This window comes from Furipterus horrens, unplaced genomic scaffold (genome assembly GCF_987537825.1).
Source record: "Furipterus horrens unplaced genomic scaffold, mFurHor1.1.pri manual_scaffold_1, whole genome shotgun sequence".
Classification (NCBI taxonomy): domain Eukaryota; kingdom Metazoa; phylum Chordata; class Mammalia; order Chiroptera; family Furipteridae; genus Furipterus; species Furipterus horrens.
Genome location: NW_028327171.1, coordinates 47,389,324 through 47,677,681, shown reverse-complemented (window position 1 = coordinate 47,677,681; position 288,358 = coordinate 47,389,324). Strand labels below are relative to the sequence as shown.

Genomic DNA, 288,358 nt, shown 5'->3' with positions numbered 1-288,358 from the left:
CCCCAGGAGACAATCATCAGCATGCCCATTTCCATAAATAAAGAAACAGAGATTTAAGTAACTTGCCCAAACCAAGTTAGAAAGTAAGCCAGGGAGTCTGAATTGGAGCCCTTTTGACTGGCACCAGAGTCCACACTTGTAATCTACACAGTGCACTGCCTCATACAAGGAGGGTGGGATGGGACACCCATGACTCTTGCAAGGAAATAGCAAAGAAAGCTTGTGATGAGGGGTATGGAAGTGTCATGAGAATTTTGCTTTTTGTCTGAAATTTTTCTTTGTATGATCAGCTTTTTTCAGCTGATCTTTCACAGCTGAAGATCCTTGAGGCACTAGATCCAAACCCATCATTTTCTGACAGGTAAACTGAGGTCCAGAGAGAAGAGAGACTGTCTGAGGCTTCAAGGTAAGTTTGAGGCAGAGCCAGGACCAGAGGTTAGCTCCTACCAGTGTTCTTCCTGTTTCCACAGGGCAACATTCATAAACCACAAGATATTAAAACAAGCCAGCACACTATCAGGATCTGGGCTGCCTCCAGTTCTCACTGTACCCAAAGGGGAAATGATCATTCCCTTGAGCTACTTGAGGCAAATGAAAATATAATTCATAAAACCGAGAAAATGTGAAGATAAATGCTACCTTTATCCTGAAGGAGAAAGAAAGTGGCCAGGCTGGGATCTGGTGGACACAAGGGGAGAAGCCAACAGCACCCCTCAATCTTAAGTAGACATGACTCTGAACTTATCACATGAAGTCTGGCAGCCATTTGTGTGAGACTCAAGGAGTTCCCCAGAAGAACAAAAATGCCTCAAAACTGCTTAGGGATTTGGGAGACTGCTTTCAGTTTAACTCACTCTGTGGTCTTAGGTGGGTCATTCCCACTCTTCAGGCCTCAGGTGCCTTATTTATAGGGCACTGCCATTCTGGCCAGGTAACCAGCCATGCCCAGAGAACATCTCAGTCCATCATTTTTTTTTTTAATGCAGCAGAAGGGACTTTAGAGAGAATAAAGCTCCTCTCAAATACACTTGTACTTACCCCTGGGCAGAGACTGGTCTGTGTTCAGGGAACCTTGGGAACCTTATGATGTGGAGAGTAAGTCATTGTCAGAGCAACAGATCCCCAAGGAACACCTGCCAGGAAAAGGCTACACCAGGGAGATGGAGTGTTGCAGTTTTTGCAACCTGTTTAAAGTGACCTTTCCAGTCATAAAGTAAAAAACGTTCACTGCAAAAAGTTAGAAAATACAAGAATACACACACACACACACACACCTATATATATAAAAAGAAGAAAATGATGGCCACCCACAATTGCATTCTACAGACATTACCACTATGAATATGTTGGTCTTTTTCCCTCTTATAGATTGAATTGTGCCCCCTACCCCCCAAATTCTTATGTTGAAGCCCTAACCCCCAGTGTGACTATATTGGAGATAAGGTCTTCAGGGAGGTGATTAAGGTTAAATGACATCATAAGGATGAGGCCCTTAGATGGATAAGACTGATGTCCTTAGAAGAAAAGAGACGCCAGAGAGCCCTCTCTCTCCCTATGCACCCAGAAGAAAGGCCATGTGAAGACAGACAGAAGGCAGCTTATCCATGAGCCAGAAAGAGATTTCAACTTTGATGGCACCTCGATCTTGTACTTTTGGCCCCCAGAACTGTGAGAAAATAAATCTCTGTTGTTTGAGCCACCTCATCTTTGGTACTTTATTATAGCAGGCTTAGGAAACTAATATCCCGTGTGTGTGTGTGTGTGTGTGTGTGTGTGTGTGTAGACATTGATATAACTTAACTACAGTCCAGACAGCAGTTTTGTTAAACTCACAACAAACCAGGTCAATGCCTTCTCATTTACTCCTCACAATATTTCCAAGCCCCAAAAAGGCACAAAAAGGAAACTCTAAGATGTTATGTAACTACCTAAGATCAGGTACTGAGGTAGATGGAGCTGGGATGCAAATTAGGATCTGTCTGATATTTTCCCACTATACTAGGCAACCTTCATTCAAAAATGCTAAGTGGTGAGAAAACATGTGTGCTCTGGTTGCCAGATTTGCAAATTTGCCAGAGTTGCAAAGTGAGTCAGCACTATAGGTAGATAGACAAAAGGGTGGCTAGGGCCTTGAGTAAATATTAAAATTATATGGAGACTCTGAACCTTAAGGGAAGGCCTGACCATTATAAACAGGCAGTGGAAGGAGGGTCTCTCACAGAGAAGGGCACCACAAATTGAAACCACTCCCCCATACTCCAAAGGAGAGGGACCTGTAATTCTACCCAGCATCACAGGAAATCATCAAAAGAACTATAAAGTATTACAGGAAGTAAATGTTGGAAACGTCCAAGCAAAAGAAAGTGATGGAATAATCTATGAAACTTATCCACAAAGGAGTAATATTCAGCTATAATAAAGAATGGGATTTCTATAAATGATATGATTTCCAAGAGAGACCGGAAAAAAAGCAGAGAGTAAAATATACAGTTCACTACATGTTGTAGAAGAAATGAGAGGAATTTAAATACATTAATTTGTCTTTACAAATAGAAACACAAAAGGATAAAGGTGGCTACTTACAAAAGTGGTGGTGGGACAGGATGGCAGGAATTTGGGAGGAAGTAACTCTTCCCTGAGTATATCTTTTTAGATAGTTTTGAATTTTGGAAGCACATTAATATTCCACATATTTAAAAAAGAGGAATGAAAAGAAAAACCTAAAACTGAAACAAAATGAAGACCATTGAATTTCAAACAAATCCAATTATCTCAGTGAAGAGACACAGAAGGGTTCATCCCCATAAGTTAGGTGCCTATAATTTGACTATGTAACCTCAGTCTTGGGAGGGGTGTGGCAAACTCCAGACAAATCCTATACTCTCCTTAGAAGGTTTCTTTTATGTAAAGATATGCAAAGCAATTTGCAAACTATTTTAGATGTATCATAGATGTGAGCAAATAGATAAATGTGCTAAGGTTGTTAGAAGCAGGATTCTCACTGTGAAAGAAGCGGGAATACAAATATAGAATGAGGAAGGCAAAACATGCCTTTATGTGGATAGACTTAATTTGAAGGCATCGATTTAAGTCTATCATTTCTAAAACAGGCATATTTGCATGTATCTCTATAGATAAGTGTATACACACACAGTTATATATATGTGTGTGTAAATGAATGAATGCATGTGGATATGTATTGTGTATGTATAGGTGTATGTGTTTGTGTGTATATGCATATAATTCCTAGCTCTACCTGCTAAAAGGGCCAAAAAGCAGACACCTCAGTAGGCATGAACGCATTATTGCCCAGATATTAGTTTCTACAGCACTTTTTACTTAAAGAAACTAGGGGTCCTTGGAAAAAATTATAAATCTCAGAGGAAAGGTAGAATAGTATGGAGAAATAAAACTATCCTGTATCTCTTAGAGCTCCTGAAAAAGGCCCTAGACTCCTGAAACTCTTCATTTACCATGAAAATAACATCTGTAGCTATTTGCCTAGTTAATTGCTTTGATCTGATTCAAAAAATAATATAATTTTTCTTATCTCCCTAAGAAGCCAAATGGTTATAGCCCACACTCTATCTAAAGGTTAATATAGAAATTCCAAGAGTCCATGAAAACTGGAGCAGGAGGAGAGAGGCCCAGAAGCTTAGAAACACCTCTAGGTGAGTTTATGTGCCAAAGGGCTGGAGTAAGAAGGGGACCCTCTCAGGAGGAAAAGAGTATAGTTACCTCCTGCCTTTTATAAATGGAGCAGGAAGGTGGAGGTGAGGACGAAATCACTTATTTGTTGTATATAAGATCTGTCTGGAAAAAACTCTAGCCATTGTTAATATAACAAGAATGGTTTGTGCAACATCAGTGTAACCTGGTAGCCAAAGAGAGTGGACTGAAATACACATGCATGAAAAATGATGACTTTACTGTACTAGTCAGTGGGGGCAGTAGATACCATTGAGTGAGCATGTGTACTATGTTGCTGTCGCATTCAAAATGACTGAGTGAGTAGAGCAACGAATCTGCATCAGATTTTGCATGAAGCTTGAACATTCCTCCATGGAAACTATTCAGATGATTCAGAAGGCCACAGCTATGGGCAACTCTGCTTGGAGGCTTCATCATGGAAATGCACCCACTCGTGCATCATGTCTCATGCAGAGTTTTTTGGTGAAACATCAAATCATCCAGGTAATTCAGCCCCCCTACAGCCCAGATTTGGTGACCTGTGACTTCTGGCTTTTCCCAAAACTAAAATCACCTTTAAAAGGGAAGAGATTTCAGACCCTTGATGAGATTCAGGAAAATACGATGGGGCAGCTGATGGTGATTGGGAGAACTGTGTGAGGTCCCAAGGTGCCTACTTTGAAGGGGGCTGAGGCATCATTGTCCTATGTGCAATGTTGCCTGTATCTTGTATCTTCTTCAATATATGTCTCTATTTTTCCTATCATGTGGCTGTATACTTTTTGTGCAGACCTCAAAAAGGGTGTCTGGCTACTCATGTAGGAAAACTGACCAGGCTCTCATTGCTTTGCTTTATGAGTAAGAACTTGGGCAAAGAGGGAGTAATGTATTTATTATTCACTGTAAGGTATTTAAAAAACGAGTCTCTAATCCAGAATACTTTGTGTGTACACTCAGGATAGAATTAACAAAGATGAAATACTAAAAACCCAACAGATAGGCACAAAATGAACAGGAATATCTTTTTATGCTACAAAGTATAAAAGTGTTTAGAAAAGAAAAAATTATGAGAGCATGCACATCACAGGGAAACATGAGCCACCAGCTCAAAGGAACTCCCACTGGCCAAATCTGGGACGAATGGAACACCAAAGTGATTAGAACAGTAATGAATCATAAACCACTGAAAAAAGTAAGAATCCATGAGATCTTACCAATTGTAAACAGAGGCAGAAAGGAAAGAAAGGGAAGAGAGGGAGGGAGGGAAAGAAGGAGGGAGGAAGAGAGAATAAATGGAGAAGGAGGGAGAGCTCCTGCTTATAGTAGAATTCTGAGTACCAAGAAAACACTGTGGAGGAGGCAACGCTGGAGTTAAAAAGACTTACTTTGCCACCATCAACAGTAAACATTGGTTCAGGCAAAAGTGATTAATGCATGTTAAACATAGAAGGCAATTTGGATGAGGAGCAGAATAATGGCATAATATTAAAGTGTCCACATACAGACTGCAAAGGAAAAGTAGTAATTCTACAGTGAAGAAATCAGACACCACCTTATCCAGCTGATGATCAAAATTAAAATCTGCTGAGGAGCAGATGCTTCCAGATGTGTTGCTCTCAGGAAGATACACAGCAGTTATGTGATTTTAGAGCCTGGAATGCATAAACTGAATCTATTATTAGATAAACCTAAATATTTTGATATATTTTAAAAATTTTTATTTTTATTTTTAAAGTATATTTTATTGATTATGCTGTTACAATTATCCCAATTTCTTTTCCCTTTGCTCTCCTCCACCCAGTAACCCCTTCCCTCCAGCAATCCCACCCCCCTTAGGTCATGTTCACGGATCGTGCATTTAAGTCCTTTGGCTTCACCCTTTCCTATATTATTAACTTCCCCATGTCTATTTTGCACTTACCAGTTATGATTCTTAATCCCTGCATCATTTCTCCATTTCTCCTTCTTCCCCCTCCCAGCTGATAACCCTCCAAATGAGCTCCATACCTATGATTCTGTTCCTATTCTGGTTGTTTGCTTAGTTTGTTTTTATTTTTTAGATTCAGTTGTTGATAGTTGTGAGTTTGCTATCATTTTAATGTTCATAATTTTGATCCTCTTTTTCTTAAATAAGACCCTTTAACATTTCATGTAATAAGGGCTTAGCCATGATGAACTTTACTTTGTCTGAGAAGTATTTTATCAGCCCTTCCAATCTAAATATAGCTTTGCTGGGTAGAGTGATCTTGGTTGTAGGTCAATGCTTTTCATCACCTTGAATACTTCTTGCTAGTACCTTCTAGCCTGCAGTTTCTTTTGAGAAATCAGTTGACAGTCTTATGGGAACTCACTTGTAGGTAATTCTCTGATTCTCTCTTGCTGCTTTTAAGATTCTTTATCTTTAACCTTTGGCATTTTAATTATGATGTATCTTAGTTTGGGCCTCTTTCCATTCATCTTGTTTGGGACTCCCTGTGCTTCCTGGACTTTTATGTCTATTTCCTTCACCAAATTTGAGACGTTTTCCTTCATTATTTTTTCACAAGTTTTCAATTTCTTGCTCTTCCTCTTTCCTTTTGGCACCCCTATGATTCAAATGTTGGCATGTTTAAAGTTGTCCCAGAGATTCCTACCCTCTCCTTGTTTTTTACAATTCTTATTTCTTCATTCTGTACTGCCTGATTGTTTATTTCTTCCTTATATTCCAAGTCATTGATTCGAGCCCTGGTTTCCTTCCCTTAACCATTGGTTTTGTGTGGATTTTCCTTCATTTCACTTAGCATAACCTTCACTTCTTCCCTTATGCATTTGCCATACTCAAGCATATCTGTCAAGTCTGTGAGCATCTTTATCACCAGTGTTTTAAACTCTGCATCTGTTAGGTTGGCTATCTCTTCACCTGTTAGGTTGGCTATCTCCTCGTCACCTAGTTCTTCCACTGGAACCTTGATCTGTTCCCTCTTTTGAGCCATACTTCCCTGTCTCCTAAACTTGACGGGCTCCTGTGTTTGCCTCTGTATCTTAGGTAGAGCTGTCACACCTGCTACATTGTAAGGGGCAGAGCCCTAGGTATTCATCAGTATAGGTGAACCATTTTGCCACATTGTGGCACTGTATGTGGGAAAGGGGTATGAGAGGGAACAATGCTGCTTGTACAGTGCTCAGTCCTTTTCCAGGCACCTCTTCCACTTTCTATAGGGAACTGGCACTTCTCTATAGTTATCGCCCTGGCCATGGCTCCCAGGTGGGTGGGTGGGTTTGTGGATGTTCTAGGACTGTGGGGGACCTCTAAACAAATGAACTCTGCTGAGAGACCAGCAGTTTCTTCTTCCACCCAAACCCCCACTGGTTTTCACAGTCTGGTCCGGTGCTGGGAGCATTCCCCAGCTGTTTCTCCCTGCTTCTTAAAATGTCGTGACTGTGCTTTCCACCAGCCTGCTGCCACTGCCAGCCTGCTGCAGCCACCACACTGCATCCTCTCTGCCCTGGCCCTGCCCCTCCTTCCTGTTTGAATGAGTATTTCTTCTTTATATCTTTGTTTGTTGGACTTCCATGCAGCTCAATGTTCTGGAACTTCTGGTTGTCTCTAGTTTTGAGGTTGCTGTATTCCTTCTTAGTTATGGAGGGAGATGCCACATGCTTACCTCCACCTCCATCTTGGCTGGAAGTCTCCTTTTTTAAAAAAAGCAATTTATTTCCTAAAAATTTCAATGTCTCAAAAGGCAAAGAAAGGCTATGGAAATTTTCCAGATTAAAGGAAACTAAGTGCAATACCTGACCCTGAACTGGTCTTGTACTAAAAAAGAAAAATATATATACCATAAAAGACATTAGTAAGTCAATTAACAAAACTAAAATGCAGACAGATAAGAGTGTATTATCAGTCTGTACTTTATATAAATGTATAATGGTACTTTGGTTGCATAAGGCAATATTTCTAAGAAATACAGACTAAAATATTATCTTGGTCAGTCTGAGCTTCTGCAAGGAAATACCACAGACTGGGTAGTCTCAACAACAGACATTTACTTCTCACATACCTGTAGTTGGGGAAGTCCCATATTGAGGTATACAATCTTTTTATTTTTTTATTGTAACATGAGATCTACCCTCTTGACAAATTTTACATGGCACAACACATTATCGTTACAGTAACTATAGGCAAAATGTTACACTCCCGATCTCTAGAACTTATTCATCTTGCATAACTGAAACTTTATACCCATTGAACAACTCCCCATTTCCCTCTTACCCCAGGCCCTAACAAACAACTACCATTCTATAATTTGTTCCTATAGAGTATTACTCAGCCTCAAAAAAGAAGGAAATTCTACCATATACAATAACATGGATGAACCTAGACATTATGCTAAATGAAATAAGTGACACAGGACAAATACTGCATAAGTCCACTTATATGAGGTATCTGCACTGTACCTTTAATGACGGTGTGTATACATGGGGAAACAGTGGGGGGAGGGGTCTTTTCTCTTCAATTAAATGGAAGCCCTTTTCCTTCTCTCTCTTCCGCCATACCAGGCAGGGTCTTGTGGGAGCTCATTTGCTCAAGTGAATGGAATCTGGGCAGCTGGCTGCACACCTGATGGATGAGCCACACAAGGAAAAGACAGAGTAGCTCTGACATGTTAAAAAAACATTTATGGGATTTCCAGTCAAGATGGAGGTGTAGACAGACACACTTCACCTCCCTGCACAACCATAAGAAGGATCACAACTAACCTCAAAACAAAAAACACCCAGAACTGCCAGAAAATTAAGCTGTATGGAAGCCCAACAACCAAAGATTTAAAGAAGCCATATCCATCCAGACAAGTGGGAGGGGTGAAGACGGGGAGCTGGGACAGAGAGGATGAGGTATGGCAGCAAGGTGGCAGCAGCAGCTGCTGGAAGGGGCAGTGGCACATTGGTGTGTGGTGGGTAAAAAAATTGGGTGAGATACCTTGGGAGTGAGCAATCCCAGCTACAGACCAGAAAACGCAGCCCACGGTTCCAGCACTGGGAAAATATAGCCTTATAACTTCTGGCTGTAAAACCAGTGGGGGTTAGAGTAGAGGGAGAAACTGCTGCTCTCTCAGGAAAGTCCATTTAAAGGGTCCGCCCAGTCCTAGAACATATGCAAACCTACCCTCTCTGGGAACCAACACCAAGGCAACAGCCAAAAGGGCACCAGTCACATACAGGAAGGGGGTGAAGTGACTGAAAATAAAGTGAGCACCAAGCAAGCCTCCAGCAGCCAGGCAGTGGCACAGTTTCCTCTCTGACTCCTCCCCCACATACAGCACCACTGAGTGGTGTAAAGGATTGCTCCACCCTGGCAAATACCTAAGGCTCTGCCCCATACAACTTAACAGGTGTGCTAAGAAAGGGAGTCAAAGCAACTTTACCTAATACACAGAAACAAACACAGGGAAGCTGCAAAATTGAGGAGGCAAAGAAAAATGGCTCAAATGAAAGAATAGAACAAAACCCCAGAAGAACTAAATGAAACAGAGATAGCCAACCTCCCAGGTGCAGAGTTCAAAACACTGGTGATGAGAATGTTCAGAGAGCTCACTGAGTATGGCAAAAGCTTAAGGGAAAATATGAAGTCTTCACTGAGTGAAATAAAGAAAAATCCACAGGGAACCAACAGTGAAGGGAAGGAAGCTGGGATTCAAATCAAGTATTTGGAACATAAAGAAGAAATATAAATTTGTAGAACAGGATGAAGAAACAAGAATTTTTAAAAACAAGGAGAGAATAAGAAGACTCTGGGACATCTCCAAAAGTGCCAACCATCCAAATCATGGGAATGCCAGAAGAAGAGGAAGAACAAGAAATTGAAAACTTATTTGAAAAAAATAATGAACTCTGGCTGATGTGAGTAGGTAGATTAAGTACTCTTCTGAGAATGGAAGGGTCGTTGGTTCAATTCCCAGTGAGGGAACACGCCTGGGATGCGGGCCAGGTCCCCAGTTGGGGGCGTACGAGAGGCAACCAATTAATTATGTATGTCTCACACACTGAAGTTTCTCTCCATTTCTTCCTCTCTTTCCCTCTCTCTAAAAGTAAATAGAATCTTTTAAAAAATAAAAATAATAAATAATGAAAGAAAACATCCTTAATTTGGCAAAGGAAATAGACATACAGAGAGTCCCAAAGAAGTTTGACCCAAAGAGGACCACCACACCAAGACAAATCATAATTAAAATGCCAAAGGTTAAAGATAAAGGGAGAATCATAAAAGCAGCAAGAGAAAAGCAGAGAGCTACCTACAAAGGGGTACCTATAAGACTATCAGCTAATTTCTCAAAAGAAACTACAAGCAAGAAGGGGCTGGCAAGAAGTATTCAAAGTGATGAAAAGCAAGGATCAACAGCCTAGATTACTCTATCCAGCTATCATTTAGGATTGAAGGGAAGATAAAGTGCTTCCCAGACAAGGTAAAGATAAAGGAATTCATCACCACCAAGCCCTTATTACATGAAATGTTAAAGGAACTTACTTAAGAAAAAGAATAAGAGCCAAACTATGAACATTAAAATGACAACAAACTCACAACTATCAACCACTGAATCTAAGAAACAAAAACAAACTAAGCAAACAACTAGAACAGGAACAGAATCATAGATATGGAGATCATGTGAAGGGTTATCAGCAGGAAGTGGGAGAAGGGGGAAAAGGTACAGGGATTAAGAAGCATAATTGGTAGGTAGAAAATAGACAGAGGGGTGTTAAGAATAGTATAGGAAATGGAGAAGCCAAAGAACTTATATGCGCAACCCATGGATGTGAACTAAGGGGGCACTGCTAGATGGAAGGGGCTAATGGACAGAGGGGGGCAAAGAGAAAAAACATTGGGACAATTTTAACAGCATAATCAAAATATACTTTAAAAAAAGACACTTATGACCCAGAGTTTTGATATAAGCTGAGTCCAATATCAAGTCACAGCTCCTTCTCTGGTTTGAAAAATATCAGCCACCTAGATTATGTCTGTTGGCCAAAATCAAGAAGCCCTAGAACTCATGACATGATATCCATCGTGTCTAAATTTCAGCTCCCAAATCATTATGCTAAAGTACTATATCAAGGGGGTTCCATCAAAATTACCCAGCATACCCTTTCAGTCTTTAGATCTGCTATTGATAAAAACCACTCACCACACCATCTATCCAGACTGTCTGTCAACATTTTAAGAAGGAAAATTTGGAGCTCAAAAGAAAGCTTAGGGGATTTAAGGTGCTGCTGGAAAACAAAGCAAGACCCAAATCCACGGCTATCGCATGCTCTCTGCCCTGCCCAGAGCAACTCACATAAACTCTTTTCTTCATTATTAAGTTTATGGGGATAATATTGGTTAATAGCATTAAATAAATTTCAGGTGTACAATTTTACAGTATAACTTCTGTGCAAAGACAGCACCCGGGGTCAAAAAGCATATGACAACAGAGATAGACTAGACTTTGGGTGGTGACCACACACAAACTTTGAGCCTCAGTGTCCCTGTTTAAGATGATGATTGGTAATCACACCTCCCATGGTTGTCATAAAGATAAGACATGCAAGACCCTTAGACAGTAGAAGCATTTAATAAGTAGTAACAGCTGTTATCTCAGGATAAACCCCATTAAGTGATCTGAGAATGTCTGGTTGAAGTCCAGACAGCACACACTGTGCATAGGACCTAGGTTTTCTCTCTCTAACCTGTACAAGAGCTTCCAAAAAAGCCACTGGGCCTTCTTCTCCCACTGTCTCTTCCCTCAAGGCCACTGGGTACAATGGGAGCTCAGCAGAGTCTCAAGAAACCTTCCTACACTTAAAGTCACAACTGAATTTATTTAAAATACATATGTAGTTGCATACGGTTTCCTGTTGACTCTCCTAACAACACCTGGCACCAACACGCCTGAATAGGTCTGCTGAAACTTCACAGTATGAGACCATTCTCTATAAAAAGCTACCTTCTCAATAACAAAGCCACCTTTTTGTTTTCTGTTGCTTTGTCTCAGCCCAGATGTACAAAAGGCTGTCCCTTGCCATTGAAGGGGGGTGGGGAGCTGAACAAACTAGGCCCAGCCTTGTCAGAAGACAGCTGCTCTCAGGAGCTCTCCATGTGGGAAGAGAATGAACGAGCCGCTCCCTGGCAGAATTTACCAAAGCAACAGCCGTTCCGTCAGTGACTTCTGGGTGCCAGCTGCTCTGTGTGTGCAATGGTGGGACTCACTTTGGTCATTCACAGAAACAGGCACAGAATAGCTGGGGTAACCAACCAGGACAATAGACAGAGAGGCTAGACAATGAGAAGGGGCAATGATAGGAAGATACCAGTCACAGATCAGCATCACACGAAGTGCTGTCATGGAGCTGCCTGTGACAAAAGTGTTAAAGGAATGACCCAGAGGTGTAGTGCAACCAAGGAAGGAGAGGAAGGAGGGTCGGTGTGTCTGAGGAGCACTGGGGAAGGCTTTCTTGAGAGTGAATAGTGTGGTCATCGTCCCCTCAGCCCTGGCAGAGGGAACACAACAATCTGGAGGTGTCAGAAAAAATGCTGTACTCGCAGAAAAACTACACATTGCCTACAGCACACCCTTCCTCTTGATCGGCTTCTGATTCTCTGGGAGCTGTTTGACAACTCTGTAAATTGCAGCCAACTATAGACATGCTTACTCAGTCTTGTCCAGTAGTCTCATTGACGTTCCCCTCCTCCTTCCCACCTAAGAGAAAAAGAGTTCCAGTCTTTCATATAGAATTTGTGCTGTTTTGACTTATCCTCTGAGTTGGTTAGAACATCTGCCTGGTTCTCTCATATAAATAAAAGATTGCTTAACTTGTGTTCATTGTTATATCTGTATGACAGTCATGACCTTACTTTTTCCCTAAAAAGTATCCCTATCTCCCTACTGCTCTGGGCACCTTCCAAGTGGCCCTGAGCCAGCTGACTTTCCCTGCTGAAATACAAGAGGCCCATTTGCCTGGGATTGGAAGGCACAGTGATTTCCCAACAGGCACAGGCAAGCTTCTCCATCATGTACAGAGCACTTGCTGCCACGTACCAGCCTCTGAGTGAAATGCTGATTTGATCCTACAAAGGCCCTGCACGGTAACTTTTCTTATTCCCCTTTACAAACAAGGGAACTGAGGCTCAGAAAGATAAAAGCAACCTGCTCCAGTCACTCACGGAGGAAGTGCTGAGGGAGGAATTTAATCAAAATCTCTCTCTGAATTCCCAGGCAACTTTACCCTCAATTTAAATAAAGTTCCAGAATCTCTGTAGGATGGAGATTTAGTTCCTCACTAAACACCATGGATGTGAGGTAGGAGCCCACCATTTTGAAGCCTGCCATTCTAGACAAAAGCCATCCAAAAGCCCACCACAAGGCAGCTCACCTTCCTCCTCCCCCATCCTCCTCCCCCATACCCAGCTGCCTGAGACTCAGGCAGCTATCAGGTGATGGCAACCATCCAATCACCAGCCTGCTGGCTGTACAAGGGGGCAACTTGGCCCATCCTGTACTGCTTACGTATTCCAAGTTTTTAAGAAGCCTCAGAACTTCTTAAAAACTCACTCTGCCCTGATCCTAGCTGCTGGTGTCTGCCCTGATCCCAGCCTGCCATGTCACATACACAATAAACCATCTTGTTCAGCATTTGGCTGCTGGCCTTCTCTTCCTTGGTCAACCCCCTGAAACCTAACAATGGAGAGATGCCCAAAAAGCGGGCAGCCTCCTCAATTCGAGAGAATTTTCAGAGCTCCTCCACACTCCCTCTCTATTGCTGCTGCCCACTGTTTGTACATAAAACCCCTGATCAAACAGAGCTTGATCTCTCTCTCTGAATTCATGCTCTCCAACCTCCATGTGGCCAGCATGGCCTAGAAACCCTACTCTGTTCTACTGATTTACTCCTTCCTCCACTCTCCCCAAAGACAATTTCAAATTTTCTTGGCTTACACCTCCCCTACTAAAAGCTCTCTTTCCCTCAGCCTTCCTTCAGCATAGCCTTGTATCCCACTTTGCAGAGACAATAGAAGCCCTTTCCTGCTTCAACAAAAACACTGCCCCCAGCTGTACTCCTCCCACCCTTCCTCCTCCTGACTCTGTCCTGCTGGGGTTAATCTTGGCCGGGCTTTGGATCAACACCCTCCATCAACCTCCGCCACCCCTTCACTTACTTATCTCCCTTTTTTAATACATTCAGTTTCTCCCTCTATCAACCAGTTTCTCCTCATTAAATTCACTTTTCTATTGTGGTAAAATATACATAAAATGTGCCATTTTCACCATTTTTCAGTATCTGGCTCAATGGCATTAAATACAGTCACACTGCTGTACAGCCTGCACCATCATCCACTTCCAGAACATTTTTGTCTTCCCAAACTGAAACTCTGTGCCCATTAAACAATAATTCCTCCCTCCCCCATCCCTGCTTTCTGTCTCTATGAATGGACTGCTCTAGATACCTTATATAAATGGAATCATTCAGTATTTGCCCTTTTGTGACTGCCTTCCCATTGACTGTTAAACATACTCAATACTTTCCCATCTAAAATAATAATAATAATAAAAGTCTGGCCCTGGGTCCCTCAACTCTGTAGAGTGATTGTCCTATTTCTCTCTGGCCCTTCAGAGCCAGACTTCTCTCTCTCTCTCTCTCTCTCTCTCTCTCTCTAGTAACTTTTATTTATTTTTTAACTTAACCTTTATTGTATTTTTTCTATGACCCCTCCACCCAGCAATCACCACACTGTTGTCCACATCCATGAGTCCTTTTTCCTTTTTGCTCAATCCCTCCACCCTCTCACCAGCTGTCATCCTGCTCTCCATCTATGAGTCTGTCCCCATTTTCTTTGTTAGTTCATATGTTCCACATACGAGTGAAATCATATGGTATTTATCTTTCTCTGACTGGCTTATTTCACTTAGCATAATGTTCTCCAGGTCCATCCATACTGGAGCAAGACTTCTTTAAAGTACTATCCACATTTTTCTTCCCCACTCACTCGTGCCACTCAGTCCTCCACTCACTCCAAGCTGGCTCCTGGCTGGCTTTAGCACTCTCCCAAAGAGCTGTTGCTAAGGTCACCAATGGCTTTCATGTGGCTAAAGAGAGAAAAATGTTGTTCAATCTTCGTATCAACTGGTCTCTCAGCAGCATCTGACAGTGCTCTGTTTTCATTCCCTGCATAGGACTTGTTCTCACCCCTGTCTACACTCTCTCTAGCGCTTCACTAAGTCCCACTCTTTCACTGCCACATAGATACAGATGATTCATAAACTCTCATCTCCAGCCTAGACTTTTTTCAATGGAACTCCAGTCCCATTTGTATAACTGCCTACTTGCCACCTCTTTACGGATATTTAAAAGGCAGCTCAGATCAATCATGTCCAAAAATCACATTTTTTATCTCTACCCTCCTCTTTGACCCTAGCTCTCACAACTCAAAACATCTTCAGGTATTTCTAATCTCAGGGACTTCTAGCCAGCTAGTTATACAAACCAGAAACCCATTTTACCTGTGGCTGCTCTTTCACCTCTCACAACCAATCCAGCACTAACTAAAGCCTATTGACTGAACAAACCAAATAGTGCGCAAATTCAGTCTTTTCTCATGTTTACCTTCATTTCTACTCTGGTGCAAGTACCAGCATTTCTAGTCCTGGGTCCTCTAAGAGCTTCCAAACTGTGCATCTCCACCGACCATAGGACTTCTGATCATATGGAAACCAGAGACGCTTACAAAATGCAAGTCCAATAGCATAGATTAATATTGAGAATCTCACACTAAGTAAAATGTCAGATGCAAAAAGTTGAGAACCATATGATTTGATTCCAGCCATATGTGGGATATAATATTGAAAGCAACAAATGAACAAACAAGACAAACAAACAAAAAATCATAATGCAGACAACAGTATGGATGGTTACCAGAGGTAAAGGGGGGTAGAAAAGGGGAAAGGGGGTTAAATATATGGTTATGGAAGATTTGACTTTGGGTGGTGAACACACAATGCAATATGCAGATGAGGCATTATAGATTGTATACTTGAAACCTATATAATTTTATTAACTAATGTCACTCCAATAAATTTAACAAAATTAAAAATACTCCAAAGTAGCTCCATGGCTTGGCACCTTCTTACCTTCAACCTCATCTCTCACCACATACCCACCCCCCACCCCACCTACGCTCATCTCTTCCTAGGTCCTTGTGCCCCTACTCCCTTCGACCCTTCCACATGGCCCTACCTACACTGTTGCCTCTTCTTAAAAAGCTCTTACCCCACTCTTCTTGTCTTCTCCTTCTCCTCCTACACATCTAAGTAACACTTCATTTTTCCTGACTTCCTTGATAGGGAAAACTTCCCTCTTATGGATTCTGGTAGTCCCTTAACTCTCTCCTTTATAATTCTCTATTGCAACTTTAAATTTCTTTGTATGACTGTTTGATTGTATTTGTTAGCAACATGAGAACAGGACCAAGTCTGCTTTGCTCACCCCTGTATCCTTCACATATACCTCAGTGTCTGTACATATAAATATTAGAGTAGCTAACATTTACTGACATGTGCCAGGTTCTTAGTGCTTTGCATGGATTTTTTCACTTGTCCCTCAAAACACTTCTTATCTGCACAGAAATTTTACCTGCGAGTTCATCAGGCGAATGGTGGTTTTCGTGCCCACATCCTGTTGGAAGTTGGCTGTAGGTGCCCCATTAAACCTCAGGACTGCATCATGATCATCTGTAAACCACAAGGAAACAAGCAGTGATGAGTATCAGCGATAAGCAGAAAGACAGAAGTTGTGGAGGGAGAGAGGAGAGGAAGAAGCAGAGGGGCAAAAGAATGTTATTTTCCAAGCTTTATCCCATCATGATATATGGGAAGAAATTATCTACTTGTATGGTGCAATTGGATAAGTTTATAGACAGAAATGATCACCTGTCTGCCTGCCTACTGCAAGGGTTCGAGAGGTCCATATCATGACATTCCTGAAATCCAATCAATAATACCAGTGTGCTTAGTACAGTGGAAAAGGGAATGGGGCCAGTAGAATCACTATTCCAGTTACCAATGGAGCAAAACCAAATACTCTTGATATAACCAAGAGGTCACACTTCTATCACTGTTAGGAAAATGAAAATACTACCATAAGCCCAGTCTAATCTATGAGTGAAAAGTACCCCATAGCATCTTAAAAGCTTGCAGTGCTCAGCAAATGGGAGGAATTCACTATGGCAACCAAGACCACCTTCCAAGTGATCCAATTCTGAAGCCCAGGTAAGAGTCACAAATCTGGTGGTGGCAGAAATGCGACAAAAGGTCATAGAGCTAAACTAAACCTCATTATTTTCTACTTAAAAAGCAAAAAAGCTCTTTGTCAGAAACTGTGTCCTAAATCCAGCCAAATCATACAGACCATCTTAAAAAATCTACTCACTCCCTGGCAACAGTCCATGTAGCTGTTTAAGCAGAGTTTGGGAGACTTGGAGAAGTTGACTAGCATTGACCAACTTCATGGAGAGGGAACTGATCACTTTTAAGATCCATCCCAACCCCAAGCCTCTGTGATCTGTGAGAGGTCATCCCAACTTACTTGACCAAGAAAGTTTGGGGTCACCACTGAAATCTGCACAGACATGGAGGTCAGCCCAATCCTCTGTGGTTCTATTTCTGGGTGTGGGTTTATTTTGGGTAGTTTTTCATCCACAAAAGTGGCATCAGGAGGAAGGGGATGTGGGTGGGCATTAGGCCCAAAACAAGATGACCTGAAAGAAGAATACCCACAGAATTAAGGAATAAAACCTAATTCTTTATTTCAATTCTAACATGTATACAAAACCTCGGGAATCTAGACATCTCTTTCACAAGAACAACCCTATCCTCAATCTTTGGACAAATTGTTATCAAAAGCATTTAAAAGTTATGTACACATCCATAGTTCAAATTATCAGTTTATAGGGCAGGCACACTGAACTTCAAACAGGACAGGAAATATATCTTTACACAACTCAGATTGCAGTAAGTTTTCTCAGAATCAGTACTGATTTCGCAAGTGGCCAGTAGTAATCACCCTAGAATTGCAAATCATCAGAAATTTCACTTAGTCAGCTGTCCTGTTTCACAGGTGAATAAATGATTTATCTGAGGGTCCCAATAGGAAAGAATAACAAGCTCAAATGGAGTACTAACCTAGAGTTGAATAAAATGACTAGTTACAAATTTGTAGGTGGAATTTAAGGGAATCAGCAAGGAAGGGAGCAATACCCCAGGATTAGCAGTCGCAGAAAGCGTTTACAACCCATACAGCTAATGTGGCAACAGGAGCAGAAGGCGACCTGTCAGGAACAGGAAAATACAGCTACTCTAATGCCTGCCAGCAAGAAAGGAATCAATACCCCAACCTCTGTTTCCTTCTTCCTGCTGACTTCTAGGTTCTGAAATGGAAAGGGAGACAGCAAGGGCTGTTTGAAAAGGGCTGAGACTGTCAGTCAAGGGAAAGAAGCTGCCTGTGGTTACTATGCGAGGAGAGACCCTGGGGACAGAGAGCCCTGCCTCACTCTCCTCCTTCTTCTCAGCTTCATACCAGTGACTCTGTTATCCTGTCCCCAGTAAAATCTAGAGGGCAAGGAAGTTGAAACAGTACCAAATTTCAATTTCCCAGGGCACAGAGTGAGACAGAAAAGGATCGAGTAGATTTTGAAGGACAAAAGAACACCCAGCACAGGGGTTGAGAATAGGTCCTCAGTGTTCACCATAGCAAAGGAGAATTTTTTGTTCATGCAACAAATACTAATTAAGCACCTACTCTACCAGGCACAGTTCTAGGTACTGAGGACAATGGTGGTGAACAAGAAGGACAAGGTCCTTGCCTATGGAGATCTTGTAATACCGCAAAGAGAGAAACAGTAAAGAAGCACAACAACCTATACTCAAGATAATTATAATTGTAATTAATACTACGACACAAATAAACTGAGCTACGTAACAGAGACCCTGCGGAATCTCCTTTAGATGGGGCAGTGATTTTCAACTGGAGTGCTGCAAGAATTTTTAAAACATGCAATACCTGACTATTTCAGGGCCACAGAACTCTTTTCCCTTAGTTTGTCAAAAAAAAAAAAAAAAAAAAAAATGACAGTAGTCAACACAACAATAGCCTTCCACTGTGAATAAATCAAAATTATATCTTTTTTTTTCCTTTGGCAAAGTGGCAAAACAATATATTTTTGGTGTGCTGCAGAATTTTAGTAATTAGTTTATGTGTGCCATGAGATGAGAAAGGTTTGACTATAGCTGAGGTAGGGTGATGATTCAGGAAATACCTCTGAGCTGAGACTCAAAGGGTGACCAGGCCTGGAAATGGCCCAGGGGAGTACATTTCAACCAGAGGACTCAACAGTGTCAAGACCCAAAGAGGGTAAGGACTTGGCTAGAGACAAGGGAGTGAGAGGAAGAAGAATAAAAGATACAGTTTAAAAGGTTGGCAGGAACCAGATCACGAGAGCTGTGGAGGCCACGCATAAAGTGGGGATCTGATTCTAAGGAAAAAATGTCCATCATAGATGACAACTCTAAAACAGACCCCTACATTGGGCTCACCAGGAAAGGGAACAGGATCCTTGCTGGCCAAGCTTCCCTTTGCTACTGAAGGTTTAAGAGCTTTAAAACTCATACAGGACTCCAGGACATCATCAAGTGAAATCCATCACTACCAGGACACCAGCAAACAAGCCTGGCAAGGGAGAAGGCTGTAGAAAATAGATGCTACCACTTCTCTTTAATTTAGCATTAGAGGGCAGAAAAAGATGTGAATTAGAAAAGAAAAATGTACCACTATGTGCACAGGACATAACTGTATGCCTAGAAGATTCAACAGAATCAACTCTTAGAAAAGTCATAAGTATACTGGGCAGAGGGGAGCAAAGGGGAAAAAATTGGAACTATTGTAACAATATAATCAATAAAATATACTTAAAAAAAAAAAACTCACTGCCTCCAGATATAGTGACTATAAATAGCTGGAAATTATGATGAAAGAAATTTTATCACAGTTTGGGCTAAACAGTTGTTATATTTTCAAATTAGCTTAATGAATCACATAACCACTTGTAGAAGACTAGATTCTGACTCTGGTTAGGGAAGCTAGATATATAGATCAGGGCAAACTATGATCTGTAGGCCAAATCTGACCCATTCCCTGGTTCTATAGTTTTACGGGAACACACAGCTAGGCCCATTCACTTACTACTATCTATGGCTGCTTTTGTATTACGATGGCAGAGTTGAATAGTTGTGAAAGATAATATATGGTTTCAAAACCAAAAATATTTACTCTGTGGGCCTTTACAGAAAAAGTTTGCGGAGCCCTGACATAAATAATCATGCTCGCTGAGCTCCTCAACCTAATGGTGTCTTCTTGGTCCTTGCTCTGCCAAAGAACTCCACCTGCCCAAACTCCATACCCTTTGCCTTCCATTGCATGCTCCGCTTCTGGTTTTCCTCCACCCTTTCCACCAGCCTTTCTGATCTGTTTTGCTTGGCCTGTTCTTTCCCTGTTCTTTAAATGTAAACTATTTTCTAATCAGTCCCCCTTTCTAGACTACAACTATCACTTCAATACAAGTGATCCCTAAATCTTCCATCCTGACCCTTCTCCAAAAGCAAATATACAACTGTATAGACATCTACCCAGGGAAATCCACAAGCATTTCAGACTCAGCACATCCAAGAAGGAACCTGTCCTCTCCAGAAGCACACTCCCCTGTAATATGTTATAGCCAGCTCCCAGGCTAGAAACTCTGACTCCTGTCTGTCAATCAAGGTCATTTCTAGTTAGACACCAAGTTCTATGTCTTCTACCTCATAATGCCTCTCAAATCAGAACTGCTCTTTGCACTGCCACTGCCACTGCCACTACTACTACTCGCAGAGGCCTGGCCCACCTCACCTGAATGTGGCAATAGTCCCTGAGAAGGGCAAGATGATATAGCAGTGCCCATAGAGAAAGGGACTCAGAGGAGTGAGAAATTTCTCCAAGTAAACATGATCCCATCACTCACTTACACAAAAGCCTTCTAGGTCTCTCCATGACTCAACAAATGAAACCCGAAGTCCTTATTGTGACATTCAGCATTCTCTAAGAGCTTATAGTGACATTCAGCATTCTCTAGGAGCTGGCCACCTTCCTGGCTGTTAGGTTTGTGCCCGGAAGAAAGGAGGAGTCTGGTGGACCAGTGCAAAGCCTTTATTGAAGGATGTTCAGATAGCTGAGTCCAAGCAGACTATAGCACCAAGAGAAAGGATAGAGAGATTTTTAAGGGTGTGGAACAGACCCTCAGGGGGACAGGTCACCCTGCTGGTCAGCTCTAGAGTCCAGGGTATAGATGTTAGCGAAAGAACAATGTCCTCTGATTAGGAATGGTTGTCAGGAGACTTACTGTCCTTGTTTCTGGAAAATGATTAAGGGAGAGGGGAAGGGGCAATGGCAATGTAATGAGTTCTCAGGAGGATGCTGGCAGCTATGCCTTAGTCACCTCTGTTAATGGGAACCTTGTGATCTGGTGCGTGGCCAGTGATGCAGACCCTTTTTGTTTCAGCACAGGCGGTAGCTCAGGTCTTGCACGACTGCAGGCCGCAGTTCCCAAGACAGAGTGACCACTGGCCATAACATGTTTTGCAAAGCCTGACTCAAGTGGCAGGTCACAGGGCAGGCAACATGGGGTCTCTGGCCCTAACACTGGCCTCATTCCTCTGCCCTCTATAGCCTTCGAGAATCCAAATCCCAGCCAAACAGGATTATCTGTGATGCCCAAGTGTACTCTGCACTTTTTCCCAAGCAGTCTTTGCTTCTCTTGCTTTTGCCTCAACTTGGATGCTCTTCTCTCTTCCTCTAGGATAGCAAGTAAGCAAGAATATCAAGGGAATTTTCTTAACCTGACAAGGAATATCGCATACCAAAATCTATTATAAAGCTACAGCCACTATGAGGCACAAGGGCAGAAGGGCTAAGTATAAGGGTCTTTGAGTCAAAGACTGGGTTTCAAGTCCCAGTCTGCTGTTAACCAATTGTGTAACCTCTTTAAGCCTCATGGCTTAGCTCATCTGTAAAATAGAAACAATAATCATACCTACCTCCCAAGAATGCCTGGAAGATGAAAAGAGCAAGCAAGGCATGTTAAGTGCACAGAGGTGTACAGTAAGCACAACTCCTATTGGTTATAACATTTAAAAAATATGCTATTGTTTGGAATAAAAATTTATTCAAATCTAAGGTACTTTACATACATACCCAACAAAAATAATTGAAAATGACTGAGGCCCCCGTTGGCTGGTTGTGAGACTGCTGGAGACACCATATATTATTACAGTCCTCTGGTAAACGGTTTTACAATGAACAACAGCAACAAAAAGCCATAAAGCTATTTTACTTTTGTCTTCTCATCTCATTCCTGAGAATATTTCCACTAGGGTGGGTAGGAGTAGTCAGTTATGTTATCTACCCCCAAACTGTGTCAGCCATACTGTTTGTAAGAGCTAATCATTTGAAACCATCTGATATGTTCAATAGCTGGGAACAGGCTAGACAAATCCCAGTTATAGTGGGAAGGCTATGGGCCTGGCATGCTGCCTGGTACTTCCAGGCCTTCAACAAAGAGCCTTTCCCTTTCCTTCCCTCTTTGTGTTCTGTGCTTCTCTTTGGTATTGTTGATGAATCCATGAATGAATAAAAGAATAAATGAATGAATTTCTTAAAATATGTGTTAAACTAAATGCCAGGAGGACATACCTTATAAAATGCAGAACATTTGAAGACTAACATGCAATTTTTTGTGTGTCAGGATCAAAGTCCTTCTGTGGAAATACATATTTAGTATTATAACTACAGTCTATGGAAAAAAGATAGTTCTAATTAAAGTTTTGTTAAATCACTCCAAACTTTTACATAGTGCAGAAAAATAAACAGCATAGTTCCAATTCATGAAGGTATCAGACTTTGCCTAAACTTTAACACAATCCCAACCAGGCAGACATTGATAACTTGACTTGAAGAAGAGGATCAGCTAACACCTGGAATGTTCCAAACATTAACATACTAGAGCAAAAATGGGGAAAAAAGAAAGTAATTGAGTTTCTTTGGGTGAATAAAAACCAATCACATGTAGTTTCTAGAAAACACAGTCCAAAAGGCAAAAGTAGAAGTGGGGCTGGTTATCTTGGCCGCTTTTATTAGTAAGTGCTGCCTATTTAGGGAGGTACAAAATGTGACCTCATCACTTCTTTTTGCTCTAGAGAATCCAGTTGAATCTACTTTTCTTCTTCTGAGAGCCTGTGCTTGGTTTCAGACCATTTTTCTTGGTAGTCATGTGCAAGAAATGAAAAAGGAGGAATATGGTCTCACCTGCTCCAGTCGCTTCCAGAGCCTGACAAAGAGCAACGTTTCCTGTGCTTTGCTTTCTTTAGGCTGATTCATTTCATAATAATGAAAACCATGTTCTCTCAAAATAAGGGAACTATGCAGTCTTAATAAAACCTGTAAATCTGTGTTGTACGTGACAAGGATGGATAGACTTTCTCTTTATTAACTATGAAAGATTTTGATAAAATCAAATTGATATATTCTGACCCATGAGTTTTAACCTTTCTGGGGTTGCATATTCCTCTGAGAATCAGCTAAAAGCTATGAACTTTCTTCCTGGAAAATTAGACTAATTTTCTTACACACATACACACATATTATACATACCCAATCCACAGATTTTTTGTACACTATTTTAGGGATTCATGAGCCCCCATGAAGGTAGTGCACAACACTCAAATTAAGAATACTTGTCATGCCCTGGTTGGTGTGGCTCAGTGGATTGAGCACCAGCCTGTGAACCAAAGGATTGCCAGTTTGATTCCCAGTCAGGGCATATGCCTGGGTTGTGGGCCAGGTCCAAGTTGTGGTGGGGGGGTGTGAGAGGCAACCACACACCGATGTTTTCTTCCTCTCTTTCTCTCTCCATTTCCCTCTCTCTAAAAATAAATAAATAAAATCTTTCTTAAAAAGTCAATATAATGAAAAAAGAATATTTGCCACTATTTGCAGATAACATAAACTAAAGAGAACCCTAAAGATTCCACTAAAAAAACTACTGAAACCAATAAATGAATTCAGTAAAGTAGCAGGATACAAAATGAATATTCAGAAACTGGTTGCATTTTTACACACTAATATCAACTATCAGATATTAAGAGATATTAAGAAAACTACCTCATTCACATTTGCATAAAAAATTCCTGGGAATAAATTTAACCAAATAGGTAAAAGACTTATACTTTAAAAAATTATGACTTTGAAGAAAAAAATTGAAGATACAAATAATGTAAGAAGATACTATACTCACGAATATGAAGAATTAAAATTGTTAAAAGATTCCATACTACCCAAAGCAGTCTATAGATTCAATAGAATCCCTATCAAATACCAATGGCATTTTTCACAGAACTAGAACAAATAATTCTAAGATTTACACAGAACCACAAAAGACCTCAATTAGCCACAGCAATCTTGAGAAAGAAGAACAAAATTGGAAGTATCATGCTATCTGATATCAAACCATACTTCAAGGCTACCTATAGCAATCAAAATAGCTGGTACTGGCATAAACACATATACGTAGATCCATGGAAGAGAATAGAGAGCTCAGAAATAAACTCATGCCTATATGGTCAATTAATCTATAACAAAGAAAGCAAGGGTATATAATACAGTAAAGACAGTCTATTCAATAAATGATGTTGTGAAAACTGGACAAATACATGTAGAAAATAAATAAAACTAGGCTATCTTCTTACACTATATATAAGAATGAACTCAAAATGATTTCAAGACCTAAATGTAAGAACTGATACTATAAAACATTTAAAAGAAAACATAGACAGTAAACTCTCTGGCGTTGCTCTTGGTGTTTTTTCTGATATATCTCCTCAGGCAAGGGAAAACAAAAAATATATATAAACAATAGATCTACATCAAACTAATAAGTTTTTGTATAGCAAAAGAAACCATCAAAAGAACCACAAAGGCAATTGACTGATTAAGAGAAGATATTTGTAAATGATACATCCAATAATGGGTTAATATCCAAAATATGTAAGGAACTCATACAACTTAACACCAAAAAAAAACCCCACAAACAAAAAAATCCAACTAGAAAATGAACAAAGGACTGAATAGACATTTCTAAAAACAAATAACAAACATATAGATGGCCAATAGACATATGAAGATATGTTCAAGGTCAATAATCATTAGAGAAATGCAAATTAAAACCATAATGAGATATTACCTCACACCTGTCAGGATGGCTATCATCAATAAATTAATAAACAAGTGTTGGTTAAGATGTGAAGTAAAGGGAACCCTCATGCACTATTGGTGAGATGGCAAATTGGTGCAGCAACTATAGATAACAGTATGGAAGGTCCATAAAAATTAAAAATAGAACTGTCTTATGACCCAGCAATTCCACTTCTGGTATTTCTCCCAAGAAATCCAAAACACTAATTTGAAAAGGTATATGCACCCCTTGTTCATTGCAGCATTATTTACAGTAGCCAGAATATGGAAGCAACCTAAGTGTCCATCAATAAATTATTGAATAAAGTGGTACAGGACTTCCAGTCAAGATGGCAGCATAGGCAGACATGACTCACCTCTTCGCACAATGACATCAAGCTTACCACTAAAATATAGAACAACCATCACTCAGAACCATCAGAAATCAAGATGAATGAAAATCTGACAACCATGGAATTAAAGAAACTACATTCATCCAGACAGGTAGTAGGGGCACAGATGCAGAATAGGCTGGTCCCACACCCATGTGTAGTGGATAAAAGTTTGGGAGGGATTTCTCAGGAGCAAGGAGTCCCAGCCCCACACCAGGCCCCCCAGCCCAGGGTTCCAGTGGCAGAAAGATAAGTCCCTACAACTTCTAGCTGCAAAAAAACAGTGGGGATTGAGTTGGTAGAAGAAATTGCTGGAGCCCCAAGCAGTCCCTCTTAAAGAACCCACACATGGACTCACCTATTCAGACTCACTCCCTCTCAACTTTAGCACCAGGGTAGCAGCTTGAAAGGCACCAGTAGCATATTGGGTAAAATTGAAGTGTCTGGCATCAAGGAGAACAGAGGCCATTGTCATTTTTCTAAACCCTCCCCCCATAGAGCCACAGAGCCGGCAAGCTGGAGCCATATGTGAGACTCCATCAACCTGGCTAACACTGTTTGACCCACCTTGGAGATCCCCAGAGACTCTGCCCCACCCAACTTTTGGGCCCATCCAAGCTGCTTTGCCATATGAATGGCTGGTCTTAGCTCATGTTAAATCCTATGAAACAAGCAACAGCTGGCCTCAGTGAGCCACAGGCCCAGCACTAGCAGCAGCCAGCCTAGATTCACAGCTTGGCTTCCTTGGCTTTGCCTGGAAATCTCTAAGCCCAGCACAAAGAGCAGCCATCTCAGATTGCTTTATAGCTCAGGTAGGGTGGCCCCTGGCAAAACACAGGTGGGACTGACCTTGGCCTGCACCATCCAGGAAACTCCAGGGCCTGGGCACCCAGTGGACAGCTACAGACCATGTTGGAGCATCACCACCCTGCCCCTGCACAGCTGATCCTCCACAGAGGACAGAGGTTGGTGTAAGTGGTCACAGCCAATCCTTGTAGCTGACTGGCCTGGGTAAATCCCTTCCATTGATCTGCCAACAGCAACCAGGGCTCAACGACAAGCTGAGGGTATACTCAGCCCACACAAAGGGTGTACCTTGAAAACCCAGCTTGGGAGATAAGGGAAGCTGTGCCACTGGACATGACAGGACATCTACTACATAAGGCCACACTATCAAGATGTCAAAGCAGCTCTATCTAATACATAGAAACAAACACAGGGAGCCTGCCAAAATGAGGAGACAAAGAAACATGTTCCAAATGAAAGAACAGATCAAAATTCCAGAAAAAGAGCTAAACAAAATGGAGATAAGCAATCTATCAGATGCAGAGTTCAAAACACTGGTTATAAGGATGCTCAAGGAGCTTAGTGAAGACCTCAAGGGCATAAAAAAAATTCAGTCAGAAATGAAGCATGCACTAATTAAAATAAAGAACAGCTTACAGGGAAACAACAGTAGAGCAGATGTAGCCAAGAATCAAATAAATGATTTGGAACACAAGAAAGAAAGAAAAAGAAAAAAAAAAAAAAACAATCAGAATAACAAGAAGAAGAAAAAAAATTTTTTTACATGATGATTGTATAAGCAGTCTCTGGAACAACTTCAAGAGGTCCAAAATTTGCATTATAGGGGTGCCAGAAGGAGAAGAGAAAGAGTAAGAAATTGGAAATCTATTTGAGTAAATAATGAAAGAAAATTTCCCTTGCAAGTCCCATGTAAGTCCAGAAAGCACAGAGAGTCCCAAACAAGATGTATGCAAAGAGGCCCAAACTAAGACACGTCATAATTAAAATGCCAAAGGTTAAAGATAAAGAGAATCTTAAAAGCAGCAAGAGGAAAGAAATTAGTTATCTACAGGGGAGTTCCCATAAGACTATCAGTTGATTTCTCAAAAGAAACTTTGCATGCAAGAAGAGATCAACAAGAAATATCTAAAGTCATGAAAAGCAGGGACCTACAGCCAAGACTGGTCTACCCAGAAAAGCTATCGTTTAGAATCAAAGGGCAGATAAAGAGCTTCCCAGACAAGAAAATCTAAAGGATTTCATCATCATCAAACCATTATTATATGAAATGTTAAAGGGCCTTATTTAAGAAAAAGAAGATCAAAATTATGAACAATAAAATGGCAAAAATATATATGTATCAACAATTGAATCTAATAAAACAAACTAAGCAAATAAAAATATGAGACAAAATCATGGATATGGAGAATGTTTTGACGGTTGCCAAATGGGAAGGGGACGTGAAGGAATGGGTGAAGAGATGAGGGGATTAAGGAGTACAAATAGATAGTTACAGAATAGCTATGAGGATCTAAATGCACAGTATAGGAAATGGAGCAGCTAAAGAACTTATGTACATTACCCAAGGACATGAACAATGATATGGAGATTGTCTGTGGGAGTGGAGGGTGCTGGATGGAGGGGGCAAAGGGGAAAAAAATCAGGACAATTGTAATAGCATAATCAATAAAATATTTTTTAAAACAAGTGACACATATATACAATGGCATATTACTTGACAATTAAAAATGAAATCTTACCATTTGTGATAAAATGGATGGACCTAGAATGTACTATGCTAAGTGCAATAAGTCAGACAGAGAAAAACAAATACCATATTATTTCAGTTATACGTGGAATCTAAAGAATAAAATAAATGAACAAACAAAACAGAAACAGACTCATAGATACAGAGAACAAACTGAGGGTTTCCAGATAGGATGGGGATTAGAAAACTGGGTGAAAAAAGTGAAGGGATTAAGAAGTAAAAATTGGTAGTTACAAAATAGTCATGGGGAAGTTAAGTACAGCATAGGGAAAACAGTCAACAATATTGTAACAGCTATGTATGATGCCAGGTGGGTACTAGGAAGAGAAAAAAAAAAGTTCCTGCCCTAATTCATTCTTTTCAAACAGAAAAGCTTAAAATTACCCAGGTGGTTGAGGCCAAAAGAGATAACGTGCAAATTTCAGAACCTGAAGATAAAGCAAGTGTCTATCTTTCAATTATTTTTAAATGTCAATTATAGTGTTTTGCTTCTTTGTATCAGTAGAACTCTCTTTTCAAACAAAATTTTCAGTAGAACACCAATATTTAAAACAGATAAAAATAAAGCTATTTTAATCAATACAGATGCTGGGAGACTGGATCCCCATCCTTTTAGCTGTCCCTGAGGCACCTCTGGCTCATGAGCAATTGAAAAACACGGATCTGGGCCTGCTTTTCTAGTCCATAAAGACTTACCACAGTCTCCAGTTTTGTCTGTATGCCCAGATGCTCCAAATGAGGTAACAATTTCATGTTCTGATAACAATCTTAACACTACAGAACCCACCTATTTCTTTGCCCAGTTGGGAGGACTTCAGAGATCCCGCTGATGAAACAACAGCACACCTGCCCCATGGCCCAGCCTTGGTCCTAATGCTCTCTTTGGGCAGGTAACCCTCCCATTCAGAGGTATTGAAGGGAAAATCTGTGACCTCTACCATGGATACGTTCACTTGGTCCCGAAGGTGGCAGCGCAGGGCCTCTGCACTGAACTTGACACCAGGCCCCGGCCCCTTGTAGGACACATTGTACTTGTTCATGGTCAGATAATTCCTCCAGATCTTCCGCAACCTGGGGATAAGGTTTTTGGAAGAGCTGTCTTTGTTCCACACAAGGAAGAAGGGCTCTAGCTTGATCTTCGCTGGCCCCCTGGGACTGCTGAGGGCCTGGCTTCTTGTGTGAGGGTCCTGGGAGTTGCTTGAAAGTGCAGACTGGGAACCAAACTCCACAGCAAGTTTCTCCCGACTTATCCCCTGGAATTCCTTGGTTTGCAATTTAAGGAAATTGTAGTAACTCCCTTTCTTCTTCTCCTTCCATAAACAGATGGCAGCAAACAGGAGAAAGGCGAACACACAGTAGCTGAATTTTTTCTTCAAGTTGGTGTGAATCATAATGAAAGATGTGTTCAAGGGAGCAACTCTGTTCTGAGCAGGAAAACAAGCCTAAAGAAGGTAAGACAAGGCAAAAAAAAAAAAAAATGATGTAAAGAAAATCTACAAGTGTGACTGGCAAGAGGCAGGGTGAAGGGCTGAGCAATGGATTTAGAGTGACAAGATTTGAATTCCACCAGGTCTGGGTTTTGAATATAGAGAACAGTCCTCAGATGTTCCTTTTCTGTTTGTGTTCTCCATGACTCCTTTTACAACCTGAATCTTAGTTTCCTCTTGTCTTGGTCTAGCTCCCCAACTGCACTCTGAGCTTCCTGAGATCGAGAACCACATCTCATTTAGTTCCTAGGTCCTTACATTCTCTGTTAAATGAAAGCATGTATGCTTAAAAAACTAGAAGAAAAGAAAGAGCAGGCTAACTGGTCTACATCACAAGAACCCAAACTCCCTAAAATTCTAAGAGGCCCGGCATCCTTTTTAAATTGTCAGAAAGAGCCCTGGCTGGTGTGGCTCAGTTGGTTAGAGCATTGTTCTGTAAACCAAAAAATTACAAGTTTGATTCCTAGTCAGGGCACATGCAAGAGGCAACCAATCGATGTTTTTCTCTCACATCGATGTTTCTCTCCCTCCCTTCCTCTCTCTCTAAAATCAATAAGCATATCCTCCAGTGAGGAAATAAATAAATACATAAATACATAAATAAATAAATAAATTTGCCAGAAAGAGATCTCTCATCATAGACAATGCCATGACTTTCTGATGCATCTCTCTAAGTGATGTTGGACTCCAGAGTGAGAACAAAACCAAGGGTTAGCTTCACAACAAAACATTCGGTTTTATGGAGTGTCTTGCAAGAGTATTATCAAGGGATATACCTCATGGTAAAGGATAGGAAACCTCAGTAAGACAGCAGACAAATGACCAATTCAGGAAATGAAAACAAAGATGAATTAAGCACATAAAATGTTATTTCATTTAATGTCACCATAAACCAGGACCACTGTGATATACAACTCTAGACAGTCTAATATGTAGGACATCTCCTGAGCTGTGCAGAGAGGCCCTGACCATCACTAGCCATGATATTCTAATCTCCAATACCTGGGTAAGGACCTGTTTGTTCAGAATTTATTGTGCAATTGAATGGAAGATAAAAGCACTTTGATTTCAAACAATGTCTGTATCTTTTAAAAAACATTAAATTCTTTCCTAAATGAATGGGTTTATTTACCACACTACATGTAAGGAATCACCCCCAGCTTTTGCTAACCACTTGGGATCTACAGTCCTTTCCCACGGAGCCTGCTCATAAAGGTATCAGGGATAAAGTGGTGGGAGTACTAGACAGGCTATTCAGGAAACCTGGGTTCTCATCCTCATTTCTGGTGACTGGATAAGTCACTAAACCTCTCTGCACCTAAGTTTTTGTACAGTAATCATCTCTCCCCTATCTCATTTATGGAGTTCTAGGTGGACAAAATGAGGATGTTATTATCTGGCTTGGATAAAAAATGCAAAGACACAGGAGTTATTCTGAACAGAGACGAGACCAGAGAGCGGCTCCTCAGCGTGAGGACCTGAACTTCAGGTCCTTAAGCTGAGACCCTTTCATTTCAGCGACATCAACACCATTCTTAGAATTCACTGACAGTACCAACCAAACAGTGTTTCCTACCACCCCAAACCTCAGGAACCTGTAGCTCGGGGTGGGGGGAGGGGGTGGTTCCTGCTTTGGGCTGCTAACGTTTTGAAAGTAGCGATGAAATGTACACAGAGGGGGAATTCAAACTTGAAATCAAGAAATGATGTTGCATCATCAGAAAACTAGGAAACTCAATGCCTTCAGGCACCCAGCACAGCTAATCACATGCCTATGATAGCTGAAGAAGAACTAGAGAAGAGAAAGTAGCATTTAAGAAGGGCCTACTGTGTATAAGGTAGGCACTTTACCTGCAATCTCTGATTTAATTTTTATAATAACACTATGGGGTAGAGATTAAATATCGCATTTGAGGAAATGAAGAAATTCAATCTTAGCAAGGTTACAGGGCTTCTCCAAAATCAACAGCTAATCAGTGCTAGAACCGGGATTCCGTCCCAGGTCTCTCTGATTCTAAACGTTTATGATCTTTGTACCAAAAGGACAGGCATCTGGGATAAAGGACAGTGAAAAGTCAGTGTTGACCAAAGAGCGCTCAGAAATCAGGGTCACTATAGAGACAACTCAATCTGCCAGACAATCAGCACTACAGCAATCATTACCTGTGCTCACAGTTTACCACCCAGACAGCCCTTTCACAGTAATTATATTTATGAGACCCAGTATAACCCTGTGAGATATGCAGGGAAGTTTTTACTAGCACAATTTATAGCTGAAGAAACTGAGAGGTTTTTTTTTTAATGTAAATAATTTTCAGAGTTGCATGAGTGATTTAGAAATAGAGTTGAGACTTAAATTTATGTGAATGAGGGCAATGAAACAGGAGGTAAAGAGGTGGGATCTGATTCACTGTCTGGAGAGCTGAGGCTCAGGAAGGGCTGGTGTTCAGTTTCCTGCCAGCACCTACTCTCCAATGTTGAGTTTCCCAGGGAAGAAGAGTTCGGCCAAACAGCCAGACACAACATAGCCTTGCAACTTTAAAAACAGCCTCAGCCTTTAGGGTCTGTGCCCCATCATGGCCTCTGAAACCTCTTGACTTTCTGATCATAGGCACTTTGAGCTTCAAGACCTTTTCTCATCTCTCATGCTGCTCTAAAGAAACAGGACTGAAGAAATTTAATCTGAGCAGCCCAAACTGAAGAAAAGAGGTAGCAGACTTTTTTCCCCAAAACTCTTTGGGAAAACACACCAAGCTCCAATTTTCCAATCACACTTCAGTCTGACTGCTTAAGCTTCCAGGCCTTCACACTGCTGCAGTTTCTCCCCTGGCCCACCTGTCCGACAATCACAAAGCATGACCTTTCTGCTCTGACCTCCTGTGGGGTCCACCTTCCCTTTAGCACTATTCTTGCTCTGACTGCTGGCACCTAGTGCTTGCTTTTTGCTGATCTCTTCAGAGATCAGCAAAAAGAAACTCCTCCTGGCTCATCTCTGAAACCCCGGTGCCCAGCACACTGCCTAGAAAAAAGAGAGCACTCCGTAAAGGATAATTGAACAGATGAGACTGTATCCATGAATCCTTACAATGCCTATCAGACTTATAGAATACAATAACAACTCGTGTGATCACCTAGAGAGAATAAGTCAACGCTGAACCAATAGAAAGAAATCCCAGACAAACTAAGGCTCTTGCCTCCTGCCCCAGTCTATCCATCACTACATGCACAGCATCAAATGCAGGATTTGGCACATAGTGGGGCTTAAAACACGTGGACTGATTTACAGAATAACTGTCTTATATTTATAGTATATAGAAATAGGCAACCACCTATCCCCAACCCTCATTGAATCAACTAAAAAAAAAAAAAAATACATGAAGGAAACAGTAAAGCTGTAGCCAAACATTGGGACTCTGTGACCCTCGTTAGCACACTCTACCTCACCATTTTTTATTCTGGGGTGTTCCCCTTTGCTGCCTCCAGAGCCCACACCTCCAGGTGTTTCTTACCTGCTTCTGGTTAATCCCCCTAGGGCTGTAGGCCAGCCAGGTCCTCAGGATCTAGCACTATTCTTCATGGGAAGGGTACTTGCTTTGTTGGGTCTGGAGGCCACAGCTCATTTTTCTCAGAAAGATGAAAACTCATCTGCAAAGGCAAAAAAAAAAGGGGGGGGGGGAGGTAAGAGCTGTTTTCCAATAGGGGCAGGGTTAAAAATTAACAAGTAAGATAGGCACTTCTGCTATTCTCCAGTGTGGGCCCTGGCCTAGGCTATGGCTCAATCCAGGAGGCCCCAAGGGCTCAGTAAAAGAGAAACAAGAGTCTATTACAGGTGTAGTGCCCTGGTCCAGGAACAGCACAGATAGCCTAGAAAAAGACTGATACTAGATAACAACATGCTAGAAAGATAAAGTAGACACCACAGATCAACCTGGGAAGAACGGACGGTTTGGGGATACATAAAGAGCAATTTGGAGGAGAGAGGAGTCAGTTTATCTCAAAATAAACTCTAGACAGATTTTTTAAAATTATTATCAAATAATATTTAATGAAATGTGAAAGTTTAATTATATAATGTTAATATAAAAATAAGTTATGAACAGTATATAATATACTATCCAAATACAGAGAAATATATTTTTTAAAATGTGCATGTGAGAAAGAGAAAGGACTGGGGAAAAACTAATCCTGGATGGTAGAATAATATGGTTTCATTTTTTAAATAATTTTTTGTATCTAAAATGTAGATGCATTACTTTTACAGTAGGAAAAATATTATAAATACATAATTTTTTAAAGTTAGAAGTACAATTCTATATTTGTCAGCTTTTTTCTTTCTGATGAAATGTAGAAAAATAACAAGAAAAAGTTTAATAGTTGCATAAAAATTCCAACTCTCACACAATGAAAAATACGTAATATAAAGGGAAACAAGAGTCAAGGTATGCAAAGAATTAACACAGTAAAAGCCTCTCAAAGTAAACAGGCAATCAACATAAGCAGGCAGACAAGTCACAAAATAGAAAATACAATTAACAAGCATATGAAATTATGAACCCTGTCAGTCCTCTGCAGGGTCGGCCTGCCTGCCTATTTCCCAGCCAGGAAAAGCTGGAATTCCCAGGACAGCTGCATCTCCCAGGACAATTTGATTGTGTATTAAGTTGATATGCAAGGTTGTATATTAAGCTGACTGTGTATTAAGTTGATACTCAAGCATATGAATCCAAAAGAGGCAACTGGAATATTGAGATATATAAGATATGTAGAATTTACATTAGCAGGAGTTTTCAAAATGATCATAATACTCATTTCTGGACAGATTATAATAAAATTGGTATATTTCGAGGAAGCACTAGGAATGAATTTAACCTTTTCAGAAAGTAATCAGGCCATAGAATTAACAGCTCATGACTATTACCATACTTCTTCAGGCATCATTAATGGGAAAGTATTTTTTCTCTGCAGCCTCCCAGCAAATACTGTGTGCCTCTTGCCCATGAATGCGATTCACTGCCAGCGCCCCAAGGTGTGAGCTGCTGGGGCCTGAGACTTGAGTCTGGGTTCAGTGCACAGACATCAGAGGAGTACAGCGAAACCAGATCTTCCTCCCACACATCAGCTGCATCTGCTCAGAACAACTTGCCCTCTAAGAAGATAAAATCAGTCCTACTCCTGATTTCCAAAAATCAACCAGTTGAAACAAAAGTAGTGCAACTGTCAGTCCAAATCCATCGGTAATGAGGGCCTTCCAAAAATAGTCACTGTTGCTCATGAGATAGAAAGGGGGATCTTCAACCAGCTGCAGAAGTGATAGCAGAATCCTCAACTCACAGGGTGAGAAACTTTAGCAATCATAACATTAATAGTTACCATTTATTTAGTACTAGCTAACCCTGGCTGGTTTGGCTCAGTGGATTGAGCGTCGGCCTGCGAGCTAAGTGTCGCTGGTTCGATCTTCCAGTCAGGGCACATCAGAGAAGGAAAACTCTGACTCCAAAAAACCTCCGCTGCCTTGCGGCATACCTCTTCAGGGGAAAGGCTAAGGGAGTAAACCCCGACAGAAAATCCGGAGCCGGAGTCCCTAAGGCGGTTTGACGTTGTAGTCAACACCGGCAACTCCTGCGGCGCACCTGAAGCCAAGCTGTATTGACTCCGTCTTTCCCTTGGACCCTTCAGCTGCGAAGAGAGGGGGGGTCTGCTGCATGGGCAACAGCAGACCCTCCATATCACCCTGCCCAGGCTCTGTAGCTTCAGCTTCACTGGAGAGGACACTCCAGCGTCATCGCAAGATGTCGATTCAACACGGGAGGAGACAGATACCGTGTCACTCCCGAGTCGGACTGCACAGCCATTCTCGGCGGTGCAGATAGACTCTTAAGAAGCTACACCATCGTCTCTCGAGACGGACGGCTGCCGATGAGTACTAGCTAAGTGCTAAGCACTGACTACATCTTAGAGGTTGAGTAAGAACCCTAGAATTGAACTGATCCCACCAAGAGTCCAAACTCTTGCCTCTCATCAGTTACATGACCTTGGGCAAGTTACTCAACTCCCTAAGACCCAGCTTCTTTATCTGTAAAATAGAACTAATAAAAACAGAGCCTGCTCCACACCTGCAAATATGTAGCTGAACACGGCTAGAGAAAATCACAGTGATGCTTACTGATTTCATTTCAAGTTCATGGTCACTAACTGCAAGTAGCTACTTAATACTTCCCAGCAATTATGTGCTACTTTTTCAATCAATTCATCTGCCACTCTCCTAAGGGACTATCTGATCCACCCCCTGCATGAACACTCCCCTTATCCCCACCTTCTCCTTATTCATAGAGGAAAAGGAAGCTACCAGAACAGAACTTTCACACACATGCCTTTGTACCCAACTACCCCTCCTACCTACATTTATGCTCAAACAATCTCTTGTTTCTATGGATGAAATAGCTGTATCCATCACTTATAATAGCCAACATTTTTCCCACTAAATCCTACATACTCTTATCTACTTAAGGACATTCTTCTAGTAGATCTCCTGTTTTTCTTCTGCATCAGTAGGTATCCTTCTCTCAAAGATCATGCCCATCAGCATATAGACATGCTATTATGTTTCCTACCCTAAAAACAAAAAACAAACAAAAAATAAAACCCTTTCTTGATTGAGGCAGCCACCATCTGACCCTAATCTGTCTTCTCATCACTGAGAGTGTGATACCTAAGATGGTATATTCTTTCTGATGTGAAGGAACAGGAAACACACTACCTATGAAAAATTCTTGACCAAAATGTAGATTAAGTGTATAGATAAAGTCTTTGATCAATTCCAGTTTTTAGAAAATACAGGAGAAAAAAAAATCAAGATAAAAAATACCATAAAGAGGTTTTCAGACAAATCCTGAAAGCAGGCATTCTACAGGACAAGTCAATCAATGCACATGAAAAACAAATGACTTAAAAGAGATAACAGTCACATGCAAAACATAGACCTTGTTTGAATTTTGATTTGAGCAAAACACCACTGAGGACAAATGGGGATGATATTTGAATATAGATTTTATATTTATGATATTAAGAAGTCATCGTTAATTTTGTTAGATATAGTAATAGTATTATTATATTAGTATATATGCAGTTGTTTTTAAAAATCCTATACACGTGAAGTAAATTAGAGATGAAATCTACTTTCAAATATGTCTGCCAAAATGTATAAAAAATGTAATGTCGTTTTTTTCAAATGAATGCAAATTACGTAAGGAACAAGAGTAATTCACAGGCTTTTCTTGGACAATATTGTTTGGGAGTGCTGAGAATTTGAACGAGCTTAAAGAAAAAAGTTATCATAGATAATCATCTTACTGAAGGAATTAACTGAAAAGGATACATGATTTTACAAAAGTTACATAATTAGCCATTGCATGAGGGTTTTTTTTTTTCACTTTTTTAAATCTTTACCGTATTTTTTTTCCATTACCATTTAGTCCCCTTACGCCTCTCTCCCCCCAGCAATCACCGCACTGTTGTCCATGCCCATGAGTCCTTTTTCCTTTTTGCTCAGTCCCTTCCCCCCTCACCTGCCCCTACCCAGCACAGCTTCATCCTGCCCTCCATCAATGAGCCTGTCCCCATCTTCCTTATTAGTTCAGTTTGTTCATTAGATCCCACATATTACTCATGTATGAGTTTTAAGTACAGTCTCATCCTGCAAAACCTCTTTTTTTCTTAAGTATATTTTGTTGATTATTATTGTTACAATAGTTCCAATTTTTTCCCCTTTGCTCCACTCCACCCAGCACCCTCCCTCCCCAAGCAATTCCGCCCCAAGTCCATGCCCATGGGTCATACATACAAGCTCTCCTGCTTCACCCTTTCATATATTCTTGTTTTTTTTAAATAAATAAATGATTAATTAATTATTTTAACAATAAAAAATAACAATCCCTCCGTCTCAGACTTAAGACCCTTTATAATCTTATAAAGGACAATGGGCAAAGGTCTCGAGCTCCTCTAGCTGCTTCAAGCTGGACATGGTCATCATCCTACCTACGCTTGGGTCCAGAAATCCCTAATAAGAGTGGGGGTGTTGAGGGGAGGGTAGCCTTCCAACATGGGGAAGGATCGTGCAGACTCCAGGTCAGTTGGCTGTCCCCGGACAACAGTGTGCTTGGCTTAACAGGCTGGCATCCTTGTTGTATTCTGGGGGCAACAGATTTGGCAACAGGGTTAAAAGACATCATTCAATCCATAACCACTAGATAACAGAAGGTAGGGATTAATTTTTCAATGTTCCACATTAGGGGAAAAAAAGTCTTCTTTGGAGGAATGTGTGCCAGGCACATTTCACCTGTCCAAAACCCTTTTGCCCATTATACTTAGCTTGGGCTGAGGGAAATATTTTTGGTTTCCCCCCTCTCAGACCTCTGGGCCCTTTCTGTCCAAGCCATTAGGATAGAAAAGAGAAACCAGTTTTAAAGTGAAGCCCACAGACCACTCCATATTTCACCAACCCAGCCACTTAGTTCAGCCAAACGTTGAGTCTCAGGAGGCAGCACTGCAGACAGGATTAAGTGAGGCCTATATGTACAGACAATCACTCAGATAATGAGATCACAGGCTTACCTGCAAAATCTCTTGACATCATATTACCCTTCCTGGTCTGTCCTTTTTCTTTCCTTTATAGTAAAACTCCTTGAAAGAGCTGCCTCTAGTCACTATCTCCAATTTCCTTCTTCCCGTTCTCACTTGAACTCACTCCTTCAGGCCTCCCCATGTCCATGAAACTGCTCTTGTGTAGGTCACCAAAGACCTCCGCAGCCTCCATATCGCTAATCAAATGGTTAGTGCTCAGTTTTCGTTGATCCAGCCCATCAGCAGTATTTTATGCAATTGGTCACTTCCTCCTCCTAGGTTCCAAAACCTACACTCTACCGGTTTCTCTCCATCTTACCGGTCACTCTTTCTCAGAGGTCCATTGCTAGTTCCTCTTCATCTGCCCACCTTTACACACTGAAGTGCCCCTAGATTCTCTACTTTGTTCCATCTCTACTCACTCTCTACCGAGTGTGAACACTGTGGGCAGTTCCTCCTTTACCCTGCCTGTAGTTGGCACTAAATATACATTTGGATTTATGCACTCAACTGAGTTCAGAAGGCAGGTTCTCTAGTACGACTCTAGAGAAAGTCCTTCATTTAAAAAAAAAAAATGTATGTTGAGGGTGGGGGCATAGAATAAATCACTGTACTCACTTCACAATTCACCCTATCATCTATTATCTGAGAGGCAGCAGCACAGAGAACAATGGTGATCAGACTTAGAGCACATCAGAATTATTAAAATGATATTCAAATACTGACTCCTGAGTTCTACCTCAGTCATTCTGATCCAAGTCCTCTGAAATGGGGGCTCAGAAATCTGAATTAGCAAGCACCCTGGGTGATTTGGAAGCAAGTGCTCCCATCTCTACCCTACTCTGAGAAACAGGCAGTTTAGGATACTACTACTTAAAGCGCTAGTCTGAGAAAGCTTTATCAAGATCCAGGTTGAGAAAAGTACAGAAATTGAGTGTAATCCACTTCTATGGTATTATAATTCAAAAGAGTAATCTTTGCCTGTTGAATCTAATAACTTTTAAGAGAGCTTGTTCTTTTTTTATTTCATTATTCTAATTACTCTTTTTTTATATACATATAATTTTTTAAAGATTTTATTTAGTTCATTTTAGAGGAAGAAAGGGAGGACGAGAGGGAGAGAAACATCAATCAGCTGCCTCTCGTGCACCCCCAACTGGGGACCTGACCCAAACCCAGGCAAGTGCCCTGACTGGGAATCAAACCAGCGACCTTTCAATTGGCAGGCCGGCACTCAATCCACTAAGCCACACCAACCAGGGTTAGTGATTCCTTTTTATCATACTTTAAAAACTATTAATGCATGAAAAGTTGGGGAGGAGCGGGCAGGCAGGGAACCTGGTTCTTTGCCACTGATAGTAGGAGAAGCCTCGGCTTTAGAGAAAGAGTTCAGGCTCCGTCATGTCAAAGCCCAGATTCAAATCCTGACTTTTCTGTCAGTTATATGTCAGGCCAGGTCATCAACTTCTGTAAACCTGTGTCTTCATCTGTAAAGTATGGACAATAATACTTTAAAATATGTTTCAGCAGGGTTGTGGTGACAATTTAAGGATATAGTTCATAGTTTTGTAACTGGTGAAACTGAGAAGTCAAAGGAAGCCCTGAGAGATTTACAAAGTGCCCCCATAGCTGCGTAGGCAAGTATTTACCTGAGGACAAGCCAGGCTGCCTGGATAAAGGTGGGGAGGGGGAAATCATTCCCAGATGAAAGCCCTGAAGATAAAAGGGCTTTCATTCCTGCTTGTCCCAACTGTTCCAGATTCAGGGGGGAAAAGGGGGTCTCTTAACAGAGATTAGATCTTTTCCCAGCAGGCACTGATTAGAAAGATTATGAAGTGCTCAGCTACACCTGAGGACATCTCCCTGAGATTTTCTAAAACATGGAGAACAGAACTTTGGGGGGGGGGTGTTGAGTCCCCCCTACCCCCATGGATAGGGCAGCAGATCCATGCTTTCTGACCAGAATCAGCCACTTTGAATGGCTAAGAAGAGCTCTGAACTCAGGATTAGGAAGCCATTGCAAAGGGAAATCATAGGCCACTTGCTACCTGCCTTCAACGGGCACCTATTTGTAGAAATATTTGCCTTCCTATTTGGCAGGTGGCTGGGACAAAGTAGGCACTTTACACCCCCTCAGTTCCCTCTCTGTATGCTGCCCACCCCCAGCCCCAGCAGGCACCGCGCCCAATCTTACCACACTAGAGATCACTCAGAAGTCCTCTCCATCAGTCAAGGATAAGCTGAGGAACAAGGAGCAAAAAGGAGGGCTGAATAAACACCGCACCCCTCCCTCGCAGAGCAGCCACTCCTCTTTCCGTCATACTCAAGCACACCCAACAGAGAAGTAGACAGAGAAGAAAATAGTCTCCTTCCTCCTTAGGAAGAGGGACTGTTTCACCTCCTCATCTTTAAAAAAGAATTCAGTTGGTATTAGGAAAGTGTTTACCCTTTGCAACAGCATGGATGGACCTGGAGAACATTATGCTAAGTGAAATAAGCCAGTCTGAGAAAGACAAGTACCATATGATTTCACTCATGTGTGGAATCTAATGAACAAAATGAACTAACAAATAAAACAGAAACAGACTCAGATAAGAGAGCAGGCTGACAGCTGTCAGAGGAGAGGGGGATTGCAGAGCTGGGTAAAAAAGGTGAAGGGATTAAGCAAGAAAAGAAAAGAAGAAGAAGAAAGAAAAGAAAGAAAAGCTAAACCTCACAACCTCACAACCTCACAGACACCGACAACAGGATGGTGGTTACCAGAGGCGAAGGGGGTGGGGGAGGTAGAAGAGGGTAAAGGGGAGATAAACGGTGATGAAAGGAGACACGACTTGGGGTGGTGAACACACAGTACAATATACAGAGAATGTACATATTACAGAATTTTACACTTGAAATCTATATATAATAATTTCTTAACCAATGGCACTCAAATAAATTCAATAAAAAATCAACAAAAAATAAATAATAGAGGTATAGGGAATAACAACATGAACCTCTCTGTTTTCATAACCCAGCTCCAAAGATTATCAATATTTTGTCAATCTTATCTTATCTGTTCCCACTTCCCCCTTTTCTTTCCCTGGAGTAATTTAGAGCAAATGCTAGCTTCACCTCTTTGGCATTAGCTATGTACCATCCTTGGGAGAACTGAGAATATGCTCTCAAATTATCTCCTATGGAGCTCACTTCACACACACACACACACACACACACACACACACACACACACACACACCTGCAATGCCATTAGTACCTAATATCCAATTCATTATTTCCTTTTTATTCAATTATTGGGGTGGCACTGGTTAACACAATTATATAGGTTCAGGTGCACAATTTCCCAAAAGATCATCTGTACACTATATTGTGTATTCACCACCCCAAATCAAGTCTCCATGCATCATCACCATTTATCCCTCTGTACCCTCCTCTACCAATTAACTTCCAAATTGTTACCAATTCTGTAAAAAATGTCTTTTACACTAAATTCCTTGAATGATGATCCAGAAAAGATGGACACATTTTGTTTGGATGATATGCCACTCTTAACTTCCTTTTAATTTATTAACATTTTCCCATTTACTTATTTTTCTTTTTCATGACATATATTTGTTGAAGAAACTAAGTCATTTGCACTGAATCTGGCTGATGAAATCCTCATGGTGTTAACTTACTTCTTTTTGCTCTGTTTCCTCTAAACTCAGTGTTAGGTTTCAAGGCTTGTTGAAATTCAGCGGTTTCAGGTTCAATGGTTCTCCCAATATTTTTACAATATATCTAAAAGGATCTAAGTCCTGGGTGTCTAATGGGGTTGGATTGGGAGAAATGCACAGAGAGGCCTGACCTCCACTTTGCAGTGGTCCTTCTAAAAACAACAAACACCAATACTCATAACTAGGTCAATTCATCCAGCAAATGTTTATTGTCTACTGTGGTCCAAACTGGAGATACAACCATGCAGAAAGCAGCCAGAACTGTCCTCCCAGTGGGGAGGTAAATAAAGAGCAAAACAAAATAAATATGTATGTAGTGGTATCATGGCTATGCAGCAAATTAAAGCAGGGAAAATGGAGAGGACAGCAGAGTATGCATGGAGAGAGGATCATCAGGAAAAAGCCTCACTGAGAAGGCATTTGAGAAATGATTGGAGAGACGTAAAAGAAGGGTCATGCAGATTTCTGAAGGAACAGGGTTCTAGGTGGAAGGGACAGCAAAATCCATAGGGAATGCCTGGCCTGTTTCAAGGAGAATGCAGAGGCCTGGAGCAGACTGTGCAAAACGAAAGGTAGTCTGAGGCGAGGCCAGGAAAGTGCTAGGCACACATAGGGCCTTAGACTGGTGGAAGGATTCTAGCTTTCACTCTGAGTAAGACTTGACTGACTTATGTTTGAAAGGGACCATTCTGGCTGCAGCATTGAGAGCCAACTGTGCTGTGCAATGGATTTGGGGGAGGTTAGAGAAAAATGACCTTTCAAGAAGCTATTGCAACAATCTAGGTGAGAGGCCCATGAGTCCATTTACTGAGCTCCTACTGGGTGCTAGCATTTTATTTATGTTACCAAATTGAATCCCTACCACCATCCTATGGGTTGGGTTATTAGCACTTCTCTTTTATAAATGACAAAACAGAGGCTCCAAGAATTTAAGCCATTTGCTCAAGATATTGTAAATGGTCAAACTAGGAAGTGAACCAGATTATTCTAATTTGCAAACTGCTCGTGCTATCCAACTTATATCCCCCTACTCAGATTCCTTCAAAGAGCTCCTGGGAGCCTGTCTGTGTGACCAGGTCAAGTCTAGTTGCCAGGCACCACCTTGGACCTTCTGGTGACCCCTCTTTACTTTGTCCCTATTCCCATCTTCTTAACCTCTCAGCATGCAAACCTCATTCTCATCTGTACCTTAGGAAATGAACTTTCCGTCCCTAAAGACCCTGACACCCTATGGTCCCTGAGGCTACCTCAGCTAACCATAATGCCTCTGAGAAATGGTCTATGTGTTCTGGATTCCAGAAACCTCCAAAATCATGGGTTCCCTTTCTCTAAGATCATGAACTCTAAATTTGTGCCGCCTGAACTGCCTCTTAATCCTGTAGACTCCTCTTTCTTCATTTCATGGTTGGCTGGGTGCCCCACCAAAAATGTGTTCTTTATATAGTAGATGCACACAGAGTTGTGGCTGAAAGTGGCGACCCGCCTAGGGATTACATTTTCCAGCAAGTGCACACATGCATACACCAACATCTGGATGAGACCACATGTGTAGTTATCAGCAATGAAATGTAAGCAAAAATAACATGTGTTACTTCTAGGCTAAGGTGATTGAGAAGTGAAACCATTATAGCAGCCAGCATCACTCTAATTAATACTATTACTTAGCAGAGACTTCCAAAATATTTGTTTCTACTGGTCTAAGAACATCAGCAGAATTCTCAGCTATGGATTTTTCATCATCCACACAGTTCTTTCCTCATCCCAAGGTTTCCCTAGCACAGTGAAAAAACAGATGCTTCCCTTAATTTAGTCAAAGCCAACAGTTCCTAAATTCACCCATACTAAGCACCTCTTGTATTTATTTCCCCTGCTATGGTCCCCAGGTTTTGAAAGGTGTTGTTAGCCAAATTTAATTAAGAATTTGAGTTCTTATTTGGTAGCAAATGAACAAAGGTATTACTGCCAATAAGAGCTTCTGACCAGCATGAGATTGTCATTGTTATCACAGGCAGTTGATAAAAATCCTGCATGATTCAAAGAAACTTGGTGATTTCCTCAGCCTATGCAGGTTTGTTAGGTAAATGTGCTTCTCCCACCTGGGTTTTTGAAAAACAAAAAGTGTCTGGTGGGTCTCTGGAGACCTGGGACAAGGAAAAGAATCCTGGTTTGTATGGCATGAAACTTACCCCAATACAATCATAGCTTTCTGATCCCTGCTGGCCTCCTAAGGAAAAAAAAAAAATAGGTACTAGTGGTAGGCTAGACACTGAGGGGTGCTTAAAAAGCTATTCCCAACTGCCCTCATCTGGACAAACTAAGGCATTTTAAGCTTATCTGGAAGAATCTGGCTCCCAAGTGCTTAAAAATCAGGAGAACAGCAATGTAAAATCAGAATTCTACCCTCCCATCATTTCAGCACACAGCTGAAATAGGACTGGCCCAAGGCCAAATGGGCCACCATACAAAGAGAAAAGGGGACAAAATGTAGAAGAGAAGGAGTTTCATCAAGTCCATCCTCAGGTAAAAGGAATCACTTCAAACACTACTTCTCTTACCTGGGCATTAACAGCACCTAGGAAGCATTTTAAAAATGTAGATGCCAGACTCACAGATAGAGCAGAATAACAAATATTGGGAGGAGAGGGTGTTAGAGGGTGGAGGGATCAAATAAAAGGAACAAAGACTCATGGATATGGACAACTGTGTGGTGATCGCAGCAGTGAGGGGGTATAAGGGGGTTAAATGGTAATGGAAAAACCCAATAAAAAAATTTTTTTAATAAAATTAAAATGTAGATGCCTAATATTATCCTCAGTAGATTGTGATTTAATTACTCTGGACCAATAAATGTTAACAGAGGCCTTGCAGAAGGTAAAAATTTCACAGGAGGGTGGCCATTACAGTATGGGAGGGAGGCCAGGATTTTTTGGAAGGAGAGGGGGCAATGCCAGTCCAGTCACCATGGGTGATGAGTCAACACACGGGCTCAAGAGTTTAGTCTCTACTTAGCACAGATTCTTCCACAACCCAGAGAGCTTGCTGCCCCACGATGGCTCTAAGTTACTGAGGAGCTGGCAGGGCCTCAAATTCAGTCCAGGTCTTCGAGAATTTCAGGTCAAATTTTCATCACTTTTGAGTTCCTGCCCAAAGATGAGATGTGAATAATTCATGTCTGTAATGAGGCCAAGAGTAGTTGATACTACCAGAGAGACTGAGCAGCCCTTGCATCCAGGTGCCCCTTTCACCTTTCTCTACTCATGACTGTGATCTTGGCTTTCTCTTTGGGGAAGGGGTGTTCTGTACTCTGATTCCAGATGAGGGCTCGCACATAACTTCCACTCTTGACCTGTGGTCATCCCCTCCCAGAAGACAAGGGCTGGTTTTCTGGATTGTCCCCTCCCCAGGACGTACACAAAAACCAATTAACGTCTGCGCCTATTTGGTGCTTTGCTTATTGGTGCATGTTGACCAGTGGACATTTATGATACAGTATTGTGATCTCAGCACTCACTAATTAATCTCACCTCCAAACTTCCCTACTCACCACTCCCTCCTTTCATTTTAGGGATCCAAGGGTACACCCAAGGTGGAAGCTTCCAGACTCCCCAGGATGATGTCCTCTACCTGTGTGGACTTCTACACACTCCTGGCCTGAGCAAATCATCTCTTGCATGCTCCTCCAGGTGCTGTGTGTGAAAATATTATTCTTCCAATCAGATAGGGCTCTGTGGAGATACAGTGCATCGTCACCCCTTCTCTGCTTCCTTCTCAGCATTGCCAAACACAAGGTATACATGTGGCACTCGATCTATAACTGGTGCCCACTGCCAGGGCCTTTGGTATGAGAGTGAGAGGTGGTTAATTTGTAAATTAAAAAAGTTATTTTAGACTTGAACTGAAATCATCACTGAACATGAAGCACCTACTGGGCAGGTAGCCATGTACAGAGAGAGGAGAGAGGGATGTCATCATGACTGCTTCCTAGGGGCTTCCTACATGTCGACTGTGCTAAACCTGCACATGTACTAGTTCATTCAGTCCTAACCAGCATTCTCAGAGGTTGACATGGGTATCATTACCCTTTGTAGATAAAAGCTGAATCTTAAAGAGGTTAGAGAATTTTTGCTAGTAAGTAGCAGTGCCAAAGCTTGAATCCAGAACTGTCTGAATCCAAAGACTGTGCTTTTAATGCCTGTACTCAAATGGTCATCGTGTGTGACCTCTGACTCTCAGCCACAACCCTGCCCACCTAACCCCAGAAGTAAATGGTTTCGGTTCAAAAGGAAACCAATGATACTGAAATTCCAGACCCAGGACACACGTAGAATGCTAGACACTTAACATATCATCTCACTGAAACCTCCAGTATCCCTGTATGGCTGCTGTTATTACAGTCGACCTTTGTCATTTACAGAGTCAATATTTGGGATTTTGACTATTTGAGAACAGTTCCAAAGGTCCTACTCATAAAACAACCTGATTTCTTTTTCAGGAGCGAATATGACATCTATGAACTGGAAACCTGGCATGAGCCAGTCCCTTAGTGCATGAGAAAGCTCACCCCCAGGCTATGACCCAGGGTGTGGGGTTCTATGACCTCCATGTGTCAGAAAGTGATGGAAAAAACTGCATGTGAACTACAGCTTTCCAAAAAGCAGACTGCTAGCCCATGTCACTGCAAGATAATACTCAATGATGAATTTCTTTTATTAGATTTATAAATGCCTATAGCCACTGAACCACTGAAGGACAGCAATCACTTAAACTGTTTGATCGGCGTGACTACATATGGCAGAAATGATGTGCTCTGGTGGCATGGGCATGAGTTCCTCGCCTGTCAAGAGAATACATGCCTTATCTGAGGGCTGTTATCAGTTAATGAGATCTTGGTCACAGTGATGAAGAGGATGTTGAGAATTCTCAAAGATCCCAAGAGAACTCTCTCGTGAATGTCAAGTCCATTTTTCAACATTTTATAGAAGAGGAAACTGAGGCTGGAGGAGGTCCTGTGACCTGCTCAGGAAGGTCTGGCTCCAAAGCCAGTGTGATTCCCTTCCTAAAACCCAACAGTAAGTCATCCAAAAAGTGCCAAATCCTGCATGCTGACCCAATCACATGCAGACTTGGGAGGATAGAGGGAAAGAAGAAGGGCTACAGATCTGTGAGCTCATCTTTTGACCACATCCATTCAAATCAGTCAATTCAACCAAGATGCTGGTAACTGTGGGCTCAGAACAGAGGGCCTAGAGGTAACTGTCACTCCTCCTGCCCTCAAGATGCTAAGTCTGAAATACCACAAGAAATCAGACAAGGACCCAAGTACCTAATGCACTATTTACTTTGTCTGTTTCTCCCCACTAGACAGTGAGTACCTGAACCATCTAGTTACCTCAGTGGCCCCAGGGCCAAGGTCAGTGCCTTTGGCTTAGCTTTGTCTGCCAAAGAAGTGAATGTTTTCTTTTGCAAAGGTCAAGACTCTTAGACCATGAGAAAGGGCCCACATCTAGCCTGGGATCGAAGAAGGCTTTATGATGGGAAAAACTTGGAAGATGGGAGGGAAATCCCATGGAGGTGGATGAGGGCAGGGTGCTGGGGCACAGGGAGAGGTTCAAGCCAGCCCAAGCAGTTGTGCAAATCTGAAGCTGAAAGGGAGACTTGGGCCTCACTGTGTGGCATGGTGAGTAGCAGGCAGAAGAGTCTGGAGTTTATTAGCTGCATAGCGAAGAGCAGATAAAAAGCTTCAGCACAGAGCAGGGAACTGATGCACCAGAGGGGGCTGTGCAAGTTCACAGCAGGAGAGGAGGCACTCTGCAGCTCACAGCACTGCCTCCACTCCCTGAAAGCAAGTGCCAACAAACACATAACAGCCATTGCTTCTTAGGCACCTACTGTGTGCCAGGCACTGTGCCAAGCACCTGTTTAATCTTACAAATAACTCCACAGACAGGTAATTGCCAAACCTATTTTACAAGTGAGGCAACTGAGGCTCAGAGAGATTATAGGATTTGACCACCATCGCCCCACTGTGAAGAAACAGAACCAGGATCTTAATTCAGAATGGCCTTGAGTCAAGAAAAGCTGGTGCAGTCCCCTGTGCTGATCAGAACCAAGACTGAGATGACAAAGACCCTCAGACAAGGCCCGGCTTAGAAGACTGGTGCTAAATTTCACATGAGCCTAGTTTGGAGTCAGACAAATCTAGATTTGCATCACAGTTTCATTATCTGTCACTGACATGATTCCTTGGGCCTCAGTTTCCTCATCTATAAGATGTGTGCAAAACCACCCATTTCACAGGATTGCTAGGAGGGTTAGAAGGATCATGCAGTGTCTGGCATGGGTCAGGTGCTTGCAAGTAAACAGTGTCGAGTAAGCCTGGACTTGGTGGCACAGGAGAGGAGGGACAGGAGGCTGGGGCCTGGCTTAGCCACTGCGGGTGGAGGAAGTCTTCATTTCTGAGAGTAAGAGATGAACTTTCTGGAGTGTCACAAATCAATATTTGTCTTTGGCTAAACATAAAACCTTGATGTTCATCTCAACAAAACCTGTACCTGCCGCTTCCGGTGTTAACAATTTCAGCACTGCTCCACCGCAAAGAGAACCAGAATTTGGGACCCTCAAGGGAGTCAGTGACAAGGGGCTGTTACTGAGAAGGCTGAACTCATGGAAAAGCCTGAAACCAGGGCACAGCTGTGCGGTCTCTAGCTCTGCAGCCTAATCATTGTGTGTGCTCGAAAGTCACTTATCCTCTGAGCCTCTTTTTCCTCCCAACATAAGCGGCTTAATAATCCTTACATCATGGGGGAAATAATAGATGAGAAGGAGCTTTTAAGCTATGCAATTATTTTAAAGTTCTCCAAGACAGGCTTAACTTCATCACCTCTATAAAGTCACAGGAAATGAAGCTGTAGATAAAGTACCCAGACTTATTTGAAAGAGGGAAAAAGAAACACTTTTTGACAAACACTTAAGACACTAAAGATTTCTTCGATTGCCCTGGCCTGGCTGCCTAGTATCTTGGAGTGTCATCCCATACACCAAAAGGTTGTGGGTTCGATCCCCAGTTGGGGTGTCTATGGCAGGCAACCAATGGATGTTTCTCCCTCTCACAGTGATGTTTTTTCTCTCCCTCTTTCTCTCCCTTCCTCTCTTTAAAATCAATAGACATATCCATGGGTGAGGATTAAAAAAAAATTTCCTCTATTGAAGTGTTATTCAATGATGAATTGAGAATTATAACTGTTAAAAGAATCACTTCTCTATGATCATCAAAATGAAAACACAAAATTGTTCAATTTTCTCAGAGCTTACACACCCCTGAGAGCCCAGGGGAGATGCCGGGAAGTTTGGTTCTCATTTCCACAGAGCAAGAGGGCTCACTGCCCAACACAGAAAAGTCAGGAGCCCCAAATCCTCACAATAAAGCCTGCTGTCTTCTCTCTGGATTTTCCCTCACTTTAGAAAATAGGCCAAACTCACTCCACCCCCCAGCCCCACCCTTATGTCTCTTGCAACTGGAATGTGCCCGGGAAAAAACACAGGAAAATCAGTAAAGTGGTCCCAGAGCAAAACCCACCCAAGCACAGAGGACAGGGCATCCAATCTTGATTTCCAGAGAAATACTTCCCTTCCAGTCAGCTGCACCCACACTCTGAGCAGAGAGTGTGTTGGAGGGTTTCCTGGCCTCACCTGTAACCTTGGGTCAGATGATGTTCCAACAACCTAATGGGTACCCAACTCCCTTACCCTCCCAACACCCTCTCCCCCTACCAATCAAAAGTAGGAGATAGAAAATACTTTGAGTTTTCACTTGGTCTTCAAGCAGACAGGTTATTTAGAATCACAGCCCCCTCCTCCATGTGGGTGATTTCCAACCTTCTGGAAGGGATGCATGTGTGCAGCAAGAACATGTCCAACTTAGGGGCTCTGGGCCTGGATACAGAGTGAGAATGGGAGAAAGATGAGGAGCCAGGGAAATGGGCAATGAATTGAGGCAGAGACCCCAGCTTGGCTGGGCTGCCCTGGAAAAATCATATATGCTCCAGGTATGAATTTTGCTCCAAAGAGTAAGGTTAGACACTACTCAACACCCTGCTTGGTTTACCCTGATCCTCTGAGTCAAGCATTGCAAAGTGCATTTCTACTAAATCAGACGAATACTATTAGCAATCAAAATTTGTTCCCCCAATATCATCTAATTCTCCTATGATGGATTTCCTGGCCTAAATTAGCTGCCTCCATCTGCCAGCAGGGATTGAAAGACCACCCAGCAGAGAGACTACAAAGAATGAAAGGTGAAGAGGCACTGACCCCCGGAGAGCAGCAGTTCCTGCAGGAGGCCTTCCCTGTGCAGTGTGGGGGATCCCAGCTCTGAGCTCCTTGCTGCCTCTGCAGCAGAGCAGTAGGTCCTTTAGTGTCCTGAGCCTTAGCTTCCGGTGGACAACAAAAGCTACTGCCTTCAGGTTGACCACTGTGGACCATGCTTTTTCCCTATAAATTTCCATGCCTCTCACTCATAGAGGCCAGTGTGATGGCTCTCCTTCTTCAGTGAAAACATCTGAGGCTCAGAGAGGTTAAGGTTGCACAAAGTCAGTAACTAGTAAGTGGTAGAGGCAGGATTTGAACCCAGAGCTACTTGTATCTGCTTTTGCCTCTCATCTTCAAAATGGGGAATGAGAAGGGGGCAATAAATCTTTCTTCTTCTACTCTCCTACCCTGCATCCTCCCTAAAGGGGTGGGAATCAATTCAGTGGCAGGCTGGGGGTTCAATGTCACTGGAAATCAAAGAAATACACATTCAAATAACAGGATACCACTTTCACCCTCATCAAATTACTAGACGCTAACAGTATATATAATATAGGACTAACAAGAACACTTTCATATATTTCTTGTGTGAAAATAACATGCAACCTCTCTTCTGAAAGGCAATTTGGAAGAATGTATCAGTGTTAAAAATGTTCATTCTCTGTGAACTCAGTAATTTCATCTCCAAAAAGGGAATAACCAGAGAAGCTATCAAAGACTGTAGTTCCATCTCAGCCCACACATAAGCTAAAACTACCTTAATTCACAACAATAGGGAAATGGTTAAATGTTATGGAATGTCCACAGGATGTGGCATGATTAGATTTAAAAAATCACATTCATGAGTATTTCTTAAAATTTTTAAATGATAAATTGCATACACATAGAAAACTATATAAAGTAGTATAATGAACCATCATGTACACATTACCCAGCATCAACAATTATTAATTTATGACCACTCTTTTTTCACTGATATTCACCCAGCCCCCTACCTTGGGTAATTTAAGCAAATCTGAGACATCACATCACTACACTCATTAAAATGTCAGTATGTATCTCTAAAAGGTACAATTTGTAAAAATATATCAAAAATGCCACTATCAAACCTAAAGATTTCTAAAAATAATTTATTAAGTTTTTGTAACAAAATAGGAAAGTGTTAGTAATATAACACAAAATTATAAGAATATTATAAAACTATATACTATAAATCTTAGTGGGGGAACGAAAGAAGAGGACGGAGGAAAATAGGGAGCTGGAAAGGAAAAATGGGAGGGAAGAAGGGAAAAAAAAATTTTTTTTAAATGCTTATTCACAGAGAAAAGTGACTTGATAAAAAGGATGCAAAACATTGCCAGTAGTCTATTGTTACCTTTGTGTTATGGGATTACAGGTGATTTGGGTTACTTTTGTATTTTTGTGTGTATTTTTACTAATGGGAACCTATCATTTCTCTTGTTCTTCTTTTATTCTTCAAGCTCAAAGTTTTTCTCTAATATCATTTCCCTTCAGCCTGAAAAATTATCTTTAAGAGCAGGTCTATTGGAAACAAAGTTTCTTGGTTTCCCTTCACCTGAGAATCTTTCTTTTGCCTTCATTCTTGACAGATAAAATACTCTGGATATAAAATTCTGGGTTAATAGTTCTTTTCTTCCAGCACTTGAAAGATGTTCCACTGTGTTTGGCCTGCATAGTTTTGGATGAGAAGTCTGCAGTTATCTGGATAGTTTACCTTGTGCCTAAATGCCATATTTTCCTAGCTGCTTTCAATATTTTTTCCTCTTTGGTTTTCAGCAGTTTAACTATGATGTGGCTTGAAGAGTTGTTGAGTTTATTCTGTTTGGGATTCACTGAGAGTCTTTAATTTGTAAATTGATGTCTTTTGCCAAATTTGGGATCTTTTCAGCCATCTTATCTTCAAATTTTTTTTCTGCAACAGTATCTTTCTTTTTACTTTCTACAATGGCACAAAAAAAAAAATTTTTTTTCAACTTTATAATGTTGTCCTAGGGTATCCTGAGACACTCTTCATTTTTTTCCAATAAAAGGTACAGTTACAGTCTGAAACTATATATTGAGTAATTAAACTTTTTAATTAAAAAATCAAAAAGTACTTCTACAAATATTACACAAAATATTATATAATTTTAATTGATCTATCTTCAAGTTCACTGACTCTTATTCCTTATCATTTCTTTCCTGTTACTGAGCCAATGCAGTAAAATTATTACTTCAGATGTCACCCTTTAAGTTCTAAAATGCCCATCTGGTTAGTTTGCATAGTTTCTATTTTTCTTCTGAGAACTTCTATCTTTTCATTCATTTCAAGAGTGGAGAATGGTTATTATATTTACTTTAAGTCTGTCTGATAATTGCACCATCTGAGTCATCTCAGAGTTAGAACATACTGTTTTTTCCCTTGAGTATTACTTAGATTTTCCTGATTTTCTTTATGGAGCACATTTGGGTTATATACTGGACTTTTGAATATTACATGTGAGATTCTGGATCCTGCTAAAATTCTCTGAAAAAAAATATGATATTTTTTTTAGCAGATAATTAAGCCACTTAGGTTCAGATTGAAAGTTCTGCTTTGCTTTTGTAACTGGTAACTCTGATTTCAGTTTGGTTTTCAAAGCCTGTGGTAGGCCATTTGGGTCTGCCTGTCACAGAGGTAACACACAGATTTATCTGGGACTTGGGGGTTCCTATCAGAGTTAAGTTCTCAAAACCTTTGTTCTGCTTCTTTGGGTCTGTTCCATGCATGCATACCTTGTAGGGTGCTCATGACATACACCAGTCCATACCCAGACTCGATCGGTCTCCTTCTCCAACTCTCTCCTCTCAGACATTGCCTCATTAACTAGCTTCCAGTGGCTCCTTTTCCTGATCCCTCGGGCTGAAAAGACCTCATCTCAGAGTTTTGGCCTCCCACAAAATTATGCAATTCCATGTGACAAAGGCCATTACGGGTCATTGTTCAAGTTTTGAATCTAGTCGAAACTACCTGCTATTACAGGTTCTCATGTGGTTGCTTTTCCAGTTTTTAGTTGTAAACAGTGGTAGAGAGAAGTTGTAGTTGGATTACTTCTCTTGGCTAATACTGCCACCCTTCCTTCTCAGCAATTTTTACTTCTCAAAATTTCACCCATCTCTCAAAGCTTCATTAAAATACCACTTCTTCCTAAGAAGCCATCCTTCTCCTCCCAGCCAGAAAAACTTTCTTCTTCCTCTAAATTAAGGAAGATTCAAGTTTGGCAATATAGGGAATCCAATGTAAAGCCAAATCTTTTCATGTCTATTTTTGTTCAGACATCTGGGTTTAGAACATGCCTGGAATGAAGTCAGATACAACCAAGAAGCATCATAGTGGTTGAGTGGACTTCGCCTGAATCCCAGCTTTGCTAATTGCTGAATGTGTGACCTTAGCCAAGTCAGTTACTTCTATGTACCTCAGCTTTCTCATCTATGAAATAAAAATAATAATGCTTAAAACATAGAATTGTTGTGAAGGTTAAATGAGTGAATAGTTGTAAAGCACTGAGAAAATGCCATGTGGTAAATGCAAGGAATTATTTTCAAAAGTATTACTACTTTACTCTGCAGCTAAGGGAACCCTACAGAGGGGAGAAGAAAGAGCAAACAGAGTTGGCTCTATGCCCACTTCTTACTAGACCCTGAAAGTGACTGTAATTTTTGTTTCAGTAAATACTTAAAAAAGCCCAATTTGTGTGTCTGTGTGGATCTTCTGAGAAGCCATGTGGCAGAATGGGAGGATAACTACATATGGTGGGTGAGGAGATCTGGCTCCCAGGACTAGACCTCCTTTGGGTCTGAGTTTTCTGTTCTGAATCATGACTACACCGTGTAGACGGGTCTACCTGCAAATAGCTAACCTTTGTAAAAGGCAAATGGAATTGGGTCATTTTTCAGTTTACCCTCCAATGTCTTCCTGAAACACAGAGAATAAAATCCAAAACTCTTTAAGCTATCCCATAAGACCTGCTGCGATTTCTACTGCTCCTTCTGTTACCTGTAACCTCATCTGCTGCTGCTTCCCCATAGCCCTCATGTTCCAGCTGTACTGAACTAAGGCTCGCCCACCTCACCTCACCATTTCCCACTTGCACCATTGCCCTCAACCTTGAGTTGAAATTTCTCTCCCTATCATCTTGTCAAATATATAGATGTCTCAACTTCCATGCAAACTGTTCAAGGACTTCCAGGAAGCTTTCCCAGACTCTCCAGGACCCTGTTAGTCAGTCCTTCCTTCCCTGTCTCACATCTCTGTGGACACCCAAGTAGCATCTTTCTGTGGACACCAGTCTCATGTTATGGGCCCCTCTCTCTTCACTGGTGTCTTTCAAAATATGTATTACTTTACATTAGTGAGTCTTGAAATCAATTTAGAACATCACTACCAGCCTTTTAAAAAAAAATTAAGAAAATAGAAAACTTCATTGCATGTAATAAGGGTGGGTCATGTTTCATGAAACTTTCGTCTCAGATAATGAGATAGATAGAGACAGATGACAGAAAATGAACTCCTATGGACCCTGACACAGATGCAATAATTATTAACTATGGTCGATCTTATTCTGTTTATATTACTATCCACTCATGTACCTCCTAGATTATTTTGAAACATATCACAAATAGCATGTCATCTCATTGATAAATATTTCAGTATATATTTCTAAAAAATAAAATAAAACCTTTTTTAAGTAACTACATACCATCAAACATATTACTGATTTTTGGTGGCAGTCAAAAAAAGACTTACAAACTCCCAGGGACAGATGTCACCTCGTTTATCTCTGCATTCTCAGGTCCTAACACTCAGTAAGAGCTGAGTAATGGAGGGAAGAAGAGAAGAGAAAGTGTAGAAGGTGGAAAGGTTTACAGAGAAGATAGTCTGCAGTTTTGAATCATCTTGAAAGTACTTTTGGTGAATTTCTCAAAAAGAAAAAAAATAAAATATAATTTAGGTTCTTCATACTAATTCCTGAATAGTGACTGTTTCCATATCTGATGTTTTCCCGCTGGGGTATCACACACGATTGTGCGAGTTGTTCACTGCACACAGGTATCTGGCCCTGGCACAATAGCATCTTTCCATATCAGGGCATCTACCCTAACAGACACAAAAGCGCTCTCTGGGCTAACAGCGACCCTGTTCTCCCTCCCCATTGTAGCGTCCTATATACAGTCATCGCAGTCTACTTTTCTCCCTCTGCTGTCTTCCCTTCCTTTCACACCGTCTTCAGAGGCCACAAGCAGGAGAGTCGCCATAAAGCCACGCCCCTTTGAGTTGTGTTGTCCGTAATAGTTATAAAGGGCCACTTTTACACAGAATGACTTCAGTATCAGGAGCAGAACTTCTCTTCAGAAAAGTCCTGGGTTCTGAGGCTGATTCTGCAACTTCAGTCACAGGACTTTTAGATGATATCCTGGGGCAAAATTTTCTTATATGAAAGTAGAGATAAAATAGTTCCCCTGTCTCTTTCTGAGAGCCCTTGCAAGGACCGAAGGAAGGAAATGCTTTGACAATGATAAAGTAGCATACAGATTATAAAGAATAGTTTAGTAATGATTTATGATTATGTCTAGAATGGTAGTTCCTAAACATCACTGCTGTATGGTAGATTGGGAATTATCTGTCTCTTAAAAACGGTATATTCTTTAGAAGTACAAGTTCACAAATAATTGAAAGATATATCCTAAATACAATATATAGTAACAAAACATCAAATGCCAAGAAGAAGATGTTATTAAAGATAGGCAAGCCTTTTTACTGAAAACTATAAAATTTTACCAAAATAAATTTAAAAAGACTTAAATAAATGAAGACATACATTATATTCATGAATTGAAAGGTTCAATTTTGTGAAAAGCTCAATTCTTCCCCAAGTTGATTGTGATGGTAAATTGGATGTGCCAACTTGACTGGGCCACAGGGTGCCCAGATATTTGGTCAAACATTATTCTGGATATGTCTGTAAGGGTGTTTTAGATAAGATTAACATTTGAATTGGTAGACAGTATAAAGCAGATTGCCTTCCTAAGTGTGGGTTGGCCTTATCCAATCACTGAAGTCCTGAACACAACAAATACCCTCTTAAAAGTGAGGGAGAACTCTTGATTGCTTTGAGCTGGGACATCAGGTTTTTTCCCCTGACTTTGGGCTTGAACTGAAGCATCAGCCCTTCTGGGTTTTAAGCCTGCCAGCATTTGGCCTAAAACTATACCAGTGGCTCCCCTGGTTCTCAGGCCTTCAGACTCAAACTGGGACTCCAACCTGCTGACTGCAGATCTTGAGACTTATTAGCCTCCAGAACTGTGTGAATCAATTATTTATCATAAATCTTCATCTGTCTTTCTGTCTCTCAACCTCTCTTTCTCTCCCTCCATCCCTTCTTCCCTCTACACACATACACACACATGCATTCTATTGTCAGACTGGGGTGTGTGTGTGTGTGTGTGTGTAAATTTAATTCACTGGAGAACCTTGACTTGTACATTGATCTATAGCTCCAATGCACTCTCCATCAAAATCCCAATGGCTATTTTGTAGAAATTAATAAGCTAAATATAAAGTTTATAAGGAAATACAAATGACCTAAAATAGCAAAGACAATGTTAGAAGAACAAAGTTAAAGGACTTACATTACCAAACTTATTATAAAACCACAGTAATCAAGACAATGTGTTACTAGTGTAAGGACAAATAGATCAATGAAAAAGAACAGAATTCCTAAATAAATAGGCCCACATATATTTAGTAACTTTTTTTTTATAATAGTACCAATGATCAGTGGAGAAAAGAAAGTCTTTTTAATAACTAGTTCTAGTGTTTGAATATCTCTGCAAAAATAAACAAACAAACAAAAAACCCTTGACCTCTGCTTCACTCTATACAATTAATTTGATGCAGATCCTAGACTTCCATGTGAAACTTCAAACTATAAAGCTTCTAGAAGAAAATGTAGAAGAATATTTTCATAAATTTGCAGTACACAAAGATGTCTTTGGACACAGAAGGCTCTAATAATAAAAAGGAAAATAATGGATGAGTATAACTTAATAACATTTGAAGTCCAAGTCATTTGGAAGTGGCCTAATCTCAGTTTTTAATATAAGAAAGATCAATAATCCAGGCCTGGACATAACTGTCCCAGGAAAAACACATGCACCCAGGATGTTTCAGGACCTCACACATGGGTAACAGCCTCATACTTCACCAATATGGTAGGCAAAGGGTTAGGAAGCATTTAAGAGAACAAGATATGGTCTTTGTCACTGGGAGAGATCAGAGTATCCCTGAGAGATAAGACTCATTTGAACATACAGTGCTACTAAACTACACAACACTGACCTGCAATCCAAAAGTAACTCAAAGAAGACAACAGGGTGAACTGAAGTAGACCACTGAGGGTATGAAACAGAAGGGAATTTAGAAAGCCTCTGGTTGAAAGTGCCCATCTGATTTTTATAAATGAGAAGTCTGAGGCTCACTGGCATAGAGAAGGCCACATCACTGATTTGTGACACAGACAAAATGAAACTCAGATTTCTTGGTTCCCTCTCAGATTCTCCATCTATCACATGTCATGCTGGGTTTTAGTATGTGGCCAGGCTTCTTGGAAGATATAGGGGACTCACATGGTTCCTGAAAATGTGAACTTGAGACAGGATTTATGAAATTTCCAGTACACTGTCCAGCATACAATAGAAGCTCAGTAAAGAATATAATTATTAGGCTAAATGGGACTTCCCAGATGAGCAATGATAAAGAAGGCCCCAAAGTCAATATTTGAAGAGCAAAGCTCATTTCTCACCACAATTATTCCTATACCTGCCTAGTACCTCACTCCACCAATTACTGCCATCCAAGAAAAGCCAGTGGGGCCCTGGTATGACAATTAAAGAAGGACATATTCATCCTTTCTGTGATACACTCAGAGTCCAGGTTTTGCCCAGGAAACAAGAAGGCTACAAATCGGACACAAACACATACAGAACTATCCTCACCCCAAATCCTTGGCAAGGGTAGATGGCACAGATGGGAGTTGGCAAGATGTTGAAGAGAGAAGCTACTTAGGGGTGAGAACCAGCTGGGCTGAGGAAACAACCGATGCTTCACAGAGGGCGAGGTGGAAGGAAGGTCCTATGCACTTTCCAAACAGATATTATCGAATTCATTTTTCCTCAACCCAAGCAGACCTTCCACTTGCCTTGCTTTTCAGATCCACCTGTCATGATTATACACACATCTTCTAGCATCACAAGCAGATTTTTGCAAGTTCATCCATTCAGCTAACCAATACTTATGGAGTGCTATGTTGTTCAATTCCAGTGATAGGCAACAAGAAAGTAGGTGTGACTAAGGCAGGTCTCTGCCTCCAGAGGGAGAGATGTGGGTAAGGGAATTATAGCTGCAGAGTGTGCTACCATGTGGCGAGTCCACCTACCCAGTCTGGATAGTTCAGGGAGGCTGCCTGGGGAAACACCTCAATTCAAACATGAAGGTGAGTAAAAGGTGAACAGACAGGAGGTAGGGATGGGAAGAACTGTGCTCAAGTGTCACTTAGGTCATTTCTTTGCATTTCCTAAAGAATGTGGTCTCTACCCTATCATTTAGACAAATTTGATCTGTGTCACTGAGCATAAAGAAACAACTGACACCTTCCATAAACCTGACAGTTTCTTTTGATACAAACTGTGGGGGAAATCACTAAAGTGATAAGTATATAAAGTATCACTGTCTCTCTGTAAAATTATATACTCAATAACCTCAAAAACAAGATTTCATTTACTATCTTTAAAAGAATCAGAAACATGAAAATGTTGATTTGCCTCCCATTTGTTTTAGGATGGTCCAAAATTTACCATGTGGACAGAAAAACATACCACCAAAAAACAAACATGGTCAAAATCTAAGTGCTCATTACAACAGATCTGCTGCTTAAACCAATGTAAGGGGATAAAGCTTTCCCGTTAGCAGAATAGAAAATTAAACTAAAAAAAACAATGTTTTACTTTCAGCTGAATTTATGGAGGGCCTTTTATGTGCTGAATGCTCTATTTACATTTTCTTACCAAAACCATGCAACACCTCTGTGAGGCAGGCGCTATAATCCCATTTTACTGATGAGGAAGCTCAAGGCCAGAACAGTGATGTAATCTGCCCAAGGTAGACACCTAGAAAATGTTGGAACTGAGATTCAAACCCACGTGTACAACACTGAGTACTCATTATGTGCCAAGCACTGTTCTTAGTATTTCTCATTTGGAGATAAAGAAATGAGTCAAAGAGAGATAAACTAATGTGCCCAGCATCACACGTCTCTCTAACTCCAATGCCAGGTCCATGAGCATTCGGGGGTGGGGAAGGAAACAGGAAGGTCACATACAGTGGAATGGAGCTCTGTCCTGCCATTTTGCGTTGTGGGAGTGAGGCTGGGCACATTTGGGGAAGTGCCTGCTCAGGCTTGAAGAGGATGGGTATATGGGCGTGGCCCTCGCCTTCAGTCTGCAAAGGAAAACTGTTTAACCAACCTCCCTCCGAGGAAGGTGCCACTGCACCCATGGTGGCCTCATCTGTCTTACCTGTAACTCGGTCACTTACATCAGTGGTGTTCTCAGAGGCATGTGGGGAAGTACACAAACCAATTGACATATTTTCACCTTTGTTAAATTTAGGAAAACTTTAGAGTAAATTTTCATACCCAACCAATGCTGGTAATTTTGTGGCAAAACTGATGAACTCACATCTTAGTCATTGCTGGGAAAAGGGAAGCTTATGTTGTACACTAACTTATACAGTGTTATATGTCAATTGTACCTCAATAAAACTCAAGGAAATGAACGAAGGAATATACCTCAAGGAAACAGAAATACACACTTAAAAATATGTGTAGCTTCCTGGCCTAGAATTCAAAGGCTGGGCTATTTCTTTTAAAGAAACAGTTTTATATTTATAATTATAGTTATAAGTAATATATAATTTTAACTATAAATTTATTATTTTTAGAATCTAATTATAAAAGGTAGAAAACAAATATAAGCATGTGACTGCAGGCTGTAAGCATCAAATATAATGTCAAGAAATGTTGAAACAACCTAAATATCTAGCCACGGAACAAATAAATTATGATACAGAATTCAGTGATCTCCTCAGAAGCCATTAACATACTCACGCACTATAAAGATGGAAAAATATTCATGATTAGGGGAGAAACAAAATCAACTTCATCCACACTAAAATTAAAATTATATTAAAAACTACTTTTTTCACTAATGGACTACGATTGCCAAGGGAACATTGTAAAATGAATAGTATTGTGTCAGAATGCCAGGATTTTTAAAGTATACCTTTATTGTCATTGCAGTGTTTGTGAATAAAACAAGAAAAACGATCATACACCCAATCTGATTGCCTTCAGGGCAGGCACAGGGACCTCTTAATCCAGTTTCTTCCCTATACTGTAGTCTTACTGGAAAGAGACAGGCCTAGCCTGTGTGGCTCAGTTGGTAGGAACAATGTGCAGTAGACAGAAGAGATTTTGGGTTCAATCTCCAGGCAGGGCGTGTACGAGAGGGCAACCAACAGATGTTTTTCTCTCTCTCTCTTTAAAAAACAATGAAAAAAATGTAAAAAATGTTCTTGGGTGAGGATTAAAAAACAAAAACAAAAACATGAAACTGTCCTTCTCCAAAAGATCCCCTGCCTTAGCTTAGGGGAGGGTAAACATATTTACTTAACACTTCACAGCCTGGCCCTGGCTAGCTGAACTCTATGTGTTACAACCTAAATCTTCACATAACTTGTAAAAGAAAAGCCTTATTAATGGCCTCAAGTCCCAGGGGAGGATCTTGCCATGAAAGAACTCCTGGAACTTTGGCATATGCATTTGAAGACAGTGGTTCCTTTGATCCCTCAGCTACCTCCCAGAAGGAACCATACAATGGCTTGGAAACTGGCTACCCCTGCTTTGACCCTGAGCTGCCTTCCCCCTGACACGTAACACTATCAACATCAGCAGCAGCTAAAACCCTCAGGGGTAATATCACAACATCAAGGCCACTGCTCATTTCCACCTATTCAATTCAACCGTACTTCCAGGTTCAGATCAAACACTGCTCCCTTCCTTGAAGATGGGCAAGAAGAGAGACCAACCTGGGTCAAAACCAGCTCTGTCCCTTTCCAGCTTTGTGATCCCAGGCAAGTTACCTACCCTCTCTGGCCTTCATTTCCTCAGCTATTAGGTAGTGCTATAAACAATTCTTTATGTGATTGCAGAGATAAAAGAAACGTAAAACACTTAGAATTGTTCTGCCCCATACAGTAGCCACTAGCCACATGTGGCTAATGAGCCTTAGAAATGGCGCTAGTCCATACTGAGATGTGCTGTACATGTAAAACGCACACCGGAGTCTGAAAATTTCACATGGGAAAAGAGAATGTCAGATTTGCATTGATTACATAATCAAGTAAATAATATTTGGATACACTGAGTTAAATAAAACTCTGAAAATTAAATTCACCTCTTTATTTTTACTTTTTAGTGTATTATAAAATTTTTAAATTACATACGCGGCCCACATTTGTAGTTCGCTTTCTATTTCCAGTGAACATGGTAACTATTCAACATTGGTTCTCTATTTTCCCCTTGACATTCACAAGACACCTAGAGTGCTCGGCATTGTCAACAGTGTCTAAAGTCTTTAATTACATCTGTGATACCAAACGAGTCCCTTCCTCTTTCCAGGCCCCTGCTTACCAACTTGAGACGTATGACGAGCAGTAGAAAGGAAATTAGATTTATAATCAGAAGACTGGCTCCAGTCCTGGTTCTACCATTACTAATTAGGTAGCCCTTAGCATGTCATTTCACTCCTCTGAGCTATAGTTTTGGCATTTACAAAATGGAGAGTAATAATATCCTGTTCGTGGCATGAGAGAATGCTTATGAAAGTCTTGATAAACTGCAGAGGACTCTCTAGGCCAGAATTAAGTAGCATAATTTGCAATGTGAGGCAACTGGGCAGTCCTGCCTGCCACCTCTGATACTCTCTGCCTTCCATTTTGTACTTTTATTTAACTATTTTCCATGTGTCACCAAGTTTCCCCAAGAACACACCTCTTCCTTCTCACATGCCCCTCAACAAAGCCAAAATAGAGTGCTGCAGGCAGACCCCCTCAAACCAGTACAGACTGTATGCTCTGTGTACCAGGCACTAAGCTTAGGGAGCTCCAGGTGCAGTGGTAAGAGGAGGCCTTGCAAAAAAAAAAAAAGTGACAATACAACATGGACTATACTTGTAATGGAGAAATCAAGTAAGTGTAAGTTCACCAGACAGCAAGGGTGTGCAGTGCACCTTACTTGGGGAAATCCAAAAAGGGTCGCGATGAGGGAGTTGTATGAAATAGCCAACAGGAAAGACTCTGGGAGGCATTTGCAAGGGTGAAAATGTTTGAACGAGCATGGAATGCCATAGCATTGAATCCAAAGTAAACATCAGCATAAGATGTGCCATGTACCATCTAACAATATGAATTTTATCATGAGAGACCCCTGGTTGAAAGGTTCTTCCTGCAGTTGGAACATGACTACCCTTCTGCCTTTGCTACTTTAGGTTCCCCCAGCTCAGCTCACAGCCCACTGAGGGATGCATGCAGTAAGCTCTTAGGAACTTAAGTATCATCTGTGCCAACTGCATAAACCTCAGTTATTTGCACAGAGAGGCTTGTGAGAGCAGAAGCCCTGTCTCAAAACATCCTGCTCCTATTTTTAGCCAGGAAATACCTGCTTACCATCTACCCTCCATTTTCCACCTTCGAACGCCAACAAGAATGAAAAGCAAAAAGCTACACCATCCTGTAGTTGATAGGGTGGGCTTCTCTACCTCATAATGCGTTGCTTCCTAATTCCAAAATAAGCTCTAGATTATTGCTAGTTAAGTTAAACTGCAAACTCGTACTTTACCAAAAACACACTATTCCACCAGCATGGCCCAGGAAAAGCAAATACACAAAGTTTCTTGGGTAAAGACCTGAAGTAGAATTTCTGCAGTGAACTTGTCCTTCAGATTGGTATTCAAATATTTAAAGACTAATCTCAAAAGGTCATATTTTCATTGAAGATCAGAAAATGAATGTGTCTGAGAGACGGGGTGCAATAGTAGCAGCTAAGTACCTATGCAGAGATGGCATCTGTGGGCCTGTGGCCACCTATGCGTGTATGAACAGTGGAGCCACACCTTACCCAATGGTTAGTTATAAAATAATTGTCAGGGTCAAAAATTCCCCTCCCTTGGGAAACTACTGTTTAAAAGCATTTAAAGAATTTTAAAAGTTATATCAACCTATTGCAATGTAGGGACTTGATTTTAATCCTGACTTACATAAACAAACTTTTTAAAAATTATATACATATACACCTCATATATATATATGTATGTGTGTGTGTGTATACATATACACTCATACATACACATACATATATGTGTATATAGATACACACATCTACATACACATATATAACAATTGGGGAAATTTTAATATTTACAGCATAACTGATGAAAAAATTTGTTCATTATTTAAATGTGATGATAATATAGCTGTTTTTATTTTTAAAGAATGCCTTTTAAACATACACAGTAAAATATTTACAGATAAAATTAAAAATAAATTAACAGCTGAATTAGAAGTCAGTTAAGGTAAGGTATTATTTTGCATGGATATTCATGTGCAGTATATGAAATTAAAAACTAGGTCCTCCTACCTAAAATTAGTCATAAAATATACAACACATAGCTATTTATGCAACCCTAAATGCTCATGCAAAAGTTCAATCAGTAAATCCAACATAGCTGGGTTATTCTCCAACCCTAGAGGGGATTATGAGTTCTTTTGGGTGCCAGAATTAATTTTCAGTTTAGTACCATGCAGCATAGAAAGACCATTATTTCAACACTGCGATCACATCCAGTCCAAGATGCTCATCCTGCAGAGACTTAGGGAACCCTTGATTCATGTCTCCCCACCTGCACTGCGCAAGCCTTAAATTACGCTGACAGGTAGCGATCAGAACTGTTGGCACTATTTCAATTACTCTCTTTCATTCTCAATCTCTCCCTTTTTAAAAAATGTGCTGAGTGCGTAGAATTGAATTGACATTCTACTCTGTGTACCCATATGCTGCTTCTCTAAGGTAAAGCTATTACGTACAAGGCTTCTAGTATTAGAGTTGGTATTTAGGAGAAGAAGATAACCACATCTTAACCTATAGAAATATGCGGCTGATACAAAGCACGCAGTGTAGTTCAGGTAACGAAGGTGATCTTTGCTGAGGACACATAGCCATGTCTACCTATGTGCGATAAATGAAGCTCAGAGAGCCTAGTATTATTCAGTTATTATTATCATAACTACCCTGGCTGGTTTGGCTCAGTGGATTGAGCGTCGGCCTGCGAGCTAAGTGTCGCTGGTTCGATCTTCCAGTCAGGGTACATCAGAGAAGGAAAACTCTGATTCCAAAAAACCTCCTCTGCCTTGCGGCATACCTCTTCAGGGGAAAGGCTAAGGGAGTAAACCCCGACAGAAAATCCGGAGCCGGAGTCCTTAAGGCCGTTTGACGTTGTAGTCAACACCGGCAACTCCTGCGGCGCACCTGAAGCCAAGCTGTATTGACTCCGTCTTTCCCTTGGACCCTTCAGCTGCGAAGAGAGGGGGGGTCTGCTGCATGGGCAACAGCAGACCCTCCATATCACCCTGCCCAGGCTCTGTAGCTTCAGCTTCACTGGAGAGGACACTCCAGCGTCATCGCAAGATGTCGATTCAACACGGGAGGAGACAGATACCGTGTCACTCCCGAGTCGGACTGCACAGCCATTCTCGGCGGTGCAGATAGACTCTTAAGAAGCTACACCATCGTCTCTCGAGACGGACGGCTGCCGACGACGATTATCATAACCATCACCATTATTATATGTATCACCTACTGAGCCTCTATTCTGTGCCAGGTGCTTTCTATTTTATCTTAAGTCTTCTGAATAACTCTGTGAGTTGATTATTTTACAGGTGAGAGAGCAGAAGCTCAGAGTAACTGAGTGATTTTGACAAAGACCACACAGCTAGAAAGGGACAGAACCAAGATTCAAATCTCACTTCCCAAGCCTAGCACTCTCTAGCATGTTGCTACCCCTACATGTAAATTAGGCCTGTTGAGTTGCCTAACTGGAAAACCCCACTTTGTGATCCCATGGGATGACTTCTGCAAGTCTGCAACCCTGTTGAGTTTTACCTCCAGCTTCTCTGGCCATCATTCTATTCTGTCTTGCTTTTGATCCATCTGACATGATGGAGAGAAAAGAATACAAAATGACTTTTCTGTTTGGAATGATAGAAGTCCAGGTGACTCCATAATCAACACTCCCCATCCCCTACCCCCCACTCCTCACCCCCCAAAAGAGCAGGTCCTATAAGACAATTTTTTTTCCTTAAATCTCAAGTCCATTGGTTTATTATGACAACTCACTTACTTGCAAATGATTCTGGCCAGGGAATTCTTCATACCAAGTAACTATCCTTGGGGTGGGTTGAATACAGATGTCAAGCCTATCAATAATCATCATACCACTGTGCGAACATCAACTATGTGTCAGGTGCTTCACTACGCAGTATCTCTCCAGTTATCATAACACTGCAAGGTAGATATAAGCTGCCTGCCTTGTGTAGGTTAAGAAGAGTATCTTTACATAAAGAGTTAAGCTGCTTATTCAAGGTCATGTAGCTATCACAGAGCTCGGGTTCAACCTAACTTGTCAACTCCAGAGCCTATGTCTACCCCACACAGAAGCAAGTTCACTCCTACAGATAAGAGTAGGTAAGAGAAGGCTTCCTGCAAAGAAATAGGGTTGGACCTGGATGGATGTGTAGGATTTGGATGACTGGAACAGTGCTGGAAGCACATCAGGAGGTCCTGAAGGTCCTTGAGATCCTGTGAGAGAAGACATTCAAATTCAAGTGCCCCCTAATTATGCTATTTTTTTAAATAGAAAATGCAACCTGGTGGGCACTTTGGGAGTCTAACTTTTTATTGATTACAGAGAAAGTCAAATACAGCAGGTCCTCAAATAATGTCATTTTGTTATAATACTGATGAGATGCCATAGGAACTTAACTCTTGTTTATAACAATTAGCTTATGGTAAACTGTTTTCGTTATATGTCATTTCACTTCAAGTTGCAGAACCTGTCAACAACAATAAGGACAGGAAGATTTCAAACATTAGCACTGCACCCAAAACCCACACCTTCTACACTGCCCACCCCATCAGACCACCAACATTGTTATCCGGGTTCCCTTGTACATGATGTTGTGGTCTAAGCATTCTCTGAGGGCTAGCAGGACACCATTAGTTAGAAAAGACCTTAGTGGACAATCAGGTAGTAAACCCACTACCTTTCTAATGAACTCCCCACTCAACAGCAACAACAAAAAAATGGCCAGCCAGCATCTCCTTTCACATTTGTAATAATGATCATGTCTTCTTCCAAGGCAGCCCAGTACTTATTATGAAAATTTTTTTACTTACTATACATCAGACTGAACTCTTCCCTACACCCCTTAGCTTCCACTTGCTGGTTCCAAGTCTCCTCACTAGAGAAAATAAATGTTCCAGTTCCCAGTCAGTCTGGATGTTATCAGCTTACTGTGATACTTCCCCACCCATACTCACTCACCCACACCTAAAATAGCGTTGTTTTTTAACAGCTTTAAAAAAAAAAACCCTCAATCACTTCCTCAAAGAACAACATAATGTCTCCTTCCTCAAGACAGTCTCTTAAATTTTTCATTTTCCATTTGTCCCTCAAACAATTGAAGTCAGCCCACATCATTTCAATAAAATTGCATTTCTGATTGGAAAATCCCCAGTACCCACCTCAGTGTGGACTCTCAGTTCTTTTTCTTCAAACTCCCTCCCTCTAAAGCCTGACAGGCATCCTCCAGAACCCCTGCCTCCCTCCCCATCAGCCTCCTCTGGTAACTAGCTTCCTGCCAGACCTGTAATGCCCACATACCACGGGTTCAGCCTCAGCTGAGGGTTTACACACTCTGTACCCCACTACACGGCATGTGGCCAGCCCCCTGTGGCATCTCCCCCAGACTCTAGACCACATAATTTTTTAAAAAGCTTTAAACTGGCCACTTGTATAGGAACTTTACACTCTACATTTACTCCTTTTTAAAAGAAAATTATTAACCACTAGCACAAACCTTAGAGCTTAGGATACAACAGTGAATAAACCAGATGAAGATCACTGCCCTTAGAGCTTTGCATTCTAGCAGAAGAAGACACACGTACACACACACACAAACATATGTAGTCAGTAAATTATTTAGTACCTCAGAAGATGCTAAGTGCTTTGGGAAACAAAGCAGAGCAGCAGAGAATAAAAAGAGGAGGATCAGAAGGAAAGTCAGGTTTCTGTTCTGAAAAGGGCAGTCAGAATAGGCCTCATTAGGAAGTGGATGCTTAAGCAAAGAATGAAAGGCGGTGAAGGAGTGAGCCCTGCTGTAGGTAGGGAAGAGCATGGGGGAGGGGGGACAAGGGGGGACAACACTGTGCAAAGCCCTGAGGCAGGAGGGCACTGGTGTGTACTGGCTGGAAGAAAAGGAGCCGGCCAGGAGGGTACAAGGAAAGGGAGTTGGAGAGGAATAGAGACAACTGGGCGGGAGGGGTGGGGGGAAGATGATTGGGTAGTGCTTTATAGGTCATGATAAAGACTTCGGCTTTTACTCTGAGTAAAACTGAGAGCCACTGCTAGGGTTTCAGCAAAGGGGCAACTTGATCTGATTCAATATCGCTTCATCCTGTCCTGTGGGGATAAGAAAACGGGACAGGGGTGAAAGCAGGCAATCCTGGTGAGAGGTGCAGGTAGCTTGGACCAGGTAGTTGGAGTGGAGGTGGTGAAAAGTAGATATATTTTAGATGGGTTTCAAAAACTAAGCCCAGTGAATTGGACATGAATGTGAGAGAGAATCATCAAAGATAATTCCAAGGTTTAGGGCCCAAGCAACTGGAAGGATGGAGCTGCTTTCAAAAAAAAGGAAGAGGAGGGAAGAGCAAATCTGGAGGGAAAGAGAAGATCGGGAATCCTAAATCTGAGATTAGGATTGTTAAATGGAATGTTAAAGATGCAACTTGATAGGAAATTTTACAGGTCAGGAGAAGGTCTTGGCTGGAGGTATAAATGTGGGTATTATCAGCACTGAGGCCCTTTGGAGGTTTTGTTTTAAGATTTTATTTATTTATTCTTACAGAAAAAGGAAGGAAGGGAGTAAGAGGGAAAGAAACATCAATGCGCGAGAGATACATCAATTGGTTGCCTCTCACACACCCCCAGATAGGGACCTGGCCCGGAACCCAGGCATGTGGGTTCACAGGTGGGCACTCAATCCATTGAGCCACACCAGCCAGGGCAACTCTTGAACAACTGGTTGAGTTGATCTCCACTGGCCGTATGGATGTTTATTATGGAGCAAGAGTTCTTGGATATAGACCTCACTCTACTATAATTAGCTGTGTGATCTCAAATAGGCTCAACTGCTCTACTCAACTGCTCTGAGTGTTATTTCCTCACCTCTGATAGGGAGGAAAAAAATAACAGTACCCATCTCTTTTGGTAATAATGAGAGGGAAATGAGCAATTCATGTTAATTACCTTGCACATAGTAATAAGCAGTTAATATATGTCAGAAGTTAGACTCCTTTCCCCCACCCTCTCCATCTCTTACTATCTTGCTAGGCTTGGTATCTTCAACATTTTCTTCCTTCTTACTCCATAGTCAACTCATCCCTCACCCTGAGTGCTCCTGGATCACTTGTTCATCCTGGTACCTCATTGCCCCTAGACCAAGCCCTTAAAGGGATTGAATCAAACTAAATAGGAAACAAAGTTCTACTATTTCTACTCAAAATATTTCTTAAATCTGTCTTCATCTCTCTTTCCTCATTATTTCTCATATGAACCCCCAATAAATTTTACTTAAGCCTCAATTATAGCTTAAAGTAATTTTAGTATGATTACATGTCTGTCTTCCCTTAAAACTATAAGTCTTTCAATCATCAGGTCATAATTATCTCCATATTCTTAGGACCCTTGTGCCCAGCACCTGGGCCATGGTAAGTATCCAATGAACATCAGCTGAACTAATGAAAAAAGTAGTTTTATCAGTTATCTATTACCTTCTAGACATTGAAATGAAAATACAATAATGACTACCTCCACATAAGCTACTGTCCCTGCCCTGGAGTTTAGAGAAACAAACAGTATGCCTGAGCCAATAAACAAACTAGATGAATAAATGTAATGACATTACTATAATAAAAGGACAAGCTATATACAATTGATCATATTTACACAATAAGCTCCAAAAAATACATATATATACCATCTTGGCTAAAGTTAGAAATGAAGACAGGGATCACTCATAGCTTGGATTTTCTCAAGGTATAATATGGGTTTTATGCCAAGTTCTAAGCTACCATGTAAATTTTTTTAACCATAATAAGGAGGAGGAACATTTCAACCTTATTAACAGGTGCTTTGTGGTCCAGAAATGTCAAATCTTTTAAAAAGTGAAACTATGTTGAACCTTTGGCTTGACTATACAACTTTTAACTTCATGGCATGTCAATTTTGCTCTATTCAAAGGAGAACAATTCTATGTATAACAACTCAGGTTTGCAAAATCACATGTGAATGATACAGTAACTTTAAGAAATGTCTATATTATATTTAAGGACTGTTTGCCATAAATCTGAATGTTGAACTTATGTATTTTCAACTTGGTATGTTAAAAAAAGTACTGAATTAATGTAACGATCATTTTTTTAAATTTACCATATTGTAATTTTGGTTCAAAATGTAACTGAAATTCTGAAACCCAAATGATCTCTATATAGTAAATTGAACTGTAAAGGAAGAAAGGAAGAAAGAAAGAAAGAAAGAAGAAAGAAAGAAAGAAAGAAAGAAAGAAAGAAAGAAAGAAAGAAAGAAAGAAGAGAAAGAAAGAAAGAAAGAAAGAAAGAAAGAAAGAAAGAAAGAAAGAAAGAAAGAAAGAAGGAAAGAAGGAAAGAAGGAAAGAAAGAAAGAAGGAAAGAAAGAAAGAAAGAAAGAAAGAAAGAAAGAAAGAAAGAAAGAAAGAAAGAAAGAAAGAAAGAAAGAAAGAAAAAGACAGGAAGGAAGAAAAGAAGAAGGAAGGAAGGCAGGCCAAAGAAAACAAAAGAAAAGAAAAATGAATACAGGGACTGCTATTGAGATGGTTGGCTATAGCCAAAAGTCTTCAAGAAAGAAAGGAGATCTGGGCAGAGTTTTGAAGAGAAAGTGAAGAAGTGAGGCAAGCCACTGGAGGCTTCCGCAGTGATCAGAGATAACAGAGGAGAGAAATGGCAGTGTGTGAGTGTGCCCAGCTTGAAGTGGAGGCCAACAGAGCTGTTGGAAGACAAAATGGCACAAAAGAGAGTGGGGTGGGGGGCCCTCCGTCTTACTATGACTATGCAAATGAACTAAAAAAAACCCAAATAATCTGTACAGCAAATAAAGTTTGAGTTGGAGAAAGCCCTCAAATTCCTTTGCCACTCTTGGAGGAGTTTATTTTTCTAACAGATCAAAACCATATATATGTACTAGAAGATGCAATCTCCTTATACTGGCAGATAAAGATGGGGCTCAGGATGTCTCCTTATCCAAGTTATTATATCCAGGTAGCCCTTCGGTCTCCAGCTCTCACAGTTAATTAAATGACACACAGCTCACACTCCCTTCATCTCACTTCATCTTCCCAGTTATTATCCCTCCTCAAGAGCAGTCAAATTCCTGAACTTCAACACCCTTGCTGCAGGACCCCAGCAGTTTGCAGGCACATGTTCCCCAACATTGATGGCCACCATTCTCAGCATTAATGTATCCTCACTGACAGTCATTAATAACAAGAAGTCATTTCTGCCGCAATCACCAAAAGATGACTCAAAGAAGGTCATGGTTAACCACATTAATAAAAGTGAAGGACAGTTTCAAATGTAAATATAGATATCTGCTATCCCTTTGATACAGTCTGTGCACAGCTTTCCTTTTATCACTGACCAGGGTAAACCATACCTAAGTTTTGTTCTAATCAAGAGAGACAAAGTGATAAGGACATAATAACTTCTAATTTGTGAATCACATAGACTTTGGTTTGAAATCCAACTCCATTGTTTACTAGTTCTGTCACAAAGGGCAACTTAATTGAATTCTCCAGGCCTCCATTTATTCATCTGTAAAATAGGGGTAGTGTTACCTATATCATAGGGTTCTTGGGAGGATTAAATGAGAAAAGATATATAAAGCACCCAGCACACAACAAAAGTGGCAGCTATTATCATGGATCTTAGAATTAAAGTATCCATGGCAATCATTTCAGTAGGGTTCCCTCAGTTTTTAGCAGTATCTTATAGATTGCTCTTAAGTCTATAAGAAAGCTTGTGTTGTCATTAAGGCTATGGTGGGAAACAAAAGGTCAATGAATCAAGCCTTTCTCTAAGTGCTGATGGGACAATATTCCCTGACTATGTTTTATAATTTATACATCCACAGGTTGGGCTTTAAGAACTTAAAAACAAAGGCAAGAAGAGCCAGAAATATGGAGAAGAGATAAAAAGACACCTGCCCACTCTCAGTCCCTGCCTGACTTTGCATAGAGGCTCCACTTCTGCTGGAACCTTAACACACCGAAGTCCTCCTCAGGCTGTGCAGGCACAGGGCAGACACTGATCAGGCACATCGGTCCTTGAAGAACTGACCTCTCGACCAGCACACCCTGCTCACATTGTCACCAATTGCGTGACCACAAGAGACAGAGATCTTTAAAGGCAGCTCATTCAATTTGCAGAGTTCTGAGTTTAGAGTTTTAGAATGTAAATTCACCAATCCAGAATTTACTGCCCTTGTCATCTACCTTTAAGATCTAGTTCTAAGACTAATGTACTTTTTAAATTTTTATTTATTAATTTTAAAGAGATAGGGGAAGGAAGGGGTGGGGAGGAGAGAGAGAATGAGAAGGAGAGAGAGACATCAATTTGTTGTTCCATGTTTTTATGTATTTATTGGTTGCTTCCTGTGTGTGCCCTGACCAGAGATTGGAGACCAAACCTGCAATCCTGGCATATTGGGATGGCACTCTAACCAACTGAACTACATGGCCAGGGCTAATATACTTTTAAAAGATTAAAATCTTGTATGATAAGTTATCCTTTAGCTAATATTCACTGAGGGCCAACCATGAGCCTCACTTCACAGGCAGCAAAGCACAATATAGTGTTGCTTGAACTTGACAGATTCTAATATTATTCTAGGTACCTGTTACATCAACTGCTCCCCGGGCCCCACCCCAACCAGGCTGAATTAGAATCTGAGACCAAGCCTGGCAATTGCTCTTTTAACAAGAGCCTCAGGCAATCCTTAGGATCAGGCAAACTGAAAACTGGTGGCATAGTGGATGAGGCATAGCATACGTGGGTCTATCATTTACTCACAAGGTTAGTGGTCCCCAACTTTTTTGGCACCAGGGACTGGTTTCATGGCAGACAACCTTTCCACAGACTGGGGTGGGAGGTGGGGGAGGGGGATGGTTTCAGGATGATTCAAGAACATTACATTGAAGCTCCCCTCCTGCTGTGTGGCCCCATTCCTAACAGGCCTGGACCAGTACTGGTCCATGGCCTGGAGGATGGAGACACCTGAACTAGGTGATCTTGGACAACTTATTTAACTTCTCTAAGCCTCAGTTACATATCTGTGAACTCAGAATAATGACAGCATCTACCTATAGGGCATTTAAGCCATAAAACACATAGTGCAAGGCCTGTCAATACTGTCATCATCACTGACCCCAATGACCCTAAAAAATAGCATCCCTATTATTTTTGCTAAGTGCTATGCAATTAGCAATTAAAGTGCCTGAGATCAGGATTTAAACTCAGATCTGACCATCTCCAAAGTCTAAGTGCTGATACCCAGCATCAGAAGAAGGAGGAATTAAGTGGGCAGGAGGCCCAGTGGTACAGAATGACCTACATATACACCCAGGTCCTGGCTCCAAATTCATGCTTGGAACCAGCTCGTATTGCATCCTCAGGAGCAGCCATCGGGCATAGGCTCTGGCCAGCAAGATGCCCCCAGTACTACAGCAGGGAAAAAAAAGTTCGTCTTGGACTTTCTCCTGCTTCTGCTTCTGCTTCTCCTCTTCTCCTGCATGCCACCTTTCTCCCTTCCTTTCAGAACCAACCACAATTCCTGCTCTTTCTCCGGGTCTGTACCCAACCCACCCTAAGGAGCTCCTCTCCTGGGAAGCAGGGCAGGGACAGAGTTTGAGAGGTTGGCTTAGAGGACAGGGCAAGCCATGCTCCGCCTTCCAGCTTCAAGGCATTGCATTACTACTTCACTCCTCTGGGTCTCAGCCTGTCTCTCTGCCTGTCTCTGTCTCTGTGTCTGTGTCTGTCTCTGTCTCTCTCCCCCACCCCTTTTCCTCTCTCCCTCTTTCTCAGTTCATTTGCAATAATGTTCTCAGCACAGTGCCTGGCTCATCTGTCAAACAATCAATAGCACCACAGCCCTAGCCTATCACCTCTTTTTCTCTGAAGTGACATTGTATTTCAGTTAAAGTGAGACCACCTGTGATTCATACTTTGGTTTTATTAGTAAGCCCCTCCTTCATTTGTTCACACAAATATGCCACAAGTACAGGCGATACAGAAATAAAAGTATCCAATCCCTGCTCCTGAGGCCTTAGAAGAAGAGAAAGACCCGTAAGTTGATGAGTGGAAAACCACATAAGGCATTAGGAACTAAGAGCTGGGTAGCACCAGCTCAGCTAGAGGGGATCAGAAAAAAACAATGTTCATCCTGGGTTTTGAAGAATGAACAGGAGTTTGCCAGACAGAGAAAGGCATGCCCAACAGAGAGTCATTCAAAGGCTCAGTCATGAAAGTGGGCCCATAGTACTCAGGAATGGTGCGATGCTGGAGGGGGGAGGGTATATGAGAACCGCAGTGACGGGAAATGGGGTTCACTGAAATTATCTGCTCCAGACATAAGTGTTTCTCATCCAAGTTTATCCTGCAAGAAATTGGGACTGGTGGAGGTTTTCTAAGCAAACCAGTGTCATTATTAGAAGATTTTCTCTACACTCAGTTTTAAGTTGCTGGCACAAAGGAGCTTTGACAGAGCATGAAGAGATGAAGCAGAGCCACTTCAGTGACAGAGGAGAAGTTGCCAGAGACCAACTTTCCTCATCCCTGGTCTGGCCTGCCGTGCCACCATTCACCTTGGGCCTGGCTAATTTTGAAGTCTGGTCAAGTCCTCACTGGGATACCAGGCTCCAAAACAGAGAGACAGGAAAAGACAAAGATGAGAGACCGAGGACTTGAGACAACTGCAGGGATAACCTGAAGGTAAGCTGGGAAAATATTATTCTGTGTCTGGTGGCTTACAATGTCCTAAAAGAAGCATGAGATAGACCTCAGTTCAAAGCCCACCTCCACTCCTTTCTACCTGCATGAATTTGGATAATTCACTTGATCTCTCAGAAGCTGTTTACTCATCCATCAAATCAAGGTAACAAGCCCCACTTCAAAGACTTGTTCTGAGGATTAAACTATAGACACACTCATTTTATTGCACTTTGCTTTAGTGGAATACTCACTTTATTGAGGTGGTCTGGAACCAAACCTGCAGTATCTCTGAGGTATGCCTGTAATTTATGTCAAATGGTGAGCATAGCGTCCATTGTGAGGAATAATGCATCTGTAAATATGACTAAATTGATTACTAATATCCTCATTTTTATCTTATGGGGGAGGGAACTGGGCCATAAGACTAAAAAGACCTTCAAAAATCATGCCCCCTCCAAGCACCATGACGGAAAGAGAAGAGCGCCCCAGGTCGGTCACTGTGCTGTTGTGAATTCCTAGGTGAGACCCTAACCAGTCCCTTCCAAGTTGCCTTCTGCCCTCCTGGGCTGTTTGCAGTTTCTGCAGGATGGGATCACATTTCTCACCTGAGCCAGCGGACCCGGGAGAGTGTGGGCCTTGCAGCTTGGGCTTTGCAGAGGGCTCACATGACAACCTGGCAGGGCGCAGCTGTTCCCGGCAAGGGCATTAATAATCCAGGCCTTTTTCCGCAAACTCTGGCAAACAGTCTTAAGTGACAAGTGAAAACATTGGGTCCAAATTCTCACTGGGGCTAGGGGCAGAGGAGGCCAAAACAACTTGGCTTTATCAAGGCTAAATCATGAAACTGAATCAGTCCTCCTTGTGGGGCAAGGGGGGAGGGGGGAGGGGGGACCGTGCTCCTTGCATCATAAACTTCTGTACTGCCTATGGGTGATTTCAGTGAAACTGTTCAGAGTTGGGGCAGAGAGAATGGAATCCATGTGATGTGATGGCTGAGGAATGAATTGGGCCTTGGATTTCATCTCAGCAAAAAACAAAACAATACAAAACAAAACAAAGAAACACAGCAGCCACCACAGGCAGCCCAGAGATACCTGCAAAAGGAAACCTTATGAAGAGCAAGGCCATCTCCCCTCACAAACGGGGAAAAGTCGGGTAGGTCTCAGCAGACATGTCTCCTTTACTTATATTCTGTCAGCACAAGAAAGCCGTGCCTGGCCTCACGGCACTCTGGCAATGGAAGACTTAAGAAACATGGGATGTGGAGGAAGAGCACAGGCTTCAGATCCAGCAGCACCAGTTAGGAACTATGCAAATTTAAACACGCCATTTGTTCTCTCTACACCTCAGTCTCCTCATCAGGAAAATGGGATGACGACATGTCCTCTGAAAGGTTCTTTTAAGGAATAACTAAAATAATCAGTGTAAAAGCCCCTAAAATAATGCTTGGTACATAGCAGGCCCTCAGTAAATGGACTTCTCAGAATTAGACTTTGGTCTTCAAATATAAATCAAATCTTGAGTATCAACTCTGTTTCCAATTCTTATAGTGGGGGAAAACAAATGGGGAGACAATAAAAAAATACAAAACAACTGAAGATAATAAATCAAAAGAAAATAATGGAAGACCTCTAAGGCCATACCTTTCTGTGTGGCTTTAAACAAATCACATATCTCGCTAGGTCTCAAAATTCTCTATGGTAAGTTGGGAGGTTGGATTTGATTGGTGGTCTTCTAACTGTGCTCCAGGAAACCTAGGTAGTCTGCAGAGAACCTGAGGGGCTGTCTTGGAGTGAGGAGGGAGACAAGTGTGTCCCATGCAGCTTCAGGAAGCTTCCCTAGGAAGGCATTCTACTGAAGAAACAGTTCCACACTCAGTCCTTAGTCCTTTCCAATTTAATGCATTCTCCGAGGTCACCAGATCACTCCAAGAACCTAAGTCCAAGTCTAGGGTAAGGCAAGGAAAAAACCTAGGGTACAGAATTAAGGAGGCCCTCACTCTCAGGACTATGCAAATACAGGGTTAGCACCCAACTCTAAGGCCTCCTTAAATTTTGCACCCAGGCACCTGGCCTCATGCTAATACCAGCCCTGAGTCCCCAGCCCTTCTTCAACGCCCACTCTCACCCCGCCTCATTGGCATTTGGCACTGCCAGCCACCTTCTCTGGGAATTTCTTACAACTGCCTTCCATGGCACTGCCTTCCATGAGTACAATGTTCAGTGTCCTGCTTCTTTCTGGATCCCTCTCCCTCCTCCTGGCAAGAGGAGTGGGACAAGGAGGGGCGTGAACAGCACACTGGGCAAGAGGAAAGTATGGAGGGGGTGTTGCTGAGTCTGTCTTAGGACACTCTGAGTTTGAGGGGTTGGTTGAAATGCAACAGGCAGGTGGGAAAGGCAGGTAAGGAGAGGTTTTCTGCCAGGGAAGAGGTTGGGACAGAGAGATTTTCTCCCCTCACCTTGCAGAATCTTTTCTCCTACCCACTTCTTTCCTTGCCCACCACCCCTGCCCCAGTTCAGGTCCATAGCACCTAATATTAAGCACCCTCACGATAACGTTTTAACCCTCGCCTGCTTCCTTCTCTCCCCTCACCACAAAATTGCTGTCCTAAGTCCAGCTCTGAAAAATCATGGCCTTCCTCGGAGACTTAAAATGCTGTCTTCCATGTTTACTCCACTAAGTCCAAATTCCTCAGTCTAGAGCCCAAAACTGCACTCCCTCCTCACCCCCAAGTATCCAAGCAACACCCCACTACATGCAAATGTGCCCCTAAGCTATAGGCCACCTACTGCAACACTATTCCCTCAATTTGCCCTGGCCTGTTGCCCTGATTTTTTGCTCCAGCTCTTTTCTTCCTTCAGTGCATCCCAATTCCACCTGCTGATTCTTTGTACCTTAACAGCACACCCACTTTCTTCTCTTCACAAATTCTGCATCCAGGATTGGCAAAGCCTAGAGTTGTTTACAGATGTTGGAGAATACACTTCCCTTTCTGCTCCACCAATAATGTCGGTGCAATATCAGTTCAGGCGATATTGCAGGTTCAGTTCCAGATCAGAACAATAGAGTGAATGCTTTTGATTTATAAAAAACACAACATTTGTGAAGCGCAATAAAGTGAAGCACAATAAAACAAGGAACACCTGTATAGCAAAAGCAAGACCCTTGCCTGGTTCTCAGTTAAGAGCCACAGGGTGAAAAAAACAAATACCTGGTAGCAGCTGCCAGGAGACCCAGACATGCAAGTAGGTTACATTTCACAGCATCTTCTATAGAAAGTTTGTCAGCTGCAGGGAGGCAGCCATCTCCACTTACCTCTTTATTGCCTTTTGCACCTCACCCAGCTGTGAGCTGCAGCAGGCTCTCAGTAAACACTAAGTGACTTACATTAATACGATCCTCCTGCTGGGAGCACAGAACTAATTCCAGAAAAAATAATTATGGAACTATTACCATGAAAAAGAAAGTTCTTGTCTTTTCCATGTAAGGATGACGCCAATGATGATGGACATGTTCTAAATGCAAATTGTGGTGATGGGTGTACAACTCAGTAAGTTTACTCAAAACCCTTGAATTTACACTTAAAGCAAGTTAATGTCATGGAATATAAAGTTGTTTTTGAAAATCTGTATAATGAGCCCTGGCCAGATGTCTCAGTTGGTTGAGCACCATCCCATACACTAAAAGGCTGCAGGTTCAGTCCCTGGTCAGGGCACATATCTAGGTTGTGGGCTTAATCCCTGGTCAGGGTGTACATGGGAGGCAACTGATCAATGTTTTTCTCTCTCTCCCCACCCCCCCAAATTCAATAAGCATGTCCTTGGGTGAGGATGAAAAAAAATCTGTATAATGAAAGTAAAATGGTGGTTGCAGGGGCTGGAGGAAAGTGGTAAGAGAAGTTGCTTAATGAAAACAGATTTCAATTTTGTGAGATTAAAAGAGCTCTGGAGATCATTGGAGAACAATGTGAGTATATTTAACACTACTAAACTGTATACTTAAAAATGCATAAATTTTTATGTATATTTTATCACAATAAAAACTTTTTAAATATAAAAAATGAAATTTAAAAATCCATATAATGATCAAAACCACCATGACAACACACTGTTTGAGTAACAAGATAAGTCATGAACATACTCAAAAACAAACAATAAAAAAGAAGACACAGTCCCATAAAACGTGGCTCTGAGCTTAATCTCCGTCCCCGTGGGATCAGTGCAAGTGAAGGTTACTACTGCTGCTGCACAGGCAGGTGGCTGCGAGTCTAGAGGCCATTGCAGTCCTGTGCTGCCCCTCAAGTTCAAGGTTTCTACATCCTCCTCCTCTACTCTCTTCCCACAGGGTGCATTAGCCCATCTGGAGCACAGAGCAGGCTCAGGGAAAAAAACTGTTTCTTCAGAGCGCAAGCCCCACTTCACCTGGACAACCCATGCCCCGTGCAGGTCTCCAAAGAGCACCCCCTTCTCCTGGGAAAGCACTTCCAGTCCACATCCTTCAACTGCAAAATCCCAGTGCTCCAGTCAAGTTATTTACAATTTTTCACACACCTGTCATTCTATATCTCCATACCTTTGCACATACAAATTCCTACCTATACTGTCCTTCCCCTACCTACCTAATTTTTCATTTCCTTTAAGTCCCAATTCACATACCTTCTCCCTCCAGGAAGCTTTACTGATTTTCCTTCATACTTCCTATGCACAGCATTTATTAACTGACTTGTAATTATCAGTTTACTTAGTACTGTCTCCCACCACATGCAAGCCACAGAATTGGACAATATATTTGCAAACATCTCCAATAAAGAACTAGTCTGTAGAATATATAAAGAACCCTTATAACTCAATCAGAATAAAACAAATAATCCAATTTTTTAATGGTCAGATATCTGAACAGATATTTTACCAAAGAAAATATGTGGATGGCAAATAAGCACATGAAAAATGACCAACATTGTTAATCTTTAGGAAAATGCAAATTAAACCACTGTAAGATAGCACTATACAGCTAAAATTAATCAAAAAGATTGACTATAATCAGTGTTGGCAAAGGAGTGGAGCACCTGGAACAGTCATCCACTGCTGGTGGGAGTGTTAAAATAGTACAATCTCTCTAGAAAACAGTTTGGCAGCTTCTCAAAACGTTAAACATACCCTGCCATATGGCCCAGACATTCTACTCCTGTAGTTAGCCAAGAGAAAACAATGCATTTGTCCCACAAAAAGTGTTTCACAAATGCTTGTGGTGGCTTTATTTTAATAGCCCACCCCCCAAAAAAGGAATAACCAAAATGTCTGTCAACAGGTGAGTAGAGAAACAAAGTGCGGCATTTCCATACAATGGGATACTATTAAGCAAAAAAGGAATGAGGTATTGATACACACAACGTGAATAGGTATCAATAGAATTACACTGAGTGTAAGAAGAGCACATGCTGTATTATGCTATTTACAGAAAGTTCCAGAAAATGCAAAGTAACCAATAGTGATATAAAACAGATTAGTGATAGACTGGGCATGGGAGCCAAGACATAGAGAGGGGCAGGAGGGAGGTACAAGGTGATGGAGAAAACTTTGTGGGGGGTGGTAATGGTTATGTTCATTACTTTGATTTGCAGGAAAATTTCATGAACGTATACAAATAATGCCAAAACTCATCAATTTGTGCAATTTAAATGTACATGTTTTTATCTATAAATTATACTTCAGTAGAGATACATGAAAAAAAATAATGGGTATCATTTAATAGTCACCTACTTTGTGAAGAAAACATTATATAAGTAATTATTAATCTTTACTCTAGGTAGTTATTATTCAGCCCATTTTACAGATGAGATAAGTAGGTCAGAAAGGCCAGGTAATTGTGCAGCTATGGTCAAGCCAGGCTCAAACCCAGGCCGGGGTATTATTCTCCGTATTGAAATGGTGAATGCGTAGCCTAATGCCATAGGTGACATCCCCCTGGCCTAAGCTAGTCCTGTAGGAAGGGTCTGAAAGAAGGAGGGTGAAGGGCTGGCATCACTGAGAGGACACCCTCTCCCTTCTGGGCTGTCACTGCCACACATTCCTCTAACAACCAAGCCCAGCTCATCACAGGTACGGGATCACACATGCTAAAGCAGGAGGTAGGCCGTCCCTGCTCCTTAGAACATTTATCCCTCTGTAGCCAGAGAGTGTGGTGTGAAGCACCCTGACAAGACATTCAGAAGAGCAGGTTCCATTTCACCTTCCCCTTTCTGGGCCTCCGTGTTCCCAGATGTTAAGATGTGGAGGCCAACCAACAAGCTTTCCAAAGAACTCTTTCAACCCCGATTCACACTCTGAGTCCCCTGCTGAATGGAGAGCTTTCTCCTGAAGTTGATCAGATGCCACGGATGAAAAGGATTTTTGATTGGCTACAAAACTGTAAACTCAGCTCTCCCATCAACCCCAGCCCCACAGGAAAAGATACCGACCAGATTTATTCGTGCCCACCCAAGCCATTCCCTCTACCATGCTGTCTCCTTCCCTTGGCCCTTCCCCTCTACAAGGGCCTTCTAAAGACCCTGACCCACCGTTTACTGCTTTGCTTCCCCAGTTAGCAGGTTGAGCACTTAAAACTCTATTTTCAGAAGTCTGGGAACACTGGGACACACAGAGCACTCAGACGTAAATTCCCCCTTTAGAATTCTTGCAGGAAAGATTGGATCCGAGTCGTTACAGGATGATATATGTCATAAGCTGTCTTGATGTAAGGAACTCCATCCCCTTGTCACACCTGCGTACCCAAGGATGAGCCAGGATCTCTTAGGTAAACAGGATGGGATATTTGAGTGGGCACACAATAGGCTTTCAATAAATATCTATGGAATTGAATTAAATCCCTCTTGTCAAAGTATTAATCCTTTATCCAAACACAGGAAAAGCAAACAGGTCCACCTCAGTAACTTCCCCTTGAGAGCAATGAGAGTCCATAGAGGCCCCTGCTTCTTACTGGCTGGGGAACGTGGGGCCATCATCATGCCACCTCACTCCTGGGCATCACATGAATAAGAAAACCACACTCAAGGACTCTCAATGCTCCCAGCTCTGATGCTATCCTACTGCACAGGGAAAGCCGTTGCAATGAAAGGAACAGTGCGGCCCTTTGCAAACCTTCAACCACTTTGAGCTGCAACTGTTCAGGTAGCTTCAGAGATAGAATGATGTTCCTCGAGGAAAAGGGCCATCCTTGTCACAGCCTGATTCGGTAACTCCCACCCATGTGGCCGAGTACTTACCGTAAAAACTGCTCCCTAACTTGGAAAAGATGGGGAGGCCACAGGCTTAGTATATACCTCTGTTGCTTATGAGCTGTGAAGTCCTGGGCAAGTCTCTTTACCTCTATAAGACTCAGTGTAAACCTCAGCAGCAGGGTGATAGAAACGCCTACCTTGTTAGGTTTGTGCAGAACTAAATGAGATCATGCAGACTGAGCACAGGGCACAGTGCCTGGAGCTGTCCTGAGCTCAAACACCCTTTCCTTCCCTTTCCCATACATACACCTAAGGGTCCTCAGAACAAAGTCTTCTCGGCTGACTTCCCTCTTCTGGAAAACCAGGCCCCGGATGGGGGAGGGGGACTTAATTTTTCACACTCCAGAGGGGTAGGTGCCTCCTGATGAACCTCACTGGGGCTGTGAAAGCAGAGGCAGGGGAGGGACTGAGAAGAGTGGAGGCAGGGCTGGCACCCACAGACTGTCCACCATGCCTCCCTGCCAGTTGTATTCAAGGGCTCAGTGAGCAGGTGGCCTCCAGAGCAGTGTGTCCCAAACCACAAGCCTCCCAACCCCCGCCCCTGCCTGGTTCCCTGCCTCCCCAGGACCACATACCTTCACCTCCGCACAAAGGAAAACCAGCACCAGCTGTGTGACCTGGCTTCTTAAACTGCGGGTGCGGGACCCGTTGGCCTCTAGAGCCTTTCCACCTTCATAATTTTCTGAACTACAACTCCACAGTCAACTGGTGCTTAACTGATGCCTCACCGTCTCTCATCCCCTCCTTCAGGATCCAGGAAAGAGGTGAGGAGAAGAAATCAAGAGGTTCAGAAAGTAGAGGGAGAGGGCAGAAGCTGGGGCTCCGTTATGCTAATTTAATTAGCTCTAATCTGCCGACAGCAGGGCCTTGAAGAAAGAGGCTTTTGTTTAAGTTTCACATTTGGCAGGAAGTGCCCCTTCTCCTCCTCCCTCCTCTTACCACCCGCTCCCCATTAGAGCTTATGAGTCAAAAGCTCTGATTTCAGTCCTGGCGCTCACAACTGGTAGCGCTGGGGCTTCCTGTTCACACTTCTCTGACCGACTTCTTCATTTTTCCAGCGAGGAAATTTGCCCCAGATGTTGGTCAGTAAATGGGGAGTTTTCGTCTGCCCTTCTGAAAGGGTGTCAGTAATTCACAGAGTCCCGCAAGTAGCGAGAGCCAAGGGGAGACATGCCAGCATCTTCTCTCCCTCAATATACCCAAGGGTTACCAATCAACGAGCCCCCCTCCCTCCACAGGCAGAGAGCCTCACAGCATACAAAACGTTTCATTTTCCCTGTGCTAAGGGACCCTCACAACGGTCTTATGGGATAATAAAAACAGAAATCCCGCTCTCCTTTATTCATTTATTCATTCATTATTGAGCAGAGAGATGCACCGGTGGTGACGTGACTCGCCCATGCCACCCAGCCTGTTGGTGGTAGAGCTAGCACTGGAAGCAGGCATGTGCTGGCAATACGAAGCCCCAAAACAAGACAGCCCCAGTGAGCAGCCCTGGCTAATGTCCGCCGTGTAAATTTTCCCACCATGGCCAATTTCAAGCCGCCAACAATCTTTTAACAACTGGTTTGCAAATTCTGAGTATTTAAAAATCTGCTCTCAAGAGCCTCCGGACTAGACACACGTTCTCCTGGCTCCTAAGTGAGTGTTTTTTCTGCCTCACCTCTCTACCTCCATGCAGGGGGAGTCAACATGCTATGGAGGCTTAAAGTGTAACCTTAATAAAAACTACCTGGAAGACTGTTAACAGCAGTAGGATTTCAGGTATGTTTTATTTTTTTCCACATCAGTAGTTTTCCAAATATCCTCTGAGCACATATTGCCTTTATAATCAGAACATATCTAGGTAGTTAAAGCCATTTTTAATGAGCTTACTGGAATGTTTTGCAACAATTTCCCCCCATATAATTTGTTACCGTTTCCTCCTTTGGTTTGGAAAGAGACAGCAAGACAGAGACAGACAGACAGACAGACACAGAGGAAGGGTTTCCTAAGAGCTTCACTTCCCTTGCAGAACAGTACAGGTGCACCTAAATTAAGCATTTGCCTGAATCATGTGACATCTTACCTAGAGAATAAATTTACTGCCTTTGGAGTTCATATTTCACCAGCAATTGGGAAAATACAACTCCCTGTTCACATTCCAAAAGACCTGCTCTGAAAAATCAAAGCGGCTTTGGCCACCAAATGACCTTGCTTCCCATTGGGCTGAGGTGGAAGCAGATGGTTTGACTGAACTAGAAAAAACTGCTTCTTCTTTCCTGAGCCGCAGAGAAGGAGGTTTTCATATACCACCAGCACCCCGCCCCCCAAGAGGAAGCATGCTGCTCTCTTGACCCCAGGCTGGGACTCAAGGGGTCTTACCTCAGTTCTGGGACAGAGACCTGGCACCAGGGCTGGGGCAGGTTCAAAGAAGCTGGTTCACTTTAGCTGGGCATCATAACTGCTTCTCTCTGGGCTGTTGGCTGCAGAGCTCTGCACACTTGGCTCTACCTTGCCTGCAGAGAAGAAAAAAACAAAGCAAAGTTGCCTGCAAAGCACCGGAGGCACATATGTTAATAAATGCAGGAGGGTAGGCGTGCCCTTGCCCCTCCCACCCCCAGCCCTGGTCACTCCTACCACTCCAGAACAGCCTCACCTGAAAGAGCCAGCCTCCTTCCCAGGCTTCAACCTGACCATCTCTTCCCCCAGACCTACCCCTTCTGGAGCTGGGCAATTTCACAATGGACTATAGATGAAGTAAAGCAAACTCCTCCAGTCACTGAACCCTGGTGCTACTTACTTGCTAACATTGGTAAGAAAAATAAAAGTGAAAAAACTACAGTTCCGGCCCCAAGTCTTGTTTAGATCAGGCTTGTGGACAACTGATTTCAATCAACAAATACATCAAACTTGCTAGAGTCTCCCTCTGACCTGTAGTAAGTTGTTTACAATGTTATAAATGTGAATTCAATTTCTACTTTATTTTGGGAGCATTTTTAACTGAGCCTAAATTTTCAACCTATATATTACTATAGTTGTGGATAGCATTTGTTTTTAAAGTAATTGTTTTTCTTAGTTCCAAAGAAATTTATGTTCACTCTAGAAATTTCAGAAAACTTAATTAAGTCAAAAAAAGGAGAAAAATTACCCATTCTTTTTCTACCCACCAAGATAACTACAGATAAGACACACTTCCTGGTTTTATTTTATTAATCAGATTTTTTTACAAAGATGCAATAAAGCCAGGCAATTGATGTGGCTGCACCATAGATTTACCTCACCCCAAAAGGCTGGACATTTAAGTCATCTCCAATATCTTTTTGCTAATTACAAATAGTCCTTTGTAAAGCTTAGTCTTTGAGGAAAATCCGTGGTTATTTCCTTAAGACACTGTCTTAGAAGCCAAATTGCTGGATCAAAGAGTTTCCAAATTTGTCGTGTGTAGCATTTCTAGTGGAAATGAGTATGGCCTTCAAGGAGTCTGGGTTTTCATATTTTGTGCATATACTCAGCTCAGCCCAAGTCTAACACAAGTTTCTTGATGATAAAATGAGCTCCCCGAATCGAATTCGGGGAGGGGATGCGTGGTAAGGAGGGAAGAAAGTGAGAAATCCACTTAGGGACTGAGGAGTATAAAAACACAGGGGCAGTGTCCAGGAGAAAGAGATGCAAAGAGAAACAAGCGTTATTTGGGTGCCATTAGGAAAACTGGCTAATGTCAGATGAAACATAAGTTGAAGCAAGCCATTTGGGTATATGGAAATGTTAAGTCCTTACAAAGATTCAGGGTATATCAGAGCAAACAACAAAGGCATTAGGAGAGATGGAAAAATAAAAAGTTGCTTGCAGCATCTGAGCATTTTCCTGCTGTCTATAATTAATGTCAACAAAACACCAGGAGCCAGAGTCCCCATGGGGAGAGTGAGCCGGCCAGGAAGAGATCTCTAGCTGCAAACACAGCTGAACTGATGGCCCCCTGGGAGCCTGCCAGTACGGAGCCTTCCCCAGGGAAGGGCAGCAAGGTAACTCTCTGGGTGTGGGGACTACTGGGCTGCCAATCCACCTGCCTCCTGAACAGGAAGGGGACCCCACTCTCCATCCCTCTCTAGCCAGCCTATCAACCTCCTTCCTTTAACTCCAGGCCAAACCTTCAGCGACAGATGGGTAGTTCACCCACTAATCTGTCTAAACAGACTTACTGGATTTCTGTGGCCCTGTGACCCAGGCAAAGACCCTGGGGACCCAAATCTCATGCCCCTTCCTACTGACCAGCCCCCTTACCAATCCACCCCATGTACCCTGCACTCCAGCCAGAGCAACACACAGACTAATGAGGGAACATGGTATTCCATCAATGCTTTTTAAATCCTTTGGAAGATGGTTTGCAGACCTCCAATGTTACTCAAATAGGCAAGTCATTTTACCTGCCCAACCTGCCACCACTCCACCCATTCACACTTTGGGCTTCCCATGATGATCAAAGGGTGGAATTTTTATTTAAAAGCAACTCACACTCAGACCACTCTGACCAGTATGGCTCAGTTGGTTGGAGCCTTGTCCCATAACTGAAAGGTTGCAGAATCTATTCTCTGTCAGGGCACATACCTACCTAGGTTGCAAGTTCAACCCCAGTCTGGGAGCATAAAAGCTCCAGTCCTGAACAATCTCCAGTCCTGACACCGATGGGAGGCAACCAATCGATGCTTCTCTCTCACATCAATGTTTCTCTCTCTCCCTCCCTCTCTCTCTAAAAGCTATGAAAAAATGTCCTCGGGCGAGGATTAAAAAAAGAAGAAGAAGAAGCAACTCACACATAAATAAAATAGCTGGACCAATCAGACAGTTTCAAAATTGCAACTATGAAAAAAGACTACAGCGAGCTTGTGGTGGCCGCTAACACTTAAAAGGAAGTGGGGGCCCTATGAGAAGCCAATGCCATGCACAAGATCAAGTGATGGGGCTGTGGGGACCTGAAGGAGGAGGGGAAGTTGTTATACACAGAGAACAGGGTAGAGGCCTAGGATGTGGCAGACAGGAAACCGTGCAGCCGAGAAACCAGATGCTTGGTGATTTTCTAGTGGCTGCAAAGCTCATCTGTAGTTCCTACTTTTTATTTTTGTAAGCATTCCCTGAATCCCTTCAATAAATGTCTGAAGAGCTTGGTTTAGACCAACTCTGTGGTTCCGGCTGGCTCTGGCTCATTGAAGTCTAACTGAGCTGTGCGTGAGAGCAGGGAGACTGGCCCATGAGCCAGTGCACAGCTTTGTGGTAGGGTTTTGCCCACCTGCTGTGGCTGCTCAAAGCCTTTTACTAAACCTTCCTTCCAAAGGTTGTGCACGGGTTTTTGATAGATGAGGCAACTGGAAGGGATAAACCTGGATTGCAGGTGTAACTTTGCAGAAATATGAGAAATAATAACAGAGCTGTAGAGACTGTAGATTCTTCTAGTATACAATTTTTTTCTATAAAGTTGCTGATACCAGCTCCTCCTACCACCCTATCAGCATTACACATTCAGCTGATCACAGGGTTCCCTTGCAGCACCCTGTCCCTAAGCTGCCTATATATTCTTGGGCTTCTTTGCAATTTTAAGAGAACATCTATTAAATGCACAGCCCCACTGTAACCTGTGTGTCTTCTGCTCCCTAACTTCCCTCCTGTCCCATAAGGATTACTGGCTTAACATCTAGATAGATTTGGTTTCACTACTCTTTTCCCAAGGCCTAATCTGCCCAGGAAGTAAAACTTACCTCCTTTCTCATGCTCAGGGCCTGTCCTCTGCTTGATCTCACTGCCCTCACTCCTGCCTGCGCTGTCCCCGACCTTACAGCTCCTGGCTGCTCCTCAGCTAATCCCCTTTCTCCTCCATCCTCAGTCAGACCCAGAAGCATCAGAAGATAATTCTAAAGAGGAAGAGAGCTGAAAGTGAGAGGCTGCCTTGGCCTCCTTAACTCCCTCGGAGGCTCCAGCAGGTGTTTCCTGCAGGTATACAATGCATGAGGCACTGACCATAGACCAGATCTAGGATTTATAGAGACATCCAAGATCCAAAGAAGTTCATAAAATGAGCCAAGAGCATACACCCTAATGACTTCATGGGCTAGCATCCCCTGATGTGAGACTCCTGCAAGCAGGCTATTACTAAAGGACTTAGTACTGAGTCAGAGAATGGGTTAGCCTGCCACAGGGCGAGGTCTCTGGCCCCAAGTTCCTGGTTTAAATGAGTGATCATGCAAGACAATTAGGAGCCCTGGACCCGTTATTCCACACTATCTGGGAGGTGAAAAATTGTTTTGATTGTGTCTGGGTATGCAAGCTAAATTAGCTAAGACCTTTTGTTAATTCTTTTGCATAAAACATTCCAGGATCTGGGTCTCTATCAATTTGCTGAGCTCTGCAGTCAGATCAGAAGACATTGCCCCCAAAATACAGTAAGAACTTCTGCTAAATTCAGAAAACTTCCTTGATTATTTCTTCTCCCTCCCCTCCCAAAGCTCTTGCCCTATCTGGGTGGTCCATCTCTGGGGCCCAAGCCCAACTTTATGGGGGTTCAGTCCTAGACTAAGGGGTAACCACAGTGTTCCTTCATATATTTTTACTTTATTTTATTTTTATTTTTTGGCAGTTACTATGTGCCAGGAACTCTGTGTACCAAATCATTTTGTTATTCCTCACACAGTCTTATGAGGCAAGGAGAGCTTTCTCTATTTTCAGGTGAGGAAAGAGGATTTAAGTAAGGAACCCAGGCACAAAACCATAAGCAGCTAAGGCAGAATCGTATGCACTAGCCTTCCTCCCCAAGGCTTCTGTTCCCACCAGTGTGAGGAGAGAGCTAAACCAAGCTCTATCAGTAAAGGAGATGACATTAAAGATGAATACACAGGTTCTGACACAAAGAGAAATTGCGCAGGAATTTATTTTCAAAGACCCAGAAAAGGCAACTGCTTCCGCCACTGCCGGATGCAACACACCCAAGGGAAGGTGTTGCTGCTCTCGTTTGTACTGTTACTATGTTTTCCACAGCAAACAGTTGCTCAGTTTTCATTGTGTGTGTATGAGGGGCCCATTTGGGTACACAGCCCTTTTCTTAGTCTGAGCATTACACATGCAGGATCTCAGTCCCTGCCTCACCTGCTCAGGCCCCTCATTTCTGTTGCCTGCATGAATCTAAATAGCATGCTATATGGCTTTCTTTTCTTTTTCCAATGTTAAATATTATTCATTGACTTCCTACACCAGAAAATGACAATTTAGCTCTTTTACCACCATCTCACTTACCTCTTCTACTTTCCACATCCTCTTAATACAGTTAGAACACTTTCTAAATCAACACTACGAGTTACATTATGACCAGATGAATTATTGTTCACAGCTCAACCATGTGCTGTGTTATGATTAATTCCTCTCTTGTGCATTCGTTAGTTGTCAGTATCTAACACTAATTCCACCCTCAACTTTCCAGCAGTACCTTTTTGTTGCCATTAATTTCTTGAAGCTCTCCATTCTAGAGCCCTCTATCTTCCCACTCCAACCTGAGCTAGTTAGTGGCTCTCTATTAAAGGGAATATCCATTTCTTCTGTCTTAATTTACTCCCTAACATTGGAGGAGCATATCTACAGTATCTTCCTCAGAAAGGATGCTATGGGACATAAAATAGTTGAGACTCCTCATATGTGAAAATGCCAATATTCCACCCTCACATTTGATTAATAATTTGTCTGGATAATAAATTATCAGTTGAAACTAATTTTCTTTCAGAATTGTAAAGGTATGACTCCATTGTTTTCTAGCTTCTACTGTTAGCATAGTATCAGATTTCTCTTCTTCTATGTAAATGTTTTGGGTTGCTTTTTTCCCTTTGTCTATAAGCTTTTCCTCAGTTTTTTCACAATGATATGCTTTGGTGTGTATTTTATTTCATTCATAGCCCTGGGATCTCAAATAAGTTTTCAGTCTAAAAGCCCATGTTGTTCAGTTCTCAGAAGTTTTCTTGTACTATTTCTTATGATTCTTACCCTCTGGTGTCTCTATTTCCTTTTTTGGTAAGTCCTACTACTCAGATGTTCAACTTTTTTAGAATGATTCTTTCTTATTTTTCATTTCATTGTCGTTTTTGGTTTGACTTTCTACAAGTTTTCTTCAACTTTATATTCCAAATCTTTACTAATTCATTTATTTCTGCTATGGCACTTTTAATTTCCAAGAGTTCTTTTTCTCTGCCTCTGCATCTTCTTTTAAAATATGAAGAATTCAGAATTCCAGTGCTTATCATGTACAAGCATTTGAAACTATGCCTGTAAAAAAAATTGTATTTTTTTTTTTTGTATTTAGTTCCCCTGGTAACTAAAATTTCTTTTAAGTATCTTTCTAAGAACAAACTCAATTTTCAGACTTAAGATCAGGCACAGCAGGCCAAGCTGACAAGGGCATGTGTAAGGTAACTTTCTAAAACAGGGGCAGGCCCTGACTGGTGTGGCTCGGTGGATTGAGCGCCAGCCTGCCAACCAAAAGGTCACCAGTTGGATTCCCAGTTAGGGCACATGCCTGGTTGCAGGCCAGGAGAGGCAACCACACATTGATTGATGTTTCTTTCCCTCTTACTCTCTCCCTTCCCATCTCTCTGAAAATAAACAAATAAAATCTTTAAAACAGAAGCAGGGATTTTCTCTGCAGTCTTTATTTTATTAATGTGCTATCTTGTCTCTATGACACTAGCAATTATAGTTTTTGTGAAGTTTTCTACTGCTCCCTACATGGTCTCTTGTGAGGTTGTTTTGTTATTGTTGTTCTTTGTCCCTTTTTGTTTGTGTTTCATGTTTCAAACTTTCTCAAATATCTGGTGATCCTTCATGGTCTTTTTTTTTTTTTTTTTTTTTTTTAATTTAAAAGTGACACACTAAAAGGCTGACCAGAAGCTCTGTGCGTGTGGGCAGGACTGTTGGATCGGTGGATCCTACAAGAAAGGGATTGAGAGTAATCTGTCCATTTTATTTAAAGAACCCTAAAGAGCAATATCTATAGGCCTTTCTTATGGGCTATTCCATTTACAGAGAGACTCCTCTCATCTTATAACTAGGCGGTATAGCCTTAGCTTGCCAGTACTGTGGGAACCCACAAAAAATAACGTTGGGGAGAGGTTATCTCATTGTTCAGTATGTAGACTTTCATTCACAACCTCTGTTTCACATATGCTCATCTCAGCTTGGCCTGCTGTGCCTGATCTCAATCAGGTCTAATGATTGAGTTTGTTCCTGGAAAGATCCTTTAAAGGCATTTTAGTTACTGGGGGAGAAAACAAAACAAAACACTTTTTTTTACAGGCATACCTTCAAATTGCTGGACATTTAGAAAAGTTTTAACACAGGTTCATAATTATACTTATCAGGAATCTTTGGGACCTAACAAGCACTGGAATTCAGAATTCTGCATATTTTAGAAAAGTAATGTGCTGACTAAATCATATATTACATGACACCTGCAGCAGGGTCAGGGCAGCTCTTCCTAATTACATGGAGTAATATTTCTGCCATAAAACCAAAAAATATTTAAACTAAGTAGGCGAAATAAAGATTTATAAATAGACTCACATCAGTCCAGATCAGGTTTTGCCACCAAATGGGTTAAAAATAAAACTTGTTTTTCACAGATGTTTATATTTGGAAATTGTAGGAAAGGGATTGTGCATGCATTTCCTATGTGCTTCCTACGCCTCCTGTCACATTAGCAGTATTTTCACAGGGGTTTTGTCACTCTGGGGGCTGCTTGAGAAAAGAGCGATTCAGTCTTGGACTTGTCATCACTGAGACACTTATTAGACACCTAAGGAAATTACCTGAGTAGATGAGTGAATATATGCATGTGGTGTTCAGGGAAAAGGTCTGGGATGGAGCTATAAATTGAGGGCTGTCCACATGTGGATGGCAGGGGGCCACCAGGGAGTAGGAGACAGAGAAGGGGCCAAGTCCGAGGGCTGCTCCCTGGGACGCTCCAAAATGAGCAAGTGAAGATGAGCCGACAAAAGAGACCGAGAAGGAAAAGCCAGTGAAAGATGAGAACAAAAGAGGGTGATATTCCAGAAGCCAAGAGAAGATTTTTTTTGAAGGTGAGATGAAATCATCAACTAAATAAAATGCTGCGGATAAATGAGGATGGGGACTGAGATTTGACCATTGGTCCCTGGTAAACCCAAAAGGTGTAGTTTTTGTGGCGTGATGAAGGCAAACAGTGATTAGACTGGGTTTAAATAATGAGAGAAGAGGAAAAGCAGGGAGCAAGCACAGATGACTCAAGGAGCAGAGAAATGAGGCAGTAGCTGGGGGCGGGGAGGTGGATGAGGTCAGGGAAAATGTGCCTGTGTATATATGTGTGGAGGGGAGAAATGACATCCATAGGTGGAGAGGGAGGGAGAGAGAGGGAGGGGGAGAGAGGGAAAAGGGAAGAGAAGGGAAATAGGAGAGGGAGAGAGAGAGAGAGAGAGAGAGAGAGATGGTTGAGTAGAGAAACATTGGAAAGAAGGGAGAATTACTGCAGTCATGTACTTAAGGGAACAGGATTCAGTACAAGTGGAGGGGTTGGTCTTATATAGGAGCAGAAATAACTCATCATCCAGACTAACAAGCAGAAAGTAGAATACAGGGCATAGATTTGGTAGTGGAAAGGTGTGAGAGTTTTCTTCTGCCATTATTTTCTCACGTGAGTGGGAAACAAGGTTCTCAACGGAGATTATGGATGAAGAGGAAGTATTAAAGGTTTGAAGAGAGAAAGGTGTGAAACAGTCATCTCGATTAGAGAGAATGGCAATGGTTCTCTACCAAGGCTCCCCACTGGAAAAACTACAGAGCTTTAAAGAAGGATACTGATGCCCAGATCCATCCCACAAAGACTCTGATTTCATTAATTTGAGGTGGAATTTAGGCAACAATACTTTTTATAATCACTCCCAAGTAATGCTAGTAGAAACCAGAGTTGAAACCCACCAGAAATAAAGCAAGATGACCCAACAACACCAAAGTCCACTCGAGGGCCATGGTCATGAATTTGAGTGGGGCTGGTCAGGATGAGGGTGTGCTTTTCTACAGTCACATCCAGCTGTGTGGGGCATGCCTGGTGTACAGCGAGAGAGCTGGATTTAACCTGGGTTAAATTAATACCTGTAAAGCATATAACATGTCTGGACATGGTAAGAGCTCAAGAAACAAAACCTGCTATGTTTATTTTTATCACCAGCTAAGTGATATACACCAGCCTGATAGCAAATATAATTTTGTTTTTATCTCATCCAAATGATTCACCCAATTTGTGCACAACACAGGGTTTTGAAGTCATTTGCGAATAACTGAAATCACAAATGCATATCCTTGAATATCAAAGAGTCTCCTCTGTGAGTGTGTGTGTGTGTTTGATATTAAACATTGCACATGGGATCACTAGAATTCACAGGTCACCCCTCCTACCCACCCTCCCTGTGTCCCAATTTGATAACATTTTTGTGCCAAAGTTTTGTGAAGCCCCCTCTAGTTCACGCCACTTGAAGCCTACATGTAGGGGTTCCACCTTTGCAATTCCTGTCTGGTAATCTGTTCTACTCCCTCTAGGAAGGTCCACACTTGACTCTGGCCCTGAGCCTGCAGAGAGCTCTGTGATGATAAGTGCCATCTCAACACCCTCTCTCCAGTCAAGCCTGGCTGGGTCCATACCCACCCAACTGGTGGACAAAGGCTGCAGACTCTGTCCTCAACCAGACTGTGTGGGCTCACCTGCTGGGGAAGCACCTACTGTCAGCTCCTGCCTCCTCCCACAACGGGCGGATCTAATGTCGAATCCCTATGTGAACCTCCTTCTGTCTGGTCCTGCTGTTCTCCCCACCCCACCCCCACCCTAACTGCCTGCAACCCCCTCCTCTGAGGGTCTCACCTCCTCTTCTCTGACTCTACCCTGCCCCTGCCTCTTCCTCTCACAGCACAGTGTGCAGCTCCCGTGCATCTACGCCCTGATTATACATACTCGCCTCTCCTGCTAAACGGAGGCCCCTCCAGGGAGAGGCTGGTCTTGTCTAGCTTCATATCCACAGTGCCTAGCAGAGACTCAGGCCCATTTGGTGACCAAAAACTGAAAATAACCATTGCCAAGCTCCGTGACATTAAAAATCACTACAATGTATTGGTCATTAACCACACAGCAGCACGAGGTTAAACATTGGATAGCACTCACACAATGCTATGAGGTAGGAATGATCCAATACAGATTACAGTTGAGAAACTGAGGGTCAGAGAACTTCCCAAGTTCACACAGCTGACAAGTACCACCCCTAGAATGAAACTCAAGTCTATTGACTGCAAAGCATGTGGTTTTTTCCCTCAGTATGATAAGGGCTTTCTCAGAAAGACGACAGTGCAAATGGTATGGAAAAGGCAGTGAAGTGTCCCCCAGCCCTCCCACTGAGAGTCACCTGAACTGGTCCAAGTGCAGAAGCAGCTCCCTGGGGGAGTGTGGGGTGCCTTTCTTCCATCTCTTCCTTACTCATTCTCTCCTCTCCTCCAAAGTTACAGGCCAGAATAAGATGTTTGTTGTGTAGAGCAAAAAAGGAACCAGCACAAGCCCTCTAACAGGAAGCATCTTCTGGGGATTTCATACTAATGCTGTCATCAACCACCCCCAGTTCAGGCCCTGGGCCAGCACCTTCCCAACACTGTACAATTGACAAAGGCAATCCCTGCAGTCTCCTTAGCTATACGATGATTCAGCCTAATTGTCTTCAGAAGAGCTCCCTCACTGCCTTCCTCTCTTCCCTGGAACACACTCCCATGACCCAGGCTCCCAAAAGGATAAAAAACATAAGAACAAGTTACCAAACCTGACTCTTCCCCAGGGTTCAGCTCCAAGGATCAGCCCAAAGAACATTCGCTATTGCATCTTGCTGCTTGTCTCTCACTTGAGACCAGAGGTGACACTTAGAAAAAAGATTGTCTGGTGGGCCCAGAGGACCCACCAAGCCCCAAGTGTTCCCCACCATGGGTTCCTGCAGCCCCACCTTATCTAGAGAGCACCAGCGCATGCTCACTGGTGGCTGAGTGCATCCTGGTCTAAGTGGGAAGACAGCGGGCAGCAGGAGAGCTGAGCTCACTCCACCAGGCCTTCTAATGGCCGGGCACTGTGCTGGGCCCAGGGCTGCATTCAGGAGGCTATTGTCTCACATAGCTTCCTTCATGTAACAGTGTATACAGTACAAGAGCACGAGACCTTCTCTTTCCTTTGGACATCATGGTGTTGAGGGGCTTATCCTGTGCCAGTGTGGGCACAGTGGAGAGACCAGTGAGATGAGGAAGGCACAGATCACTGCAGCAGTAAGAAGCCAGCTCTCTCAAAACCCCCAGCCCCACCGCCCCAACACATAACACACAACACACACACAGGGCTTTTGGACTCCCAGCAGCACGGGAAGCCCCATCCCAGACCCTAGAACAAGCCTGATCCTTCCTGGAGCAAATGTAAGTTGCCTCAGGCCACACTAGCTCAGTGCTGAGCTCTGGCTGCAGGCTCACCCTGATATGTTGTGTCAGAGCCCAATTTCTTTGAAGCCAGGGCCTGCCTTGTCCTCATCAGTACTCCTGGAGAAAAAACACTGCTCCGGAGTCCCCTGACAATGTTGTCCCTCCTAGCCCTTTTCTAGATCATGAGCCTCTACCAGACATATGTACCCGTACCCGAGGCCTGCTTGCCTGGCAGTTCTGACATTCCTTTCTGGAGGCTGGCATGTCTGGAACACCCTCCTCTGCCCTGCGTAATTCACCAAGTGTTGACAGCCATCCCAACTCAACTCTCTGACCCAGACTTTCCCAGCAACCCGGAAAGCGGGCAGACTGCTGGCCTCCCTCCCACCGCAGTCCCCAGCTGGTTATCTGAGTCAGGAGAGCACAGCTTCTTGCCTGTTGACCAAGGTGTTTGTTGCAAGCCTTCAGGGACTGTGTCCATGACTGTGGGAGGTTTTATAGACACCTGTGGGTACTTTAACAGATGTCTGTAATTTCACAGAAGAGCAAAGAGTGTGTCGTCAGTAACAAACCCTTCTGGGTTGCTTTTATACTTTCTCATCTTTTCACAACTATGATGTAATTTGTACATAAAAACAAATCTGAGGGTAGACAGCCCCACTGTTATTATCCTCTTTTATGGATAAAGAAGTTAGGGTTTGAGAAAAAAAAAAGAAATTAGGGTTTGGATTAAGTATCTTGGGGTTACACAGCTGCTGGTTAGCAGCGTCTGAACCAAATTTAATTTTATACGTTTACCTAAAGATTTACCTATATTATTTACATGTAAAATATATTTATATTTCATCAGTCTACTGTATGTAAATATATAAAATATATTTACCTATCAAATGTTAACCTATAAAAATACTTTTTACATTTATTTCTATTTTTATACTTTATGTTCACAAAGTTAGCTAATTCAGGTCTCCTGTGCACTACAAGTCATAGCACAGAATAACCATGGGCTTAGTAGTGAGGTAGTGAGTACAGGCAGCTCAAGGGTTCAAACCACAATCTCACAACTGTGCAACTTTGGGCAGATAAATATCTCTCTCTTAGCTTCAGTTTCCTGATCTGTACCATAGCACTAATTACACCCATTCCGTAAGCTGTTGGGCAGCCTTGAGATATCTGTGTGTCATACCTGGCACCTGTGGGCACTTCATGAACAGTAGCTATTCATTCATTCATTTTTTGTTCTCCAATCATAACAAATTACCTCCTATTACCCAGACATGTGGCATACTTTCACTCCTCCAAGCTTTGTGTGTTGACTGACTACCCTTTCTTCATTCTCAACCTATCAGAACTCTTCTCATTCTTCAACAACCAGTTCAATTCTATCTCTTCTGTGAAACCTTCTCTATTGTCCTCTGGGCCCAACACCCAATTGTTCATCTGACTTAAAAAGTGTTTTGTTCTGCCTATAGTTTGGTGTTCACGTAACTGACTTACCAACTTCCCCATAAAAAAAACACTGTCTTGTTCCACATCCCTCTCCATACCCTGAGTATTAGAATTTTACAGTGCCTTTTAGAATAAGCTTGGTGGTTTTATTCAAATAAGACCAGCTCATTATATTTTTAATCAATAAAACTAGATTATACAGAGCTAAATGTCACTTAAGGTTCCTTCATACACACACACACAAAAGATTAATATTATTCTTCACATGTTTCTACATTTTCACATGGATAGAAGTATTGAAGATAGAAGAATGCATGAAAGAATAATGGATGGAATTGCTTTATAAAATAGCTGTTTTTTTTTTATTTTTTAACTTTATTTTAATTCTACAGAAAATAAAAATAATGGAAAAGATGAAACTTTAACTCATTTCTCCACCAAAAGGATCCTTAAAGATCTTTCCAAGTTACATATACATATATTGTATATTATTTACATATATATATAATTGAAAGGTTGGAGCCATGACTTTAACTTCCTGTTTAGTCAGCATGAGACAGGGAAAGTTAGCGTGTTCTCCCACTCCCTCCTAGACTTCTTCATTTCTCTTACATTTTTTTTACTTTGTCACATTCTATTTCTTAAGCTTACTGCCCACCCTCGTTTAGCTTATCTGAGTGGATAAAGGGCTCACCAAATGACCTTTACCCAAGCCTTCCTAAGTTTGCTTTTGATTAATCTTTTTCATCATCAAGCAAGTTTTCCCAAGAATGGCTCCAATGTGCTATATTCCCCAAGTTCTTGCATGTATGAGAATGGCTACCTGCCTTACCCTTGCAGAGTGATTTAATTAAGTGTAAAATCTTCAGTCACACTGCCTTTCCCTCAGAATTCTAATATCTCTTTGCCACATTCTCAAGTTTTTCTTCTGTTGCAGATCAAGTCTGAGGGCAACATGACTTTTTCCTTGTGGTAGAGATCAATTGCTCCCAAGATCCATTTCCTCATTTCTCTTTCAGTAATGGAAAAACCCTGAATTTTAAGAGGGCACATGCCACCCAGCTGGAGACATTTTCCCAGCCCCTTTTGCAGCCAAGTAGGTCCATGTAACTGTGTTTTGATCAATGGAAGTGGCATGTGTTTCCACAGATGCCCAATTACCCTTCTGCAGGATCATCCTTGTATGACTTTCTCTGATGAATTTTATTTTTTTCTCAGCATAAACTGTAATCTTCTTCAAGCCTTCCCCCTCAGTTAGTAATTTAGTTTTCAGTGGATTCTACTTTGTTCCTTTGATAACTTTTTCTCTAATGAGATTATTTGTACCCTCAGTTTTTTCCTTAGCTCTGATTGCCCTTTTTATTTCTTTCTGTAGTTTCCTGGCTGGTTTAGCTCAGTGGATTGAGCGTCGGCCTGCGAGCTAAGTGTCGCTGGTTCGATCTTCCAGTCAGGGCACATCAGAGAAGGAAAACTCTGACTCCAAAAAACCTCCGCTGCCTTGCGGCATACCTCTTCAGGGGAAAGGCTAAGGGAGTAAACCCCGACAGAAAATCCGGAGCCGGAGTCCCTAAGGCGGTTTGACGTTGTAGTCAACACCGGCAACTCCTGCGGTGCACCTGAAGCCAAGCTGTATTGACTCCGTCTTTCCCTTGGATCCTTCAGCTGCGAAGAGAGGGGGGGTCTGCTGCATGGGCAACAGCAGACCCTCCATATCACCCTGCCCAGGCTCTGTAGCTTCAGCTTCACTGGAGAGGACACTCCAGCGTCATCGCAAGATGTCGATTTAACACGGGAGGAGACAGATACCGTGTCACTCCCGAGTCGGACTGCACAACCATTCTCGGCGGTGCAGATAGACTCTTAAGAAGCTACACCATCGTCTCTCGAGACGGATGGCTGCCGATAGTTTCCTCACCTTGACTTTGTCCTCTCAATTAATTAGTTTTCAATAAACTTTCTTTTGAGTAAATGAATGAATGAACAAATACCTGCTACTGCCTCTCCCACCTCAGAGCCAACTACAACACAGAAATTATCCTGGGGATGGGGAGAATGGGCCAGAAGTATCCCATTTATCATTGGGTGAGACAGAATAATTTTACTCATTTGTCAGGCCTTCTACCTTCCTGACATTACTCATCCTTAAAGGGACAGCACAAGGCCCACCTGCTCCAGACTCTTCCGACTCATGCTAATTACTTCCTCTCCAATCCCTGAAGGGCTTCTCTAAACTAAAGGATTCACAGGTAATGTCTGGGCTACTAAGTAAACCTGGAACTTTTGAGAAAGGGAATAAACCTTCCCCCTCTCCATTGTCACACATGGTTGGGTGCATAAAGGTTTTTCTTTTCTTTTTTTTCTTCTTTTTTTAGATTTCTGGACTACTGATTTTCTGAATGAAAGGGAATATAAAAACTAGAAACAAGACTAAGAAGAGGCTTCAACACCAGGCCCACTCATCCTGATTTAACTATAAGTTGGAAAATATTGTGAGGCAGGGGGAAGAAAGAGGATTCAGCAAAAGTGTTACCCTTGATGGATTAATAAGAAAGAAGCAAGCACCTTAGCCAGCAAACCAAACTTTTTCAACCTTCCTCTGCAGGCACTGCTGGGGGGTTGAGCAAGCCTACACTCAAGTCCAAACATCTCTACTCAGTCACTGTCTGACTTTGAACAAATCATCAAACCTCCCTCAGCCTTTGTTTCCTTATCTATTAAATGGAGATGATAACAGTATATGCCACATAAGGAAGTTATGAAAATTATATGAGACAGTGCATATAATGGTTCCAGCCTCATCCCTTGCCACTTCCTGCCTTGTGTGTTTCTCTCCAGGAAAAACCTGTTAGTGGTTCCCCACACATACAACAAGCCATTCTTCACCCCACATCTTTGCTCCTGCAGCCCCTTTCCTTCAAATGCCGCTTTCCCAGAGGCTGACAGCTACTGCCCTCTAAGATCCAGCTTAGGCATCACCTCCTCCAGGAAGCTTTCCCAAACCACTGTACCTTTTTTCCAGCCTCTACGAACACCCAAATCATAATATTTGTCACACTATATTATTATTAATATCTGTATGTCCACCTTCAACTAAGCTCTTGAAGGAAAACTGTGGGAATATTAGGGTCTATATTCAAAAAATGAGCATTGTGCATGGGCTAGAGCAAGCACTCAATGTTTGCTGAATAAGTAAACAAAGCAAGGACTCTGAGAAGAGAGGAAGAGGGTGATACAAGAAGTTAGTCTGCCACGAAGTTCCAAGGCCCTGCTAGACACGTTGAATATGTGTGTGCACATCTACAATGTGTGTTCCCAATGCCTCGCACATAATACGCACTCAATAAATATTTGATGAATGAAGTAATAGTAAATAAACTTTATGAAAGAAGAAATTGTTTAAAAGGCTAAAAGCACAGCTGCAGATAAGCCCTTAACAATGCTGATATTGAGTTTCATTTACAAACTAAAAGCATTTAAGGTAGCTGACCAGTGGTACCCACGAATCTGTGGCCATGTTCACTAGCAGTATTTATTTCCAGTCATAACCAAATAACAAGTATAAGTGGATATCAGAGCTTTAAAAGGCAAGCAAAAAGAAAGGAAGGAAGGAAGGAAGGTAGGAAGGAAGGAAGGAAGGAAGGAAGGAAGGAAGGAAGGAAGGAAAAGGAAAGGAAGGGAGGAGGCAAACCAGGCTCAATGCACACAACTCTGACCAAAAAAAAGAAATGACAAATGTAAGCTGGATCCAAATGCCAAGCTCTTTGTGTGACTGTCCATTGAGTTCTTTCCATTCATATGTTCTTAGAGATAGAAAGCTTCTGTAGCCCCTGTAAGGAGAAATTTAGGCAAGCCCCCAATGAAACACAAGGACAAAGCACTTCTCACACCTAAAGGACTGGGTAATTTTAACAGTGGGAAAACCTATACCATGATGTCGCAGAGTTTTACCAAATACCAGCTTCACTACCTAGCAACAATGAATCTTCAGGTGAGTCTGTACCACTCTCTACCAAATGTTGCTGTGGGGACTGGATGAGAGAACACACACAGCGCCTCCTTAGGCCAAGGTGCACAGCAGAAGCCAGAAGATGCTAAATTTGTCATGTTTCCCTCACCAAGACTTGGCTGAGACTTAAGTCCAAGAGGCTCCTCCTCATCCACAGGAAAGACAGGGACAGGCACTCAACATGGTGGGTGCTGTCAACTCCAGCTCAGAGACTCTTCCAGAGGCTGCAAAGGGTAGAGTGTTCCTAAAATTAAAGCTGAATGACATCTCAGCACTGTGCTAGTGAAACCAAGAGATGGATGTAAATTTAGAAAGACCGTAATGAAAAAAAAAATTACAATCATCCTCCTGGGACATGTAGTTCTTTTCTGGTTGCCAGATTTCTTGGTCATCTAAAGTGTATGTGATATATTTATTCCTGTGGAAATAATTAATGAATATAGAATCAAGCAGAGCTGAAGCCAAGGACAGACAGGAGGAGAGTTGCCAAGATCCAGGGGGAAACAATGTTTAAGCCTCCTTGAGAGGTTTCCATTTTATTTCACCTTTCAGAGAGGGTGAAAACCGTTCCAGTTACATTGTGTATAACTTGTCCCACCCACTCACAGTCTGGTTTTGCATCTTTCTACTTCTTGCCCTATAGTCATAGAGAGTCATAGATTCTCAAAGTTGGAAGGGGCATTTTAGGTCAACCTCTCTGCAAAGCAGGAATCCTCTGATGGCACACACGTTCACTTACAGCTTTTGTTTGGCTATTCCCATGACAGGAAGTCCACGGCCTTGTGACATAGCTTGTTCCATGGCTGGGCAGTTCATTCGGATAAGTTCTTCCCTATCTATCATCCTGCCACTTCTCCCCCACGCTGGACTGGTTCTCCGCCGGACAACAGCCACTCAGAGTGACTTTAATTCTTCTTCCACATGATGAAGGCAGCTGTTATTTTATCTCCTATAGGCTAAAAAGTCCCAGTTTCCACATTTATCCCACCTCGAATATCGTGTCCAAAACCTCAGCTTCTAAGTAGCCCATTTGGGGGTTGCTTCACTTTATCATGGTCTGTATTGGACCCTGAGAAACATAATATTCCAGATGGGTCTGAACCACCAGACAGAGTAGAGAAGAACTGGCACAGTCCCTCCTCCAAAGCCTAAAACCAAATACTCCTCTTCTTGGCTTCTCTCTCCTCCCTCACTCAAGTTCTAGTCCTCCCATTAGGTCCCCAATGACCCTGGGAACAGAAATAAATTGCAAGTGCCAGAGACATGTGGGAAGAGGAGGAGGTGATGACGCAGCTCAGTTCTTTGCCCTGGAAGCTGCGGGAACCCAACCAGGCAGACCATCTCCAAAAATAGCCTTCCATCCAGTCAGCCTCTGAGAAACTTCCTGGGAGCCCTTCATTCCAGCTCTCCAGGGCGTGGTCCTCAGTGTTGCTTACCCATTCCCTTGCTACCCTTTGCAGAGAGTTTGATGCACTGCCTTCATTTAGGCATAGGCATTGACAACCATTGTTCCATATGTCTAAGGTCACTTCTAAGTATACTTTTTATGAAAATGGATTAATGACCATCAACAGAATACTGGTGAGGTAAACACATCTGTAAAATAGAATGTGATGCAGCTGTGAAAAAAATTATGTATACACTGATCATGGAATTTACTGAGTTTTTAGAATGAATCTGGGGGAAATGTAGGCAAAAGGTGTGGGGAGGCGTTTTACCCTATATGAAGCCTGAAAGCAAACAGATTTAATTTATTATTTGTGTGAAGAAGCTCCCTGACCTATATCTTTCACCCTTTGCCATTGGATTATCTCATTGCTGGAAGGGCGTAGAGAGCTGAGAGCTGGGTCTCTGAGGTGGCATGCCCAGGGTGGCATGCATCTTACTTACCCAAGGCCACATAGCCAGCGAGTGACAGCAGGAGAACACAAGTCATAGTGCAGGCCTTTATATAATGGGAGTCCCAATGGATTAAAGAGAGGGCTTTTATTTAACTACTAAATCAAATAAACATTTTTCTGTTAGTTGAATCAAAATTCCTACTTGGGTGTAACAGTGAGTTAGATGAAACCAACACTCACCAAAATTAAAGTGGGAAAGGAGAGCCTGTGTCTTTCCAGGGAGGAAAAGCACAGGCGCAGTTGACAGGGCCCTACCTTCTCCAGGCTTCCTTACCGTCAGCCATAAATCAGAGCTAAGGGGCTGAATAAGAAGGGATCAGAGAGATTTGCAAGCATGGGGGGCTCTGTGTGCTAGGTGCTTATCTGAACCATGACCTCATCTTCAGAATGAGAGACCAGTGGCAATGCTACCCAAATACATCCTGCTGCTGGGGGTGGGGGGTGGGGGTCATCTGTCTGTGACCTCAGTTCCATATGGATGGACACTCTGCTTCTTGGGGAGAGAAGGCTGGGTTCAAGCCTCATTCATGTTCAACTAATATGGAGCTGCTGGGCTGTCCCATGGATCACCTCATTCAATACTCACCAACTTTTTATAAATGTGTTCAAAGAAGCTCAGAAGTCACTTGCCAAAAGCCTACAACTGGTTAAGAGTGAAGCTCATCAGGTTTCCTGACTCTAAATTCCCGCTACCCTGTCCCTGTGGGACACAGGACCAGGACCTGGCAGGAAAACTCATCTGAGAGTAAAACTTAAGAAGTTCTCAGGTTGGCACTCTTTGTCTCTTTGTCTGTCCCTCTGACACACATGCACACATAACAATGACAGCAGGGATAGGCTCCAGAGAAGCACAACAGCACCTCAAATATGCATCATGCAACGCAGTGAAATATTTATGGCTGGGCTAATGTCACACATGTGCTTCAAAGTAATCTGGGTGGAGTATAGCATTATAGATCAGCCATGGGTTTTGATAACTGTTGGAGATAAATGGTTGTTATTTATGAAGATAAATGGGGGTTCATTACATCATTTTGTATGTTTGAAATTTTCCATAATAAGACTTTTTAAATAATGCATCATGTGAGTGATAATTTCTCTCTCAATTTGTCATCTGGTATGAGGTTCCATTTTAATTAACTTTCTGCCTGCTGTCATGGTAAGAAAAATATTAGAACCAAAAGTTTCTGCAGCTCATGAAAATCCCAATTATAACAATGATAGCTATCACTTACTGTATACTTGGCACTATACTGGACTCTTTAGCTATGATTTTACTTAATCCTTACAATGGCCCAATGAGGAAAGAAAGTGAACGTAAGTACTTTGTCCAGATCTACACTGGTGATAATCTATTGAATCCTAAATTGTGCTCTTAATTTCTGCTGTTCCCACAACTTAGAATACTTAAGTACTTTGAGACTATCAGTAATTGGGACTAAATTTATGAAGTCTTTTAAAATAATAATACCCTTTAAAGTGTCTCAGTAATTTTAACTTTAGGATTCTATCCCTTGGAAATTATCTGGAATATGAATAGAGATTTATGCACAAACATGTTAATCTCAGAGTTGATGAAAATAAAAAGTGTTTAACTATTCAGTAGTGGTCCTCCTCCAGGAACTACTCCTTTCCTGCCGCTCCAGTTTTTTTGGGGTTTATTTCGGGGGGGCAGGTGGTTACCCCTCCTCATAGTCCACAGCATCCTGTACTAGTCTCTTATTACCCTGACACCTCCATCATACTGTGAGCTTCTCAAAAGCTGAGCTCTTCTTTTACATCTTTGGTTTACAATGGGTATTTGAATATGTGAGGAACGAATTAATAAATGACCTTAGAGTTACTTATTTAACACATATAGAAACTGAAAACTGGGGTTTGAAAGTAAGTTATTAGAACTAGAACCAAGGCCATATGCAGGGCCCTTCCCCCTCCACCTTAGACTTAAGACTTCTAAAAAAATTAAAATGGCTGGTGTTTGCCAAACAAACAATCCAATTTAAAAGTGGGCAGAGGATCTGAACAGACACTTCTTCCAAGAAGACATACAAATGGCCAATAGATATATGAAAAGATGCTCAATTTCCCTAGCTATTAGGGAAATGCTAATCAAACCTACAATGAGATACCATCTCACACCTCTTTTAATGGCTATTGACAACAAGACAAGTAATAACAAGTGTTGGAGTGGTTGTAAAGGAAAAGGACCCCTCATGCACTGCTGGTGGGAATGTAAACTGGTACAGACACTATGGAAAACAGTATGGAAGTTTCTCAAAAAATTAAGAGCAGAGTTACCATATGACTCAGCAATCTGGCTTCTGAGTACCTACCTGAAAATTTGAAAACATGTATTCACAAAGGTACATTCACCCCTATGTTCATTGCAGTATTACTCACAGTAGCCAAAACATGAAAACAACCCAAGTGTCCTTCAATAGAGGACTGGATAAAAAAGATGTGGTACATATATACAACAGAATGCCACTCAGCCTTAAGAAAAGATTAAATTCTGCCATTTGCAACAATATAGATGGACCTTGAGAACATCATGCTAAGCAAAATAAGTCAAACAAAAAGAGGTAAGAACCATATGATTTCACTTATATGTGAGATGTAAAACTGAAAGCAACATATGAATCGACAAGGCAAAAAGAACGCATAGACACAGACAACAGTATGGTGATCAGCAGAGAATAAAGGGTAAAGGGAGTCAAATACATGGTGACAGAAGATGATCTGACTTTGGGTGGTGGGCACACAATGCAACAGACAGATCATGTATCATAGAAATGTACACTTGAAACCTATATAATCTTATTAACCAATGTCGCCCCAATATATTTAATTTTCAAAAATGGCTGGTGTTTGAATGTTTCAGACAGGGGTGGGAACATGGGAAGAAGTTGGGGGCTCCTTCCTCTACAGAGCCTCATAGAAGTTATCAGATCCCATGGGACTACCTGACCTTGGAGATGCTGAGCAGCTGACATGGGTGATGAAAGACAAGGCACAGCTTTAATGATGTACACTCTGACATGTATATATGAGAAGGTTAAGCAAGAACAGCAAGAGACAACAGATAACTGCACACACAGTGTGCTTTCAACCCTTTAGAGAAAAGCAAATAAATTTTAAAAAAAGAAGAAAAAATGTCAATGTTAACAGTCACTGCCTTTGAACAATGGAATTTTTTGCTATTTCTCTATACTTATTTCTACTTTTCCAAATTGTCCTTAATGGACATGCTTTATTCTTAAAATCAGAATGATAAATAAAATCTAAATCACCAAATTAATTCTGAAGGCTAACCTGACCTTTCTAGTAATGACTTTGAAAATAACCCCAGTAATTTAGTACCTCATAATGTGAAACTATGTTATGTTACATACAAGCCCATGAAAAGTACATCTATCGGAATCAGAATACATGTAACATACATGCAGACAAGCAAGAAAAAAATTTGTTTTTCTCAATTCAGCTCTTACTGAACAAATCACTGACACCAGATCTGAGCAAATTCTCAGGACTCTAATGTACCAGAAGATCATTCTGAATTTCATTAATGAATTATTTCTGTCATTTTTTTTAATGCTACCACATACTCACATTTGTAGAAAGCCACATTCTCTTTGAAACCTTCCCACTTCTACACTCTCATTTTACCTCCTGCTCTTACTTGACTTATGAAGAAAAGGGAGACCCCCACCCCAGGTGAATATTGAGATAAATTAGATCTATTTTCTGAGGGCAACTACTAAGGGAAAATGCAAATGTTCTGAGCAAGGGTGGTGGGGCAGAGAATGGGTCATGTTCTTTCAACTCCAGGATGAGCACAGGACCCCTTCCACCCAACCCACATGCTTGTCAGTGAATATGGAATGAATGAATGAAATGGCTTTAGATCTCACTCACTTGGACCTGAAAGTTCTGGTTTCGGTTTTGAAGGGTTTTTTGTTTGTTTGTTTTTGCTAAGTTTATTTACTTTAACGTCACATGCTTCACAACTACCCAAAGGCCCCCTTCATAGTTTGGTAAACATTCATACCTCTTTGTGACTAGGTAGGGTCTCCTCCAGTGAAGCGCCTGCACATTGGGGGTTTATTCCCCCCGCCATCACTCTCTACCACTTAAAAAGCTGGGGAGACCCAAGCCTGCCAAGAGGTCTAAACAGTCCTAAGCATGGGTTACATGACTGAATAATCACAACCCCAGGAGATGCATGCATGTTCTTCCCCTCACATTATACAATGTCCCTTCTGGTTCTCAAGGAATACAGGAGAAAGGAGGGATGACCCAAACCTGCTCCTCTGACTATAAGCCCTGAGCATCTTCCACTCCACTAGGACAGCCTGTGCAGACAGTGGCAGAAAGGGTTCCCACTGTACAAAGAAGGAAATTGGAGCCCAAGAAGTTCAATAGTACAAAGCACTAAGTGGGGTCTCTCTCTTCTGACTTTTTGCTGCCTCTTGTTTTATGATTATATTTCCTACTGGGAAATAGGAGTATGTGGGAGCACAGGGCAAGAATAAAGAGAACCATTTAGTAAACAGTAAAGAAAACTGATCCCCAGTGATAACCTCGCTGATTCTACCACTGGGATCTATGGCTTTGTTTAATAACCAAAACTTATTTGAATCCTTAAGGAATTCATTATTTGACTTAAAGGGTGTTGTTATAAAAACCATCATAACTTTGACGTGGCTGTGGCATACCAACAAAAACTCCTTTGATGCAACAGTTCCTCTTTAACACAAAAAGAGGTACTAAAAGCAGATACCTTGCTGAGTGTCCTTATGCAAGTAATTTCTCCTTGCTGGGCCTCAGTTTTCCCAAATGGAAAAGAATAGGGTTTGACCAGATGATTTCTGAAGTGCCTTATGCCCAGTGGAATCACCATGAAAATGAACCACATGGGAACCCTAAGAAAAGACACAAATGTAGCCAGGAGATAACAGGGACAGGGGGAAAACAGTATGCTGGCTTTGGGGAAACCCAGACTCCAAGTGTGTGTGTGTGTGTGTGTGTGTGTGTGTGTGTGTGTGTGTGTTTAACTTTCCAACTTTTCCTCTGCCAAATACAAAAATAAGCAGTTACATACATGGAACTCTCATTAAAAATTTTAATTAAATAAAATCAATGAAAACAATGCTTTGTTCTCCCACGAGTGGCTTAGGAGTAGGCTGCTAAGAGACACTTTCTCCCCAGCAAGGCCGATGTCAACAGTCTATGCTTATGCCCAAACAAAGACCTTCTGGCCGTAGGGGTATGAGAGGCAAAACATCTAAGTCTCCACACTTGGCCCTATTCCAAGTTGAGGGGAGGGGAAAGCCAGGAGAGAAAAATAACTAAGCTTATGAAAGGCTAGAAGAATAGTAAGGAATTACTAAATCTTTTTCTCAAATGAATACATAACTCTTCAAAGGGGTAATGGAAGGGTGCAGCTTTCAATCTGAATTACTTTCTTTGTTTAACTCTGTTCTGCCTAAAGCTGCACGGCCTTTTAAGCCAACCACAGAACCCTGGTTTTGCCTTTAGTTGTCGGCCCGGCAGTGTGGGAATTGGGAGACCCATACTCAACCCCAGTCTGTGTCACAGATTTGGGTTTAAACTTGGACAAGTTGCTGAGCTCTACAGGTCTCCATTTCCCACCTATAATATAAGACGGTTCAGTGGATGCTCTCTCGACTCTCAGTAAAAGTGGTGTGGGGCAGAAGGCTCCCCACTTTTCCCCAGACACCGTTAATCTCCAGTGAGACTAGCCAAGGTGAAGAAATCACAACCCGATTGATTGCTCAGCAAGCACACTAAAGCCGTTGTGTCTATGTTGCTACTCCCACAATCTTCAGAGTTGTTCCTGCACCAACACCATCACCTCAAGGGCCAATTCATCCTCCCAAATATCTTGCTGCTGCCTGAACAGGTCTGATTAACCAAAATCTGCAAAGCTGAACTGAGCACATGTAAAAGGGGGAGGGGGGGAATCAAAACAAACCAGAAGCCTGTCTTTTCGGACCTCGAAATTCCTCTCAAACTCTAATGTAACTGAAAATAATAGCGCCCCCACCTAGAACAGGAGGCTTCGGCTGGCCTTGCTAGTAAAAATGCATAACGACAAAAGGGGCCAGTGACACCCGGCAGGCTAGACGCATGGACCTACAAAGCAAAGCGCAAATGAAATCCAGGACCGCGCTGGGCACTGTCTTAAATTGAACCGTTCTTTCTGCAGGCTACGGAGGCGCTCACGACCTCCCACCAGAGCACAGGGGTAACGGTGTACCAGGCAGGGTTTTTTGTTGTTGTTGTTGGTTTGGGTTGTTTTTTTTTTTTTTTTTTTTTTTTTTTGGTTTGTTTTTCTTTTTTGGAGGGGTACCCATAGACCCTTAGTTCAACCCCCATCCCTAAGAAACCTCCGTGAGGTGGAAGTGAGGGCTTGTCCTGATCACATTAAGTAATACACCACCACCCAGGACAGATTCGGCCTGCAATAATCTTTTCGCAGCTGCTTTCTTAATTTGTTCTTCCCTTTTTAAGTCTGGCAGTTTGGTCTGATGCCCAGGTGGTACCTTTTAAATGTCTCTGTCGACCTCCTCCAGCAAGTGGCGCCCCCCGCGCTGCTCCCTGCCCCGAAGCTGAGACAATGGCCGGGTTCCGAAGGGCGGCTCCTAAGGGTTTGCAGTGCTCTGGGAGCCCAGGGCTGGGCGCACGTGCGTTTGTTATGGTGCCTATGTCCCCACCCCCCGCCGAGGGGTGGGGGGTGCGCGGTTTCCTCTTCTCTGAACCCAGCGGGCGGGATGTGAAAGAACCTGGACGCTACAAGGTAAGGCGTCCCACCCTTCCTTACTGACGGTGCTGTGGAGATCGCAGGGTTCCTGGTGGCCGAGCGCACGTGGGTTTGTTGTGGGTCCGCAGGATCGTGGAGCTGGGGGGAAACCGGGGCGGCCCCTGCACCAGTTCAAAAACACAGCCACCCCCAGCCAAAAGGTGGCCAGCCCGCAGCGAAGGTGGCTAAGGCGGCGCTGGACACCAATTCTATGTGCCCTAGGCGCGCCTGGGGACTGCCGATCCCCTCCCCTTCTACGCCCCTACGCGTCACTCCTTCCGCAGAACTCCTCCAAGGGCGGGGGTAGCCCCCCAAGGCTGCGCTGCGGCCCACGTCACCCCTACTCACTCGCTCTGCGCTGGCAGCGTTGAGGCCTCGTGAAGGCTGCGGCTGCTTCGCCTGCTCAACACCCCAGCCGGCCGGCAGCTGGCTCCCTTTGTTAGCGGTGGGCAGTGTCCCAGACGCCTTCCCCAGTCGGCCCGGTTCAGGACTCCCCTCCCCCAGGTGCCTCAGGACTTCGTCCAAGGAGGGGGCCAGGAGAGCCCCAGGGCTGAGAGCCCTACGCTGGAGCCCCCGAAGGCGGGAGGGTCTGCTGAGGAGGGGCGGGAGACGGGATGAGGGGTGGAGGGGGACTAGGGAAGGAGGGGAGAGGAGTGTGGTGGAGGGGCGGGGAAGCTAGCGGTCTCCGTTATGCAAAGAGTCAGGAAGACTAAGTGGATCCCCCGCCACAAGGAGCCTCAAACCGGTCTGGCCTTCCGGAGGTCGCTAGCAAGCAGGCTCCGTGATGAGGGGTGCCTGGTTAAGGTACAGAGTCATGCTGGGACCCGGCGTCCCCGGAGAAGGGCAGACCTGAACAAGGGGTAGTGAGGACGCAGCGGGGCAAGGACCCCCAAATGCTGGCTCTGTCACCAGGTCCCCGGGGTTGGATCCAGCACTCTCCCGTTTTTCCTCTTAATAAGGGAGAACTATAATCGTGGCCAGGCTACCGACTGACTGACTGCCTGACTCTGAGCAACTCACTTAACCTTTGTGAGCCTAGAATTCTTCTGTAGAATATGAAGCAACAAAATCTATTTCACATGGTTAAGCAAGACCCTCCCAATATCCAGCGTCCCGGGTACTCTGCGCTCTCAAACGAAGCAGATACAGAAAAGAAAGGGTGTGGACGAATTCCTGCGCACAGCGAGACTTCCTCCCCAAGGTGACCCAGGCTGGTGGGCCAGCGGCCTCAGGTAGGGCTATTGGCCAGGAAGGGAGCACCTTCCTTCCCTTCATTGGGGCTGCTGGAGGAAGGCGAAAGGAAACTTCGCTTTGAGCAAGCGCCAGGGGCCTCCTAATGACCATGCCAGGTGGGCCCTGGCTGCTTCCCTAAGACAGAAAACCACCCCACAGGAGGACTGAACTTGGCTTAAGCCAATGCTTGGATAGAAAGAATGTAGCTACCTGAGGCAATAATCATCTCTCAAATACTTCAAGAACACCCTCTTGGCCCCTGGCTCTAAACTTGGAGGGCAGGAGGTGTGGCAAGAAGGACAGAAAAGTAGAGGGTGTGAAGGGCAGAACTAGTAAAATGGCATTGGTCTGATCAAGGTAATATATAGTATATAAAACGAAGTGGAGTCACTCATGTCAACCAAGATGGCTACCAGTCAGCTATGACACTTTGGTTTAAGAGGTAAACTTCCTAAGTCACTCTAGACACACCTGGCAAGGAGACACACCTTGTAATCTGCACACATGTTCAGAATAGCCATGTCTGCAAAGCAGGAACACCCACAGATAGGCTCCTGGACAGATTTCACACTTGGCATCAGGGGTGCCAAGACATTTATCAAAAAGACCCAAAAGGGTAGAGTACACCACTTTCAAGGTATAACTGAGGCAGGCTCCAGACCACTGCTGAGATAGCTGAGCTCCACACACCAGAGTGCTGCTCCATGCATGTTGATGTTCTAGTTTGAGTGAACCTGCATTTGATAAAAGCTGAGTGATAGCATAATTACGGAGTGTGACTCTTGTCTATTTCTTAGTGCGGGGCTGCTCAGCAGGCAGCCAGCCAAATAATTGCCCAGTTGACTTACAGGAAAGACAATATCACGAACATATGCTTGTGACAGATGGTAATCTAGGTCTTCTGGGCATATGAGGTTGGGGTACACATTCTGTGAGTGCTGGAAGACCAGGCCCAGAACTCTCCAAATCAAGGTGGCCTTCTCCTCACCACCAATTTGGGAAAGGGGAGGTAGCAACCTCATCTCATCCCAAATACCATCCTTCAAACAAATGCTTCACCCCTCCCCAGATCCTGACCCTTACATTTGTCTCTGCTGGCCCTTCCCAGCTACAGGAGAAGCATTATTGCTCTGTACAAAGAGCTCCAGTTGGAGAGGATGCCATGCAGAGTGAATTCAAATCTCTCTGACCAACTAGCTGTGTGTTTCTGTGAGTTCCTCAGCCTCTCTGAATCTCTATGAGCCTCCCTTTCCTCTTCTGTGACAGGGAGATTAGTGACAGTGCTGTTTCCAGGACTGTGTGAAATCACCTCTGTGAAGCACCTAGCTTAGTATCTGGCATACAGAAGGTGCTTATAACAGTAAAATGTGGCTGACAAACTCATAAAACTTTCTGGGAGATTTTAGACTTTATTCTGATAAAATGAGAAGATATTAAAATATTTTGTGCAGGGACATGACATACATCTTCGTGTTTTACACTAATTTCTCTGAAAAATAAATGGCAGGAGCAGAGACAGCAAGCATGGAGTGCAGCGACTACCTTGGAAACTACAGTCAGTGAAGATATAATTGGAGCTATGGCAATGACAGAGGGAGTAAAAGGGGGACACCCAAATAATACCTACTATTTGGAGGAGCAAAAGCACTCTCTTAATTATTGCATATTGTCTCGCCTCATCATAAGATAGGTGGTAGCCTTAGCCCCATCATATAGTTGAGGAAGCTGATGTCACCTCAGAAATGGAAGAGCTAGAATTTGAACCCTCTTTCACATTCATTGAAAGCCTTAATCATTTCCTTTTTGGGTATCACTTTTGTGTCAACACTACTTAGGAACCAAGAACAAGAAACAGAAGAGGCTTTTTTTAGAATGTTGTTGAGTCCCGACTCCACAGTTGTCTTTACCAGAACTCAACCAAATTACAGGGAAAACAAGAGAAAAGTCTCACTCTGGATTCTTGGTTTTTAGAATTGAGATGATCAGAGAGAACATAATAAGCTCAAGAAGTTCCTGGGGCTCTCAGGCAAAAAAAGCAGGAAAATAGCGGTGCCCCTGGCAAGCTCCCAGGATGGGAGCAGCTGTGGAGATATCCCATTTAGGGGTTGCTCCCTCAAGGTTGCTGTCTGGTCATTTGGGGCTGTTTGACCTATAAGTGAGAGGCAGAAAGCTGAACCATTAACTGGGGGACAGTCCTGTAACCTTCCCAGCCTATTTAAGAGGCTTCCACACCCTTTGTCTCTGGGGACCCTGCCTTCACAGATTTTTTCCTTAAGAAGTACACAGACCTATTTTCCTTCAGCTCCTCATGACCTGTTTTTGCCCATGAATAATGTGTTAGGTAATGCATTTCTCCATCATCATTTTAGACAGCTTACTGGCTAATAGAAAAAATGGCCTACTTTATAATGTATATTTACAACAACCTACTCGCACACAATATTTTCGTAGCACTCTTGTGTTGGATGAGGTGTTATTAAAGTCTTTTGGGGAGAAATGGGAGGTGCAAGCAGTTGAAAGTGTCCTCTCAAACTCTTCTTCCTCACTCCACTATAGATGCTCATCAAGGCCCTTAGATAGCCTTTCCAGTTCTCCTAAGCACACTTTCAGCACCTATGATTCAACATGAGGGTATGCCCCAGGTTAAAGGACCTGGTCTGTGGTCTGCATTCACCCCCTACCTTGAGCCTCAGTGCTGTCAGCTTCAAGGGTAAAGATACCTAGACAGCTAAGTCTATAGAACCTAAGTCAGAAGATAGGAATAGAAGACCAGCATATCTAATTTAAGCACCGAGGACTGCTCCTGCTGTCCCTGCACAGGTGGGCCAGTGAAGCATGGAGTGAGAACAGGAAAGGAAGGGCAGAGGCTTAACACTAGACACAGGCCTCATGGGAGGACCACAGTCACAGATAAGGGAAATGGCAGGAACATAGCTCTTAGTATAGCAAGCGGTGGCCTGGTGCCTCCAAGACCTCAGAGTAAGGTATGAGCATAGTGTGATAAGGACAGGTCAGGGAAATGGACCTATTAGGTGGGCACAGGTGTGGTTGGACTGCCCTTCACCTGAGCTACTTCGGTGTCCAGCCCTGTCCTAGGAGATGCATGGAGAAAGCCCCCATTATCAAATCACTTATGTTGTAGCAAAGTATCTCCTGGTTTACAGTAATAATAAACCCCAATGTACTGAACATCTACTGTATGCAAGGCAGTCTATGTGCATGTTCTCATTCAATCCTCACTTGAGGGAGGAGGTATTATTCTAGAACCCCAGTACATACACTTAAGTCATCTTGAGCTCTCTTGTTCTTGCCTTAAGGCCAATCTTAGAATGAGATTAATGCATGAGGGCAAAGGGGTGACTACAAACCTCACTCTAAGAACGTGAAAAAGTAAGAAAAGTCTTTACTGAAGGTTTCTTAAGGAGATAAAATGATATTACACAAAGCATCATGAGCAAGACCTACAGCATCCCTTTCTGCAAAGTTCTGCTCCTTATAGTCACCTTCTCACATTCCTACACCTCCCTCCTCAACCTCCCTCAGTCTCCCATGATATTCTTCATACTCCCATCCCATCAAGATTCTTCCCTCTGCGCAGGCCCCTTAACTTTAATGTTAATTTAATTCCAATTAATTTTAATTAGCCTCTCTCAGTGACTCCAAAGGGTATGAGAATGTGGGAAGCTAAAAATAAAGACAACTCACACGAATATAAATCTTTACATTTATAAATGACTTGCATATGCATTATTTCACTTGAGTCCTCTTCAGACTCACAGTCACCTGTGAGGTAGGTAAGGTTCTGTTCATCCCCATTTACAGTGAGCACCCTGAGGCTCAGCAGTAAAGTGAGTTGCTTAAAGTCCATTAGTGAGGGTTGGGCTGTGTGTTAAAGTGGAGGCCTCTTTCCTTTATACCATGTCTGGCCCGAGGGCTGCAAAAGGCTGAACGAGCCCATCAAACTGTCAGTGACCCTTCACAGGCTGCAGTGCCAAAAACTGCTGCCCTGCTGCCTGGAGGCAGGACTCATAAGCTATGCCCAGTAGATCAGATGCACCACGAATGTCAGGAACTACAGTGGCAAAGGGACTCTGAGGAATCAAAGATGCTTATAATAAATTCTCTCAAAAAGATCTAGGAAATTGGTTTCTCTCAAGGGACATCTATCAGAACAAAAGTGGAAGCTGCCTACTGTATATTCATGACCTGAGAATGACCATCTGAATAACCTAGGGTAATTAATGGTCAGGCTTTGTGCAAAAGAGGGTAATGATCAATGAAACTTCTTTGAAATCAACAAATGCTTTTTGGGAAAAAAAAAACAACAGTATTTGATATCAACTGATTTGTCTTAAACCTGCCTCTATACATTCTCCTGTTTTTAAAAATGCATTTTCAATAGCTTTTCCCTGATTTTTCAGATAAATTTTGCTTTAAGAAACTTAGAAAAGTCAGACTAGTATAAAGAAGCAAGGTTGAAAAATTGTCCATAAGCAGAATTCGCCTTTTGGGTTATTTTCTTTGTCATTTCCTGTGTATTTTTCTAGATGTTTCCATAGTTGAGATCATAATGTATATACATGATAACCTGATTTTCTCCTCCATTTAGAGTATATTCTAAGCATTTTCAATGTAATTTATTCATTCACTTCAGCCCTTATTAGATGCAAGGAAAATAGTCTTAGGCAAGTTACTGGTGGTATATTGCACCATTTATCTGCTCTCTGCAAGACAGTTTATTTTAGTGGCAGAGAGAACTGACTCTGGAGTCAAGCTGAGTTTGAATCCTGACTCTGCTACCTCCTAGTTGCGTGACCTTGGACAAATTAATTAACCTTTCTGACTCTTTTTCTTACCTGCAAAATGAGAATAGTAATATGTACCTGATAAAGTAATTCAAAAGATTAAAAGAGTTAATTACATTAAAACTGCTTAGAACAATACATGGCATGGTGTGATAGCTATTAGTGATATGAGTGCATCATAAATTATTCAATCATTCTCCTGCAGCTGGATGTTAAGGTTGTTTTCGATTTTTCCACTAGTATAAATAGTCCTTCAATAAACCATTCACTGCACACTAGGGAAGGAAAAGTGGATTGAAAAATCTGTGATGAGATCTAAATGCCAAGATAAGGCATTATGTATTAAGAAATTCAGGATGAATGACCCAAGAGAAAAATGTTCCTTGGGAGGAGGCATCTGATCAACTTGAAAAGATTATATTTAATTCTATTTGACAAACAGTAACTGAACATTATGGATCAAGAAAGTGTCTAGGCTATGTCAGGAAACACCAGCATGAATAGAAGACAGCAAGATGCACAGATACAAGCTTCACTCTCAAGGAGCTTTAGTAAGATTTCCAAAAATTTCACAAATGTTACATCCAGGAAGATATCTTCACCATGATATATTTCTATATATCACCTACATGAACAAAGGTTACAAAATGCCTAATTTCAAATGATCAATACGGCAGAAAGTCCAAGCTGAATGAGTCTTCCCTTCTCTCCTCATTGGGAAGGCTTGATCGGGAATGCCTGCTTCACGGAAGTGTGTGAACATTAGAGATGGCATCTACTAAGCTCTTTGGGGGAGCATCTGGCACATAGTAAATGCTCAACAAATAAAAGCTAGCAGTTACTGAACTCTTGTCCCGTCCCAGGCGGCACATCAAACACTTTTCAAATTCTGTCATTTATCCCTTGTAAAAACCCTATTAGGTAGATACTATTAATTTTATTATTCATATTTTATAAATGAGGAAACTAAGAGGTAAGTAACTTAACCAGGGTCACACAAGTCACAAGTAATAAGTGGTGAAGCTGGATTCTTAACCAGGGCATTTGACTAATTACAGTAAGCTAATGGCCAGTGTTAGATTCTGGTGCCTTACACATTCCAAGGATCATGCCACTGTTGATTCTGCTTCATCCACATGGATTTTACACATTTCTCCCCAAAGAGAACTGATGTTTTATGAGAGAAGTGCACTAATCTAGGAATCAACATACCTGAATTCTACACCCAACTTTCACCATCCAGCTTGCAGACCTCAGTCAGGGCAGGTCCCCTTTACTACTTCATGACATAAGGTCAGTTGGACTAAATAAGTTGTTTCCTAATTTGGCTCACCTTTGGAACCACCTGCTGGAATTATTTAAAATACAAATTTCATTCCCCGACTCCCAGCCCTTACAGTTCCTGGGTCTGACCCTGGCTATCTGTAATTGTTAACACGTTCCTCGGTTAGTATTGATGATCGGCAGGATTTGCAGGCAAATCACTAGGTTACTTTTAAGGCTATCCCAGAGAAATTTCACTACAGGGTAAAAATCCACTAACCATGCCTGAGCATGGGGTACTCCATAACCAGGGGAGCCTTATCTTCTGGTACTGCCCTTAATGAGGAACTCTTTGCCAAAGGATTATGAGCTGTAGATAGCTGAGACGTAGCTGCAGCCTCAGCCACTTTCGTATTGGCTATCATCACCAATAGTTAATTGACCACAAAAAGCTGGGCAATAACATTTGGAAAAGGCCACCTTTCCCTAACACTGGGATAGTTCCTGTAGTTCAAATGTTTCCTGGGAAGCTACTTCAGTATTCCAACCCCTCTTTGTATAAGGTACAATACAAAACCATGGTAGCTTCCCATGACAAACCTGAGTTTAAAGCTACAGCATTCTCCTACCAGGAGCTGGTGAGGAGATTGGCGATTTGAATTACCCAGTCACCAGCTCTGCTAAGATCTAAGTATGAGAGGAATCAGATTGGCATTTGGGCAGCACTAACAAGGTTCAGTGCAGTGTGTAGGCCCTGCATGATGCGACATTATCCATTACAGCTTTCCTTGGTGATTATCATAAAGCACTCAAACATCTGGCTCAATTAGCAACAGGGAGCTTATAATAACAGCCTCCACCCTCTCTAAGCTAAATGGCTCAGACCACCAAAAGGCCATGACCGCAAGGCCTCAGAAGTACTCCATCTAGAAGGCAGGAACACCAGGGAAGGCCCACTGAGGCACAAGATTGATGTGTGTGTTTGTGAGGGAGTACAGGTGCTTGTATAAAATATATGCCGTTGTATTAAAAGGGTTACATCAAATCAGCTTGGGGTCCCATCTAGTGGGCTATAATTCCAGGGAGCAATGGATATCATCTATCATATCTCTTTGGGCAGTTTCTCTGGGAGGCCTTTCTCAAACTTACAGGAAGGATGGAGAGTAGGACACTCATTTCCTTGCCCAAAAAAGGTGCAAAGGTTGTAAGTTCCCATTCAGAGTGAACTTCACAGGAGGGATTTGTATTTGCAGAATCTGGGACTCATCCGATGGGTGGTTTAAGAAGAAAAGGTCACAGTGCTCCTGCTTGCCTTTAATCTACCCACTTTAATATGTTACTCATTTAGAAGACTTCCAAGGCATTTTCCTATCTATACATCCTTCAACTGATCTCTATTTTATAGATAAATCAACTGAGGCCTAGAGACTCAAACACTGACAAAGATCACCTTGATAATAAGTGGCAGGAGTTTGAACTAAGGCCCACATCTTCTGATTCAGTTGTAAATCTAAAAAAGGGGTCACAGGGCAGGCAGAAAATATAGAGAAAACTGGAGACTTGAGGTAAAAACAGAAACTGCTGTGGACCAGCCTCTCATAATGAGGACCCTGAGAGGAATCGGGAACTGCTTATTATTTTCTGACTTTCGATAGAGGTCATGGATTATTAGACTTAGTTTTCAGCCTGTCTCTTCAAAGGGCTGCAGAAAAATATATAAAGCAATAAGTGGAGATTGCAGAGCAGGACCAGAAGCCTGTGGAATGCTACTGTTGTTGCTGTGAGGAAGGAAGCTGCCAATCTGAGATAGCTTTGTGTGAAGCTGGGCCTCTGATAAGGCATTTCCTTCACCCTAGCATTTTTGGCACAGAGAGTGAGGTCTACCCTTACTGCTTCTTAGATCTCGTGAGCTAGAAGAAATTGTAATTCTCAGTTATTGATTACTGTGGTGAAATAGAGCATGTTAAGATTAGGATCTGGATATCCCAGAATGATATAATAGATAATAATGACTTCTTCAAATTACTGAACCAGGAACTGAACTACGGGATAGTTAATCCTCACAAAGGCCTTGTGCAGTGGGCATCATTAACCACATTTGGAACAAGAGAACTGAGGCTTAAGAAGTTTAAATAACTGGCCAAAGGCTGGGTGCCTTGTAATTGGCAGAGCAGCGGAGTGAACTAACAGAGGTTTGACTTCAAAGCCACTCTTTAACCACTGTGCTCATCAGTTTTTCGTTGGAGGCAAAGTAATGTAAGGATCATCTGACTCATTTCTTCATTAATTCTGCCACTAGAATGTGCTTATACTTTTTTATTCTTCTGAAATGCCCTCCTTCCTCTCACTCTGCCTATATGAACATGCCACCCCTCTAAGGACTAGTCCAACTGTAAGCTTCTTCAGGAAGCTGTGAGTCTAGAATGATCTCTTCCTTCTCCAAAGTCTTAAAAACCCTTGCAAAATTTCCTGGGATCTTCTTTTTTTTTCATTCATTAAATTTATAACTAAATGAGGTTTGGTTTTTATGCTCTTTCAAATAAATATATTTGGTATTTCATAGAAACACCCTTTGTTTTATATAAATAAATCCACAAATGAGGACACGATTTAGAGATATGAATTGAATCAGTTCAGAATCTTTTCTTCTCACTTAGCCATTCCCCAAATTTGGAACCAGGATCACAGGGGTAGAGAAGCGCAGGTCCCTCCTGGCTCATTCATGACCTGAAAATAGACTTACTCCTATTAGTTGACATTTTCCTCTCTGATCCCCTCCAAGGTCTTTAAAAAAACTGCAAGGAGGCCATACCTCTGTGATGGGCCTCTGCATTCCCTAAATAACTAATGAGACAGTAGCTAACTCTGTGCGGTAGGGGTGCTTCAGCAGACTTTGGGGCAAAACAAAACAGTTTAATGGCTACCTTGCTTTTTACTAGACTCTTAACTCCTCTGAACTTATGAAATGGGATAACTATTGTGCTTGAAGGATCACAGTACTAGACATCAGATAGGTACTGAAATTGTCACCGGCAAGGGACCGGGCCAAGGCAGGTCTGCGTGAGCATAGTTTGGGAATGTGCAGTTTCTTGACCCATGCAAAAAAGATTTCAGGACACGAGTCCAGGTGGAAGTGAGAGTTAGTATATTAACATTTGGAACAGTGATAAAAAGGAAGGACTTAGGGTAGAAGGAGCAAAATCACAGAAACAGGATTGAGCCGAGGCAGAGCTACTCCTGCCCTGAGGAAAGTGAGGCAAACAGAGGGCCCTTAAAGACAGGATTCTGCAGTTAGTCTGGGACTAGCTGCCCACTGCTCCCCTTGTTGCAAGTCTCCTCGGAATCCTTAGGGCTTAGGAGAGAGAAAGCAAAAGGAAAGGGGGCATGAGCATGCTCAAGGAGAGCACATGCTGGCATCCTTTGTCTTGAGAGTTTTTATCTGTTTTCTACAAGCAAGAATTTTAGGGGAGGTGTCAGTAGAATTTTCATCAGCTTTCCAGGTGTGTCTTAATATGCTGATGCATCAAAAGGAGCGTATAGTGAGGTCAGGGAACATTCTCTGGTAAGTTTTACCTCTATCTTGGATTTCCCTGGCTCTAATTGGGTTTTTGTTATCCAGTCCCCTGATTTCATCTGTTCTTGGGTTATTCTGGCACTGATTGGGTCTCTGTTATCTACTCCCCTGACTAGGGGATATCTTTGGTTGGGGAGGGTAGACTTAAACCATTTGCTCCTGGGTGCCCTTGGTTTGGGAAGATAGGGTCTTGAGATTCATTAGCTGGCTGCTATTTGCTTGGCTGTTTGTACAACTAGTGTCTCAGTTTTCTCATTACACTTGTCAGGGAATTTTCCTAACCTCTTACTAACTTGCCTCAAAATAATGGTAGCTCTTATAACAATCAGATGAGAACCTGATCAAAAGTTGGTGGATACCTAACATTTCAAACCCTAAGGCCAATTCAGAAAAAACACAAATGTTTATGACATTGCATAAGAACCCTCCTTCTCTTCCTTCATTTTCTCTCATTTCTTCTTTTAATCCCACTAAAAAGATAAACATTGTAACTGTGATCACCCACTATTATAGATATATTTTATGTCCCCTTCCCCAGTTATTTATATGATGCAAACTTAACACTCAAGGTGATGGTATTAGGAGGTAGAGTGTTTGGAAGTGTTTAGGTCATTAGGGTGGAGCCCTCATGAACAGGATTAGTGCCCTTATGAAAGCTGCCTGAGAAAGCTTCCTTCTTGTTTAAGTACCACATGAGAAAACAACAAAAAGACATCCCCCTATGAACGAGGAAGAAGGCCCTCACCAGACACTGAATCTTCTGGTGCCTTGATTGTGGACTTCTCACTTCTGTTCTTTATAAGCCACCCAATGTATGGCATTTTGTTATAGCAGCCTGAGCTAAGAAACCTAATTTATGAAATAAACACATGACCATGAGAACATTAGTACTGTTTCTTAGCTTCTAAAAGATTCTTGCTCACATCTGGGCATATTGAAAAAGAAGCAAAATAGAAACAACTTTCTTATCTTTAATCCTGAAATTACAGGCCTTGGACTCAATCAGAGAACTGGGGGTCACAGGAGGGTCTTGTACTAGTGGTTGTTCATTACTATGTGAGAAAAACCCAAAGTATTACTGAGAGATCTTACTGCACTCATAGGATGTCAAAGATTATCTCATTTACCTCATAAGGAAACAAACACTAAGCTGGTAGAGAAACCTGCCCTGTGCTGCATAGTGGTAGAGCCCAAAGTAAAGCCCAATCTCCAGGTGCTCAAGTCTCTTTCTGCTACCTCCCACCCATCAGTTTAAAGGCATTATTGATTAATCTTATGTACTAGCTGTGTGCTTCTTGGGAGTGCAAGACAGAAGGAGACAGGGCTCCAGCCCTACAGGATGGAGAAGCAAGAGTTGCCCACATATAGCCATGAGGAAACAGCTGAAGATTAGTGTGATTCAGAGCTAAGTGGGACACCCAGGCTCTAAGTAAGCTCCATAGTCTGGAAGATATACTTGCTCGTTCAATGATCCATCTCCAGTCCCTTGAAAAACTTAGCTGAGGCAACATGTATAATTATTAATGCAATTAATGGACTCTGCAGCCACAGTGACTAGGATTGAATCCCAGATCACCCAAGGGATAGCTGAGCAACTTTGGGCAAGTTACTTAATCTCTCTGTGCCTCAGCTTTCCCATAGGTGAAGCATGGATAGCGTTGTAATGATGAAATGAGATAAGCTATGTAAAGTACTTTGAAAAGTGCCAGCACAGAGTAAGTACTCAATGGACATTAGCCATAATTATTATATAAGCAATCACATCATTAGAGAAGAAATTAACATTTGATGAACATATACATAGACATACTTGATATGTCATCAAATGATACTTGATAAATGAATGAATGAACAAATGACTGCAATTAAAGTCAGAGAAGGAAGGGACTTTTGTAGGCTGATATGCTCAGGGAAGGTTTTCAGGCAGCTGCCAGACCTGAGCCAGGCATTTAAGGAAGCTTAGGATCTGAGTAGAATGAAAGAGGAAGAACAGAAAAATGTTTACACTTTCATAAGATCTCTTAGACAAAGACTTATATTTAAAGATATGTATTGAAGTATTATTTTTTTCCTACAAAGTATTGGAAATATTTTCCTTAAATAGCCACTGTGCAAATGAAATACAATTTGATGACTCCATAAAATGAATTACTTCAAATCCATGCAAATTATATTTTCAAACAATACTTAAAGACAAACATGTTCAGAATATAATAAATTTTTTTAAACCCCACATATCACAGACAGTGTAATCTCAGCTAAGTAAAAAATCCATTTGTGCATAAACAGAAAGAAAAGAAATTCCAAAATTGTTAAAAGGAAAGAATATGGATAATTTTGATTCTTTAAATCTTTCTTAATTTTTAAAAATTGTCTACAACAGACATGTATTACTTTATTATTTTTTTAATTGTGGTAATAACATTTACCATTTTAACTATTTCAGATGTGCAGTTTAATTAAAAAAATTTTTTTTACGTCTTCTGGTATTTTTCTCAGGTGAAGAAGATCCCCAGGCCTAGACCCTTGTCCACACTGTCATCCTCTCAAAGTGGCTGGCAGACACTGTAAGCAGAAGCATGGCCACTATTAGAGACCCCTTTTGCCATGGTAAGCACCATTATGATTTTGGAGCATGTGACTGCCTGTTGAGGACTGGCATTTTCCTCCAGTATGAGGAATAATTCCTCCCTAACGTCAAGGTGTTAACATGCTTGTCATGTCTGGACAATGAGGGGCCTCCCCTCTCTCCAAACAAATACTGCTCCATTTGGTCTCTGATACTGCCCCAATCATATGCAGTTTTCAGACATTTCCTCCAATGCTCATGATTCTAGGAAGTTCCCCTCAGGCTTCAGAATCCCAAAAAATTCCCTTGTGCCACCTGAAAAGTGTTAAAAGGAAGTTGTGGGGACTCTTCACCTGGTTCTGAAGGCTTGGCATCAAGCTGCAGCTTGCATAATGAATCACCATGCCTGCTAGAACACCTTGTGCAACAGAAGCCCGGCTAGAGGGAAAGAAGAGCTACCTGGCCACAGGCCTGCGTTTTTGCTATGAGTGCAGGTCCTGGCCTTTAAAGTGCCAGCCTTGACATACCTCCTCGGTTTCCCTGTAATTCCATGATTTCTCTTGTTCCTTCTCTTCCTGCTCCATTTTCATGCATCTAATACATTTAATCTTTATTTACCTCCTACTATACACCAGGCTCTGCCTTAGGAATGAGATACTGACAGTAAAGATAATGGTAATAATCTTATTAATTGCCAAGCCATTTAACCCTTACAAGAGCTCCACAAGAAAGGGAGATCTTTGCCCCATTTTACAGATTATAAATCTGAGGCTCAGGAAGGATAAGACATTTGCACAAGATAACTTCTAGGTAAAGGTGGCAAAATAACACTAGATTAAAGGATCTCTCTTCCCCAATATTTCACACAATGAACAGCAAAAGTAAAAACAACAAAACAGTAAAAAAAAATTTAAAAAAAATGAAAGAAAGAAAAGAAAAGAAAGAAAAATTTACTAGCAATTTTCATTTTGGGTATGGACAAATAAGCACCTCCCATTTTATCTGCTCTCCCACAGATAGCAGCTGTTACTCTAGACAAAATACAAAAATTAACAGCCTGAAAATACAAGAAAAGTTAACAGAAACAGACAAACTCTGGAGAGAGTCAAATCTTAGAAGAATATAATGGCAAGGGGTGAGTTACCTATTTTTCTAGTTTTTAGCCTGGGAACGGGCTGAGATCAGCACATTGTGAGGAAGTTAAAACTCTGATAAAAAAAAGTCCATAGTCCTCTGGCTTAATGAACAAGAAGACAGAGTATACTGGAAAGTAAGAGGAGAGGAGAAATATTGAAAAGGAACGATGTAAAGAAAGATAGAGGCGCAAATTCTATGTATAAAGTCTGATCAAGCTTCTGTCAGATCTTGAACCACACAGCATTAAGGCAGACTCAAAGAAACCAAGCTAAAGATTGGGGAACTGAGCTGAGAGTTGAGCTGTTCCCCAAAGGCAGAGTTTTACAATTTGGATCCATCTAAGTTCATTTGCTTGCAAAAACAAAACATCAACACTCTCAGAGGACTATAATAGAATCTAAAATCTCCTTATCATCAGATTCATAATGTCTAAGATATAACACAAATTATACAACATACAAAGAACCAGAGAATATAATCCAGGCTTAAGAGAAAAGACAACCAGCTGAGGCCACCCCCAGCTTGATCCAGATGTTGAAACTAGAAGATAAAGATTGCCAAGTAGCTATCACAATTATGCTCAATAAAGTCAAGGGAAATATACTTTCAATGAATGAAAGGCAGGAAATTTTAAATAAGAAATAAAAACTGTATTTTAAAAGAACCAATAGAAATTCTAGAACTAAAAACATATTATTTGAAATTTAAATTACTCCAGAAGGACATAACCAAAAAAAAAAGGTCAAAGAGCTTAAAGATAGATCAATAGAAATTTTCCAATCTGAAGAACATAAGAAGAAAAAAATAATTGAAAATTATAAAGAATCTTTTGGACATATAGAAGAATATAAAAACATTTACATACATATGATTTGAATTCTAAAAGTGGAAAAAAGAGAGAATAAGGCCATACAAATGTTTGAAGAAATAATGGCTTAAATTTACTCAATTTGTTAAAAGACAAAAATGTATTGATTTAAGAAGTTCAGTGAACCACAAGCAGCATAAGAGTAAATAGACACACATAGGCATATCATAGTCAAACTGTTGGAAACTATAATAAGGAGAAGTTTTTGAAAGCAACCAGAGGGGGGGGGGTCTATCACATAGTGGAAGAGCCATTGAAATCACTGTTGAATTCTGATTAGAAACTATGGAGACCAGAAGATAGTGGAACATCTTTCAAGTGCTGTGGGAAGGGGACAGGAAACACTCAGCAACCAAGAATTCTATAGTAATTGAAAATATCCTTCCAAAATGAAGGCAAAGTGAAGGCAAATAAAGACATTTTTAGAAATCCATTGACAGTAACAGGAAAAGAGGTTCAAGCTTGTACATGAATGGCAAAAGAAGTTGCCTGAGAAAGGAGTGAGGAGTTCTGCTCCTTTCATAATCTCATGCTTACCTTCCCTAGAAACACTATGGAGGAAAAGAGATGAAATGGAAAAACCCTGATAATTTTAATTGCTCTACCCCCTGTTCCAATTTGGAGAGAATATTTTTGAGTGTAAAAAAGCAGCTTGAAGAAAAGTCAAGAGAAAACACTTGGGAGCAGAAGCACCTACACATGACCACAGGGCCATGAAGGACTGTTTCCAGATCACTTTGCTCATCTGGGGCAAGCCCACAAGAGTGGCATGCATCCTAGAACTGGACTTTTAACTGGGATCTCAGGAAAGAAGAGGCACCAGGTCTGCCAGCAAGACTGCATGCAGCCCCGCCCCCTGAAACTACAGAAAAGGAAACTGGAGCTACTCACAGGCCTTACATTATAGCTCTGATGGGAAGGCAATCGAGTTTTAGATAAGACAGAAGGAGTTTCAAGGGGAAGTCACCACATTCTGTATCAAACCCAACAACCCATGTTAATCACAGGCTAAATAAGAATGAAACAGGACAGAAGCTATGAAAGCACTCCAGAGAGAGAGAGAGAGAGAGAGAGAGAGAGAGAGAGAGAGAGAGAGAGAGAGGAAAAAAATCCATCTGGAAGAAAACAGCCCAAATAAAGGAAGAGAAGAATACTCACTATAAATTCATCACTCTGCAGGATATGACTTCAATAAATAAGAACACAAAGCCAAAAGTATAAAATAACAGCATGTAAATTTTCTTTTAAGAAAAAGGGAGATCACAGTGCTAAGGAGACAAAATGCTTAGCAAAGTTCATCTTCACATCTAACAAATCACTGAGAAAAATAAACTACTAAAGGAACTGATGCAGCTGAACATCAAATTATTTCTATGGATGGAAGACTTGAGATAATCTTAGTGAGCATTGAAGGGAAGGAAAAATCTAAAACAATTAAAGAATAGATGATAAAGACACTCTCACAAGAATTATTGATGTCCTGGAAGTGAAGAACTACAGAAAGTAGAGAAACTGTGTAGAAATATAATAGAGGATAATTTCTCCAAAATGTAAGAATTCAACCTTCTAATCAAAATGATGTAGTGTTTTTTCAATAATATTGATAGAAAAAGGAGATATTTATACATATGCTTATTAACATAAGTTCAAAGATAAAAGAATCAAAAATTAGATTTCCACTGCACTGGACAAGACAGTAGAGCAATGTCTACAAAGTTCTAGGGGAAAGAAAAGTATCCCCAAAATATTACATTCCATTAAAATGTCATTCAAGTATAAACGCAAAAGACAACATTCTCAAATATGCAAGAACTCAAGAAACGCAACCTGCATGCATGAGCCCTTCTTAAAAAAATAAACACTACCTGATCAAGAGTTAAAGCAAAATAAAAAATTCAGAAATGCTTGGGGGAAAACAAGCAGTAGGTGCACATCAAATCCATGTAAGTATCAAAGCAAAATTAAAGAACAGGGTAAGTGAAGGGAGTAGAATGGATTGTAACCACTATAATCTTCACGAAGAAATAATACTGACCAACAACTACTACAAAATGATAGGAGGGGAGAAGGAGCTGGGAGGAAGTGTAACAGAGCTCATCTCATATTTTCTAGTAGGCCAGCAGTTGGTGGTATCTAAAATTAAAATATGATGTTTTTGAAAGCATAGTAACTCCAACTTGAAATGGTTTTTATAATCCTTTTTTTTTTTTCCTGTAACCTTACACAAGGGCCAGGTAGCAAGTACTAACAGCAAACATTTACTGCATGTTCGCCATATGCTTACTGCTTTAAGCTTTTTACATATATTAATTAATTTAATCCTATCAATAATCCTATAAAATAGAGTATATTACTAGCCCTATTTTACCAAAGAGGAAATAAAACAGAGACTTTCACTACCCAAAGCTAGCAAGTCATGGACTCAGAATTCAAACCCAAACAGCCAGTCTCTCCATTTCATGTACTTCGTCCCCACCCTTTTCCATGGCTCAGTGAGCATGTGAAATGGCCAGAAGGAGACAGTGAGAGGTGGGCAGATATCTTGCAAATTAGAGTGTGTGCACCACTCCCCCACCAAGGCATTCAGCTCTATTTCTTTAAATAAACTGTGCAGCCAAGCAAAGTACCTCTGTGGGTCAATATGCAGCCTGCTGGGCAGGGGACTTAGAGGTATTTAGATGAATTGCTAATATTTTAACATCCCTTGTGATGAAGAAACATCTTAATTTCAGCAATCCCTTGAATTTCACTAGTTTCTAATTGTTGTTGTCATTATATTTTTACTTTTAAACAATAGAACATGGAATAATTCTATTGTTACATATTTTTTATTTTTCATGTATTATTCTGACATGAATCTACTTGGAAAAATCTATAATCATGCTCACAAATAATTTTTAAAATTTCTCAGTGGTGAGACTTGAAAGTGATTTATTGCTTTCATCCTTGTACTTTTCTGAATAGTATCTATCATTTTAGTTTAAAAAAAAGATTTTTGAGAAAAGAAAATGAGAAACTTGTTTAAGTTCACATAGCTTGAAGCTGGGGTGTAAATTCCTATCTCCTATACTTTCAGAACCATACACTTAACTATTCGTTGACTAACCTTCTGCACCCTGGTACTGAAGAAGGAGAAGTCTTAATGTAAGTAATGGATAGATATGATAGAAATTATGGTGTATTTAATGGGCTTGACACCGTCAGCGTCGGCAGCCGTCCGTCTCGAGAGACGATGGTGTAGCTTCTTAAGAGTCTATCTGCACCGCCGAGAATGACTGTGCAGTCCGACTCGGGAGTGACACGGTATCTGTCTCCTCCCGTGTTGAATCGACATCTTGCGATGACGCTGGAGTGTCCTCTCCAGTGAAGCTGAAGCTACAGAGCCTGGGCAGGGTGATATGGAGGGTCTGCTGTTGCCCATGCAGCAGACCCCCCCTCTCTTCGCAGCTGAAGGGTCCAAGGGAAAGACGGAGTCAATACAGCTTGGCTTCAGGTGCGCCGCAGGAGTTGCCGGTGTTGACTACAACGTCAAACCGCCTTAGGGACTCCGGCTCCGGATTTTCTGTCGGGGTTTACTCCCTTAGCCTTTCCCCTGAAGAGGTATGCCGCAAGGCAGCAGAGGTTTTTGGAGTCAGAGTTTTCCTTCTCTGATGTGCCCTGACTGGAAGATCGAACCAGCGACACTTAGCTCGCAGGCCGACGCTCAATCCACTGAGCCAAACCAGCCAGGGTCATGTAGTAAGCGTTAGGTTATCAGTAAGTTCAGGAAAGCAAAGGGTATCAAAGGCTTGTGTGTGTGGTTGGGAGAGGGAGTGGGAGAACAGGACTGACTGGTAGTGAGGGTTTCTTCCACCCCTATCCCCCCCACCTGCAAGCCCAGCTGAAGAGAACATCCTTCCTTAAAGAGGTGGCTGCTCTTGATATGTAAGTAAGATGCTGTAGTTACCACAACCTCCAAATTAGATCTTTTTTTTTTTTTTTTCTGTAGAGTAGAGCTGTGGACAGACTAATAACCAAAACCTGTAAGGTCAATTGCCCTGCTTGTTGTGACCTTAGGCAAGCTAAAGGAGTCTGCCTCTGTTTCTTTACCTGTCAATATGTGATACAGCACTTGGCCTGTGTACTTCACAATCAAATGTGCATGTGCCATAAAAAGGATCAAGTGCTTACATTAAAAATAAGGTGGCAGTGAGAAAACATAACAGCTGCCCTTTGTTCATCTACCTCTACGTGATGTAAAAATGTGGGTGTCCACAACACTACGCCTCACTAACCCTATAGAAAATATAGAGTAAAAAGCCTCACTAGTCAGGAAGAATTAGGGTGAACGGCCCACATTAAAAAAAAAAACAAAAAAAAACGAATGACGGTACAGAGAAGTGTATCTCAGAAGCCATTGTGCATGCTCCTTTGAAGTCAGTGAGAACCTCAGAGAAATGCGGCTCTCAGGGAAACTAGACTTAATATTCTTAACGACCCTACCTGCTAATGACCCCAGAGCATTTTCACATCTCAGTGTCTTTAACAAGAATCGGTTCACCTAAAACACCCTTTCTAGGAAGCATTTTAACAAGTCTTGGGATGAGCAGCTGAATACCAACAGCCAAGAGACCTTTACACATGATTTTTTCATAGAGCTGCCAGCTTCAATGTGTGAAAACCCAACAAGCTTCAGATTCTGTCACCAGCCGTCAGGTTCCTTTTCTTTTCCCTGGAACAGGGTTCCCTTGGAGGGCAGTGACTGGGAGGGGTCATGTGCTGACTACAGAGTGTTGGCAGAATTCTACTTCTTGATCTGGGCACTAGTTCCACAGATGTGTTCAATCTGTGAAAATTCACCCATTTATAATTAGTGAATTTGTCTTTAGTGTATCATACTAAAATAAAAAGTTTATCTGAGAAGACCCAAAAAACAAAAAATGTGGACTAGATGATATCCCTGCAGGCTGAAAATGGATGAAGAATAATTGGCCCAGTGGGAATGTGGGGATGCGGCCCGTTGTGAGAGAGGAAGGAGAGGAGAAAGGGAGGTAAGTGCAAAGCGGACCCTGAAGCACCACGGAGGTGCAGGACCTGAGGGGCACGAGTTTAAGCCCTGACCTAAGCGCCTGGGTCCTCCAAGCACTGGCAGATGCCATACTTACTTGTCAATGCTGGATTTAGTGTCAGCAATCTTGTTTAGGCTGGATATCTTGAATCCGTATGCATTACCTCTTTGGCCTTTGTTCATATAATTTCCAAATGCCAAAACCACTTCTAGCAACTGCTTCAGGGCACTGCTCCTAAACACCTCTTCTGAGCCAGAGCGAATTGCGGCTCATCTCAAAATGGGCTTGACACCATGTCCAGAAAATAATAAGTAGTAAATAAATGTTTGCGGTTATACTAATGGTAATTATTATTATTCACTGCTGCTATGGACATTATTAGAAATGGAGTGATGGAATAAGTATATGATAGCATGAAAACATAGAGAAAAACCTGCTAATCCAAAAAGGTAGATAAGAAGCCTCCTGGAAGAGGTGACAGACCCTGACTTTTAAATAGGTGAGAGGTGAGGACAGCAGAGCATTCTGGGCTTAAAATAACTGGTATGGCCCTGGCTGGTGTGACTAGATGGATTGAGCAATGGCCTGTAAACCCAAAGGTCACTGATTCAAATCCAATCTGGGCACATGACTGGGTTGAGGACCAGGTCCCCAGTTGGGAGCATGCAAGATTCTCTCCCTCTCTCTTTTTCCCTCCTTTCCCTTCTCTCTAAAAACAAATAAATAAATAAATTTTTTTTAACCACTGTGGCTGGAAAATGGCATGTGGAAATGTAGCTGGAGGAGAGATGGGAAAGGCAAGTCATTGTTAGATCAGAGATTACCTCCCATAGCATGCCATGCCATGTTAAGGAGTTTGGGCTTTAAACTTAATGGGAAGCCCACTGAAGGGTTTAAAGCAGAGAAGTATCCCAGTGACACTTGCCTTTCTTCAATCCAAGTACTAACGAGGCTCAACCCTGTTTAGCTTCTGAGATCAGATGAGATTGGGCACGTCCAGGGTGGTATGGCCACGAACAACTCATGCCTTTCTGAGAGCTCACTGGCTGCTATGTGGAGGACTGTTTGGAAGTGATGACTTTAGAGACAGAGAACTGGTTATGGTTATTGCAATAGTCTTCCTAAGACCTGATGACCCTAAGATAGAGGCAGAGTCAGTGGAGAGCTTTCTAGGACTGTGGCTCTCAGTGTGGTCCACATACCACTAGGGGTCCCTAAAGCCCTTTCAGGGGGGCTGCAAAGTCAAAACTATTTTCTTAATAATATTAGGACTTTTTCACTATATTGAATTTTAATAATACAAAAGCAACAATGGGTAAAGCTGCTGGTATTTTAGCATTAGCATCCATTAATAGTCTTGCCTTCACTACCATACACTCACAGAAAAATATACATCAATTTGTCTTTAAAATGTTCTTGATGAAGCAATAAAAATTATAATTTTCATTAAATCTTGACCTTTGAGTAAACCTATTTTTTATACTCTGTGTGATGCAATCAGTTTGGTAATGGGAGGACAGAGGACAGGTAGTAGGAGGAGGTTGCCCAAGGCAACAGTAAACAAGCTAGGGCAGCAGGTGACAGATATCCCTAGCCCTGGGCAGAGAAGCAACAGGAAGAGACTTTGGAGTCTACTGGAGGATGACAAGGGTGATTAACAGAGGGAAAAACTCTCCTACTCCCTTCCAGAATATGGTGGAAGGGGGAGGTGCAGAGCTGCCAGTCTAGCCTAAAAAAGAACAGGATTGGCTAGGAAGCTGGACACTTCAGGAGCATATGGAATTATGGGCTGGGAGGTTTAAGCAGAAGGAAAGCAGAGACTTGGGCTTTTTCCCTTTCTTGAGGATCGGCTTGGATGATCGTGCAATGGCCACCTGCAGTTTCCCAAAGGATAGTATTTTTATTTTTTTTTATTTTTTTTCCCAGTTTCCACGAATATTTTTATTATTTATTTCACAGGTCTCCACCTTCATCTCCCTTGCTCCCCACCTCCAACTGGGGTTTCATCTTGTTTTCATGCACAGTAGCAAAACAATGACAGAGCTAATTGGAGTTAAGCTACTCCAAGAACAGAATTAAGCTAACAGTTTACTTTAACAGGCAAAATATAAATATCTGCGCTCTAGAATGCACAACGGTTTAGCCACTAAGAAATTCAGATGGGATCCTGAAGAACGTAGTCAAATCCAGGCTGCAGGAAAGGTGAGCTGATATGCTGCTGGGCAACTGTGTTAAGTGTTCCGGGGCTGCATCTCTGGGCCACTGGCTGAATCTTGCTGTGGGGGAAGATCTGAGTTAACACCAAGTACAGATACTAAGTTGAGTGAGGGGATGCGCACAGGAACCGAAAGGCAGGAAAGTACTAAACATTGCTGAGAGCATCCACCCCCAGCAGGACTTCACCCTCCAGGAGTTCTAAGATGGCATGACCCCCAGTGCTGACATGGCTTTGTCCTCCGTGTTCCATTTGGCACAGCAAGTGGCAGTGTCCCCCCCACCTATGATGGTGATGCAGCCCCGGTAAGTTCACCACCTCGTCCATGAGGGCTTTGGTCCCCCGGGCAAAGGCTTCCCACTCAAACACGCCCACAGGCCCGTTCCACACGATCTGCTTGGCCCTGGCGACAGCCTCGGCGTACTTCCTGCTGCTGTCAGGCCCGCAGTCCAAGCCCATCCAGCCAGCAGGTATGCCGGAGGCCACGGTGGCTTGGCCAGGCTTGGCATTCTCATCAAACTTGTCAGCAGTGACAAAGTCCACCAGCAAGGTAATCTTCACACTGTTTTTCTCAGCTTTGGATATCAGATCTTTGACAATCTTGGCTCCCTCTTCATCAAACAGAGAGGTGCCAATCTCCATGTTGTTGAGCACCTTAAGGAAGGTAAAAGGCATTCCATCACCAATATTCATCTCGTTGACTTTGTCCAGCATGTTATTGATCAGCTGGATCTTGTCTGCAACTTTAGCTCCGCCCAGGATGGTCAGGAAGGGTCGCTCTGGGCTTTCCAAGGCCTTGGCGAAGTAGTTCAGCTCCTTCTTCATTAGAAAGCCTCCAGCCTTCTGTGGCAGATTGACTCCCACCATAGATCTGTGTGCTCGGTGCGCAGTGCCGAACGCCTCATTGACATAGACATCCCCTAGCTTGGAAAGTGAAGCTCGGAAAGCTTCTATTTTAGCTGGCTCGGCTTTAACCTTATTCCCGGAAGCATCTTTTCCCTTCCCTTCTTCCTCCACATGAAAGTGCAGGTTCTCCAGCAGGATGACAGAGCCCGTGGCCAGGTCGGCACAGGCTTTCTCCACTTCAGGGCCCACGCAGTCCTTCAAGAACAAAACGTCCTCGCCCAGCAGAGATTTGAGCTCCACAGCAACGGGCTGCAAGGAGTATTTGTCAGGCATGGGGACACCGTCAGGCCGGCCCAGGTGGCTCATGAGAACAACGGACTTGGCTCCATTGTCCAAGCAGAACTTGATGCTTGGGATGGCGGCCTTGATCCCCTGGTTGTTTGTTATCTGGTTGTTCTTCATAGGAACATTGAAGTCCACTCTCACAACGACCTGCTTCCCCTTCACATCCAGCTTGTCCAGAGTCAGCTGGTTGGAAAGCGACGTATTGGCAACAGAGCAGCGCAGAGAGACCGAAGGACCACACAGCGACGGGGACTGCAGCGGATGTCGGATAGTATTTTTAAATGGAAGAAGGAACTCCAGGCACTGCCTTGAACTGGTCTAGCAGAGGGTGGGGAAGTTTTTCCCTGGGTGTTCTAGAGAAGACAGGCTCTGAGGCAGAAGCCTGCCATTCTTCCAAAATTGTGTAGCTTTTGAATAAAAGACTCTTCCTTTTTCACCAAACCTCTGCCTCCAGAATTTGCCTATAGGTGGTGGGCAGCAGGACCCCATCTCTGTTTAGTAACAGCAAGAGGAAAGACACATAAAGCACTTTTGGTATACAGAGAAATAGAATTATCTCCAAAAAAAGGACTTTTTTCATGGAACATCATTTTTGCCTAAAAAATGATGATAAACTGAGGTTGTTCATACGTTTATCTTTGAGACACATTTTCTTAAAAATGAATAAACTGAACCTATCACTTCAAGGAAAACAACTGTTCTTTGTTTTTGTTGTAGTCTTTTTTTATTTATTGTATTTGTTGCCGATGATGAAATTTGAGTTTTCAGGCAAAAATTTGAATTTTGGAAACTTGTCTCCCCCACTGTGACTGTTAACAGTTTCCCAATTCTTAACTGTTTTTCTGAGGAGTTGGTTGTTGTGGGTTAAATTGTGTCCCTCCACAAAACATGTTGAAGTCTTAATGCTTGTTACCAATGAATGTGACCTTATTTTGAAATTGGACCTTTGCAGATGTAATCAAGTTAAGAGGAGTTCATACTCCTACGTAAAAAGAAATTTGAGTAAATAGACAGAGGCACACTCATGAAAGGAGGCCATGTGAAAATGGAGGTAGAGATGGGAGCAATGCAGCTGCAAACTGAGAAATGTCAAGGATGGATGGCAATGTCCAAAAGCTGGGAAGCAGGCATGGAACACATTCTCCCTCAGTGCCTCAGGAGGGAACGGACTCTGCCCACACCTTCAGTCTGGACATCTAGCCTCCGAAAAGGTGAGAATAAATTTCTGGTTTTCCTTAAGCCATCCTGTTTGTTCTGCTTTGTTACAGCATCCCTATCAAATGTGATTATTTGATTGTGGAAGGAAATGAGTCAACATTTGAAAAATGTGCATAATTCAGTCAACCAATATTTCCAAAAGTCCAGTGTGTAATTTTACAAAGTAAAACATGAGTAAAAGATCCACTCAAACTGTAAAATAGTCCAAAAGATTTTAATATGAGTATAAAACGTTCACTATAAGGTTTCAGTTGCCTCTAACCTTTAGGAAACCAATACGTGTGTCCTGTGAGTAGTATCAAAGGAAATATATAATTATCTGCAAAGACTGCCAAAAAAAAAAAAAAAAAATCCCTCCCTTTTCTATTATCAGTGCGAAGCTGGATTTTTTTCCAAATACTTCAACCAAAATAATACATTGGAAGAAACTGAATGCATAGGCAGATATGATCATCCAGCTGTTTTCTATTAAGCTGACATTAAAGAGTTTTGCAAAAATGTAAAACAATGCAATTGTTCTCATTTTTTTGTTTTAAAAATGGAGTTATTTCCATAAAAATTTCTTATTTATGTTAATATGTGATGGGTCTACTGTTATTTTAAATAAATATTTCAGAAATTCTGTTTTAATTTTTAATAAGTAAATATTTCTAACTACACATAGCTATAGTAATTAAAGTTCCAGGAAAGAACAATATCACCAATGAAGGGAGCTGCCCTTAGAAGAGAACTCAGGATGAAGTCCAGGGTTCTACCAACGTTAAGGCGTAGCAAGAAAGCCAGCTAGAAGCCAATCTATGAGTCAGAAAAGGAGTGCCCAGGGAGAAGAGAAACATCATGGACAGGGATGTCACAGAAAAGAAGAAAGGCAGAATTTTCAAGAAGGGAAGGGTCAATAGCAGCAAATAGTTATCCACTGAGTCATAACTGACCAGCTGAAAGCTATCTAGAGAAAGAGATGTCATGGAAGCCACCGGCGTGAGCTACTCCAAAGTAACCAGCCTGAGGTTGGCAGAAATGAAAAGAGGTATATTTACATGATGGATGGGAAGAAGGCCAGAGGAGAGCAGAAATTCAAAATTCAGAAAACAGGGGTCTAAACAATAAAACAAGGCCCAGGAAGAAGGCCAGAGGACCAGAGGATAAAAGTTTCAAGTGCTCAGGAGACAGTGGGGTGTAAGAAGGCAAGCTTATAATGGCTTTGGAGCTAAACTATCTGATTCAAGTCTTGCTGCCTGTCTTTTGGTAAGTGCCAGGAACTGAATGTTTGTGTCCTCTTAGTATTCATATGTTAAAATTCTAATTCCCTCTAATCCCCAATGTGACTGTATTCAGAGGCGGGGCTTTAGGAAGATAATTAGATTATGAAAGAAGAGGGAGCCCTTCTAGGATTAGTACCCTTTTAGGAGAAGGAACTCTCCCTCTGTCCCCCTTCCCTGACCACCCCCCCCCCATCTGTCCCTGTCCCTCTCTCTCCTTTCCTGGTTTATTAAAAATTAGTTTAAAACTTTAAGCTTATCTACACAGGCTGCAGCTGGGTTTCTGATTATGAGCACCTCCAGTGAAGTGTAGCCAGGAGGGACAGGGTTGGGGGAGAATGTCACTTTCCCTACCCAGCCCTTGCGTGATCCTTTCTGCAGTCACTGCTGCCTCTCTGACTAATGCTTGCTGGCTCACTTGTCCTCTGTGTGGTAAGTGTCCAAGTGGTGAGTCTGCCGTGGGCTCATCTGAGAACTGTTCTGAAGCCCTCAGATGGGAGAGGCAGCCCGGCTCAACTTCCCCACCCCACCACTGTTTGCACACAGGCAGTCTGCCCTTCTGCTGGATGAAAGCGCACCAGTGCACAGCCTTCCCAAGGAGAGGAGCCAGCAAATCACTAGACCTTCACCCTCCTGTGCAGGATAGACTCTGCTGTATGCCTTTGGCCAACCCCCATCTCTCCATCAGCCTCCCTCCTCCCCAGTCTTGTTGGGGTGGGGGGGGAGTTGTTATAGTTGCTGGGGGCAGCAGAGCCAGTTCTGCCACTTCTTAATAAGCTCCAGAAAGGCATCTGTACCTACTACTGTCTGTTGCTTTCAATTGTGGGCCCTGGTGCCTAAAGCAACAAATGGGAAAAGCCATCCTTAGCCTGTTAGGTAGCCGATGGGAAGGAGGCAAGCTGCTGGCTGAACTCAGAACTTCGAGAGATGAGTTTAGAGAATCACACCTAGCCAGACCTCAAGTCATTGATAATTCAGGTGAAGTAATTTAGCCTGATCTTGAATTTCTAGTGTCTGACATGATCAGATAAAGATTTTGGAATAATCAGTCTGGTGGGAGGTCAGGAGACTAGAAAATGATTCAGGAGAAAGATAATAAGGATCTGAACTAAGAGTGATGGAGAGGAGTCCTTCTGCCTCAGGATAGGCCTTCTTGGGCTCAGGGCACTACTGGCACATCTGTGTGCTATAGCTGTGCTCTACCCACCACTTAGAACAACTCATATATTCAAGCCCTAGAGCCAACTGTGGGCTAGTTGGTCATGGAGACCCTCTTCTGTCTATATCCGCAGCGGGGCCTACTCCCCATCTCCTAACCCATTGTCTCAGCTTGGATTTTCCAGAACTAGACACTGAAATGGAGGTTGGGGTGCACTATGTTGATTAGAGATCAACATCTATGAGAGGAAGAGAGAGGAAGCAGGATCAGGCCCAGGAACAGGTTGAACTGTGAAGCAGGCCTGACAAATCATGAATCTGATGAGGAGCTCTGGAGCAAGGGCTGTCTGAGTCTCAGTTACAGAGGTCCAGGGCTTTATAACCCCACTACACTCAGTTCTAGGATGCAGGCTGCCCCAGCAAGGCCGTGGCCACCTGTGCCACCACTCTGCAGCTGAGGCAGAACCTAACAGAGCTGACCACTGGAGCCTGTCTGCTGACCAGTCCCACAGCTGGGCAGCACGCCTCCCTCGGAGGGGTCTAGAAGACACATCTCCATGGCTGCCATCTGGCACTGCCCTCTGGCTCTAGGTCTTCACAGTCAGGCCTGCTTCTTCCAGCCTGCCTCACCCACCTCTGCAGGATCTGACAGCCCAGCGAGCAGAAAGAACATTAGACTTCCGGAAATGCTCTTTATCCGTAATTGTAGCCCCAGGCATTACAATTAGGAAGGTGAATTTACTTCTAAAGAAATTGCATAACAGCATTCTTGGTAAAGAAATTCAGGGGATTTTTCCACTCTATCTATATCTGTGTCTGTTATTTGTATCAGACTTTCATCCCCACCTGAAATAACCTAAAACTAAGAGCACTGACCATTAAGAAGAAAAGGCCTTCTCGAGCCTTGGATATCCTCTTTCTCACCCAGACTTGGGGCTAACACTGACCAGTGTGGACGAAAAGGGGCCACATACTAAACCTAACAAGTTCAGGTGAGGCCTGCATGATGGCCTTACAAACCTAAAGTAACCACAAAGGATGGTGTGAAATTAAAAGCTTTCTAACTTAAAGCAGGTCATGGTGACCAGTCATGTCCTAGGCTAGAATCTTCCCTGACAAAAGTCAATCTTTACCTTAATTGAGCCTGTCTATTGTCTTTTTGCATCTACGATAACATACCTTCTGAATGTCATATTTCCTTTTTCCGAACCCCTCAAAGCACAGGCACTTTGCCAGAGACCACAAATCCCCTCATTGTTATAGTTATCACGTTAATTGTTGACTATTAACTATTCTGCACCCATCTATGTAAAAAAAGTATATGTCTATCATTTTACTTTTTATCCAATCCCAGAGGTTCCTCCCCTTTGCTTTTTCCCACCTCCCTAATCTAGCACAGTGGATTTCATGTAACCTTTTACATCTTCTCTTTTGATTGTAATGTATAAAATAAGGTGCAAACCTGCTGTTTCCAGGAACATTTTTTTAGTCCCTTGAGGTTTTGCTTCCCATCAATTGTCAGTTTGGCTCAAATTAACTCATAAAATTTTTTAAATGTTTTTTTAATCCTCACCTGAGGACATTTTTTAAATTGCTTTAAGAGAAATTAATTGATTTCCCTGCTCCCTTGACTCTTCCATTCACTTTCACTTCCTGAGTTTCCCACTGGACCTGGTCTCCAATGGTTTTGCACGTAGTCCCACCCTGGAACCTTGGCTGTCACTTGTTCGGTTGTATCAAGTCCCTAACAAACCTAATGTTATTCTAGTTAGCTAATTTTCCATAACATCTCACCCCAAAACTTAATGGCATAAAACATTTTTTTTTTTTTTTTGTGGTGGTTACATGGGAGAATACACTTCTTCTGTAAACTCATTCCATTATACATTTATAATATGAGCTATTTTTATGTAAATTATCTCTCAATACACTTGATTAAAAACACCATGAGGCATATAACACTGTGAATACATTCAATATTACTTAACTATACTATTAAAAATGGTTAAAATGGGACTTCCAGTCAAGATGGAGACATAAATAAACATGCCTCACCTCTTTGCGTAACTATAGCAAAAAATACAACTAGATTACAAAACAAATATCACCCAGAATTGTCAGAAAATTGAGTTGTGTGGAAGTCTGACAACTAAGAAATTAAAAAATCCACATTTATCCAGATGAATAGGAGGGACAGAAAGGTGGAGTGGCATGGAGAGGCATGGAGAGGTGTGAAGACAGGAACAAGCAGTCCCACATCCATGTGTGATTGATAAAAATTGGGAGGGATACCTTGGGAGCAAGGGATCCCAGCCCCAGACCAGATAACCCTGCCCAGTGTTCCTGCTCCAAGAAGATAAGTCCCCATAATTTCTGGCTATAAAAACCAGTGGGAGTTCGGGTGGTGGAAGAAACTGCAAGATTCTCAAGAGATTCCTCTTAAAGGGCCTGCAACAGACTTGGTACTCATGCAGACCCACCCCCTCTGGAATTCAGCACCAGGGCGATAGCTGGAAGGGCACCAGGGGCATATGGGAAGAAAGTGAAGTGACTGGCAACAGGGTGAGTGATGGGAGACAGCTTCTTCCCAGGCAAAATTCCAGAGGCCAGGCAGGAGCATTGTCCCATCTCTGAGCCCTCCCCCACACAGCAACAGAGTGGTGATATGTGATGTCCCTTCCTGGCAATTACCTAAGGCTCTGCCCCATTACAACTTACAGGTGCACTATTCTACAACAGCCCACATTACCCTGACAGGAAGTCAAAGCAGCTGTACCTAATACACAGAAACAAACACAGGGAGGCTGCCAAAATGAAGAGGCAAAGAAATATTGCCCAAATGAAAGAACAGAACAAGATTCCAGAAAAAAACCTAAATGAAATGGAACTAAGCAACCTATCAGATGCACAGTTCAAAAAACTGATTAGGTAATCAGGATGCTCCAGGGACTCATTGGGTACTTCAACTGCACAAAAAAGACCCAGGCAGAAATGAAGGTTGCATTAAGTAAAATAAAGTAAAATCCATAGGGGACAACAGTGGAGGGGATGAAGCTGAGAATCAAATCAATGATTTGGAACACAAGGAAGAAAAAAAAAGCATTCAATCAGAACAGCAGGAAGAAAAAAAGAATTAAAAAAAAACAAAACAAAGATAGGCTTAGAAACCTCTAGATGTCTTTAAACATACCTACAGCTGAATCATAAGGGTGCCAGAAGGAGAAGAGGAAGAGCAAAGAACTGAACACTTATTTGAAAAAAGAATGAAAGAAAACTTCCCTAATTTGGTGAAGGAAATAGACATACAAGACCAAGAAGCACAGAGTCCCAAACAAGATGGACCCAAAGAGGACCACACCAAGACACATTATGATTAAAATGCCAAAGGTTAAAGATAAAGAGAGAATCTTAAAAGCAGCAAGAGAAAAGCAGAGTTACCTACAAAGGACTTACCATAAGACTGTCAGCTGATTTCTCAACAGAAACTTTTCAGGCAAGAAGGGACTAGCAAGAAGCATTCAAAGTGATGAAAAGCAAAGACCTCTGATCTAGATTACTCTATCCAAGCAAGCTATCATTTAGAATTGAAGGGCAGGTAAAGTGCTTCCCAGACAAGGTAAAACTAAAGAAATTCATCATCATCAAGCCATTATTATATGAAATGCTAAATAGAATTATATGAGAAACAGAAGATCAAAACAATGAACATTAAAATAGCAATAAACTCACAACAATCAACAATTGAATCCAAATAACAAACTAAGCAAACAAGCAGAACGGGAACAGAATCATAGATATGGAGATCATTTGGAGGGTTATCAGTTGGGAGTGAGAAGGGGAAGAATAGAGGGGAAGGTTTAGGGATTAAGAAGCACAAATTGGTAGGTACAGAATAGACAGGGGGATGTTAAGAACAGTATAGGAAATTGAATAGCCAAAGAATTTACATGCATGACCCATGGACGTGAACTAAGGGGGATATCACTGGAGTGAATGAGGAGAGGGGCAAAGAAGGAAAAATTGGGATAACTGTAGTAGCATAATCAATAAAAAATATTTTTTTTAAATAGTTAAGCCCTGGCTGGTGTGGCTCAGTGGATTGATTGCCAACTTGCAAACCAAAGGGTTGCTAGTTCGATTCTCAGTCAGGGCATATGCCTGGGTTGTGGGCCAGGTCCCCAGTTAGGGGCATGTGAGAGGCAAGCATATGCCTGGGTTGTGGGCCAGGTCCCCAGTTAGGGGCATGTGAGAGGCAACCACACATTGATGTTTCTCTCCCTCTCTCTCTCTCTCCCTTCCCTTCACTCTAAAAATAAGTAAAGTCTTTTAAAAAATTAACAAAATAATGGTTAAAATAGTCAGTTTTATGTTATGCTTATTTTACCACAATAAAAGAAATACAGTGAGGTACATTTTCTCCAAAATTAAAATATTTTATTAAAATTTTTAAAAATAGGCAAAAATTGAAAAAATAGTATAAGTATTCTCTCTGTATCCTCCATACATTATCTAGATTTAACCATTTATTCACATATTTTATAGTTTTCAACATGGAGATTTTAAACAGTTTGATATTATACATTTTATACATTATATATTTAAAACATCTCATTATGATTTTTGTTTTAATATTCTAGATTACTAAGAATAACCACATTTTTATATAATAGTGACAAATTATGTATTTTTTCATACTTTCACTCAATTTTTAGAGGACTATTATGTAGTTTTTTATATTTTCTGAATACTAGTTCTTTATCATCAGTAATATGTGTTGCAAATAACTTCTTCCAATTTGTGGCTTTTCCCCTTCACTTTCTTTGGGATTATTTTCTGATTAATAGAAGTTTTAATGTTACTATAATAAAATATAATTTTTCCTTTAGTGTTTATGCCTTTTGAGTTTTAAAAATCCTTTTAAAAGTCTTATAATATTTTTCTTATCCTTACTGTCTCTTCAAAAATTATTAAGTTCTCTCATATTTAAGTCTTTAACTTTCTTGAAATTAGCTTATGTGTTTGGTGCAAAGAAAATATTTAATATCATGGCTTTTAAAATCTATATAACCAGTTATCCCACCATTATTCATTAAATTATCTGTTCTTTTTCCACTGATCCGTGAAGTAGACTTCATTCTGAATAAAATGTTCACATATCCACAGGTTCATATATGATGCTATGTATTGCTTTGTCTCTTACTGAACTAAACCACATTGTTAATTCCTATTGCTTTATAATAAGTCTCATTATCTGCAAGGACAAATTCTCCAACCATCTTCTTCTCTCAGAGAATCTTGGCTCTACAGCCCTTTGCTCTTTCATATACAAGTCCAAATCAGCCTGTCATGTTCCTTGAAAACCTTGCTGGGAGTTGATAGGAATACTGTAACATTGACCCTATAAGTCAATTTGGGAAGAATTAACCTATTTAAAATACTGATTCTTTCTGTCCATGAACCACATCTTATTTTCAATCTTATCTTTTGCTCTCCATTAAGCAGCCTAATGTCAGGCCCAGAGAAAAATTTCAACGTAATCTGTTGAGTGGATTGATTAATTAATGAGCATGGTAAACCTGCCTAAAGTCTTAGGGAGCTCTTCACCTCTGCATTGCTAGCAGATAGTCTTGTTTGCAGTGAAACAGCTTCAGGATTTCCGACCAAGGGTATAGTAACTCAGAAAACTGATAGAGACCAGAAGAAAGGCAAGGAGAAGAAGGGTTTCCAGAAGTTTCTTGCAATGCAGCATTTATATTGCCCAATCCCTCCTGACTCTGTATATTACTTGTGTAGCACAACCTGTCTCAACAAGCGTAACCAGCTCAGTCATTGTGTGTTTCATATGAATAGAGGAAAGGATGATTTGAAGGACTGTCAAAACCAATTCAAACAAAGCAAAGGTTTTCCATGGTGTTTAATATTCAGAAAAACTGCCAGAATCACTTTTGTTTCGACTTCTATAAGGTGACCAACATAAAGTTTTCATTTTAACCTCATGAAAAATTGAGCTTTTAACAGGCTTTAATGCAATGCAGCTTTAAGAAAAGATTAGTAAACTTACTACTTAACATTTTATCTCAACAAATACTGTGTGAATTCATCATGAGTTTTTCTGTTAGGCACTGACATGTGACACTAAGATGAACAATGTAAAAAATGATTCAAAAAAAATCTTACTCTCTTACTCTGCATGTCAGGAAACTAAGCTATCAAATTTATGATCACTAGGACAGCGGTTCTCAACCAGTGGGTCGTGACCGCTTTGGGGGTCGAACAACCCTTTCACAGGGGTCGCCTAAGACCATCGGAAAACAGGTATATAATCACATATTGTTTTTGTGATTAATCACTATGCTTTAATTATATTCAATTTGTAACAATAAAAATACATATTGCATATCAGATATTTACATTACAATTCATAACAGTAGCAAAATTACAGTTATGAAATAGCAACGAAAATAATTTATGGTTGGGGGTCACCACAACATAAGGAACTGTATTAAAGGGTCCCGGCATTAGGAAGGTTCAGAACCACTGACTTAGGAGAAACCTCTTTCCCTAATAAAATTGTTAGTGGTACAGGAAAAATTACAGTTGCGTAAAGGAGGCAACAAAAATGTATTCATTTTGAAGCAATTTTTAGCCCTCAATCTGGAAGACATTCACTGTACTAATTAGAAGTTGTGTGACATTCTTAAAGGAGAAATGTTTATTTCTAACTGAAATCCTTTTCTACTCAAGAAGAAGGGCTTCATTGCTATTTTTCTGCAGGGCTATATGTAGAAACTTTCATGGAGAGCTTTTGGTGTCTGAGTGTCTGCCATCACTACAGATAGTCCTGTGGAGACAGAATGAAGAGCAGGCTGAGGGCCCCCAACATTCTACCTTCTCCTAATTCTTCAACTTCCAGTAACCCAGACATAACTTGGGATTTCAAATTCTCTCATCTTAGCAGGCCTCACTGATTTCTCCTGCTTGATTTCATGTTTGAACTCAGGAAGACCTTGCTCGAAACAGGAAATCATTAGGGAAGTGCTGACTTTGGGGGAAAAGAGGGATAAGAAAAGGATGTTTACCCGGTAGAAGAGGAAACCAGGCTCAATGCTAAACTATCAAAGGGAAGTGGTGCCTCTGGTTAATTAGGTCAACTGACTATGCTAAACACTTCCTGCCCCTTTCTGAGAAGCCATAATTGACCTGAAAATGTACTTGGATAGATAGAAAAGTGAGTTAGAAATCTCATTATATTTGAGGAACCAGGTTCTTATCAACTGTGTTCCCATAGTTCCTGAAAGCTCTACCCCAACAGGCACTCATCAGCCTTAGAAGATATTTCTTAAAGGCTGATACTTACATAAATTCCAAATAACTAACCCACCCCCCACTAGTCATAGCATCATTTCTCAACATATAGTCCTGTGTTAAAATAATTCAGGGTATACTGTGGAAATTTAACATGACAAAATGAATGCATTAAAAAGCAATAATTCTCAATGCAGGGGTAACATTGAAAGTTCCTTGAATAAAACAGACTTGCTAGGAGGAAGTAGCCTTCTTGTAATGTCAAGTGTCCAAATGTTAAGGCAGTTACAGAGGATTTTCCTGAATGAACTTATACATACATCACTTTCTCAAGAACACTGCCTAAGTCTGATAGGACAGAGATGGTGCCAAACCCTTACGTCTGTTTATTCTCTGTGAGTAGAGGCTGAGGTACATGCTCGCACCTAATACACACTCATATTTCTTCTTTCACCTGGCTCATACCAACACTTTAATTGAATTCAGCAGGAAAAGTTCATCTATAATTATATCCTAACTTTATAATTCCAATATAGAAATATCTCTAAAATTGAGTCTTTCCTCTTTAATGCAGTTACTGCTGCTTTTATCCTCACTTACTGGGACCAATAAGAAATATCCTCCAATTTGTTCTTTCAAAATCAGTAAGGCCAGCAAGTTACCTTAGTACAGTGTCAATCTGATTATATCACGCTCTTGCTTTAAAAGATTTTTGTTGGCTTTCTATCATCAAAAGACTAAGTTAAATACTCTACTTAACAGTCTCTTCTTTGCCTACTCTTGACACACTCAACCTCATCTGTGGTCTTTTATCTTACATATTTCTCCTCTCAGTCACATTAAACTACTTACCTTGCCTTATCAGCTTATTAATGCTTTTTTAAAAAATAATAATTTAATGCGTCATTTTAAATTTTTAGACTTTTTAAAAAATCCTCCCCAAAGGACAAGTTTTATTGAGTTTTAGAGGGAGAGGAAGGGTGAGAGAGTGAGAAATACCCATGTGAGAGAGAAACATTGACCGGTTGCCTCCTACACACGCCCCAGTCGGGGATCAAACCCACAACCTAGGTATGCACCCTGACCGGGAATTGAACCCACAACCTTTTGATGCATGGGATAACACTCCAGCCAACTGAGTCAACTGGCTAAGGCTACTTATGCCTTTTTTACTTTGTATCTGCTTTTCATTTTTACTGGAATGTCCTCCCTTGCGCCTCAGTTTAGCAAATCCCTTTTTATATTTTAATACCAAGTTCAAATGTGATCTCCAATGCACAGACTTCCTGATGTCTCTGACAACCTAAAGCATCCCTCCTCTTAACCATATTTTATTAATTTTTATTGAAACAATTATTAAATTAAAGGAAAATTACGAGTTTACATGTCAATCTTCTTTCTAGAAATGTAGTTCAGTAGAACTTTTTGGATAATAATAATGTTTTTCTATGTTATTCAATAAGGTATCTACATGTTGCTATTAAGCACTTAAAATGTGGTTAGTGTGACTAAATAATTGAATCTTTTAAATTTTATTTACATTAATTTAAATTTAAAATTTAAAAACCACATATGACTAATGTCTAGCAAATTGTACAGCACCATTCTATCTTGTACCCAGCACTGATCCTGCCTAATAATATGTGACCAATACATTTTTTGTTGAACAGATAGATGGATGAATGGAGACAATATCACTATTTTAGCTTTCAAGACCATCTAGTTGCTACATATACCTCTAGTCCTAAGAGGAATACAAGATTTCTCAAATGTATCTAGAAGGCACCTGAAAGTCATAGTACTCATTTCAGAGCACAATGAAATTGATATATTTATTTATTATATAAATAAAAAATGGAAAATGTTATTATATTACATTCCCAAAATAATACATGAGATATTTTAAAGATCACTTTTTAGCAGGATAAATCCTCTTACCAAATTTATGAGAAAGTTGAAACTAATTATTTGACCAAAAAGTTTGATACCAGGTGTATGCTTTGACAATTAAGTATTTATTTCCAAGATTGTATCCAGGAACTTGCTGTACATTGTCTTGATGTATAATGGATGGAGTATTGAGCTTACCTGAGAGGTCACAGTAGAGGTGGGAAGTTGGGTACTAAAGGAACAAGAAATGCTAGCAGTAATAATAAATGACCCCAAAGTTTTTATAACACACTAAATCATAACAAAATAAAGGTTTATTTCTTGCTCATGTCATAGTCTGATGTAATTTGGGAAGCTCTCTAGGGAATCTCTCCTCCAAAGGTTGGCTCAGGACACAAGCTCCTTTCACCCAATGACTATACCATCTTCCATCATTAACATTTCGCCTCTACTGTCATTATGGAAGGAGAATAATGTGGGAAAGCAGGTCAGACACTTAATTACTTTAGCTTGGAAATGACACCTATTACTACTCACATTCCATTGACCAGACCTGCAGAGCAAGAAAATATAGAGAAACATACAAATATCAGTGAGTTCCAATGCTTGAGGCACTAGCCAAATCCATTAAAATTACCTTTGACAAACTACCCTTAAGAATTTTGAGTCTACACAAAGTAGTTGGCTGACATCGGTGGCTATATTAGATGAAAAATATTCATCTTTATATAATGGATAACACTCAGCCAGGTGAGAAGCTCATGTCCAAGAAATATAACTAAGAACAGTAAAGAAAACAACAGATTCACATCTCAGTTTTCACGTTCACTTCAAAGGCTGTAACTCCTTTCACATTTTAAAGATAGCTCTCTCTTAAGAATTATTTTTCGAGCACTACAAGAAGAAAAGATGGGGTGTAAAGGTAGCTCCTTTTGTTATATCTGGGAAATCATGGCATATTTTATCTCCTATTTGATCACACTGCAGCTTGGAAATATCTTAAATCTCTATTACATCAGAGTTGCACTCAGCGCTCCTGCCGTTTACTCCTGGAGATGGGAGAGGATGCTATTGCATGGACTGCGTCACAGTTTCCAGTTTTCAAAGAATACACTTGTGCAAGGAGTTTGGCTTGCAGACATATGCAGCATTGTATCATTCCTCATAGAATCATCATCAGGAAATCATTCTCTGGCAGAAAGTTTTCCAGGGTGGGAAAACAACTCAGTAGAACATTTTCTTCATTTGAATACCAGAATTCAAGCTTTCTTTTTTTGTGGTTATAATTTTGTCATGAGTAAGGAAAGCAGCGAGGCCTTTACCTTGGGATTCATATTTAATGTATTTATGTTTACTAAAATAAATGTGTCTACTGAATAAGCAAGGCTATGAGCCAGATAATATCCTGCCTCCAGTAGTCAAAGGATGGTGTGAATTTGAAAGGGAGCTGCTATTTCAACTCTTAGCTGAACACTAACTCCCCCTTTGCCAGACTTCAGCCAGACAGCAGCTGTCTGTGTGAACCAGTAGAATATTAAGGAAATTTTCTACATGCTCAAATGATAGAAAAACAGTTAAGCTTTCATAAGCCTGGATTTTATAAATTTTGCTTTGTTAATAACATTATTCAAACACATCCACATATCTGTGAGACATTTTCCTCATCTCTATTTTTTGACTGTCATTAATACTGAGCTAACTTGCTCAGAATGGAGCTTTCCAAGTTTTTTTAGCTCTAACATCATTCTCCAAAATAATCAGGCATTTTACCCCATTTATATACATGTCTGTCAACGTGTGTCACTTCCAGGTATAAACATTATCCAGATAAGTCTCTGTGATATACTGTATAGACTGAATATTTATGTCCCCCCAAAATTCATACTTTCAAGCCCAAAGCAATGTGTTTGGAGGTAGAGCCTTTGGAAGGTAATTAGGTCATGAGGGTGGAGCCCTTATTAATGGGATTAGTACCCTTATAAAAAGAGACAAAAGAGAGATCATATCTCTCTCTCCACCTCCCTCTCTCCCCCCAGCCCACACCATGTGAGGACCTATCAAGAAGACAGCCATCTGCAAATCAGGAAAATGGCCTCCTCAGACCTTATCATGATAGCACTCTGATCTCAAATTTCCCAGCCTCCAGAACTGTGAGAAATCAATTTCTATTGTTTTCATCACCTCATCTACAGTATTCTGTTACAGCAGCCCAGACTGACTGAGACACATCTCTATATGGAACATATGCATCCATACAAAAATCACACAAACTATATTGTATGACATAGGAAAACATTCAAGGTATTTGAAAAGGCAGGGCAAACACTGAGTGTTCTGTATGATCCCAATTTTTAAACAAATATATTGTGTAACCAAAGTTTCTTATTCCTCTTAGCCCTTTTACATGGTCTGCTTACTCTAGAAAAGGATACTGGAAAAGCAAATGTTGTGTCTTAGGTCACTCCAGGTAGCCCTCTTGTGAGTGGAGTGGCTATGCAGTTTCTCCCAGCTTTGTCACAGCCACGTCTTCCCTGTAAAACACTTCTGAATTCAAACCACACAAGTTACTGTTCCCTCTCTACAATCACTAGAGACTAATATAAGACAAGCCTTACCTTATTTGATTGTCCTGTCTCCTTCTTGTCCACAATACCACCACTAAACACACTGCACATAGTGGCTGAGGAAATTTAAGGAAATTAGATGTGGGAAGAGCAAAACTAAAGAAATGCTCAAATTATGACTTTTGCCAAAGTCCAAGAGAGCTCCCAAAAAGTTAATTCCAGCATAGGAATCCTCTCGTAGAAATAATCCCTTTCTTTAAAAAAATTTTTTTTTTATTGATTGATTTTAGAGAGAGTGAGGACAGGAAAGAAAGAGAGAAGGTGGGGAGAGAGAGAGAGAGAAACATCTATTTGTTGTTCCACTTATTTATATATTCATTGGTTTCTTCTTTTATGAGCCCTGACCTGAGATCAAACCCACAAACTTGGCATATAGGGAGGACACCCTAACCAAGTGAGCTACCTGGCCAGGGCAAAACTCTCCCATTCTTAATCTGACTCTCCTATGCTGAGGTTCTTCCTTCATTCAAATACGTCTTTTTCTGCTGTAAAATTTACATATTTTGGAAAATGCCACCCCCAAACATTTCACTCTAAGATTCACTTACTGGAAACTATATAAGAACAAAGTCATGGAATTCAGATTTCTCAAACTGTAAAACACTTTGAAAGGTAATCACATAATTAGCATATTAGTTAAGGGTGCTTTTATACATACTGTGAGATACTGACTTGTTCATGAGTGCTGTCAAAATTTCCAGAATTCAACAGAATGTCATAAATCTAAAAATATTGAGAACCCAAACCTAGGTTGTTGTATTTTTTATTTTAATGCACATTTCTTTTATTATTAGAGCTGTTGACCTTATATTTATAGGAATGGGATTAGGATAAAGAAAATCACCTATATTTTCATCATACTTGGTTAGTCTCATTGAGAACAAAGAAAGCTCACAATCTCGTCAGTTTTCGAGCAAGTAAACCAATGAAGACTCAACTTTTACTGAGAAAAGATCAACACTTGTACTAAAGTAAAAACTAACATTTATTCCTTTAGTACAATACTATTTTTAAAAAACTGAGTTATAATTAACATGACATTATATTAGTTTCAGGTATACAATGATTTGATTATATATATTACATAGATAGTCTAAATTCACTGAACTAAATTATTTTATCTACAACTGTGTTCTAAAGCATTGTGACAATTTTTGCTTAAATTATAGTTTGAGGATTATCTGAGATGCCCTACCTTGTCCCCTACTACTATGGCTTAAGAAATCAATATCAATTTATATGTACACACAAAACAACTAATGGAAATAAATGAAAATGTTTACTATAATAGTCTCTGAGAATTGGAATTATGAGTGAATTTTAAAAAACTGTCCTGTATTTTCCATTTTTCTGCAATGAAAATGCATTATCTTTGTAATCAGAAAAAAATAAAAATATATTGTTAAGTGTTTCTTCCACTGATAAATGGCCAACAACTTACATAAAAGTAAGTGCCTTTAGCCTTCATTAACAAAGCAATATCAAATACACAATAATAGCACTATTAACCTTTTAAAATCTACTTATTCATAGAACAAAAGGCAAAAAGAACCAGAAATTTGTAAGCTGCAACTATAATTGATAATTCTCCAACATTATTGTAACTCTGGGGTTGCATTTTCAACTATACAGAGTAATGGAATCTGAAATTATCCTTTCACAACAAGCAACTAGAAAACTGGAGGGAATCTAGGAAACATAATTTTCTGGGACGACATCTAGTACAGGCCTATGATCCCTGTCAAAGGGAAACGAATGAGGTGAGCCCTGCAATTGCCCAGGCTTTCTGCCTAGAGGCAATATACAGATTGGGGCACAGGGAGGGGAAATCCAAACTGAGTTGAAGAGATAAAGATTATAGTTCAAGAAGGCTGATGCAGCTGAATATGAAGGACATAATTCTTGAAAAAGAGGACAATATAGAGAACGAATTCCAAATATCTAAATAGAAATTCTTTTTTAAATTTGACTATTATTGGTATATAAATACCAATCCATGCATGGTAAAGTGGCATCTCACAACATCAATCAAAAAATAATTTTCAAAGGTTCAAGATAATGGCAGTATAGTAGGATATTGAGCCCCCTGGCTGGTTTGGCTCAGTGGATTGAGCGTCGGCCTGCGAGCTAAGTGTCGCTGGTTCGATCTTCCAGTCAGGGCACATCAGAGAAGGAAAACTCTGACTCCAAAAAACCTCCGCTGCCTTGCGGCATACCTCTTCAGGGGAAAGGCTAAGGGAGTAAACCCCGACAGAAAATCCGGAGCCGGAGTCCCTAAGGCGGTTTGACGTTGTAGTCAACACCGGCAACTCCTGCGGCGCACCTGAAGCCAAGCTGTATTGACTCCGTCTTTCCCTTGGACCCTTCAGCTGCGAAGAGAGGGGGGGTCTGCTGCATGGGCAACAGCAGACCCTCCATATCACCCTGCCCAGGCTCTGTAGCTTCAGCTTCACTGGAGAGGACACTCCAGCGTCATCGCAAGATGTCGATTCAACACGGGAGGAGACAGATACCGTGTCACTCCCGAGTCGGACTGCACAGTCATTCTCGGCGGTGCAGATAGACTCTTAAGAAGCTACACCATCGTCTCTCGAGACGGACGGCTGCCGACGACACGACGACGACGAGGAGTAGGATATTGAACTACCCCCTTCCCATGAGCAAAAGCAAAACAAAACAAAACAAAAACATGTATATAGGTAGCAATTACTCATGTAAGACAATGAATTGCTGAAAAACATCTTCTGACAACAAACAAAAGGTGACAATATAAAAAGCTGGGAAGCAGAGGGAGCCCTCCAGGAGCTACAGAAACTCTCCAGGCCAGAGGAGTCAGTGAGTGCCATTGTTTAGATGGACAAAAGCTCTATTTTGGTGCTTTGGCCTACCTGCAAGATTACCTCAGTGCAAAGTGTTCACAGCTATTACCTGGAGTCTTTTGTCTCTGAAAAAAGGCAATAAGCAAGAACAAGGCATCACCACACTCACCTGGCCTCCCTGCCCAGTGCTGTGCAGGCTTGGCAGGCTAGTGCCCCAGGTGCCTTAAGTGCTTGCTGGGCTGCAAGCAGCTTTCCAAAACTACCCAGCACAGAAAGCCTGCACAGAGGTCTCTTCTACGTGGGACCACTTTCGGTACAACAAACAAGAGAGACTCTGCTGAGAAGACTGAAGAGCTGCATAAGCTCTCTTCGGACTTCAGGAACTCTCCAGGGTTAGAGGGGCTGATGAGTGCTATTGTTTATGTCTCTCTCCACCTTTAGGGAATGGTCAGGAACTCTATCCAGGTGCTCCTGCCTGCCTGCAAGGTTGCTGCAGTGTGTTCCTGGACACATCACCTGAGCCCGTTGTGGCCCAAACACAAGGAGTAAGAAGAATCAATAGGGCACTACTGTACACACCTGGCATTCCCACCCAGTGCTGCTCCGGCTTTCTAGGCCAGTGCCCTGGATGCCTTAAGCATCTGCTCAGCCTTTACTGGCCTCTCAAAACCACCTGGCATAGTCTACACTAAACGTGCTTCTAAATAAAACCACTTTTCCAAGACTGGAAGGGACAGCTATTTTGTGTAACTCATATAAACAAACATAGAAAATCAAACAAAAAGACAAAAGAATATCTATCCAATGAAGAAATAAACAAACAAACAAAACTTCCAGATAAAAAAAAACCTAAGGAAATGAAAATAAGTAGCTTGCTTGATAAAGAATTCAAAGAAACAATCATAAGGATGCTCACCAAACTTGAGAGTGGAATAGAGGAACTTGAGCAGAATTTCAACGAAGAGCAAGAAAGTTTTTAAGAAAGGACCAAGGAGACCTGAAGAATACAATAACTGAAATGAAAAACACATTAGAAAGAAATAACATCAGATTAGCTAACACAAAAGAATGAATCAGTGACCTGGAAAACAGACTAGTGGAAATCAACCAATCAGAAGTGGAGAAATAAAAAAGAATTTTTAAAAATGAGGATAGTTTAAGGACCTCTGGGATAACATTAAGACTCAGACATTCACATTACAGGAATCCCCGGAGAAGAAAGAAACAAACAAAACTTTTCAAAGCTAGGAAAGGAAACAGCCGTCCAGGTCCAGGAAGCACAGAGATCTCTAAACAAGATGAGCCTAAAGAGAACCACACCAAGACATATTGTAGTTAAATGGCAAAAGTTAGAGACAATCTTGAAGGAAGCAAATGAAAAATGACTTACACATAAAGGCTATCAGCTGATTTCTCATCAGCAACTTTATAAGCCAGAAGAGAATGGCAGAACATCTTTAAAGTGTTAAAAGGAAGAAACCTACAACCTAGAATAATTTACCCAGCAAAGTTATCATTCAGAATTGAAGGAGAGATAGTGAGTTTCCTGGACAAGCAAAAACTAGAAGACTTCATCACCACTCAATCAACTTTACAAGAAATACTAAAGGGTCTTCTTTAAGCAGAAAAAGAAAGGCCATAACCAGCAATAAGAAAATATGAGAAGGCTCACAAGTAAGTCAAATATTTAATAAATACAGCAAAACAGGCATCTAAAAAGCTACTGTGAAAGTTAAAAGAGAAAAGGTATCAAACTCAACTCAAAACTAAAATAAGTAGTTCTGAGGTACAACACAAAATATGTAAAATACAGCATCATAATATAAAGCATGGAGGGGGTAATAAAGATGTAGACATTATAGAATATATTTGAACTGAAACATCTATCAGCTTAAAATAGACTACTATAGATAAAGGATGATATACATAAACCTAATGGTAACAACAATCAATAAACTAAAAAAAATACACAAAAAACAAAAAGAAAACACTACACTAAACAAACACATTTAAAAAACTGCGAACCACAAGGGAAGTGATCAAAAGCAGAAGAAAGGAACAGAAGACAACTATAAAAACAATCTAACATCAATTAACAAAATGATGATAAGCACATACTTATCAGTAATTAATGGAAGTGGGTTAAATGCTCCAACTAAAAGACATGGGTGGCTGAATGGATTAAAAATCATGACCCATCTCTATGCCTCTTCCAAGAGACTCACTGTAAATTGAAAGACACATACAGGCTGAAAGTGAAGGGATGGAAAACAGAAATGGAAAAAAAGAGCTAGCATAGCAACATTTATAGATATAAAATAGACTTTAAAACAAAAAAATGTAAAAATAAAAAGGGGCCCTGGCTGGTATGGCTCAGTGGATTGAGTGCTGACCTGAAAGATGGAGGGTCATGGGTTTGATTCCCAGTCAAGGCACATGCCTGGGTTCTGGGCTGGATCACCAGTTAGGGGCACATGAGAGGCAATGCACACTGATGTTTCTCTTCCTCTCTTTCTCCCACCCTTCTCCCGTCTCTATACATAAATAAATAAATAAATAAATAAATAAATAAATAAATTTTAAAGGAGGGGTTTACATAATTATAAAGAAGTTAATCCAAGAAGAGGATATAACAATTGTAAATATCTATGTACCCAACATAGGAGCACCTAAAAATATAACGCAATTATTAATGGCCATAAAGGGAGGAATCTGCAATTATATAATAATAGTAGGGGTTTAATAACCCAATCACATCAATGGATAAACCATCTAAACAGAAAATTAATACAATAGTGACTTTAAGTGTCACATCAGTTGAGAACTACTCAATAGACATTTATAGAACATTTTATCCAAAAACTGCAGAAGACCCTTTTTTTCAAATGCACATGGATAGATCATATATTAGGCCAAAAAGATGCCTTAATAAATCCAAGAAAATTGAACTCATATCAAGCATCTTTTCTAACCATAATGACATGAAACAAGAAATCAACTACAGAAAGTAAACTAAAAACACACACACTCACAAATATGTGAAGACTAAACAACATGCTATTAACAACCAATAGATCAAAGAAGAAATCAAACAAAAAATCAAAAACTATCTTGAAACAAATTAAAATGAAAACACAACTTTTCAAAATTTATGGAATGCAGTAAAGCAGTTTTAAGAGTAAAGTTCATAGCTATACACACTTATCTCAAGAAACAAGAAAAATCAAAATAAATTATCTAACTCTACATCTATAGAAACTAGAAAAAGAAGAACAAACAAAACCCAAGGTAAACAACAGGAATAAAATAGTTAAGATCAGAGTAAATAAATAAAATTAAAATTAAAAAACAATAGAAATGATCAATAAAATTTTAGCCAAACTCATCAAGAAAAAAATAAAAAAGAACTCCCAAAAATAAAATCATCAATGAAACAGAAGTCATAACCAACACCACAAAAATACAAACAATCATTAAAGAATTCTATGAACAATTATATGCAAACAAATTTAACAATAGAAAAGGAGTGGATAAAGTTCTAAAAGTATATAACACAACCTTCCAAGGCTGCACCGGGAAGAAATGCAAAGGCTAAACAGATCAATTACTAGCAATAGAATTGAAACATTAATCAAAAACTCTCAACAAATAAAAGTCTAGGACAAGATGACTTCACAGGTGAATTCTACCAAATATTTGAAGAATGTCTGTTACTCTTAAACTATTTCAAAATATTGAAGAGAAAGGAATGGTTCCAAACTCATTTTATGAAGCCAGCATTACACTGACACCAAAACCAGATAAGACATTACAAAAAAAAAAATTATAAGTCGACATCCTTGATGAACATAAACACAAACAAAATATTAGCAAACCAGATTGAACAATACATTGAAAGGATTATCACCATGAACAAATGACATTCATCCCAGGGATTTAAAAACAGTTCAACATCTATAATTCAATCAATATGGTGTATCACATTAACAAAAAAAAGAATAAAACAAATCATATAATCATCTCAATAGATACAGAGAAAGCATTTCACAAAATTCAGCATTCTTTTATGATAAACTTTCAACAAAATGGGTGTAGAAGGAACATATCTCAACATAATAAAGGACATATATGACAAACTCACTGCTAATATCATACTAAAGGTGAAAATCTGATCAGGAAAAAGACAAGAATGCCCACTATTACCACTTCTTTTCAACATAGTGTTAGAAGTTCTAGACACAGGAAACAGACAAGACAAAGAAATAGACATCATTCAAATTGGAAAGGCAGAAATAAAACTAATTATTTGCAAATGACATAATACTATATATAGAAAACCCTAAAGACTTCACCAAAAACTCTTAGAACTAATGACTGACTTAAGTAAAGTTGCAGGACACAGAATCAATATGTAGAAATATGGTGCATTTCTATGCACCAATAATGAGTGATCAGAAGAAAATAAGAAAACAATCCCATTTGTGATTGCATCAGAAAGTATAAAATTTCTAGGAAAAAATGAACAAAGAGAGGTTAAAAACCTATACTCTAAAAGATCTGTACAATGAAGAAAGAAATTGAACAAGATACAAATAAATGGAAAGATATACCTTATTCATGGATTGAAAGGATCAATATTATTGAAATGTCCTTAGTACATAAAGTAATATGCAGATTCAAGGCAATCCTTGTTAAAAATTGGGTTGGCCAAAAAGTCTATAGTTTTTTTATATAAAATAAAAGACACATTTTTTAATTTTCACCAATAACTTCATTGATTTGGATATTTAGAGTATGTCAGCTATTTCCTGTGTGGTAGAACATTGATTGTTCTCAGTTACTGTCTCAACTTGATTGCTATCAACTTCAACTGATCTATCCAACCGTGGAGCATCATCTAGCGAGAAATCTTCGCATGAAACTTCACAAACCACTTTTGACACATTAGATAAGTCACAGCACCTTTTCCATACATTTCACAATCCTTTTATGTGTGTTTCAGTTGCATTTTTACCTTTCTTGAAATAATAAAGCATAATGTGCTGAAAATATGTATTTTCTTCCATCTTCAATATTAAAATGTTTACACAAAAATTCACCAATTTTGATGTCTATTTTAAATGCACGCTGATATGACAGCTGTCAAATACAATCTAAAAAAAATGTTTCAAATTCAGTTAAAGACAACTAAGCTACTAGAGCCGTAGTACGGAAAAACCAAACAAACTTTTTGGCCAATCAAATACCAATGGCATTCTTAAAATTAGAACAACTAATTCTAAAACGTATATGGTACCACAAAAGACCTTGAAGTGCCAAAGAAATCTTGAAAAAGAACAGAAGGAGAGATATCATACTCCCTGATATCAAACTACACTACAAAGCTACAACAATCAAAAGAGTATAATATTGGCATAAAAAAAGTACAAAGATAAATGGAATAGAATACAGAGTTCAGTAATAAGTCATCACTTATATGGCCAATTAATCTATGTAAAAGGAGGCAGTAATATATAATGGAGTAAAGACAGTCTCTTCAATAAATGGTGTTGGCAAAATTGGACAGACACATGTAAAAAATAAATAAAATTGGACCACTTTCTTACACCATATACAAAAAGAAACCCAAAATGGATTGCAGACTTAAATATTAGATGTAAAACTATAGAACTCTTAAATGAAAAAGTAGTCAGTGAACTCTTTCACGTTGCCTTTAGCACTATCTTCTTAGATATATCTCCTTGAGCAAGGGTAACAAAGGCAAAATAATCAAATGGGACTACATCAAACTAAAAGGTTTTGCACAGCAAAGAAAACCATCAACATAGCGTAAAGACAACCTACTGAAGGGGAGAAGATATTTGCCAATGATACCTGATAAGGGCTTAATATCTAAAATGTATGAAAACCCATAAAACTTAACATAAAAATACACTGCACTGTAATTGAAAATGGGAAGAAAATATGAATAGACATTTCTCCAAAAAGAATATACATTTATAAAGTTGACAGTCTAAGAAAAAAAAGGTCAGTTCTCCTGACTAAATAGGTATAGCATGTCTTAAAAATTCTTTTTTTAGTTTATTTTATTGATTATGCTGTTACAATTGCCACATCTTTTTATCCCTTTGCTTCCCTTTGCCCAGCACCGCGCCCCCTCCTTAGGTCATGTCCATGGGTCATGCATATAAGTTCCTTGGACCCACCCTTTCCCACATTATTCTTAACTTCCCCCTGTCTATTTTGTACCAACCAATTATGCTTCTTAGTTCCTGCACCATTTCCCATTATTCCCCATTCTCCCTCCCAGCTGATAACCCTCCAAATGATCCCCACACCTATGATTCTGTTCCTATTCTGCTTTGCTTAGCTGGATTTTGTTTTTATTTTTTAGATTCAGTTGTTGATAGTTGTGAGTTTGTTGTCATTTTAATGTTCATAGTTGTGAAAATGATTTTCTTAAATAAGTCCCTTTAACATTTCATATAAAAATGGCTTAGTGATGATGAACTCCCTTAGCTTTACCTTGTCTGGGAAGCACTTTCTCTGCACTTCCATTCTAAATAATAGCTTTACTGGGTAGAATAATCTTGGTTGTATGCCCTTGCTTTTCATCACATTGAATACTTCTTGCCAGTCCCTTCTCTCCTGCAAAATTTCTTTTGAGAAATTAGCTGATAGTTCTATAGGCACTTCTTTGTAGGTAACTCTCTGCTTTTCTCTTGCTGCTTGTAAGATTCTCTTTATCTTGAATCTTTGGCATTTTAATTATGGTATGTCTTGGTGTGGGCCTCTTTGTGTCTAGCTTGTTTGGGACTCTCTGTGCCACTTGGACTCACATGTCCATTTTCTTCACCAAATTTGAATTTTCCTTTATTATTTTTTTTTAAATATTTTCTAATTGAACTGTTTATTTATTTGTTTGTTTGTTTTGTTCTGTTTATTTATTTTTAGAGAGAGCGGGAAGGAGAAAGAGAGGGAGAGAAACATCACTGTGTGGTTGCCTCTCACTCGCACCGCCAACTGGGAACCTGATGTGCAACCCAGGCATGTGCCCTGACTGGGAATCAAACCAGTGACACTTGGCTTGCAGGCTGACACTCAGTCCACTGAGCCACAGCAGCCAGATCCTTCATTATTTTTTTACATAACTTTTCAATTTCTTCCTCTTCCTCTCCTCTTTCTGGTACCCCAAAACAGAACCCATAGGCTTCCCTGATTGAAACAGAACCCATAGGCTGTTCAGTTATGAGGGGCCCGATTGCCCGCCACTAGAAGCATAACTCTCAATACCAGAGTTTGGTGAAAAGAAAAAGAATTGCTTATTTAAAGGTTATATAGATTTAGATTATTTGTGGATTTTTGCTCTTGTCTTATTTTTCTTAAAACACCCACAAACGCATAGTTCGGCCTCCCCCTACCAAACCAGGCTAGTTTTAGAAGAGTCAAAGATACAGTTTTTCTACTTTTCAGACACAGTTTTGTTTTACCAGCAGCTTCCAATCATTCAAGCTTGATTGGGGAGGTTTTGCCTGTGTTGTGGTGCTCTCCAGCTCTTAATGCAGAACCATGTGGAGTTCCCAGCCTTCTTGTAAACTGCATGGAGTTCTCCCTTTGCTTTCAAAGCCTCATGGTGTTCTCTCCCAAAATGCCTGACGCCTTATTTTTAAATCCCTAACTGCGTCTTGTGATGCAGTGGACAGGGTAACTAATTGCAGTCACTTGTAGAATTTTACATAGGCCTTGTAAGCTTTTCCTCACTACTTTATGCTTAAAGCTCTTCCCATCTCCTTGGGGACCCTGCTCTGTAACACTCCTATGATTCAGATGTTGGCATGTTTAAAGTTGTGCCAGAGGTTCCTAAGCTTCTCATTTTTTTTCAATTATTGTTTCCTCATTCTGTATTGGTTGACTATTTATTTCTTCTTTATGTTCTAAATCATTGATCTGAACCCCAGTTTCCTTTCCTTCACCATTGGTTTCATGTGGATTTTCCTTCGTTTCACTTCGCATAGACTTCACTTCTTCCCTTCTACACTTGCCATACTCAAGCATATCTTTAAAGTCTGTAGGCATCTTTATCACCAGTGTTTTGAACTCTGCATCTGTTAGGTTGGCTACCTCCTCATCGCTTAGTTCTCCCACTTACTAGAACTTTGATCCGTTCCTTCTTTGGGGCCATACTTTTCTGTATCCTCAATTTGACAGGCTCCTGTGTCTGCTTCTTTGTCTTAGGTAGAGCTGTCACACATGTTACGTTGTAAGGGGCAGAGCCTTAGGCATTAGTCAGTACAGGAGACCCGTTTCACCACGTTGTGGCACTGTATGTTGGGGAGGGGTCAGAGAGGGAACAATGCTGCTTGCTCAACACTCATCCCTTTTCCAGGAACTTCTTCAACTCCCTGTATGGGACTGGTGCTTCTCTAGCTGTTCCCCTGGCCATCATTCCAAGAATGGATGGGTCTGTGGATGTTCTAGGACCATGGGGGACCTTTAAACAAGGGGACTCTACTGAGAGACCAGCAGTTTCTTCCTCCACCCCACCCCCCACTGGTTTGCACAGTCAGAAGCAATGAGTCTTTATTTTCCCCAGCACTGAAACTGTGAGCTGTGCTGTCTAGTCTGGTGCTGGGAGCACTCCCCAGGTGTCCCTCCTTACTTTTTAAAATGTGTGACTGCACTTTCCACTGGCCTGCCACTGCCGCCACTGGTGCTGCCACCACACCGCATCCTCTCCACCCTGGCTTCCCCCTCCTACCTGTCTGAATAAGTATTTCTTCTTTATATCATTGTTTGTTGGACTTCAGTCAGCTTGGTTTTCTGAAATCTTTGGTTTTGAGGTAATTGTATTCCTTCTTAGTTGTGGAGTGAAATGCAATGTGTCTGTCTAGGCCTCCATCTTGGCTGGAAGTCCTCCAGATTTCTTAAAAGGATACAAAATATATAAATAAACTGTGAAACTATGAAGTATAAAAGACAAAATAATGGACAGAATTTCATCAAAATTTAAAAGTTTTTCTCTTCAAAAGACACCACTAAGAAAATAAAATAGGAAAGTAGAGATTGAGAGAAAATACTTATGATACATATATCTGGTAAATTACTTGTATTTGCAATATATAAAGAACTCTTACAACTCAGTAATAAGACAAACAGCCTAATTTTTTTTAAATGAGCAAAACACACAGTTATTCATAGCAGCTTTATTTATAATTTCCAAAACTTGGAAGCAATCAAGATCTCCTTTAGTAGGTGGATGAATAAAGTAACTGAATTGCATCCAGACAGTAGAATATTATATAGCACTAAAAAAAAAAAAAAAAAAAAAAAAAAAAAACAGCTATCAGGTCATGAAAGGAGATGGAGGAATTATAAGTGCATATTACTAAATAAAAGAAGCCATATAAAAAGGCTATATACTATATGATTCCAACTATATGACACTCTAGAAAAGGCAAAACTATAAAGACAGTAAAAATATCAGTGGTCTGCAGGGCCTGTGGTGAGGGAAGAACAAATGGAGTGCAGAGTGTTTCTAGAGTAGTAGAAATACTCTATATGATATTGTAATAAAGGATTATGTCTTTAACATTTGTCCAAATCCATAGACTGTCCAACAACAACAATAACAACAAAGCCTAACACCTCTAAAAATTCACTACTAGGAACAGAATAAGAAAAAGGGGTATAACTACACATCACAAACTTCAAAACATGGCTATTGAGGAAAGAAAGAAGAAATTCTGGCAGGACAAATTATTGTTTCTAATCCTATGACAGCCTCCTAGCTCAGTACTAAGGTAGTTGGACAAATTCCTGAGATTTCTCACAACTGTACCAAGGAAAGAGGGGCATTGGACAAATTCCTTAGAGCTCTTGTTACCAAACCAAAATGAGGTTTGACTGCCCTCCACCACCAAAAGGCAAACTAGAGGCAGAGGCTAGTAGAAAGGGAAAAGGTTTTTATTTGAATATTGAATGATCTAGGAGAATGGGGAATTCCCCATCTCAAAGCTTATCTCCTCCACAAAACGCAGACAAATCCCAGATGTCCTCAGCAAGGCAAAAACAAAAGGCAGTGCCCAGAATATCTGCTCCATTTTCTTTTAAATATTTTATTTATTTATTTTTAGAGGGAGGAGAAAAAAGGGAGAAAGAGAGAAAGAGAAACATCAATATGTGGTTACACATTTTGCACACCCCCAACTGGGGACCTGACCCACAACACAGAAATATGCCCTGACTGGGAATTGAACCAGTGACCCTTTGGTTCGCAAGCCAGTATTCAATCCACTGAGCCACACCAGCCAGGGCTCCTGCTCCATTTTAAGTACTGTTCTTTGGAGCCTGAGGCAGCTACTAAGTGGGCATCCAGGTAGCATCATTTGTCCCCAGCTGCTGTCCAGCTTCAGGCTCCCTCCTGGAGGCTTCATGTGGAACTGGCACCATCATTGACTATGTGGCTTGTAGGGCTGCAAGGTCCCATGCTCCCAGGCTAGAGACCACACAAAGTCACCTGGAATGCTCCACCAGGTCACAAGAGAAAGAGTCCCTCCTGGAGGCCATGGGTCATGTGACCTTAACATGGCCCATGAAGAGGACAGACCAGTGTTCCATCTGAGTGCAGGTTCCGAGCAGCAAGCCATGAGCAAGAGAGAGGGGTTTTTTTGTTTGTTCTCCTGGGCTTATATTAGTTTTTGGGTGTGGGATGGACCAGGTGCTTTCCCTGGACAACCAACCAATTTCCCAAACCTTCACGTACTTTGGGTGGGTCCAACTCCCATCCAATCTCTTCTTTCCCCTGGCTAGACTGACAGGCCTCTTTGGTCCAGCACCTCCCCCTGCTGCCATTTTAACTTCTGTTGCTCATGTGCCTGCCTTCCCCTGGTCCCATCCGCTATCTGGTACCAAATGGGGGCAGGAGGGCTTTTTCCTCTATCCAATTACCTTGCTAGCCTTGTGCGTGTTCAGTGTAAGAAATTCCTCCTGCCACCATCTTACCCAATGGCAAGGGAGCATGCTCTCCCTTACCCTGGGCAATGTGGCCCCAGCTGCCAGGACATGGCACTGCCCCACCATGGCCCTGGGCAGTCCATGATCTCCCCAAGTGACCCCTCCTGTTTCCCACCCTCAGCCTGCTCCCAGTCATCTGGATAGATGGTCTATTGGTATTATTCTCACTAATACTTTCCACCCTGGGAAAAACAGACCAAAAGATAAGTAAGCAGCCTATGGAAAAACTCATCAGGCCTCAACTTTAAGATCAGTAGACACAGGAAAAGCCCCAGGGGACTATCAGAAATCTGGAAGTATTCCATCATGAAAGAAAGATGCATTGCCAACATGATGAATTAATTTCTGGTACTGGATATTTACTGTTATTTCAGAGGAGAGAGTAAAACCCAAATGACCCAACAAACTCTGCTCCTATCCTTTCTGCCCTCAGTCTCAGAAGAATGAATAGAAAGCAGAATTTTAACTACCCAGTCACTTGGAAACAAGACATACAAGTATCAGGGATGGAAGTCATGGAGAATTCATCCTCACTGTCTCAGAGAGAACTGAAGTTCTAAGAAGAGCTGCTCACATTCAACATAAGCAAGCTAGAATCAGTCTGGAGTGCTACAGAAAAACAAAAAGAGAAACAGATAAAACATGCCAAAGAGGAGCCAGGAACTCAGTCTAAGAGAAAAAATATAAACCAAGCAAAACTTAAAAAAAAAAAAGAAAACTTTCCTTGAGTGTCTGTTCTATGGAAGACTGTGATAAGAACATGAATAAATTAGAGAGAGCTCGAAGATTAGAGGATAAAACAACAGAACTCCAAAACATGAAGTAAGAATGGTGAAAGCTATTGTAGTGGTTTTGCATTTCACTATATGACACTCAACATTGCTTAGAATTTGTTTATCTTTACCACTGTTAAGGAAATAGCATTCTATTTCTTTTTGTTGTTGTTCTGATTTGTTTTATTTTATTTTATTTTTCAATTACAGTTTACATTCAATATTATTTTCTATTAGTTTCAGGTATGCATAGTGATTAAATAATCATATGCTTTACAAAGTGTTCCCCCAATATTTCCAGTGCCTACCTGGCACCATGAATAGTTATTATATGCTGTACTTCACATCTTATGACTATTTTATAACTACTGTTCTATTTCTAATTCACAAAATAATTTCATAACAAGTGGTTGCACATGGATTCAACATATCTCAACTAGCATAAACAAGCTATTTTGCAAGTTCCTTTCATTTCTTACATTACACTTACAAAGAACCTCAGTGCAGTCCTCAGAACTTGCCCACATGAATGATGAGTGAGACATTTCATCATATTTCCTTTTAACAACCAGACTTTACCTCATATAGCAAATTTAATAACTTATTTTACAAAGGCAAGATTTCCCACTACTAGTATTTACAGGGTTGCTGACATTAGGGCTACAGGTTATATAAATACCTTATCCCCCAAATGTCTTGAAACTATGAAGAAGAAAGGAACAGTGAGATTGTGGTTTCATTTTTTATACAAGCCTGAGCTTTGGAGTCAGGCACATCTGACTATGAATTCTTGCTCTACAACTTATTAGTTGTGGCTTTGGGCCACAACTTAGCTTCTCTAAGCACCAGTTTCTTGTCTGATGATAGGATCTATGATATTTAATTTATAGGGTGTCACATGGACTAAATAAAAGAATATATTCTAAGCAAATATTTCAAAATGATGGTTTATATTATTAGTGCCATTATTATTTTTTAATCCTCACCTGAAGATATGGTTACTGATTTTAAAGAGAGAGGAAGGAAAAGGGAGAGAAAAAGAGAGAGAGAAATATCAATGTGAGAAAGAAACATCTATCAGTTGTCTCCGATATGTGCCCTAAACAGGGATTGAACCAGCAACCTAAGTATTTGCCCTGATGGGAATTGAACCTGTAAACTTTTGGCATATGGTATGATACTCTAACTAAGTAAGTCACCTGACCAGGGCACTATTGTTTTTTAATTAGTATATGCCTGGTACATAATATAGTCAATAAATATTTACTGAATGAATTAATGATCTCTATGAAGAATTCAAAAATGAAAAAGAAAGTTCTGCCCACAAGGTATTTCCAAGCTAGGAATTTGGTTGCTAATAAAATAAATAGAAACAAAACTAGAGTTCTAGGTTTGATTTCATGGGGACTAAAAACTTAATTTCATTACCCCATTACCAAGTATTCTCTATAATTAGACCTCAGTCTGTTCCCTGGGCACTGCCACAGACTAATTCTTAACCCACTGTATTCTTTAGATGTGAGTAATAGAAATCAACTCAAGGCAGCTTAAGTTAAAAGTGGAAATGGTACAAAAATGTAGGAACTGATATCTCATGAGACCCATGGGCAGGAATACAGCTAAGTGTTAATGACTGGAACTGAAAAGTGGAAAGCTTCTGAGAACCAGAGTTCATTCTCTCTCTCTCTCTCTCTCTCTCTCTCTCTCTCTCTCTCTCTCTCTCTCTCTCTCTCTCTCTCTCTTCTCCCTCCCTCCCTCTACTCCCTCCCTCCCCCCTCTATCTCTCTAAATTTGGAGATAAATATTTCTGCTTTGACCCCTGTGGGTACGGCCATGCCTACTGCTTTCGTCTTTGCACTGCACATGATATATTTTTATCATTTCCTCCAGGCACAGGAAAAATCAAGGCTGAAGTGACAATCAAGACCTTATTTGGCCCCAGCCCCCTTTGGTCAAGAAGTTTTGGGTAACCTCCAGGTTCTTTTTTCAACAGTGAAACAATGGTTTATTCCATTTTTGGACTTATTTTCCTGGACTTCAATCAATTTCAGGGCATATTTTATGCCCTCGTGTGAAACTTACTATTATTCCTTAATCCTTCCTCTTCTTTTTCCCTCTGGGAGCACTACAGAACATGAAATGTTCAGTACCAGCCAAGACGAAGTAAGTTAACTATAGTCCACCTTTTCTACTTACTACAACCAAAAACTGGGTAAAAGGGGAAAAAAAAAACCTCACCCCAAATACATAAAATGTCTGTAAAGTGAACAACAGCAGGTAGATCGAGGACTAAAGTCAAAACTTGAATAACAAACCATAGCCTGAGTGAGATTTATGGAGTTTTTTTCTTTTTTGTCTCATGGAACTGACCTGAAGGCAGGTCAAGTCCTGGAATTGTCTATGAGGCACCATTGAAAAATGCCAGAAGAAATCACCTCTCGGTTATCAGAATAAAAGGAAAGGCAACCCCTGCGTGACAGAGAGCATAAGAGATATTATTTTACATGCTTTATTTTCTCTTTTCTCTTAGCTCTGACCCGACACCAGCCCCAGCCACTAAGCTGCATTATCACAGCAGCAGAGGCAACATGGGATCTAAAATTTTCCAAGAAAATCCATCTCTCTATGTAAAGGGGGCTGTGCTGATCAAAGAATGTGAGCTACTCTTTGTTACTTTTTTTCCTTCTATTTTCTTGCTGCTTTATTCCCAAAGGCAACCCCTTTCACACAAAACAGGAGAATAGTTCAGGAAACTAAAACTCAGAAAGAACACTAGCTTTTTAGCCATAAGAACAGGATAGGGAGGCTCCCTGGGGGATGGGGACTGTATGGAAATGTCAGATACATAGAGCTGGAAAAGTACATCTTTTTATTTTAAATGGGGCTCTACATAAAGTCCCAGACTGAATGCCCATAGGTACACAAGTACAGCAAAAGCTTCAAACACTGAACAACCAAAGTCCCAGACTGAACAAATGCTTGAAAACTGAATCAACATTGGAATCACAGAAGGTGAGATGCAACTTGTACTCTGAACCTAAGCCACCTAATACCTGCTAACACAAGCAAATAAGAAATACAACGTCCTCTAGAGGATTTTAACAGAGCCTAGAATCTCATAACATAATGTTCAAAATATTCTGAATACAATCCAAAATTACTTAATGCACAAAGAACCAGGAAAGTCTGACCAATACTCAGGAGAAAAGTAAGAGATGCCAACCTCAATATTACTCCAATTGGAATTGCTAGACACAGAATTTAAAACAGCTATTATAAACATGAGGTGAAGATGAACATTCTTGAAATAAATGGAAGGATAAAGTTCTCAGCAGAAAAAAATAATTGTTAAAGTATAAGTTAAATGGAAATTTTTAAACTGTAAAATGCAATATATAAAATTAAAAATTCATCACATGAGCTCAACAGCAGAACGGGAATGACAGGAAAGAGAACTTCAAGATAGATCAATAGAAATTACACAAGAAGAAAAAAAACAGAAAGAAAAAAATTAACACAACCTTAGGGGCTTGTCGATTTAACATTCAGATTATTGAAATCTCCAGAGAAGAAAAGAAAGAGATTGATTCAAAAAATATATTTGAAGAAATATCAGAAAACATTCCAAATTTGGTGGAAGACATCTGTTTAACAGATTCAGGAAACTCAATAAATCTCAATCAGCCCTGGCTAGTGTGGCTCAGTGAACTTAGTGCAAGACTGAGAACTGAAGGGTTGCTGATTCAATTCCCATCAGGGCACAGGCCTTGGTTGCAGGCCAGGTCCCAACTTGGTGGCACGTGAGAGTCAACCACACATTGTTGTTTTTCTCCCTCTCTTTCTCCCTCTCTACCCCTTTCTCTAAAAACAAATGAATAAAATCTTAAAAAAAACAAAAAAATCCCAATCAGGTTATGCTCAAAAAAATCATAGCCAGACATATAATAATCAAACTGTTGAAAACCATAGGTAAAGAAAACATCTTAAAAGCAGCTGGAAGAAAAATAAATTACACATAAAGGAAATTATGACTTCAGACTTCTTATTAGAAACTATGGAGCCCAGAAGACAGTGAAACAATATCTCCAAAGTGCAGGGAAATAAATAAATAAATAAATACATAAATCCATAAATAAAAGGAAAGAACTGCCCACTCAGAATTCTATATCCAGCAAAAAATATCCTTCAGAAACACAGGCAAGATAAAAACATTCTCAGAGGAAAGGAAACTAAGAGAGTGAATCACCAGCAAACTTCTTTAAAAAAGAAATGCTAAAGAAAGTTTTTCAGGATGAGGGGACACTATACCAGAGGAAAATATAGAACTTAAAGAATGAGGAAACAACAACAACAACAACGAAAATGATGACTATCTGAATAAAGAGTATTTTTTATTCTTAAGTTCTTTAAAATATGTATGACTGTTGACATACAAAATTATAACATTGTTTGTAATGTTTCAACATATCTAAATGTAATATATATGACAACCATAATATAAAAGGAGTAGGATAAAAAGCTTATGTGGTTATAGGCATCTATAATTCATTTGAAGTGATAAAATATTAGTTCTATGTATACTGTGAAAAGTTAGGTATATGTACTATTATTCTTAGAGCAACTACTAAAAAACACATCAAAGACATGCAGTCAAAAAGCTAACAAGTAAATCAAGATGAAATACTGTGAAATATTCAAATAATCTAAAAGAAGCCAAAAAAAAGAATGAAAACACAGGGGGGTAAATAGAAAACAAATAAAGCAATATGTTTAAATCCAACCATAGCAACAATTATATTAAATATAAACTATTTAAGCACCAATTAAAAGAAAAAGACTTTTAGACTGGATAAAAAACAAGACCCAATCAAATGCAGTCTCTAAGAAAATGTGTCTTAAATATAATAATATAGCCCTGGCTGTGTGGTTCAGCGGACTGAGTGCTGGCCTGAGAACTAAAAGGCAGCCCGTTAAATTCCCTGTTAGGGCACATGCCTGGCTTTCAAGTCAGGTCCCCAACTGGGAGCATGTGAGAGGCAACCAATCAATGTTTTTCTCTTTTTTTTCTCTTCCTTTTCTCTCCTTTCCCCTCCTTCTGAAAAATAAACAAAAATCTTTAAATATATATATTTAAAGTAATATGATAGTGGATATGGACAACAATATTGTGATTGCTGAGAGGAGGGGAGTATAAGGGGACTAATTGGTAATGGAAAAAATACAATAAGGATAAAATTAACAAAAGTAACATGATAGAAAAACACACACCATGCAAACAATAATCAAGAAAGCTAGAGACTTCCAGCCAAGATGGAGGTGTAGACAGACATGCTGTGTCTCCCTCCACAACTAAGAAGGAATACAACTACCTCAAAACTAGGAACAACCAGAAGCTCCAGAAAAATCAAAGTGCATGGAAGTCCAGCAAACAAAGATGTAAAGAAGAAATACAAATACTCATCTAGACAGCGCCACAATGTGGTGAAACAAGTCACCTGTTACTGACAAATCCCTAAGGCTCTGCCCCTTACAACATAGTAGGAGCAACAGCTCTCCCTGGGACACAGAAACAAACACAGGAGACTTCCAGCCAAGATGGAGGCCTAGACTGACACGCTTCGTCTCCCTCCACGACTAAGAAGGAATACACCTACCGCAAAACCAGAAATAACCAGAAGTACCAGAAAATAAATGGAAGTCCAAAGTATGAAGTTATAAAGAAGTGGTGCTCATCTGGACGGGTTGGAGGAGCAAAGCTGGGGAGGAGAATTCAGGCTGGGCTGTCCGCGTCAGCAGCAGCAACAGAGGCAGAACAGCAGTAAGCACAGACACTCGTATTTAGGGGAGGCAAGAAGTGCCTGGGGAGCACCCCCAGCTGCAGACCATACTCGTCACCTTGCGATTCCGAAGCCAGGGAAGGCAGACCTCCATTGCCTTGGACAGTGAGGCCCAGAGGGAGTGGGGATGAAGGAGGAGACTCCTGGTCTCTCAGCAGAGACTGAACGGCAGGAATCCATCTTGGACCCCCACCCCTGCAGAAAATGCCACAGTGTGGTGAGAACAGTTGCCCAGTTGTGACTAGTGCACCAGGCTCTGCCCTCTATAGCGTAGGTGGTGTGACAGCCCTGCCCAGGAAGCAAAGGTACACACAAAATGGTCAGGATGGCACAGATCATGATAGAGATCCTGGTGACGCAGCTGACCAGACAGCAAATATCTAATCTAATGAAGGAGCAGATAGCAAACCTTTCTGAAACTCAGTTCAGAGCTTCAGTTATAAAAATGCTTACAGACCTAACAGCAGATCATAAACAAGACGGGGAAGGAATGAAGGCTAGTCTTGCTGAAATGAATGAAAACACATACAAAACTAGTGATGAGGGAAAGAAAACCAGGGATCAAATCAACAAATCAGAACATAGGGAAGGAACAAACAGTCAAGCAGTGCAGAAAGAGCAAATGAGAAGTGAGGAAAATGAGGAGAGGCTCAGAAACTTATCAAAGAGCTATAAGTGGGCCAACATCCAAACCATACGGCTGCCAGAAGGTGAAGAAGAAGAACTAGAAATTGAAAAATTATGTGAAAAAATAATGAAGCAGAACTTCCCTGACTTGGGGGAAGGAAATACACTTAATGGTTCCAGGAAGCACAGAGAGTTCCAAAACAACTGGACCCAGGGAGAACCACACCAAGACACATTATAATCAAAATGTCAAAAATTAAAAATAAAGAGAAAATCTTAAAAGCAGCAAGAGAGGGGAAGAGAACTACATACAAAGGGGTCCCAATAAGACTATCAGCTGATTTCTCAAAAGAAACTCTGCAGGCAAGAAGGGACTGGCAAGAAATATTCAAAGCAATGAAAAGCAAAAACCTACAACCACAATTACTCTATCCAGCAAAACTGTCATTCAGAATAGAAGGGCAGAGAAGTGCTTCCAGGACAAAGTAAAACTGAAGGAGTTCATCAGATCCAAACCACTGTTATATGAAATGTTAAAGGGAGTTGTTTAGGAGAAAGAAGATCAAAACTATGAACATTAAAATGAAAACTGTATCACAACAACCAACAACAGAAGCTAGGGAATTGAAACAAAGGCAAACTAAGTGGCAACGAGAATGGGAAAAGAATTATAGGTATGGGGAACTTTTTGAGGGGAAGTCAGTGGGGAGGGGAAAGGGGGGAAAGGGAGGGAGATGGTACAGGTATTAAGAAGCATAGTAGGAGGGAGTGGAGTAGATAGGAAGATGTTGAGAAGAACTATATGCACAACCAATGAGCATGGACTAAGGGGCGGAGACAACTGGAGGGAGGGGGGTCACTGGGTGGAGGGGAACAAAGGAAAAGAAATTGGAACAACTGTAATAGAATAAACAATTAAGCATTTTTTTTTTTTAAAGAAGAAAGCTAGAGCATCTGTGGTAATTTCAGACAGATTTTAGAGTAAGGATAACTACCAGAGATAAAAACAAACATTATATAATGACAAAGGGTAAATTCACCAAGAATATGCAATACTAAATGTATATGTACCTAATAAGACAGTTCCAAGATACAAGAAAACAAAAGCTGACAGAACTGAAGAGAAATGGAAAAATCCACAATTACACTTCAACATCATGGGACCATTAATCCAAAAATCATGGCCACAGTTTCTCAGGAGGTGACCCTCTCCGTTTCCACAAAGCAATGATCCTCCGCCAGAGGGTTCGGAAGGAATGTGATATTGTGTTCAGTGCTGTGAGGATCCCATCCTAGCCATATGCAGAACTGTGAGCATGGTCAGACATTAGCTATTTGATAAAATTTTAGAGAAAATCAGTAGCAATTTTCCAGCAATGTCTCTCTGAGAAACTTGAGAAAACTCAAACATAACATAAACAGTTTGTTGTGAGCAAATGTTGTTTTCACATTCATCCTCTTTACTCCCACTTTGGTAACTGTATCCAGATTTTGCTGTAGGGAAAATACGCCTTCCTCAGATTGAGCCATAATCAACTGAAGTCAATAAGTACAGGTTATCCTCCTGACTCCAGTGATTGGTCAGAGCTGGACATACACCCCAGTCAGAACCAATGAGATGCAAGGACATACTTGCTGGGGCTTCCAGTAGAGAAAACTTCTCTCACCTTGGGAACTACCAGAAAAGAGAATGTCCCTTTGGCTAGATGATGTGGTGAGAGGGTATGACAGCTGACAGGCTGCAGTCTTTTTGGCATCATGAAGAATAGCCTAGAACTATGCTGTGTAGAGTCTGAGTATAAAGCCTACAGTGTTGATGACAGAGTGGAAGGACAGACAGAAAAGAGACTTTAATTATATCATTTGAGTCTCTGGTTGGCAGAACAGCTCTGGTATTTTCTGTTATGCAAGGAACTTTTTTTTGCTTGTTAGAGTTGGGTTTTCTGTCATTCACAACATAGAGTCCTGACAAACACAAGGTTTACCCTTCATCCCTCTCTAAACCCCGTGTCTTTCTCCAAAAATGAAAACAAAAGTCATGTGATGCAAGTGATTCTACTTTTAATGCTGGACAGTATCTTTACTTGTAGAAAACAATGATACAAAATTATTTTAAAATACAAAGTTTTATATGTAAAATAATAATTGCTTAATGAATAGTAATGCATACATAAGAGGGAATCATTAAGAATTTAAAACTGTAAGCAAAAAGAATAGGTTTTTCATTTCTAAATTTATACAGAATACTATTAGCTCTGCTTTTGCTAAAACATTTGAAGAGCATTAGTCAACTTATTGTCTCCTGAGAGGATGTTTACCACTTTCAACTACTTGTGGTTCTTTTTTTCTTTTTGAGGAATACTTTGTAATTAAAATTGTATATATTTAAGGTATACAATTTTATTGAATTGATATAGATGTATATTGTGAAATAATCACCACAATCAAGCTAATTATCATGTCACCTCAAGCAGTTATTATTCTTTTTCTTTCTTTTTTTTATAATTCTTAAAGAACAAGGATAGATTCAGAAAGCCCAGATCTTCCCACACTCAGTTGGTACTCAAGATAAGAATGGTTTTCAAATTCCTTCATGGGTTTTGCATTGCAGGCTCAAGCTACCTCCTTGAGGAAAAGGTTCTTTAAGTGTTCTGGAAAGCACGGTCATTCCTAACCTCAGTGAAAATTATTCAAACTGTACAGTAGAACAAGGATTAGATGCCTAACTCAGGGAGTTTCTAAAATGACAATGTTTTTGTAGATAAAGATTAGTTATACAACATGAACAGACTGAAATGAAGTTAATTCTAGGTAGGTGTGAGACTCAAGAAATTGGTCTTCATGTGGCATTGATCAAGGACCTGCAAGGGGACACGTTTCCTATGGAGGAAACATAGTCCTTCTGCAAGTTGTCTTTGCCTTAGGGAAGATGTCTTCCATGCCCAGGTCTCTCATTCAAAATAACACCTGAAGAAGCACAGGGGCGCAGTAAGTGAGGAAGGCTTACACAACTTCCAGAGGAGTTTCCTAAGCAGATGGCTTTGGGGACCAGGGAAGATTTCAACATGTGGAAATGGAGGTCACTTTCTGGGTTACAGAGAAGAGCATGAGGAAAGAGAATTGCAGGGGGGCATTGAATGGTTGGAAATGGAACTTGGTCATCTGGTTCTAGAACCATCTGCTCTGAGAGAGCTCTACTGGGAAAAGCCTTAACTCCTGATTCAGACCAATTCAGAGGCCCTCAGATGATATGGATGAGAGATTCCACTCCCAAACAACATTCCAAAGAGGCCAAGAACCCCTAAAAAAGGACACAGTATAATAGAAAAGGTTCATAGCCCAGAGTGTGACTTCTATCTAGCTCCACCACTAAATACCTGTGTGACTGTAGGCATTCACTTAACTCTCTGAGCCTCAGGACCCCAAGTGTAAAAAGGGGAGAGTAAGGTATTTTCTGTGTACCTCACAGGATTGGCATGAACATGAGGAGAAATGGTGGGCACAGAATAGTACTGTGAAATACTTTTTTGTAATCAGTTATCTTGTCATGTATAGAAGCTCTCCAGTAAATGCTATTATCCTTCAACTGCCGCTATGGAGCAGATCCTTGAGGCAAGGGAACATATCATCTTTATGATGGAGAACAGGGTATATGATTTTTTTAAGTACTTGATAAATGAATGAGTAAATAAATGAATAATGTTCAGAATTCTCTGACTAAATAATAACATCAGTCTCCTAACTAAACCAAAAACCTGTGGACTGTTCTTTGACTTCTGGGGGTTTTTTGCTCAGGGGAGTCTCTGGGTGAGTGGTCATCATGTGGTGTCATGATAGAGAAGGAAGCCTGTGAAGGTAGAGTCATTGACATTATCTGCATAGAGCCCATTATGCTCCCCATCCCCATACACCTGGAGCCAGACTTGGTCACCCGTCTCCAGATGCAGGAGCACAGAGCCAGAGGCTTGGTCCAAGTCCTTGTCCTGGTATTGGTCAAAGGTGAAGAGCACAGCCTTGTCGTTCTTGTAGAGGCTGACCTTCACATCCTTAAGGTAGACTGTAATGTGGTAGGTGAAGTAGTAGAGCCCAGGAATGTTGCAGTGGAATTTGCCAGTGGTGCCATCATAGTGGTTTTGCTGATTGTAGAAGATTTTGGTAAAGCGAATGGGAACACTGGGGACCGTGACTCGAGTCTCCAATCCCACGCTGAATGCTGAGCGGTATACATAGGCACTTTCTCCAGGTTCTCCTTTCCTGCCTGGGACTCCTGGAAAGCCTCGGGGACCTTCATTCCCAGTCAAGCCAATTTTACCAGCATCACCCTTAGGACCAACAAGACCTAAGGAATGAGAAGACCTCAGTGACCACAAGAGACAGAACTCTTACCTAAGTTGACTCCAACCTAAAACACTGTCTTGATAGCCCCTATAACACAACTTGCTTCACTTACAGAGCAAAGAACCAATAGGAGTTCCTAAAGAGGAGAGTTATACCTCCTCTTTCCACATCACCCCAGTAGGCACCCATAAATTCTTTCCAAACTTATGTCCTGTAAGTCTGCATCATCAACCCTCCACCTGTCAACTCCTTATATGCTGGTTCTACCAACCATATCTTTGCTCTTCTATACCATTTGTGTAGGATGCCTTCCCTCCTTTATTCTAACCACTCATCTTTCAAGACCTAGCTTAAGACCTTCCATCTTCTAAAAGCCTTCATTGTTAATCCAAGTGTGCATCGAAGGCATATTTTCCTCTGTTACATACTTTGGCATTTGTCCACATTCAATTTGGCATGTTTGGAGTAGACTTCCTTATAGTAACTTCTTACAGAGTCTTGTGCATGATCTTCTTACAAGACCAAGAGTTTTCCAGGAAGTGTACATTAAGTGTGGTTGAATGCCACTGGATGGAATGGGAATATTAAGGAGGAATGAATAAAAATAGAAATAGAAACTTGTTGGGAATAGAGATGAATGGATGAAGGTGGGGATGGAAAAGGGTACAGGGAAGGAGGTGTGGGTAGAGCAGAGTCAAGGATACTTGATTTTATAGGTACCACTTATTCTCACCACTGGAAGGCCAACCCAAAACCCACTTTATGTTGCTGATGAGTCACATAAAAAGCTTTGCTTCATCCCTGTGTCTAGGCCTTGTATAGTTCTAGAAGCCTTCCTCTACGCAGGAGAAGTCTGATGGAGAAAACCAAAAAAAATTATTCTTACCTGCATCTCCTTTCTCACCCTTCTCACCAGGGGTGCCATCTCTGCCATCACGACCTGGGGTCCCATTGTGCCCAGGATGCCCTGGGATGCCCGCCATCCAACCAGTGCAGACCCCCTTGGGCAGGGCAGGCTCTTCGGTCATTGTATCCTGACCATGACTGGGCAGGACTAGCACCAGCAGAACAGCTTGTAGCAACAGCATCCTGAGTCCTGGAATCAGAGCAGCCATGAGAGAACAGACCCCACACAGCACACGCATTAGGACCTAAGCCAGACTCCCACCATCTCAGCTGAGTTCACTTCTAAGACCTGCTTTTCCAATACCCACCAAGTCTTCCAGGAAGACTTCTGTTTCAACTCACCTTGATCTCTGCCCTGACATTTGCAATATTTAGCATATTCCTTATATGCAGTCTCCTTTCCTCAACAGGATTCTGAGTTCAGTTATGGCACAACAACACTCCTCCAATTTACTAATATCAGAGCACAGGACCAGGCACAGGGAAATATCCAAGAGTCAACTTGTCAGGAATCTTTTCCTGGAGTTTTCCAAGAATGTTGACTCATATTATTCCATTAAATTCTAGCCAACTCTTCTCTTTCAGCTCCTTTCATTTTCTTCTTCACTTACCTTTCCTTTCCTTTTTATACCTGTTTTTCTTCCTTTTTCTCCCATTCTCTTTTTTCATCTTCCCTTTCTCCTGGGTGATGTTAGGCCATTTGATATATTATGCACAAGCACCTACACATACATGCACACATGTATACATACACATATGTATGCACATGCACAATGCACACACACAGCTTTGCCTTGGGTTAGTCAGGCAACCAGAGACACATTTTCCTAGGTGAATATCCACTGACCATTTGCTTGGGCTACCCTTAGTTGCACCTCTTCACATGCCTGATCCTTTTGCAACCTTCAGGACACAGTCTAGATGGCATCCCTCTGGAGCCCCTCCTGGTTCTCTCTTGCCCAACTGGGTTGGTTGTTTCTCCTCTATGCTCCCCAGTGCCCTCACTTACCTCCAGCACCTCATTTCTCGCACTGTGCTGTAATTCCTAATTAGTCTGCCCATTTCCTCCGTTCAACCACAGGTGTCAGGGGAGGGAATGAGGAAAAAAGGGAAGGAAGGAGAAAAGAAGAAAAAAGAGGGAGAGAGGGTGGAGTATATTTGAAATAGGTCTTATGGGAGCCCAAGCAAAAGGCTCGAGTGGCACAGATGGCCAAGGGCCCTCTGTTTCAGAATGGTCCTTCAGTAGCCTCCTCACAGAAGATGGTCCTTTACATGTCCAGGGACTCTGATACCTTCCTAGCTCCTGCCTCTGATATTGGGGTGACCTCAGCCCCCACATCAGAATGCCAGAGTCTTAGTCTCCCCGTACTTAAATTACACCAGATCATTGAAAGCACCCAAAAGAGGCAAATAAGTCCTAGGACCTTGGATCATAGGCATTGCTAAGATCCTCTGTTGACTTTAAAATGTGGTTAATCCCAAAAACATGATTCTAAACAAAACACAGTCCATGCATATTTTATTTACTGTAAGCACTCACTATTTTTCATCAGTTTGCTTATCTCTTATACATTACATGAATTCTCCAGAATTGGGTTTGGCTTCAGGAGACAGCTCCTCTGTGAAGGATGCAGGAAAGATCCTGATTGGCAACCTTACCTTCAAAGATGTACATGGTGCCTGGAATCCACTCCTATGCCCCATAACCTGGGGCTCTATGTGACAAAACCACCTCTTCTTTCACATACATACTTACCTTTCACACATGTGTGTATTCATTAAAACTAGTAATATAAACATGTGTCAAAGCTATGGAAACCAAAATAATCCTCAATCGCAGAATTTCTCTTTTTATTTTTAAACATAGTGGAAACATATTTTAACATGGATTATTTTATTTCCCTTGTTTTTACCTTGTCTTCTAGTTTTTACAATCATCATTTTAAATGTGTGTGTGCTAGTTCATCAAATGGATACAGCCAAAATATACATAACTATTTCTGTTTTGTTGAATTTTGACTCTTTTCCATTTTAAAATATTATTTAAAATCTGTAACAAATATCCTTAGGCATATAGCTTATCTTCCAATTATTATTCTGTTATAACATATCTCCAGAAGTAAAATTACTGGACCAAAAGGCATGAACATTTTTAAGGCTCTTGATGTATTTCCCCAAACTCCAGTTTGTTATTGTTACCCAGTAAGTAGTATGTCAGTATATGTATAAAAGAGCCTATCTTTTGGATATCATCATGAAAAACATTTTTTGTTGTTGTTAGTTGAATGAACAAAAGACATGATTCTTGCTACTTTGACATTAGTAAACTGTACATTAAATTAAAGGCCTGTTTTCTAATTTAAAATAATTTCCTTATTCATGATGCCTCTGTTAGTGTTTTTTGTCACTTGCATAATTAGGGACACAAATGTGCTTTTTGAATTAATTTGTGTGAATTCTTTATACCAACCAACACTTTGTCACATATGCTACGATTATTCCCAAGGATGTTTATTGATTTTAGAGAGTGAGGAACGGAGAGAGAGAAGGAGAGAAGCATTGCTGTGAGAGGGAAACACCCATCTGTCACCTCCTGTATATGTCCTGACCAGGAATAGAACCCGCAACCTTTTTGGTGGCTCCAACCAACTGAGCCACCCAGCCAGGGCTAAAGACATCTTTAAATTAATCCTTTTAGTGATCTGGTGCATCACTTATCAAATATCAAGTTCAAATATAATCTTACAAGTAAAGTGAGAATTGACAATGAGATGGGCGGATGGAGAGGAGGACACAGAGAAAGAGGCAACATAGCAAAAAGTGCTGAAAGGCACAGATGCTGCCTCTTGGCGGCCGGCCGGCCGTGAGCCTCTCTAATCAAGGCTCACTCTTGAGCTCTACATGTACTTTTGTCGCCCTCTACTGTATATGGAGGGCTCAGGAGAGTGTTCTCAGTGAAGAGGTGACTTGAATGAGAAGCCGAGAAGAGACCAGCCAAACCCTTTACGTATTTAGGAAGAATACTTGTTCTGAGATTTTAAAGACTTCATATGTCTTTAAACTTTCCCACTATTTGTCACTTCCATTCTTTCTTCTTGTGGGGTTTGCACTAAAACTCCTGACAAGACCTCTGAGAGGCTCTGTACTTGTTTTCTCCGGAAGTTAGGAGGGTAGAATCTATGAGGCTGTGTTTTTTCCCCCACAGACAAACATGAGGAGAGAATCCAGAACATGAGAACTGGTGGAGGCAGCTATGGAGTGCCCCAAAGGTCACAGGCAATGGAGGGCTTACTCCAAAACTGCTATAGGAAGTGCATTCTCGCAGCACAGGAGACAGCATTCTGTCTCAACACTTCAGTGTGATGGACAGACTTTTCCACCAATGGGACAACGGGGTTCCATGACAGTGGCATGGGATAGAGGTACTGAAAGGAGAGTGGAGGGAAGATGGGTACATGATCCTAAGAAGTCTCTGAAGCTAAGAACAGATTCTGATTGAAGAACAAGATTGTCTTCTAACCTAGTTCTGGGTGGAAAAATCAATAATTGATAACAATTGACAGTCAATACAGAGGTGCCTAAGTTTCAAAAAATTATTCTAAAATTTTTGTTTAGATATAGTAGTTGTTACACTTAGATTTTGAAAACCTCTTTCAATAGGGGAAAATTATTAAATGAAACTGTGTGATGTAAAACTAAACTGTGCATGTAGAGAAACCTTTAAAAAATTTTTTCTTTTGTCAATTCTAGAGAGAGGGGAAGGAAAGGAGAAAGAGAGGAAGAGAAACATTGATGTGAGAGAGAAACACCAATTTGTTGCTTCTTGCATGTGTCCCAAGCTGGGGACTGAACCTGCAACCCAGGCATGTGCCCTGATTGGGAATCAAGCTGGCTGCCTTTTGGTTTGTGGAACGACACCCAACCAACTGAGCCACACCAGCCAGAGCATAAAGAAACCTTTCACTTTCCATTTATTTGCTATTATAGTCTTCTCAAAGATATGAGCAGTTATATGGATGGGATAAAATAACATTGGGCCATTGTGAATTGAGATGGAATAACCATTTCATTTCTTCTGCATGCATAGTCAAGACATTGCTTCCATGTCCAAATGGCCTTATATAAGCAGAATTTAATCAAAGTGCTTATAATGAATTTCTATGTAGACATATTTTATAAAAGTATTGATTTAAGAATTTTACTATTTAATAGCACTAAGGTTCATTACATCTGCATAAATTACCTTATGTGGAGCAAATGACTTTGTGTGTGATAAGATGGAATGATGCTTTTTGTGGGGTGAAGAGAGTTTTAGAGTCAAAAATCTGTGGTTCCAGGTGGGGGTGCTTTAGAAGCAGCCCTTACCATCTACTCCCAAAACTACACAATCAGCATGGGGTCTCAAGAACAGCTTGCTGTTGCACACTTTGCACAATCTCTTCTTGTCATTTCTATTACACTGGCAGTTAATGCTGCCCAAGACTCGAATGATCTGGTTGCAAAGTGAAGGGCTTTTCATAATGAGGCTCAAGTTAAGCCAGAACATTAAAATCTAAAATGGATTGGTCTTGATCTGGTCAATGGTAAACCCTGAAATAACAAAAAAGCAGGGGTGTCTGAACCAATCATAGTTAAAGTTAAAAGCTTACAATTTGCAACAGAAGCTGCAATTACCACTTTTTGAACTGATGACTTTATTAAATTACATATAGAAGGCAAATATGATAAGCATGGAGGTTATGAAGATGCTGTTCACTCAGGAGTCCTGGATGACTGATCTCTCTTTTATTTATAATGTTGTAAGATGCAGTTATCTTATACCTGTGTATTATACATGAAAGTACAATAAGATGTCAAAAAAAGAGAAACCTTTTACATGGATCATGAAGCTCAATGCCAAGTTTCACTTACAATTTTTTCTTCTGTAAAAAGTCCTTACCTCAATTAATATCTCATTTAATTTTCATACCCATTGTGAGAAATAACCTGAGGCAGAAATAGGGAGCATGTGCTTCATGATTTGTTTGGGTGAGAATAATTTGTTCTTACCTGTAACATGTTTCAGTCATATATAGTTGGAAGATTATGTGGTATAATCCATGTAATGTACTTACAACAGTGCCTAGCACATGTCAGTGTTCAATAAATGATAGCTCTGATTATATCCATTTTAGAGATGAGGAAAGTGAGCTTCAAGGAGGTTAAGTGACTTGTCCAAGCTCGAAGAACTTCACATAGAGGAGCTGGAAATCAAATTCTGGTTTTCCAAAGCCCAATAATGGGCTCTTAGGCACAGCCCACAGGAGGAAAACAGCATCAGGATCATACATCTGCCTTTTACTACTCCACTCCATAGGAAAGGACACAGACAATAGTGTGAACAAATCTCCAGATCATGATGCAAGTGACCTGGCTCCAAGTCTAGGCTCCACCATTAACTCACTGGGTCACTTACCTGCCCCCACCCCACCTTTTGGACATAATGCTCTTTGCTTGCAAATGTGATTATTAATGATACTAACCTTTATCTAGTTTATTTCACATTATTATTGTACAAACCAATTGACTAAAAGTGTAAAAAAGTATTTTATAAATTCACAGATGGTTCCACATATATAAGTGAAGAGCAGGGAAGCAAAAACATATTTACGGACCACCTGTATGGATCACCTCTTTAATCTTATTTCATCCCCACAACTCCAAAAGGTAGGACTCAATTCCCATAAGAGAAATCTGAGAAAAAGAGAAATTTGGTTAACAAGTGAAAGTGTGCCGAGGTGCCTATTCGAAGGCTGACTCCTTTCTACTGCACTGGATTTCATGGTGCACCAGGTACAGGATCTGTCTGTTTTTAAAATTATACAAAGGGACGATCATGACGTCCTTTGGATCCTCAAGGGCCATATTATGAGATCATTTTCATATGTTACAATGTATGAGAAATTCCACTTTGACCCACTGGAATTTCAGTAACAGCAGAATCTTGTGAAATACAAGGATGAGGTCTCCTTTGGGACTGGCATGGGACAGAGCAGTATGGGGGGAAGAAGTCATATGGTGCCAACTCTTCCAGCAGGAAAGGGCATTAAAGCACAGTTCACAAAGTCCCTGGCAGACAAAAGAGAACCCAGAAACCAGTTCACCTCTGCCCTGCTTTTACAAATGGTAGGCTAAGGGGAAAAAAAGGGATGCATTTATTAGATGCCCCTAGAAGCTAGCTCCCACACTAAGAGCTTTTACACATTATTGTACTATTTATTAGTTATTTTAATCTCTACAAGAATTCCATGAAGCAATGAAAATAAGCCCAACTTTAGAAATGAGGAAACTGAGAGATTAAGGATATGATCCCTGTGAGATCCCCATCTGGCTTTCAAACCAGTGAACTTTCCATCACAGTACACTGCCTCTAAAAAGGTTTCTCAGACTCAGCTGCTTAATCAGCTAAATGAGGTCATGTAAGATGAGGACCATGAGAACACGTTGAAATTGGAAAGAGTACTTTGGATTATAAATTGCATGAGGCACTTTCAAATCTTATTTCATTTAATCCTGCCCATAGCCCAGCTTTTGACTCCACCGTATAGAAAAACTTGAGACTCAAAAAGACCAAGATGCTGGCTTAAAATCATACAACTCTTGGTTGGAATTATATCAGCTTGCTATTTTTAAAGGTCAAAAATGGTAAAATACTGGCCATTTCAATAGCAGAAAACAGAATCAACTCAGCTCTCTCTCTCTCTCTCTCTCTCACACACACACACACACACACGCACGCGCATATTCTCAAAGACGTGGTAAAGCAGAGCATCCCTCCACCACATTTTTAGGATCAGTCTTTCTGCACATGAAGGAATTCCTGATTGAAACCTTCTTGTCTGCAGACCTTCTACCTTCTGACCTCAGCCAAGTACCTGGGGCTGCTGGTCTTTTGGCTTGACTGGAGTAGATGGAAAGTTTGTAAGTTTGTCCCTGTAGCCACCTTAGAAAGGACGAGATGCAAGTCCTGTGTCTTTTTTTGTAAGTCCTCAAGAATTAAGGGAGGGCAGCAACAAGGACTGCCAATTAAGTTGCAGGGCTCCCTTTCTGTTGTTCTGCTTCAACAACCAAGTTGATACCCCTCATGCTCCTTTGGGCATATTCTGCCACTATAAAGGGCTCCCCTGCTCCCCAACCTTGTCAGGAGGAGCCAGCGTTACCCCTAATAAAGGAGTCATCAGAATTGAGGTAGCTGCAACCCTTGCAAGGCTGGATATGAAAGCCAGAACCTTCCCAGACCAGGGACCCATATCCTGTGACACATGAGGACTGTCCTGATCTCTAAAATGCCTCCTACCCTGACCTCTGCGTCTACAGCTGAAAACAACCAGGATGCCTCAAGTACTGTGATCACTGGAGCAAGCAGAATTGAGCTTGACAAAGGCCAGGCAGGTCTAGTCATTTTTGTCAGAAAAATGTCTTCTAAAAAATATGCCACACCCTTTGCTCACGTTGCCTCATTTGAACCTCTTGATTACCCTGTGAGATATCTCTACCTCTCTGTAAATATTCCCATTTCTATAGATTCCTCAAAATTTATGGGCAATGACCATGTTTCATTCATCTTTGTGTCTCATGAGCCCCACCCAATGTCTGACCTGTAGAATCTGCTCAATAATATTTGCTGAGTAGAATCCCGTGGTAGAGCTGGATTTCAAACTAGCCTGTGGTGGGAGCTCAGACTTTTCCAAAGCTGCCTCTTCCTGTGCTTCTTACCGTGAGAAGTTGATGCCCCTTCTCTTATTATGTAATTGGACTCTATCACTGGACCACCCCTCCCACCTCATTGACCCTAACTGTTTCTCTGGGTTGCATCTGCAACAGACTGAACTGGGCAAAATTCAAGATGGTCCCAACTATTTTGACCAGTGGAATAGACCCTTTACTCTTGGAACTGAGAGAAAATTGAGGAAGCTACCCCGGCCAGAGTTTGGCTGTATTCATCACCATCCTGCCAAAACAGGAGAGTGTGGGTAAACCGCAGCTCTAGGCCCCACTGCATGGCAGCCACCACCACCCCCAGCCTCGAACTTGAATCAAATTGCTCTCACCTTCAGGTGTGGGATAAGACCCACAGACTGCAGTCAGGATGGAAGTGAAGAGGAGACGGTCCAGCCTCAGCAGCCTGGTACTCATGGGGACAGGCAGTCCCTGCCTCAGAGTTGTCCTTTCCCATTGGCCAACCTGGTGAGGGCCAGAGACTAATGGGCGGGCACCTTTCCCCTGGCAGCTCTCCCAAGTTTCTACTCTGGGGAACTGAATCAACCCAGCTTGGGCTTGGGAGGCCAAGTGGAGCTAGAGTCAATCACTCATGTTCCCAGGCCTATAACAGCAGTAGAAGATGGGATAAGAGTCAAGACCAGAAGCAACATATTTCTGCATTGGGGGAAAAACTTCCTCCTGTAAAATAAATCACCTCCTGTCCCCATAGATTTACCCTAAAAATCAGAGAAAGCTATTGCCACCATTGTACTCCTGGTCATTGTACCTGATGAGGTATGAAACTGTGTGGTTCATTCATTGGCTCTACAGAAGGGGAAATAGTCAGGAGGCGACAACAGAGTAAGAAATAGATCACATCTTCCACTCTCTGACCTGGACCCAATTTGTGAGAGACTTTGTGTGTTAATTCTGAGACCTGAGGTGAGGGGAAGTTTTGGGGTGATACGAGGTAGGGCCAGATTATGAACTTTAGAGGCCCTGAATTCCAAAAGATTATGGAACCCCCATCCCTCTGTAACTTACATTCAATGTAACAAAAAACTTACATAAAATGCGATATTAGAATACCATCTTCCAATATTTTTCTGGTACCAAAATTCTAAATAAGGCTTTGAAAGCTAATTTTTCATGTGAATGTGAGTTCTTTTTTTACCAGTACTTTAAGCATGTGCCTAATCCACCTATCAGGGAAGCCAGCTCTGGGCTGGAGCAGCCTGCAGGACCAGAGGCTGACACCTACATTGGTGTTCTTAGAAGGCCTAGGCTTGAAATAGCAACATTCATCACCCTGGACTCTTTCTTGGCAAACCCATGTTATATTTTTGAAGGGCAGGATCAAAGTTGGTTCTCGCAAGCCACAAATTCTGAGTCATTAAACCTTGATACCAGCAACAACTTTTACAAGACATTCAGAAATAGAATGCTCTTAGGCAGAGGCTGACAAATAAGTGTCTGCTTGCCCCCAATACCACCTCCACTGGCCACACAGAGCCTAAAAGTCCACCAGCAAAGTAAAGTACAAGAATGACCTAAGGCCTTGGCCTTCTGCTAATACAGTAAGTCCTCACTTAACATCATCAACAGTTTCCGCAACATTAAGTGAAGTGACATAAAACAAAACCAATTTGCCATTGTCTAACACTGATATAAACAAGAGTTAAGCTCCTACAGTATATCTTCAACGTTATAACAAAACAGTGAATGAAGCGATGTTATTTCAAGACATGCTGTATGCAAATATTCCAAAAGGAGTCACCTTAGGCCATTAAAAAATAGTTTTTATTGAATTTATTAGGGTAACATTGGTTAATAAAATAATATATAAAGTTGGTGCAAAAATAATGTCCAATTTCAAACTCTGTTTTAAAAATTAAAAAGCCCATGATTATGAAAATATTTATTCATTAACATAACCTCCTTTGCTTTCTAGAACCTCATTCCATCTGTCAACTAGCTTGTAAATGCCACGGTTCTAAAATTCTTTAGGGTTTGAGGCAAAATATCAATCCAACTCATTTTCCATTTCTTCTCATGATGTCAACCTAAGACCATCAAAATGGTTCTGTAGTCCCAAAACAAGTGATAATCAGAAGGAGCAAGGTCAGGAGAATATGGAGGATGAAGCAATATTTCCCAACCAAGCACTTTCAAGAAATTTTTGGTGAGTCGAGCTGTGTGAGGATGAGCATTATTGTGATGGAAGATGACACCCTTTCTGTTGACTAAGGAGGGTTGCTTTTGGTTCAAAGCTGCTTTAAAACGATGAAGTTGTTCACAGTAAAGATTAGCAGTAATTGTTTGATTGTTGTCTAACAGTTCATAATGGACAATTCCTTCCATATCCCACCATACACTTAACATGATCTTCTTTGGATGAAGTCCTCCTCTTGGTTGTTGAACTCTTCTTCCTCCTCGACTGATCCATGATCAGCAGCGTTTAATGTTATGGTAAAGGATCCACTGCTCAGCACCTGTAACAAGCCTACCTAAAAATGGTGCCTGAAGGTGTCACAAAAACAATGATTCATAACAAGCAACACACTGGAGACAGTTTGTGTGGGACCCACTTTCCAACTACTGAAACCTTTCTGATCCTTTTCAGTTGGTGTAGCACAGTTGTATGGGCTATGTTAGATTGTTCTGCAAGTTCCCTAGAGGTAATGGTGGGGTTTTCTGTGACACTTGAATCTTCCAACACTTGGGAATCAAGTTTTTTTGGATAACCCACTTTTGGCTCATTTTTCAAACTGAAATCCCTACTTTGGAAATGGGAAAACCACCTCCTGCAACTTCTTTCAGTCACTGCATCGTCCCCATAAGCACTCTGAATAGACTTTGCCACTATACTCGCATTGGTACCTTTATGAAACTCATAGAGTAAAACATTTCTAATGTAGTCTTTAGATGGGACAAACATGGGTGCAAATATTGCAGATGATTATGAACAAGACTTTGATAATATGAAAAAAATAAAGTATAAATTAGTCACTGTGACAAAAATATTATAAGAAGAGGCATAAATTTAATAAATACTATCTAAAACTTTCTTTTAAAAAGTTGGACATTACTTTTGCACCAACCTGTAGGTTTCAGATGTATAGTTCTATAATACATCATCTTTATAATGTATTGTATGTTCACCACCTAAAGTCAAGTCTCCTTCCATCACCATTGGGCTATTGAAATTAGTCATGAGAACTTTTCCACTGGCTTAGATAAGGGGTCTGTGAAAATGAGGTTCTATTCAGTTTACCAGAGAGGTTGAACCAAGGAGAGAACACAGAGAAGCTGCAACAACTCTCTACTTCATCACTTTCATTTTTATTGTGGCATTTTCTTATTTATTTTTCGGTCTGTGTTACTATCTTTCTCTCCTTACTAGAATGTACATTTCAAAGAGCTGGCACGTTGCCTGTTCAATATTGTGTCCTCTAAGTTCTAGAATAAGATCTGGTACAGGTAGGCAATAATAAATATTGAATCAATGAAAAAGTGAATGGTTATAATCTTCTTGTGGAAATAGCTATGATTGTTTCCCATTTTACAAATAAAATATCTAGAGTTCAATGAGGTTAAGTGACTTGTCCAAGGCACAGACTCAAGATTTGAACCCAGATCCATCCTATTACAAAATCCATATGCTTTGTAATACCTCATGTTCTTCGCCCCTCCAGATGGCCTCTGGGACCCTAAGATTCATGCATGTATTTTAGGGTAGCTTTGAGGTGGGCATAAAAAGTATTTTTGAGCAATGTTAGGGACTGCAGCTGGTTATTGCACAAGGTGAAATGACTTTAGACCCAAAGTCACACTAAAACTGTGCTGGGTCTGGCTGTCTGCCAGTGACATTGTGAAAGCCTGACATTTTGAGGCCTCAGGGAAATCTGCCATCTACCACAAAGGCCATCATGTAGAATGAAGCAATTCTGCAGTACTGGTATAAAGACTGTAACTAAAAAACATTCAGCCAGAAAGGCCTTGAGGCTAGTCTTTTTCTCAGCAGAGAACTGTTACTAGAATGAAATAATCAAAAAATGTGACCAATTCCTCCAGGGTATGGTGGCTACTCTTCAACCCCCTTCAGCATGTGAATTGGAGTATTGAAGGAGCAGGCCACATGGCTAGTTTCCATTAAGCATGGTTAAATATTGCCATACATTTTCCTTATTGTGATTTTTGAAACATAATCTTAACTGAATAATAAGCATAATCACTGTTTTAGAAAAATAGTACGGGAGATTGGAGCAAGATGACCGAGTAAACATACCCTACAGGCTTCCACTCCACCCCCAGATCCCTGGAAGTGTCAAGAAAGGAAAATATTCCTTTATCCCTTCCAAAGACTTGGCTACAATTACACTTCATTCGAAGCAACCTCAGATACTAATTTAAGTACCTGTTTTGCACTCCTGCTTTAGATTAATTGTAATTCTCAAAACTAAACAATAAAAAAAAATCCAATTAGAAAACGGGCAACAGAAATGAAAATTATTTCATGAAATATGATATACAGGTGACAAATAAGCACATGAAAAGATGCTAAACATCATTATCCATTGGGGAAATATAAATTGAAACCACAAATAAGATATCACTGCACACCTACTAGAATGGCTAAAACTGAAAATAGTAGGGAACAATATAATGGTGAGTACATGTCATATACAATTGTCAAAACCTGTAGAATGTACAACATTAAGAGTGAACCCTAACATAAACTATAGACTTTGAATGCCTTTTTAAGGTAGGGAAAATGGCACAATTATTTTTAGAATCAAAAAATCATTGAGAACACTAAATCTGGGAAATGACATAATGAAAATAGATCACTGATAATTTGCCAATGGGGCTGAAAAATGGTATAGCCATTCTGGAAAATAGTTTAGCAGTTTCTTTAAAAAGTAAACAGGAGTCATACTCTTGAGCATTTATTCCCCCATAATGAAAACCATGTCCAAACAAACACCTACACATAAATACTGAATATCCCTATTCATATACATCTTTGCTCACAACATAAATTTCTAAAAGTGGAATTGCAAGATCAAGGCACATCTTAAATTTTGATATTTGTGGTAAGTTAATTTTCAAAAATTCAATAGTGATTTATCCTACTCCCAACACAGTATAAGTATCAAATATTTAAATATTTGACATTCTAATAGATTTTTAAATATCTCATTTAATTTGTAATTCTGATTATGTGTGAAGATAAGCTTCTTTTCATATATTTATTATTTGTACTTATTTTCCTGTGAATTGTGTTTATTTCTCTTGTCCATTTTTATTGAGTTACTTTCATTAATTTTTATAAGTTTTTTTATATGGTAGAGAAATTAATCCTTTGTTATATGTTTGGAAAATATATCTTTTGTCTTTAAAAATGTTTAATACAAAAAGTTTTGCTTTCTGTTCAGCCTAATTTTTTACCATTTTCCTTTGGGCTTCTGGGTTTTGTGTTTTACCTGTAGAATTTCTCCCATTCCAAAGTTATTCTTTAAACTATGTTTTCTTCTAGAATGTTCATGACTCCTTTTTCTTTCAATTCACTATTTGAACAAAAGGACAAAGACTACCTAATAGAGCTAACCAAAAGCTATTTATTCAAAGCCATCACTTTTATTCCAGTAGAGACTGGAATGGGGTTAAAAGAAGAGTCAGTTTTATAGGCTGGAAAGAGGAAGTCCTACAACAGCCTTTGGTGAGTTTTCTTCTAGGATGGGATTTTCTAATGCTAGTAGGGTGGAATTTGGGGGAGAGAGGGAAGCTTTCTAATTGATTTTCAAGTTTTATTTATTTATTTACTTATTTATTTATTGCTGTGCCCACTTGAAAATTTTAATTTAATACTTATTTTAAGTATCAACAAGTAGAATGTCAGATGAAAAGTGAAAGCTTTTTGTAATGATGATACTCCTCTTCAATAGAAAAGACTTCTCTCGGTATTTTAAAGGTTGTTTTATTTTACCTGGACATATTTAAGAGGATTTTCTTCTTCTTTTCAAAATTTTTTCCATTTATTTTATTTTATTATTGTTCAATTACAGTTGTCCTAATTTTTCCCCCATTGCTCTCCCCTGCTCCCCCCCACCCAATTCCCCTGTTCCCACAGTCAACCCCCACCCTGCTGTTCATACTTGGCAGTCCTTGATTGGTCCACTATCTGCTAGAACCTAAGTGGCAGATTTCCTGGCTGGGTAAGGTCATAAGAATTTTCCTGCTCCAACTGAAAGAAAACCTGGAATTCAATTCAACCACGGCAGGAAATACATCTGCAGCTTCAGGTAGTTGCAATGCTGCCCCCTCTGCCAGCAGGACATGGGCTCAGGGAAGCTGGAGGAAGCACATATTAGCATCTCAAATCTACTTACTAGTGGGCACCAAGAAAAATGTTCAGCCCTGGCTGGTGTGGCTTAGTGGATTGAGGGCTGGCCTGTGAACCGAAGGGTCGCTAGTTTGATTCCTGGTCAGGGTACATGTCTAGGTTGCAGGCCAGGTCCCCAGTTGGGGGCACGTGAGAGGCAAGCATACATTGATATTTCCTTCTCTTTCTCCCACCCTTCCCCTCACTCTAAAAACAAATAAATAAAGTCTAAAAGAAAAGAAAAATGTTAATTCTTCCTCAGACCAATCCAAGGGACGTTTCTTTGGGAGTATGATGGGAGGTCTGATCTTCACGGTGGAATAACGAACACAAAGAGAGTCATGTATAATTACACCATGTGTGGCATCTGGCAAGGTGAAGCAGGCTAGGAGCAGAGTGTAAGTATTCCATTATTGCCGCCCGGCATGTCTAAACTGATGGATCAGTGTGACAAATACCTGGAAGACTTCTCTACCACAGGGGCCCAACTGCCTCACAGGTATGAAGAAGACCACCACAACTACTAGTTACACCCTCCCATTCATTAGCTGCATTCTGACCACAGAAGGCAAGGAACAAATGGACAGGAATGAGTTCACAAAGAAATGTGTGGTCCCGAGGATCAGGAAGGCTTCCAAGTACATCATGCTCTACCAGGTGATAGAAGAGTGTGGTTTCTATGTGACTGACCACCCTGATCAAGAACCAAGCCCTTCTCTAAGAAGTGGTTTGTGCTGAGTGTGCTGTGTAAGAGCAGAGGGACAGGACATTTTGGGGGTTACTACCTTTAATAGGAACTAGGGACTTCTAAATACATCAGACTGTGATTGATTTTAAAGTGTTATGGCTTCCCTTTAAGCATATTTCAGCTTACTGCAGTATAAGAATTTACAAAATTAATAGAAATTGCCCTGGGTTTCTGAAAGAAAAGAAGAGAGAAAGAGAGAGGAAGGAAGGAAGGAAGAAAAGAAGGAAGGAAGGAAGGAAGGAAGGAAGGAAGGAAGAAAGGGAGGAAGAAAGGAAGGAAGGAAGGAGAGGGGACGGGGGAGGGAGGAAGGGGAGGGGAGGGGAAATCTGGTCCTCAACTTTGGAGTCTTGCATGAGCAAGTCCTCATGTTTTAAAAAATGAAATAAAATTCAGTTTTATTTTCTTCTATATATTTAGTGAACCCAACACCCATTTTCATGCATATTTATTTTTTAGTTTCAATTTTAAATCCCTTTTTCATACACTTTTCAAATACACTGGGCTTTATTTCAGGATTCTCTACTCTGTTCTTTGACCAATCCATCCTCTTGACCAATGAGGTCTTTTATTTATTTATTTATTTATTTATTTTATTTTCAAAGGACTTAACAAACATAACTACGTACAACCACAATTCATTCAGCAACTATTTCCTGAGTGGCAGCTGTGTGTGAGGCCCTGCAGAAGACACAAGTACAAGGTACACTGGGCCAAATGGAAGGTCAGAGTGAACCATTCTGGAGGACCTTGGGGCAGCACCTGAGAACAACAGCTGTGATGACTAGTATTGAACTGGCTCTTCTGGTCACCCACCTGTGATGTGACATTTGTAGAGAGGGTCTTCCTGTGAGGCCAGCAGTTTTGGGTACTTTGCACTCTGCCAGCACCATCAAGTGTAACCATTTTCAAAGATTCAGAAAATGACTAAGGTCCACAGAATTGAGAAAGCTTTGAGCAGTGTTTTCTTATAAGTGGCTGGCTAATCGGTGAAAAACGTGTTTCTTAGGGTCCAAGTTGTATGTTTCCTAACTATTCTAATGGAACCCTGAAGAGTCTTCTGTCCAGATCTAGTTCCTACATATCCTCATTGAGAAGTGCATACCTTGTGACAGATAATTGGCAAGACCAAAGCAGAGAAATCTACTAAGAAACCTATATCAAGACCGATTATATAAATGTGTATTATAAAGAGTGTGAAAATATGTCACCATAGATTATACTCTCTTTGACTTAGTAGACATGGCTAGTGGTGTACATGCAGCAAAAGGCTCTGTGTGCTTTAAAAAATTCCAATCTGTTGATTCATAAGCCTGGGTTGTATCTAAGGCAGATTCTCTTCTTTGGGATAGACATCGTCACAACCTTTCAACGGTTGCTGAATGGAGGAGGTCATGACTGATTATGCCAGGAGCCTAACAAAGTTGTTCTGCAGAACTTCCCTGAGACCCTGCAGCAACTCTCTGGTGCCTCCTCTGCAGCTGATGTCTCCTGCATGTCACAGCTGGCTGGTCTCAACTCTCCTCATTCCCTACAGATGTTTAAGACACAGGAATCAATCAAGATACTGGGACTCACCTCCCAGTGTAAGTGGGAAGGAGTGGCCGTACCAATGAGAAAGCCAGGAATGAGCTGAAGAACTCCAGAAATGGCAAATCAGAGAGGCTCTCACACACTTGGCCGATTGACTGCATTATTTCAGCGTCATTTGAGTCATTCCCTGCGTCTAGGTCAAGATTTGCCTGAGCCTGGGTGGGAAGAGGAAGGATACTCCCAGCACTGCCCGGACTCAGATGCCACCTCCTGGCCGGGGACTGTCAGTGCATGTGGCCTCCTAAGCTCATGGTGCCACAGGTGAGAATGGAGGAGCAGGGTTTTCCTAATATCTTAAAATACATCTTGGCCCAGTGTACACACACATGCAGACACCCATTAAAACAAGTTCTACACAACATTACCCTTACTATGAGTGATGCCCTTTAGTAGTTTGCATTGTGTTATTTCATTTTTTTTAGTTTTTTTTTTTAAGACATTATTTATTTTTAGAGAGAAGGAAAGAAAGCAAGAAAGAGAGGGAGAGAAACATCAATGTTTGAGAGATACATTGATCGGTTTCCGCTCGAATGCCCCCAACTGGGAACCTGGCCCATAACCCAGGCCTGTGCCCTGACTGGGAATCAAACCAGTGACCTTTCGGTTTACAGGCCAGCACTCAATTCACTAAGCCACATCAGCCAGGGCTATTTTGTTTTTTAAATGCTGTCCCAGATCCACTGATTTGGATGAAAACTCACAGTTTGAAAAGCACCCTTCAAGGCCAGGGCAGAGGGAGAAAGAGAAAAAAGAAAATCAGAAGAGGAATTGGGAGGATACGGGAAAGGAAGTACAAAGAAAGAAGGCGAGGACAGTGGAGAAGGTGTTTGGTGGGAGGTCACACAGATGCCTACTGCGATGTCTCTTCAAGAGCATTTGCTCTGTAATAACTACATCTCACTCTGTGTGCCTTCAGCGCTGTCTTTTCCATGGGACCCTGGGCTACTTGGTGGTGGCAACAAACATTTTGCACCTCTATAAACCCCCCTGCTCCTAGAAGAGGGATTCTTAGAGTTAAGCAAAATCTTAAAGAACATCCTTTAGTCAAAGAGTTTCATTTTCCAGGGGAGAAAACTGACTCAAAATGGTCAGCCAGCCGGTCAGACTGAACTTATTCACCTTAGTCAGGTCCTGGGCATAGTCAGGATTTGCTCATGATGGGTCACGAGCATCAGTTTTTCATCTAAAAACAAAGATAACAATAGCTATATTAGACAGTTAGTGGGAGCGTATTATGCGTACCTGGCACACCATAGGATCTCAATAAATAATACCTGCTATTATTATTGGTAGTTTTGCAGGAGTCAAAGCTAGTCTCAGAACAGCACTGACCACTTTAGGTATGCTGCTATCATCAACTCTATTGGGAAATTAGGCTGCCAATGTCTTCATCCCAGACAAAATGAAAATCCTCATAGACATGTAACAAAATGACCTTAAAAATAAAAACAGGAAAGACATGCATACATACAACAAAAAACAAACAAACAAAAAACCTAATTCTCACACAGGCCTTATCAAATATTCATCTTGCCTATACCAACATTTTAAGTTGGTATACATTTTTGAAAAGTGAATGGAATCATTTTATTTCCCCACTCATTTCACCCAGTATTTTGGGGAAGACATGACCCTCAGAGGCTCAAGGCTACTTCTAGTCTATGCACCAAAATAAATGCAAAAGTGATACACAGAAGTGGATAATATATATGGGGAAGGTGGCCAGAAAAATTCATGGTGATAGGAACTCAAGAGTATTCCCTCTTCCTTCCACAGACCATCTTCAAAACTCATTGTTTGTAAATATAAATATTTTAGGGAATTTTGTTTTAGTGCTTAATGCTTAGATTAGATTGTTGTTTTGCTTTACAAAAATTAAATAAATCTATTAATAAGTGAACTCAGTTGGGAGTTTAAATTACACTAGTCAGAAAACACTCATTTGACAACAAAATCTTAAGCTCAGTTATTTTTCTGTAAATTTCTCTTTTCCCTTCTTGTCCAATGGAGCAACTCTAGATCCTGCTACTTCAGTGGCAGCTCTTCCTACACATTTTAAATGGTTGAACTCTATTTTTGTTTTGGTTCCTTCCAACTTTTTCTCTCATCTCATGGAAAAGAAAGGTAAATATTGTATATGCAAATTTTAGGGCAATTTCCAGTATATTAATAGGGTTATTTTGACTTGGGAGCTGGAGCTGCCTTAAAGGAGCCTCTTGTTCACTGCCTCTGGACCTGAAAGCTTTCTCCTCTTCCTTTGGAGGAACACTAGACAGTACCATTGTGCTAACAGGAGTGGCAGTATGTGAGCTAGGCACTGTGCTAGGAGCTCCAACTCATTGAATCTTCACAGGGAAACTTATGTAAAAGGTATCACCTCCATTTTGTAAAATACAAGATTAAGAATTTAAGGCACATTGAGGGTAGGTAATTTTTGTCCAAAGAGACAGAGCTGGGTTTGGGCCTGGATCTCTAGAATCTCAAGCACTTGCTTAACAACTGTGCCATGGCTGCCTAAATGACCGCTGTCTTGTGGACATGAAACCAGAGGGCTTATTTCTGCCTAATCTGCCTCACTAACAATCTAGCTCTCTGGAAAGGAATCTGCAAGGAACTGGTTCTGACTCTAACCACAGTGAACCTGTCCCCAGTTGATCCTCAGCTATAATATCACAGCCCCCAACAATGCCTTTATTGCAGCTTTGTAAAAACCTGGAGAAGGCCTGAATTTGACAGACCCCAGCTCCTGCTGGGAAAATCTGGACACTTGGTCACTTAATGTCCCCTGGTTAGGTGCTTTATCTCTACCAGGGCCCAGTAGCACATGAGGATATCTTTTCTGAAAGATTCTCTGCTGCATGGGGCATAGATTTGCGTTATTACCACAGGGGTTTGTGATTCTACTTTTCTCCACATGACATCTTTTCCCACCACAGATGTGGGAGACCGGTCTGTATGATATTGGAAATTGTGATCACTCTTTGAGCCGGGACCATCCCACAGGCCCATAAGTCTTAAGGACAAGCTGGTTGGCATGCTCCAATTCCTGTACAACCATTCCTACTCTTCAGAGGGTCTTAGGAAAAGAGATAAGAATGCAATGTGCTTGTTGAAACTAGTAAGCCTGCTCTGCTTTGCGTAACTCCTAATCTATATCAACAGAATGTTTAACTCTGGGAGTGTAGTCTAAACTTTTGCAATGTACTCCGGCCCTGAAAGTCTGAACTGCTTATTATTATATGTTGATTCATATTTATCTTTATGCTTGCTAATGATAATTAGGAGGGGGGCTACCTCCTCAAGTCATGCATTTCTGCACATAGCCAACCTAATAAAAACTCAGACCTAAAGAAGGTTCAAGAGTGATCTCCTCTGAAAGACACTCACCCTTCTCTTTCCTCAGGTATTTTGTCCCTGAGTTAGTCACTTCATCCATACCAAGGGATCAGTGGGATGGGTACACCTCAAATAACATAGAGTCTTCCAGGTTGTACAGCTCACTGGTTTTATTGCCCAGGCATCAGAGATGCTTGCACCTCAGCCTGGGTCAGCTACAGAACCCTTTTCTGCTGGCAGTTTTTCTTGTCACTTAGTAAACAAGTGAGAACAGTATTTCTAAATATGGAATATGCTCCCTTCAACCACAATCCAAAAGGCCTGCCAGGGTGAGATGTGAAATAATAATTTGTCCTAATTTAGTGGGAATGGGAAGATACATCCCAGCTTGTCCCAAACCACTGGACCCCTAAAAACTTCAGTGATGTGGTAATCCCATGAATCTTCATTCAGCCTTTTTTCTGTCGTCTGGAATGCACGTGCCTTTACTTGGTCCTCCAATGTTTTTGTCACTTCTTTCTCATCTGATCATTAATGTAGTAGACCATGTGGTCTTCTGCAGAATGTCTAGATTAATCCAGGCCTTTAAGACTATATTATAGCAGAGAGCAGATTTAACATAGTTTAGGGACAACAGTGAATGTGTCCCTGTCCTATGTGAATGGGAACTACTTTGGCCCTCCTTCCTAAGGAGGATGGAAAAGAATACATTTATCAGATTGATTGCCAGATACTATGTATCCAAGGCCATTTTTAATCTGATCTAGCAAAGATACCACATCTGGTTCACAGCTGCAATGGAGAGGCTACTACTTAGTTGACTTTACGGTAACCTACTGTTATCCTCTAGGCTACATCTAGTTTTCGTTCAGGCCATACTGATGAATGAAATAGGCATATATGATGAGGACCACCATTCCTGCCTACTTTAGGTATTTAAGTGTGACACTAATATTTGCCATACCTCTTTATATGGTATTGTTTTTGATTTACCATCTTGGCTGTGGAAAGAAAGTGGTTTTATAGGCTTCTACTTGGCTTTTTCCATTATGATAGCCCTTGCCCCACATGCCAAAAAACAAATGCAGCTTCTGCAATACCTAAGTATGGCCATTCCAACCATTCTTTTGGGAACTGGGGAAATAACCAGCAGGTGAGCTCTGGAGCCAGTGGATCTAGGATGAGCCAGACCTGGATCAGAACTCCATTTATTACCTGACACCTCATCCACCCACTCCAATAGGCGGGAGTGCTTTGGGTCCCTGGATATCCCCACTCAGGCCTTGTACCCAACAGACCTTGAAAAGTTTTATATATCTCTTTTCCTCAATGAGTAAATGGCTTTTGGTAAAGACTGAGGAAATCATTACCTTATACTTTTGCCACAATGTTTGCAGGGTCATTTCTCATCGAGGACCTAAGCTTCTTCATCACCCAATGAGATGCATGTTGAAGAACTGGCTCACATCTGAGAACTTAGAAAGTGCTCACGACTTTTTATTATTGTGGTTGCGGTAAGCTTCCTGATCATCCATCTTTAATTTATTTTGGTTGCATATTGAGCAATACTTGTTTGGTGCCTATCTGTCATGTCCCTTGGAATGCTGTACTGTGTTAACAACTTTCCTAGACCTCTGTCAGACCTCCCTGACTACCTCTGACCTTGCCACTCATGATGACAATTGTACCTACCTTGCTTTTGAGAGTTTAGCATTGCCATCTGACCTCTATTATTTTGGAATTCTATTGTCCCCATTGTTATCAGAAAACTCTGCTCTGTCCCAGCATTTCCTACCAGCTAGCTTGGCCTACAGTTTCTTAACAATGCTGGAGATTCCTTATCAGCCCATGCTTTCTCACTTTGGACAAGAACACTGTATCCTAAGAACAGGGTGGGCTAATGGTTTGTGGGCCTTATCCCACTTCCCTGAATCTTTTTTATTTCTTCTTCCAGTGCTTGCCACCATAGTTCTGGCATTTCTACTTTACTTAACATGAGCTATTGCTTTTTCCAAGCTTCCAAGGGCCAACCAAATCCTGTCACCTGGGGTCTTTGCCCAGATATTAAATCCAGTATCATAGGTCTATTTTCCATTTTCCAAGTTTATATTCTATTCCCCTTCATCCAGAACAGTCCCACATATGCTCTCCTGCTTTACCAGTTCATGTTGCGCAGTCCTGTGATATAATCCTTTCCCACCATTAGCCAGCCCAGCATTTCTCCAGCTGGGCTGCACTGTGACAGTAATTCTGGCTATTACTTTGGTGGTCAGAAGTGGAAAGTGGGGGATAAAGGGAGATATGTATTGTCTTGGAAGGCAAAAACTTCTGTATCATCAAACCAATACATACATCCCCAAGTGACGAACATCAGCCTTTAACCCTGTAGATCAACAGGGTTCAGGAAAAATGGAAATTTAAGATTTTCAAATTCATTGACCCAGATGACCCCATTTTAAGTCTTAGCACCCCTTTTACCAACTACCCCCCTCCCTCCACCCCTGTTGGGGCCTTGACCCTGGTGTAGCAGACTTCATAGTGTTGAGAATTTAACCTTCTCTGAAACTCTGCTACTCCTATAATGTAGTTTTGGGGTCTGACCCAAAGATTTTTTTTCCCCCTGACTACAGGATATGTGAATCATTTTATATTTTGCCAGAGACCCTCTGGATTCCACACTTGGTCTGATGCTGGCAATTAATCATCTTCAGTCTTTCTTTAATAAAATTTTTCTTTCATTCTGAATTAATGAGACCCCTCCACCCCTGGCTGCAAAATGGCCACCCAGTTCCAAAGTTCTTACAATTACTATTTCCTAAAAGCCCTGAGATATTGCATCTGTCAGCACACTCCCTTCCACAGGCATCCCATTCTAGTTTGCCACTGGTGAAAGTTTGAACAATTGCCTAGTGTTGCAGGGGCTATCAGTGCTCCACCATCACCAGTGATAGGGTTCTCATGACCAGCAGGCTGGCAGGTGACCCAAGTTCAGAACTTCATCTCTTGTCCCAACCATTACTGGCTGAATTCCTTCGGAAACAGATTGAGATTTTCATGCAGAGTTTTTATTGGGTGGTACTTTTGGAGCCAACACCTGAGAGGGGTCAGGGAGGCAGAACTGGACAGCAGCTGTACTGGGATGCAAGTGCAATAGCAATCTAGAGCCTGCAGTGCTTGCACCCTGCTGGGATTAAACATTGTCAGTCCTTTTTTCTTGAGCATCTGCACCAGATTTCTGGGAAGGGCTCAGGATTAGATGACCGTAGCTGCATGGCAAGGTCCTCCCTTCTCACCAATGAGCAGACAGTAATGGAGGTATAAGCCATATGCACTCAAACAGGGAAGGAAAGACTTTTCTTCAGACGTTTCTGCCCATAAAACACACTCGGTTTACCTCGTGACAACGAAGCCCCAGGGAAGACAGGGGATCCTCAGGTTGCCCTCTTTTGGCGAAAGATCGAATACACCCTCCCCAGTCCCCGTCCTTGGGGCGAAGCAGGTCGGAAGCCGGATTGCGTCGCCTCGTAAATGCCAGCGAAATGCCGCATTGCTATGAAGTTCACAGTGAGGCACGGGTCGAACCCCAAAAGGGAGTGGGCCTGTTACAGAACACCTGGGCTGCTCCAATTGAAACAGAACCCACAGGCTCTTTAGTTAGGGGCCCGACTGCCCGCCGCCAAAATTATAACTCTCAATACCAGAGTTTGGTGAAAAGAAAAAGAAGTGTTTATTTAACAGTTATATAGATTTAGCTATTTGCGGATTTCTGCTGTTAAAGCCTTATATGTTCTTTAAAACACCCATAAACACATATCCTTGCCTCCCCCTACCAAACCAGGCTAGTTTTACAAAAGTTAAGAGATACCGTTTCCCTACTTTCTAAACACTGTTCAGCTTTACCAGTAGCTGCCAATCATCGAATTCTGATTGGGGAGGTCTGTGTTAAGGTGCTCGCCAGTTTTTAATCCAGAACCGCATGGATTCTCAGCCTCCTTGTAAACTGCATAGTTAGTCCTTTATAATCCACATGGTCAGTCTGTTCCTTTTCAAAGCAAGACCCCGTTAAATCCGCACAGTCAGCCTATCTAAAATGTCTGCCACTTATCTTTAAATCCCTGACTACGTCCTCTGATGCAGTGAGTGTGGTATCCAGCTTTGACCATTCACAGAACCTCACGCAGGCTCTAAGTGCCTTTTCCATACCTTTCCATGGTCCAAGACCCCTCCCACCTACCTGAGGCCTTGGGTGCATTACAGCCATTTTGCATAAGAAAGACACTAGCCACCAGCCTCAGGCCTGTGAAGGTATCCTGAAACCTGCTTCCTTCTCCCTATCCCCCAGCCTGCAAGGTCTGGTGGTTTGTGGACACCCCTGTCTCTGTAACAAGCCTGTTGAGACGTCCGGTGTACCACGGGGTCCGAGGCCCGCACTCCCCTCCCAACCGCCACCGCGGGCAACGGGTCGCAGACCCCTCCCAGCCCACGTTCGCTGGGCAGGCAGAGTCTGCGGGGCCGCCGTCTCCTCCGGACGGTCGCGGTCAGATGCCATTGCCCTCCAGTCTCCACGAGGACAGGGTACAACTATCTTTACACCTCCTAAGTCATTCTCGTCCCAATCTATGCACCCCTAAATCCCCCCGTATCTTCTTGTGTCTTTAAGTAAAGCCATACAGGAATAAAGGCTCCCGTAACCAAGGGCGGGAGGCTCCGCGAGCAGGAAGTGACGTTCACTCCCGCGTATTCCCGCCCTGCCCTTCGCCGGCCGCTCGGTGGCGGGAACGGAGGCGACTGTCCTGGCTGCAGCGACTCTGACATCTTGTCAGGCCACTCGGGGCTTCCTGAGGCTGGTATTTTCAGGTTGGGAAACGCGAACTAAGACTTCGATACCGCCTCGCCCTTTCACCGTCCGGGAAGCCCCAGGAACGAGCCGGCGGCGTCCTCGCTGCGGAGACGAGCAGCTGAAAGGCCCAGACAGAGCCCGGGGGCACGCGCGGGGAGCCGGGGATAACAGGTGACCAGCGCAGAAATTGCAAAGGTTGCCTTCGCCTTCCTCTGCTTCTGCGCGGGGGCTGCCCCTGTGATGTCCCCCACCTACGTCGTAGCGCGCCCAGGGCTGGACCAGCGCTCCGGCCTGTAGCATCCTTAGGAGCCCCGTTCTGGGCTGTATTCTATTTAGCAGCCTGTGGCAGGGATGGAGTCAGCCAACACGTTAAAAACCTTGGCTGTTTACAGATACGAACAGTTTACTTTGTTTATTGAGTACGCATATGCCAAGTACAGAACTACGTGTTTGCACAATTCTTTTATTTAACTCAGTTGCCTTATGGAATAGGCCTTAGGTCATTTTACAGAAGGGGAACCTGTGCCTCATAAATGGTAATTCAGTCGTCAGATATTGTGGAGCGTCTGTCACGTACCAGTCGGTGCAGTAGTCTTTGGGGAATTGCTACTAAAGCTGAGAATTTTCAGACTAGCTAATGATGCCTTCCTATCCCTGAAAACAGCCTTCTCTTTACCTGAATGTTAATAGTGGCTATCTTCTGGGTGAGAGTTTTCGTGGATTTCTTAAACTCAGCCTTTTCTGCAATGTTTTGATTTCTTCAAATGAGCGAAAATAGCTGTTTCCATGTTAACAACAGATGTCCCCGACCATACGGATTCTCCCCAGAAAAGAGCCTCTGAAGGCCATAATCTGCTCCGCCAGAAAAACAAGCCCTTGAGTGGAGCTCTAGCTTCCTCTCTACCCCCCTGAAAGTGGAGGTTCTCATTTGCGTCCCCGCACTCCAGGTGGCTGAGTCCATTCCAGCATCTGAGCTAGAGAGCTAAGCCTGTGGCTAATATGGAAGAGACTGTATAGAGGCCAATGGAGAGTTTGGCTGTTAATGACATATTTATCAAAAAGTTTGGAACTTAAAATAAATTATTTTTGACATAAGATTTATCTTTATTCTGTAACTTCGTCATTGTGAATACATTCTAAGCTCCTTAAGCACTTTGGCCTCAAGTCCCTGCAGCCTTCAACCCAGTGCAATGAGAGGGTTCAGGGTAGGTCATGGGGTGATGTCCTTTATTTAGTTAGGTAATTATTGAATATCTTTGCCCGAGGTTAAGTGTGCATCCTCATAATGGTTTCAGAAGAGCCTTTTTTTCTGTCTTGCACCTGATCAGGGTGAAGTAACCATGCAGGCATTTCTAAAAGGTTCAACTATCAGTACTAAACCACCATCGACCAAGGATCGAGGAATAGCTGCCACTGCCGGAAGTAGTGGGGAGAACAAGAAAGCCAGACCCGTTCCATGGGTGGAAAAATAGTAAGGACTCTTGTGTTTTTGTTAATTAATTACATTTCTAACCAATTTTGATCACTTTTTTTTTTTTTTTTTTTTTAGCTTAAGGGGGATGTTTTGTTTAGTTTAGATGTTGTCCTTGAAAAATCACACAATTATTTATGTCGTTGAACCTTGGAACTAAAAGGTACCTTAGAATGATCTAGTTTAATTCCCTTACTCTATAGATGAACTAAGGTCTTTATAACTCATATCTAGCCCTGACCAGCGTGGCTCCATTGGTTGGGTGTCGTCCCATAAAGAGAAAGGACGTCAGTTCAATTCCTGGTCAGGGCACATGCCTGGGTTGCTGGCCCCGTGCCCAGATAGGGGGTGTTCAAGAGTCAACCAGCAGATTGGTGTTTCTCTCACACATCAATGTTTCTCACCCTCTCTTTCTCCCACCCTTCCCCTCTCTCTAAAAATAAATAAATGAAACCTTAAAAAATATAACTCAGGTCTGCAGTTTTAGCAGCTGAGATACAGCATTGAGGAAAACACAATTTGTATAAGTTGGCTCTTGTTCAGGCGTTCCATTTAAGTATATAATCGGTTCCCCTTTCATTACTGATAAGTGGAAATGGTTGAGTTTTTGGGGTTTTTTTAATACATTTTTGGTAAAACAACACTTGAAGTGGCACTTAAATTTCAGTCAGCTAAGTGGTACTATGAGAAGTAGTAGTTGTAACCCCAGGTGTAGCCTCAGTTATCACCAGGGGTTTGCAGATTACTTATAGGCCAATAAGGCCCTCATGTGTTGTTTGGCATCAACAGTTCTTTTAAAGATGGCAAGTTTCACATAAAATTCTAGATTTTTTTTTAATTAAAAATATATAAAAGTGGGGGAACGTCTTCTCAGGAGATTAGGCAACATTACGCGCAAATTTTCACCTGACAACCGTTAGATGGACCTGAATACTGCTTCTCATTTTGGAAAGGTAACATGTTTCTCATTTCACCGTGGTCCCTATTTTCTCTTGCCTTACGCTTTGCCTTCTTCATGCTTGTAATCTTCCTGGCCTCGGCAGGTATTTGAATGTGAAACTGGTTTATAACATACACTAATTTTCCTAGAAAACATGTGACATGAAATTCTTGTCTGGCACTGACCCAATTAATTAGAAAAATATGACTCAGAGTCTTTGATTCGTTAACTAAGCACAGAGCCAAATTTTAGGGTTGGGAGTATAACTATTCTAGCTTCTCTTAAAATCACTAGTTAATAATTTAAGATGAAAATTGTATGTTATATTTCATTATCAGTTAAACTTATTTTGTTAGCCCTCAATGAAGTGAATAGATACGCATTTTTTTGTGCAGTTAAGTAATTAAAGTGATATTAACCAATTGACAATGTAATAACTAAATTGATATAACTGCATTAACCAAAATAGTTGTCTATCCTCAGGTTACTAAATAGTTCCCCCTTTTTAGCTTAGGTACATGATCTTGTCAAAATATAATATTTCTTTCTAGGAAGGTGTTCACTTTAAATTTTTAACCAGCTACCATTTGTGGTATAATAAAATAAAATCCTTTTGCTTAATTTTTGTAAGCATAACAGGTGCAAACTATGCATCTGGTAAAGTTAAAAATTATTTCTTTAGTATGTATTTGCTTAAGGTAAATACAAATGGGATTTCCACCTACATCCAATTATGAAAGTTTCTTATTTTATTAGCAATATATGAGAATTATCGTTGATATTTAGTAAAAAGAACACTTGGAGACTCTTCTGTGGCTACCATAATATACTAAATAACCTCTTTTTTTGTTTGTTTGTTTGCTTTTTACAGTCGCCCAAAATGTGTGGATGAAGTTGCTTTCCAGGAAGAAGTGGTTGCAGTGCTGAAAAAGTCTTTAGAAGGAGCTGATGTGAGTAGCAGATGATGTTTAATGTCATTGGGAGATTTAAGACTTAATTTATTCACCCTTTTTCTTCCTTGATAACCTACCTTACCCTTTAAACAGTATGCTGTGTATGCGGTAGGCCCTTGATGACTATTTGTACAATGGATGATTAGTTCAACAAATATTTGTTAAGCATCTCCTATTACATCCTATGGCATTGTTATATAGTGCTCAGGTATGGAGCATTGAGTGAAACAGACTGGGTCCCTTTGCTTATGAGTTTTTATTTTGGTGGGGAATGGCAGAATAAACACATTTGCCAAATAAATAAGAGAATTCTAGATAATGATAAATGCTATAAAGAAAAGTCAGAGATTGTTTGAAAGTCTAATTTCTCCAATGGTTACAAATTTGTCACAGGAATATAAAGTACAGCATGGGGAATATAATCAATATTGTATGGTGCCTCATGGGTATGAGATTTATAAGGGGAAGACCACTTCGTAAATTACGTAAATGACAAACCACTGTGCTATATACCTGAAATTAATATAAAATATTATTGAATGTCAACTATAATTGAAAAAAATTTTTTTAATAAATAGGAAAGAAAATCGTAATTTCTCACCTAATTTTATGATTTGGTTTGAACTATAATACAAAATAATTGAGCATTTAATTCCGCTTACAGCTTTGGGTCTCCTGCTTTGATAAGTGTGATAAAATGTCCTTGAGTGACTTGCATTTTAGAATATTGAGAGACAAAATAAACCCATATAGAGAATTAGCAGTTTAAAATTATATATGATAAAGTGCTTTAAGAACTTAGTGAAGGAAGAGAAAAAGTTGTAGATGAAAGTGGTATTTGGCCCTGGCTGGTGTGGCTCTGGGTTGAGCGCCAGCCTGTGATCTGAAAGGTCACTGGTTCGATTCCTGGTCAGGGCTCGTGCTTGGGTTGTGGGCCAGGTCCCCAGCTGGGGGCATGCAAGAGGAAGCTAATTGATGTTTCTCTCACCCATCAATGTTTCTGCACCTCTCTTTCTCCCTCCCTTCCCCTCTCTCTGAAAATAAATAAGTAAAATCTTAATAAAATAAAAGAAAATGGTATTTGGTGTTTTTGCTTTATTCCCAAGATTTTGCTTCCTTCCTCTTAACCTGGCTGCTTTGCATTAGAGGTTCTGCCGTTGTTTTCTTCCTGGAGCTACAGTACCACAATACCTATTTTGAAAGAAGTTTTATTTCTAAAACTGTTTAAAATTTTTTTCTTTACCAGTATTTGTTTGATTTGATCCAGGTATTTACCTTTTAATTATATAATAATATGCAATTCTAATTACTTGGTAATATTTGCACAGATTGCTAGTATTCTCAACTCTTAAGTAAATCTAGTGGGATTATGATTCAGTTCCTAACTTTATACCATCTAATTTACAAATCTGAATTAAGAACTTTAACTACTTGTTTAATATTTTGTGTTTCCTAAATTTGGAAAAACTTAAAAGATGAAGTAATTTTGTTTTTAATTTTCAAGAGTAAAGGAAAATACTTATTTCATTTACTTTAAAAGGTTTTTAGGTAGAATTTATAATGTTCCCTCCCCCCCCACCCCCCCACCCCCCGAAATCAATTTTAAGAACTGATACTTTGCTTAGAATTCTCATCCCCCAACCTCTGGGTTTATTGAGATATAATTAACATATGTCACTCTAAGTTTAAGGTATATAGCATAATGATTTGACTTACATATATTTGAAATGATTTAAGTTTGGTTAGTATTCTTCATTTCATACAGATACAATAAAAGGAAAAAAAAAAGTTTTCTCCTTGAGATGAGAACTCTTAGTATATACTCTCTTAACTTTCATATATATCATACAGCAGTGCTAACTAGTCATCATGTTGTTCACTATATCCTTACTGCTTATTTATTTTATAACTAGAATTTTGTACCTTTAGACCACCTTCCTCCAGTTTCCTCTCCCCTAACCCCCTGCCTCTTTTTTTATTAGTATTTTTTTGATTCCACATATAACTGAGATCATATAGTATTTGTCTTTCTCTGACTTATTTCACAAAGCATGATGGCCTCAAGGTTCATCCAGGTTGTCACAAATTGCTCGAGTTCTTTGTATTTTATGGCTGAATAAAATTCCATTGTGTATGTGTTAATTAAATTTTAATTAAAGTTATTGAGGTAACTGATTAATAACATCATAGAAATTACAAGTGTACAACATTATAATTCAGTGTTTGTATAATCTGTTGTGTACCCACTAGTCAGTCTAGCTTCCTTCCATTACCATATATTTGACATCCCTTACCCAATTTGTCATCCCCCACAACACCTATCCTGTATGGTAATTAGCATTCTTTTGTCTGTGTCTGTGAGTTTGTTTTGTTAGTTTTTTCTTTTTATTTTATACTGCACCTGAATGAAATCATATGGTTTTTGTCCTTTTCCATCTGGTTTATTTCACTTAACATAATACATTCAAGATCCATACATGTTGTTGCAAATGGCAATATTTCATCTTTTTTTTTAATGGCTAAAGTATTCCATTGTACATATATACCACATCTTTATTCAGTCATCCGTCAATGGACAATTAGTTTGTTTTCATGTCCTCGTTATTGTAAATAATGCTGCAGTGAACATAGGGGTCACTTGTATAATTACTAATTAGTGTTTTCATATTTTTTTGGTTAAATACCCAGAAGAGGAATTGCTGGATTATATAGTAGTTCTATTCTTAATTTTTTAAGGAACCTCCACACTATTTTCCATAGTCGTTGCACCAATTTACATTTCCACCAGTAGTGTTCATGGGTTCCTTTTTCTCTACATCCTCTCCAGCACTTGTTATTTCTTGTCTTTTTGTTACTAGCTATTTTAACAGGTATAAGGCAATAGTGTTGTATTTGTATTTCCTAATAACTAGTGATTCACATACATTTCTTGAATGCACCATATATATCAGACTGCTATATAAAGTTAAATAATTTTACCATGTTTTAAAGACTTTATTATATATGTTACCTGGATAAAGCATTTTAAATATTGAGGTATGCACATATCAAAATAATCATTATAACCTTAAAAACAAAGGAGCCTATAAGTGATTTTTTTGGGGGGATTTTGTTTTTAGTGAATCTCATAGTTTGTATCTTAAGGTGTTTTTTTTACCAGTGTAACAGTAATAGTCTTCTAATTAATATATTTATATGTTAATTTACTTATTTGGCATATATTGAGTACTGCATGAGATGCTGATAATACAGATGTGAAAGAGCAAATATGGTTTTTGACCTTCTTAAACTTATAATCTAGTAAGATAGACAGGTATTTTACAATTAAACCCAACAGTTAGATAAAATAAATAATTGCTAATTGCCTCCAGTACAACAAAGATTCATGAGGAGACCCACTTTAGATTGGGTGGTCAGGGAAGGCTTCTGACTTATAATGCACTAGGAGTTGGCAGGCAGAATAAAGGAATCAGACTCTCACTTGTGGGGGACAGTATATGTGCAGGCCATAAAGTGCTTAGCTATTGGAGGTCATTGTAAATCAGAGCCTAGAAGGTAAGAAAAGGGGTGAGCAGATCATGGATGTCATTGGAGGTTATGGTAAGCAGGTTGATATGTCTGTTTTTTGTTTTTCTACATGGACTATGAAGCCAGTGAATAGTTTGAAGTAGCAAGCAGAGTGACACTGATTTGGGTGAAGAATGAATGGATGAGTGGGGGTAGGGAGTGGAAGCAAACTACTGCCTAGTTGTCTATGTGCAGTTTTTTCTGTACATGAAAAGATATACTGAAGAATGTACAGTTTTGTAAGACAGCTTATTAGAATTTAGTGCATTTATTAATCTGTACCACAGGTCAGTTGCCTGCTTGATAAGGAGCCAAGCTAGCTAGACTTAAGGTATAAAAGAAGATAACGAGTTATTTAATTTTATCCTTCCTTTCTCTCATGAATTCTCCCTGATATATGCACGCATCCTACAGAGTACATGATCCTAATGGAGTAGTACCTGGCATTTAATAGATGCTTAGTTCTTTTAGTGTTTCTATTCTTGTAAATTCAGCTCATCTAAAGCGCTACTATGTATTTTCACTCCTTTTCCATCAGTATTGGCCAAATCCAATTGCTCCTTTGTTCTGTTTCCTCTTGGAACGACTGATAGCATTTTAAAATGTAAAATATTGCCCAATCCTGAGCAAAGGTGTGTGATAGGGAACTGACAGAAGCCTGGGATTCCATTCAGAAATAAAAGGTTTCTAATTTCAGTTTTGAAAATTCCACGTAAGTAGATTAGGTATAGAGCAATCATAAGTATAATTCAACTTAAGATATTAGGAAGCCACACTGGGCAAAAAGTCATAGTATTATGTGAAAAAGCAGGATTTAGAACTATTAATACTATGATACCAGTTATATTAAGAAATCTGTGTATTAAGATATATATATATGCCCTGTCTATTGGGGGAATTACTGCACTGTTCCAGACATTTTCAGTCATCATTTTTTATTTGTGCCAGTGTACAATTAAAAAAAAATAAAATTTAACTTCTACAGCTTCCTAATCTCTTGTTTTATGGGCCACCTGGAACTGGAAAAACATCCACTATTTTGGCAGCAGCTCGGGAACTCTTTGGGTAAGTTGAAATCTCTCTCTTATTTTAGACTTGATACCGAAAATCTCTGTTACTACTTTTCTTTCTCTAAAAATTTGCATTTGATTTCTCTGTGAAATTGTTGGATTTGTTTTTGTTTCTGAATTTTTTATTAATCTAATGGGCCCATTTTCACTTCCTCCCCTCCAATAAATTAGCTTGCCTACATCTTCTGTAACTTTGCTTCTGAACTTCATTCAAATGCATGAATATATTACAAACATGGAGCCTCATAACTTTATCACTTTTCTTTTCATTATGAGTTTAGGCCCAGAGAACCGACCCTATCGCTAGTCATGTCAATAGTTTCTTCATACTCTCTTAATGATTGTGTTCACATCTGTGTCATGTCATCGAATCTGTAGCATCTGATGCTACTGACCTACAACACCTCTTCTTGAGTTCCTTCTTGCTCTGAGTTTTCTAGGCCCTGTCTCTGTAGTGGCTAGGCCAGCTCCTTGCCCTCAGACATCCTGAGTGTAAGCAGTGTGTGTGGTAGCTGACACAGTATGGTTTCCAGGTATAGCAGAAAATCTCTGTGAGCCACAGTCTTAGAGTCCTTTTTCTAGATTCTGTCTTGGCTTTGCCAACCATTATCTAGGAGCCCTGTACCTAGAAAAAATATCAGCTTAGTTCTGATACGCATGTACCATGCTCCAATATAACGAAGATATCTTGAATTTATCCAGAATTTTTATATCAGGCCATATGACCAAAGGGTACATCTAAAATGCTACATATGAAAGTAGATGCCTTGGCCACCACCAAATGTGAAAAAAGAAAAAAGGCAAATCTTCTGTGACCCTAATATTGCATTTATTTGACAACTTTTTGTTTCCTAAGGAAATTATAAAAGTTTTTCTGATTATTCCATAACTCCTCAGTTAGACCCACACTGAAACAGTCTTAGCAATGTAGTCATAGTGAAATTATAGTTTATTATCTAGTCAGTCTAAATTATGTAATTTTTCTTTTATTTTTAAGTATATTGATTATGTTGTTACAGTAGTTCCATTTTTTCCCCTTTGCTCCCCTCTGCCCAGTACCCTCCTTCCCGACAGCAATCCCACCCCCCTAAATTATGTAATTTTTCAAGTATCCTTTTAAAAAGAATGCTTGTCCTTAGAACAAAGAGTGTATTTTAATTATAAATTTCACATTTAATAGTATATGTGGTTTTAAAATTGAAAATATATGCAGGGCTTTCTAAATGTTTATGCCCATATTAAAAATAGTTGGGCTGTCATGCTGTTTAGGAAAAAATAAATCTAAGTCTTGTTTTTAATTAAAAATATGTATGAATATGTAGAAAAATGACTGGAAATTTTCAAAATAATACTTTGGGTATGCCAGTTATTTTAATTATTTTTTGAATTCTCAGATTTTCCTATAGTGAGCTACTTTTAATAGTTTTCTTTAAAATTCACTTTAAAAAACTATTCATGTTTTAATCTAGTAATTTTCCTTTATAGCAAGCTAACCTATGGAAATAATTCCAAATATGCTGTATTGCAGCATTTTTTAAAATTGTAACATACTTAAAACTATCTAAATGTCTAAAAATAGAAGGATGTTAAATACATGAAGTAAATGATGGTACAGTCATGGGATGGAATTTCACATAACTATTAAAATGGTATTTCTGGAGGTTCTGATGACATGGCAGGATGGTTATGACAATACTAAGTGGAAAATGGATTTAACATTTTAAACATGTGGTATATACCTATTTTTTTTAAAGCATGGAAAACAAAATGTTAACTGCTTGTTTCTGCAAAAGAGAAAATACAGAAGTGATTATGTACCTTATATCCATATTGTTTAGGAAGTGGATTTTAAACTACTGCAGGACATGCTAATGTTAAAATGTGGTTAAACCTCGGTTACTTATATGCACTGTGACATTTCATATTTGCTTCATTTTGACATAGGCATGAACTTTTTCGATTAAGAGTTCTTGAGTTAAATGCCTCTGATGAACGAGGAATACAAGTAATTAGAGAGAAAGTGAAGAATTTTGCTCAATTAACTGTTTCAGGAAGTCGTTCGGAGTAAGTAAACCCACCTTCCCTTTTCCATACCATGTCATTGTAGGAGGGGAGACCCCAAAAAACGGAATTCATTTATAAGAAATTGTGTATTCTTACATGTTTAAACTTCAGTCACCTTCAAAGTACTCTCCATTACATGCAATATACCTATCAAGACATTTTTTTCTACTACTTGAAACAATTTTTGGACTCATCAATTTTTATGCCTTGTAGAACTTCTGCCACTTTCTGTTTCACCTTTTCCACATTTGCAAAACGTTTCCCTTTGAGGATTTTTTCATACGGGAAAACAAAAAGAGTTGCTTGGGGCATGATCAGGTAAATAGGGAGGGTACGACACGGGGGTCATGCCATTTTTGGTCAAACATTGCTTAACAGTCAGCATGGTATGGGCAGGTATGCTCCTAAATCACCCATCATGAAATGGGCAAACACATTGAAAAGAATCTTCAAAAACAATTTACTGAAACCGAATGCAGCCTCTCGCAACAATGCCAGCTAGTACACTGATGCAGATGGGGTCCTAGCAGGGAAAGCCTGTACTACAAACAGCCTATCCTCCAGAAGATAATTCCAGTTTTTTTGGGTCCCCCTCATATTTGTTTAAAATGCATATTTCTGCTAAATTTACAACTCCTTTTCCTTGTTAGATGATATTTTTATCTAAATTATTTAAAACCAGAAATGACCTTCTATTATAATTAATTTTGTTTAGCTGTCAAGGGTTTTCCAGATATTTTGCCTACGGAGTGTGATAGCTTGGTGGTAAATGCATAACGAAAATCCTGACTTTTGCTATTTTGTTATTTAAAAAAAGATACGTTAAGCTTCAATGTATATTTCATAATTAAGGTGACCATGTAATTTCTTATCTCAACAGGGATGCTTTTAGAGTGAAAGAGGAGGTATTATTAGTAATTAAATAGGACTGCCCTGAGTTAAACAAGCACGTTTGGTCAACTACCTACGCTCCTTAGGTGGCAAAGTTCCAATATTAAATTTTTGGTACCTGGCATATATTTAAATTTTTATCAGAGTACACATTAAGAATTTGTAGAAAGTGAATGACTAATTTTTGATATCCACCTTGAATTGACAGAGTATATAAATCATATCTGATAAAACACTTAGGTCAAGAATATATAAAGAACTCTTCACAATTCAATAATAAAAAGACAACCCAATTTTAAAATAGGCAAAGTATGTGACTAGATACTACTGCAAAGATATCCAAATGGCTAATTAAGACATGAAAACACTCATCAAAATCATAACCATTAGAGAAATGTAAATCAAACCATGATGAGGTACTTTACACTCATTATGATGGCTATAATAAAAAATATAGAATATAATAAGTATTGGTAAGGAGGTGAAGAAATTAGAATCCTTATATACTGCTGGTTGGAACACAAAATGATGCAGCCACTTTGAAAAGTTTGGCTAAAAAGTTAACCACAGAGTTACCACATGACCCAATAATTCTACCCCTAGACATATACCCACAAGAAATGAAAACATGTCTGTTCAAAACCTGTATGCAATGTTCATAACATTATTCATAAGGGTCAAAACATGGGTGAGTCGGGAGAGGAGTGACTCCTAATGGGCATAGGGTTTCTTATGGGAATGATGAGTATGTTTCAAAATTAGATTGTGATGATGATATTTTAACTTCTGTGTTTCTCTGAATCAGTGGGAAGCCGTGTCCTCCTTTTAAGATTGTGATTCTGGATGAAGCAGATTCTATGACCTCAGCTGCTCAGGCAGCTTTAAGACGTACCATGGAGAAAGAGTCTAAAACCACCCGATTCTGTCTCATCTGTAACTATGTCAGTCGGTATGTATATTGCCCTGAAGATAGATGCTAGGTAGCTTTATTTTGGTAATTCGCAGTTAGGGAGAGAGCTAAATGTTTCAAGGCTGCATTACTCTTTTGTCCATCAAATCTTGACAAAAATGAGTTCTTTGGGGGCAAGCCTTCTTTACACTGATTTGCCTTTTTCCAATGTTTTACAGAATAATTGAACCTCTGACCTCTAGATGTTCTAAATTCCGCTTCAAACCTCTTTCAGATAAAATTCAACAGCAGCGATTACTAGACATTGCTGATAAAGAACATGTCAAAATTAGCAATGAGGTAATTATTTTTATTAGTTATTGTAAATACTAATTCCTTTGATAAATGCAGATGAAGAGGCCCTGAAAGTAGTCATGTGTGTGCTGCTTCAATTTCTGATGCCAATTCTTCAGGCAAAGTTAAGCTAAATGAACAATAGTTGGAATGTATAGCAATCACAGGTTCAGTCTTTTTGTTGCCATTAGAAGTTTATTATCTGTCAGCATTTTAGAGACCCAAAACTGGGGCAGAATTCATATATATAATGCAAATTCTGCAACAAATCTCTGCTAATCAAGATTTTAGTTTCCTAGCTAGTGACTCCCCTTCAAAAACTGATTTGGTATGATGAAATTCTGGTAGTGGTAGTATAGGTTTCTTACTCATTATAACAGAATTGAACCATAATTTCAATTTCCTTTGCTTTATGTAATCAAGAAAATAGGATGGGAATTATGGAACATCTCTGTCTGCAAATTTCTTCAAAGCAAGAGATCTCTATCCTTTGATTTGACTTAGGCTGTCTCCATGAATTCTGCTGCTCTCAGACTGATAATATTCCCTCGAAAATGGAAACTTTTATTTTTCCCCACTAACTCTAGGATAAAATATAATGCTTTTCACTTGATTAAAATAAAAAAGCCTTAACTGGTCATCATAGGTTAAAAAAACACATACACACACACACACAAAATTTTTTTCCCTTCAGGGAGTGTCTTGTCTTGTTCAAGTATCAGAAGGAGACTTGAGAAAGGCCATTACATTTCTTCAGAGTGCTACTCGATTAACAGGTGGGAAGGAGGTCACGGAGAAGGTGATCACAGACATTGCTGGGGTAAGAGCACTAGTTGTCATATTTTAGGTGGCTTTTAGAACATTTTCATCCAAGTATGTATATACAGAATGCTTATGTGCTTAGTCCATTCAGACTGCTATAACTAAGTATCAGGCTGAGTGGCTTACAAATTCATTGAATAGTTCTGGAGGCTGGGAAGTCTAAGATCAAGGTGCCCAGATTCAGTGTTGTTGGGGCCCCCTTTCTAGTAAAAGGACCCCTAATTCGTTGATAGCCTGCACCTTCCTGTGGGAGAAGGGAGCTCTCTGGGCCCTCTTTTGTAAGAACACTAGTTCCATTCATGAGGGCTCCACCCTCATGAGCCAGTCACCTCCCAAAGGCCCCTCTCCAAATACCATAACTTTAGGGATTTTCTAATGTAAGTTGCGGACTGGGTCACACTTAAATCTATAGCATGTGCCAAGTACTGTGCTAAGAGCATATCTGGGAGTATCAGAATGCTTCAGGGATAGAAAATGGGGAGTTGTCACACCAGTTTTTGGACACTCCTGTGTCAGGGCTTCTCAGCATTTTCACACCATAATGAAAGAGCATTAGTCCCTTTTCTGGGTATCGGACTTTTTAAACCAATCAATAGTGGCATCTTGCTAGGAGATGGTACACAGCCCCTTGAGATTACAGTAGTCCCTCTATATCACGGTTCACTTATCATGGCCTCCCTGTATCATGGGATTTTTTTTTTTATCGCGGATTTTTCAGTACTGTGTACATGTTGTTATAGGTTTAAAAGTGTAGAATAAATGTAAGCTTTCTACTTCGTGGAGGGCTCTGTAACGTAATACCTGCGATAAGTACTTGTTTTTTAACCCACTGCTCTGAGAACGACAGCCACTGGTAAAGCCAAAGGGCCCAGAATTGAAGTATACATCACCCTTATTACATAGTGGCTGGATTCAGATCACCTCTCTCCAACTCAGAATTGAGCCCAAGGCTTAGAGCTGACCCTTTTTCCAGTTCCTTGCCTTGTCAATGCTATAGATTAAGTTTCAGGATAGCAGCTTTGTGCCCTGTAATTACCTTGGCAGAATAATGCCTGAACTGTCTTCACCCTGAAAATACCTTTTTAGGTGATACCAGCCGAGACAATTGATGGAATATTTGCTGCTTGTCAGAGTGGCTCTTTTGACAAACTAGAAGCTGTGGTAAAGGTAAAGTTAAAGGTTACTTTTACTAACTTTAGGAAGAGAAAATTAAATGCCGACACCAAATGTCTTCTTTTTGTTACAGGACTTAATAAATGAGGGTCACGCAGCAACTCAGCTTGTAAATCAACTTCATGATGGAATTGTAGAAAATGATGACCTTTCTGATAAACAAAAGTCCATTATTACAGAAAAACTTGCTGTAAGTAGGCACTTTTGCACATTCCAGCAAAAATTTATACCTGGAAAGATAACTTATTTACTAACCTTTTTCTTCTTACAGGAAATAGATAAATGCTTAGCAGATGGTGCTGATGAACATCTGCAATTGATTAGCCTCTGTGCTACTGTGATGCAGCAATTAACTCAGAATTGCTAAAACTATGTACGTTTCCTTTTATAAAAATAAAACTACCCAAGCACCTTTAAAGTGAATATACAATTTATTTAACATTCAAACTTCATTAAGACATGTGCAATATGGCAATTTTACTGGGGATTTAACCCTATCTAGGATATGATTGCTTGCTGGGGCTTAGCAACAGGGTCCAATTCACACTTAGCACTAATTAAATACTTTATTGAATAAATACCAACAAAATGCATTCAAATGCTTTCTAAAAAAAAAAAAAAAAAAAAAAAAAAATCAATTTTAAAGACCTTCTATTCAGGCTAATGACAGAACACAATAAAGGCAGATAAGCTAGTTTAACATAATTAGCTGACTTTATACAGCACTTATATCTTTTAGTCCACAAGTATATTATTAAATGATAGAGAACATCTAATACAACCATTTCTACAGAACTAGGAAATAAATTTCTAAGAAAGAAAGATTTTACAGACCCCATCTTTTATACCCAACCCCAACAGTCTAACTCTAAAGAGGATAAAGCCAATGACTTTCCTCACAAGAGCTCACGACTTAAGTCGCTTTGCTATCAAAATCTGTATTTCTGATCCGTTATGAGCATTGAGACAAAATTCAAATATTCCAAAGAAAGAAGCACAATGCACGTTGTGGTCGCCTATTCAGCAACAGCGAGCACTGCATTCAAAACTATCTCATCCCAGGAATTAAATAAGGTCAGCCACATTCATTGGCATTTCCTCCACTGTAGTATTGTAGAAAGTCTCAATGTCCCGAAGAATCCTCTTGTCTTCTTCAGTAACAAAGTTTATAGCCACACCTTTCCTCCCAAATCGACCCCCTCTGCCAATTCTGTGTAAGAAAAGAAATAAGCAATTAGAATATTACTTCTAACAATGCATGAACTACTGAACATGATGATCCACTTGTTAACCATCAGCTGCTGTTTACTTATCAAGGTTACAGTTCGTGCTTCTAACTGGAGCACTATCTGCTAAATCAATATCTAGAGAAGAAAAATTTTCCTTTGCAGTTAGTGCCAAAAGGATTCAAAAGGCTTGTCTGGCTGCAAAATGAGATTTTATCAGGTGTCTTGAGCATTATGTTTAAAGCAGATGACAGTATTGTGTTTGGGGTAGTGAAATTTAAAAAGCCCATACCAAAGTGGGCCAGCCAAGAGCAGAAGTCAGCCTGGGACAGATGTAAACACACCAGGAATAAAACAAAAAGAACAGTTATGTCATCCATATCGACGCACTTCTGGAACTGTAAACTGTAAATACAAATGCTGCAAGGTTAACTATTGTCTAAAACAACTTTTTCCAGTGGGAAAACAAGTATTTGGTATGGTAACCCAAACTCATCACTGCTTTTCTGCTCAGTTTTCACATTATTACACACGTTTATAACTCAAATTACTCAAACGTGTTTGCCTCCAAAACAACCTTCTACCTTCCTGATAGAAACCAGACAATACAAACCACCTAATAGGCTAATATACAAAAATGCCTTGGCTGGAGCAACTTAAAATATCAAATAATCATGACAAAAGAAAAATATAAATACCGACTCGCTCTTTATGCAAACAGTGTGCTGTTTCGCTTATGATTCCACGTCCTAAATTACGTCAACGCCGTTTCTGAGTGCCATCTCGTCATCAACTGCTGCTATCGACTCCTGTATTTTTTAAAAAGTCTTTTTTTACATCATGTAACAAAGTACAATTCAATTTATTTAGGGATAAAGCCACTAAAAAAACTAAACCAGGGACTGCTCAAAATGCTACCAGATGACACCAAGAAAATCCCAACTATAGAGTAATCACCAAGAAAGCACATGGATGCACAAGAGCATCACTAAAAATAAAGCTCAAAAATAAACTAAGACCAACAAATCTAAAACAAATTCACAGGTATGAAAGCCCACAATTTGGGCAAAGTTTACAACTGTTTTCCCACTGTGCGTGACCAATCTTCCCAAGTACAATTATTAATCACATCTTACCAAGTTACTTTGTCTATTAACAATCAACTTCCTGATTTGAGATTACCTTTCAGACAAATCAGCAGAGAAGCAATGCATCATGAACTCATTTTACCAATACACTAATAGTCAAGGTGCCAGCTACTCACCTGTGAATGTAGTTTTCACGATTGGTAGGTAGATCATAGTTTATAACCAATGACACTTGTTGCACATCAATCCCACGAGCCTGAAATACAATGTATGATATTCGAATTCTAATAAAAAAACTATACACCTATGTAATGTAGGCCACAAAATAGTAGTGAACTATATGTTTAGTGATACAGCCCACTGTGGAGTGTGGTCTCCTTTATTCTCCCAAATAGCCCAAGTCGGTAAAGGTTATTAAAAAACCTTCCCCTAAGAAACTTTTGGTAAATTAAAAAGAGCAGTAAGACTGACTTACCAACAAGTCAGTAGTGATCAGAACACGGCTTGACCCTGATCGGAATTCCCTCATGATAACATCTCTTTCCTTCTGGTCCATGTCACCATGCTGCAAATAGACAGACCTTAATTCAAGAATCACCAATCAAATCACTACTTAATTTTAGTGACATGTATGAGACCAAGCGTCCCTGGCTGCTACAGGAGTATAGCAGACAGGTATAGTTAAGAAACAACTTTATTTTGAGCAGGGGGAACGACAAGATAGCACTTAACAGCTATATTGTAGTTTGAATCCTGCTTTAATGAAATGAATTATGAACTGCTATTACTAGATTAGAATACCTCTTACCAGAGCAGAAACTGTGAAGTCCCTGGCATGCATTTTCTCAGTGAGCCAGTCCACCTTGCGCCTTGTATTGAGAAAAATGACAGCCTGTGTAATTGTCAGTGTCTCGTACAAGTCACAAAGTGTATCTAACTTCCATTCCTACAATATTTCAAAAAGAAAGCTAAGTCATTAAAAACAATTTAGTTTCCAACTTACAGTCATTAGAAACTCAGGCTGGTCTAAAGACATGTTGCACCAAATCTTAAGACAAAGGACACTGGACATTAAGAAAGAGGTCCACCCCAGTCTTTACAATCCAGTGCAATTACTTTTCTTCTTGTGTGTACTCTGCTAGCATTATTACAAAAACCAAGATGTGATCCTAGTTTCTGCAATTTTAGCACAGTGCTTATACAAGAAGGTCAAACATCTGGCTACAGTTTTTATATTTAATAATTAGACAAGTTACCTCTCTTTCGACATTAATATAAAACTGTTTGATTCCTTCAAGGGTCAATTCTTCCTTTTTCACCAAAATTCGAATTGGATCTCTCATGAATTTTTTGGTCACTTCCAACACATCAGTTGGCATTGTGGCAGAAAGCAACACAACCTTTGAAAAGATGGTGATTTTGTCATACAAGTAATTAACACAACTTTAACAATACTCAAAAAAAAAAATATGTTTGAGATCAAGCCACTCTGTCTTGCTATGGAATTGTGCTAGACAGAGATAGTTACGCATCAATTGTTTTACCAGGGGGAACGACAATAAAACACTTCAGTTGTAACAGTACCTGCATTAAACCTAATCTCCAGCTATAAGAGGAGGTGAAATAAAGCTTACCTGAATACTTGTATTTAGTTTTTGGAAAATCTCATAGATTTGATCCTTAAATCCCCGGCTCAACATTTCATCTGCTTCATCCAAAACAAACATTTTGATCCATTTTGGAGCTGTTAAATAAAAAGTCATACTATAATCTCTAGATTCTCAGGAATACTATTTAAATTTTTAATTTATAATAAAAAAATTATACTCAATTGACATTAATACTTACAAAGATACCTTCTGTTTAACATATCGAACACTCTCCCTGGTGTACCAACAACAATATGTGGTGCTTCAGCCTGCAGTTTTTGCATTTCGTTGCGAACATTGGTTCCACCAATGCAGGCATGACAAGTTGCTCCCATGTAGTCTCCAAGTGCCAGAATTACCTTTTGGATCTAAAAGACAATAGCCTCAATTATTACCCAACAAAATTACAGGCTGTGACTAAACTTCCAAAGCAGAATGGCAACTATCTGGTCTGCAAACAGCTTTTATGCATGCATAGCACTTAAAATACTTCCAAGCTTGAAATGCAGACTGTTCTAACTACTTCAAGATAAAATTCCCTTGAAATGTCTTCTTTTGCCTTGTCAAACTTGGGATCCTAGTGCCCCAGGTACCAACTAGAATAAGAACTAAAAACATTCTCTATTCATCATGTAGGAAGATAACAGTGGATCAAGCTCTGCAATCATAGCTAAGACAAGTTGTTGATACTTTCCCACAGGGCAGTGACATATAATCTTGACCTCAGTAAAGCCTACAGTTTTATTAGCAATGTGTATATTAAAGCCTGTATTAGCAGGGAGCTTTGAAAATGTATCATGCAACAGATGCATCACAAACCAGTAACACATTACTGCAGTTTTCATTTTGCACAGCTGCATTCAAACATAAAAACGAGACCAGATCTAATCTAGTCAACCCTGGACAGGAAACTTTTGTTTCTCCATCTGTTATATAACCCTGCAATTCATACTTGCACACCCAGTTCCTCTTTAACTTTCAACAAAAACTCCCTGCATGCATGGACAGTTAAAAGGAGGGCTCTAACAGGACCACTTCATACTAACTTTTAAATTCTTCCGTTGTGAAACCTGAAACCTATGCAACACGCAAGCAGTTTTTTTGAACTACACTATCAATACCTGTTGTGCCAGTTCTCTGGTGGGGGCCAATACTAGTGCTTGGGTCTCCTTGAACTCAATCTCCAACTGTTGCAGGATGGAAATAGCAAATGTGGCTGTCTTGCCAGTACCTGACTGAGCTTGAGCAATCACATCATACCCTAAAAAAAGTAGGATACATATTTACCGATCCCACATCAAACCGTCACTTCTAGTTTACACTTATGTATTCCATTTGGAACATGAATTATGCCCAAATAATCAAGTGATCAGCAATGAGTATACTCTTCATTTCAGGTCAGTCCCGAAAGATGATTGCCATCATTTCACTTTAAGGAATACAAGTAGGTACTAGTCCCCCAGAAGTTATTTCCCTTTTATGGTCCAGGTCTATGTAAAAACAGTAATTTCGTTTCTATAAGTGCCAACGAGTTTTTACCTTTAATACAAGGAATAATAGCTCTCTGCTGAATAGCTGAAGGCTTCTCAAAACCATAAGCATAGATGCCCCGAAGAAGAGATTCCTTTAAATTCATATCGTCAAAGTTATCAACAATCTCATTCCAGTTGCTCTATGTTAAAAAAAAAAAAAAAAAAAAAAAAGGAATAAATAGGATGTACAAACTCACCTCTCCAGTGTTTCAAAATTCACACCCATTTCTTACCTCGATGACACCATCGGGCTCCATTCCCTCTGGGCCGCCATGTTCTCTGCAGAGAAAAACGACTGCAGTTAGAGAACATCCCTTCCCCAAGCCTCTTCACATTAGGAGGGCCCTTTACAACCCGTCACGTCGCGTTACCCTCCCCTCCACGTGTACACTTGTTACTAAAGAGCAAAGGAAGTTGGTGAAGCAGGGTTCATAATGTATCTACTGTTCGCCTACCAAAGTGGGGAGAACTCAGAACTAAGGGAAAAGCTCCACGGATGCCGGCCCTTCCCCAACGAGCCGGGCGCTCCCGGGCTGGTGCCGGGCCCTCTCGCGAGAACTCCACACGCCGAGCTCCGCCCCCCACAATGCGCAAGCCGGCTGATTGACGCGGGCAGAAGCCTGGCGAGGGGTTTGCCAACGGTTCGCCGGGGCCCGTGGCCGGCCGGGTCCCAGTGCACCTCATGGCCGTGGCGAGCAGGCGCCGCTGCCCCCACCCATAAAGATTAGCACTCTACCTCGCGCCGCCGGCCGTAAATAAAGCTTCGGGCCCGGTTACACTGTACCGAATGCGGACTGCGCCACGGCTTTAAGTAAATGTCAGCTCAGTATGGCTGGGCATGGAAAACGGCCGGAGCTTGAAAGCGTCTTCGGGAGAAGACAGCATACCGCTCCGTTTTTGTACTCTTAAGTCTTGTCTCCCTGCAGTCTGGAGCCCTACCCATCATGGAAGCTTCTCGAAGGACACAGCTGTACCGTACCCCAAGGAAACGCCTGTGAAATCGGAGTCCCCTGCCCCCACGCCAGCTCCTACAACCCCCAACGGTTCCACATGACCTTCACCCCACACTAGCACTAGGGAAAACGCACCATACCTGTTATAATCCGCAGAGCCACCAGACATGTTCCGAAAAACCACTCAGCGCTCGACTGAAAAGACAGCAAGACCGCGCCACTCGTTTTTTATAGGCTCGCGGCCGGAACCCGTTTTCTGCGGAGGAATTTTCTCGTCCCTCTTTCGGTTAGCCACAAAATTATGATCCTGGGGTCCTTACCTCAGAAAATATCCTAAGCAAGTCGGTGGGAAAATCCAAGTTGGTTATTTCAAGATATTACAGGGTCATAGAAGTCCCAGTACGCTGGCGGTAGGTCGGGACTCTTTGCTTGGCGGCGGAAGAATATTGCAGCAAGTGGCCGCCAAACCGCGTTCTCCTCCCACCCTGCTCCTACGGGGTTTCCGCAACCCTGAAGCAGCGGCGGCCCGGGGAAGCCAGGCCGGACCGGGAAGCGGAAGCCTGAGGCGCGCTGCAGGCGGGTGGTCCGGGCTGCTCCTGGGGCAAGTGGGCCGACCTCGTCGTTCGCCCTTGGCACTCGGTGTGGGAGAGGGAGGCACCTCTACATTCTGCGCTGGACGGAGATCGGGTTATTCCGCCCGATTAAGTAGCGGTGGGAAAAGGCTATTTAATTTGATGATAAAGAACCGCCTGGCCTTTAGCCTGATGGTTTGGCAACCATTCGGATCTTAGAGTGTGAAACTCTTGTTAGGGAAAATGTAGGCCACTCAGCACGTTCAGAAAACCCGGTTTACCCTACATTGAGCGGGGCGAGAAAAAACGTGTAGTAGCATTTGCAATGGCTCTGGAGTAGCCAACTCTATTCTTCCCATGTTGCTTCGGGTCTTGAGCTCTCTTTAAAATAATGCTAATAATTTTAACAGGTGTTAAGAATGCCTGATAAAATCATTGTAAGCTTTTGCAAACATATTAGCTAAGGAGGAGTAATTTTCCTCGTAATGCAGGAATTTACAGGGGTGCTTCCGACAAATATAACTCCATACTATTTTGGGACTAGATAGGTTTTGATTCTGGTCTATATCGGTCATTTAAAAAGAAAAAGGAAAAAGAAGGACTGAGTTTTAATTGCTTATATGTAATGAATGTTGATTTATTGAAATTGAGAGCAATTCATCACTTAGTGTTTGAATAAACTGCATGATTCTTTAAGCTCTAGAGGTTTTCAACCATAGCCTTAACCCAGGCCCATTGGTTAAAAACAACAACAAAAACAATACTGATATTTACTCATTTAACTTTAAAATATAATCCTACCCATGCTGCAGGATATCACGAATACTCAGGAAAACATTTTCTCACTAATTCAGAAAACCAACCTAAACTCAGAGAATTTTAAAAACCTGATTTTTAATTTTCTATTTTTGTATTGTATTTGATCTGATATTTGGTTCTAAATATCACATGTATTTCTAACTCATTTATTTGAAAATTATTACCATGCTAATACCAAGATATAAAAGTGGACTTGGCCCTCAGTCTAGTGATGTTGTTCCTATCCATCCACCTGTAATGTTCAAATCCAGTTTTGAGGTAATGTCAGACATTTTCTGAGAATGGAAGTCAGAGCTCCTTATTGTCTCATCTTAAACCTACTAAGAATCTCTTGAAAATCTAAGAAACTAAAGAAAATACTAAATCAGAAAAGTGACCATTTAGTCACACTTGAGTCTTTAGGGTGAAATCACTCAATCATAGGGTGAAATCAAGAATTAGTACCTATTTGTTGATGTTTTCTTTGTTTTTAAATATTTTAAATTTTATTTTTAGAGAGAGGGGAAAGAGAGGGAGAGAAACATCCATTGGTTGCCTCTCGTACACACCCCAACCTGGGACCAAACCCGCAACCCAGGCATGTGCCCTGACCAGGAATCGAACTGGCAACCTTTCACTTTGCGGGATGATGCCCAATCAATTGAACCACACCAATCAGGGCCCCCTGCAATGTATTTCTAATGAATGCTGTGCTCACTATATTTGCATGTGCTTACTAAATAGCATTAGTAAGTAATAAATGAGTTAAAGATCTGAAACATACACAAGTTGTGCATGTCAATGTAGAAGCTCAGTCTCATGGCTGAGAAAAATGTTTCTACTTACTTGAAATCTAAAATTAGATAACCTCTCCAAGTCAACAGCAAAAGCTTGTTTGCTAACCTGAAGCTTGGAGGCCATTTATACTGCAAATGATGCTAAAAATCAGAATCTTTCCCCCACATGAGCCACCTAATTGAGTGTTGCTCTTCAGTAGCTTCAGCTGACAATTCTAAGCCCATCTAGCAATTGTAGGCCAATGCTCACCAGAGGACTCAATGAATTAGTGCAAATTCGTCAGTACGACAGGGAAAGAGAGGAACAAAACCTTAAAAGAAAATGCCTTCTGTTGGTAGCGACATCTTCCTATAGGAAATACCGTGTATTCTCATCATTCAGGGAGTATAGTGTGCCACCTTAAGGTTCTCACACAGGCGGATTTAATGGCGGGTGCATCGGGCGCGCGTCATGGGCCTCGACTTCTGAAGGGCCCCACAAAACCCCAACTTTACACTTTTTTCTAATGACACCAAGTTTGGTTTCATTACTCCACTGCATAAAATATGGTTAACATGTATTTTTATTTTCCCTGTCTCTTTTAAGGAGCCCAATATTTTCTTCTGCGCCCGGGGACTCAACAGACCTTAATCCACCTCTATTCTCACATTAGTAATTCCATCAATTGATTTGGTGATAGTTATGCATTTAAAGTAGTGTCTTTTTTAATTGTTAAAATAATTCATTCATTCATTATTCTTTAAAAAAAGAATAATATAGGAAAGGGCGAAGCCAGAGAACTTATATTTATGACCCATGCGCATGGACTGGGGGAGGAGGGCTGGGATTGCTGAGGGAGGGGTGGTGCTGGGCAGAGGGGAGCAAAGGGGAAAAAATTGGAACTATTGTAACAATATAATCAATAAAATATACTTTAAAAAAATAAAAATAAAGCAGTGTCTTGATAAGCTATTGAAATGCAAAAGTATGTTAATGTATGTGTTTTGGATCATTAACTCATTTATTATTCACTAATGTCATTTATTATTTAGTAAACACAATAATAATACATGCTGTCCCTCCATCTATATTTTAAGAATTTAAAAAGAATTGCCTTGAGCTGGATAGAAACCTCTTTATTGTTCAGTTGCTGGAGAGGAAATTAGAGGCTAAATTGGGCTTGAATGTAGACAGCATTCAGGGAAGCAATTTGGAGGTGGCATTAACTGCCACATTTTTACAATAATTTTTTAAAATATTTTTATTTTAAGACTTTACTTATTTATTTTTTAGAGAGAGGGGAAATGAAAGAGAGGGAGGAAAACATCAATGTGTGGTTCATGTACACCCCCAACTGGGGACCTGACCCCCAAATGGGACCTGGTCTGCAACCCAGGCATGTGCCCTTACTTGGGAATTGAACCAGCAACCCTTTGGTTCACAAGCTGACACACAATCCACTGAGCCACACCAGCCAGGGCTATAATAACTTTTTTTTCCAAACCCTGATCCACCAGCAGTACTAGTCCCCTGCAATAACTTTTAAAGCCATTTATATGAAGATAGGGAAAGATATTAATAGAATTGAAGAAGAGGAAGAACATTGAGAACCGTGGGAGAGTCTGTTGAGCTAAATAAGGATTGGGTTTAAATCCATTAATTGAAGCTTATTAAACTATTTTGTAACCAAGACATGGAGATTATTCTAGCTCTATCAGTAGAAAGTTGTAGTTGAAGTGCAGATACATGTGGACTCTGTCCTCCTACCCAGATTCAGTAGATCTGATCTGAGGTGGGGCCACCTTTGATTTTGAAAAACTCTAAACATAAAGAAAAGTTGCAGGAATAAAGCAGCAAACACCAAATGTTTGTCACACTTGCCAACTGTTAACAGTTTACTACATTTGTTCTCTCTCATACTTATCTGTGACTTTTTTTCTGAACTTTCTGAAATTCACAGACATAGTAGTGTCACTTCAGTCCTAATAGTGTTATACTCTAGAAACATAGATACTCTCCTTCCATAAAACCAAAGAATTCTATTAGAGCATGAGCAAGATACATGAAAAGAGATTTCACATAAGAGGATAAACGGATGGCAAATAAGCACATGAAAAGATGTTTAACATCATTAGTCATCTGAGAAATGCAAATAAAAATCACAATGAGATATCACTATGCATCTATTAGAGTGACTAAAAAAAAAAAAAAGTGACAACACCAAATTCTAACAAGGATGGGGAGAAACTACATCACTCATATATTACTGGTGGGAATGTAAGATGGTACAGCCACTCTAGAAAACTGTTTGGCAGTTTCTTACAAATTAAACATGCAACTACCATATATGATGCAGCAATTTTACTCCTGGGCATTCATCTGAGAAATGAAGACTTAGGCTTACACAAAGACTGTGCATGAAAGATCACGGCAGCTTTATTTACAATAGCCAAAAGCTGGGGAAAATTCAGATTTCTATCAGTGGGTGAATGGTTAAGCTGTACTACATCTATACCATGGAATACTACTCAATAAAAATGAAGTCTGTTTACTGATACACACACAACCTGGATGTATCACTAGACCATTATACTAAGTGAAAAAAAAAAAAAAGTCTCAAAAGGTTACATGCTGTATGATTTCATTTATAAAACATTCTTGAAAATACAAAATTATGATAATAGAGAGTAGGATAGTGGTTGCCAGGAATTAAGGAAGGGTAAGGACAGGAGAGAAGTGAGGGTAGCTATAAAGCAGCACAAGAGAGCTCTTTGTGGTGATGGAAGTGTTCATATATTGACTGTATCACTCTCAATATTCAGGTCGTGATGTACTGTAGTTTTTTAAGGTATTACTTATGCCCTGACTGGTGTGCTCAGTGGATTGAGTGCCAGCCTGCAAACCAAAAGGTCACCAGTTCAATTCCCAGTCAGGGCACATGCCTGGGTTGCAGACCAGGTCCCCAGTTGGCGATATGTGAGAGGCAACTGACTGATGTATCTCTCACACATCAATGTTTCTCTCCCTCCCTTCTCCTTTCTCTAAAAATAAGTAAATAAAATCTTCAATTAAAAAAAAAAAAAATATATATATATATATATAACTTATCATTGAGGGAAACTGGGGAAAGAGTACATATATCTTAAAACTTCATGTAAACCTACAATTATCTCAAAATAAAAATTTTAAGTTTAATTAAAAAATTAAGAGAATAATTGCTCTAACCCCAGCACGACTGTATTTGGAGATAGGACCTTTAAAGAATTAAAAGTTAGCCCTGGCTGGGTGACTCAGTTGGTTGGAGCATTGTCCTGTACACCAAAAGGTGGTGGGTTTGATTCCTGGTCAGGGCACATGCATTGGTTGTGGGTTTGATCCCCACGTACTGGAGGCAACAGATCGATGTTTCCCTCTCACATCAATTTTTCTCTCACTCTCTCTCTCTCCCCCTTCTGCTCTCTCTAAAATCAATAAACAATAAATATATCCTTGAGTAAAGATTAAAAGCTTTGAAAAAAATAAAGAAAGAATTAAAGTTAAATAAGGTCATAAAGGAAGTGTTCTAATACAATAGAACTGATGTCCTTAAGATAACAGAACACTAGGGGTGTGCAAGCACAGAGGAAAGGCCATGTGAGAACACAGCAGGAAGGCATTTGTCTGCAAGCATAGGAGAGAGACCTTAGGAGAAAGCAAACCTGTAGATGCCTTGATCTTGCACTTCCAGCCTCTTGAACTGTGAGGAAATAAATGTCTGTTGTTTCAGGAACTCAGTCTGATATTCTATCATGGCAGCTCTAGAAGACTAATGATGTCACCCTTCAGGTTTAAGCAAATCTAACCCTGTCTTACATGATATAAAAGATGTGTTAAGACATGGATTTTTTTTTCTATTATAGGAGTGTTGTTTTATCAATTAACTAATAATAAGTTTATTTTAAAATAATGTATTATATGATTTAATTTGTAAAGGTTATGCCACTTTCTCCATCCCTTTTCTCTCTTAAAATTTGCTTATTTTCTTAGGATAAACTCAGAAGGCTGTCTTTTGCTATGCCCATCCTAATTACCCTCAAAACGAAGTGATGTCTTTCCTTGGGTTCTCATAGCCATTCTGTTGTACCTCTTTTACAATAGCCATTATGTTCTAATTTATAGTTTAGTAGATGTGTTTCATCTCTTTGACAGCATAAGCATCTTGAGAGAAGGGACTGTGTTTTACTCATCTTTGTATCTCCCACAACATGAAGCCCGATGCTTTGATGCTTGTATTAGTTTCTATTGTTGCTGTACCTGATGACCACATACTTAACGGTTTAAAACAAAACAAATTTATTATCTTCCAGTTCTGGAGGTCAATCCAAAATGGGTCTTGCAAGGCTAAAATCAAGGTATCAGTAGAGCTGTGTTCCTTCTGGAGGATCTAGAGAAGAATTTATCTGTTTCTTGGTTTTCCCAGCTTCTAAAGGCTGCCCACATTCCTTGGCTCCTGACTAGATCGCTCTGCTTCCATTACAGTCACATCTTCTCCAACTCTGACCTCCCTCCTTTTCTCTTATAAGGACTTTGTGGTTACACTGGGCCTGCCTGGATAATCCAGATAATCTCTCCACCCCAGATCTTAAACTTAATTACACGTGCAAAATTCTTTTTGCATGTAACATAATTTACAGGTTTAGGGGATTGGAATGTGGACATCTGTGGGGGGACATTATTCTTCCTGACAAAATGGCCAATCAATTTTGTTAAATCATTTATAAAATAATAAGATACTAAGAAAAACTGAGGGGAGCCCTGGCTGGTGTGGCTCAGTGGATTGAGAGTCAGCCTGCAGACTAAAGGGTTGCTGGTTCGATTCCTGGTCGGGGCACATGCAGGCCAGGTTCCCAGTTGGTGGGTGTGTGAGAGGCAACCACACATTAATGTTTTGCTTTCTCTCTTTCTCCCCTCCATCCCCTCTCTCTAAAAGTAAATAAATAAAAGATTTTTTTTTTTTTAAAGAAAGACTGAGGGGACACAATAAAGAAATTATTAGAATAGAATGGAGTTGATCCACAAAGGCATCTAAGTTGTGAATTTTGATCCAAAAATGGCAAAATGAATTTTTTTTTTTTTTTTGCTTTTATCCTTAGATCAAATGAACTGATGAGAAGATTTTCCCCTTGCTGGTGACAATCCTTTACACATATATAAACACTCAAATATTTTTGAATGAATGAGTGAATAACTAGAAGAATGAAGAGATATTATATATTTCTTACAGTGATTTGTAATGTTGATATTCTGTTTTAATTTCTTTACAAGACTCTATTACTCATTGCTATTCATAGCCAGAAAGGACACATCCTGATGTACCCTACAGTGTATATGACCATTTTTATTTTCTGGACTTGTGGACCTTCATTTAATTACTGAAATGGTGATGAGTTGTACAAAGATGCTTTTAAAAAGGAGCTGTTTTAAACTGTCTGAACTGTAAAACAAATTGCAGTTCTACTTGTAAATTTTTATCTTATGTTTTACTGTACAAGCAAAACTTTAAAAGCAATAGAGGATGTTTAAAAAATAAAATTTCTCCTATCCCTACTGCATTAAGGAACAAAGCTCAGTGTAGCAGGACATTCCCTCCTATTCACTGCCCCACTCGTTGCTATGGTGTTGTTACTTCTGCTGCTGTTATTTATGAACTTTGAATTTTCCCAAATTTACAGCTATGCCTGGAATATGGGCTGGGTGGTTGGTGGTCCTGAAATCCAGTCCTTGCATTTTGAGGCTGGGGTGCAGTAGACAGAAGTAAAGCAAAAATTACAGACCTTGTTTCTTTGGTATAAATCCAGCCATTCTTCAATTATCCAGGCTTCATAATTTTTGCCATACTTGAGCACTATCTGAATTATTTACCTAATATTTTTTACAAGTCAATTTGCATTTACTTTGCTTGAGTGAAACCAAGTTAATTTGTTGTATTTTTCTAATACTGATTAAAACAATTACATAACTATCAAAATAAATGCTGTGTGCCGAAATGTGCCACCTGAAATTTCTGACTGCTTGGGACACTCTGGTACAGACAAAATCTGTAGTCATTAGCTAGACCATGGCGGAGGCAAATTAGGTCTTGTTTTCAGTTTCGAATTCTGAATGATAGGCCACAGGTCTGTGACTAGCCAGATAAGTATTACCAGTTGCTCCCGGTGAAAATTATTTCTGATTATATCAATAAGACTTCAATAACAAAATACCTCCTAGAACTGCCACTCTACTATGCTGTTGAAAGGCTGAAGTTACACATAACTAGTTGGGCCCTCTGAGGTCTCTGTCAGGGAAGGCCTTTGAGTCTTCCGCAAAGGGAGTACACAATCAAAGGGTAATGTCCCCTTCCTGAAGGCTTTTATTTTTCTTTTCCTTTAAGATCCTTTGAAAATTAATTTAAAAATTTTACACTTACATTTGATCTAAATAAAAGAAATTATATGTGTTACAAAGTCATTTAATAGACTTTGGGGGCAGATTTTATCCTTTGTGATTTAATGTCATGAAATATCTCTGAGGGGTCCTTTAACGTGAAGATTTTCGCAGCCATCACTTCCTCTGGGACATCTTCACCTTTTGTGTCATAACCATTCTCCTTATTTATGTTGGTAAGTTCACCTTCACAAAATCCTCTGGCTGTACACCTAGAGTCTCCAGAATTGCAGCTTTATCCACATTGCATCACATCTAATTTCACTTCTAGCAATATCACTTTACTTTTCTTTGCTGCACTTTCACCTTTATTGGACAATTCCCTCTTTCAATCATCCATTTTTGTAAAATGTCACGTGAGTTTATCACAGGGGATCAAAGAAGCAACTACATACTTTGCCAGGCTGCAGAAACTGAATAAGAGATGCACAGAGATGGAAAGAATTCATGTCATTGGCCACTGATCGTGATGCACATCTGTTATTTTTCTAGTGCTTTGAAGACAGTGGAGATTGTACAATGTAATTACTCACAGGAAATGTACTGTGGTAACTAAAATTTGTACTGTTGTTGAGAGACTGGTCTTAATTTAACTAGACTGAAATTTAGGCATATCAGAACTGTGCCAAGTCAGCCAGAGTTGCTTATACTCATTTCTAGATTGGTTTCTAGCAGAGAGGTTATTAATATAGAAGTTCTACATTAATCATTTTGTCATCTTTAAAACCAATTTACTCAGATCAAAGGTGGCCAAGGCCAAATTTTGATATATGCCAAAGTAAGCTGTACTCAGGAGAAACAAGGTACAATGTCATTTCTAAGAAACGACAAGTAGTCTGAAACAAGACCTTTCTCTTAACAAACAAGCAAGTGGAGTGTCCCGTTGGGAATTTCCCTTTTTTAATTAGTCCCTCACTCCTCAGCGCCCCCTCATTTTAGTCATCAAAACAATTCTTTTAATCAGAGATCCTTAAAGTTTAGCCTACAGAATCAACCAGGGCTTGCTAACACACGGATCTCTGGAAATGTGCATTTCTAACAATTGCTCAGATAAAGCTGATGCTGCTTTACTGAGGACCATCTTTTGAGAACCACTGCTTTGGACAGTAAACTCAGGAATGGAATTGAAATCCTTTCATTTAAGTGGATAATTTGTAAATTTTTTGATTATCAAAACTCTGTGATCAAGTGATGGAACAGAAAATACCTCCCTCAGGCCCTTAGGTAGTAAATAGTCCCTTAAGCCAATTCCACAATGCCATTTTTTTTGTAATATAAAATTGGTCTGCTTTACTGTACCGCGATATGAATATTTTTAAATCATCAGAAGACTATATACCTATTTTGAACATTTGCGAAGTATTTGTGAACAAAAGCTAAAATCCAAGGAAAAAAATACAATTTTTTTGCTGTATTGCAGAAAGAAATAATGTGTTTATGTTCCTACTAATGGCTTGCTTTTTAAAACAAGTTCGTTAAAAAAAAAGATTTTATTTATTTTTAGAGAGTGGGAAGGGAGGGATAAAGAGAGAGAAACATCAATAGGTTGCTTCTCAGCTGGGGTTGCGGGAGAGACCTGGCCTCAACCCAGGCATGTGCCCTGACCTGGACTCAAACTGGCAACCTTCCAATTCACAGGACAACATCCAAAGAACTGGGCCACACCAATCAGGGCTAAAACAAATTGGTTTGAAACATAACTTAAAAGCTCCCAGAAAATCAAAATAAAGTATGTGTGTAGTTAATAGTATTGTTTCGATGTTACTTTCTTAGTTTTGATAATTGTACTGTGATTGTGTATGACGTTAACATCTTCCAGGAGCTGGGTGAAAGGTGGTATACAAGACCTATCTGTATTATTTTCGCCACTCTTCTGTAAGTCTAAAATTATGTCACTATTTAAAAAGTTTAAAAACTCATAGGAAGAAGAACACTCTAATATATGTATACTTGTACATCAGAAAAAAGTTTCCATCTATGAAAAACGACCCGGGTTTCCTTGTTTATCTCTAAAGAATAGTTCACAGTCTCAGGATATTGTCAAAGATAGTTTAAATGAATTTTACTGGGATACCAATTGAACTTTGGTAGAAGTGTACAAAATGCATACAGATGAAGTTTTTGACATGGCTAACATTTCACTATTACCTTCCTCTTCTGAAAAATTTTATTTTTTGATTAGGTAACATATCTACAAGATTTAAAGTTTAAAAGGTATAAAAGTACTTAGAGTGAAGAGTCATTCTCTTATTCCTGACTGCCACCTATTCTCTCCAGATTCAACCAATGATATTAATTTTATCTGTACCCTTTAGATGTATTTGTTAAGACATACGCAAGGAAATAATGTCTATTTTACAGAAAACAATAATATGCTTCACTTTTCTACATCACTTTCTCTCTTTTTTACTTAATATGTTTTGGAGGTATCAGTGTATGAAAGGCTTCCTGATCCTTTCTTAGGTCTGCATTGCATTTCATTACATGAATGCACACTGTTCATTTCACTCATCTCCGTCAGGGGAGGTTTAGATACTTCCCATCTTTTGCTATTACACACAATGCTGCCATGAACAGCTTTGCTATTTAGAAGAGGGTTATTTTATTATATTCACTCTTTAAATTATTTATTTATTTATTTGTTTGTTTAATTTTAGAGAGAGGGAGAAAGAAAGGGAGAGCAACATCTATGTGAGAGAGAAACATCTGTCCATGGCCTCTTTCACGCCCCCAGCCAGGACCTGGCCTGCCACCTAGGCCTGTGCTCTGACCTGGAATCAAACTGGGTGGGACCTTTCAGTTTGTGGGATGACGCCCAATCCACTGAGCCACACCAGTCAGGGCGTTATATTCACTTTTTGATGAGAAACAATACACATTGTACAATATGCAACAGAACAAAACGGTCAATGGTGAAAAGAAGTCTTTCTCATACCCCCTTCCCTCCAGCTCCTCTACCCAGGGGCAACCACTGCTACTTGCTTCTTCGCTATGAGCACTATTTCCAGCAAGTTTAATCTAATTTTTAAAAAGTCCTTGGTAGTGGGTTGGTCCTTTCTTCCTCTTTACCTCTCTCCTCTGCCTTGTTCTTCACCTCCTTTTCTCTTTCTCCTCCTTTTTCTTCTTCTTCTTTAAGATTTCCACTTTGACATGTCATTACTCCTGATTGATTTAATATGAAAGACTCGGTGAAGGTATTGATATATATGTAGGGCCTTAAAATTCTTTTTACAAACTATCCTGTAAAGTGAATGCCAACTATTGTTAATAGACAAGAATATTCCAAACCTGGGGATGAATGGCCATTTGGAAGTCTTCTGTGGATAGTCATGGTGTCCACCTTTCCCACCTATTCTAAACAGGCACTCATAACATGAGAGTGTGCTCATATGAACAACTCTTCACTAAGTTCCTAAGGAGAGGAGTGCTGCCTCTGAGTCTTAACACAGTTTTCAACATTAAAGGGCTCACAAGAGAGGGCAGTTTTTACTGTGGAGAAACTCTGGAAGAAACTATGTCACACAAGTGATATCAGTTGGCTCCTGGACTCCCCTCCTTGTTGACAAGTGCTGGCATGGACAAGGTGAGGGAGCCGATCTCTGTCACTCTGGGGAGCAGCAAAGACAGTTGGAGTGAAAATAACATCCTGTGAATGTCCAGAGCTACTGAATTTGTGGTCAAATTGTAGAAATGAATAACATATGAAAAAGTAGACCTAAGAGACTGGACAGTTGATAAAAATAATAGCAAAGGTGGCAGAAAATGAAAAATGGATACTTTATAACAGCTACACAGAGGTAACAGTGAAAATGTCATTTTTTCAGCAGTTGGAAACTGCAGTTTTCACACTTGGGTTCAATTATGAAGTACTCAAAACATCACAAGGATCAGTACAAATATGGCACATCTGTGAAAAGTGAGAGTACACACCCAGAAGTGTGACGGCAACATTTGCCACCATGTCAGAATATAATTTAGGCAAAGACCTTTTCCCTGCTTCATGTTGACAACAGATAACATTCCCAGAGACCAATTTTCTGTTCTCAAACTACAAGTCATCTCTTCTCTATTATATATAATTTAAAAAACGATATTAACCTTAATATAGCTTTGATATGTACCTACATACTAGTCATAAAAGTTTGAATAATGATACTTAAAGCTTTAAAACACTAGCTTTAAAACAACTTTATCAAGCATATGAGACAGAGTTTATTCTTGTATTATTTTCCATATGAACAACTATAAACCTACTTTTTGCTCCACTCTGTATATCATAATTTGATGTTCATATTTATTTTATCTTAATTTTTTATTTATTGACTTTTTTTTTTTTTTTTTTTGAGAGACAGGTAGGGAAGGAAGGAGAGAGAGAGAGAACAATCTGTTGCTCCATTCATTCATGCATTCATTGGTTGATTCTTGCATGTGCCCTGACTGGGGGTCCAACCCACAACCTTGATGTATCGGGACAACACTCTAACTACTTAGCAACCCGACCAGGTTGTATTTTATCTTTATTTGAGTATTCTGAAGGAAGAAGCATTCGTACACAGATAAGGATACATACATAAAAACATACATCGATGTTGTATAGGAACTATGTACTTTATTTTTTATTTCTCTCTGTATCAGGAGACAGTTCTTCATGAGTTTCTGCATAATTCTGCATGTCTTAAAACTAGAGGCAATAACTAACTTTGTTCTAGATTATCTTTCAAATCTGTTTGTACAAGGAACAGCCCTGGAAGATAGAGATTGTTACTCCCTCCAGAGCAAAAGGCAGTTTTACTTACTGTCCATTGTAATAATGTTTCCTTCCAGCACAAGGGTAAGGTGGTCTTACTGCTTATTATAAAATATTTGTGTTCTTTAAATTTGGGGTTCCTCTCCTGTAATGCAATCCACTGTGTGTGCAATACAGATATCATATGACTTTCTTTGTGTCACCTAGTGGGCATTGGGCCTTGGGGACTGTAAAATGCTAGGATCGCTGTGAGTGACAATTGTCTCTGACCCAGGAGTCCTGTGTCTTCTGCCAGTGTCCACAAAACTGTGGAAGACTAACTTGTTGCTTGAAATCAGAGTAAAATCTTAGATTCTTCACAGTTCTTGGAACAATTTTAAGATTTTTTTAAGTTCCCAGGTAAATAAATATTGATTATTAACTAAGTATCTCAATAATCTATTAGTTCAAAATTCCAAAGACAACTTGGGATTTTAGAAAAATAAGGTAAACTGTCATTAAAAGCCAGTATAAAACTGTTTTAAAGCTTTTATCAGAGAGAGACCACATCTTATAAGTTTGCACGTAAAGGGTAAGTGGAGGCACTCTACAGCTTCTCATAAATTGTAATACTGTCTGAGGTTTTTGAGAGAAGTTTCTAATGATACCAGTCATTCAAATAAAAATTCAGTCCAGTTGTATGCCCATGTGTATGTTAATATACTTTTAAATATTAGTGCGAGCAATATTAATTTGTAAGGCAAGTGTTCCAAATTTATCATGAATGGAACTTTAATTTAGCATGAAATAAAATGTTTGCATTTTTATATCTCACATGGCCAAACCAGAAGATATGTAACTGTATTTCATATCCAGAATATATAAAATAATTTATCAAGTATCTGAGTAGTACTAAATGACTTTGCTTATACATATTGTACTTCTTATTCATGTCTTTTAAAAGTAATATGAAAAACCTATAAATGTTGGTTAAAAGGATTTGTTAAAACCCTTCTGGTTGGAAGTTGTGTCTTTATAATGAATCATTTTACAAACAAAAGGAGTGTTCTTCATTTGTTTGTCTTCTATTTCTTTTTTTATAGCTAATTGTTGGCTTGATGTCAATTTGCCTATCTCTATTTCTAATTTTATATTTAATAAGAGGGATACCAGGTCATTCAATAAAAGTTAAATTTTCCTTTTTTTATATAAAAATGTTTTTGAGAGTGTTTATATTAAAAAATAATAAACATACTGTTTAAATTTTTATTAATAATTTAGTTATCTTTACATCATAAAATGTTTTAAATTTTATTTTGGTCATAGTTTTAACTCATGTAAACTTGAACTTTTCCAGTTGGAAGTCACCTTTTTCTAGGTAAAAGCTCTTTTAAATTTCTGTCTTCTGAAAACTAGCTTTAACCTACTTGGTGCATTTCTATGAGCCTAGCCAACAAAATGTAATTTTGCTGCCGGGCACTTATACACGGGGAGAAGGCAGAGCATTTCTTTCCTCCCAGTCTGGCTTCATGTCACATTTTTCTTGAGAATCTTCATGATTCTTTCTCTTAGATTCATATAAAGTCTTAGTAGTCTTTTGAAACCAATTATAGGAGCCCTGTTGAATTTGAGATCCTTTGTTTAGCTTTATTTTGTAATTTCCTCCGAGGGTGAGTTTTTCTATATAATTCAAAGGTCTCTCTGAGAGAGAATTCTGTCCTCTGTCATTTGTGGCATACATACACCAGTCCCCCAGGAACAGAAAGTTTTTACTGCCAAAAGGTTCAAAAAGGCTAGAGTCCCTTTTGGGTATTTAGACATCCACATAGGGAAAAAAATCACAGCTGGTTAACAAAAGGAACTAGTAGACTCTTAGGCAAAGTGAAATTATACATTAGCCAAACAGGGAAAAGATGGAAATGTATTCATAAAGAAGGGAAATCACTTTCTCCCAGGGGCCTTGTTAACTATGAAGACTTTCACCTCTAGGGGGCAGCAACTCCCTGAAAAGGAGGAGACTGAATTTAGAAAGTAAGAACTGTTGGCTGCCCTCTGAGTCAGCTATTCCACGATAAGTCTTCACGGATTTTACAGATCCATGTTTTGTAAATATCAGCCACAGTAAGAACAATAAAAATACCATAGTCACTGAATTTTCTTATCCTCTGTGGTTTATCAAAAGCATATCATTATTAAAAGGTATTCATGTATTTACTATACTTAGGAAAGGATTTATGGGAGTCAAATGTAAGGATATTAAAAATGGTCATGAAATATGTTGCATAAAAATAGAAATTATATATTATATTTATAGCATGATTCTTTTTTTGGAATACACATACCTATAGACATTTGAACAAAACATTTTTTGAGAGTTATAACCAAAATTTCAATAGTAGTTTCCTTTAGCTGGTGAGATTTTAACAGTTTTTATTTTCTGCTTTATGTTATTCTGTATTTTCTAAATTTTCCACACTATATATTTAAGTATGTACTATAAAATAGTATATAAAAAGAAAGAATAAAGAACAATTCATAGAAAATTTCAACATTTAAATGAAAATTTAAATATGAATAGTCTCAATTTTAGTCCTGCATTTACCTGTCATATGTTCTGGCTTTCATTTATTAATATTTATCTAGCACATATAACTAGCATAACATTGTTTTGGAGTGGATAAGATTTCAGAACTGAGCATTAATAAATGTTCAAATCCCACTCGCTCCGCAGCCCGCCTGGAGTGCTCGCTCTGTAACCGGTCTGATGCTCCCCACAGCCACCTCCACCCATCAGAATGGCCAACAGTGGACCTGCCTATGGCTTGAGCCAGGAAATGCAGAAGAAGATTGAGAAACAGTACGACGTAGACCTGGAGCAAATCCTGACCCAGTGGATCACCACCCAGTGCCGCAAGGATGTGGGCCGGCCCCAGCCTGGGCATGAGAACTTCCAGAACTGGCTCAAGGATGGCACAGTGCTGTGTGAGCTCATTAATGGACTATATCCTGAGGGGCAGGCCCCAGTGAAGAAGATACAAGGCGATACAAGCTTCTACCATGGCCTTCAAGCAGATAGAGCAGATCTCTCAGTTCCTGCAAGCAGCCGAGCACTATGGCATCAACACCACTGACATCTTCCAGACTCTGGACCTCTGGGAAGGAAAGAACATGGCCTGTGTACAGCGAACACTGATGAACCTGGGTGGGCTGGCAGTAGCCCGAGATGATGAGCTTTTCTCTCGGGATCCCAACTGGTTTCCTAAAAAGTCCAAGGAGAACCCTCAGAACTTCTTGGACAACCAGTTGCAAGAGGGCAAGAACGTGATTAGGTTACAGATGGGCACCAACCGTGGGGCATCTCAGGCAGGCATGACTGGCTATGGGATGCCACACCAGATCCTCTGATCCGCCCCCAGTCTTGCTCCTGCCCTCCCTTGGATGGTTAATATATACATGTTTTTTAGCAGTGACATTCCCCGAGAGTCCCCTGGAGCTTTCAAGCTCCCTTTGCCAGGGTGGGGGCCTGGCCTGGCATGTCTCCTCTGGGGGTGCCCAATGGTGGCCTCTTCCCCTGTCCTTACTTGTGCATTCTCTTCTCTAAAACCCCCAAAACTGAATCAACTGACCCTCTTTTTTTCCCTGGGACCAAAATGTAGGGCCTCTTCCTTTCCCTTCATACCTCTTCTCCCATGACATCTGTGTCCTTAATCCATTCCTTGGCTGAGGGTCAGCGATGCTGCCTTCAGGCCTTCCAAAATTGTGCCTTGCCCACAGCTATGACTACAGTGACTTAATTTATAAGGAGGGATCTGTGGCAGCTGCCACCCCTGCCACAGCTGGACTGGGCTCACCACACATTGGAGGCAGCCTGCCCTGGCAGAGGCCCTCTTGACTTCTCATTTTCCATTCCCCTTGCTGTGGCTAAGGGGTGGGATGGGGTGAGGGGAAAGGGAAGGGAGGGCTGTATGGGCTGGGACTTGAAGAATCTGAGTTTGCTAATTTAAATAAAGAATCTCTTTTCTTCTGAAAAAAATAAAATAAAAATAAATGTTCAAATCACTGAGACTAAATGCAGGAAAGAGGTACCTGCTCATTAATCTGCAGGGCAACTCTGAGCACGTCACTGCCTATATCTTTCTCCTTCTCTTGGTCCATCTCCTTCTCCTCTTGGTCTAGATCACCTCATTATAGAATTCTAGACTCTTGGAGGAGGGTGAGCCGCCGCTGTCATCTTGTCCTGCCCTCCTACCCAACTCAGCAATCCGTCCCAGAATACCTCTGACTTCTAGCCTCTACTTAGGCACCTACAGGCATGTGGGGCTCAGTTTTGGCGAACCTCAGAGATATTGCAGGTTTGGTTCCAGAGCATAGCAATAAGGTGAGCGTCACAATAAAGCAAGTATAGCAGTCTTTTTGCTGGAGGGTCTTGCCTTCAATTTCTATAAAACACAACATCTGTGAAGTGCAATAAAGCCAAATACAATGAAACAAAGTATGCCCTCTTTGCCTAGAGAACTTCTATTCATTTTTCGATACTTAAATCAGGTGTGCTGTTTCTGTGAGGCCCGTGTGGCACAGGCATCTGTGGTTAAAAGACCTGGGTTCCTTCCTTCCTCTCCTACTAACACTTGCTATGTGATCTTGCCCAGCTGACCTCACTTCTCTGAGCCTCAGTTTTCTTACCTGTGAAATGGGAATCACTGATGTGATAGTGTGTATGAAACCTTAAATAGAGTCTGGCACTGAGCAAATAAAAAAATGGTACCTGTTACTATTCATCACTTCAGTGGTTCAGACGCTGACCTGCACATTAAAATCACCTGCAGAAGTCTTGAAACATGACCGAATAGGTCTGGGGTGATGATCCTAGCAAGATATTTTTTAAAAGCTGTCCAAGTGATTCTAATGTATAGCCAGGTTGAGAACTCTTACACCAGCAGTTCTAAAGTACAGTCCATGGACCAGAAGCACCAGCATCTCCTGGGAACTTGTTAGAAACCCAACTTCCAGGGCCCCACCACAGCTGTTCTGAATGAGAACAGGGGTATTTCCACACACTCAGAATGTTACCATCTTTAAATGCCACACAGAGAAGATAGGAGACAGAACAGCTCTCCTAACAAACACCTTTTGCTACATTCTAGTTCATCAGTAGAAATATAAGTTAAGATTACTTTCAGGAAATCATTTTTTTCCTTTCTGTTCTTTTTGACCCGAGCAGTCCTGTAATTATAGTTTTTCCACATGCTTAGTCCATGAGTATCTAATGATACTTCCTGCTAATATGTCAGGTGCCACAGATATTGAAGTAAATGAAATAATTCGAGATGGGTCATATTAGCATTTTACACTTATCTGCATAATAATTTCATATGTTTGTTTACTCAGCAGGTGAAATATCTTATAGTATGTACATTTGGGGTCAGTCCATTTTTCTATGAGTTATAAGAAAGCTTAAACCACTTCCTCATTTCCTTGTTTGTGTTAATGGCATTAACATTCCCTTAGGCACCTAAACTAAAAAGACAAATTGTTATCTTTGACTTATTCCTGTCCTTCATTCCTCATGTTCAGTAAGCAATTTGTTTCTGTCTTTAAGCTTTTTTTAAAATTTATTTTTAGAGAGAGGGGAAAGGAGGAAGTAAGAGAGGGAGAAAACATTAATGTATGAGAGAAACATCTATCAGTTGGTTGCCTCTTGCATGCCTTCAGCTTTGGATCTGGTCCACAATGCAGACTTGTGCCCTGACCAGGAATCAAACCAGTGACACTTGAGTTTACAGTACAATGTGCAAAGCACTGAGCCACACCGATCAGGGTTGTTTATAAGTCTTTGGAAGACCATTTATACCCATCTTGTACCACCCCCCCCATCTCGTACTCTTTATTCTTATTGCAACAATCCTAGTAAATATATGAGGGGTGACCCCCCAAAAACCATAATTATCTTCTAGAGGGTGGAGCCCTTATAGTACAAGTTTTCCATGCTAGGTGAGTGTTCTAGGAACCCATTTGTATCAGTTACCCACTGGCGTGGTTGTGAGAGGCTGAGTTCAGCTTCAGTGAATTATTTTTGAAGACTCTTGCAATGTGTTTGCATAGTTCATGAGGGTGTTTAATAAGCGCACTTGCCCATACCGAGCTGAGTGTTCAGAAGTTTTTGACCAAAAATGGCATGACCTCCATACCCCACCATCCCTAATCACCCGATCTCACCCCATGTGACATTTTTTTGTTTCGCCATATGAAAAAATCTTCAAAGGGAAGTAAGTGTTTTGCCAATGTGGAAGAGGTGAGACCAAAAAAAATGGCAGGAACACTAAAAGACATCAAAATCAACTAGTTCAAAAACTGTTTTGAGCACTGGAAAAACATCTCAGTAGGTGCATTGAACCAAGGAGAGTATTCCAAAGGTGACTGAAGTTTAAACATGTAAGAATAAATACACAACTTTTTTAATAAATAAATTTCTAACCCCTTGTAATACATAGTTATGTCTGCTGTGCATCTGTCCATCCATCTATTCATCCATCCATCCTTTGTGAGTTTCATAACCCTCTTATTTTCAAAAAGATTTAAAAAGAATAAGTGGAACACCACAAAACTGGATAACTAAGATTAAAAGGAAACAGAGTAGACCAAAGTTAATTGTTCTTGCCTTTGGATGCATTAGAATCAATGGAGAACTTTTGGAAAACACTGATACTCAGAACAACTCGCAGAGATTTGGATTCTTATGGTCTAGAGCTCCCTAGGTGATTCTAATACACAGCCAAGGTTGAGAACCATGGAGTTGAAAATGAAGAAATAGATTTTACCGGCCACTTGATATGAGCTGATTACAGCTTCATAACCTATGTATGGCTGCAAGTCAAAAAGGGATGTATGGAAGTGTTAAACACATCTCATTTTCTGACAAAATGTTTTTCTCCCAGAGTTAAATTCTAAATGCAATATATTTATGTCCTAGTAATGCAACAATAACTACCCTTTGTTGAATGCTTGCCATGTGCTAAGCATTATGCCAGTTAAATGAATTATCTCTTTTAAGTCTCACAACACACCTATAATAATATGAGCATATTATTAACCTAATATAGCATTCCCTCACTTATCATGGGTATTACGTTCTAGACCTCCCACCCACCACGTAGGAATCTTATATTTATTCTACACTCTTAAATTCATGTAACTTTAACAAGATACATAGAGTACCACAAAATACTGCGATATAGCAAAAAATCAGTGATAAATAATTAAATATAATATTTTTTTAAATCCCGCGATACAGTGAGTCCGCGATAAGTGAACCGCAATATAACAAGGGACTACTGTATTTCAGATGAGGAAACTAGGATCTTGATAAACTAAATAAATTTCTAGCTTTTGAATTCAGTCTGTCTAACTGCAGAATCCTGGATCTTATCAACATTAGTACACTGACTCTAATGTGAATACTGGGTAATACTTCCAATTAAAGTTTTGCAAACCCAGAACATGGTGGTCAACTGGAGATTCTTGTAAAATAAAGTCTGAAGGTAAATAATTTAACAAGAGCATTTTTGGAAGATGTTTAGATAATATTTTGCATTCTAATCATCTAATTTATTATAGGTAGACACCAAAACTTCTGAAAGAGTGGGTTATTATCATATCTACTACATTCCTTCAAGTCATCCCCTAGGAGCCTTGGGGAGGTCTGGCCTCTTCCACAGAGCCCCAGCAGGGAGTTGGGGTGGGGGAGTGAGTGCAGGACAGACTGAGATGAGGCTCAGAAGCAGAAAATGGAAGAAGGGGTAAAAAGCCAGGAAGGGCTTCCAGCTTGAGGTGTTAGGCCTAGACAGTGTGAGGAATGTGGGTTGGGCCAACAAGAGGAACTTCCTGCACTTGAGAGAAGCACAAATGGATGAAGCTGTGTGGTTTCAGACCCAAGGTCAGAGACTTGGGTGTGCCTTTGTCTTAAGAGTGGGAGGAGGGTGCAGATATTAAGAGTGAAAGGTAGGCACTGGGTCACAGGAAACTTAAGATTATTTTATCTAGCAAAGGTCTAAAATGGAACTACTTCATGTTGTTGAGTAAAGTGAGAACTGTAGGCTTTCTATACCAGCTCTGAGTGGTCCTTCTGTTCAAGAACTTGGACTACTCACTGCCTCGAAACCAGTCTCATCTCACTCTAATCAATCCCCCCAGAAGCTTCAGAATGATGGGTTTTATACACTCTGTTAGCACATCTTAGCTAAAGAACTATAACAGGCTCTCTACATCCTACCTCAAATCCAAACTCCCAATTGGACTTCATCATTCCAGGTTTGTCCTTCCACCTCTTCCACACCTTCCTATCACATTCATCAGGTCTGCTTGCTGATCCGCAAATGACAGTGTGGATTAAATCTGTTCCACATGCTTTAGTCCTGACTTCACAATGTGATTGTGAGTGCTTTGAGGGAAAGGATTAGTCTCTAAAGCTTATTTCTCTTCTTGTCAGCACCTAGTGGAAAGCATAGAGTAAATGGCCAATGCCGGTGCTTGACTCAGTTATAGTTTACTCTGAGCAGGACTCAGAACAGCACCAGCCACAATCAGTATTTATTAAGGGTTGAGATATTGATCACCTCAGATTCAGAAATGTATTTTTTGTAATGACAACATTGATAATAATGCCTCATGATAACATGGTGTAATGAAGTTTCAGAGGTCTGAATTGGAATGCCAGCTCTGTCACATATTTACTGTGTGACCCTGAGCAGGGCACTGTGGGCTACAGTTTCCTCATTGTGGAAGAAAGGTGATCACAGGGACCTCAGAGTGGTTGTGAGGATTAAATCACACACCAGACAGAAATTGTTTAGCATGTTAAATGGCTATAAAAGACATTCAGTAAATGAGTCTTATTACAGAAAATTAAAAACCTCTATCACTTTTTATTCTATTAGGTTTCTATATTCTCCTTTATTCAGACCAGAAAGAAAATTTTTGCTAATAAAATGTTGGTAGAAATCATATTAACAAAGATTATTTTCTCTTTTTTTGGTAATTATCTAGATCATCAAAAATAGTAAAACAAGACAAATTAGTTTTAACTTCTGGGTGGAAATCAAGAGAAGAAGGAAAGGCAGGTGAGAGGGTCCTCAGACCCTGCTGGTGGACTTAGCTTCAGGATGGGTGTGGCTGAAAGCAGACTATTGTGAATTAACCAAGAATGAGAACATCAAGATCAAACTGTATTTCACCCAGAAACAGAGTGATAAAATGGCATTCTTCTCCACTGCATTCTATCCCACCTTCTTGTCCTTCCGTGCAGGGCTGCTGACAGGTGGGTTGTTGGGGCTATTGTGCCAGGCACGGAGATGCTGCCCTCTGGGCAAGAGAGCTCACTCTCAGCTGCTGGCTATGCCACTTCCTCCTGAGATCGGCCCTTGTACTCGCAGTAACTTAGTTGCTTCTGTAAATATAATAAAATTCTATTACTCCGATGTTATCATTCATTAAGAGAAGAGTGAAGCACCAGTTCACAAAATGAGACTTTTTCCTAGCATACTGGTTCTTTACTGAAAAGCACAGATAATATTTGAAGTGAAATGAAAACTCAAAGGCTCAAATGTATCCCATATTGAAGTAGCAGTAACACATGCGTCCACGGACCACTGTAGTTGTTTGAAGCCCTATCTTGTTTTTCACAGGCCAAACACAGCAAGGATTATAAAACATGTGCTTCCTTCACATTAAAGCTATCAAAGACAATCATATTGTTCTTTTTTTACAAAAATCAGTGCTTTCCAATGTTGTAGAAAAAAATATGATGCAATGATAAAGTGTGGCTTAGAGAGACAATTCCTTCTAAATTTTCTAAACAAATGTTGCACCTAATCTCATGGTATTTTCTTGTCAATTATAAAAAAGGTTTCCTTCACAAACTTGCATCTATATTACATCCTCTGCTTTCCATTCTTAGCATGCAACTCACAGCTGTTAAAAACTAAGAATTACTCATTCTAGCCTCAGCAACAAATAACAGAAAACTCCTATTTGAAAGTCTTGTTGCAAAGAGTAGTTAATGAGGAAACAGAAATTGTTGACTGATGAGAAACACTCTCAGAAAGAGAATTATCAGAATAACTTTGTCAAGTGGGAGTGACTATTTGATATAACTAACCCATTTTGGAAACAGGAAGTCAATAGTTTACTCCCCCCTGTCCTCCCTTTGACCAATCTGTCTTTCGTGTTGTTTTTCTTTGACCTCTGGTGGTTTTTATTATTATGTTTCCCCTATTAAGAAGTTCAGCAGTCTCTTCACTTTCCTTATTTTCACAGGCGTTCAGGGATCAGAAGTCACAGTTTACTCAAAACAACAAGAATTTTTGTATGAAAATCGATATCATTCTAAGGTACACATTTGTTATTAGAAAAGCAAATTGCTGTAGGCCACAAGGCACATTGTGTGTCCATTTTCTGTGCTAGTTAAGAAAACTTGTGAGGAAGACTCAGAAAGTATTTTGAATTCTGCACACAGTTTTATGTAGTCCATGGGAATTGATGGTTTCCCCATTGGGAGTCACACCACTTCTCCCTAGGCTGCTCTGAAGCTTCATGGTGTTTGGTGCATTATAATCAGGCATTTGGACAATGGGGAAAGGGGTTGAAGAAGTGTTAAAGAAACCCCTATGGCTGCATACATTAAGAATACAAAGCATCAGAGAGATCAAAATCCTGAACTTCTTTCATTTCCACAGTTGGATTCATTCCATTAAGTGGCTTCCAGGGGCGTCCAGGACATTTGGAGGAGCTTGTTTCTGGAAAATCAGGTATCAGTTTAAATGAAAGGCTATTTGGTTCTATCTGGATTTTAGGGATCCAAGCATCATCATTCTGTGTGGGAGTTGGTGGTATATTAGTCATCACATCTGCAATGAGATCTAAGTCCTGAAAGTCAGGAAAGGTACCTGCTACACCTGACTGGGCTAGGGAAGGGAGGGACATTGGCCCGTCTGTCTTTTCGTGTGTCTGTGCAGACATAGTACTATCTTCAGAAGAACTTTCCCAATGCTTTGTTCTCCAATCACTGTGCTTTCCATTCTTCTCTTTATTTTTATGTTTTCCATGGCTATGGCCATGGCCATGCTCATGTTTATGCTCATGGGCTAGGCCATGTTCTTTATGATGTCCATGGCCGAGTCCATGCCTCCCTTGGTGTTCAAGATTATAGTCAAGTTCCCGTTGGTGTCCATGACCATGGCCACGTTGCTGTTGATGTCCATGGCCAAGACCATGTCCCCTTTGGTGACCATGGCCTTGGTCATGCTCATGTTTATGGCCATGGCCAAGACCATGTATTATTTGCCTTTCATGGCCCCAGCCATGTTCCCGAGTGGGTCCTTGTTCTTTTTCTGAATCCTGCTCTTCATCTTGTACAGATGCCATGGAAGTGTGGGGTGGACTTACAGTTGTTCCTTCCTTTGTTTCCTCCACTTGTACTGATCGGAAAGGTGAAAAACCTGGAGGTCTTTTCAGCATTGAGGTCTAAACAGGAAATATTAAGATGAATGCATTGCTGTGAAAACCACACTATCAATGAAGAAAGAAGGGACTCAGACCTGGCAATGTTACCTACCTTGGTTGACAACGGAGCAAGTTTTTGCCAGGTTTTAAATACTCTGTTAATATTGCAGAAAGGATGAGAATGTATATTTTTTCTTTGATTGGCTTTATAATTTCTGGATATTGACTATTGTTCTTAATTATACACTAAGCTAGAGAGTTTTTTCTTCATCTGAAATAATTGGAAGGTTGAACTACATAATCTCTAGGGTTCCTTCTAAGCCTATGATTATGTAAAGCTATGGCACATTATTTAATAATTGATACTATTTCTATTAGCTTTTAATTAAAGGGCTACAAATAGCTTTAAGAATTGAATATACATGAAGCATATATGCACAATCAGTTTGTCAGGCTGTAACACGTTAGGACATGTTCACAAGCTTGAAGCACAGTCTTTGTATAATGTTTGTGTCACACTAATACACACCTCCACTTGGCAAGAACCTAAATGAGAAAAACGTGAGAAGAGGCAACTTGCACAGAAGGTATGGATTGCCTCTTCCTGCACGTTCACTACCAGCGAGGACATGAGGGCTGGAGGCAGTGTTCAGTGGCGCAAAGAGCATGGTCTTTAGAGTCCAACAATCCAGACCCAGTTATCAGCATCATGTGAAGGTGGAGGGCTCCGTTTGACCTAGACTTGAATCTGAGTGCCACTAGCTTCACTGTTCTTATCTCTAAAATAGGAATACCAACAGCAACTGCCTCATGGAGTTGTCAGGAGAAAAATATGTGTAGTCCTCAATACCGTGCCTGGGAGAGCGGAAGCACTTTGTAATGACATTACTCACTCTAGCATCTCAGCATCTTTGTAATTTGTAGTGTCTCATCCCTTGACAATGGGAAAAGTATTACTTGTCTCCCAAGTTCCTCTCAAGAATTAGAAAAAGTGGTACAAACTAATGTTTCTCACACTTGAACATGGGTGTGCATCCCCGGGGATCATGTGAAAATATGGATTTGGATTCAGTAAATGTGGAGTGGGGTCTGAGATCTGTATTTCTCTCAAGTTCCTTGGACGTAAGCAGATGCCAAAGGAGCACCTCAGGCACACCTTGAAGCTGCAGAGCTAGTGTCTGCTCTCCTCAGCAGGGGCTGCCTGCCCTTCACTGAGAGAGAGCCCACTGAAGCATGGGACACTGACAATGTGTGGGAAGTGATTAAGAGCACTGCTGTTTTCCTTTCTAGCCATAAAAAAGAGAGGTCAGCACAGAAATGTATTCTCCTCATTAAAAAACAAAACAAAACTAGTCCCCCAATTCATTTAAATAATGGTTCATTTTAAACTCCAAGATAGGATTTTTAGGAATGAACAAAATTTACTCAGGCTTACTGTAATTAGGATCATATCTTTCCTGCCCAGTGGCTTGAGCACTCGCCTGCGAACCAAAGGGTCGCTGGTTGGATTCCCAGTCAGGGCACATGCCTGGGTTGCAGACCATGTTCCCCACTGGGGGCGTGTGAGAGGCAACAACACATTGATGTTTCTCTCCCTCTGTTTCTCCTTCCCTTTCCCTCGCTCTAAAAATAAATAAATAATATCTTTTAAAAAAAAAGATCATACCTTTCCTAATGATTGACAGTTGACAGTAGGGTAAATTTTTTTCTCCCAAGGTACCACAATAACATCAGCACTACAGTCCAGAATTTCCTGTCCATGAAAACAAAAGCCAAAAGAGAGAACAGTGTTATTCATGAAACACTTAAGCAAATTTCAAACATGAAGTAAAGTTCCAAGGAATAAGTAGAGAGTTGCATTACTACTCACCCCAAGTTTATTGATCTCACAATATTTGGTCAACTCTTTATCACTTTCTTTGGAACATGTGGTTTCCCTGGCCAGGAAATCAACAGAGTATCTTTTTCCAGCTACCACCTGGAAAATAAATTAGCACAAAGTAGCAGCTTAATTAATATTGTATAATAAATCATTTGTTTTTATTCTAAGGGCTTATGGGAGAATATTAAAAATGTAATTATACACTGACCAACTGAGAATTATACAGAAAAAGCACAAATGTTTGACAACTAAACTTTTAGTTTGCATGCATGTGTAAAATATTTGGCCGTTGGTTCATCTCATTTTCCTTTTCTACATGGGAAAAGAAAAAGCAGGCTCTAATTTTTGTTTTTATACTTTTCTGAGTTTTATTGCTTAATAGCTGAAATATCATTAGTCATTCAAGTGCTCAAGTAGTTATAGAATCTAAGAGTAGGGGAAAAAACTTAAACATTTTCTCTGTCTTCTTGTCCTGCCAAATCTTGAATCAGAGAAATACTGAGCTAGTGTCACTATAGAAGTTATGTGGATTAAATTATGTGATTTGGAAAATTACTGGATTGGCTCAGAATTCTTTTTTTTTTTTTTCTTTCTGTAAGATGGCTTTAGTAGCACTTAGTTGTCTTTAATTTCATTCTAAACAATTTTGTTGGATTGTATTGTGATAGCTGTCACATCAGGGTGCATTAAAAAAAATCTTATCAAAGTTGGTAAATTTTTGTGTAGCCACTTTAATATTAAAGATGGAAGAAAATAAGCAATGTTTTTGGCATATTACACTTTATTATTTCAATAAAGGTAAAAATGCAAATGCAAAAAAAGATTTTTGCAGTGTTTGGAGAAGGGGCTGCAATGGATTGAACATGTTAAAAGTGACTTGTAAAGTTTCATGCTGGAGATCTCTCACTGGATGATGCTCCACTATCATGTAGACCAGCTGAAGTTGATAGCAATAAAATGGAGACATTAATTGAGAGCAATCACTGTTACAACATGGGGGAGATAGCCAACATACTCAAAATACACAAAGCAACAAAGTTATTGGTGAAAATGAAAATGTGCTTCTTATTTTATAGGAAAAACCATATGAACTTGTTGGACAACCCAATATTTTGATTTTCTAGTTTGCTTATCCTAATTTTCTTCATATTTAGAAATCATTTCATACTCTAGCAACAGTTTTAATCACTATACAGTGCTGTCTCCACAATTAACATATTGTGGACCAATTTATGTATTTCTTTTTCTCTAGAAGAGGCACACTTTATTATTCAAAAAATTAAACTCATGTTTTCTAAAGTCCTTTGATAACAACAAAATTGTAAGTATAGTTTTTAAAAATCATTTTAAAGTGCCACATTTTAGATCTCTTACACTTGAAAAATATACTTGGTAAAAAATATTTTAAATTATATGTTAAAAAGTTAGTTGATATGGCTCTATATCTAGACCAAGTTATATAGTACTTAATTCCTGGATTTAAATGTGTGTGTGTGTGTATAGTATTATATACCTATCAAACAGAATGCATCAATATATTTGTTGATCTGGAGAGATGACCATTATTTTTTAAAAAATGAAGTTACAGAGTCACAGTACAATCTCACTTGAAATGGCAAACCACAGAAGCCTTCCCTGTCTCCCTGTGCTTTTTAAAGCATGGAGAAAGCCTGTGAGGAGGAAGAATGGAGAAGCAAGAGAACAGAGTCATAGGAAAAACTAAACTCCCCTCTACCTTTGCTGGAATTGTTTTGCTGGTAATTATGGTTAAATTTTTAATAAAAATATCATAATTAACTTTTAAAACTCTAGGCGTGTAGTGTGAAAATGGGAAGGAAGGCTCTAGGAGAGTTTCAGAGCCTATATTTTTGTGATCATAAGTTTTCTTGCTCATTTCAGAATACATCTTAATCCAATTTTTAAAACAATAATGTTGATCAAAGTAATGTTGGCTAAGAAACTTGACAATATGTGACACAAGCCACAACTGAGGCCTCAATGCTCTTCAAGCTCCAAAAGAAGGAATTACATCAATGAAAATCTCCTGTTCTAGGGCCTCAAGAGCACATCCATATTGCCATTATTATCAGGTGTCATTCTTACCAGAAGTCTTCCTGCTTAAACCAACCTGCTCAAGAGTTTTTTTGTTTTAAAGATTTTATTTATCTATTTTTAGAGAGAGAGCAAGGGAGGGAGAAAGAGAAAAGAAACACATGTGAGAGAAACATCCATCAGTTGCCTTTCACACACCCCCAACTGGGAACCTGGCCTGCAACCTAGGCATATGCATGGCTGGGAATCGAACTTGTAACTTTTCGGTTTGTAGGCTGGCTGGTACTCAACCCACTGAGCTACACCAGCCTGAGCGCAAATGTTTTTTAAGTAGAGAATACCATATAGCAAAATAAATTCTAAATGCATTACAAATTTAAATTAATGAAATAAACTCAAAAGATACAAATAAATATTCATCAGACCCAAGGATGAGGAAGGCCTTTCATAGGTAAAAAGCAGAATGAAATCTAAAGAAAGAAAAAATATCTAAATTTGTCCAAACAAAAATGAAAAATGAAAAATGATTCTCAAAAATCAGAGCAAACAAGTAAAAAGACAACAGGGAAAAACATGGGATAGGATTAATACTCTTATGCATATAAAGCCAAACACTAAAAAATAACATAAACAGGTATTTCAAAAAGAAGTTAAAATGGTCATTAAGCTTGAAAAAAAAAATGTTTACCTTCATGAATAACCAAAGATATGCACATTAAAAAAAAAAAACACAATGTAACAGCATTTTTAATCTTTTATAATTGGCAAAGGTGAGAAAAGCAGTGATACCTGGTATTGGTCACATGTGGAAAGCATTCAGCCTCAATCATTGTTGGTAGAAATGGAACCGAAATCAAGATGACCACTGTCTTATACACAGATGGTGTGAATGTAAAGAAAAAATCCCAGAATGTGCACCCACAGACTCTTGAAGTATGTTCATCTGAGCAAAGACAAGGACGAATACGGGCAACAGCGGGGACAGCAGCAGTAGAGGCAGGGCAAAATACGTGGCCTCTGACAGCTATTGCAATCATTCACATGGGCAAACAGAGGTTTTAAGAAATATTTGGCATCGAAAATGTGAAACCAACTTGAAATGAACACACATCCAAATAGCACTAAATATGCCAATCCAAGCCAAGACTAAACTGTAAATAAATCTTTAGCAATTTAGCAAATCGATCATTTGGAAATTGGCTCTAGGCAAATTCATCAGATGGTAAATGGATTTCCAGCAATTTGGCTTCTTCCACCAGGGCTTCCTTGGATGACCATGAGAGAACCACCAAATTGTTCTCTTTAAATGCAAAAATCAGTAAAGATTCATCTTTCATAAGAAAGTTTGAGATTCTCACATATTCCAGATTGATTTGGCAATTGAAGGAATGAATATCAGTTCCCTTCAATTCATAGCATTGTTCCCATGGCATCCTCAGCATAAACAGACACACACACGCACACAGAGACACACATGTTAGAATGTTGATTAGTTAATTTACAGGGAACTGTAAGTACTAAGGGGACTACATAGTCATGTTTGAGAGCAAGTGGGTCTCTCCTGACAGCAAACCTCTGACATGCAATGTATGGCAGAGTACTAGTCTATCCCTGCATCGTGAAGAACAAGGGAATTTCACAAGGAAGCAGAAATAGGAAGTGAGAAGCAGAGCTGACAAATGCAAGAGTAGCGTGGACTGGAGTATCCTGTGAGTAAGCCTAACGTAGGTCATGTGCCAGTGAAATGAGGGAGAAAAGATTGTGGTGTCCGGGACAGGAGTAAGTGCCTGAGCAGGAGAGAGATGCAAGCATCAGTTCTGACTTATTTTAATACCATTTGCTTAGGTTTACTTTTTTCCCAGTAGTAAAACTAAAAAAGGAAATTAGAAGATGAAAACAAGTAGCTCATTTCATTGTGCCCTCACCTAAAGGTACCCCTGTGAACAGCTGGAGGCATCTGTTTTTTCAGCATTGTTTCCTGTACTTTTTTATAACACAATTGACAACAGAATGTATATTCAATTGTATAGCCTTTTTCTTTTCATTCACTGCATATTTTAAGACAAGACATTTACCACACAAAGAACTCCTCACAGAGATGCTTTATAATTGCTGCTTTGTATCTTATTTCTGTATTATTGATCAATTTGACAGTTTAGCATTTCCCTTTTATAGTTAGTGCTGCAATGAATATCATTGTCTATAAAGACTCTGTTTTAGATTTCTAGAAATTCAATTACTGAGCTAAAAGTATGACTGTTTTTAGAGAACTTTTTTTTCATTAGATTACAAAGCATGTTGGTTTGCTCTAAGAGTTCAGTTCTATTTTGATTACTTTTCTTAAGCTTATAATTAGAGAGGCTAGTTTTGAGGTTTATAACAGGAATGGGTCCATGAATAAATTAGTCATAGGCTGTTGGAGTTGGAAGCAACTGGGACTTTTCTCATCCAGCATATGGGGCCACAGAGATTGAGTGAGTCTGAATGATTGCCCTGGTTACCCAGGACAGGAGGGCGAGACGCTGTGGTAGAACTGGGTCTCCAGACCCCTGGACTGGGGCCCTCCTTATCCTCTGTTAACAGGGCATGGAAGGAAAGACAAATCCTTAGAGGGTACATTTGTGGGCTGGAAGGACAGCCAGGTAGGGGGGGGGCAATGACATGGAGGTGTGAATGTGAAGAGTCAGGGGTAATTTAGACTGACTGATACAGCTGGACCAAAGTCCCTAAGTGATGCTACATAAGAAATGAGCTTGGAAAGGCAGAACATAAGGCCTGCTTTTCATAGCCCTAAATTTTATTAATTCTATAATAGTTGCTAGAATTTATATAACACTTTAGAGTTTGAAAAGATAATGCATTAACATGATATCTTATTTGATCCTCACCCCATCCTTTACAGACATAAAATATAAAGAATGTTCCAAATGACTTGTCCAAGATCACACAACAAGCATGTCGTAGGTGGAGACTTGAAATTCAAATTCTTTTCACCAGGTATTCTGTTTCCCAACCCAGAGACAAGATCAGTGGCAAATTAGTAAGCAATTTCACACAGACAACTATACCACTGTTTTTGTAGCATAATTTACAGACCTGTGCTGTTGCTCTCTTCACAGTGTCAATCTTGAAATAGAAAGTTCCATTATTCTCTGCATTAAGCTTTGTGATGGAATGATTCAGAGGCTCCTCCAGCTCTGGACTGTCCACAGGTATCTCCTTGGGGCAGCCATGGCAAAGTATGGTAGGTGGCGGTATAGAATCCTCCCCTGGAAGAATCAGGTTTTAAGTCAGCATGTGACTGAAGGAGCAATCTAGCTTAGTACCTCTCCTGCACATGGTCCACCGTGCATTTAAAGAGGGCCATGCGGCAGCCCAGAGCCCAGGAGTGAGTGGGTAGAGGAGGTTGTCTGTCTCACATTTGCCTTACTGCCTCTCCTCTTTTCCTCTCCTCAGAGTCAAGTGTATTTAAGGAAACCCTCAATCAGAGGGTGTTAGTTCATAGCTCAATCAATATGCTGTACTTTTCTAAGCGTTTGCATTTTTGATAGAAAACTGTAAAAAGCAATGCTTAACTGAAAAAGAATGACTGTCTAATGGAAAAATTTTAAGTCCTATGATTCTGGTGATCATGCAGCTTCAGTGATGTTTCTCATTATGGAACATAAGCAAATATCTTCCAAGTATGAGAAAAGCCAACATTTGGTATAAGAAACACTGGCTTCACCATAAACTATACATCTATCTCCCTTTCCCCCCATTATAATACAGGGGAAAACAGTCTTTAATTGAAAGGATTTTATCTGGTGTAATTACAAATGAAATACAGTTTCCCCAATTTACAGTACCTGACATAGGGATATCTTATACACAAGGAAGACCAGCTGGCAATGTATTGAGAGGCCAGCTTTCCCCAAGAAACATAAATCTCTCCTTCTCTCACCATGTTCCCTTCTGGCACTTGTAGAGCAGTCTCAGCTGCCTCTGCTACAGCACAGCTGTGCAGAAATGGGGAACAGTGTTCTCAGAAAGGCCTGTTGATCATATAGACTTTACGGCATATCAGGGACCCAAAGCACAGTTCCTATGAAAAGACCTAGCTAGTTGTCTGGGATCCACATATAGCATTAGAGTACAGACATGTATTATCCCATACCTGGATAAATGTCACACTTCTGTGAGAAGGAAGTAATTCTTTGCTGAGGATTCATGTAAGCATTATCTGTACATTCACCGATATCCTGGTTTTTAAAAAGAATATGTGTACAAGTTAAAAACATTTTAAGAACCTTTAAGGTAAACAACTAATAAAATTAAATATAGAATATTGAGTTTACATAGAAAACAAAGCAAAACAAAACATAGTCCAATTGGGAAAAGAAAATAAGAAACAATTAGATATTATCAAGAACAACAAATGCATATATTGTACACAAATATATAGAAACACGATAGAAAATGACAAGAATGCCCAGTATAAAAATAATAATCATAGAATTGAGTGGGTAAAATTTCTTTTAGAAAGGCAAAGACTTTCAGATTACGTTAAAATAAATTAATGTATTATTAATTTATTTAGAAAGGCAAAGGCTTTCACATTAAGTTAAAATAAATGAATGTATTACATAGCAAAGATTACAGAGAAGTAGAATGATAAGAGAAGAATTATGAACAAGTGTATCCTAATTTAAACCTTCCCCAAATGGATACTTCTCTGGGAAACTATAAATAACCAACATGATTTAAAAACAAGAACAACAAACAGTTCCATTAAAAAAATGGGTGAAGGACATGAATGTTCTCCAAAGAGGACATACAGATAGTCAAGACATATGAAAAGATGCTCAATGTCACTAATCATCAGAGACATGCCAATTAAAACTATAATGAGCTATCATCTCACACCTATCAGAATAGCTATCATCAATAAATCAACAGTCATCAAGTGTTGGTGAGGATGTGGAGAAAAGGGATGTGCACTGTTGGTGGGAATGCAGATTGGTGCCACCAATATGAAAAGCAGTATGGACTTACCTCAAAAATTAAAAATGGAACTGTTTTATGACCCAGTGATTTCACTTCTGGAAATGTATACAAAGAAACCCAGAACACTAATTAAAAAGAATATATGTACTCCCATGGTCATTGCAGTGTTATTTACAATAGCCAGGATTTAGAAGCAGCCCAAATGTCCAACAGTAGATGAGTGGATAAAACAGCTGTGGGACAGTTACACAATGGAATAGCACTTGACCATAAAAAAGAAGAAAACCCTTTATGTGAATGGACCTGGACAGTATTATGCTAAGTGAAATAAGCCAGTCAGAGAAATACATATGATTCATTGGATTGCGTATGATTCATATAATTCCACATATGCGGAATCCAGTGAACAAACTGAACTAACAAGCTCTGGGGAGGAGGTTGAGAGGGTAGAGAGATTGAGCAAAAAAAAGAAAATAAAAAAGAGAAACAACTCATGGACAAAGACAACAGTGTGGTGATTGTGGAGGTGGGGTGGGTGGAGGTGGAACAAGGTATAGAGGAATATATGGTGATGGAAAAAATAAAACTATATAAAATAAAATAAAAAAGTTAAATGGACCAATTACTGAAGAACTGGAGAATGCTATCATTACTCTCAACTTCCATTCCACTTCTCACCTCCATACAACATAGATGTTTCAGAGATTAATAATTTTTAAAATTAAAGAAACATGAATATAGTTCCATGCTATATAAACTGTTTCTGAATATAGAAAATATTGGCAAACTTCGTAACAAAAAACAGTGGCAAACTACTGAACTCAAAAACAGAAGGCAGCAGGAAAAGACCAAGACCAAATATGACATTCACTGACTCCATGAAAGAAGCCATAGCTATAGTCTACAGGCGCTCAGCAGAGCTGTCGAGGTCAGGACAGTGTGGCCATCACACATTCATAGGGTCTCCAGGAGTCAGAGCTGACTCAGTTGCATGTAACTCACACCCAGTTCGTTTTATAAAACTATAATCTGAATAACAAAACTTGAAAAAATAGAATACACAAACACACATCCAGAAAACTGTCAAACCATTTTTACTTATAAACATAGATGCAGAATTCTTAAATACACTAGAAATAAAATCAAAATGCATATTTAAGGAATAATTAACATTAAACAAATAGAGTTTAAGAATCTAAAGATTACTATTAGGAAAATTGTCAAAACAACATAACATTAAATTAGAAATACATAACATGGTATTTCAATACATATGTAAAGAAGTTACTAAATTCTGACACCAATTACTTTCTCTTTAAGAAAAATTTTTTGAATTTATTGGGGTGACATTGGTTAATAAAATTATATAGGTTTCAAATATACAATTATATACTACATCATCTGTATATTGTATTGTGTGTTTCCACCCAAAGTCAAATCTCCTTCTGTCGCCACTTATTTCTCCTTTACCCTCTTCTATCTTCCCCCACCCCCTTTTTCCTCTGGTAATCACCATACAGTTGTCTATTTCTGTGAATTTTTCTTTGTGTGTTTGTTTTTCTCCTTAATCCCGTCATCCATTTAAACATCCAACCCACCTTCCCTCTGACAGCAGTCTGTTCTTTGTATCTATGAGTCTGCTAACACAAACCTCTTATTTAAAAACAAAACAAACCTCTTTAAAAGCAGGAACATACGGATGCTTCTTTAGCATGACACAAATACCTACCTGAAACTCACGGCAAATATTAATAATTACACAACTCTAGAGTCTTTCCCAATAAAATCGGGAATAAAACATAAATTTGTGTGAACTATCTTTGGACATTTGGATCAATTCATTGAGACACAGAGCAAAATATAAGCACCAGATAAGAAAAGATAAAATAATATCTTATTAGTTTATACCTAGAATAAATGTATGGAAACAGGAAAATATAACAAATACAGAAATAGCTTTTTTCAATAATGTTAGGTGAGTTATTAATTATAACAAATAATAGAAGCAATCCACATGTCTAACTATAGGAAAATAATTCAAAAACAATCTATGGTATATTTAATGGGATATTATGCAATTATTTAAAAGAAAGTTTACCAAAATAATGAACAGAAACCATCTCGAGACCAGTAATAATGATGTGGTCATGAAAGTGTCTGGTCTGTTCCCATGGGCAGCAGGTCCTGGTTATGGTTGGGATAGTGCAGCTATGGGAGCTTGTCCCTGAGAGGAGTGAAGTCTGGACCCCAAAATGTGCTCCAAAGCACAGAGTGCAAGAGCCAGGATCAGCCACACCCACATAACATCCAATAGTGAAAGGCGGCAGAGTTCCTGTCCTCCAGGGAGAGATGGAGCTCACTGGAGACGAAGCTGTATTTTTGTTTTTGTTTTCTTAAGGGGCCAAAGCACAGGTTTTTCATTCATAGCCACTTACCTTGGAGTCCATTTACCTTGAGGTCCATTGAAAAGAGAGTGATGTGGACTAGAGTCACCTGAGGAAAGTCTGGAGTGGGAGGCATTGAGGAGAGATGTGGGGGAATGGCTGCTGGGATGCTCTGCTGGGTCATCCCCTGATATTGCAGCAGCCAGTTTTCTTGAGAAGAGCAAGGCCCTCCCAGGGGAATCAGCCTTGGGGGAAACAATTACCCCACCCCGTGGGATATTGCTTGCCCTACTCTGTATGTGTTTTCTTCCCCCACCCTATATTTTAAAGCTTGCTGAGGAGAAAGCAACATAGGCAGACTAAGAGGGTGTCAGAGACTGGCTTTGAGGTGTGGACATTCCCTACACTTTCTCAGGACCTGCACCGGCACTTCCCCCTCACAGAAGAGCTGATAGAAACACCCTCCTGGTTTCTGGCAGACCCAGACTCTGGGCTTCAGAGGCCCTACCTGCTTGCCTACTAGGAACTCCACCCTGCTAAATTCAGGGAAATAATCTGAAACAGATTCAGACGTATGGGTCAGGGGTAGGGGAACATACCACCACCTTCCCTGAAGTCTGAACCACACCTCCCCACCGTAGGAGATCCAGGGCTCCCATCCACCTAATTCCACCAGAAGCCCTTTCAAAAACAGTTGATTCAGTGACTAAGATTGACAGCAGGCCAGCAGGCAGAGGCAGGTGGAGGTGGATCCTGTGGTGCCTAGGGACATTTACTGGCCCATCCCTGAGCCCTGTGCTGGTAATAGCCAGCTTGCAAGGCAACGAGGCCTCTCCCATGCAAAGCCAAGCTGGGTGGATAGCCGCAAACTGTGGATCCCTTGTAGCTTTGCTCAGGCAGCTGAGGGCCAGAGGTGGATAGCATCTGACACTGGATTACACCAGCTTCAGACAACATCGGAGCTGTATCCAAGGGGAGATCGTTCAGGCTGGCTCTAAACTCTGCTGAGACAAATTCCACTTTGTTATTTTTCACTATTTTCATTACTTTTTCTTTTTCATAGCCTTATTATTATTTTATTTTATTCTATTTTTCTTTTTTCTCTATTTTTCCTCCAATCTCTTACTCTTTCCTTTTTTTTTTTACTCTGTATATTTTTATTCTTTGTTTCCTTTTTTCTTGCTGGTTTCCTCTTTCTTTTCTTTATTCTTAATATTTATCTTCCTTCTCTCCTCTCATTATATCTCTTCTTCTCTTCTTATTCTTTGCTCTTTTGTTGTTGATTTTGCTGTCGTTGGTTTTTTGTTGTTTTTTTTTTTTTGCTTGTTTTTGGAGTTGTTTTGTTTTGTTTCTTCTATCAGCACTCATACAACAGCTTGCAAGGCATGGTTAAGGCTGATTATCTCAATCAACCAATCAGAGGGGAAATCCCATCAACAAACCAGCCAACAATAATCAAGATCCAATTACAACAGTAGAGCCCATATAACCCAACAAGGGCTATTCCTAGAGCATCCAGGTCAGGAGATCAAGGAGCTTGTACCACTAGGACCCACAGGACTCATACCACATAAGGCTACTCCACAAAGACTGAGAGTCAAAGCAGATCTATCTAATGAATAGAAATAAATACAAAAAGAGACAGCTAAAATGGAAGACAAAGAAATAATCCCAAAATGAAAGGAAAGGAGGAATCCTCAGAAAAAGAGCTAAATGAAACTGAGGCAAGCAATTTATCAGGCATAAAGTTCAAAGTAATAGTTATAATAATGCTCAAGGAACTTAGTAAGAACTACATGGAACTTAGTGGGAACTATATCAGCATGAAAGAGGACATAGAAACTATGAATAAGAACTAGTTGGAAGTGAAGAATACAATATCTGAAATGAAAAATACACTAGAAGGAATCAAAAGCAGGCTAGAAGAAGCAGAGGATCAAATCAGTGATTTGGAAGACAAAGTATAAAAAAACACTCAACCAATCAGATCAACAAAAGGAAAAAAAGACTTAAAAATAATGAGAATAGTTTAAGGGAACTTTGGGACAAGATGAAACATAACAATATCCATATCATAGGGAAAATAGAAGGAGAAGAAAGAGAGCAAGGGACAGAATACCTGTTTGAAGAAATAATGACAGAAAACTTCCCTAACCTGGTGAAGAAAAAGTCACACAAGTTCAGGAGGCACAGAGAGTCTTGATAAAGATGAACCCAAAAAGACCCACAACAAGACACATCATAATTAAAATGGCAAAGTTTAAAGACAAAGAGAGAATATTAAAGGCAGGAAGAAGGAAACAGTTAGCTACACGGGAGCCCTCACAAGGCTGTCAGTAAGGACCTACAACCACAACTACTCCATCCAGCAGGCTATCATTTAAAACTGAAGGCAAAAGGAAGAGCTTCCTAGACAAAATAAAATAAATAAAGTAAAATGCTAAAGGAGTTCATTACCACCAAACCAGAACTGCAAGAGATGTTAAAGGAACTGCTATAAGAAAAAGAAGAAACAGAGAGAGAGGAAGGAACATAGGTATAAAGAAAAAAATGGCAATGAATAAGTACCTATTAATGGTAAGCTTAAATGTAAATGGATTAAATGCTCCAATCAAAAGATAAGCTGAATGGATGAGAAACCATGACCCATATATATGCTGTCTACAAGAGACCCACCTCAGAACAAAAGATAAACACAGACTTAAAGTGAAAGAATGGAAAAAAATAAACCATGCAAATGGAGGGAAAAAAAGCTAGGGTAGCAATACTTATATCTGACAAAATAGACTTTAAAACAAAGGCTATAACAAGAGACAAAGAAGTTTACTACATAATACTAAAGGGATTGATCCAACAAGGCGATATAACTCTTTTAAGTATATATACACCAACATACGAGCACCTGAATATATACAGAAAATCTAGGTGGACTTTGAGAAAGAGATCGACAGCAATACAGTCATATTAGGAGATTTTAACACCCCACTGTCTTCAATAGATAGATCTCCCAGACAAAAAATCAACAAGGAAACAACAACCTTAACAACACACTAGATTGACTGGATTTCATGGATATTTACAGAACATTTCATCCCCAAACAGCAGAATACACATTCTTCTCAATTGCACATGGATCATTTGCAAAAATAGATCACATGTTAGGACACAAAATAAGCCTTAACAAATTCAAAAAATTGAAATCATATCAAGCATTTTTTCATATCACAATGGCCTAAAACTAGATATCAACCTCAATTTTTTAAAACTCAAAACATTCAAATACATGGAGGCTAAATAGCATGTTATTAAATAACAAATGGGTTATCAATGAGATCAAGGAAGAAATAAAAAATTGCCTGGAAACAAATAAAAATGAATATACAACAACCCAAAACCTAGGGGACACCCTTGAGAGGAAAGTTCATAGCATTACAGGCCTACCTCAAGAAGCAAGAAAAATCTAAAATAAACAATCTAACTCTACACCTAAAAGATCTAGAAAAACAACAAAAAATGAAGCCCATGATGAGTAGAAAGAAGAAAATAATCAAGATCAAAGTGGAAATAAATGACACAGAGACTAAAAAAATCAATTCAAAAGGTCAGTGAATCCAGGAGCTGGTTCTTTGAAAAGAAAAAAAAAATTGATGAACCTTTAACCAGATAGTTGTAGTGTTTAATTTCAAAAATTCATAAAGGACTTATATGACTCAACACCAGGAAGACAAACAATCCAATTAAAAATGGGCAAAAGACCTGAATAGATACTTCTGCAAGGAGGACACACAGATAGCCAACAGACATATGGAAAGATGCTCAACATCACTAGCTCTCAGAGAGATGCAAATTAAAACCACAACAAGAGACCACCTCACACCTGCCAAAATGGCTATCATTAACAAATCAACAAACAATAAGTGCTGGGGAGGATGAAGAAAAAAAGGAAACCCTAGTGCACTGTTGGTGGAAATTCGGATTGTGCAGCCAATGTGGAAAACAGTGTGGCGTTTCCTCAAAAAATTAAAAACAGAACTGCCTTCTGAACCAGTGATTCCACTCCTGGAAATATATCTTGAGAATCCTGAAACACCAATTCCAAAGAATATATGCATCCCTATGTTCATAGCAGCATTATTTACAATACAAGATCTGCTAACAGCCTAAGTGCCCATCAGTAGATCAGTAGATAAAAAAGCTGTGGTACCTTTACAGCAGTAAAAAAAGAAGGAATTCTTACCTTTCCTGACAGCATGGATGGACCTGGAGACTATTATGCTAAGTGAAGTAAGCCAGTCAGTGAAGGACAAATACCATACCAGCTCAGGTATAAGTGGAATCTAATGAACAAAATAAACTAACAAGCAAAAAAGAATGAGAGTAATAGAAACATGGAACAGACTGATAGCTGTAAAAGAAGAGGGGGAGGTAGGAATAGGTTGAAAGAAGGCAAAGGGATTAGTCAAAGAACATGTATGCATGACCTATGGACATGGACAATGGTGTGGGGATTGCCTGAGAGAGTAGGATCGAGCTGGGTGGAGGGTGGCAAAGAGGGGAAAATTGGGCTCTCCCTCTACAAGTAGGAGGGAGTGCAACTACCTCCAAACTAGAGATGCCCGGGTATTCCAGAAAATCAAGCTGCATGGAAGTCCAACAGACAAAGATTTAAGAAAATATTTGTCCAGACAGGTAGGAGGGGCAGACCCAGGGTGGAGAGGACTTGGTGTGGTGGAGGGAGGTGTGGTGGAGGCAGCAGCGGTGGCAGCGACAGGATGGCAGAAAGCACAGTCACACATTTTTAAAAGTCGGGAGGGACACCTGGGGAGCGCTCCCAGCACTAGACCAGACCGCAAAGCTCACAATCCCAGCACTGGGGAAAATAAAGCCTCATTGCTTCTGACTGTGAAAGCTAGTGGGAGTTGGGGTGGAGGAAGAAACTGCCAGTCTCTCAGCAGAGCCTGCTTGTTTAAAGGGCCCCCATGGTCCTAGAATATCCACAGACCACCTACTCTGGGAATGGTGATCAGGGGAACAGCTAGAGAGGTGCCAGTCCCATATGGAAGTGGGAGAAGTGCCTGGAAAAGGGGCAAGTGCTGAGCAAGTGGCATTGTTCTCTCTTAGACCCTTCCTCCACATATAGCGCCACAACACAGTAAAACGAGTCGCCCTGTATTGATGAATACCTAAGGCTCCACCCCTTATGACATAACAGGAGTGACAGCTCTACCTAAGACACAGAGGCAAACAAACACATGAGCCTGTCAAGATAAGGAGACAGAGAAGTATGACTCAAAAGAGGGAACGGATCAAGGTTCCAGTGGGAGAACTAAGTGACAAGGAGATAGCTAACCTAACAAACAAGGAGGTAGCCAGCCTATCAGAAGCAGAGTTCAAAACACTGGTGATAAGATGCTCACAGACTTGACAGATACACTTAAGTATGGCAAACGCATAAGGGAAGAAGTGAAGGCCATGCTAAATGAAGTGAAGGAAAATCCACACAAAACCAATGGTGAGGGAAAGGAAACCAGGGTTCAAATCAACTATTTGGACCATAAGGAAGAAAAAAAGTCAACCAGTACAGAATGAGGAAACAAGAATTGAAAAAAATGAGGAGAGGCTTTGGAACCTCTAGGACAATTTTAAATGTGCCAATACCTGAACCATAGGGGTGCCAGAAGGAGAAGAAGAAGAGCAAGAAATGGAAAGCTTATGTGAAAAAATAATGAAGGAAATCTCCCCAAATTTGGTGAAGGAAATAGTCATACAAGTCCAGGAAGCACAGAGAGTCCCAAACAAGCTAGATCCAAAAAGGACCACACCAAGATACATCATAATTAAAATGCCAAAGGCTAAAGATAAAGAGAGAATCTTAAAAGCAGCAAGAGTAAAGCAGAGAGTTGCTTATAAGACTATCAGCTGATTTCTCCAAAGAAACTTTGCAGGCAAGAAGGGGCTGGCAAAATGTATTCAGGGGATGAAAAGCAAGAATTATAACCAAGATTACTCTATCCAGCAAAGCTATCATTTAGAAGGGAAGGCAAAGAAAGTGCTTCCCAGACAAGGCAAAGCTAAAGGAGTTCATCATCACCAAGCCATTATTATATGAAATGTTAAAGGGACATACTTAAGAAAAAAAAAAGATCAAAATTATGAACATTAAAATGACAACAAACTCACAACTATCAATAACTAAATCAAAAAATAAAAATAAAATCCAGCTAAGCAAACCAGAAGAGGAACAGAATCATAGGTATAGGGATCATTTTGGGGGTTATCAGCTGAGAGGTGATAGAGGGGAAAATGGGGAAATGGTGCTGGGATTAAGCAGCATAATTGGTTGGTACAAAATAGGCAGGGGTAAGTTAAGAATAATATAGGAAAGGGTGAAGCCAAGAACTTATATGCACGACCCATGGACATGAACTACGTGGGGTGGGATCACTGGAGGGAAGGGGGATACTAGGTAGAGGGGAGCAAAGGGAAAAAAATTGGACCTACTGTAATAACATAATCAATAAAATATACTTTTTAAAAAAGGGAAAAATTGGGATGACTGTAATAATATAAAAAATAAACTATTTTTAAAAAATAAATGAAATTTTAAAATAATAAAATAAAATTTTAAAAGTTTATCAAGAGATTTAATGACAAAATTCTTAGGTGAAAAAATGTAGCATGTAAAATAATGACAACTATTAACAGAAAAAAAATCACCAAAAATTATCTATATTCCACCACCCCCATCCCTCCCCAGACAAAAAGATAATAGAGAAATACACCAAGACATCTTCGGGTATTTGAATATGTGCTTCAATATTATTATTTTTTTTCTATTTTTATGCATTGCCTTGAAGTTTTTTATTAGTTATTTCCAATAAGGGAATATATATATATATATATATATATATATATATATATATATATAAAGGATCTCAATTCTATCAGCATATTTGATTCACCTAGAAGCTTTTAGATTATTCTAACTCCAGAAACCCACCCCTGACCAATTAAGTCACAATGTCTGGGGAATGGCCTAGGAATAGTTATTTTCAAGCTGATAAAGTGATTCCAATCTGCAGCATGGCCTGAGAACTGTTTATGAGATCTCTTGAATCAGTGCTTTTCCAACCTTAAAGTGTAAATGAATCACTTGAAAATCTTGTTAATATGCAGTTTCAGTAGGTGAGGGGTGGGATTCCAGATTCTGCTTTTCTAACAAGTTCCCTCGTGTTGCTGCTGCTGCTAGTTCAGGTCCCAACCAAGGCTTTGAATAGCAAGGCCTTCAATCTTACCAATTACAGGCAAAGTAGTTCATTTACATTTTGTAATATTTTATTTATCTTTAGAGAGAGGGGAAGGGAGGGAGAGAAACGTTGATCGGTTGCCTCTTGCACACTCCCAACTGGGAACCTGGCCTGCAAACCTAGGCATGTGCCCCGACTGGAAATTGAACTGGCAACCTTTCAGTTTGTAGGTCTGTGCTCCACCCACTGAGCCGTACCAGCCAAAGCTTCATTTACATTTTATGTCCTTTAATTATTCTAACAGCTGTGAGATAGGTGCTACTATTCCTCCCTATTTTACAAATAAGGAAGTGGAAGCTCAGAGAAGTGATAACAAAAATCTGATTGGCTTTGTGACGCCAAGGAACCCTTTGGAGCTCTCTGTGTTGCAAAGAGAAAACTAAGTTGAGGCCTTACAAATACAGTATTCCCTCACTTATTGCAGGTATTACATTCTAGACACCCCCGCGATAGGTGAAAATCCGCAAAGTAGGCACCTTACATTTATTTTAGTATTTATATATATTTTAAGACTATATAAACCCTTCCCACACACTTATTAACCGTTACCAGTCCCTTATTAACCTTTCCCACTCCCTTATCAACCTTTTCCACACTTTTATAAACACTTCTTATGTTCTTAAACATATTCTACACTCTTAAACCTATGTAACTTTAACAACATACATATACAGTACCGCAAAATCCCACGACATAGCGAAAAATCTGCAATAAATAATTAAATATAATATTTTTAAAAATCCCACGATACAGTGAGGCTGCGATAAGTGAACTGCAATATAGAGAGGGACTACTGTAGATGCAGAAAGATGAAAGTCAGGTCATATTTAAGCATACATAATCTCAAATGACTAAAAAACAGAAGGTCTTAATAGAAGACTTGACTTAAAAAACAAAGTCAAATAGTAGCTAAAGCATACATTTTTTACAAAGTTTCTCACTCTTTTTTATTACTTTTTTATTACATATTGTGAAACATATGTAACATAAACTTTGCACTCCCCTGATAGCATTCTTTCATGTGCTTATTGGCCATTTGTTTACCTTCTTTTATTAAAATTTATTTATTTTTTAAATTCTCACCAAAGGATATGTTTATTGACTTTAGAGAGAGGAGAAGGCAGAGAGAGAGATCGATTCGAGAGAAACATTGATCGGTTTCCTCCTGTACATTCCCCAACCAGGGATCAAACCTAAAACCTAGGTATGTACTCTGATTGGGAATTGAACCGCAACCTTTCAGTGTATGAGATGACCCTCCAACCAACTGAACCATCCAGCCAGGGCTATTTATCTCCTTTAGAAAAATGTTTATTTTTAAGTCCTTTGCCCATTGAAAATAAGGTTGATTGTTTGTTTTTTGTTTTTTGTTTTAAGGAAGTTGTTTGAACTTTATATAAGAAAAACAGAACATAAACATATCAAAAGGGCATACAGTTGACAAGTAGGGATGGTTAATGATTGTTAATGGGGGTTTTGAAGCAGGTCTAGGTTATTACTTGGCTCCAGACTGCTCAGACTTCCCAGCTTCAGGGCCCCCAGGCTGGGCACCCACACGCCCCCAACTGGGGACCTGGCCTGCAACCCAGGCATGTGCCCCGACTGGGAATCGAACCAGTGACCCTTTGGTTCACAAGTCGGCACTTAATTCACTGAGCCACACCAGCCAGGATGGTTGATTGTCTTTTTTGTTGCAGCATTGTAGGGGTTCTTTATATATTCTGCATATTAAGTCCTTATCAAATATATGGTGTAAATATTTTCTCTCACTCTGTAGGTTGTCTCTTCACTCTCTTAATAGTGTTCTTTTAAGTTTTTCCCCAACGATGAAATAAATACTTGCTTGATTAGAAACATTCGGAAGTTTTAAAAAGTTCCAAAAAGTACAAAGAATCAAAAAAGTCACCCACAGTTCCAGCTGAAAGTTAACTATGTTTCTTATTTTGGCATATTTTTTCCATCACTTAAAATTTTTTTCATAAGAGTTTATTTGAGTCAAACTAACAATCAATGAGGAGCAAGTTCTCAAATGCTCCCCTCCATCACTTTTAATATTTACATTTTCTTTGTATGTTTAAATGAATGTATATGTGTAGTTTTAAAATCTATTTTTCTTTGTGTTTTACTTAACATATTATAACCATTTTACTAAGTCATTAAAAATTTGTAAACATAATTTTAATGGTTGTATATATTCTACTCTATGGATACACAGTAACTTATTTAAACATTCCCTAATGTTGGAAAGAAGTTATTTTCAATGTTGTTCTATTAGTAATAATGCTGAAATTAACATCATGCTATTTGGATTTCTCATTTTCTTCCCATACAATCAAATTTTAGAAGAAAAATAATAGGCTAAAGGGTGTGCAGCAATCCCTTGCTTAAAGTACAGCCTTCTGCTAAAATGCAAATATTCCCAAGAAGGTCATCATGCCTTCGTCATCTGAACATGCACTGAATACTCTTCTAACATAATTTAGGTTCTGATAACAAGTTATAATCCTAGAGAGTGATAGAGGTTCAGGGTGTGTTTATTAAAGGTAAGGGAGTGAAGGTAAGAAAATAAGCAGAGACACGTTTGAAGTTAGGGATTGTCCTGCTTAGAGATCAGGAGCACCAGAAGGACATTGAGCACAAGGGGAAGAAAGGGAGACAGGAAAGTGTGAAGACATGAGCAGACAAACCTGACGTGGCATCATTTTATCTCAGGCCCTGGTTGTATCTGTAGATGCTTATTGCTAGGTGTACAGGTTTTTTGACCAGGTAGGTAAGGCAGCTTGACCAGTGACATGGTGAATGTGACTGTGAATTCATGAATGTCATCCCAAATTTTAGTGACCAAGTCTTCCTATATGGCTGAGTATTTCCATTCATGTAAATACTGGACACCAAATGCTAATAACTTTATAATTACATTTTCATCTACTCACACCATTGAGAAGGGACTTGCAGTCTGGAGTTAAGAACAGAAAATTCTCCTTGGAACAATTAGTTTGCTCAATTGAGTAAGTAACTTTATAGTTCCATCCAGCCACCACCTGAAACAATTTTGAATTGAATAGTTAAAGAGCAGTTTAAACATTATTCACAGTGTTAAGAGGAGCATAGGATACTGCCAGGCATATTACAAGTACACAAAAATATACACTATTATTTTTATTAAGATTATTTATTTATTTTTAGAGAGGGGAAGGGGTAGAGAAAGGGGGAGAGAAACACTGATGCTTGAGAGAAACATTGAACTGTTGCCTCTTATACGCCCCCAACCAGGACCTGGTCTGTAACCTAGACATGTGCCCTATGGGGAATCGATCCGTTGACTTTTTGGTTTGCAGGCTGACACTCAACATGCTGAGCCACACCAGTCAGGGCTATGAACTATTATTACTAGGCAAAAGTCTTGACTGAATAAATATTGAGCACTTCATGACTCTCAACACACACATACACATACACACACGCTGTTACGCATCTGAAAGTGAAAAGCAATATATATGTAGAGTTACTATATTTCCTTAATTAATTCCTAGCAATATTTCCTCTGCCAGGCAGGCAGTAGAAAAATTATGTCCTATTGAATTTTGTGAAATATTAATAATGCTTTTCTGGATGATTAAAGGAAACTTTGGAGCTTGAGTGATCTTTACTTGCAGGTTGTCAGGTTCTTAGATTGTAGGGCAATAAGTTTTCTTCTGCTTTATCCTGGTCTAGTTCTACCCTAATAGCTGGATATAAACATAATTGAGTGAAACATGTGTCTTGCATGCTATTAAAAGCAGGGAATGTTACTGACCAAAGTGAGTCACTGATAATTAGAGAGTGAAATACAAGTCTGTCAGTAAAGACTTAGTGAACTGAGTCAATGAAAAGATCAGATTTACAAGTATTTACTTTTTTTTCTGATGAAATGAAAACTATACTTTAGAGGGTACTGAGAAATCTGTGCCAATCTTTTTGGGTACCATCAAGTATTTTAGAGCTATATTTGACTCATGATAGCTAGTGATGATGTAGTTTTCTTAAATCTTAAGGCCATCCTTGGCTGGTGTGGCTCAGTTGTTTGGAGCGTCATCCCATAAATTGAAAGGTTGCAAGTTTGATTCCTGGTCAGGGAACATACCTAAGTTGTTGGTTTAGTCCTCAGTTGGGCAACCAATTGATGTCTCTCTCTCATATCAATGTTTTTGTCTCTCTCTGTTTCCCTCCTTCCCCCCCTTCTCTCTAAAATCCATAAGAATGTTCTCAGATTAGGAAATAAATACATAAATACTTAAAAGAAAAAAAAAAGCTTTAGGCCAGAATAACCTTTTTATTTTATCATTGCTGAGAAAAACATGTAATGCTAACTACCTATTTATTAAAACTAATCCAGAGCAAGGGATTTCATTAGCCTTACTAACCCCCTTTATATATTGCCATATCAGAATCAGTTTGACTGATTAGAAAGCTCTCTTTGCCTTCTCCGCTCCCTCACCATTGTCATAGAATTACATGATTCCTTTCGACCAATGGCATATTTAGGTAATGAAACTTTACACATAAAAATCCAACAAATTTTAATAATTTGTGCGGAATAAAAACTGAAAGGACACACCTGTTTCAGCGCCCTTTTTACTTCTTTAAGAGCAAAGAGGTGGGAACGATCCGTGTGGTTGTTAAAATGTTGAATAGCGTGTCTCAGAACAGGTTCCAAGTCAGGGCTGGCAGTTGATATGGGGTGCACACAGCCCAAGCAGTCATACTGGGATGTCACCACAGGGCCCTCAGCTTGACAAATGAAGAGTAGGCAAAAGGGCAGTGTTAATGAGCAGAACCACATTCAGATACATTGTCCTAAATAAGTAAGACAACTTCAATAGCCCTAGTAAACGAACTTTCTAATAAATTCTAGTATGTCTTAGAAAAAGAGAACATAAGACTGCTTTTTAATCAGGGGGAAAAAACCTATCATTGACTTAGGAACATCTTACATACATACTGTTGTGCATAATTACTTGAAATGTATTTAAAAATTATTGTAAATTATAGAAGTAATACATGATTTACTCTCTTATAAAAAGGTAAACCATTACAGATATATTATTATTTATTCTTCATTGTTAACTAAAGCTCCTTGAAGCCTGGTTCAGGGTAAAATACATTTTGTCAATTCAATTCAGCCAACGTGTCCATATTTTGCACATGCTGTAACATGCCAGGTGCTGAGCTACATGGACACATGAATTAGTAATGGTCACTGTGGTGAATGAGTTGGGCAAAGTCGAGTGGGAGAGACAGAACTGGAGATGGATATTTCAATATTAATTTGACAAGGGCTTGGAAAGACAGGAGCCCAGAGTGAATTCAGGACAGATTTTCCTGAGGAGAAAAAGCCAGAGCCAAGAAGGGTAAAAAGCGGACAAGGTCAGTTGGGCAACATGAGAAGTGAAGCCTGAGGAGAAGGAACAGATGGCTCCCAAGAAAGCAGGGTGAGTCTGGGGCAGCAGCGGGGGACGTGGTGTGTACACATTTCACCAGGGCTTAAAGCAAGAAGCAGGGAGTGCTGGTTGAGGTGAGAACGGTTGGTGGAGAGAGCCCTCTGCTGCTGAGCCTGGGCCTCACTGGGCTGTCCCAGGGTCATGGGCTCCTTGGAGAAGCCGATGAAAGCTGTGGCGCCCTCTTCAGGAAAATGAGGTACTCACAACGTTCTCCGCATAATTTTAGGGTATACCTGGATCCACTCAGGTGAATTCAGAATGGTTGGCAGTAACAATGGGGTGTCACTGAAGGGTTTTTTTTAACAAAATGATAAATATTAAAACAGGATTGAGTTTCATTAAGTTACCAAGTAATGTTTGCAACTCCCCCATCAACTGTTTTTTGACTTTCAGTCCATAAGTATGTGGGTCAGCTTTCTTCACTGCTTCCCTTGCAGAAGTTATGTGGCATCAGGTTAGCGGGCAAAGTTAAAAAACTGGAGTGGACTTCCATGGGAGAGGTGAGGGAATTACTGATGGGAGAACAAAAGATTGATGATCATGGGAGGTAAAAGGGAAGATGGAGAAGAGAATGGAGGCTGGTTTGCTGACCTCAAGGGCAGCTCTGACTGGGGTAAAAAAAGGGATGAAGCAGCCTTTTGAGGGTGAGAAGAGTAGGGACTGATGCAAATTCAGTTTTTCTGGGTGACCGAATGCCCCAACATTTCTATGGAATTTTTAAATTTTAAAAGAATTTTTAATTTTTATTTTTTATTGTATTTTTCATTATTATTTAGTCTCCTTATAATTGTGAGCTTACAAGTTGTGGCCAAGAGCTTTTTCCCTCATAGTATCTATGTGCTGTGCTCAGGATAATGTGAAAATTTCCTTATGAGCTAGAGGTCTTAAATTGAATAACAAAAAGCTACTCCAAAAATTGTTTATTTACTTGTGATTTCTTTTCTATTTGGACTGTTTTTCTTTGGATGCCACTTCTTCCAAGAACTGAAACTCAAGGGATATTCAAGTGGTTGTGGGTTCCATATGGATGACTAAGCCAGGATTGACAATTGCCCCTCCCTCCACTGATGTTCAAGAGTGACACTGAAGACGCTGTTCTGGAGCCTCATATACTGAAACAATATGTGAAGGCTAGTTCTGAGTTGGCTTTTGTGGCTTACATTACTTAGATGTGCCCATTCTTCTTTACCCAGATGTTCTGCCACCATACATACAGGTCTATATACCAACTCTGCTGATTGCTAGCTGTGGGATCTTGGGCAGATACTTTACTGTGGTGTGCCTCAGTTTCCTCATCTGTAAAATAAGAATATTTACACTTGCCTCATAGAATTGTGGTGAGGATTAAATAAGTCAACATATGTAGAGTGATTAGATCTGTGGCTGGCAATAAGTGTTCAATAAATATCAGCTATGGTTTCTTTTATTCTGATTATCCTTAATACATTATTATGATTCTACCTGCAGGCCTATCATCTAGTTCAGTCTACAACGATCCCTTGTAGTGAGAAATACTGTGATCCCCTTTCAGAGATAAAGAAAATGAAAACCAGAAGTGTTAAGAGCTTTCAAAAGATTTCAGGCTAGATGGGACTTCAAAGCCTGGCTTTTTTTGCTGTAAGATGCCGCCTACAATGAAAGACAAGTGGTATGTTTTCTAGTTCTTTCCCAGGGCCCTTGCACACACCTAATACAGTGCTGCTTTCCAGGAAGAGGGTCAACATAGTGCTAAGGGGATGAATGACAGGAGTCTGGCCCCAACTTCAGGACTTGGCCACCCCCAGGCCCAAACCCCCACCAAGGCTGCAAATGGCATTTCTATAGCCACCCGGTGCCCTTGGGAAGGGGCTTTGTCTAGGTTATGCTCCTGGCCTCACAGGAAAATGGTTCATTTCCCCCAGGGCAGGGCCACCTGATATATCAGCTACCTGTAGTAGTCTGGCAGGTCTGAGTAGCCAGGGCGAATTTCGAATTTGCTCTTTTCCCCACAATTGCAGTGCATTCTCCTGTGGCCTAAAAGCGAGGAAAAACAAAAAAGAGACCAGTTATCTTAATCTCTCAGATGGAGAAGCACACCTAGTACTGTTGCTCAATAGGCTTTCCTTTTGTCTAATACTTGTCAAGATTTTTTTCTAAGAGAGTTTTGAGACACAAGAATGAATATTTTTATAGCTTAATCATTATTATTTACAAGACATTGATATTCATGAGATATCAGGAGCAGAGGCAGAATAAATGTGGAGGTTTTAAAACAGTTTCATGTTTGGAGTGCTGGAGATACTCCTTTATCATCAAGGTGAACACAATGCCCCAGAACCAGCTGGCTCAACTCTCCTCTTGACTTACATTTCAGCTTCGACGTTCAAGTGCACACTGGGTGCAGGTGTTTTGACATTAAAGAGGCGAGTCCATGCTCTGTGCAAAGAGTAGCTTGCTTCCTGGCAGTTACTGTCTGCAGTCTCCCTCACTTAAGGCCAAACAACCAGCTGTCCTGTAGCACTCACAGGTTAGACATTTGGTTAACACAGCCATTGTTATCAAAATAAGGTCCTTTCATAATGGATCTCCTTTCAACCTCCTACAATCAAATGAGGTCAATTTTATCTCTGAGCCCTTGGGTTCAGAGTGGCCAGCCAGTTGGAGTCAGAGCAGGATGCAAACTCAGGTATGTGCAAATTAAGCATCCATGGTATCCCCTACCAGCCTTTGCTCTTAGCCCAAATATCAATCTGTTCACTCTCTAGGACCTGGCCCATGAGTCCCAATTGGTAATAGGAATCCCCTCTTCATGGGAGGGCTTTCTCCACGTTTAATGGCTGGCCTCTCCATGCCCTTTCTGTTTACGCAAGAACACAGACATCAAGCATCTGACTCTATAAATATTGGAGGGTTACCGTGCACCCCTCACAAACAGTCTCAACAGTACTCATCATCCCCAGCACTAGTAAAATAATCTGGCAATTCCAACGGAGAAAACTGAAGGCTCTGGAACATCACACTTACAGCCTGCTCAGGTTCTTTGTAGTCACAATCCTGCCAGGTTTTGTTACTTTCAACAGGACAGTTGCCCTCCTTGACTTTGTACTTGATTGAATAGAATGTGTTCTGCTCATCCTGAAAAAAAGCAACCGAAAATACATGGGATTCATCTAACTGATGTAACAGCAAACCACTTGAGTGGGAACTGACACACTTATAAATTGTTGATATTGATGTAATTCAACAAGAGCAAAATATTTATGAAAAATACTGAAAGTTATAAATACTTGGAAGAATGTTCATAATGTAAATATAAATATATATGTTTAAGTCACAAAGTAGTATCCTTAGTATTATTAGCCTGTTTTTTGTAGAAACCAATTTATATATACATATAAGATATTATTTTTATTTATTTATTTATTTTTAAAATATTTTATTTATTTATTTTTGGAAAGCAAGTAGGAGAGGAAGAGAGGGCGAAAACATTGATTGTTTGCCTCTCCCAATCACCCCAACCAGGGACTGACTCTCAACCCAGCCATGAGCCCTGACCTGGAATTGAACCAGTGACCTATCCCTTTGTGAGTTTGTTACAGAAACAGGGGTGTTCCAAAAACCCCAGAGTTTGCGGCTGGGGATGGGGAAAAGGAAGCAGCTTTTAGAATGCCTCCACATGCCTGAGGCTGGTGGCTAGTGTCTTTTTTATGCAAAATGGCTTTAATGCATCCAAGGCCTCAGGTAGATGGAAGGGGTCTTGAACCTATGGAGAAAGCACACAGAGCCTGCGGGAGGTTCTGTGAATGGTCAGAACTGGTTACCGCACCCACTGCATCAGAGGATGTAGTCAGGGATTTAAAAATAAGCGGCAGACATTTTAGGCGGACTGACTGTGCGGATTTGACTGAGGCTGAGGCTGTCTATGTGAATTTAACTGAGACTGACGATGCAGTTTTAAGGAAGGGATGTACCTTGCTGCTTTGAAAAGGAACAGACTGACCATGTGGGTTACAAAAGGACCAACCATGCAGTTTACAAGGAGGCTGAGAATCCACGAGGTTCTGGATTAAAAGCTGGTGTACCCCATAACACAGACGAGGTCTGCCCAATCAGAACTGAGTGATTGGCAGCTACTGGTAAAGCTGAACTGTGTTTGGAAAGTAGGGAAAGGGTTTCTCCGACTTTTCTAAAACTAGCCTGGTTTGGTAGGGGGGAGGCAAGGATATGTGTTTATGGGTGTTTTAAAGAACATAAGACTTAACAACAGAAATCCGCAAATAGCTAAATCTATAACGTTAAATAAACAATTATTTTTCTTTTCACTAAACTCTGGTATTGAGAGTTATAATTTTGGCTGCGGGCAATCGGGCCCCTAACTAAAGAGCCCGTGGGTTTGTTTTCAATTGGAGTAGCCCAGGGGTTCTGTAACAAGTTAACATCCAACTATACTGGTCAGAGCAATGTACATATATGATTTTTAAGGTCTGGAAAGTTATGCAGCAAAGATGTTAAAATGTTTGTCTCTCACTCTTCTTTAAACAAATGTTCTTATATTGTCAGAATATTTTTTTGAAAACATACATTACTTTTACAATTAGAAAATAAACAAATGAGGACTTTTTTATTTTTGATAAAATGTTAAGTTATCTCTGAATAGTGGGATTAGTTATGATCATTTTAGTATATATATTTGCTTTGTTTTGTTTTCTGTTTTGTCTAGTATGCCACGAATTAATAAATTAAACTTCTAAAGCTCAAAGGTTCTGAGTTAGATGAGCTTTCAGATGCAATGTCCAGACATGTTGGAGCATCAGGGGACCTGAGAGGTGATGTTGTCCAGTCCCTCACTTTGCAGGTGAGAGAAAAGAGGCCCAGTTGATAGGGCATAATAGCTTAGGCAGCCTCCCACCATGGAAAGGCCAAGCCAGCACAGATTCCCTGAGTCCTGGGGCAGTGCTCTCCAAAGCCTGCATGCCTCAGAGTATTTGCATCTGGGAGATGAGGGGGTCAGACAAGATAATCTCTGAGGTTCCTTCCAGGTCTCAGATTTGGATCAAGCAGTAGGTGGTAGTGGTACACATAGCAAAGTAAAAAGTGACTCTATGGACATTTTAGAACAAAAGAGCACATTTGCCATGGATGTCAGCCATGGATGTCAGCCGATGAAGACGACACCAATACAATGTTGCTGAGGGCACCAAGGCTCACATGATTACACTAGTTTATAAAACAGAATGACTGTGTTACTTTCAGAAAAATAATGCCCACTGGGCTTTTTTATTTTATCTCATCACATCAAATGGCTGAATTTTTCTTCCACCAAAGTAAACTAGCACAGAGACATAATGCAATTCATTTAAACAAACTACTGAAAGTTTATATTTCTTTTTTTCAACTTTGGTTTTGTTCTTTTGTTTTTTTCTTTAAAAATAATTTGCTTTCTTCTGCATGCCAGAAGACAGATTTCTAGTTTCAAACTAGACTTCATCAAGAATAAAAATATCCCCCTTCCAGACCATCTCTATATTAACCAATACAAGACATCCTTCTGGAATATAAGCAAGTATCAAACCATTGAATCTACAATTTAATACATAACCTGTTGTGGCAGAATAAACAAGAATTTCCCCCAAAGAAAGATTTTAATTTTCCAAGCATAAAAGAGTCTAAGAGGATCATATATGAACTAACAAAAATCTTTAATTTCAGGTTCGATGGTAAGTTGAGTAACTCACTGGCATCTGAGGAAAGCTGAAACTCTTACTAATAAATAGATAAAATAGAGAATGTTTACATTTCTTAAGAAACAGAATTCCTTTTTTAAAAATGAATATCCTGTAGAATGCCTTTACTTTATATTTACCTAATATTCTAACAGTAAAACAGGCACCAGATGGTTGATGACAGCTCAGCAATGCTGGATGCAGGACAGTTACGTGTACACTTTTGTTTAATAGTCCAACAGGATGACTGACAAAGTCTAGACAGCATGTCATATGATCCTATCTGCTGCTTTTTCTACCATGGTCCAAGATCATCACATGGATACAGCCGGGACTAGGCCCCAACTTTTAGGAAAAAGACCACCAACAAAAAAATCAGGGTGGTAATTTGGTCCCCGCATCATCTGTTTCTGGAACTGGAAAACAGAAGGTGGGACATGCAGACTGCCACGAGGTGAGGAGTTGGAACAAGCTGGTGGAGGGAGAGTGGCACAGCCCATGAGTAAGGGCACTGGGTTTGGGATGCCGAGGGCGCTGCCAATAGAGCATCCATGGGATCAAGCACTTATACTTCCTGCGGTGTCATTCTCTCCACAACCTTAAAATATCTGTATGCGATAATAAATAGATGAGTTAGGTAATAACTCGGTGTGTTGAATATGCATTCATCCTGTGACATGAACCAGCAGGGAGAGAGCTACAAGGTACCATGCACATTCTTTAAGTTTTCTTGTGTCGGATTTGACTTGTTTGTTTTCAAGGCTATCCAGGGTCACTCTACCCAGGGATTTCTTTGAAGAGAAGAGTGGTCTGCTGAGACTGGTTTCCGTAATCCTTCCTTTGCCAAGAGATAATAATTGGCTTTAAAGAAAAATAAAGCTAAATGTTGTTTAATTTTTACTTTTTCCATATAAGTTGCACCATTCGGAGTGTTTTCATATAAACAAACAAAAATAACAATCAAGTGCAAAAAAACCACAATAATTTTTGATGCATCCAGTTGTTGTATCATCAGGATGTTCCAGATGCTTCCAGGTAACTCTAGTTTCTGTACTGTAAATTTTCCCAGTGGGCAAAGGTCAAAATCAAATGTTGTATTTGTGATATGAAAGTGCCCAGTTTTCTCTGAGGTTCACAATCTGCTGCACAATGTGTCTCTCCCTCAACATCATTAACTTTCGGTGAAGCTCTACCAGTTCACCTAGGCCTGCCTTGTCACATTCACCATTCTTTATTTGCTTATCTGATCTGCTTAGCTTTGCTGGACTTTTCACTTCGAGAATCTGGTTGTTGTTGGTATTTAATGAAAGTGGCAGAGGTTCATGATGTAGGGGGAAGAAACAGAACTGCTTTCATTGTCACTGCCATCACTTTAGCTAGCGCTTGGACTTGGGCTGTCTCCTCTATTCATAGCTCTCTCCATTTTGGAGTCATTTTTATTATTCTCTGCTTCATCTGAGTCTTCCTCATTTTCATCAAAATGCAGATCTTTCATGATAGACCTCACAGGACCTTGTTGCCTCATCTGGAACTGTGTGAAACTGGTGCTGGAATTGGAGCTAGAACTGGAGATAGAACTGGAGCTGGAGCTGGAGCTGGAGCTTGAACAAGCCAGACTGGGTTGTACACACTTGGGCTCCAGCAGAGGGAAGGTGGCCCAGAGCAGAGCAGAGCCACACAGGCAGAACTCAGTTAGTGGGGTCCCAGGAAGAAGGCTGAAAGGACAATTGCCAAGGTCCCCCCACCAGCTGAGTCCCGCCCCCACTCCACCCCCACACCTCTCCTGTCTGGGTCTGAAACTTTCTTTTTCTTGGAATCACACATCCTGTCAGGATTTATCTTCAACCTGAGTTGATCAATCAGTGATAAAAAAAACAATATTCAAAACCAACTAGAACATTGCTATTCCCTTGTTGCGTTCAGCCATAGGGATTTTTTTGGCAGATATTTTGCTTAACGCAGCAAAACTAAGTTAATCTCATTTGTGACTCCTCTTAGATGTACCACACCACCCCTCATTTACCCTAGATTTGTTGTGGTATAATTGACAAGTGAAAGTTATATATATTTAAGGTATACAATAAGGTGATTTGATACATGAATACATTGTGAAATGATTACCACAAATAGGTTAATTAACACCTCATCACCTCACATAAATACCTGTTTTGCATGTGTGGTGAGAACACTTAAGGTCTAGCCATTTGGTAAATTTCAGGTATACAATACGGTACTGTCAACTCTTGTCCTCATGCTGTACGTTATATCCTCAGGACATAATCATCTTATAACTGAAAGTCTGTACCCTTGACCAACATCTCCTCACTTCCCCCACTCCACAGCCCCTGGCAACCACAGTTCCATTCCTGCTCCTGTAATTTTGACTTTAGTTTTTACATAAAGGAAATTTATAGATGTAACCACTTATTCAGCCCCTTCTCATTTGAGGTCTGGAGGTCTTTATATTTTAGTCTGAGGCTGGTTACCCAGTAAATGTTGCTCTGGCCTGACTGAACTTCTGGATCTTACTGCTCTGCATAGGCTATTTATTTATTTTAGATTTTATTTATTTATTTTTAGAGAGAGGGAAAGGGAGGGAGAAAGAGAGGGAGAGAAATATCAATGTGGAAAGGTATATCAATCGGTTGCCTTTCACACACCCCCAGTGGGGACCTGGCCAGCAACCCAGGCATGTGCCCTGACTGGGAATTGAATTGCTGACCTTTTTGTTCTCAGGCAGGTGCTCAATCCACTGAGACACACCAGCCAGGGCACTGCATAGTCCCTTTAAATGACTCCATCTACCTTTCTTTTATTTCACCCTAGGATATCTGTCCTCTGATCACTAGCCCGAAGACTAGTCACACCCTGCCCTCCACCCCTAGCCCAGAGAGTGGGATTGGTCTTTTGTAAATGCTGTAAGCTTCTACCTTTGATCACCAGTTCTTTGGTGATTGGTGTGTGTGTGTGTGTCCTGGGTTCCAAATGGCAGCACAAATCCCAAATGACCTCAGGGTTAAACACAGCTCACTCACCGTCTTGTTGACTTCAATTATGCGGTACAACACAAACTGGTTGCCACTTTTGCTTCTACTGTTATATTCCTTCAGAGCTGTGTCCACAGCCTTAAAAACATCCTCATCATTGCAGTCAATTTCCTCTGAGTGGAACTCCTGAGTTAAACTTGGCAGCAGCCTGGAGCAAAGGAAAAGGATGGCAATTAACTTCATGATTTAACAGTCTCCCTCTGGCAGTTTCACCAACAACTGGGAGGTGTCTTGGATGCTGATGTTAATTCTCTTCAGGCCCTTATCTTCTGTTTCCCCTCTCTGGGCCTTAGTACTTCAGGGCCCTGCTTGGATTCCTACTGTCACCCTCTATTTGTCCTATTAGAAAAGGACAAACAGCTCTTCTGGGTTCTCCAAGCAGGTTGCAAGCTGGTACATTACAACACTGGGGTCAGTGACAACAAATGCTTGTTTGCATTTGGGAATCATGTGGGAGCACAGAGCAAATTTCCAGGCAATTGTGCAACTTTGTATAGCAAATCAGGTAAGAAACTAATAAAGGAGGAGAAAGCAACACCAGCTACGTGTTATTCCCTTTTCCAAATGATTTCCCAAAGCCATTTATGAAGGTCAGTCGTCGTCGTCGTCGTCGGCAGCCGTCCGTCTCGAGAGACGATGGCGTAGCTTCTCGAGAGTCTATCTGCACCGCCGAGAATGACTGTGCAGTCCGATTCGGAAGTGACAATCCCTGCCACACATGTTACAGGTGAAGGCAGATGGCTGTTGTTGCTGCTGCTGACGCTGCTTCCGCCTCGATCTTTTCTGGACCGCCTCCTCGTTGCGCGCAGCCTCCGCGCGTGACGTACCTTGCCTGACCGCGAGCCTCCAGGCTAGGCGGTCGTCTGCTTGTACTTCCCATGTGTTGAGATTGATGGAGCATTGTGTCATGTCCTTTTTGCAGATGTCTTTGAACCGCAGTTTTGGGCGCCCTGTCATCCTCTTGCCTTCTGCTAGCTCGCCGTAGAGGAGGTCTTTGGGGATACGGCCTGCATCCATTCTTTTGACATGGCCGAGCCACCTGAGGCGTCTCTCGCTAAGAACTGCATGCAAACTGCACATATTGGCTCGCTTCAGCACCTCGGTGTTGGGGACCTTATCCTGCCAGGCGACATGCAGGACGCGTCGCAGGCACCTCATGTGGAAGCTGTTGAGTTTCCTTTCGTGCCTTGCGTAGGTGGTCCACGTCTCGCTGCCATAGAGGAGAGTGCTGAGTACGCAGGCTTGGTAGATGCGCAGTCTGGTTTTCTCAGTGAGGCTGGAATTGTTCCACGCTCGCCGGTTCAGTCTGGCCATAACTGTGGCTGCCCTGGCGATTCTCCGGTTGACCTCCAAGTCGACTGACAGAGAGCTCGAGATGGTGGACCCGAGGTAAGTGAAGTCGTTGACAACCTCCAGGGTGTATCCGTCGATGGTGATGCATGGGGGAGTCCCCGTGCCTTGAGCCATAACATTCGTCTTCGTCAGGCTGATGGCTAGTCCGAACTCCTTGCATGCATGGGAAAGGCAAGTGACTAGCTGTTGGAGTCCCTCTTCGGAGTGTGATGTCAAAGCTGCGTCGTCGGCGAAGAGCATCTCACGGATGAGCACCTCTTTGATTTTGGTCTTGGCTCGTAGACGGGCCAGGTTGTAGAGCTTGCCATCGGATCTGGTGTGAATGAAGACACCCTCGCTGCAGTCCTTAAAGGCGTATTGGAGGAGCATGGAGAAGAAGATTCCGAACAGCGTAGGCGCGAGGACGCAGCCCTGCTTTACTCCGCTGCTGACTGGGAAGGCCTCAGAGGTTGCGCCGTTGTAGGACACCGTGCTGTGCATGTTGTCGTGAAAGGACATGACCACAGCAAGCAGATGTGGTGGACAGCCAATCTTCCGTAGCAAGCTGAAGAGTCCGCTTCGACTGACCAGATCAAACGCCTTCGTGAGGTCAATAAAGGCGAGGTAGAGTGGTTTATGCTGCTCGTGACACTTCTCCTGCAGCTGGCGTAGGGAGAAGATCATGTCCACTGTTGAGCGGCCAGCTCTGAAGCCACACTGGGACTCTGGGTAGACGCGGGAAGCAAGGGTCTGCAGGCGGGCAAGAGCGACCCGGGCGAATACTTTGCCGACGACGCTGAGGAGAGAGATGCCCCGGTAGTTGTTGCAGTCGCTGCGGTCTCCTTTGTTCTTGTACATGGTGATAATGTTGGCGTCTCTCATATCCTGGGGGATGTAACCCTCCTTCCAGCAGAGACAGAGTAGATGGTGGAGCGGCTGTAGCAGGACTGGTTTCCCGCTCTTTAGGATTTCTGGAGGGATTCCGTCGCTTCCTGGTGCTTTCCCGCAAGCGAGGCGGTCGATGGCTTTGCCGAGCTCTGCCGCAGTAGGTGGGGTGTCTAGCTCCTCCATGACTGGTAGGTCTGGGATGGCGTTAAGAGCAGTGTCTGTTACGGTGTTCCTCGTTGCGTACAGCTCGAGGTAGTGCTCGGTCCACCACCGCATTTGCTGTTCCTGGTCAGTGATGACCTCACCTGTCTTGGACTTAAGGGGGGCGATCTTGGAGGGGATTGGGCCTGTTGCCTTCTTGATACCCTCATACATTCCTCGTGCATTGCCTATATCGGCGGCTTCCTGAATGCTTCTGCACAGGTTTAGCCAATAGGTGTTGGCACAGTGGCGGGCGGTCTTCTGGACTTTGTTCCTGGCAGCCCGTAGAGCTTGAAGTGTACTGGGAGTGGGCGTGACCTTGTAAGCCAGCAGGGCCCTCCTCTTAGCCTCGATCACGGGTTCCATTTCTTCCCAGTGAGCCTCGTACCAGTCAGCGTTCTTCCGCTCTTTCTTCCCGTAAGCAATAATGGCGGAGTTGTATATGGCATCGCGGAGACGTGGCCAATTGGATTCGATAATGTCATCTGCCGCCACTCCCTCGCCGAGTGCATCTTCCATCTTGTTGATGAATTGCTGGGTCTTAACTGGGTTGCTGGCACAACTGGTGTTGATGCGTGGGCGACCCTTCATCTTGGAGTGGTGCAACCTCTTCGGCATTATGCGCACCTTGCTTACCACGAGGGCATGGTCCGTGTCGCAGTCTGCACTGTGGTAGCTGCGGGTGAGGAGGGTGCTGCCAATATCCGTTCTTCTGGTGATGACGAGGTCAAGCTGGTGCCAATGACGGGAGCGGGGGTGCCTCCATGACACCTGGTGGATCTCTTTGCACTTGAAGAATGTGTTTGTCACGCACAGGCCGTGGTGACACAAAAGCTCAAGCAGTCGCTGACCATTCTCATTGATCTTTCCTCTCCCAAAGTTTCCGAGGCAGGTGGGCCAGGCCATGTGGTCGGCTCCTACTCTTGCGTTGAAGTCTCCAAGGAGATAGAGAGCGTTACTTCTGGGAATCTTGGATAACGCTTCGTCCAGTGCATGGTAGAACTGTTCTTTCTCTTCGGTGGTGGCGCAGAGGGTTGGGGCATACGCGCTAAGAATGCTGACTGGGCCGAAAGTTGTTGACAATCGGAGGGTAAGTAATCTCTCTGTGCCTCCTGTGGGTGGCTCTATGGAGTTAACAAGCGTGTTCTTCACAGCGAACCCAACACCGTGCTGTCTTGGTTGGTCCGGAGACTTCCCTTGCCAGTAGAAGGTGTAGTTGGTTTCTCTGATAGTTCCGTTGTCGGCCAACCGGGTCTCCTGTAGAGCCGCAATGTCGATGTTTAGTCGTGCCAGTTCCCTATCGATGACAGCGGTTTTCCTGGCACCCTTGATCCACGGAAGGTCTGCAGTAAGTCCGGGGCACATGGTCCTGATGTTCCAGCTAGCGAGGCGAAGAGCCGGAGGCTTCTTTCTTGTTGTTTGCTTGGAATTAACTGGTGCGGGTGTTTTGTGGCCCACTTTTCGAGAGGCGCCTCTCGATGAAGGTCAGTATGTGTGACAATACAACCATGCACAGACATCTTTCAGTAAAATGTCTTTGCACACCCAGGGAGCCCATGCACAGGGATATAGTGAGAGCAGGGAGTCCCACACCAGGACGTGGCACAACTAACAATAAAAAATGGGCATTCAGCATGGTCTCTGGCCAGACCAGCCTCTCTCCATGCAGTCGCATTAGTTGCACAAAGGAAAATGCTCCCCAGAGTAGAGGAGAAAGGGGAGAAGCATGAGGAGACATGGATTGAATGAAGCTCGCTTACCCTGTCCTTCCTTCTTGTTTCTGGTTGTTGGACATTAGGGGACTCTTTCACTCACCAAGCCTAAGTGACCTTTATGACAAAGTTAGACTATTCAGAAGAGGAGTGCAGGGGTAAGTTAAAGATGTGGGCTAACCCTTAGTAGATGCTTGCCCTCAAGTCTTACCCTCTTCCTCACAAAATATGTTTCACTTCTTTTTTGTTGTGGATAGGGTCTCTAACTTTGCCTCCTGAGAGTCCCTGGAAAAGAGGGGTCAATGGGGGCTGAATGATGGCCTTGTAGCAGAGAGGCAGGTACATTAACTTGGCAGTGAGTCCAACATTGATTCCAATACAGCTCTGCTACTTAATTGCTATGTGATCCTAAGCACACCAGGGTCATATAGCCTTTCTGAACCTGTTTTTCACTTGGAAATATAAAAAATTTTAATACATTTTTTATATTCTTCTTTTTTAAATTAATTAATTATTTTTATAACAATGAAAAATAACAATCCCCCCCTCTCAGACTTAAGACCCTTTATAATCTTATAAAGGACAATGGACAAAGGTCTCAAGCTCCTCTAGCTGCTTCAAGCTGGACATGGTCATCGTCCTACCTACCCTTGGGTCCAGAAATCCCTAATAAGAGTGGGGGTGTGAAGGGGAGGGGGCCTTCCTACATGGGGAAGGATCGTGCAGACTCCAGATCAGTTGACTGTCCCCGGACAATGACGTGCTTGGTTTAACAGGCTGGCATCCTTGTTTTATTCTGGGGGGAGACAGATTTGGCAACAAGGTTAAAAGGCATCATTCAATCCATAATCACTAGATGACAAAAGGCAGGGATTAATTTTTTTAATAATTTATTTATTTATTATATTTATTTTTAGGGAGAGGGGAAAGGAGAAAGAGAGGGAGAGAAACATCACTGTGTGGTTGCCTCTCACTCACACCCCCAACTAGGGACCTGACATGCAACCTAGTCATGTGCCCTGACTGGGAATCGAACCAGCAACACTTGGCTCGCAGGCCGACGCTCAATCCACTAAGCCACAGCAGCCAGGGGGAGGGATTAATTTTTTAATGTCCCATATTAGAGGGAATAAAAAAAGGGGCTCTTTAGAGGAAGGTGTGCAAGGCACATCACACCTGTCCAAAACCTTTTGCCCACTATACTTAGTTTGGGCTGAGGGAAATAGTTTAATATCTTAATGAGGTGGGGTTTGTTTTTTTTTTTTGGAGGAGTAAATAAGAAAATTTATGTGCAGGGCCTGGTAATTGGTTCTTATAAATTATGACTAACATTAGGGTGGGATGGTTAAGAATTTCAGGTGCATGGTGATGGCAGAAGGTAGATTTTAGTGTGTTTGGGGGGGATGGGATGTAGTAAGTAAAACTAAGGGTGAAAGAGACTTGGGCACGTTTAGTCTGGGAAGAAAGAGGGACCCCTAAAGATGAAGAGGCTGAGGGTGAGAGAGTGGGACATGACTGAAGTGCTCAGTCCAGGAGGAGCTGGGAGGGAGCACAAGGCTGGTCACGGTGGGTGTTTCAAGTGCAGACTCAGAAACAGAGAGCGGCAGTGTAGACAGGCGAGCGTGTAACTTTGGAGGAGGCGGATCCGGTTCTAATTCCAGTCCCACAGTTTACTGACCATAACAAACATTAAACATTTATATACTTTTTAGCTATCATGTAGGAAAAATCCTAGACAAAGCAGCAATCAACGGTATCTTGTCTAAACCTCCAGCACAGTGTAAGCTCCCTAGAGTCGGGATTGTCTCTCATCCCACTATTCACCCACAGCAGCGGTGTTTGCATGTTATAAATGCATTTTATTGAAATGAATTGAGAACGTTCAATCCTGTGTTTTCCAGGGACTATTTTCAGTAACTCAAGCAATATTTGTGTAAGTACTTTGTAAATTACAAAACACTAGTCACACGCCTCTATGAGTTATTAAACTTTTTTTTTTCCCTTCCTGGATTTCACCTTTCTTTACTCTCTATCCAAGCAGCCCACTGTGTGCTTGCCCCTGGGAAAGGAATGTGGGATCTGCAGAGCCCACCTTCAGCTGCTGCCACCCAGGTTGTTTATGGCTGGTGACAGCTCTGACTGGTTGTGGCATCTGCTCTGTTGGTCAGTGCTGGTGTCATATTGGTTATTACATTTTTTCGGTATCATCACATAGCTCCAGGAAATGAAGTCTAGGGAGGAAAGGGGAATTGGCTGCCACCTTCACTGTTTTTTAGGGAAGGAAGATGAGATCCACATGGGTTTAATAACCTTCTTAGGATCTTACAATAACTTGTAAGAGTGGAATTAGAATCCAGATGGGCCTTCTCCACAGTCACATTCTTTCCTATTTATTACACTACCTGAACACACTGCCAAGTTCTGTTTTCTTCCCAGCTTTACTAGGAAATAATTGACATACACCACCGTATAAGTTGAAGTTGTAAAGCATGATGCTTTTATTTATGTGTATTACCTTTTGTAATATTAGTCATGGTAACAGCAACAAAACACCATACTTACTGAATTTTCTTACCCAACTGTTGTGTACAGAACTATATTATTAATAGGTATTCATATATTTATTATTATTATGGGAGCCAAATCTAGGGACATTAAAAATGGTCATGATATGTGTTGCTTTAAAAATAGAGATTATATATGTTTATAGCATGATTCCTTTTTGAAATACACATACCTATAGACATTTGAAGAAAATGTCTCTGGAAAGTTACAACCAAAATCTCATCAGTAGTTTCCTTTGCTGGTGAGATTTCAATAGTTTTTATTTTCTGCTTTATATTATTCTATATTTTCTAAATTTTCTATGCTATACATTTAGAGTATAAAAAGAAAGAAAAAAGAACAATTAACAGTAAAGTTCAACATTTAAATAAATATTTAAATTTAAATTTAAATGTGAATAACCTCAAATCTTCATCTTACGTTTGCCAGTCCTATGTTCTGGCTTTCACTTATTAATATTTATCCAGCATGTATAACTAGCATAAAGTTGTTTTTGAGTGGATGAGATTTCAGAACTAAGCATTAATAAGTGTTCAAATCACAGAGACTAAATGCAGGAAAGAGGTACCTGCTCATTAATCCTCAAGGCAACTCTGAGCACGTCACTGGCAGAGGTAGATTAAGGTCGGTTTGAGGCCCTGGGTGCAGAAGAAAATGTTGGGCCCCTTAAAAAAGAGAGAGAGCCCTGGCTGGTGTGGCTCAGTGGATTGAGCACCAGCCTGTGAACCAAAGGGTGGCTAGTTCGATTCCCAGTCAGGGCAGGTCCCCAATTGTGGGGCAGGCCAGGTCCCCAATTGGGGGGCACACAAGAGGCAACCAGACATTGATGTTTCTCTCCCTCTCTCTCTCCCTCCCTTCTCCTCTCTCTAAAAAAAAATAAATAAAATCTTTAAAAAAAAGAAGAGAGACAGGGAAAATAAAAATATTTATTTATATGCACAGAAAACTATTTTTAAAACCGTAAATGAAACAAGCACATATCCACAAACTAATTTACATCCCTGTGTATTTTTGTGTATTGTAAGTCTGCACTGCAGGAGAACCTTTGTAAGTACTAAGTAGCAAATACAATTCTATTGCTCTGATGAGCGATAGCGCAGCCACACAGGGCCTATGCAATGTAGTGTGTGTATATTATGCAGCATAGCAATAAAATAATGAAAATAAGCGAATATAAACATACTATCAGGTTTTACTACCGATTGTAAACTTGTACGTAATTAAAATTGCATATAGGAAACCAAACGTGATGTCATTAGAAAAAAGTGTAAAGGTGGGGTTTTGCAGGGCCCTTCAGAAGTTGGGGCCCTTCAGAAGTCAGGGCTCAGGGTGCATGCCCAGTGTGCCCGCCATTAAATCTGCCTCTGATCACTGCCTATATCTTTCTCCTTCTCTTGGTCCATCTCCTTCTCCTCTTGGTCTATATCACCTCATTATAGAATTCTAGGCTCTTGGAGGAGGGTGAGCCACCGCTGTCATCTTGTCCTGCCCTCCTACCCAGCTCAGCAATCCGTCCCAGAATACCTCTGACTTCTAGCCTCTACTTAGGCACCTACAGGCATGTGGAGCTCAGATTTGGCGAACCTCAGAGATATTGTAGGTTCAGTTCGCAGGACTTAGGCACAGTGCCTTAACAGAAAATTGACACTCGCAATAAGTGAGTGTCACAATAAAGCAAGTGTCACGCTCTTTTTGCTAGTGGAGGGTCTTGCCTTCAATTTGTATAAAACCCATCTGTGAAGCACAATGAGGCCAAGCCAAGCACAATGAAACAAAGCATTCCTGTACTTTTGCCTGAAAAGCTTTCCTCTTTTTCTGCCTAGAGAATGTCTACTCATTTTTCTATATTTAAATCAGATGTGCTGTTTTTGTGAGATGCAGGCGGCACAGGCAACTATGGTTAAAAGTGCGGACTCTGGTGAGAGAGACCCGGGTTCCATCCTTCCTCTCCTACTAACACTTGCTACATGATCTTGCCCAGTTGATCTAACTTCTCTGAGCCTGTTTTCTGATGTGATAGTGTGTATGGGACCTTACATGGAGTCTGGCACTCAGCAAGTAAGCAAAAAATGGCACCTGTTACTATTTGTCACTTCAGTGGTTTAGACACTGACCTGCACATTAAATCACCTGCACAAGTCTGGAAACATGATTTAATAGGTCTGGGGTGATGCTCCTAGCAAGATATTTTTTGAAGTTGCACAAGTGATTCTAATGTTCAGCCAGGTTGAGAACTCTTACACCAACAGTTCTAAAATATGGTCCTTGGACCAGCAAGCAACTCCAGCATCTCTTGGGAACTTGTTAGAAACTCAAACTCCAGGGCCCCACCACACACGTACTGAATGAGAAATTCTGGAAATGGCCTCATACATCCAGGTTTTAACAAGCCTTCCAGGAAATTTCGATGAATGTGAAAGTTTGTGCACCCCGCACTAGATTATTAGCTAAGTGAAGGCGTAAACTGTGTTTGTCTTGTTCAGTGTCCTATTCCTAAGGCTTAACATTGTACCATATGCAAATTCAGTTTACTTCAATACAATTCAATTTTCTGTTAAGGCACTGTGCCTAAGTCCTGTGAAACTGATGCTGTAGGAGACAGGCCCTTGCCCTCTTAGCCTGCTTACTGCATTTCACACTTGACTCTTTCATCATGCTCTCACTGCCCCGGAAGCACACCTCTACCTCCCGTTGTAAACTTTGTAAAAGTTTCTATATGTCTGTGTCCCCCACTAAACTGGCCTCCTTATGGCAGGAACAGCCTTTACTATTTTTTTTAGGAGATATTCTAATGCAGTTGCACTGTTGGGCCTCAGTCTATATTCCAAAGTAATGGAATGTATTTCCCTGATGTAAATTGATAAGGGAAAAAAAGTTCCATGTGTCAGTCAAGGTTTGATCAGAGAAGCAGAACCATGCACACTAAGAGTCTTAAGAGTATAGAAGATTTATCTTAGGAGTTGGACCTTACACGGGTGATAGGAGCTAGGGAAGAAAGATCCAGGGTAAAGAAGTTAGAGGATCAGAGAAAAGTTACTAATCAGCCTTCCTCAGGCATTGGTGCTGTAAGACAAGTTGATAGGGAAATCTGGACAAGCACATCCAGCTGCCAGAAAGACAGGGAAGGGGAGTTAGTGAGGAAACCTGCAGAAGGCTGTTGCCATAGTGAGCCTCGTGTGGCAGTAGGTCCACGTAGCCAGCAGTGGGGAAGAGCTACAGGAAAAAGAAGGGAGGATGAGACCAAGCTGGAGCCCTTCAGCACCTCTGCATCCTCACTCATGCATTCTACCCTGTGACTTCAGAGAGTAGTGGCTCTGCTTCACTCCATTTTCTTGATCACACACAAATGTCTTCTGTGAACAACTCGAACCTAGAACCACATAGGCAAGGGGATTCTTGGGAATGATTTCTGTTTAGCCAGGATGACACAGTAGTAAATCACCCAACTGGTAAATATTACTTACATGAAAAGCTGGTACTTACATTTTTGCCAAGAGCTACTATTTCATCCG

General features: G+C 40.6%; 5 protein-coding genes, 5 non-coding genes and 4 pseudogenes across 14 annotated transcripts in view; 4 read left to right on the top strand and 10 right to left on the bottom strand.

Moving 5' to 3' along the window:
* The window catches only part of ST6GAL1 (ST6 beta-galactoside alpha-2,6-sialyltransferase 1), a 118,425-nt gene extending 8,477 nt beyond the window's left edge, over positions 1–109,948 (bottom strand). The window contains exons 1-5 of one of the 3 annotated variants that reach the window (XM_090275193.1): positions 109,267–109,948; positions 84,236–84,369; positions 32,957–33,092; positions 28,748–29,402; positions 16,336–16,433 (exon numbers count right to left, since the gene is read on the bottom strand). In XM_090275193.1, the coding sequence (XP_090131319.1) occupies positions 16,336–16,433; positions 28,748–29,351 (702 nt within the window). In that variant the 5' untranslated portion in view covers positions 29,352–29,402; positions 32,957–33,092; positions 84,236–84,369; positions 109,267–109,948. Of the gene's footprint in view, positions 1–16,335; positions 16,434–28,747; positions 29,403–32,956; positions 33,093–40,260; positions 40,319–84,235; positions 84,370–109,266 lie in introns of those variants that run through there. The other 2 variants (XM_090275201.1, XM_090275196.1) reach the window with 2 other exon arrangements.
* A 22,147-nt stretch (positions 109,949–132,095) lies between these two features.
* Positions 132,096–148,931, bottom strand: LOC150021051 (phosphoglycerate kinase 1 pseudogene; annotated as a pseudogene).
* Positions 148,932–172,091: 23,160 nt separating this feature from the next.
* On the bottom strand, positions 172,092–183,374 carry ADIPOQ (adiponectin, C1Q and collagen domain containing). Its single transcript, XM_090280245.1, has 3 exons — positions 183,284–183,374; positions 175,174–175,383; positions 172,092–174,288 (listed from the first exon to the last, which is right to left on the bottom strand). Exons 1-3 carry the CDS (start codon positions 183,366–183,368, stop codon positions 173,768–173,770), a joined length of 816 nt encoding a protein of 271 aa, XP_090136371.1. The 5' UTR covers positions 183,369–183,374; the 3' UTR covers positions 172,092–173,767.
* LOC150021050 (small nucleolar RNA SNORA20) lies at positions 179,157–179,291 on the top strand. The gene has a single exon (XR_016513720.1). It is a non-coding gene; the product is annotated as a small nucleolar RNA SNORA20 (small nucleolar RNA).
* Positions 183,375–187,203: 3,829 nt separating the features above from the next.
* LOC150021048 (uncharacterized) lies at positions 187,204–199,804 on the top strand (annotated as a pseudogene).
* On the top strand, positions 199,733–214,444 carry RFC4 (replication factor C subunit 4). Its single transcript, XM_090275189.1, has 11 exons — positions 199,733–200,003; positions 201,161–201,303; positions 203,115–203,193; positions 207,749–207,828; positions 209,778–209,897; positions 211,594–211,737; positions 211,917–212,037; positions 212,726–212,851; positions 213,940–214,020; positions 214,100–214,216; positions 214,298–214,444. Exons 2-11 carry the CDS (start codon positions 201,173–201,175, stop codon positions 214,391–214,393), a joined length of 1,095 nt encoding a protein of 364 aa, XP_090131315.1. The 5' UTR covers positions 199,733–200,003; positions 201,161–201,172; the 3' UTR covers positions 214,394–214,444.
* Positions 214,439–220,697, bottom strand: EIF4A2 (eukaryotic translation initiation factor 4A2). Of its 3 annotated transcripts, none has more exons than XR_016510621.1 (12): positions 220,615–220,697; positions 219,755–219,800; positions 219,529–219,661; positions 219,111–219,250; positions 218,189–218,357; positions 217,975–218,084; positions 217,597–217,740; positions 217,149–217,286; positions 216,816–216,905; positions 216,517–216,596; positions 215,955–216,061; positions 215,170–215,236 (listed from the first exon to the last, which is right to left on the bottom strand). XR_016510621.1 is itself a non-coding variant. In XM_090275185.1 (11 exons), the coding sequence occupies exons 1-11, from the start codon at positions 220,641–220,643 to the stop codon at positions 215,092–215,094; spliced, it is 1,224 nt and encodes a 407-aa protein (XP_090131311.1). In that variant the 5' UTR covers positions 220,644–220,697; the 3' UTR covers positions 214,439–215,091. The 3 variants fall into 3 exon arrangements, 1 of the variants encoding a protein (XP_090131311.1); XR_016510620.1 differs by having other exon boundaries at positions 215,171–215,236; positions 215,951–216,061; XM_090275185.1 differs by lacking the exon at positions 215,955–216,061 and having other exon boundaries at positions 214,439–215,236.
* LOC150021046 (small nucleolar RNA SNORA4) lies at positions 216,651–216,787 on the bottom strand. Its single transcript, XR_016513715.1, has one exon. It is a non-coding gene; the product is annotated as a small nucleolar RNA SNORA4 (small nucleolar RNA).
* On the bottom strand, positions 216,968–217,099 carry LOC150021045 (small nucleolar RNA SNORA63). The gene has a single exon (XR_016513599.1). It is a non-coding gene; the product is annotated as a small nucleolar RNA SNORA63 (small nucleolar RNA).
* On the bottom strand, positions 217,373–217,550 carry LOC150021044 (small nucleolar RNA SNORA81). Its single transcript, XR_016513605.1, has one exon. It is a non-coding gene; the product is annotated as a small nucleolar RNA SNORA81 (small nucleolar RNA).
* Positions 219,353–219,421, bottom strand: LOC150021043 (small nucleolar RNA SNORD2). The gene has a single exon (XR_016513841.1). It is a non-coding gene; the product is annotated as a small nucleolar RNA SNORD2 (small nucleolar RNA).
* A 15,877-nt stretch (positions 220,698–236,574) lies between the features above and the next one.
* LOC150021041 (transgelin-2 pseudogene) lies at positions 236,575–237,273 on the top strand (annotated as a pseudogene).
* Positions 237,274–243,012: 5,739 nt separating this feature from the next.
* On the bottom strand, positions 243,013–278,544 carry LOC150021039 (kininogen-1-like). Its single transcript, XM_090275174.1, has 11 exons — positions 278,137–278,544; positions 272,403–272,513; positions 271,328–271,412; positions 268,517–268,689; positions 266,853–266,960; positions 253,399–253,483; positions 252,339–252,511; positions 247,179–247,286; positions 246,975–247,061; positions 245,252–245,329; positions 243,013–243,254 (listed from the first exon to the last, which is right to left on the bottom strand). The coding sequence occupies exons 1-11, from the start codon at positions 278,329–278,331 to the stop codon at positions 243,201–243,203; spliced, it is 1,257 nt and encodes a 418-aa protein (XP_090131300.1). The 5' UTR covers positions 278,332–278,544; the 3' UTR covers positions 243,013–243,200.
* Positions 243,279–245,244, bottom strand: LOC150021040 (kininogen-1 pseudogene; annotated as a pseudogene).
* Positions 278,545–288,358: the final 9,814 nt, after the last annotated feature.

What these genes read in the sequence shown, in the direction of transcription:
- ADIPOQ (XM_090280245.1), bottom strand. Translation starts at nt 183,368, where the DNA reads ATGAGTACCAGGCTGCTGAGGCTGGACCGTCTCCTCTTCACTTCCATC. An exon ending in GTCTTATCCCACACCTGAAG is followed by an intron (nt 175,384 to 183,283) that starts GTGAGAGCAATT and finishes CTCTGATTCCAG; the next exon opens with GACTCAGGATGCTGTTGCTA. An exon ending in GGGTGAGAAAGGAGATGCAG is followed by an intron (nt 174,289 to 175,173) that starts GTAAGAATAATT and finishes CTCATTCCTTAG; the next exon opens with GTCTTGTTGGTCCTAAGGGT.
- LOC150021039 (XM_090275174.1), bottom strand. Translation starts at nt 278,331, where the DNA reads ATGAAGTTAATTGCCATCCTTTTCCTTTGCTCCAGGCTGCTGCCAAGT. An exon ending in GAAGTGTGACATTTATCCAG is followed by an intron (nt 252,512 to 253,398) that starts GTATGGGATAAT and finishes TGATTCTTCCAG; the next exon opens with GGGAGGATTCTATACCGCCA. An exon ending in ACTGTCAATCATTAGGAAAG is followed by an intron (nt 245,330 to 246,974) that starts GTATGATCTTTT and finishes TTTCCTGTTTAG; the next exon opens with ACCTCAATGCTGAAAAGACC.
- EIF4A2 (XM_090275185.1), bottom strand. Translation starts at nt 220,643, where the DNA reads ATGTCTGGTGGCTCTGCGGATTATAACAG. An exon ending in TATTATTCCTTGTATTAAAG is followed by an intron (nt 219,251 to 219,528) that starts GTAAAAACTCGT and finishes TACTTTTTTTAG; the next exon opens with GGTATGATGTGATTGCTCAA. An exon ending in AACTAAATACAAGTATTCAG is followed by an intron (nt 217,741 to 217,974) that starts GTAAGCTTTATT and finishes ATCTTTTCAAAG; the next exon opens with GTTGTGTTGCTTTCTGCCAC.
- RFC4 (XM_090275189.1), top strand. Translation starts at nt 201,173, where the DNA reads ATGCAGGCATTTCTAAAAGGTTCAACTATCAGTACTAAACCACCATCG. An exon ending in AACTAGAAGCTGTGGTAAAG is followed by an intron (nt 214,021 to 214,099) that starts GTAAAGTTAAAG and finishes TTTTTGTTACAG; the next exon opens with GACTTAATAAATGAGGGTCA. An exon ending in TTATTACAGAAAAACTTGCT is followed by an intron (nt 214,217 to 214,297) that starts GTAAGTAGGCAC and finishes TTCTTCTTACAG; the next exon opens with GAAATAGATAAATGCTTAGC.